This window comes from Megalopta genalis, chromosome 3 (assembly GCF_051020955.1).
Source record: "Megalopta genalis isolate 19385.01 chromosome 3, iyMegGena1_principal, whole genome shotgun sequence".
Taxonomy (NCBI): Eukaryota; Metazoa; Arthropoda; class Insecta; order Hymenoptera; family Halictidae; genus Megalopta; species Megalopta genalis.
Window position 1 is genome coordinate 2,367,616 of NC_135015.1, and position 206,184 is coordinate 2,573,799.

General features: G+C 35.8%; 22 protein-coding genes and 3 long non-coding RNA genes across 65 annotated transcripts; 20 read left to right on the forward strand and 5 right to left on the reverse strand.

The window, feature by feature from the left end:
- The first annotated feature begins 7,795 nt into the window (after positions 1-7,795).
- LOC143258940 (uncharacterized) lies at positions 7,796-9,871 on the forward strand. Of its 2 annotated transcripts, none has more exons than XR_013032864.1 (2): positions 7,796-8,895; positions 8,984-9,871. It is a non-coding gene; the product is annotated as an uncharacterized LOC143258940 (long non-coding RNA). The 2 variants fall into 2 exon arrangements; XR_013032865.1 differs by having other exon boundaries at positions 8,988-9,871.
- Positions 9,770-13,741, reverse strand: LOC117227120 (uncharacterized). Of its 5 annotated transcripts, none has more exons than XM_076519540.1 (10): positions 13,387-13,718; positions 12,216-12,336; positions 11,833-12,145; positions 11,684-11,756; positions 11,482-11,608; positions 11,299-11,415; positions 11,050-11,238; positions 10,679-10,837; positions 10,411-10,582; positions 9,770-10,219 (listed from the first exon to the last, which is right to left on the reverse strand). In XM_076519540.1, exons 3-10 carry the CDS (start codon positions 12,056-12,058, stop codon positions 10,206-10,208), a joined length of 1,077 nt encoding a protein of 358 aa, XP_076375655.1. In that variant the 5' UTR covers positions 12,059-12,145; positions 12,216-12,336; positions 13,387-13,718; the 3' UTR covers positions 9,770-10,205. The 5 variants fall into 5 exon arrangements, with proteins under 5 accessions (XP_076375655.1, XP_076375653.1, XP_076375656.1 ...); XM_076519538.1 differs by lacking the exon at positions 13,387-13,718 and adding an exon at positions 12,413-12,561; XM_076519541.1 differs by lacking the exon at positions 12,216-12,336 and having other exon boundaries at positions 13,621-13,741.
- LOC117227109 (Bardet-Biedl syndrome 1) lies at positions 12,661-15,909 on the forward strand. Of its 7 annotated transcripts, none has more exons than XM_076519504.1 (8): positions 12,666-12,962; positions 13,053-13,177; positions 13,288-13,478; positions 13,669-13,878; positions 13,957-14,252; positions 14,337-14,586; positions 14,656-14,835; positions 14,895-15,909. In XM_076519504.1, exons 3-8 carry the CDS (start codon positions 13,317-13,319, stop codon positions 15,519-15,521), a joined length of 1,725 nt encoding a protein of 574 aa, XP_076375619.1. In that variant the 5' UTR covers positions 12,666-12,962; positions 13,053-13,177; positions 13,288-13,316; the 3' UTR covers positions 15,522-15,909. The 7 variants fall into 7 exon arrangements, with proteins under 7 accessions (XP_076375614.1, XP_076375619.1, XP_076375617.1 ...); XM_076519502.1 differs by having other exon boundaries at positions 13,304-13,478; XM_076519503.1 differs by lacking the exon at positions 13,053-13,177.
- Positions 15,910-16,384: 475 nt separating this feature from the next.
- Ref1 (RNA and export factor binding protein 1) lies at positions 16,385-19,578 on the forward strand. The gene is made up of 6 exons (XM_033482025.2): positions 16,385-16,509; positions 17,327-17,649; positions 18,213-18,350; positions 18,443-18,590; positions 18,870-19,010; positions 19,102-19,578. Exons 2-6 carry the CDS (start codon positions 17,440-17,442, stop codon positions 19,212-19,214), a joined length of 750 nt encoding a protein of 249 aa, XP_033337916.1. The 5' UTR covers positions 16,385-16,509; positions 17,327-17,439; the 3' UTR covers positions 19,215-19,578.
- A 621-nt stretch (positions 19,579-20,199) lies between these two features.
- LOC117227101 (ubiquitin-conjugating enzyme E2 S) lies at positions 20,200-22,163 on the reverse strand. The gene is made up of 5 exons (XM_033482071.2): positions 22,007-22,163; positions 21,712-21,859; positions 20,966-21,156; positions 20,758-20,886; positions 20,200-20,678 (listed from the first exon to the last, which is right to left on the reverse strand). The coding sequence occupies exons 1-5, from the start codon at positions 22,022-22,024 to the stop codon at positions 20,526-20,528; spliced, it is 639 nt and encodes a 212-aa protein (XP_033337962.1). The 5' UTR covers positions 22,025-22,163; the 3' UTR covers positions 20,200-20,525.
- Positions 22,164-22,214: 51 nt separating this feature from the next.
- On the forward strand, positions 22,215-24,101 carry Arl6IP1 (ADP-ribosylation factor-like 6 interacting protein 1). 2 transcript variants are annotated; one of them, XM_076519544.1, is made up of 5 exons: positions 22,215-22,523; positions 22,641-22,774; positions 23,028-23,265; positions 23,345-23,429; positions 23,514-24,101. In XM_076519544.1, the coding sequence occupies exons 1-5, from the start codon at positions 22,521-22,523 to the stop codon at positions 23,678-23,680; spliced, it is 627 nt and encodes a 208-aa protein (XP_076375659.1). In that variant the 5' UTR covers positions 22,215-22,520; the 3' UTR covers positions 23,681-24,101. The 2 variants fall into 2 exon arrangements, with proteins under 2 accessions (XP_076375659.1, XP_033337942.2); XM_033482051.2 differs by having other exon boundaries at positions 22,216-22,478.
- A 163-nt stretch (positions 24,102-24,264) lies between these two features.
- Pex11ab (peroxisomal biogenesis factor 11ab) lies at positions 24,265-25,868 on the forward strand. The gene is made up of 3 exons (XM_033482033.2): positions 24,265-24,642; positions 24,841-24,956; positions 25,034-25,868. Exons 1-3 carry the CDS (start codon positions 24,587-24,589, stop codon positions 25,558-25,560), a joined length of 699 nt encoding a protein of 232 aa, XP_033337924.2. The 5' UTR covers positions 24,265-24,586; the 3' UTR covers positions 25,561-25,868.
- Positions 25,823-27,064, reverse strand: LOC117227107 (uncharacterized). The gene is made up of 3 exons (XM_033482083.2): positions 26,786-27,064; positions 26,315-26,488; positions 25,823-26,101 (listed from the first exon to the last, which is right to left on the reverse strand). Exons 1-3 carry the CDS (start codon positions 26,910-26,912, stop codon positions 25,935-25,937), a joined length of 468 nt encoding a protein of 155 aa, XP_033337974.1. The 5' UTR covers positions 26,913-27,064; the 3' UTR covers positions 25,823-25,934.
- A 142-nt stretch (positions 27,065-27,206) lies between these two features.
- Etf-QO (electron transfer flavoprotein-ubiquinone oxidoreductase) lies at positions 27,207-33,910 on the forward strand. Of its 2 annotated transcripts, none has more exons than XM_076519497.1 (8): positions 27,207-27,613; positions 28,308-28,415; positions 28,487-28,835; positions 28,917-29,223; positions 29,298-29,539; positions 29,599-29,993; positions 30,074-30,295; positions 32,648-33,910. In XM_076519497.1, exons 1-8 carry the CDS (start codon positions 27,580-27,582, stop codon positions 32,809-32,811), a joined length of 1,821 nt encoding a protein of 606 aa, XP_076375612.1. In that variant the 5' UTR covers positions 27,207-27,579; the 3' UTR covers positions 32,812-33,910. The 2 variants fall into 2 exon arrangements, with proteins under 2 accessions (XP_076375612.1, XP_076375613.1); XM_076519498.1 differs by having other exon boundaries at positions 28,313-28,415.
- LOC143258938 (uncharacterized) lies at positions 31,011-45,145 on the reverse strand. Its single transcript, XM_076519545.1, has 5 exons — positions 42,852-45,145; positions 42,575-42,766; positions 41,584-41,825; positions 31,826-31,936; positions 31,011-31,271 (listed from the first exon to the last, which is right to left on the reverse strand). The coding sequence occupies exons 3-5, from the start codon at positions 41,752-41,754 to the stop codon at positions 31,227-31,229; spliced, it is 327 nt and encodes a 108-aa protein (XP_076375660.1). The 5' UTR covers positions 41,755-41,825; positions 42,575-42,766; positions 42,852-45,145; the 3' UTR covers positions 31,011-31,226.
- LOC117226948 (odorant receptor 13a) lies at positions 34,823-45,030 on the forward strand. Of its 3 annotated transcripts, XM_076519519.1 has the most exons (8): positions 34,823-34,872; positions 35,519-35,771; positions 37,353-37,698; positions 37,793-38,023; positions 42,613-42,726; positions 42,818-42,973; positions 43,057-43,115; positions 44,889-45,030. In XM_076519519.1, the coding sequence occupies exons 2-7, from the start codon at positions 35,521-35,523 to the stop codon at positions 43,105-43,107; spliced, it is 1,149 nt and encodes a 382-aa protein (XP_076375634.1). In that variant the 5' UTR covers positions 34,823-34,872; positions 35,519-35,520; the 3' UTR covers positions 43,108-43,115; positions 44,889-45,030. The 3 variants fall into 3 exon arrangements, with proteins under 3 accessions (XP_076375634.1, XP_076375633.1, XP_076375635.1); XM_076519518.1 differs by lacking the exon at positions 44,889-45,030 and having other exon boundaries at positions 43,057-43,197; XM_076519520.1 differs by lacking the exon at positions 44,889-45,030 and having other exon boundaries at positions 42,685-42,726; positions 43,057-43,197.
- LOC117226769 (uncharacterized) lies at positions 45,089-49,942 on the forward strand. The gene is made up of 6 exons (XM_033481443.2): positions 45,089-45,345; positions 46,024-46,360; positions 46,977-47,189; positions 47,265-47,378; positions 49,549-49,704; positions 49,828-49,942. Exons 1-6 carry the CDS (start codon positions 45,089-45,091, stop codon positions 49,876-49,878), a joined length of 1,128 nt encoding a protein of 375 aa, XP_033337334.1. The 3' UTR covers positions 49,879-49,942.
- Positions 49,943-50,088: 146 nt separating this feature from the next.
- LOC143258937 (odorant receptor 10-like) lies at positions 50,089-58,538 on the forward strand. The gene is made up of 6 exons (XM_076519528.1): positions 50,089-51,835; positions 53,258-53,594; positions 54,223-54,435; positions 54,679-54,792; positions 55,147-55,302; positions 55,425-58,538. The coding sequence occupies exons 1-6, from the start codon at positions 51,579-51,581 to the stop codon at positions 55,473-55,475; spliced, it is 1,128 nt and encodes a 375-aa protein (XP_076375643.1). The 5' UTR covers positions 50,089-51,578; the 3' UTR covers positions 55,476-58,538.
- A 54-nt stretch (positions 58,539-58,592) lies between these two features.
- On the forward strand, positions 58,593-75,385 carry LOC117226935 (odorant receptor 10-like). 8 transcript variants are annotated; one of them, XR_013032861.1, is made up of 8 exons: positions 58,593-59,930; positions 61,021-61,144; positions 61,896-62,108; positions 64,562-64,675; positions 65,472-65,627; positions 65,785-65,958; positions 66,069-66,273; positions 67,269-68,936. XR_013032861.1 is itself a non-coding variant. In XM_076519532.1 (6 exons), the coding sequence occupies exons 1-6, from the start codon at positions 59,674-59,676 to the stop codon at positions 75,264-75,266; spliced, it is 915 nt and encodes a 304-aa protein (XP_076375647.1). In that variant the 5' UTR covers positions 58,618-59,673; the 3' UTR covers positions 75,267-75,385. The 8 variants fall into 8 exon arrangements, 7 of the variants coding, with proteins under 7 accessions (XP_076375647.1, XP_076375649.1, XP_076375650.1 ...); XM_076519532.1 differs by lacking the exons at positions 64,562-64,675; positions 65,472-65,627; positions 65,785-65,958; positions 66,069-66,273; positions 67,269-68,936 and adding exons at positions 74,044-74,157; positions 74,939-75,094; positions 75,216-75,385 and having other exon boundaries at positions 58,618-59,930; XM_076519530.1 differs by lacking the exons at positions 58,593-59,930; positions 61,021-61,144; positions 61,896-62,108; ... (2 more) ...; positions 65,785-65,958; positions 66,069-66,273 and adding exons at positions 70,008-70,341; positions 71,249-71,455; positions 74,044-74,157; positions 74,939-75,094; positions 75,216-75,385 and having other exon boundaries at positions 67,764-69,201.
- Positions 75,386-75,459: 74 nt separating this feature from the next.
- LOC117226777 (odorant receptor 24a-like) lies at positions 75,460-81,564 on the forward strand. 2 transcript variants are annotated; one of them, XM_033481451.2, is made up of 7 exons: positions 75,460-75,655; positions 77,730-78,113; positions 78,789-79,122; positions 79,937-80,149; positions 80,587-80,700; positions 81,127-81,282; positions 81,412-81,564. In XM_033481451.2, the coding sequence occupies exons 2-7, from the start codon at positions 77,857-77,859 to the stop codon at positions 81,460-81,462; spliced, it is 1,125 nt and encodes a 374-aa protein (XP_033337342.2). In that variant the 5' UTR covers positions 75,460-75,655; positions 77,730-77,856; the 3' UTR covers positions 81,463-81,564. The 2 variants fall into 2 exon arrangements, with proteins under 2 accessions (XP_033337342.2, XP_076375651.1); XM_076519536.1 differs by lacking the exons at positions 80,587-80,700; positions 81,127-81,282; positions 81,412-81,564 and adding an exon at positions 80,312-80,524.
- A 155-nt stretch (positions 81,565-81,719) lies between these two features.
- On the forward strand, positions 81,720-121,692 carry LOC117226765 (uncharacterized). The gene is made up of 18 exons (XM_076519459.1): positions 81,720-82,930; positions 83,339-83,675; positions 83,777-83,989; positions 84,818-84,931; positions 85,137-85,292; positions 85,416-85,459; positions 90,963-91,226; positions 91,687-92,026; positions 92,240-92,455; positions 93,201-93,314; positions 93,424-93,579; positions 93,681-93,719; positions 101,268-101,536; positions 101,961-102,300; positions 102,548-102,763; positions 103,799-103,912; positions 120,702-120,857; positions 120,946-121,692. Exons 1-18 carry the CDS (start codon positions 82,659-82,661, stop codon positions 120,994-120,996), a joined length of 3,411 nt encoding a protein of 1,136 aa, XP_076375574.1. The 5' UTR covers positions 81,720-82,658; the 3' UTR covers positions 120,997-121,692.
- On the forward strand, positions 85,935-90,375 carry LOC117226921 (odorant receptor 43a-like). Of its 6 annotated transcripts, none has more exons than XM_076519511.1 (7): positions 85,935-86,652; positions 87,514-87,945; positions 88,579-88,794; positions 88,897-89,010; positions 89,385-89,540; positions 90,059-90,168; positions 90,265-90,375. In XM_076519511.1, the coding sequence occupies exons 2-6, from the start codon at positions 87,640-87,642 to the stop codon at positions 90,107-90,109; spliced, it is 843 nt and encodes a 280-aa protein (XP_076375626.1). In that variant the 5' UTR covers positions 85,935-86,652; positions 87,514-87,639; the 3' UTR covers positions 90,110-90,168; positions 90,265-90,375. The 6 variants fall into 6 exon arrangements, with proteins under 6 accessions (XP_076375626.1, XP_076375622.1, XP_076375621.1 ...); XM_076519507.1 differs by having other exon boundaries at positions 85,936-86,652; positions 87,615-87,945; positions 90,283-90,375; XM_076519506.1 differs by having other exon boundaries at positions 85,937-86,652; positions 87,615-87,945.
- Positions 93,931-100,736, forward strand: LOC117226914 (odorant receptor 4-like). Of its 3 annotated transcripts, XR_013032860.1 has the most exons (7): positions 93,931-94,876; positions 95,399-95,735; positions 99,289-99,504; positions 99,684-99,797; positions 100,083-100,238; positions 100,373-100,532; positions 100,633-100,736. XR_013032860.1 is itself a non-coding variant. In XM_076519526.1 (6 exons), exons 1-6 carry the CDS (start codon positions 94,620-94,622, stop codon positions 100,421-100,423), a joined length of 1,131 nt encoding a protein of 376 aa, XP_076375641.1. In that variant the 5' UTR covers positions 93,931-94,619; the 3' UTR covers positions 100,424-100,736. The 3 variants fall into 3 exon arrangements, 2 of the variants coding, with proteins under 2 accessions (XP_076375641.1, XP_076375642.1); XM_076519526.1 differs by having other exon boundaries at positions 100,373-100,736; XM_076519527.1 differs by having other exon boundaries at positions 94,741-94,876; positions 95,302-95,735; positions 100,373-100,736.
- LOC143258936 (odorant receptor 4-like) lies at positions 104,532-109,772 on the forward strand. 4 transcript variants are annotated; one of them, XM_076519521.1, is made up of 7 exons: positions 104,532-105,481; positions 105,928-106,264; positions 108,438-108,653; positions 108,796-108,909; positions 109,126-109,281; positions 109,416-109,575; positions 109,669-109,772. In XM_076519521.1, exons 1-6 carry the CDS (start codon positions 105,222-105,224, stop codon positions 109,464-109,466), a joined length of 1,134 nt encoding a protein of 377 aa, XP_076375636.1. In that variant the 5' UTR covers positions 104,532-105,221; the 3' UTR covers positions 109,467-109,575; positions 109,669-109,772. The 4 variants fall into 4 exon arrangements, with proteins under 4 accessions (XP_076375636.1, XP_076375639.1, XP_076375638.1 ...); XM_076519524.1 differs by having other exon boundaries at positions 104,532-105,364; XM_076519523.1 differs by having other exon boundaries at positions 104,532-105,338; positions 105,884-106,264.
- Positions 110,452-113,759, forward strand: LOC117226905 (odorant receptor 4-like). Of its 3 annotated transcripts, none has more exons than XR_013032862.1 (7): positions 110,452-110,611; positions 111,342-111,678; positions 111,923-112,138; positions 112,226-112,339; positions 112,450-112,605; positions 113,174-113,320; positions 113,391-113,759. XR_013032862.1 is itself a non-coding variant. In XM_076519543.1 (6 exons), the coding sequence occupies exons 1-6, from the start codon at positions 110,493-110,495 to the stop codon at positions 113,222-113,224; spliced, it is 993 nt and encodes a 330-aa protein (XP_076375658.1). In that variant the 5' UTR covers positions 110,452-110,492; the 3' UTR covers positions 113,225-113,356. The 3 variants fall into 3 exon arrangements, 1 of the variants encoding a protein (XP_076375658.1); XR_013032863.1 differs by having other exon boundaries at positions 110,463-110,611; positions 111,520-111,678; XM_076519543.1 differs by lacking the exon at positions 113,391-113,759 and having other exon boundaries at positions 113,174-113,356.
- LOC143258748 (odorant receptor 82a-like) lies at positions 113,918-117,898 on the forward strand. 6 transcript variants are annotated; one of them, XM_076519517.1, is made up of 9 exons: positions 114,186-114,314; positions 114,491-114,656; positions 114,739-114,793; positions 114,891-115,447; positions 115,759-115,974; positions 116,714-116,839; positions 116,938-117,055; positions 117,165-117,325; positions 117,799-117,898. In XM_076519517.1, the coding sequence occupies exons 4-8, from the start codon at positions 115,091-115,093 to the stop codon at positions 117,254-117,256; spliced, it is 909 nt and encodes a 302-aa protein (XP_076375632.1). In that variant the 5' UTR covers positions 114,186-114,314; positions 114,491-114,656; positions 114,739-114,793; positions 114,891-115,090; the 3' UTR covers positions 117,257-117,325; positions 117,799-117,898. The 6 variants fall into 6 exon arrangements, with proteins under 6 accessions (XP_076375628.1, XP_076375627.1, XP_076375630.1 ...); XM_076519516.1 differs by lacking the exon at positions 114,186-114,314 and having other exon boundaries at positions 114,321-114,656; XM_076519513.1 differs by lacking the exons at positions 114,491-114,656; positions 114,739-114,793 and having other exon boundaries at positions 113,918-114,314; positions 115,102-115,447; positions 116,938-117,093.
- Positions 118,470-119,586, forward strand: LOC143258939 (uncharacterized). The gene is made up of 2 exons (XM_076519546.1): positions 118,470-118,802; positions 118,923-119,586. The coding sequence occupies exons 1-2, from the start codon at positions 118,546-118,548 to the stop codon at positions 118,987-118,989; spliced, it is 324 nt and encodes a 107-aa protein (XP_076375661.1). The 5' UTR covers positions 118,470-118,545; the 3' UTR covers positions 118,990-119,586.
- Positions 121,693-127,353: 5,661 nt separating the features above from the next.
- Positions 127,354-140,858, forward strand: LOC143258942 (uncharacterized). Its single transcript, XR_013032867.1, has 3 exons — positions 127,354-128,194; positions 128,308-128,396; positions 131,183-140,858. It is a non-coding gene; the product is annotated as an uncharacterized LOC143258942 (long non-coding RNA).
- Positions 140,859-160,779: 19,921 nt separating this feature from the next.
- On the forward strand, positions 160,780-162,453 carry LOC143258941 (uncharacterized). The gene is made up of 2 exons (XR_013032866.1): positions 160,780-161,026; positions 162,070-162,453. It is a non-coding gene; the product is annotated as an uncharacterized LOC143258941 (long non-coding RNA).
- Positions 162,454-162,617: 164 nt separating this feature from the next.
- Positions 162,618-164,983, reverse strand: LOC117226757 (protein asteroid). The gene is made up of 2 exons (XM_076519505.1): positions 164,799-164,983; positions 162,618-164,722 (listed from the first exon to the last, which is right to left on the reverse strand). Exon 2 carries the CDS (start codon positions 164,575-164,577, stop codon positions 162,757-162,759), a length of 1,821 nt encoding a protein of 606 aa, XP_076375620.1. The 5' UTR covers positions 164,578-164,722; positions 164,799-164,983; the 3' UTR covers positions 162,618-162,756.
- Between the last annotated feature and the right edge of the window lie 41,201 nt (positions 164,984-206,184).

Below are 206,184 nucleotides of genomic sequence, written 5' to 3' on the forward strand. Positions count from 1 at the left end.
AAGAAACAAAGAAACAAAGAAACAAAGAAACAAAGAAACAAAGAAACAAAGAAACAAAGAAACAAAGAAACAAAGAAACAAAGAAACAAAGAAACAAAGAAACAAAGAAACAAAGAAACAAAGAAACAAAGAAACAAAGAAACAAAGAAACAAAGAAACAAAGAAACAAAGAAACAAAGAAACAAAGAAACAAAGAAACAAAGAAACAAAGAAACAAAGAAACAAAGAAACAAAGAAACAAAGAAACAAAGAAACAAAGAAACAAAGAAACAAAGAAACAAAGAAACAAAGAAACAAAGAAACAAAGAAACAAAGAAACAAAGAAACAAAGAAACAAAGAAACAAAGAAACAAAGAAACAAAGAAACAAAGAAACAAAGAAACAAAGAAACAAAGAAACAAAGAAACAAAGAAACAAAGAAACAAAGAAACAAAGAAACAAAGAAACAAAGAAACAAAGAAACAAAGAAACAAAGAAACAAAGAAACAAAGAAACAAAGAAACAAAGAAACAAAGAAACAAAGAAACAAAGAAACAAAGAAACAAAGAAACAAAGAAACAAAGAAACAAAGAAACAAAGAAACAAAGAAACAAAGAAACAAAGAAATAAGAAACAAAGAAACAAAGAAACAAAGAAACAAAGAAACAAAGAAACAAAGAAACAAAGAAACAAAGAAACAAAGAAACAAAGAAACAAAGAAACAAAGAAACAAAGAAACAAAGAAACAAAGAAACAAAGAAACAAAGAAACAAAGAAACAAAGAAACAAAGAAACAAAGAAACAAAGAAACAAAGAAACAAAGAAACAAAGAAACAAAGAAACAAAGAAACAAAGAAACAAAGAAACAAAGAAACAAAGAAACAAAGAAACAAAGAAACAAAGAAACAAAGAAACAAAGAAACAAAGAAACAAAGAAACAAAGAAACAAAGAAACAAAGAAACAAAGAAACAAAGAAACAAAGAAACAAAGAAACAAAGAAACAAAGAAACAAAGAAGCAAAGAAACAAAGAAACAAAGAAACAAAGAAACAAAGAAACAAAGAAACAAAGAAGCAAAGAAGCAAAGAAACAAAGAAACAAAGAAACAAAGAAACAAAGAAACAAAGAAACAAAGAAACAAAGAAACAAAGAAACAAAGAAACAAGCAAAGAAACCAGTGATTCAAACATACAAAATAACAAACAAATAAACAGACAGGCAATCTAACGGACAAACAAACAAACAATGAAACCAATGAAACAATCAAACAAACTAACGAACAAACAAACAAACTAACTAACTAAGAAACTAACTGAGAAACAAACAAACCAGTCAATCAAACATACAAACAAACTAACAAACAAACTAACTAACTAACAAACAAACAAACTAACTAACTCACTAACTAACTGACTAACAAACAAACAAACAAACAAACTGACTAACAAACAAACAAACAAACTAAAAAACAAACAAACAAATAAACAAACAATCTAACTAACTAACAAAACAAACAAACAAACAAATTAACTAACAAACGAACAAACAAACAAATTTACAAACGAACAAACTAACAAACTGAGAAACAAACAAACCAATCAGTCAAACATACAAACGAACTAACAAACATACAAACTAAATAACAAACAAACTAACTAACTAACTAACTAACAAACAAACAAACAAACAAACTAACAAACTAACAAACTAACAAACTAACAAACTAACAAACTAACAAACTAACAAACTAACAAACTAACAAACTAACAAACTAACAAACTAACAAACTAACAAACTAACAAACTAACATACTAACAAACTAACAAACTAACAAACTAACAAACAAGGAAACTAACAAACAAACGAACAAACAACCAAACTAACAAACAAACAAACAAATACACAAACAAAGAAAACTATGAAACAAGCAAATAAACAATCAAACAACCAAGCAAACCAATCAAACAACCGTGCAAACAATCAAACAAACACAACAAACCAACCAATCAGACAAACACACCAACCAACCAATTAACCAACGAACCAACCAACCAACCAACCAATTAACTAACCAACTAACCTGTGGCGGCGACAAGCCGGCGGCACGTCTCCGCCTTGTGTTTAGTTTTAAGACGAAAGAATGTTTGGACGAATGGGCCGGGCTGCATGCTGTGCGATAGCGTCGAGCGGGTGTCTAGACGATTGGTGTGAGTGTCGCGTAGAATGAATGCGTCTAGGCAGTTTAGAGTGAAAGCGAACCATGAGAATGAGAAAGAACGATCTGGATGGGATGCATGAGTGAGCGAATGGGACAGTTCGGTAAGAACCTTCGTTGGGAGCAGTGCGCGGGCATCGCGAGTCTTGTACCAACGTGATTGTAAATAAAACTAGTCCGATTGTAATCGGGTTTGATTTTCTCTTTCCGTCGCCGATCCCACCTCCTCATTGGTGACCCCGACGTGATCTAAAGGAAGCGAACGACACAAATTTTGCAGTCGCATTTCGTTCGTTGTTTCGTGGCAGTGGATCGGGAGCATTCGGGAGAGAACACGGATATTCGCACGTTTATTCAGTACGATGGCATCTCCGCCCGTATCGACAGTCAGCCGCGTCACGGTGAAAATACCGGAATTTTCGCCGACCGACCCCGAGCTGTGGTTCGCGATGGTCGAGGCAAGTTTCGAGACGAGCGGCGTTACGACCGAAAAGACGAAGTTCGGGTATGTCCTGGGTGCGCTCAAACCAGAATATGCGGCCGAGGTCCGCGAAATCATTTTGAACCCCCCAGCTGAGCCGTTCACTAAGCTCAAGACAGAGCTGATAAAGCGGATCGAGGCGTCGCAGGAGCAGAAGACCCGGCGTCTCCTCGAGCACGAGGAGATGGGCGACCGAAAACCGTCGCAGTTCTTACGCCACCTGCGGACCTTGGGAGGAACAGCTGTGTCAGAGGAGATACTGCGTGCCCTGTGGTTGGGCCGGCTCCCCGCGAGCATGCAGGTGATCCTGGCGACGCAGCGAGACGTCGAGCTCGACCGAGTGGCCGACTTGGTCGACACCATCGCTGACACGATGGACCCGCGCACGCGGGTCCCGTCGCACGGTTGTCGAGAGATATGTGCGAAGTCGAGGAACAACTGTGCTCGAAGATGGCACAGCTCACGGCGACGTTCCAGCAGGAGCTCGCAGCAATTCGTCGCGAGATAAACTCCGGTCCGCGCTTTTCCCAACGGCGACCATTCACCCCGGGCCGAGCGCGATCGCTATCCCGAGAATGCCGAACCGCGCTACGGGGCGGGAAGTGTTTTTACCATTTTTAATTCGGTGCAAACGCGACACCGGTGCTGATCTCTGCGTTTTTTCACGATCGAAAACTCGCGGGTTCCGCGAACGCGCATCTTACGCTTTGTACGCGGCGAACGGGACGGTTACGCTGAGCCTCGATTTCGGGCTCCGTCGCGCGTTCGTATGGCGTTTCGTGGTTGCCGACGTGTCGAAGCCGATTATAGGCGTGGATTTCCTCGCGCATTACGAACTATTGGTGGACGTCGGAAAGTGCAATCTTTTAGACCAGGTGACGTCGATGACGGTGCCAGGACGCTCAGTGCGCGAGTGCGGGCCATCGGCGCCCTCGGTGTAGACAATTTTCGGTGATTCGAAATTCCACGAATTACTGCAACGTTTCCCGAACATTACGCGACCAGTGGGGACATCCGTGCAAGTGCAACATAAAACAGTGCACTATATCCGCACAACGCCGGGTCCGCCTGTGGCTTGTAGGCCCCGGCGTCTCGCGCCGGATCGTTTGAGGCACGCGCGGCAAGAATTCGAGACGATGATGCGTCTCGGCATCGCGCGACCGTCGGAAAGTGCGTGGTCATCGCCTCTCCATATGGTGCCCAAAAAAGAACAGGACGCTTGGCGACCGTGCGGGGATTACCGAGCGTTAAATGCGCGCACGGTGCCGGATAGGTACCCCGTAAAGCACATCGAGGACTTTTCTCACGCGCTTCACGGGAAGACGGTGTTTTCCACGATAGATCTGGCGCGCGCGTACAACCAGATTCCAGTGGCCACAGAGGACATTGCCAAAACCGCTATACCTACCCCTTTCGGACTATTCGAGTTCCCCTGTATGTCGTTCGGGTTGCGAAACGCGGCACAAACGTTTCAGCGTTTCATCGACGAGGTGCTGCGTGGCCTGGACTTTGTGTACGCGTGCATCGACGACATACTGGTGGCATTGTCGACAGAAGAGGAGCACTTGCGTCACTTGGAGGAAGTCTTTTCACGCCTCGACAAGTACGGCGTAACCGTCAACGGGGCGAAGTGCATTTTCGGCCAGGCGCAGGTTAAATTCCTGGGGTTCACCGTATCGTCCAGAGGCACCAGCCCGTTGGAATCAAAGGTGGAGGCGATCACCAACTACCCACAACCGACCACCGCAAAACGGCTAAGGCAGTTCCTGGGTATGCTAAATTTCTATAGGCGCTTCATGCCCAGGGCTGCGCAGGTACAAGCGCCCCTCAACAACCTACTGCACGACAGCATCAAGGGTAACGCCAAGTTGGCGTGGACCGAGGAAGCTACCGCGGCTTTCGCCGAGGCGAAGCAGGCGGCGTTATTGTCGCATCCGAGGGACGACGTGCCACTCGCCTTGTTCTGCGACGCGTCCGATTTTGCTACAGGTGCGGCACTGCAGTAGCGGGTTGGAGAGGATTGGCAGCCGGTGACCTTCGCCTTCCAACAAAAGCCCGAGAAATGTTCTCCCAGGCAATTTAGATACCTGGATTTCATCGGGCAGTTCACCACCGACATCCGCCACATCGTCGGGAAGGACAACGTCGTCGCCGACGCGCTATCCAGGTTGGAAGAAGTGGTGGAGTCCTTCAGCTACACCGATTTGGCGGAGTCTCAGCAGCACGACGCGGAACTTCAGGCGTACATAAGCGGAAAAATAAAAAACAATTTACAGTTAAAACGGATACGCCCGCCCGATTCGGACACTGAAGTGATCTGTGACGTGTCTACCGGTATTGCGCGACCTTTCGTCACGGGACAATTCAGACGAGCCGCATTCGACTCGATGCACCGCCTGGCGCATCCAGGTGTTAAAGCAACGGTAAGACTCGTGACGGAACGATACGTGTGGCCGTCCGTTAAAGCCGATTGCCGGAGTTGGGCTCGCGGTTGTGTTCCGTGCCAGCGCGCCAAAATAAGCAAATACGTTTTTGAGCCGTCGGGAAGTTTTGACGTGCCGACCGGAAGATTCGAGCACGTGCACATAGACATTGTAGTTCTTCCGGTCTCAGAGGGGTTCAGGTACTGTTTAACCTGCGTCGACCGTTTTACGTGCTGGCCCGAGGCTTTCCCAATTCGGGATCAAGAGGCTTCGACCGTGGCACGCGCCTTTTACGAGGGTTGGATTTCCCGGTTCGGAACCCCGTTGCGTGTGACGACCGACCAAGGTCGACAATTCGAGTCGCGTTTGTTTCAGGCATTGTCGCAGCTAACAGGTGCAGCCCACTGGCGGATTCCACCGCCAATTTAAGGTAGCAATCCGTTGCCAGCAAAATGTCCGCTGGACAGAGGTTCTTCCCATCATCTTGCTGGGCATCCGCGCAGCCTGGAGGGAGGACTTACAATCTACCGCAGCTGAGCTGGTCTACGGCGAGACACTGCGCCTACCAGGGGAATTCCTGGTCCCACAAAGAGCGGAGTCGCTGCCGCTGCCAGGGGACTTTGTCGCGGGATTACGAGGGCATTTCGCGACCCTCGCCCCAACGCCTGGCAGCAATCATTCGACGAAACGAGTTTTCGTTTTTAAGGACCTCGCCACGGCAGAGCATGTTTTCGTGCGTAACGACGCCGTGCGAGGAATCCTCCAACCGCCTTACGACGGCCCATACAGGGTCCTCGACCGAGGGGACCGGACTTACTCCCTCAGTATCCGGGGCAAGGCGGTTACAGTTACCATAGATCGCCTAAAGCCGGCGTACTTGCTGGCTACAGATCCAGCACCGCTGACGATACCAGGGGCAACACAGCCAGCGTTACCTGGAGAGTTCGAGGCACCACCACCCACTCCGAGCGAGTTTACGGGGCAGCCGCCCCGACCATCGCCACCATCTCGGGGTCCGGCGGTGCCGCCCCCCACATTAGTACCACCAGGCGCGGGTTTACGCACCACACGGTCCGGAAGAAGAGTGCGTTTCCACATTTCCGCCATGTGTTTAGTTTTAAGACGAAAGAATGTTTGGACGAATGGACCGGGCTGCATGCTGTGCGATAGCGTCGAGCAGATGTCTAGACGATTGGTGTGACTGTCGCGTAGAATGAATGCGTCTAGGCAGTCTAGAGTGAAAGCGAACCGTGAGAATGAGAAAGAACGATCTGGATGGGATGCATGAGTGAGCGAATGGGACAGTTCGGTAAGAACCTTCGTTGGGAGCAGTGCGCGGGCATCGCGAGTCTTGTACCAACGTGATTGTAAATAAAACTAGTCCGATTGTAATCGGGTTCGATTTTCTCTTTCCGTCGCCGATCCCACCTCCTCAAACCAACCAATTAACCAACCAACCAACCAACCCACCAACCAATTAACCAACCAACCAACCAATTAACCAACCAACCCACCAACCAATTAACCAACCAACCAACCAACTAATTAACTAACCAACCAACCAACCAAAATCGACTGCTTTATGCGACGCGTTCGAAGTTCATATCGTTAAGAACTCATACCGCGTTGACGGGATGAACTGCGGAAGACTAGCACGATGGCTGACAATGTTCACGTTCGATGGGAAACAGTTGAAATTCGGTCGTAGGAAAACGAAACACTGTTGGCCATCATGCCAGTCTTCTGCAGTTCGTCTCGACAACGCGGTACATACGTGTCGCTAACAGTGAGAACTTCGAACGCGTCGCATAAAACATCCATAAATATTATTGATAAGTGATAAGTGTTTAGTGATAATGCAGTGAAAGTAAACGTTGAAATTTCCTGCCCGGAGACATCCTTCTTTTCGTCGCCGTCGGATACATGAAGTGGATTTTACAACTAAATGGGTGAGTATCTTATTGATAATATTCTTCATATTTCTCTAACAAACATATTCCTTACGTCCTTTAACACGATTATTATTTATTAAATTAGCTTTGCGAATCATTCGTTGAACTGTGTTCGGACACGGAATTATTTAAATTAAAATATCATTTACGTACTTTGTTAATCTTCACTGTACACCTTGCTTAAAAATTTCATATGTTACACACAAGGTGTCATGCACACTAGAAAATTAAAACGGCCGTTATGGTTAAATTACTTACTATTTCGGATCCGAAAAATTAGTAAATATTCTTCAGACGTTCTAAAGTAAAGGTGAACAGCGTTTTTCTTAAAAATATCACTGTTACGTAGTAAAAAAAAATCCGGAATTTTTCGCTTCGTGATTTATTAAATATTTCGAACGCGGCTCGAGTCCGTCCTGACCATCTGTCAAAGCCTCGTGCTGCGGGCTCTCGAACTTCGCGCCGTCACCTCTCATTGGTCAGTGTTTTCCGTTAATAACTCGTAAACAATGCCGCAGATTGCATTTTCGCGAAGGAAAAAGTTACTTCAAATGACCTCAGCTACCCCACATTTTCGGCTGTTAAAATAGTTAAAATTAAAATAATACATAATTGCCAATGATTGGATGCTAAACTGCATGTGTGCATGAATTTTAGTTTGCCAATACCGTATCATTCATACGTTGGCGCCCGAACTCTAATATTGTTGCGAATCACACCGTTTCTCTCGCGTTGCAGTATTTTATTTACAATAAAGAATATTAACTATAACACAACTCGATACAATTATATTTCAGATCTTTCAATTTGAAATGTTGCTCGTTCGACGGTCCGATTTCGACTCTTCGATTGTCCGTTGGTAACACTCTTCCGTAGCAACCCTTATCTACTATTATTTTTAAGGAATTGTTCACAACAGGGCAGTTTCACATTACAGCGACTTGATTTGGACAAGTCGCGGTAATACTGCCCTCCCCGCCGAATCAGCGACCGGCAAATTTCACTTATGTTGACCAACGACAATCGAACCGTTAATCCTGCCAGTTCAGTCCTATAACCTCGAACTAACGTTCCATCGGACAACTGACAGGTAACCTCCACCACAAGTACTTCTGTCTTAAAAATAGGTAAACAACGAAAGAATGTAATTAGTCACCCAGGTGGCCTTTTCCAGACAGTTTACGTCCTGACATTTGTCCTCCGTCTCAAGGGAAAACCATCAAAAAACCTTGAGCAGAACGTCAGTATTTCTACGACGCGTACAGCTATAATCTCTGTCGCTCACCCTTCCTTTTAATTTTTCGTTTTGAGGCTTGAGCGTTTCTTTCTTGAAAAAGTTTTGAGAACTTCTCACTTGTAGACTTCCCGGGAGTTGCACCTCCAATCACCACAGGATACTACCTGCAGTAATATGAGATCCGGTGCATCTCTTTCTATGGAACAGTCAAGAAAGGGTGTACCCTCCTGAGAACACGTCCTCACTCCCCAATGGGAGGACGTAACCCTCCAGAGGATACAACTTCCTTTTCCCATCGAACCGTTTCTTCCACAAATGGAAAGAGTTCAGCGTGTCAGTACACAGATCACTCTTTCGTCTTCTGTGAAGAAACGTCCTCTTCTTGGGTGAGAGACAGTCAAAGGTTTCTGTGTACAGCGTTGTAGTGAGCCAAACAGTTCACACGTACAATCTTTGGTTTCGACTTCGGAGAACGAGTTACACGATAGATAATGTCGTTCAGGCAGTCCTGTACCACATAAGGACCTTTCCACGCGGACTGCAACTTGGGACATTTTCCTCTCGTCCTTCATGGTTGGAACAGCCATACTTTCTCGCCTGTAGCAAACGTAATTGAATTAGCGTAATCATCATACCAAGATTTCATTTTGTTTCCGCTAATTCTCAGTCTCTGGCGAATAAATTCGTGAATTTTAGACAGTCTGATACGCGTTTGCTGAACAAACTCGTCCTCCTCATATCTTGAATCAGACGGGAGTCCTCTCTGAAGGTTCATTGGAAGTCGAAGTTCTCTACCAGTGAGAATCATCGATGGAGTATTCTTCATCGTCTCGTGTCTGCTTGAGCGATAGGATAATAAAAATAACGGTATCCAATCGTCCCAGTCCCGTTGATGATCCGCTACAAACATTGTTAAATACTGCAGCAGAATCCGAATCAACCTTTCCACGAGCCCATCAGATTGTGGATGCAAAGGAGTAGTGCGAGTCTTCTTAATACCAAGCAGCACCATCAACCGCTTGAAGACCGCCGACTCAAAATTTCTCCCCTGATCTGAATGGACTTCCAACGGTATGCCATGACGACTTACAACTTCTGTAAGAAGGGCCTTCGCAACAGTCGTCGCGCGCTGGTCCGGCAACGGAACTACCTCCCGCCATTTCGTAAAATAATCCACAACGACCAGCGCATACTTGTTACCAGCCAGTTTATATCTCGAAAACGAGAAGAGAGCTACAATTTTTCGTTTCAGGGTCTTAATCCACACATCAAACAATACAATATAGATTATTCAATCTAGAGATTATTAGAAAAACTGTTAAATTAAAATTTGCGTGCAGTGAACATGGGTATAAAGAAATAAGAAATCATTATATATCATTACCATCTATCTACACACTTTAAATAAAATTACAAGAAATCAAATTTTCAAGCGATGTTTTGGATGAGGTATTTGATTTCTTAAAGAGCTTAAACAAATAATTGTGTAATCTTAGTCATATGATATTTATTATCTGTTATCTGTCATTTCCTTATGTGTTCTTGATATTAAAACATTGTGAAATAATAATTATTATTATTAAACTTCTTAATTTTATTAATAAAGTATTCTTATATTATAAAATACTAAACCTTCTACACATAGTATAGAATTTCACAAAAAGTAAACATACAACATGTATGCACTTAGCTAAGCCATCGAAGTATAACTAATAAATACGTAAATATAAATATAAATATGTAAGATATAGCGTATAAAACCCTTATGCAATTATAAATTAATACTTTTCCCATTTTCATTCATTGCCTTTATTTACATATATGTAACTATAACTAAGATAGTCCTTTAGCGAGACCAGGACGAAACGATCCCTTTCTTTTCCCCCTTGTTTTCCTTTAATTCTCGAAGTTGCATTTATTAAACGGAAATTTCTGTAGAATCACAAATAATTATGTACATGCCTATGTACAAAAACATGTTAACATGTGTCTACACATTAATATATTTCAAAAAGAAAATTTTTATTTAGCACATCATGATATAAAACCCATGCTCCGTCAAAGATATAAAAATCGCGTTAACTATATTAAACGTAACTATTAGTATGAATTCAATTATTGACCTGCTATACGACGTCGTTTCAATGTCAACGGGCTTATAGCATCAGTCAACGGTCGTTTTGGTACTTTTGGCAAATTTAATTTATATTTTGGAACAGGTTGTGCTTTATGGACAGTTTGTTTTCTTAAGAGCGCGATTTCTCTCTCCTCTTGAATCTTGTTAGCAGCAAGCTCCTATTTGTATCAGTATAAAAATTTGTGGCTTTATCCGAATATTTTATTCAATATTATAAGAGGAAGCTATTATAAAATTATTATGATTCAAATTACCATTTGCCTACGTTGTTGCATTTCCAATTCCTTCATCTTTAAAATATTATTGAATCGTTTCCTTTCTTCTGCTCGTATCGCCGTTTGAAGGGGTGGAGTTTTCGGTCTCATTAAATTCTTCCTTACTGGGCAAGGCAGAATCGGAGGTTTGTTCCAAACCTAAATCATATTAGTAACGTGAAGTTTGCGTCAAGAAGCATGAAAAAAGAATCACTTTGAACAGTGAGAGTAGTTTTATCAAATGCACACTATTTCTTGATCTTTATCTTTCTTACTTTCCATATTTATAATTTATCCAATTTATATTAAATTTATATTTACATAATTCACACTATCGTAGAACAATTATTGAGAGCCGCACGTTTACTTGCCTCCTCATTCGTTTTATTTTTGTGACAACTTGATAACTTCTGGTCTTTAGCAACGGTATTACAGTTCGCTTTCCCAACATTGTTGTTAGTGTTTTTATTATTTTCATTGGTCACCGTTGCTCGTAATTTTAGGTACTTAGGAACAGGATTCGCTCGAAACACCCACGGTTTTTTTGCTTCCTCTACATTCTACGATAATTAATAAATGAATAAATTGTTGCAATACTTACGCGAACTGTGGTCAAGTACCTTCTTAATATGTTCTGGTTTAATTTCTTGTATGTATCTCAATGGTCTTCTGAACGGATTTGTAGGAATGTTTAGTTGTTGTTTCACTTGCTTGCATTTTTCTGGTTTTTTCTTATCCTAAAACATTTGCCTCAGTCTTTATCGAGAATTATTTAACCGATCGAATGAATTTCAATTGCGTACCATTTTGATGACGGTGTTGTTCATCTCGGATTCATTCTCAGTGTTCTCGTTTCTGCTGTCAACGTCGCACTGTTCTAACTTAGGCGAAGCAAAATCTATTCCAGACAAAGAGAAAGATTTTAAAGATCTGAAAACACGTTAAAATATTAAAAAACATTCGAGACCAGCATATTCAAAATAAAATCATATTTCTAACACTTACTCGATCAGTGCGTTATCGTTAAACGTATCTTGCACAGTTACGTTCGGAGTACTCACGATTACCCTCGATTTGTCTAAAAGGATCAAGAAATATTTAGTCATTAGTATTGCGCAATGAATTATATGAATTATAACAGGGTTTTCACTTACTGAAAAACGAGTCATCGATCTCAGGCAATTTGGAAAAATCGACGAATTGTGGAGACTCCAGTTCATCCCATTGTTCTTTCTGTAGGTTTCCATTCTCCTTGCCGATATTTGTATCCCCACGCTGCCATAACTTACGTGCTACCGGCTTCAAATTATTTTTTTGATATCCGAACGGTGTCAGGGTATGTTCAGAATTTATATTTGCCCTTGCCGACGCGTTTGACATTATTGATATATTAAATTATTCGTTGAAATATTCAAGGCGCGCTTCTTCACGAGGTCTCGATAGAAATAAATCTTCAACATCTGAAAACTACGGCAAACTGTCTCAGTCACTTTATTGATTGCGAGTATTGATCATGAAGATCATGAAGATCAGTTACATTTGAAACACCGATACAGATGCTTCTAACACATGTTCTCATACAAGTTCTCGTTGATGTACGATACAAGTAAAACACAGGGCAATAAAGACAGCTAACCATTAAGACGATTGTTTGTAGTCTGTAAAAATAAATGATTCTAAATATTATCTTCATTCTAAAAGTGGACACGAGGGTGTCAACGTCGTAGATGTTACCTATACAATTATAACAAATATTCTTAATAAATTCGATAGAATTGCATTCCACATGAATGTTTGAACTATTTTGCGAATTGTAAGCTAAAAAATAATTATGGCTACGGTTTGTGGGAACGTGGAGAAGCGACTTTAAGTTAATCGGAGTTTCATTGGCATAATGCGCGGAGGGCTGTCCGCGATCATAGATATTCATCGACGCGTGATTGTATGCGAACATTTCTATGGATACATAGGCGCACAACAAAGCCGAAGGTTGACACTGTTGCACTGTTCGACAAGTTTTCCGAACAGATCTTTCGATATGATCGATGTTTGTCGCGATCGAAGAGTGGAAATCGTTCAGTGTGCGATCGGTGTCGTGCTGAGACGGAATTCTCTTATAAAACTGCGTACGTTGACAGCGATATGACGATTTCTCGTGTTGCACTACAGTGCATAGAGGGTAGGAAAAAGTCTTGCGATGAGGAATGAAACAATGTGTTATGATTACACAAGTAATAACTTCAACCGAATACTAGGAGGAAGCTTCGATTATGCACGGACTAGGGTAAGACACAATCGATCATAAAGCGTACTTGCAACAGTTCTTTTCGGAGCGAGCAAATTAATGGAGCGTGTATTCCGTTCGTTCCGACAGGTTTTGCAATAGAAAATTAAAATTGTGCATTTTATTCAATTATTGAAGATTCCGCGACATAACTTGACAACCTTACACAGCTACTTTTCTTTTTGGAGTCGTACGACACAATCGTCAATTTCACCGTAATTGATTTGAATTGCTGTGTGTGTGTGTGTGTGTGTGTGTGTGTGTGTGTGTGTGTGTGTGTGTGTGTGTGTGTACCAGGTCGGAATTTTTTCATTGAATAATTTAGTGGAAAATTTATTTAGAGCTGAGCATAATATGGTGGGTCTGAGTACCAATCGATGGCTGGAAGCGCTTTGGGAGCCAGGAGCCAAATTGTACACCTTACCGAATGCGCTTGATATGCTTGATGTCACCGGAGATGGAGATGCCAGACTCATTTGCGTTGACCTGGGTCCACTGGGTACTAATTCAACGAAAGTACGCCACGGTCTTTACAGTCTATTAAACTATATTTCAAATTCACAGTCGACTACTACTTCACTTGACATGAATCCGAAGTGTTTTTCAGATCACACAATAAAGCAGTTAAAAGACATCGAACAAATTCAGAAATCCGTACCTGGACGTTTCTATTTATATGTTTCCTCTCTTGTTTCCGAAAAATTAGATACGAGTTTACAAAGGCGGTGATCAGATAACCGAGCACAATATGGTAGATCGAACCTGCGGAGTGGTTGGCTTGTACACAGAAAACTACGAACCGCGGTCGTCAGTGTTAGCCGTTGGCGGCGGTTCGAGTGTTTACATTTTCAAAAATATGAGGCCCTATTATAAATACACCTTGCCGCATCTCGATGTCCATCCGAAAGAGCGGGAGGTTTGAGAAATCTGCTTATTTCCTTTAATTAATATCGTCAATGCTTTTTATAATAACTTTGATCAATACACCACACAGATCTGGCACAAAGCAGGACTGGAAGATGAGTTGAATGTACTCACGCTAACGGATGAATTAGAATTGCTGTTGAAAGAACTTGGAGCAGGATTCATCTCGCCGCGGACGTTGAAGTTCCTTTCCATGGATCCGAATTTGAAGGCGGGCTTTGCAGCAAAGTACAAAACGATTCCACTGATTAAAAGTAACACGTTGTCCGCCATTTCCGTAATTCGAAAAGACACTTGGTCCAACCCTGCCAGTGGTTGCATCGTGCTCGGCACGGAATTCGGGGAAATTCTTGTTTTGGACCCTCGGTAACGGATTTGTCAATTAAATATCAACCTCTACAAGATGTTTGATAAATTCATGGATAAATATCGATCACAATTTTACTATAGAACGTTCACTGCCATGGACAAGCATTTTGTCGGATGGGCACCGGTAGCGTTCGCGTGCACCGGTTTATGGACAGGCGACGGTAAAATACTGATTATCGCAAGGGACGGTAAGATCGGCGCGATAAAAAGAGGATCGCCCATGAAACTTTGGGAACAGTTGTCTGCGCCAGCTGTAGCTATTTCAGTTCTCAACAACGACAAGGTCGCGGTAACTCTTATGGATGGTACCTTGGTTGGTTTTTCGAAAAAGGTACTCGGAGTAGTGCTTAGCATATACGACAAATTGAATACAGTTTTAAAGGCAATATTAATTTCACAGGGCATTAAACTATGGAACGTTGACGTTCCGGGGGCAATTCTCGATTCAACGAGCTTACCAGTGCCACAAAGTGGGCTGTCTTTGCTCGCTGTGAGCACTGCTGGCTTCGGCATTCGGGTCTACGATGGAAAGCACCATGTGGATACCTTGAAGATTATGGAGCCGGTATCAGCGTTGAAGGTAATGCTTCTTTCGTTATTAAAATTCAATTGGATCTTTATATTTCCTTATTGCTTCAGTACGGTCGAATGGGTCAAGAAGAACGAACCATGGCGATGGTCACCGTGGGCGGTGGACTTTGTGTGAAGATCTTAAAGAGGACTGCAGACTTCAGCGTCCACAACACGACTACGGACTCGCTGACCAATGACGGTCCGAAGTTCACGATACCAAAGAAAACACGATTGTTCGTCGAGCAAACGATACGGGAACGATCAGAGGCGAAGAAGATCCACAGCACATTTCAACAGGGTCTTCTACGGCTACGCTTAATAGTCGCTAAAAAGACTGTGGAGTCTTTAAACGAGAGTCAAGATGCTGGACCACGTCTGATCACGATGGAGGCTACCGTTTTGGGACTAGGACCGAGCTATCAGATTCGTATCACGCTGACGAATGTGTCCGACGAAATGTCGGACACGGGATTGTACGTCGTTTGTAGAAGTGAGAACACGGATGTCCGGCCACGTGTTATGGATGTCCCTTTACTCCCAAGTGGAATTCCCATTCCCATGGCTTTAAATGCAACCCTAACCAGTAGAATATCGGGAAGAGTGCAGATCTTGTTGTGCAAGAAAGCCAGGACAAAGCCAATTAACGTTGCGACAGTGGTTCTGCCGGCTGCTGAAGAAGATATCGAGGTGTAATTTTTTCATAACGAAGAAACAATGACTATACAAAGAAATATTTTCTACAGTAGGTCTATAGGATGTCTTGTGTCACTTACTGTAATTCGTCCCGAAAAGTAAAATAAGATCGTTTTCTAAAGACTTTTGATTTTAAAGTGAATATATTGGAGAGAAACTATTTCATTTCGAATCCTTTATACACTCAAAAACGATGTACTGAATTCTCCAGTTTTATCGCATTAATTACTAAGTTACGTAATATAATTTCAACCGAATTCTATGTATCTGTGTGGTGGGTTGCAACCAAGTCTGGTCAGTTCTATCTCGGTCAATTACTATAGAGTTAATATACATATACTGTATTTACGAAAAATTCGTTTTCTAATTATAAAACTGTACAATTTTATCTGAATAATTGTTCATGTTTTCAAAGTGATTAAGTGTTTAGTAAATAAGAATATAAAGCATTGAAGTTACATTGTCAAACAATCAATCAATCAATAAAAAAGTTTATTGATTGTTGAAAGTAAAGAGAACACGCCTAAAAATTTAAAAATAGCGCCATTTTTTATGATGAAATATTGTAACAAAGTTAAAAAGGGGGTCTGCTCAAACTGCTAACAGTTAAACATCTGCTAAACCCATGGACCTAAGAATATGTATATCGACGAAACATTACATCGAGAAGGGGTTGATATTTGCGGTAAGGGAAAACTACATGCACTTCGATTATTTTTGTGCGTTCCGAATGATTCCGAGTCAAACCGAACTTAGGTGCATGGTTCCAAGTGATTCCGAGTCAAACCGAAAGTGCCGAAGTGTCTGTAGTCCCCCCTTACGGCAAATCTCATTTCTCCCTTATCGAAAGTTAGGTTATATGCTCCGTCTATATATTCTTAAGTTCATGGACGATATCTCATCTGAAAAATTAAAGAACACATCGAAAAGTCAATAAATTACGACGGACAGTTCGAAAGAAATTGATTGTTTGTTCTTCCACGCTTCGGTAAGTGACAAGACCTAAAACTTCCAAAATGTCGCTACGTGTAATTTCGCTGCAATCGACATATCTCGACAGCCAATGAATGCATTGATAGAGCCGTTGTTTTATTCAAAAATTCAACATGGAAAACTAAGAAAATCAGAAAGCGTATAACATATTTCGTCATTTAGGAATTTCATTGAAAGTATATCGATATTCAATAATACAAAAACAATACCTCTATTTAAAACAATCAGTAATCTAATATTGTAATGAAATTTACAAAAGATGTGGCGATGGCAGTCACGGACTACAGTTCATGAGTGGCAGATGTCGATCACATAATCACCATGGACATGATTATCACATAGTTCCCGTCTCCCGATTAGTTTTTAAGTTGCGCGCCTTTCAAAATCGGAGCAATATTTTTGATGATCTATATTGCCGATTAGAGCTCGGAATTATATAACTGCACATGACAGAGCCAGAGCATTTTTGGAGACTGCTCTGAAATGTGTTGCAAGAGAGATCTCACAAATGGGATTGGATGATATCATCGTGCAGCACATTTCAGAGCAGTCTCCGAAAATGCTCTGTCTCTGTCATGTGCAGTTAATTCCGAGCTGTGCTCTAAGATTATTGTACACACACGGACTTACTACAGTCTAAGCACTATCAACTGTATTTATGTGTAAACTGTAATCCGGATGAATAAATTATCCACGAAGACGATGTATTCGTAGCCATCTGGTGGCAAATCGGAAAATCATGACGGCACACATTTTCCATACAATTTTGCGCCTCTTGAGAATAATTTGTAATCAATGGTCTTTATACCCAGGTCTCTGTGCGCGCTTGTTTCGTCTTCGTTCGCCGCCATCATCTTACGAAGACGAAAGAGGTTGGTTTTGCTGATTTTCCTGTGGCAGTGCCGTTTTACGAAAGCTAGCACAAATGAAGATGGTGGATAAAATAGAAATGAGCCTGGATGATATTATCAAGCAAAACAAAGGGAGTAGACCGCGCGGCGGCGGTAGCAGACGAGGAAGAGGCGCCGGTAACTCACCTCGTAGAGGAATACGCAGACCTCAAAGAGTTGGTGGTGGCGTCATGCGAGGACGCAGTCGTGGTGGCATTACACGAAGTTCTCTTCCATACACAAGGGTAAGAAATTCTCTCAATTTATCTTTTTCGTCGAACTTTTTCTATCTGATATCATATAGACAATGTCATGTGCTCCATAATATTGGAACCTATCATGTTACTTCCGCTTTAAATGCTCGTGTATGAATTATTTTAATCTTCAACGCGGTATGATGATCGTATTTTAAACTGTAGCCGTTTCGTGAAGGTTAGAACACCATCCATGCGGTGTTTGTAAGATTTCCAACAAAAATAATTTATTTCTTCGTCATATATCTCTTTTGGCATTGTTATAATTCACGTTTTTATTAAACATATATTAAGCGCTTAATTTTAAGGGTAACTGCGTACATAATTTCTTAGACGTTCTCACCAATACCAGTAGTGTAAGTAGTTGAAATTTCTCGAATTTCGTATAATTCCTCACTATTTTTCCGATTAATTCCGAGAAAAGTGTCGTGTATTAAAAAATTTTAATTTGTCGCTTGTCCAATATCGTGTGTGATAAAGATCAACAATTAATTGTGTAACTAGTTTTATTGTGAAGAAAAGAAACTGATGACAAATGTGTCTTTCATTCATAGGGTGATGTAAACAGTGCATGGAAGCATGATATGTTTGATGGAGTAAAAAAGGTTGGCCGAAGTGCGATAGGTAGTACAGGAACAACCAAGCTACTTGTGTCCAATTTGGATTTTGGTGTATCAGATTCAGATATTCAGGTATATTCATTAAACAAATTAAAATTAGTATATTAATAAATCAATTGAAAGAGATTTTTAATGACTTTATTTTTATGTGTTTGTGCCTCTAGGAATTATTTAGTGAATTTGGTCCCTTGAAGTCAGCTGCAGTACATTATGATAGGTCAGGTCGATCTTTGGGATCTGCAGATGTTATATTTGAAAGAAGAGCAGATGCTATTAAAGCAATGAAACAGTACAATGGTGTACCATTAGATGGTGTGTAGCTTTATGCTTATATTATAATTTTTTCTTTGAATGTCACTTTTTTAATTATAAAATTCCGCCTATATTTAGGGTTTCAGTATCACTAATTAATCTGGTCTCCAGTTTATACATAGTGACATACAGTTTGAGCATTTTCTCTTTTATTCTTCTATAAACACTCCAACATGGGATGAAATTAAAGAAAAACAAAAATTTCAAAGAAGTTCTAGTGAATTATGATTTGCACAAATATTCACATCTATTATTGCAATGTGTGATGTACATCGGCAGGTCGTGAAATGAACATACAAGTTGCTACCTCTGAAATACCAGTCACATCTATCCGTGGAGGCCCGAGACTTACTGGCAGTAATTATACACAGAGACCTCAGTCCCGCTTTAGGGGTAATCGTGGAACAGGCCCCATCAGAGGTATATAATCATATAAATCAGAAATTATATGGAAACTTCGTTTGAAAAAGAAATAAATCAGTTAATGAATGTGTAATTTTTCTATTTAAAGGACGTGGAACCGGTCGACGTGGTGGTAGAGGAGGCAGTCGGCAAGTGATGAAAACTCCCACCGCTGAAGAACTAGATGCTGAATTGGAAGCTTATGTTAAAGAAGTAAAGTAACAACGTCACAAACCTTCACTCTTAAGTTTTTGTTCAGAATCGACTTAACACGATACAATGTGTTTTCCTAATTTTCATGAGAATATATAAAATAAGTAATACCTGTATCATTAGCAAAATGTTATAACAAATTTATTTTAAACGAGTCTTTTTTATTTTTGACGTTTTCTCTGGAAATTGGCATACAAATTTTACAGACTTAAGAAAGATGATTTATAGAAGTTCATAATTTTTTTATGATACCGCAACAGACAGGAATGAAAAAATAAAAAAAAGTTACGATGTAAAGACTGTATGGATTTGTATGTACTATCGTGCGTGTGTGGTTATCAGATGAAAAATACAGTAAAATTCATCTTTAAAAGTTGTTGTTTATCAAAGTACAGAACGTGCTTCTAGCCCTCAATCTAATTTTTGATTCATAGAATAACGAGTGATCTAAGTATCCATTTTTAAACTTAGTTTACACCTTGTAGATTATCCTATTATACAGTATATATGTCAATTACTATTATATATTAATAGTACCTTAATAATACCTTTGTACATTATGTTTATCGAATTGTTTTCTTACCATGGATAATGAAATTTACCACTATGCGTAGTTAATAGCTCATAGTGGAATAAGGCTGTGACATACTGTTATCTAGTCAACAACTAATGAAATATTTTACTGTGCAGTAATGGGCTTGTAAGACAATGTATACGCTTCTAAATATTCAGCGTATGAATGGCAATGCAGTGGCACAAGACTGAAGCAAACAAACTGACGAGTCGTTACCTAATAAATAACAATACTCTTGACAACGAAATAATATTTATTTCCCACCTAATATATCGTAGTTTCGTATTTTGATAAAACTTTTGTCCGTTTAAAATGCGTAAAAACTTTTTTAATCGTTTTATTTCGAATATCTCAATTATTTCACTTTTATAGTAGAAACACAGTTTATATGAAAAGGAATATTGTGAAGGAAAACATTGGTTTCGAGAACATTCTTTATTTATTTAAATAATCACACGAGGTATTTTGTACATATGTAAAAATATTTACTACTAGATACCAGAGTGGACTAAATTACTTTCCACTCGTGATTGTAAAGTAGATCACTACAGAGTTGTACTTGTTTGCATCTTAGGAAGTCATTCATTAATGCTTCTGGAATTATTAATTTTCTAAATACTTAATAATAAGATCAGTCGTGTTTAGATAATAAACTTTTACTATGCAATAATTGTGTACAATATGAGGCAACATTACCACACCAGTGTTTTAAATTATAAAAGATAGATAAACGAAGTTGATTTTTCTTATAATCTCTTTAGTGTCCTTTTTTTGTCTTTTATCATTTTTTTCTTTTCTGCTGAAATCTTTTTATCTCCTGCATGCTTTTTGGGGGGAGGTCCTCCGACTTCAGAGGAAGCACAACTTTCCAGACCCGCTTTGCTGCCTTTTCCGCTTCCCTGAGGTATAAGTTCATTATACATAATTTTATGCTGGGTATGCATGTGAGTGAATTTAATATGCTTTGTAATACTTTACCTGTGCATGTATCTCTGTCATCATTTTTGCTCGTTCAGAGTAATCATCGTACCTTTCTAAAAGTAATTTACCTGCTTCTTCATTTAAAGCAGATTCTGCATTTGGCACTATTAAGAGACACTTTACAGTCTAAAAATTACAATTTACATTATAAATTTCTATAAAAACCATTCATAATTAAAAATTTATTCATTTATAAAGAACTTACTAGTAATATATGTTTAATTCCGAGATCTGATTTCCAATCCTTTTTTAATGTATTAACACATATTTCTCCATTTTTCGCAACATTTGGATGAAAGATCTTTGTTAGGAAGAAAGCCTTTGGTGGTCCTTGGGGAAAATCTTTGCCGAGTGCTAATTTTACTCTAAAGAAACCACCTGCATATGGTGTTCCAGCTAGTGTCATAAAAAAATATTGTTATCATGTAGAACTAAAATTAACACTAAATGAGTATGTAATTATTTTTTCATATTTACATGTATATGCTAAAAAAATAATGGTCATCTATTCTGAGGATAATTCTCCACAATATAAACTTTCGACAATGGATAATGCCAATATTAACATATGTTTTTACCACTTAATATAAATAAATTTCATAATACTTGTACTTATGGTACCATAACATTGCAGAACTTAATAAACGTTCTTTAATAACTAAAAACATTAAAAACTTTAATCATTAATTCTGGAAAAAACAAGGCATTTCTGACATACGTTCCTTTCAGGATTTTTTACTCTTTCTAAGTAAAGAAGTCTATTTTTGTTTACAAGTGCATGTGTAACATGAAGAATAGTCCATAATACGGATGACCATTACGTTTTCGACACCCTGTACATACATAAATGACATATGAATAGGTTATGGTGCAATAATTGTAGAACTGTTTGATAAATATTATATGATCTACATTTAACAAGAATAATAATTACGTGAGCATTGATCTTACACGGTCCTTCAATAATTGCTTGGATATCCGTAACATCTTCCTCATTCAAAATAACACGAATACCCTCGGGTGGTTGTGCAGCTAATTCACTCATTTCCTTGGCTACCCGTCGGATTATTTGTGGGGATAAGTTTTCGACATTTGATTTCTAAAATGTAAATCATAATAGCAGGTTGAATAAGCAGGTGAGAATGTATACAACGGAGAAGCCTATCCCCTTAACCAGAGGATAAACAAGAAGCACCATCGTTAAAAGTTCGCAGTTACGGAATAATATGTGTCATCGGGTACTTACAGAACTTACAGCAGCCATATTCAACAAATTTTACAGGAAATATCAACTACACGCGCTCAGGACGCGATTATTTAATGTATACTCTTAGAAAATCTTTAACGTCACAACATCAGCACAGCATCGCCTGCAATAACCAACATTTTGAACTGACAGCCAATCGCGTGCGAGTTACAATAATCTCGAAGGCAGAAGTCGATTCGTCGTCATTTCGTGTGTTTTCAAGCAAGAAGGGTATCCGGCGTCTTGACTTTTGTTGAACGATCGTCATCGTAATTGAATTAAAGGACGAAGAAATGCTCGAATTTAGAAGCATATAAGACTGGATCATGCAAGGAGACTGTAGTCGTGTTCTACAATAAGTTTTACATAATTTCACATTCACGTTGCATTTATACCGTGTCCTCTGTCAGAACGAATTTAAATATTTCGTTATACGTTAAACAGGATGACCGACAGTGCGACAATAGAAAGGGTCAGACTATTCATTTTATTTAGTTTTGATTTCATCTAATATATGGTATAACCTTTATCTAGAAAATTCCATTTTAAATATGAAATCATAGTTTCATTATGGGAGAAAAATCAATGACAGTGACACTCATTTATCTTCTTTAACAACACAAATTTATTGTAGGAACACCACATGAAGCAATTAAAACGCAGAATGGAATGTTGGCGTGAAGTAATACTTCCAATGAACTCCATTCTATTATGGGAACGATCTTGGTATCCTGGACTTATATTTGGAGTAACAAGTACAATATTCTTGTAAGCAATACTATTTCACATACATGGAATTTACTTTGATGTATTACATAAAACAATTTATTGTGAAAGTATATTTTATTTACATTCATAATATTTAACTTAGAAATGTTGTTTTATTATTTATTAAATTTATAAAATAAATAGTACAAATAGCTAGTTTCTTTTCATATATTATTTGTATTTGTTAATGGTATCCTCCAGGGCTTTGTGTCCTATTTAATAAGTACTTTTTTCTTGTTGTTTTCTTTTACAGTTTAATATGGATATTGGAACCTGCTTTTCTTACGATAGTATCTGTAACCCTTCTTGTGTTAGCCTTGGTTGATTATCTTGTTCCACCTATGACATCACTTTTGTGCGCTGCTAATGGTTGGACAGGTCAAAAAGAGAAGAAGTTGAATGAGATTTGTCAAAATCTGTCTGGAACAATTTTACAGTTCCAAGATTTATGGGCATCAGTGTTAGAAACACGAAATACTCGTCCAAGTTTTGTAAGCTAAAGGAAAATAAATAATAATAATGATCTATTCTGTTTCATATCCATTCAACTAGCTTATTTTTGTGTTTCAGTATTGTTCAGGAATAATAACTTGTCTCCTACTTTGTACATGGATTGGAAGTACAATCAACAATTTATTTTTGTTTTATATTGCAGGTAATAAATCAAAACTTCATTTATATGCATAATACATTTTTGTATAATGTATAAATTTTTAAATTCTTTATGTAAATGTTACAGTGAATGCAATCTTGCTTCTGCCAGGATTCAGACATAAAGGGCGTGTAATATCAGCAATAATATTTGTACGTGATCACCTCTCTCATTCCAAAAAAATCACAGTCACTCTTTTGTATGTATGTTCATTCTTCCTCTTTATTCTCTTCATAATTTGTTATCTGAGATAAATTAATATTTTGCGTACTTATTCAGATCTAGAAAAAAATAGACTTTCTGCTTTTAAAAAGCATAAACATCAAACAGTGTATTATGCTTTTTTTTCCTTCTGGAATTTTGTATAATATTTAACGTAACTCATTGCCAATGCACTTTTATACCGTGAATATGTATTTAGTTTTCCTCTAGTTCTAGAATTTGTTTAATTTAAAAGAAAATATTGTAAAATGTTGTAATACTTACGAACGTATTTTTATTATATATAATATTTATTTCGTAATACATTGTATAATGTTAAATATATTTACGATAATATTTATGTGACATTTTGAAAATGTTTACTGCGTTACTGCAGACAATTTTCAGATCATAAATACTCGTGTAAGCACAACTAATATTTAATAAAATCGACTTATGCATCATGCTCAGTAACGAATGCTAATATTACAGAAATTAATCTATCATTAATTTTGTTACAAATATAAAAAATTGTGACTGATTTTAAGTTTCGCGGGTACGTGTAATAAAGTGTGTGTTAGGTGGCGCTGGTAGCATGGACATATTTTATTAGCTTCTCATACGTCCTACATGTATTTTTTATCAGAAGTGGACGTTTATCACCGTTTGTGTACAATCACAGTAATACATATATACATATATCAGAAGTGGAATGACAAGTATTTTATGATTATACCATGACTTATTATAATTGCAATCTTATCAATAAACATGAGCCGAAAATATTTATTTAATTCGTTACATTGATTCGGTTAAATTCTATTTATTTGTTTGCAAATTATACTAATTAAAATTACATAATTATATATCAATTTTGCATCAACGAAGTATTATGTTAAATCATTTTTGAATCGCTACATTGTGAAAATTATATTATTTTTATAATACATGAAAGAGCTATGGAGAAAATCATAAAGTTAAATGAACAAACAGCAGGCAGAGATAGACTTGTCAGGTAAATAATTTGTTATTTTGTTAAGCATTTATGAATGTTTCATATTAAACATCTGTTTTCATAAAAATGCAGTTTTATATTTTGCACAACAATTATGTAATCTTTAAAATCCTGTTGCTTTTTGTAAAATGTTATAATTTAACTATTGTACAAGTTGAAATATTGAAACAAGGAATAATTTGTTTATATATTTTTCAGATTGCTTCAATATGGAAGTCGTACTTATTGGTATTATGCTCAAAACATTGGCGTAACACAACATTCTGCAGAAGTTATAAGAAGTTTGGAATATACCTTAAGTTCATTTAGAAAATGTATTTTTTAGTCAATGTTAAAGATTTTAGAGCAATTTGTACAGTTATTTATGTTATAAATTTCTGATTTGTTTTAGTATTACGTCTTGGACGATGTTTGGATAGCATACATGCTGGTCTAAAAATCATGAAACATCCAGATACTGTTTTAAGGGTCATTTTAGTAGCATCAAAAATTGCTAATGCTCTATTTCTATTCACAGACCACATAATTTGGATTGGTCGTGTAGGATTGCACAAAGTGAATATAGAAAAGTGGACTAAAACATCTAATAAATGTTGGTTATTAAGTATTATTATGAATCTCATACGAGATATTCATGAGATTGTTAAAATTTTGGGGCATGAGGGAAAAAATGCATTTTTGAATACATCAAAGATTTCATTAAATACTTGGAAACAATATGAAATGTTCATTCCAATAAGAAATCATAAAGAAGTTGTAATGGATACAGTTAAAAATGGATGTGATTTACTAATTCCATTAACAGCATTAGGTTACACTAAACTTACTCCTGGTACAATAGGTTTATGCGGTGTTATATCTTCACTTGTAGGTCTTTATACAATAGTTTATCCATTATATAAATTGACACCATCTTAAAACGCATTCGCACATTCTACTTTGTTCTTTTTTTTAGAATGAATGAAAAGCAAATTATATCAGTAATTAAATAATATTTTTATACCAATTGTACAGTAGTTTATGCATTAAAATGCATACTATATACTTTTTACAAAAGTTTTCACTTTGATACTTACAGGTTTTAGGAACTTTGAAATTGTTGAAAAAACAAATAATGATAAAAGTAAAAAGTTGATTTTGCGCAAGGGTTGAGGATAATGAAGAATGCTTGTACACGTAATTGATTTTGTTATATTTTTATGAGAATATATTTTATTAAAAAGAGATTTATCGACTTTTATGTTTTAACAGTGTATAAAAAATCTAGTATATAAAAAATCTGTTCGCTCTTATCAGTACAACAAATCTTGGGTATTACTTTCAGTCAATATTGGTGCTTGCTGTTCCTGAATAATCAGCTCAAATTTGTGAGAATGATATGTTAATATAATACCCCATTTACCACATATCATCGCATAAATGGCTGTTATCGATGTACTTGTAGAAAGTGGTTCAATTGCTGAAACGTAAATCTCGTGTACAATTTTTCTATGATCTGTTTTTCGTAGAAAGATATCTCAAGTATGTATATAATCACAATAGCTGTCCATCCCACTCTTATTACTTCAATCTTGTAATGTAGGAGTAAAATGGACAACTATTGCGGCTATGAGCATACTTAAAGTGTTTTCTCTCAACCATAGTAAAACTCAGAATAAAGTAATAAACTTACGAATATTATAATAAAATGTAACAAAGAGGTACCAAATCATCGCTGTGAAACCACAAAGGGCAGTTGAAAAGCCAATATAATTTAGAACATCTAATGTAGTTTTCGAGTGCCATCTTACTAAAGTTCCTTTCCCTTTGACCCAATGTAAATGAAAACATACTGCAGCTACAATACCTGTGTAATGCATTATTAATTTAAATGTATGTTTTTGTTAATATTGAAAATTAGAATTCGGTATTGTGCTATGAAATTAAACCAGAAACAATCAGTTTTAGCTGTCAAACAATAAAAATTGATAATACAAATTGGAAGAGAGAAAATTAACAGCCAATTGTTTTATTTTATATACAACAATAGTATACAAATTTTGATTGTCTCAGATACAATTGAATGATTTGTGGATTTAGTTATGATTTTTGTGTCATCAAAGATTATAGTGTCAGTAATTATTGTTTTAAAAGAGGTGCTAACCTGATAGGATTGACCAAAATCCAACCTCATGGTTTCCGTGAATAACGAAAAAAAAGATACAGGCTGATACTCCTATAAACACACCGATACCACATATTATTAAATGTATCAAAATGTTTTTTGACATTTTGCAATTGTTGGTTTCACTGTTCGCGAATCAGATGCATGAGCCGCACTATGCTCGTATTTATGTTATGCAAAAACTATTCTTTTTAGTACATTACGAAGCCATGTTTAAAGTTACGTAGCTCAATAACTGTTTCTGATAAAAGTAAATTATTATATATGATATTTTTAAATTGTATAAGGTTTTCAATCAGCAAATAATAACTGACATTTTGTCAAATTTCAATAAGCTTTTTAATTTTCTACTTTTTAATAAATTATGAAATGAATCCAAAAATTAGAGTACAGTATGATATGAGTAAACTTTTTTCTAATTTAATTAAAAATGATGTTATAAAAATTCAAATTTTTATGAGGCATATGTGTAATCGCAGATAAAATATTTTGGCTGGAAGGTAAAGAAAGTTCTCATTATTTTGTAAGAGACTTATCTTACAAGTTCAAAATGTTTCGACTAAATTATGGAAAATTCTGAACAGATGGCACTAATGAACATTTCTAAATTGAGATACTTATTAGCATTCAGATACTTCTATCTAAACTTGTGTCAAATAAGTTGTATGCATGTAGAGTACATTACAGCAACAGCTGGCAGTAGTTATCGTATTATAGTTGACCGATAATACCTATTATTTAGATTACGATCTTTTCACTGTGGATGTACAATTATGGCTCGAGTAATAACTAAATCATCAATTAGCCGTAAGTTCGTGCATTAATAATATACTTATTTTAATTGTACAGAATTTTTTTATCCATATGAATTTCGACAATTATTGGTAATAACAATCAAATCGTATAGGGTATAGATCACCCTGTTTATCTATGCGAAAATGGTTTAAAGTTTGATCTAAAATAAAAATGTGTTAATAAAATTTACATTCTGCATCTTGGATATTAATTACGATTTTTTAACAAATTAATTACGCGAAAGTTTATTACAATATCTTATAACATACGTAACACAAGTGAACTTTGGCTTGTGATATAGATATACATCTATATATATAAATCCGTAGTTTAGGCACGAAGTTTTTAGATATGAAATATCATAACACAATCTTAAAATACATGTACAATAAATCAAGTAGAAAAATATTACTGTCTTGTTAGAGTTTATTTGTTTTTTTTTTCGTTAATATCATCTAGGTAGAACTGTCAAATTTCACGTGACACGTTTTGAAGTGATTGAATATTTATATTTATAAAATACGTAGATGTAAATATTTGTGTATGCAATGTACAGATGTAAACTTTTTCGAAATTATTTAGAATATAATTTTATAAATAATTTTATAACAAATTTTATGACTGTATAGAATATAAAATTTATATTAATTGTGAAATGATTTGAATGTTATTTTTCTATTCAAACTACATTAACCTCTGTTGGCAGTACAGAGGTTGCAATGGGTTTTTCAAAGGGCTTACTCGCAAGAAAAGTTTCCAAAAATCACGACGCATTATACAGTTGTAAGCAGAGAAACCGATCCGAGATGGAAAGGTATGTGTACAAAAACGTAAATACTATTTTTATAAATGTAGAATGTTTAAACCAATGAATACTTTTTGCAGATGTAAATATGGAAAGATACGTAGATGAAACAGACATCTTAATTGTTGGTGGTGGACCTGCTGGTTTATCAGCTGCCATTCAAGCTCGTAAACTAGCTGAAAAACATGGGAAAGAACTCAGAGTTACTGTTGTTGAAAAAGCTGCTACTATTGGAGGTCATATTCTTAGTGGAGCTTGTTTGGATCCAATTGCTTTAAATGAACTCTTTCCAAATTGGAAAGAATTGGGTGCACCATTAAATACTCCTATTACACATGATAAATTTGCGATACTTACTGAGAAAGGTAGAATACCAGTACCAATATTAAAAGGAATGCCAATGTATAATCATGGCAACTACATCGTTAGGTAAATACATCACGATAATTGAAAATAGAGCCCTATTAATATATTTTTCTAGAATTTTTTTGTCATCATTATTTTACACAGATTAGGCCATGTTGTAGCTTGGCTTGGACAACAAGCTGAAGCTGTGGGAGTAGAATTATATCCTGGCTATGCTGCGTCAGAAGTGCTTTATCATGAAGATGGGTCTGTGAAAGGAATTGCTACAAATGATGTTGGTATTGCCAAAGATGGTTCTCCCAAGGATAACTTTGAACGGGGAATGGAATTGCATGCAAAGTGTACGATTTTTGCAGAGGGTTGTCATGGGCATCTTACAAAACAAGTTTCAAAGAAACTAGATCTTAGAAAAGATTGCGGGCCTCAAACCTATGGTATAGGATTAAAAGAGGTAATTAATACAAAATTTATACGTTTACAGTATTTACATTACAACATTTACAGTCAATAAATTTTTTACCGCAGATATGGGAAATTGATCCAAAAAATCATAAATCTGGTACCGCTGAACACACAGTTGGTTGGCCACTAAAAAGGGATACTTATGGTGGTTCTTTCTTATACCACCTCAATGAAGATGCACCTCTTATCGCGATAGGTTTCGTCGTAGGATTAGATTACTCAAACCCTTATTTGCATCCATTCAAAGAATTTCAAAGGTTTAAGCATCATCCGAGCATTAAACCTATACTCGAAGGAGGAAAAAGGTAAGCTTTGCAGATTCCACGTTTGTATTCTGTTTTTATAATTAGAATTCGTATTTTAGAATAGCGTATGGCGCAAGAGCTTTAGTCGAAGGAGGTTTACAAGCTATTCCTAAACTTCAATTCCCTGGTGGTTGTCTAGTTGGCTGCACAGCAGGATTCCTCAACGTTCCGAAAGTTAAGGGAACACATAATGCAATGAAAAGTGGAATGCTTGCAGCAGAGAGTGTCGTGGAAGCTATTATCGATGGTGAAATAAATCCTTCACCTACCAAAGGCTTAGAACCAAAATCTTATACTAACAAAATAAAAAGTAGTTGGATTTATAAGGAGTTGAAAGCTGTAAGGAATGTAAGGCCAAGTTTCCATACAAGTCTTGGACTCTATGGAGGCATGATGTACTCTGGATTTTCTATGCTAATTGGTGGAAGGGAACCATGGACTCTGTCTCATGGGGGTACGATAATTTGTTACTAAGTATATACTACGAGATTGAAAATTTCATTACTATTATTACTACAAATGCAACAATTCTAGATCCAGATTACAAAAGGTTGAAACCAGCATCTGAATGTACATCAATCGATTATCCAAAACCTGATAATCAAATATCATTCGATTTATTGTCGTCAGTAGCACTTACTGGCACAAATCATGAAGCTGATCAACCTCCTCATCTAACTTTAGCCGATGATGCTGTACCCGTAAAAAGAAATTTAGGCGTTTTCGCTGGACCAGAAGGTCGATTCTGTCCTGCTGGTGAGTAAGGCATTTGTTTACATACATTTTTTCGTTTAACGATAGTATAAAATTTGTATGAGATAATTCACTTTATAAAAGAATGTGTTTGAGTACTCTTAAAATTATAAGAAAATATAATATGTAAGTTTCAATGCTTATAGAGAGTACACTTTAAAAATTAAATTACATGTAAACAGCAGTGAAAATAGCAACTGATGAGCAGCATGTAGGGTAAGATAAATATTACTAAGAAAGTATATAAATAAATAACGAGAAATACACGACAGATTTCTAAAATTTTATATTAACTTCTCGTATTGTTTTTCTATGTAAAACAACCTTAACTTTTGATTTAATCTGTAAGTATAAATGCTAGATTGCACAAAATATAATGTTAATTTGTTTTAACTCCATTGTTAGACTAATTTATCAATAATATTTTCCTATTAAATACATTCAATCAATAACGAATAAATTTTGTGCATTTCATTAATTGATCTAGGGTATATCAAGTGGTCTTGATACAGCATAGTTGTTAAAAAGATAGTTAGTTTTTTAGATTTATAAAAACAAATATTAACCTTAAAAATCAGTGATGTATCACTTATTGATATGCTTAATGTAATTCCATTTCATGAAGATCGATGATAAATCATTGTCAACATTAGACAATGAAGCATTCATGCTTAATTTGACGTCAAATTAGCGACGCGTACATTCACCATTTCCCGTGTCTCTGCAATTTCGATTAGGACCGTTCGCTTTCATCCATATTTCCCCTCTCCCATCTTTTGCTCCTTTTCTTCTCCCTCCACGAATCTCGTCTGGGTTTATCGACCGATGTGTCCTTGAACTTGAGCCATCCGAACACCCCTCATGGCTAGACTACCCTCGACCAGGCACAGGTCCCGAATTCAGGGTGAGCGTAGTTGCGGCCACCAACCCTCCTTCAGAATTTTTTCTTCTGACCCTTTCTAAAGAAAGCAGACATCGTCTGCAAACCATTCATCACTTTACCAACCATTCAATGTAACAGTAAAGAAATCAAATCTCCCGGAGTGCAGTAAAGCGATAAATACTTAGCTTGTTCATTCTCTATTTTCTCAATTCAACAAATACTTTAATTAATTGAACAAATTGATTTGTCTGATCATTTCCAAAAATGCGGGCATCGTCTGCTTATTATTTGTAACTGAACCAGCAATTCAACACGTTAGTAAAGGATTATAAAAATTGTCAGAGTACAATTTCATAATGCATACTCTATTTTTTGAACTAAAAAAATTCTTTAATTGATGAAATAAACTTTTTTACAGTTACAGTCTTTATTGAAATTTGTTTAGCTTTAATATTCCTTGGGTATTGGGGATTCGCATAAACAATCGTAGTCAGAAAATTGACCGAATTATTCGCGGTCTGGTGATTACAGACGTTTGGTGTAGTTTTTCAGATAAATTTGATACAAGACGGCATCTGTAAGCGGGCGAAATTTATATGTCTGCCGTGCTCAGAACCCTCCCACCACCTCTGATATTTACTGCACTCTACCTTCTTTCTATTTCTCTCGTGGAGCAACCTCTTGCTTTCCCCAGGATCGGTCGTCGGGGTAACGGGGAGGAGCTCGATGGGGGTTGTTTTCCTACAGGACAATTCGAATGTCTGGAAAGTGGAAGGGAACAGGTTATCGACTGTCTGGCGCGGAGGGCACAATTTGACCTTCGTAATGGAACTCTGATAATCCACCGCCAGGAGAACAGAATTACACAAGTGTGTGTGTGTGTGTGTTCTTCATTTTCAATAAATATTACTTGGAGAATTTTTGACACTTAATCTATCGGAAGCTTTTTAACCTTTTCAAGTATTTATTTTATTTATGATGCATTTGCTGTGAAATTCAAATAAATTATAATGAAACAAAATAACTAAACCAAAATAAAATCTTACAAAATTATATAAAATATGATATCTAATTACAATTAAGAACAATTTTTGTATCTTTTACAAAATGTTATAGCAAAATTCCAATGGAAAAGCCATCTTTTCATAACGAGTATACTCGACGTACACATTGAAAGGGTTAATCGGACTTTAAATTATTTTTCTATACATTGGATTATGTTACTGGGAATGATTTGATGGTACAAGATTGAAATTGCAATTGTAATTAAACAATTTATGAAGGAGCTCTTAACTATAAATTTTAAATTCTTACGAAATCGTTGTCGGTAGATAATGTGATAAATAGCACAGTTCCGATATTTCCGTATAGTTCCCCTCGCAAAAGTGTGAAATATGATTTGCATTGTTCCTAGGATAGTTTGATAAATATAATAAAATCCGTAATTATTCTTCACGTGTTATTGTTTGCAGGCGTTTATGAGTTTGTGCCACTAGAATCCGGAGAGGGGGAAAGACTGCAAATAAATGCACAGAATTGCATTCACTGTAAAACATGCGATATCAAAGATCCTAGTCAAAATATCAACTGGGTCGTGCCAGAAGGAGGTGGTGGTCCAGCTTACAATGGGATGTAAATTGCAATTGGAAATTACTTGAATATTCACAATGCATTAAAATTATATTTTTTTACGTGTGCTCAATGTTCGTGCACACAAACGACTAGAGATCCAATAATGAAAAATATGCAATCTTTAATACTGTACATAATTCTGTAAACTGTAAACGAATCGACACAACAGGATATTTTTTATATTATAATGTACAGTAAAATTATCGAATTTATACAAAGTTTTTACTTATAAATTTTTAAGCAATGTTATACTTTTTAAATACTATTTAAGAGAATAGTTGTAATGGGAAGTTTTTATATGAGGTGGATAATATACACATATGTAGAATCAATTTTGGATGACTGTACAATAAACACAATACAATTCATATAATTCTACGTTCAACGTTCAACGAAAAAGTAAACGTTAATGCAGAAAGTAAATAATGATTTTTATAATTCTTAAAATACATTGTGTTAAAAGCTTCACTGCCACTTTACAATCTTTGTTTCATAGAATTATTTCGCGAGACAATATTGTGCATATATTTAGTAAATAAATATTTCAATCACTTTTTTTATCGAAAATTAGTTTATCTTAAAGTGCATAACTTTAATTAGGAAGACTGTAAATTTCATTTAAAAATCAATAAGATTAAAGATGTTGCAGCTAGATCGGCGAACTGTGATGATTTTTATGAGAAATAAAATGAATTTTCTCTCTCTTAAAGTAGATACAAAAATTCAATTTTGTTGCACAATATGTTATATCGCTTTCTCAATTGTTATAATAATTAGAAGGTAAAAAATTATAAAAATTGTGCAACAAATTGAAAAATGAAGAGTTGATCGAAAAGAAGCTTTCTCTTAGCATGATGTCATCCATATTTTTAGAAAACATTTTATATATTTTTTATTGTTATATATACAATTCAAATTTTATTCTGATTACATAAGTACATCAATAATAATTGTACGATTCAATAAAATTATAAATCTATACGAATTCGGTACTCTAGCACGTTTTTATGGATTTATTTATACTTTATACAAATACGAACTTTTTGTAAACAATGTAACGATGTTTAAATAAAGTTTGCTTCAATAAAGTGATAAAGGAATTATTTATCGTGTTTGCAATTATTTCTGTGTTTAATAAAAAGTCAAACATTCTTTTCATAATACGAGTTATGAATAACACGCTGTAAGTATTAATTTTCTAGATTAACGTTTTAACAATGATTAAGAGCATAAATATTGTTTAATTTATCATTCCACAGCAGAATGTGTAAATTATGAGAAAATCGAATTATAAATTATTTTAATAAGATATTATTGTAAGGAGCTTAAATAAGTTATTTTCTTATCATAGTATTAAAAAGAAGTGTCTTACTAATATTTTAAAAAGAATATAGTGCGTTGTATTATAAAAAAAATTTCGCGTATACTAAATGGGACAGAATTCACAGTAAAACCAAGCAGAGGATGATTCTGCGTGAATAAAATAAGAAAAAAATTTGGTATGACATTTTTTTATCCGAGACTATTTCGAATGAAGGCAACTGTGGTAGAATAATAGACGACAACTAAGTCCTTTACGAAGATGAACAAACTTTGAAGTCGATTTTCTCGAAAATGGAGCCCAGCATAAAAAAATGTTTTCTTAAATTTTTTCTTATTTTTTCACATAGGATCACTCTCCGTTCGGTTGTACTACTGAAACTCGACTCCGTTGTTCAGAAACTTCGTTGCCAAAGAGTTCAACGATCGAGGTATTACCGCACTTCCTCCGAAACAACATCTGTGTTGGAAAAACTGTTTCTGACACGAATTCCGCTATAGTTTTTTCTGTGTCCTGTTACATTATAGAAAATCGTCCGAGAATCTGCAGGTGGCAAAGTTCGCGATTTTAGTTTCAGATGGAAAAACAGCTCAACTTTTGCTTTACTTATAATCATGTTGTATGCTCACGTACTCTATGTTACAACTTTTTTTTTGGTATTAAATATTTTATGGTAGTCGATCCGCGAGAGGTCTCGGTGGTTTGGAGATATCTCAGTGTACTGTTGTTCGTCGTTCGTGATCGGTATATGACACAATCTTATTGCGATAAATCGAAATTTCGCTGTATATCTGCCGTTGCAAGGCAAAACAACATACGTCGCATTTCAGTTTATACCATAACTGCACTTTGCGAGACAGCATTTTGGTTTCGAAATGAAAAACGCATAAAAATAATTTTTCCTTTTATTAGAAGCCGAAAATTTTATTCTGTATAAATGAAGCAAGTAAATATAAATAAAGAATAACACATAAATCTAAAAAATTTAAGAAACATACGTGCTTGCATCTCATAGTATTTTATGTTAATTGAAACTGACAAAATTATATACATTCAGATCAGACGTACATTTGTATTGTACTTTGCGTTATTTCGATAATGAATTGCTATTTGAAGCTTTAACACTCGGACAGCGGGCCTGGGGGTCCCGTTCGGGTGCCCAAAAGGAGTATTTTAAAAAATATGGTGAAAATAATTGATGAATAAAATTATAAACATCCCTAAGCATACTCGATTATATTTTCGTCAAAAACATTCGGTGTTTGAGTGATTCTACGAAATAGGAACATGTGACTTACGTTGTTTTGACTTACCATACATATTATAGGAACAAACAATGGAGTTCTATAGAAATTTCAATTTTTGAGGTAATCAATATCATTGTTCAAAGCGATGCCTACGAAGAATATCATTCGACCGGTAGAAATTGGCCTACGATTCACTGGAATATGGCCGTCTGCTTACGAAAATTTCTTTCGATTGCTTTGGGTACTAATGATGAGTCCAACACTAGTCATTCAATATTGGTACGTAAGGAATCGCTTCAATTCTGAGAACTTGGTAGACTTGATAGAATGCGTGAGCTGTGCTGTGCCGTATGCTCTGATCTTTCTCAAACTGGTCACCTTCTGGAATAAACGCAGGTAAGCTTTGTCGCAAAGCGTTGTTTGAAATATTATAATTGATACAATACAAAAGTATTAATAAATGAAATAATACTCCGTTACAATTATTCAGAAAATACTCGGATAAAATATTAAGTGTAATTGTTATGGTTACATAGTGTAAAACACTACGGTAATGTAGAATAGTGTCTTAAGGTAGTGTAGAATAGAGCCTTTGTGGTTTCCATTTTCATATTAACAATGAAAATTGTGGCGTACTGCTGTAGACTATACATATAGTAAACGAATTCAATGCAATGTACAATGCAACATTCTCTGTGGGAGTGTCATAAACGTTTCAATAACTTCGTGTTATTGGAATCTATTCAATGCTGCCAGACGCAACGGGGTGCGAACGGCTTTGTCTTTAAATCAAAAATTGACTAAACAGCAACAGTTAGCTGTGAACTGCTTGTTAGCCATTGCGGGTAATACTATTGGAATTCACGAATATCGAACATTATATCTTGCAGTGTACATAATTTTGAAAATTAATGGCAGCAATAGTAGAACGTGATTTACGCAGCAAATATAATGCTAAAAAAACTATAAATGATAACTGGAGTCATCCCTAAAAATTGGAAAACAGAAGGATATAATATTGTTTGTACTAATCTAATTTCTAAAAATTAATTCTAGATTTATTCCTTTAAACCGACGTGTTATTTTTGATATTAACGAGACCAATTCTGGACAATCTAAAATAGACATGTTTCTAGTATGCAAATATCGTTTAATAATTTCACTGTATGAATATTATCCCGATAATTATCGGGGTGTCTTAGAATTTCATCTATCGGTGTGCTCTATTACATACTAAAAATGAAGAAATATATTAATGTAATGAGGTAGTAAATTCAGAGTTATAAACAAAAGCTCCTTTCGCGGGTTCAGTTTAGATAGAGTCTTCGGACCCAAAGCCCGTTTTTAGCGCTTTAGAAGTTGCCAGCAATTGCCTGAAAGGGTGTCTTGCACATTATTGGCCGAAGCGCCGTTTTCCACTGTCATAATAGCTTTTATTGGCCGTCAGACCCAAATCTCTGTTTACGACTCCTTATAAGAACATCTTTGAGGTAATAAACCCGACGGGATCATAAATGGAAGCATCTTCAGTTTGGGCCAGTTAGGGTCCGTAGGCTTAGGGTTGTTGTTAAGCACTTTCCGACCGCTAGACGAGGCATTCATGAACATTCGATTCTTCTTTAGCCGCTGATCATATTGTAACAAAATATAAACTGTCTATAATCTACAGTAAATCCTAATTGACGCTCAGATTGTGCACAAAAATGGACAATTTGAGAAGTGGAGATTATTCGAGGCGATTATTCCTCGTTTTTATAGTTGTTGACAATCGGTAACTATAAAAACAAGCCGCAACGCTGGAATAATCGTACATCCTCTTCCCAAATTGTCCATTTTTGTTTCCAAGCTAAGCGTCAATTAGGGAGAATTTACTGTAATCAGTTTCTTGGGGATTATTAGTTGGGAGATTTTTAAACTCTTGTTCGATACAAAACAATCGTTAAGAACTCTATTAATAGGCACTTGCCATTTTTGCAGAGTATTTAAAACCATTCTAATCGCAATGGATGCTGATTGGGATAACACTTCCATTACGAAAGACCTCATGGCAGAGAAAGTTAAATTGTCGACTCGCTGCTCCCAATTGGTACTGAGCATATATGTTTTCGCAGTGTTCACATACAGTCTTGTGTACATCAACGGCATTCGTAGTACCGGTTACAATAACATTTCTGCAGAGTCTGCGGAATTGTTAATCAAAATGGAACTTCCATCGGTAGCTTACGAAAGCCTGAATTTCCAATACGTAATAATCGCCCAAATTTGCCAATTATTATTGGTCGCTTTTGCCATAGCTACCATGGACTCTCTACTGATTACGCTGGTAATACCCGAAAATAGAAAAATTGTTCTATAGCACGTTTTATATTTGTTCATGATCTGTTCACGATTCGTTAACTTAATATTTCGTTTTATAGATATTACACGTTGGAGGGCAGATAGAAGTGATACATCAAGTTTTAGCAGGCATTCAGTTAAAGGGCATAAAACGTGGTTTGCAAAAAAGTACTTTTAAATATTTATTCAAAAAGCATCAGAATATCATTGACTTCACAAAATACATTGAGAGCCTTTTTTCATTCATTGCTTTGATGCAAATGGTGTGCAACACGATTAGTATTTGTTGTATAGGCTTCATGATGATGATAGTGAGTAAGACTTTCGACCATTACATTTTTGAAATAGTACAAACGCCTCATAACTTTCATCCAATGTTTCATATACCGTGATATAAGATGCATGCGATCAATTTCAGAGTAAATTGAAAATGTAGAACAGAATTTGAAGTTCAAGATTTTGTTCAATGCAAAGCCTAGTTTTCTACAGAATTACTAAATCATTCCGAAAACAAACTAAAGGCACAGCAATTGGTCACCCCACAGTAATCGACTCCACTATCCGATGAATCATACGGGCGTTGTCCTTTTTCCGCAGTCGCACGAGGTGGCGCGAATCGCTTAGTCCGCGAAAAATAGCATTAGGAACGAGCGTTCGAATAAAGCGACTAGCACGACGCGCAGAGCCGAGGAGCGACGAACAGCAAATGCCTCCTCGAAAATTTGGTCCCAGGCGCTTTGTTGCGCTTCACGTAGGTAAGTGTTGGCTCATACAAAACCATGGTTACATTCTTTTTACCGGCCCTGCGCGTCGCTGCTCGGCCCTGCGCAGTCCGCGATGCGACGCCCAACTTTTCGGATTTACTTATTCGATCTTTAGCACGGATCGGTAGCACGTATGTGAGGTCAGCTGACGACCAGGGTTGTGTGGGTTTTCGATATTTCGGATTCGGCTCAAGTCGAGAAAACTCGGTTGAAATCACAATGTAGGAAGGGAAACTACGGTAACCCCACCAGAAATTTCTGTAACGCTTCTGTTACCGCGAGAGGTGCTAATCAAACATCGAGCTCAGGAATACATTACTTTTTAAAAATATATTTATTAACTCCTATCACTATTCGGCTGGTTCTCCCACTCGCCGCGCTGTAACGAAAAAAACTGGGAACACGGCGCATTGCGACGTATCGTTTTCGTTGCATACAAATATGTAGTTTATTTTAAGTAGTGCAATGATATTATGATCCCGATTTATGTACTTTAATAAATCATTATTTCTTCATTACAAGGAGATAAGGAAATCAGTAATTAATAAAATATGAGATATACGAGAGTGTTAATAACTAATGACTAGACTGTGGATTTTATGCAAAATAAAAGAGGTAGACAGAGGCTCTATGTCACGTCGCGTCGTGATAGTAGTTCAGAATTATAATGTTCACCCAGTAGATGCGCCATGCCGCTGTGCGAGACACCCGCGCATGCGTTGCAAGCCCCCATTCCTTGCGTAGCCTATATTCCTTCGTACACTAAGCCAGATGAAGATATTATTTCCCCTCCAGTTTTCCCCTTCGACGACGCTGTTCCCCTATTTTTCGGCTGCAAGTAACCCCACTCGTCGCCCACATGCACGCGACACAACGCAGTGATATACATAGTTTCAATTTATAACTAATGTGTTCTGTTCCGTAATATACTGCAATATTATGTCACCTTCCCACAAAATAAAATACGGTAATTTCTCTCTAATTCGCACTCAGATTGCGCACAAAAATGGACAATTTGGGGAGAAGAGATATGATTATTCGCGCCTTGCATCTCGTTTTAATAGTTGTTGACAATCGGTAATTATAAAAATGAGCTACAAGGCTCGAATAATCGTATCTTCTCTTCCCAAATTGTCCATTTTTGTACACAATCTGAGCGCGAATTAAGGTGAAAATACTGTATATATATAAGCGATTTATTTGATTAAATTGGTATGATACGCTGCGATAGCTTCAACCTTGCAATCCTGTCATGTCGGTCATTTATCATCATGTAAGTAAGCCACGGTCTCCTCCTGGCGAGGTCCCAACCAATTCACGTTACGTCTGCGTTGTGAGCATTGTTGCCAGGAAATGTATGGCACAAGGGGATATCTCTGTGTGCCCTTTGCGACATGTCCCATAATCACAACAAACTAATGTTTGAGCAATAACGATTTCGATGGAATTTTCAGTATGTATATAAGTTACTGGGATCTATACAAAATGCATTTTTTAAATTTTCGTTATAGGCTCAGATGAAAAAGTAGAACAATTTTTAGTATTTAATAAACTCTAACGTTTCAAAAAAATTTTAATCGCTTGGCCTAATTATGAAAAAATTATATTCCGTTTTAAAAGATGTACGAATACTTACATTGAACGAATACTACACTGACTGTACACTATGAAGGAAAAGTAGTATTATTAAAAGCACGAAGATAATACCATGTCGCATACTAAACGTCATTGCAAAATGTTTGTTGTTACGTTTTTTTTTATTTTTGATTCTTGTAGCTTGATGTTTCTTCGAATCTTTATTCCTCACGTATCTATTTCTTTGTTATAATTATTGTCATAATTATCTTCTGTAATAATAGTTGTGTTTAATAATAGTCGTTTATACTTGATTGTATATAACTTGTTCATTTAGTGCTTTCTTATTTGACTCGAGTTTTCCGTGGTTTCTTACGTTTTCCTCATTTCTCATTTCCGCTCTCTTCATTTTTCTTTTGATCGAACTCGCGCGAACTTTCGCGAATGATCAGCATTCAATATTAAATGTAAACTTTCGTTATGGATTTATCAATTTCGAAGGTGTTTATCCCTCAATCTAACTCTCCAGGCAAGAAATACGATATTAACTTTGATATTGGGTACAGTTTTATCACTGAATGTGGCTAAAATGTTTTAACTTTTATGAATATGAGAGGAGCCAAGTATTTTGCAAATCTTTCGTTTATGTTTCCGATTAAATATATGTATATTGTAGCATATGTATATTAAATATATGTATGACGTACATGTTATGTCGCGGAAATTAACTGTAGTAGAATAAAAATGAGTAAATATTAGAACATATTGTCAAGATCATTATTCTGGGAAACTTAGATCAGGGCTCGGAATAACCGAGCACGCACACCGATGCCGCGTGGGTTACGCCTCCTGATTACCGCTGCAACGTCTTACTCCCCGCGTTGCCCTGTTCGGCTCGGAGTACCTCAAGCGCGTACCGTAGTAACTATTCGTGGCGCATTAGGGGCGACACTTGTGTCAATAGATTTCCACGTCATCCATGAGGTATTATTGTCAATGCGTTTTTTTTGTCAGTGGTAATTTTCAAGATTTATTTTCCATATTTATCATCATCCATATTACTAACAATAAAAACGCATTAACAATAGGTACCTCATAGGTAATGTGGAAATCCACGGTACGCGCCTGAGGTGTTGTGAGCCGATGGAAGCAACGCGGGGTGCGTGACGCTGCGGTGGTAGTCAGGAGGCGTAGCCCTCGCGGCGTCGATGTTACGTGCTCGTTCGTTCCGAGTCTTGTTTTAGATCGTCTTTTCGGCCCGAGATCTAATCCAGACCTAGTTTAGACCTAACGCCTTAGGTTTGCGTTACACGAGTCCGAAACAAAAAAGTACTATCATATTATTGCTACTTTATGCAGTTATTCATTTATGTATTTATTAGTGGTATACAATTACCAATATTTTAAAACTGATACCTATTTGTCCAAAAGAATTGAATGTTTTTTTCAACATAAATTCTCTAAAACAGTGATGAAAATAATTTTAGGAGATCTTTATAAGCTGCAAAAATATGGACTGTAATTATGGATACCTTAACAGCTCCTGGACCACTAATTGTAAGAAGGAGACTAGAATAAATGTAGACAATAGGTTTGCTGCGGTGGCCGAGGTAGAACTGGTGGCCAGTCGACGAAAGTCCAGCTCTGGCCGGGTCTCTCTTTGTCCTAAGATCCAACGCAAATGTTCTTGCGATGAGTTTCATGAATACATTTCTATCGTCACCGCAGTCGAGCTCTCGGATCCTACGGGTGGTTCAGCTTCAAACCGTTGCGCCTACAAAGGATTCACCGTGAAAACCTTTGAACCTCATCTCAGATATGCACAGGGTCAGAGACTTAACGACTTCATTTGAAATATCTCTGTTATTTTTAGTGACATAAAAAATTCTTGAGGAATAAAAATGTTTGCTTTAGTGAGCCGCTTATTGTGATACATATCGTCATTCTTCTTCTAAATGGTTCAAATATTGTGATTAGTCTTATCGCTAATGCAAAGACATTTGTTATATGTTGACCTTTGGATGACCTTCAGAAGAGTTATTTTTCAAGAGACATAACAATGCACGAATAGGATGTTCATGCTTCCTGTATTTTAGTAGGGTTGTATTAGAAGAGCCTGCCTCCGTCTATTAGCGTCTAGAAATTTTATTGAAAATTCACACGATCTGTTGAAGATTATTACATGATTCTGAAGTGGTCGATTGTATCGATAAATTTGTCAACTGCATCGAATTTATGAGGCCCTGTCTAATATTTATAAGAAATGTCTCTTCGATGTGATAATACGAAAACGTTCTACATTTCCGATTTACCTGAACATGCGAAATTTTCGTTTCGCAGATTACTGAGTTATCCAAAAAGATTTCTTGAGTTCATTTCAATATGGCGTTTGCATTTTAATATATGAATAAATATTAATGTCGCTTATAAATTTTAATTAAATGAAGGAAAAATTGTGTTCGTACTTTCTCGAAAAGTGAAGATCTTTTCAGCCAACTCAATAACAACAATATTTTCAATTACCTTCCAAGTACAAATCAATGTTTAATTGATTATTACAGTCATTCGATAGCAATGACAACGTAAGAATGATGATAAAAATATTTTTCTTTTATCTCTGCATTGCGATGGAGGCGTTCATCTTTTGCTACTCAGGAGAGTACCTTAGCAATAAGGTCAGCACCAGCTATACAAACAATAATTAGTGCAGTCTACCTAAGAAAAAATAAATAATTTAATTATAAAATATATCCTGTCCGATTTTAGAGTACATCGATTCATATTGCGGCATACAACTCACTATGGTATCTTCTGAAACCTGATGATGGTCGCATAATCATACTTTTAATAGCAAGATCCCAAAAAAAGTCAACAATTACCGCTGGAAACGTAATAGACTTGTCACTAGAACGCTTTACCGGCGTAAGCATCCTTTTTATTATAAACATGATTTTATAAATGATAAAACGTAAAGAAAAGTGGACGGAATCATTCACTGTTTCCAGCTTATGAAGGCTTCTGCTTCGTATATTTCTATATTACGTGCCATGTGCTAACACCGGAGGTATGATTCACAATGTGGCAAATAGAAATTTATTATCATGCACAAAAATTATACAACACGTAATTCAATAAACATCTGAAATCACCGAATCCATTTCGGTATTTCTTATCCTCCAATAATTATCTGACCAAATTTTATATTTTACATAGGGTTGGGGAATCAGTTATTGTGGGCTAGGCAATTACTGTGTAATAATATTTAAATTAAATTAATTATTTATTTGTTAAAATTAAACATGTAAAAGACGGAAGTTCTTAAAATACCACAAAGATTATTTCAATTTTTTGATACTGAATTCGGGAAAATTTCTGTAAAGCTTATGAAAACGTTTAAGAAAAAAACGAACGAAGGAAGATCAATATTCAATAAAATAGTATTTAGAAAGGTAGGACAGTAATCGAAGCACAGAAAGATAACTAATCTTTATAGATCATAGGCACACCAGTAACTGACACCAGAACATTTTTTTGTTCTTTCTCCTAATATTCGAACAAGATTTTGATATTTGTTTTATGGGAAAATTGATATCGATAAAATAAACTTTGAATTCAATCTTCAAGGTCTTAAAAAATGTCAACTAAATTGCTGAAATTGTTTTTAGCAGCGAAAACTCCTGAAGTCCGTCGACAGGGTGCAACAGGACTCGGAATTAAGTACACGCAACACGGCGATGTCGAGGGCTATGCCTCCTGACCAAATGGGGTGGCGACGCATGCGCAGGGAGTTCCGCACAGAGGCGTGGGACGTCTATCGGGCGACTATTATAATTCTAAACTACGATTGCGACACCACGCAGAGCCTCTGCCTGATCGTAGTTCAGAATTGTAATGTTCGCCCGGTTGTCGCCCCACGCCGCTGTGCAGAACTTTTGCTCATGCGTCGCCTGTTCCCACTTCTTGCGTAGTGACTTTTTCTGAGTACAGTAATAGGACTTATTCCCCTGCATGCTTTTCTTACTCCCACATCTAAATCGCAGTGGATACTATCTCAGCAGTGAATCGTCAGCCAATCAGAGCAAATAAAATTAATCCATATCGTTTACCCGTGGTCGCCTAAATGCTACACGTACACATATAAAGCAACTGGCATATACGTTTGATGTGCTCCGAGCTGAAAGAGGTGACCACGGTTGAGCGAGACGCTGCGATGGGAGACAGGAGGCGTAGTCCTCAATATCGCCGTATTGCCGGGCCCTTAATTCTGAGCTCTGGGATACAATAATTAACTCCTGTACCCTATACAATTTTTATTTATACTTCTATTTGAATTATTCAGTCTCCCTTTAATTACTAAACTTCAGAAATCAATTTAATTGATTCTTCTATTCGATCTAATCAAGAAACCAATCAAGATCATCATATTTGATGCAATAAAATGTAACACTCGGTGAAAACTGAATTTAGATTGTCGTTTTGATAGTCTCTGACCACCGTTTCACTGTCACTCGTCTGAAAACTGCTTCAGTTACAGATTCGGATCGCAAGAACGAAATAACCTTTCGTTTTTTCCATCGCGAAAGAAAATTCCTAGAAACTTTAAGCGCACGTATCTATTTATAAACGCATTTCCTCGTCCATTTTAGAATTTGAATTCGCCGCAACTTGCACAATCGAATCAATTTAACATGTTCTTGCGTGTTGCATGTCAGATTCTGTAGTTTCGACGGACATCATTTATCAATGCAGAAAAGTTGTAACAACAACTTTTCCTTCCTTCGTTTCCGTTCTCGATAAGCCTATGATATATGCAGCGTTATTTCAAATATGTATGCAGATCATGCGCGACGATCGCCTGCTCGAGTATACTACCGACGCAGACTAATTTTCTCACAACATTTCCGAGAAAGTTTCCAGTCCCACGCAGAACGCTAGAAACCAGGAGAGCAACAAATACGAATGGGTTCGAAAGATAATGAAATTTTGCAAATCAAAGGGAAGCGGAATTTAGAAGAAGAAAGCAAATATCGCGGCGAGATGAAATCGCCAAGTACAGTCAGCAAATCTGTTAAGTTCGGCCTTCATTTCGCCGGTATCTGGCCAGGCACACCACTCCCAGGTTTGCACAAAATCCTCTGGGTGATCTTCATGGTTCTGTTTCAAGGTTATCAATACAGATATATAATAACACGATTCAAATCTGAAAGTCTCGAAGCTCTGATCGACAGTTTGACCATCGTTTTGCCGTACTCTTTAGTATCAATTAAGCTGACTGTTTCTTGGATACATCACAGGTAAATTGTTTCAAATGAATTAGTCCCGATCCTGCATACAATCTATAACATATTTGTGTATAGCAATCTATTTTCTCGAGAATTGAAAGGCATAACACATTTTTGTCACGTTATCTGCATCGTTGAAAATCGTGATCTGTTATCTTCGCGTAAAAATAAATTAGCTTCAAGTGATGATATGAAAGTTTGAAATGAAGAAATAGCTTCATAAACTTGTACTTCGTTGTATCATTAAAATATTATTACTTCTGAACATACCATCCACTATAGCAACGTCTATAATTAGACTGCGGATCTTTATGCAAGATAAAAATTGTCTACATCGATTGTAAGAAACAGAAGTGAAACAAAAATTTATTTTATCTTAAGTCCTCCAAATTCTTCTATCATTTTACGTTTCATCAATTTATTTTCGTCATAAGTACATCAAATCTGCAGTATCCTTAAAATAAAATATTAAATTTCTTTCTTAAATCTTTCTTGAATCTCCTTAATTGGTGCTTTACGAAAGGGGAGCGGTCTCTTTATTGTAAAGTATTATAGAAGGAGACACTTGAATACCATTGAATGGATAGATTTTTCATTCGATTGATAACTAAAATTGATGTGTAAAACGGAAATTATGTAATTCTCGATCAAACGAAAAGGTCTAATATCTGACATGTCGATACCTCGTAGCGTCTTGTGCAATCTTTTATCCACAATGGAAGAGGACTGTGAGAAATATGCGGCCATCGATACAAATAAGTTAATACCGAAAGCGGCAGAGCTTTCCTATCGTTTAACAACCATAACCGTTGTCCTCTACCCAGCATCAGCGGGCTTCTATGCAGTCGGTACTTTCGCGTTCCAACAAAGCAATGATTCAACGGCACGTCGACTTCTTTTGAACATGGATCTGCCATTCGAGACAAACGAGTCACCGGTTTACGAGCTTGTGGTAACAACACAATTTCTCTTTCTAACGTCATCGGCATTTACCTTTGGCATCTTCAGTGCTCTTCTTTTGATGATGGTAAGCGAAAATGTGTTCAATCATGACGACTTCACTGCGGATCTTTCTGTAAAGTAAAAATGTTCTGGATCAATTGTAAGAATCAGGAGCCACATCGCATAAAATTCATAACTTAACGAAAGCTTCTGATTTGAAGAAACCATAAAAATATAAATATCAATCGTTTGAAAAATATTGGAACATATTCTACAGGCAATAGAACATATTATGCATGTGTACACAATATATTTTGAAACGAAATAACTTTTTTAATATTGGACCAAATGAATTGAAATTTTTGAAAAAAATTGTTTAGTCACTGTCTAGCGAACTAGACCTCTAGTTTTAAAGAAGTTCAAATCCAATTTGAAAATAGTTCTTCTATTTTAAAAGGTGTTCGAATACTTTAATGAGCCACTGTTTATTAAACATTAATTTTTAATGTACAGGGTGGTACACCTTAATCTCTTTTAATTGTGATGATATAAACAATATTTTCTATGCAATTTGAATGATGTCAATGGACGAATATGTTGCTAAGAGTATTTTTATGTTAACCATTTCTTTCACGATATTAAAGAAGAAATCTATTTTGTTGTTTTTTACAACGGTTTAATCATAAAATCATTATTTTTAGACGCTTCATCTGGGGTGTCATGTTGATATTTTGTGCCACACCCTATCGGATCTATCTACGATCAATAATGAGCACATACGGTTCTTCATCAGCAGACAGCAAGAAATCACCTTGTTTGCAAAGCGGGTTGAACAGCTCTTTACGTACATATCTCTTAGCCAACTCTTCTCGAACACTTTGATTACATGTTGCTTAGGTTATCTTATTGTTATTGTATGTAATTGCAGAAGTGAATACGTGTACGTAGCACATTCAGTTTTTTGAATGTTATTTAACTTTGCATTTCAGACGCTAAAGACCGACGGTGGACTTTCTATGCTGATCAAATCTGTACTCTTCTATTACGTTATTTGCCTAGAAGCGTTCATATACTGCTTTGCTGGAGAATATCTCGACATTAAGGTTATTGAATAAAGTCAATTAGTATTGATTTAAGTATTGATAAATATTGTTTGGTCGGAAAGTAATAGTGTTTTTGCAATAAATTTCATTTTGTAAGGGTGTTAAAAAAGCACTTGACTCAGTATTTCGCCAATAAAAATCAGGATTCCCGTGAACATAAGATTTCAAAGCCATGAGAAAAATGTCAAAAAATTATAGAACAATATATCGTTAAATAATGTTTACTCCAAACATTAAAAAATCGTCTTTCATTTTCTTGCGAAAAAACGAAATTAGTTTCCGGACCACCTCGTAATTGATGCATGGAAAAATGGTTCAAAGTTGTATATCAAGGGAGCGCACAATGTTACAATTGGCTTTTACGCTTTTTTGTTAGAACGTGAAAGTCACCTTGAGATTTTCGGTGATAATGGACAAATTTTAATTCGTGATAAACATGATTTTTAGCGAACAAAATATTCTTGGATGCACTCTTTTGTGTTTTATAGATTGCAGATTTAATGCATCTGTGATTAACATGAGTAGATGATTACATATATGTATGTATATGTATGATACATTACATATATGATATATATATATACATATATATTATATATACATACATACATATATACATATATACATATATATTTTCAGTGATATATTTATATCAATAAAATGATTGATGAAGATTGAACAATTTTTGTTTTGTCTCCAGTATTCTGCAACTGATGCAGAAGATTTCTGTTTTGCAGAAAGATCCGCAGTCTAGTCACAAATTCGTTCACACAACGCATGTTTTACTTAATTACACCAAGAATTCAAAGAATTTGAACTCGTAAAAATTTGGTTGCTACCAGATATAGTTGAATAATCAATCACTTGTGAAATTCTACTGCGATAACTTCGAAACTTTATCTCGTCAGTCGGGGGTTAACGTTGTTGACAGTCAATGGCGGTGTCGGTCGAACTTCGTTTCAGTTAATTCTTGTTTGTCAGAGCAGTGCGGGTGAAAGCTACGACGGAGATTCAATATAATCCAGAGCACTGAACTACAGCTCTGTTTACTGCTGTTATGATATCCTTTGTTGACCACTGCACTCAAACTTCTCTTTGGCTTTCCTCCCGTGATTTACTACGTCATCAACTTCATTGTTTCCAAATACACTTATAATTAGATTTGTAGTAAATAAATTGCAGATATTTGCGCAGATTTCTTTGGCTTAGAACCTGAAACGAAGTTTATCTCCTCTGTCACCGATTCCAATGTGCAGTGGTATGTTCATGTTTCGGATAAAAAGAGCATTCGATTCAACCTCCCCAATCACTCTTAACTACCGTCAAGTTTTTTAATATTTCTTTTACAGTTGAAGATCAAAAGCTGAGAATTTCTTAAAAAATTTTTCAAAAACTACAATAATCTCATCCATAATCCATAAAATTAGTTAGATTGTGTCTCTAGGATGCTTAAGGTAGTATTGAGATATTGCCAAAGCAATATCGATTTTTTTGTAAACTATCTATTTGGAAAAGCGAAATTACTTTTGCAACAACCCTATAGAAGGTTTAAAGTCTGCTTAAGAGAGGGCCATTTTGTATCCATGTAAGAAAAAGTTAACAATAAATATTTCTTTTTTCTATTCGAGGTATATTTATTTATACAATACTGTTAAATAATACATTTGGGTTCCTGCAAAAATAAAATATAAAAATTTTATAAAAGAATATTATTAGAAAAAAGTACATGTATAAAATTCTGTGATTCTCCCTTAAGCATGCTAGAATTAATACAATGTGATAAGTTTTTTAGAAATTATCATTTAACAAAAAATTACCGGGTTTTTCTTAGACATAAGTTCGATGATCGAAAAGCCTATTAGTAAATAAAGTAATTAAAGTGTTAATTTGTCTCTTGGTGTAAAATTAAGTGACATAACAAAGGCATCAGTATGATGAAATGGTAAATAATTGATCTTATTTTCTTCTTTGACAATGAAAAATTCCGATAAGAGATATTAGTGTAAAATAAGATTAATCGCAAATCGATACGAAGGATGTATGAGGGTTAATTGTATTTTGTATTTTGCTGTATTCCTCACATTCGTTTCCGAGAAAAGTGCACGAACATCTGATATTTTACAGTGAATATACGCGTTCGTATGTTGCTAAATTTTCTGCAAATTTTTAGAGCAGAATGATCGGCGACACAGTGTATGGATCACTTTGGTACAACATGGAACCGATTAAGAGTCGGCAACTTGTGCTTTTAATACTAAAAGCTCAAAAAGGACTGCCTCTGACTTTTGGAAAGTTTTCGAACCTTAATTTGGAAAGCTTCTCCAGTGTAAGATTTTTATGTTATACGCATGACAGTAGCTGATATTTGCAAAAAACGCTTGTTTATAATATAAAAATACATATATACCAATTTAAATAATAAAAGAAACTTTATGCATTCTCTTTCTAGATCATGAAGGCGTCAGCGTCTTACATGTCAGTACTTCTTGCGATGTCCTGAAATTTAAACTTTGCAAGTATTGTACATATAGCATACGACAATTTAAAATTCAAAATTCAAGCAACACGTTTTTAAGTGAAGTAATTTTTATTTCTCCACATAACTTCTGATATTATTTCTTCTGAAAATCTCTGGCATACATATTCTGGAATATACAATTTTTATAGCTCAAGAAAAATAGTTATTCCTTGTTATATGTCCTTCATATCATATTTCTGTTTTCACGTTGCAATATCGCTTTAGCACAAACAGTGAAGTATAACATTAATTAACCCGAAACAAACACTTAGAAGGTCTTTGTAAGATCTAGGGCAGGGTTCGGAATTAACTTGTCCGCGACAGAGCATTTCCGGTGCTGGCGACACTGCCATTGGAAATTGCCATTGGAGTCCATCGGCATCATCCAATCCCATTTGCGAGATCTCCCCTCCACCACTCTGCAGCACATTTCAGACCAGTCTTCGAAAATGCTTTGTCGCGGACAAGTTAATTCCGAGCCCTGATCTAGGGTGTCAACAAATTATGCAGTAAAGGCTGAGGAATTGTGAAATACAGAGAACATGAATTGTGCTAACTTTATGGGATTTCTGAATGACTATTGCAACGGTAATTTAAGTTAAGTAATTTAAGCAATTGCAATATAAAGTGAATCTCTATCGTGACAACTATGACACCATGATTTCCAGATGTATTTAACCCACAGCAGTTTTAAATATTGCCTTTATTAACACTGAACGATCTGCATCGACAAGATGAATGAAAAATTTCTCCTGTACCGATTTAAACCATTTTTGTTCAAACACTATCCTTTTCACTGCATAATTACTCTTAGTCGAAGATCGATCGACTGGAAACAAACCGGTCTTTCAAATCGTAGCGGTGTTTAAGTTTTTATAGAAGTTTCAGCTGCGCATTATTATTTCTATCGTATTTTTGTCATTAGTTTCGAATAGTAGTGCGCTAGCTTTGCATTTTCAGTGTGACTAATTCATTTATACCACAAATTTGATAATACGGATCATCGTTTCGTGAAAAAAAACCACGGTCTCAACCGATCGAGTAGTTTCCGAATAGGTTTTCTGTGGATCGTAGGACTCCGTAGATGTTCTATCGAGTGCAACAGTGACTGACACGATGCTGCGAATATAACAGACTTCCGACGATTAGAAGACACGTAGACAGAAACTTTTCCTGTGCTCGACACTTCGCAACAGGAACGGAATTATCGTTTCAATTTTTCCTCGAGTGATATCACATTTTTTTCTTTAGTTTCGAAACTTCGGCTTGCTGAACCTCTGTCCCAATCGATATAAGATGAGCCCACGCGTCGCCGCGCGCTTCCTTTGTATTTTTAATGGAAATCGCTCATTTATGCGATAAACTTGACGATACGGATCATCCGAAGTAAAACTCGGATTCCGGCGAATCTCTCCTCGCCTGTCTTCGTTCTCTCTAAACCTGCAATCATTTATTCTGAATATTTATGCGGGCCATGTGAAAAGAAACAAATGGTCGGGGGTTAGGGGCCACGCTTACAGGAACTTCTGCTCGAGCATGGTTTCCGAGTGGATTTTCAGTTTACCACGGGACTTGGTTGATATCCTATCGAGTGTAATGCTGATTGACACTATGCTTCGAGTACAATAGGATTCGGCGGACCAAAGAAAGTACGAAGTCTAAGAAATAGGCTTTGCCGCGAAATGACGTTACGGAATACGATTAGTCAACCAGTTCGGTATGGGCTTCATTTTGTTGGAATTTGGCCCGGCACACCATTGCCGGGTCTGCATAAACTTTATTGGATAGTTTCCATGGCTGCGTGGCAGTTCTGCCAGTACAAATACATAATTACGCATTTCAAAAGCGACGGTCTTATGAAAACAATCGATTGTATGAGCATCACTCTTCCGTATACTTTGCTGATCGTCAAGTTGTTTATTATTTGGACGAATCATGGGTAAGTTGTTTTTGCTGCTGATGCAATCTAGTTTCAACGAATTAAAATAATAAATGAAGCTTTTTAATTATTAGCGCAATGCCAGTGTATGATATATCATAGTACATATGAGTGAGTTAGGAACATATTGGCTTAAGTCACATTTTCAAAACAAGCGAAATAAATAATAGGCTATCTATGAATTAACTTAACTCTAAATTATTTTAACAATAAATTTGATCAGTAAAAAAAAAAAACAGTACACATGTTAGTATATGTATAATAATACCCCTTGTTTCTCACAATGAGGAAAATATGACGTACGCCACAATGATCCTAACCAACTCACATATTGCAAAAGATTTATCAGTTAAATATTATTATATTGTTAGAAATTGTTACATTGTTTGGTGTACATAGCGACAAACGTAGGGTAGTGGAATCGGTTACTGTGGGGTAACTAATTGATGTGCCTTTGCTTTGTTTTCGAACATAATTAATTTTATATTTGTCGAATAAGACATATTAAATTTTTGTATTCTTTTATCTTGTTTATTTACGAATAAAAAAATGTAATTTCGTATTATATAATTATTCTAACAATTTATTGTTCGAAATGTATTGTATAATGAACTATAAACCCTCCTTATATACTTTTAACTTATTTACAAAATATATTCTATGTCCTTAACACTAGATTTACGGAGCACAAAAAACAGCTGTTTTATATTAGTTTATAAAAGTAACAATAAGAGAATTATTCTTATATCTAACAAGCGTTATTGTATAACATTTGAATAATTGTAATAATTGAATAAATAACTCATAAATGTATCTTTACGATATGAATAATTGTAAATTAAAAAATTAGTGACCCGTCATTTTGACGGGTTCCGTAAATCTAGTGTTAAGAATCCTTATTTCTGTGCTAGAATATGTTCGAAATTAGTTTGTCGTTGTTCGACATTTTTTACCAAATTAGAACTGTTTAAGAGCCAACTTAATTTCTCGAAAGCCGAGAATGTATTTAAACTACTCTTCGGAGCTTAAAGTTTAAATTATTAGCTTTTTATGTTAATTCCAATAACAAGACTTAGAAAAATTGCAAAGAGGTGTGTGCAGAGTATGTAGAAAAAATTGATATGTGATGATGAGCGGTAGAACAAATCACATTTGTTTGATCTGTTACAACAAATAGATGTATCCAGCAATTGCAAAAACGTCTTCACAATTTTAGCAATTGTAAAACAAAGACTGTCAAATCCTATATGATCGTTCCAGTGTTAATTCTTCCCGTTTACTCGTATTCAAAGCAGTTAATTTCTAATTAAAACCAATAAATAGGCTTTCAAGAATTTTTCGATCGCGAAAATTAATCTAACAGTCTGTCGCTATAACTCTTAGCTGAAGAAGACCGGTGCCTTTAATAACGATATCTCGCAGCGTGCTACGTGAAATAATATCAACCATGGAGGAAGATTGTGTGAAATATGCTGTTATCGATACGAATAATGTGATATCGAAAACAGCGTATTTTTCACATCGTTTAACGACCACAATTGCGTTCCTTTACTTGGCATCATCGGCCTCCTACGCAGTCGGGGGTCTCGTGTTTCTAAGAACCAACGACACCATGCCTCGGGAGCTTCTCCTGAAGATGGATTTGCCGTTCGAGGCCATCGAATCGCCTTCTTACGAGCTTATAGTCGCTGCACAAGTTTTGCATCAAACGGCGTCCTCGTACACCTTCGGTATGTTCAGTGCTCTACTTGTTATGGTGGTAAGTGTACATTATTATGCTTGTGTAAACGCTTTTTCGATTTTGACACGATGCACGCTCAGTTGCGTTCAACTTGAGCTGAATTTGGTAGAGAGGAGCGTGAAACAGAATTTTCTATGATCAAACATTTCTTTGATAATTGTGATAAGTTGATGTTCTTGAATTTCTGTACTCTATTAAATTCGAACAATTCATTTTGTAATAAATTTGTAAATCCTGTAGTTTTAACACTACTACAAATGCAATTCTCTGGTTTCAGTTGTTTCAACGTGACTGTTTTAAGACAAATGTTTTTAATAAATATACGTCTATACGTTAAATTCATATCATCGTAAAGTGCAAAGTGCATTTTGTTGATCTGTGCAAATGATGTTCGCCTTTCGTATGTCACGGATATTCATTTGATACTGTTGGAGTAAAGATGGTCGAATGCAAGTTTGACAGATTTTATTCAATAATAAAAATATATAGTAAAGGTTATTGTTCGATAAAGTCTATCGAACTTGCATGGAGGCACTTGAATTTCATAGATTATACAACGAGTGACACGTCGCAAAAATTTTATATATAAATTTATATGTAGCAAAAACAACATTGCTTTCATATCATTTGGTATCATCGCTTTCAGACACTTCACGCAGGATGTCTCATCGATATACTGTGCGATGTATTAGCGCACATAACCACTGAAGAGAGAGATAAAATACGATTCGTTGCCATCAAACATCAAGAAATAGTCGCTTTTACACAGCGGATTGAAAAACTCTTCACGCATATATCTCTATGCCAATTGATATCAAATACTCTTGTTACGTGCTGTCTCGGATATCTTGTTATAACAGTAAGGACAGATTATTTCGCATTATTCATCTCGTTGGGTAAATCCATTTTATAGAATCAAAATCTGTGTCTGTGTATGGTCCGTCTGTTCTACTTGTAAATTTTAATGCACACAAATCTGATAATTTTCGGACTCATAAAACTTACGCGTATACTACTACTAGCACATTATAGTAATTTTTAATAATTCATCATATAGAAACAATGTCTTTATGTTAATTCTGTTGCCTATTTCATGTTTCAGGCAACACGATTAGATAATGGACTTCCTTTACTGCTAAAGAGTTTGTCCGCTTACATCGTGATATGCTTTGAAATATTCGTATATTGCTGCGCTGGAGAATATCTCAATACTAAAGTAATTAAGTTTCATGAATTCCATCGAATATATGGGTAATAATTAATTCGATATTACTTCCTCCAAAAGAGTACGTCTTCTTCGTCGATTATGCGTACCTAAACTTTACTCGATACATACGAAAAGATTGAGAAGAATCAGTAATTAATTACTAACCTATCAATTACTGTATCAATGTACAGTTTTATTAATTTTAGAAAATTTTGTAGAGTAGAACCAAAATTACTATTGCACCAAAAATTATACACTCTTGTCTACATTTCGAGAGAACAATTGTCTGATTTAATCATTGAAGAAATAATTTTTAATAATCATTAATCCTCCCAGATGCATTAACTTTCCTTCTTATTTTAGAGCAACATGATCACCGAAGCAGTATACCAAATGTCTTGGTACGATTTACAACCTAACAACACTCGACAATTGATACTTCTAATTCTAAAATCTCAGACAGGACTGCCACTAACGTTTGGAAATTTCTCAACCCTTAGTTTAGCGAGCTTCACCAGGGTAAAGATTCTGTTCGATTTATTTGATCGTTAATTGCAGATCGCTTTATCCTTTTTACGGATACAATTTATAACACATCTAAAGTCAGTACCCACTAGTAATTTTGATTTCTGTGTTCATAGATCATGAAAGCGTCCGGGTCTTACATGTCTGTACTTCTTGCGATGTCTTGAAAATTACCCTTCGCACCAAAGTGTACATCGGATAGTGACTTTTCTTGTAATTAATTGTTGAACTATTTTAGTGTATACTATTTCAAGTGACGTGCTTGTGTATTTAAATAACATGGTAAACTCTAATAATTATAAGGACTGAATTTATTCAGTATTGCGAAGTGATTTCGACGGTTTCCTCGCCAGCACTAATCTCCACAATATAAAAGTGATTCGATGCTCGCTCCTGTGACAGAAACAACACTAGCACTTCAATTTCTTTTCAAATTCTGGCCACATTATAATTTCATACAGCCCGCAATCAACATTTTTATTTCCAGGTTCCTTTTTTTCAGGCTTTACTTTATATCGCTGCATTATTTGACTCCGTCAGTTTAACAGGATCTCCATTGCCATTGTTTATTCAAGTCTAATTTACGTACAACGACGAATCTTCCCTCGTCTCTCGGCAAACCTCTAATCAGCGTAGTATTATTTGGGATATTTATGCAGAGGATGCGCGTGCATATGAAATAGTTTGCGAACTGTCTGTCGCCTGTCTCTTCCCTCTCTTCACACAGTTTTCGAGAAAATTTTTGCAGTCTATTGTAGGGAATCCATGAGACGTTACCGAGTGCGTGGGTGACGAATGCAAAGTTTCGAAGATAATGGAATTTTGTGACCCATACATAGCGATCATTTAGACGAATAAAATAAATGTCGTGTAAAATGGCATCGCCCACTACGATCAACAAACTTGGGAAATTCTGCCTCCATCTTGTTGGCATTTGGCCCGGCACGCAGCTACCAGGTCTGCGCAAAGTTTTCTGGATAGTCGCCATTGTTCTATCACAAACTTATCAATTACATATTAGATATCTCACACACTGTAAAACTGAAAGTTTTGTGACGCTCATCGACAGCTTGAGTATCCCTATGGCGTTCACATTATCGTGCATTAAATTAATTGTGTCTTGGACGAACCACGGGTAAGCTCTTTCATAGACATTACTTTTACAGTAATGTCTCTCTAATTGACGCTCAGATTGTCCACAGAAATGAACAATTTGGGTAGAGGAGATACGGAGCCTTACGGTTCGTTTTCATAGTTACGAATTGTCAACAACTATAAAAAACTAGCTACAAGGCTCGAATAATCCTATCTCCTGTTCCCAAATTGTCCATTTTTGTGCACAATTTGAGCATCAGTTAGAGAGACATTACTGTATTCGGCACAATGTTGCTTCCTTTAGAAGAAATTTTATTTTTCAATGTAATATATAGAGAATACACAGAATCCGTATTCTTTTTGTGGAACAGTATATTTTTTAGAATATAGTTAAAAAGACGATGTTTAAAGAAACACTTGTAACTTAGAAAAGACGGATGTCCTTTTTATCATTCATTGAAAATTGTTTTCAATGTTACAATAATACCGACAAGTATGTATAAGTAGTAGCATTTCACAAATGAAGATTAACTGTAAGATTTTTTTAGTTAGGTATAAAAAAGCTTCCTCTGTTCTTTAATTTTTTATCGCCTGAAACACTTACGATTTGAGAGGCAACGCTAGAGTAACAGCCCAAAAATCAAGAGCATTACGCATTAGTGCAGCAGCCTGTATAGATATATTATTAGGTTGCTGCGAAAGTAGTAACCCAATTCTTTAGTTTTATATTTTATGAAGAATCTCGTCACTCAGAAATGACACAGAAATACTTTCTTTTTACAGTCATTGAGCGGGGAAACTGGACTTCTCATTGTGATTAAATAATGTGTTTAGAAGCATTCGTCCACTGTTTTGTTGAAGAATTTCTCGAGATTAAGGTAATTATATGAAATAAATTATATTATAAAATATACACACGATAAATAGAAAAGTGTTGCATTTGGCAACAGTTTTAAGTATAAACAATAGCGATATGAGTATTCAATTGAAAAAGGATTTATCTGTCTCAGTGTTTTGAATATGTTTAGAGATAATCAAGAAAGGATCCAGTTTAAGTCAGATCGGTACAGTTCCGGGCGAGAGTAAAATTCTGCTTTTTCCTACCATGATATCCTTTATTGATCGCAGCATTCGAACCTCTCTTTAAATCTCCTTAAGGTTGACTACGTCACTAACATCATTTTCTCAAAATATGCTCGGAGCAAAATATGCAAAAAAAATATTATGCTGACCTAGCAATTTTTGAGGATTTTTATATGCACGGAAAATGTATTTTATTTTTAACGTTAGCGAGCATCACTTGATAATATATTTTCTGTTCCGCTGAAAAAATTGTCGCCATTTATAATAAAATTAAAAGCTATGATTCATTATTGCACTTTGTATTTACGACAGAACTGAAACAATTGTAGTTATTTGGATATTGCTATTTTTAAAAGAAAATATTGTTTGAAGTTAACCTTAATTGTAAATACAAAGATGTTTCATAGAAGTTAATTATTTTTACGGATTCGAAATAATCAAATGTCAATGTACGTACGACGTCTGTATGACGTTAGTATGACAAATCAAATGCATATAATCTAAAAATCTATAGTCAAAAAATACCAAGATATTTATTCCAAAAAATCATTGGTTTAGAAGATATTTTTTATGAAGACAATAACAAGTTGAATCGAATGGTACATTAAAAAAATGTATGATTCCATTTAAAAAAGTTGACATTCATATGTCCTCCATTCATCTAGAAAAATTTTATTCATATCAGATTACATACCATCTAAATTCGTTAAACTTCCGTTTGAAATATTTTTTAGTATTATTAACAATTTTAAAAATATTTGATTGGGTTGATTTAAATGGATCATCCTGTGTAATAATAAGAGATATACAAGATAATAATAATAATAAAAGAACGTAGTTTCGTTGCCGATTATGTTTACTTGTACTTTACACGATACATCTGTGAAGAATGAGGAAAACCATTAATTAATCTAATAATCAATGCATAGTTCTCTCATTTTCAAAATATACAGAAAAAAACAAAATTACTATTACACTTAAATTATCCACACAGTTGAACTCTTACTTACATTTTCAGGAACAAATTTCCTGATTTAAACTTTGAAGAAATAATTATTAGAAATTATTAAATTTTATATATATATATATATATATATATATATATATATATAAATTTTCTTGTTATTTTATAGTAAGATCATCATCGAAACAGCATACCAAATGTCTTGGTACGACTTACAATCTAACATAAATGGTCTATTGATATTTCTAATTCTAAAATCTCAGATATGATTGCTGCTAACATTTGGAAAAATCTCAACTCTTAGCTTAGGAAGTTTCACAAGGATAAAGATTTTGTCCGATTTATTTGATCGTTAATTGCAAATTATTTTATCCTTTCTACGGATATAATTTGTAACAAATGTAAAGTCAGTTTCCACTAGTAATCTCGATTTCTCTGTTCGTAGATTATGAAAGTGTCCGGGTCTTACGTGTCAGTACTTCTCGTGATATCGTGAAAATTACCCTTTGCACTAAAGCGTAAAAGTGATTGTACACCGGATAGTGCACTATCCTGTAAAAACTTCGTTAACTGTTTTCATGTGTACTATTTCGAGTGACGTGTTTGTTTATTCAAATCACACGAAAACTTTAATGATTATAAGGACTCAATTTATCAAGTACTTCGAAGTGATTACGGCGTTTTTCTCGCCAACACTAATTTCCACAATATAAAAGCGTTTCGATGCTTGCTCCTCAGTGGCAGAAACAATACTAACAATTCAATTTCTTCTGAACCTCGGCGACATTATAATTTTATACAGCTCGCGGTAGGAATTCTTATTCCCAGATACCTTTTTCTCACGCTTTCCTTTAAGACCGTTGCATTGTCTGACCCCATCAATTTAACATGATTTTCCTTGGTATCTGTGTCCATATTTTTTATTCAAGACTAAATTACGACAACAGTGAATTTACCCTCGCTTCCTGACAAACCTATAATCAGCGCATTATTATTTGAAATAGTTATGTAGATCATGCGTGTGCACATGAAATAGTTTGCGGACTGTATATCGCTGATTTTATTCGTTCATATAGTTTTGAAGAATTTTCTACAGTCTATCGAAGGGAGTCTATGAGACACTAGCAAGCGCGGGGGTGACGAATACAAAGTTTCAAAGACAATGGAATTTTGCGATCCATAGACAACTATCATTAAGACGAACTAAATAAATATCGAGCAAAATGACATCGCCCAGTGCGATTAACAAAACCATGAAATTCTGCCTTCATTTTGTTGGCATTTGGCCAGGCACACCGCTCCCAGATGTGCACAAATTTTTCTGGATAGTCACCATGATTCTATTACAAACTTATCAATACGACTACATAATCTCACACTATAAAACTGAAAGTTTAGCGACAGTCATCGACTGTTTGACTATCACTATACCGTTCTCATTAGTGTGCATTAAATTAATTGCGGCTTGGAGGAACCAAGAGTAAGTTATCCCATAAAGATTACTTTTATTCTTACAAGAAATTTTATTTTTCGAGGTAATACCTGTGTTCTTTTTGTGGAGTAGTAAATTTTTACAATAATTAAAGGGATTACGTTCAAAGAAACACTTGTGATTTATGTATGGTTTACAAGATATTTTATGTTTAGTAATAAACGCTAATGTGTATAGGCCAACGTTTGTTTACAAACATCCATTAAAATACGATATTTCAGATGCAATGCGTATTAGCTGTCTTTTTATTATAAACTTAAAATTACTTCTACATCAATGATCTTTCACAATAAATGGCTATAAATAATTTCTATAATAAAGGTTATAATTAATTTCACAATAAATAATAAACTGCATTGATTGATGCATACATGAATTGTGTGATTCCATTTATAAAAATGAAATTGACGTGATATTTTTTTTATGCATTGACCTAGAAAAATCTTACTAACATCAGATGATGTGCCTCCTGAAACTATTCAACTTTTATTTGAAACATATTTCAGTACCATCAACGGTTTGCTAGATATTTGACTGGATCGTTTTAAATGCTTCAATCTGTATTGCATAAATTTTTAAACATAATTCGTACAAAGAAACAGACTCCCACAGCCAAGTGTCAACTAAAATAGCAACATCATATCTATTACCTGATGTCATTACTGACAATACAAGCTATTTTAATTTGGTTCGATGATCGCTTATATTCTGGTAATAAAACTGTACAATGTTGACAAAAGGTTTCCTACACAGTGTCGTTGCAAATCTTTTTAGTGCAATACAAAAGATGTTTTCTTTGATAAAAAATTGTATGTTGCACTCATCATTTTTTTCTCATCACAATGTCCTAACTCTTGATACGTCGCAGTGTGCTCCGCGAAATTTTGACAACCATGGAGGAGGACTGCGAGAAATACGCTGTTACCGATACGGGTAATCTGATAGCGAAAACATCAGTGCTATCGTTTCGATTAACGACCGCGATCATGATTGCTCACATAACCTGCCCAATTCTTTACACAATCGGCGTGATTGGGTACCAAGAAGGTAACGATACGACTCGAGTACTGCTTTTCAGGCTGGACTTGCCCTTCGACACAAACGCATCCCCCGTTTACGAGCTCGTGGTAACCGAGCAAATCCTCCATATGATATCAACTTCCCTTGCATTTGGTACCTTCGGTTCTCTCCTTTTAATGGTGGTAAGTGCAAACTGTTTCCCCTATTCACATAGGACCTTTTGGTGTGATATCTTGCAAATAATCTGTTAAATATCTCTATATGTATAAGGTCAATTTCTTTGCGATAGAATCAGATAATCTATTGAAAAATTTGTTCACTGAATGGACACTGAAGTTGCATGTTTGTTAAAATGATTGTTCTTTAATTCTCCGAATGATGTTTTTGAAAGCTAGTTGTTTTATTGCTAAGTTCATACATCTCTGAACATAATTACAGCATTCCTTGTTACTTACAACATTTTTTGAAAGTGTAATATTTAGTGAAAAATCTATAGATATATTAGAATTACCGAATAAATTTTAATTTTAACAATGTGTAATACAGGAAATTTTATATAATACAGGAAATGTTCATTCATTGGACAGATCATCGCATATATAGTTTTGCAGTGCAACTTTTTAATGTTATTTATGTTTTATTTATACATATGCAACATTCTTGTGCGTTCATATGTACAACAGCATGACCTTCAAATAACCTTGAACATTACCATTCTTTAGTTACATAAAAATTTTATTTTTATTTCTTATGTTTAGATCTAAATCTTTGGATTCTAAAATTGATCGTAAAATACGGTGAAAAAAAATACCACGAAACTTACATTAAATGAAATTTCGGTTAATAAAGACGTTTCTCATACTATATAGGCTAGATAAAATAAATAAGTTCAGCTCATTTCAACGACACATTAATCGAAATATTATTTGTTAGACTCTTCATGTAGGGTGTCACGTGGACGTATTGTGCAACAGATTGTCGGACTCATCTCTAATAGACAAAGAGGAGATACGATGTCTCATTATCAGGCAGCAAGAGATCACTATGTTTGTGAAGAAACTTGAGCAACTCTTCACGTATATTGCTCTTGCCCAACTTCTATCGAACACTATTCTTTCATGTTGTACGGGTTATCTTATCGTAAGTGTAAGTAATTCAATGTCGTTTCTCCGTGTACGTGCAATGCGTACAGAGTATTTACAGGATGGGCAACACAATTCGGCAAGAAATAATATTACGTGTAAAAATAAATGCACGAAATATTCGGGAAAGTTTCAAATAATTTCGTGGCATCAAAGAAACTCGTCTTTGGAAAATCCAGATTTCTTCGGTCGGATTTCAAATTATATATTTTTGAAATCATGATTCGACCAAAATAGTTAGAAGAAAGTAGTAATTATTGCGATTGTGTTTGTAGAATCATTTCCTATATTATTAGATTTCTGCAAAAATAATGAACCAATTCATTAGGTTTAATTGAACGACTACCAAAACCGTTTAATTTACTGGGAGGTTCAAGAGGATGTTTCCTCTATCTTAGACGTTGCAGATCTCTTTCTTCTAAATTCCACGAGCCCTACACGTTTAATCATCAAACTGAGGACACATATGTGTTCCGGAGATGGAGTACGAAAAATGCTAATTAGGAAATATTTCGTCAGCTGATATAACGAGGAAATATTGTTACTACCTCCCACTAACAGTAACGCCAAAGATGACATCGATGCAACAGCTAACTTCACAAAAATTGTTCAAGATGTAGCAAACAAAACTATTCCTATAATCGACACGAAACATAAAAAACATACGGTCTCATGATGAAATGAGATGCCAAACAGCAATCAGAACTGCAAAACATGATCTCAACATCTTCAATAACCATCCAACAACCGATTATAAAAAATTACGTGGCCTTCCGGGAGAATAATTAAAGAATGCAAAAAAGGAATTTCTGGACAAACTATATAAGTTCCAAAAACATTTGTATTGTTACGACTATTAATGAATCTAATGACTAGAAATGCTAGTAATACCAACTACAATGATAAATTCCAGCAATATATAAAAAACAATCAAGAAGTAGATAATAGACAAATTTTTATAAATACAGATAAACATTACAGCGCAAACGTTCAGGTCCTAACTCTATTCGAAACAAGTTTTTAAAACATCTCATAAACAAGACGCTGAATTACCTCATGGTACTTCTAAAAGTCATCTGGATTAACATGATATTTCCCAATTAGTGGAGAGAAGCGATAGTCGTTCCAATAGCAAAACTATGTAAAGATAAAAGAATACCAAGCAACTATAGGCCTCTAACGTGTAAACTACAGGAAAGTATTTCCGTGAGAAAGTAGTCAACAAAAGATTAACGTGGTACCTTGAAATCTCAGAATTCTTCTCGGAGTAACAAAATGGCTTTCGTCGATTTAGATCAACGATGGACCATCTAATGAAATTCGTCTTCAAAGTATACGCCGCGATAAGACAGGCTATCTGATCATGACCTGTGAAGCACCCCCACTTCCTGTCGCGCAGACTTTGATGCGTAATCTAGTACGTCTTTCTGGCCTTTTATTAGCAACTTTAACATTAATTATCTCAAAAACTATAAGCCGTCTGCCCCTAAAATTGGGTATCATTGGTGTCAGCTTTACAAGCTCTATCATTATACCAAATCTTATCAAAAAGTGAGCGTTCATCCTGAGGACCATCCCGTGTAAGAGCAATACACCAAAGTGCTCAAACTGTAATGAAGACCTCAGGATAAACCATATTATATTGGAATGCAACGACGTCCAACAAAGTAGAGACAAATACAAAGTTAATAATAATATGAGTGACATAATGAGCTTAAACGATGACATAATGAATCTAATTTTATTTTTGAAAGACATTAATATATACCCTAAAATTTAAAAATAAAGAAAAGGAAAACACCGATTGGCGGGCTCATGACACCACTCCCGAGGCAACGGTGTCCCTTCCTTAGTTCCTTGAGGGACTCACAACCAATAACTACTCGTTACAGTAAATTCTCCTTTGACGCTATGATTGTGCACAAAAATGGACAATTTGGAAAGAGGAAATTATTCGAGCCTTGCAGCTCGTTTTCATAGTTATTGACAATCGGTAACAATAAAAACGAGCCGCATGGCTCGAATAATCATATTTCCTCTTCTCAAATGGTCCATTTTTGTGTACAATATTTGGCTGAAGATCGACTGTAGGTTACGTCGAGATTGTATGGAATAGAATGAGCTCGGACGAACATTATATAACGGCAATGCGTGCGAGTGAGAGAGGAAGGAGGGTATGAAATCGTAAAACACTTTGCTCTTTCTTTTCTCATTCCGCTAAGACGTTTGCCCGTAGCTTTTACCTGTCACGAGGTTTGTCGAACAGCCCTGATCTCAAACCATAGTTACTTCTATGCGTACTCAAAGTCGATTTTTTCGATAACGAAATCTCAAATGAAAAAATTGTATTTCTTATCTTCGATTTGTTTTTTTTTCATGTAGAATCACATCCTTCTCAGTTCTACTTTCGATGCTCGGGCACGCTGTATATACTACGGTAATACTTTCTTGTTACAGTCATTGGGCATCGACAACAAGGCTCCCGTCTTACTGAAATGTATACTGTTCTACTCTGTAATTTGTATAGATGCGTTCATCTACTGTTTTGTTGGAGAATTCCTCGACAGTAAGGTAATTACATGAAAGGGATTACATCGGATATAGTAGATATACATAGCATAAATTATTAATAATTTATGTAGATGCATAGAAACAAAGAAATATGAAAGTAATAAATAGAAAAGTGTTGAATTCGGCAACTGTTTTAAGTACAGAAAGTAGCGATATAATTAAATATCAAATTTAAAAAGAATTTATCTACTTCAGAATTTTGAATATGTTCAGAGATAGTGAACAAAGGACTCAGTTTAAGCTAATTATATCAGTATAGTTCCGGCCGAGTGTGAAGTCTTTCTTACCATAATATTCTTTATTAATTGCAACACTCAAATTACTTTATATCCCCATAACGTTTACTACGTCAATAACATCATTGCTTCTCAATATGCTCGGAGCGAAATGTGCAACAAATATTTGTTTCGCCCACAATTTTGTGAGGATTTTTATATGTACGGAAAATGTATTTTCTTTTTAACGTGAGCGAGCCACACACGATAACAGATACATTTGTCCTTACAAAACATTTTCGCCATTTCTGATAACTTTGTTATTACAGAACTGAAACAATTGTAATTATTTGGGTATTCTTATTTTCATAAGAAACTATTATTTGAAGTTAACTTCGAAAGCACATACAAACATGTCTCATAGAAGTTAGTTATTTTTAGGGATTAGTAACAATAAAATGCCAATGTAGAAAACGTCTGTATGTTGTTAGTACGACAAATCAAATGCAATATTTTCTAAGTACAACATAATTCAATGTGTAATGTCCATACGTTGTTATTAATATTCTCTATACTTTTAGAGCAATATGATCGCCGAAACAGCATATGGAATTCCATGGTACAACTTAGATCCCACTGTCACTCGACAATTAGTACTGTTGATATTAAGGGCTCATAATGGACTACCTCTAACATTCGGAAAGTTTTCGAAACTCAATCTGGAAAACTTCACTGGAGTAAGAATTTCTCTCTCTCTCTCTCTCTCTCTCTCTCTCTCTCTCTCTCTCTCTCTCTCTTACGGTTATGCTTGTTATCCTCAGCAAACAGTCCATCGTGCGATCGAGAAACACGTGTGTTGATAGCATGTGTAATTGAATATTTTTACATTTGTAGATGATGAAGGCTTCAGCGTCTTACATATCGGTGCTTCTAGCAATGTCCTGAAACAGAAATCTCGCACTTGTTGTACACATAACACATCTTAACTGAAATATTGAAATGAAATCACCATGTTATCTGAACTGAAATAGATGTATAATTCTGTAATAGGCATTTGTTTTTTCGAGGGTAAGTACATCCATTCCATTGACAATTACTCGGATGGTAAAAACGAATTATCGTATTACTACTTTCATTTTTTGGATTGTACAAATTAGAACATGTATTATAAATTACAGCAAGATACCAATTCTGACAATGAGTATTGTTAATATAACTTAACACTGAGCATTGAAATAATCTCCGCTCTTTCCATGCTCGATTGTTTGCAACAGAAATGATTTCCATTTTCCTGGAAACTCGGCGACGTTACGATTTCATTAGTTTGAAGAAAACATTTTTCCTTCCAGAAGATATTTTTCTCTACGAAACGCAAATTGAATGGTAACGTCTGATCAACTTAATTTAATGTGATGTTGCCAGTCCAACTACTCCAAAAAATTATCCCCCGTCCCTTTCCGCGCACGATGTATTCATAATCAGTGTGGTGTTATTTGAAATATTTATACGGATCATACGAAGACGCAACAAATTCTTGTATATCGCTTTTATTGTTATTTCACCTCCAATAATTTTGGATGGGAGAATGAGAGAGAGAGAGAGAGAGAGAGAGAGTTGCATAATGGACTCTGGGAAATTAACGAAGAATAGCATTCTAGACGAACGAAAGCGTGAATATTGGTTTCAGGAAGGATATTCGGAAGCACAATGAATCAGTCTGTGAAGAATGTTCTTCACTTTGTTAGCAGTTGTCCGACACACCATTTTCGTGTTTGCACAAATTTTTGCGGGTGTTGTCTAATGATCTATGCCAGATTTGTTAATGCAAGTATGTGCTCACGCTATTTACAACTGATGGCTTTGTGAGTATGGTTGACTAAGTTTTGTTCATCCCTACATTATGGCAATGGTGAAAGTAATTGTTGTTTGGACGAATTAATTTGGACGAAATTAGAAAAACATTGTTCACTATGTGTGTAACTTTTTGACGAAGAAATAGTTATAATAATCCTTATGCATATGATTAATTGTCCTTATTAATTCACTTCTACACTCACAATTAAGGTGACTGACGGTGATTTCTTTCAATTCCTGGATTCTATTAAATTTGATCAATTCATTTTGTAATAAATTTGTTAACTCCATAGCTTTAACACTACTACAAAAGCAATTGTAGTTTCTGTCGTTACAGCGTGATTGTTTTATTAAATATATCCGTTTGTCATACCCTTTTAAAGTGCAAAATGGATTCTATTGATCTTTCCAATTTCGTTTCGCCTTTTTATGTATATTGCAGTGTCTATTTGATACTATTGCAATGCAGTGATACCATAGAATCGTAGTTTAAGATCAGAGACTTAAAGGGCGGATTTTCACAGGGACAGAATCGTCCAAATGGGGGTGCAAAGTCGGGTCAGTACCGTAAGTAGTAATCTCATATACTATTACTCGTGTACTTTCACTTTTGTACTCGAACTTTTAAATACTGCATACGCAGAAACAATGTCATATAAAGTTACTTCCAACAGATACTGCTGAAGCAAAGATGCCCTAGTGGAAGTCCAATAGACTTTATTCACTAATAATCTATACTTTATAAAAATATGTGACATATTATGTAATAAGAATAAGATCTGTCGAACAAGCATTAGGGCATCTTTGCTTCAGCAGTATCGGTTTGAAATGAGTAAACTGTGGATTTTATGCATTCTTGACAAAAATGAGTACATCAAAAACAGAACTGCAGAGACATTAGAAGTGTTTTAAAATATTTTTATATTACATAGAAGTTATTATAATTATTAAAAGAGTAGATACATTTTTATCTGACTTATGTTTCTCACAATTACTGTGTATAATTTTTATTTTCGTAGAACTGATTTTAGACAGCGGTGATATGATACTCCTGTAATGAATGAGAAAAATCAGTAATTAATTACCAACCTGTAAATGAACGTACAGTTTTATTAATTTTGCAAAATATTTAGAAGATAACCAAAATTACTATTGCTCTTAAGTTATCCACATAATTAAACATTACGTTTTTGAACCTAACATACGTCGTCCATTGATACTTCTAATTATAAAATCTCAGACAGGGTTGCCACTAACATTTGGAAACTTCTCAACTCTTAGTTTAGCAAGCTTCTCCAGGGTAAAGATTTTGTCCGATTTATTTGATCGTTAATTGCAAATTACTTTATCCTTTCTACGGATATAATTTGTAACAAATGTAAAGTCAGTTTCCACTAGTAATCTCGATTTCTCTGTTTATAGATTATGAAAGTGTCCGGGTCTTACGTGTCAGTACTTCTCGTGATATCGTGAAAATTACCCTTTGCACTAAAGCGTAAAAGTGATTGTACACCGGATAGTGCACTATCCTATAAAAACTTCGTTAACTGTTTTCATGTGTACTATTTCGAGTGACGTGTTTGTTTATTCAAATCACACGAAAACTTCAATGATTATAAGGACTCAATTTATCAAGTACTTCGAAGTGATTACGGTGTTTTTTTCGCCAACACTAATCTCCACAATATAAAAGCGTTTCGATGCTCGCTCCTCAATGGCAGAAACAATACTAACAATTCAATTTCTTCTGAACCTCGGCGACATTATAATTTCATACAGCTCGCGGTAGGAATTCTTATTTCCAGATACCTTTTTCTCACGCTTTACTTTAAGATCGTTGCATTGCCTGACCCCATCAATATAACATGATTTTCCTTCGTATCTGCGTTTACATTTTTTATTCAAGTCTAAACTACGACAATAGCGAATCTACCCTCGCCTCCCGACAAACCTATAATCAGCGCATCATTATTTGAAATACTTATGTAGATCATGCGTGTGGACATGAAATAGTTTGCGGACTGTCTGTCGCCTGTCTTTTCTGTTCGTATAGTTTTGAGGAACTTTTTATAGTCTATCGTAGGGAAACCATGAGACACAACCGAGTGCGAAGGTGACGAACGCAAAGAGTTGAAGACAATGGAATTTTGCGGTCCACAGACAGCGATCATTTAGGCGAACAAAATAAATATCGTGCAAAATGGCATCGCCTAGTGCGATTAACAAAACCATGAAATTCTGTCTTCACTTTGTTGGAATTTGGCCCGGCACACCGTTCCCAGATGTGCACAAATTTTTTTGGATAGTCACCATGATTTTATTACAAACCTATCAATACGACTACATAATCTCACACTATAAAACTGAACGTTTAGCCATAGTCATCGACAGTCTGACTATCGCTATACCGTTCTCATTAGTGTGCTTTAAATTAATTGCGATTTGGACGAACCAAAGGTAAGTTATTCCATAGAGATTACTTGTATTCAGCATGTCGTTGTTTTCATTTACAAGAAATTTTATTTTTCGAGGTTATACAGAATCCATAGGATCTGTGTTCTTTTTGTGGAGTAGTAAATTTTTATAATAATTGAAGGGATTATCTTCAAAGAAACACTTATATGATTTATATATCGTTTACAAGATATTTTATGTTTAGTAATAAACGCTAATCTGCATAGGCGAACGTTTGTTTACAAACATCCATTAAAATACGATATTTCAGATGCAATGTTTATTAGCTATTTTTTTTATTATAAACTTAAAATAACTTCTATATCAATGATCTCTCACAATAAATGTCTTAATACTTTTATGTAGGAAATAAGTATGCATCGATTGATGCATACATAAATTATGTGATTCCATTTAAAAAAATGAAATTGACCTTGATATTTTTTTTACGCATTGACCTAGAAAAATCTTACTAACATCAGATTATGTGCCTCCTGAAACTATTCAACTTTTATTTGAAACATATTTCAGTATCATCAACGGTTTGCAACATATTTGACTGGATCGTTTTAAATGCTACTGGCAATAAAAGCTCTTTTAATTTGGTTTGAAAATCTTTTATATTCTAGTAGTAACATTATGAAACGTCGCTCAGTTTTTTGTTTGTTGACAAAAGGTTTCTTATATGGTGTCGTTTCAAATCTTTTTAGTGTAATACAAAAAACATTTTGTTGGACAAAAAATTGTATGTTGCACTCTGTCATTACACTTCTCATCACCCTGACGCCCTAACTCTCGATACCTCGCAGTGTGCTCCGCGAAATTTTGACAACCATGAAGGAGGACTGCGAGAAATACGCTGTTACCGATACGGATAATTTGATAGCGAAAACGTCGGTGCTTTCGTTTCGATTAACGACCGCGATCCTGGCTGCTCACATAACCTGTTCGACTCTTTATATAATCGGCGTGCTTGGGTACCAACAAGGTAACAGTACGACCCGAGAACTGCTTTTCAGAATGGACTTGCCCTTCGACACGAACGTGTCCCCCGCTTACGAGCTCGTGGTAACTGAGCAAATCCTTCATCTGCTATCATCCTCCCTTACATTTAGTACCTTTGGTTCTCTGCTTTTGACGATGGTAAGTGCAATCTGCTTCGCCTATTCACATAGGATCTTTTGGTGTGATATCCTGCAAATAACTTGTTAATATACGGTCAATTTATTTGTGATAGAATCAGATAATCCGTTGAAAAATTTGTTCACTGAATGGACATTGAAGTTGCATGTTTGTTAAAATGATTGTTATTTAATCGTCCGAATGATGTTTTTGAAAGCGAGTTGTTTTATTGCTAAGTTCATGTATCTTTCAACACATTTACAGCATTTCTTGTTACTTACAACATTTAAAAAAAATGTAATGTTTTGTGAAAAATCCATAGATATATTAGAATTACCGTATAAATTTTAATGTTGACAAGGTATGATAGCCTTTACTTTTTATATAATACAGGAAATTTTCATTCATTGGACAGATTATCGCACATATTCAGGGTGTCCCAAAATTATTGTAGAAGCAGGAAATGGGAGGTTCCTGAGGACATTTGACCGCCAAAAGCTGTCGAAGCCCAGTTCCGCTCATTGTCTCGGCTGCCTCGTACCAGCTAATCTCGCCTCTCATTGGTCATTTCTTGCTTGCACAATAACTTTAGGACACCCTTAATTTTGCTGTGTTATTTTTTGTCATTCATGTTTCCTTTATACATACGTAACAGTTTTGTGTATTCATATGTACAATAGCATGACCCTCAAATAACCTTGAACGTTACCATTCTTTAATTACACACAAATTTTATTTTTAATTTTTATGTTTAGATATAAATGTTTGAATTCTAAAATTGATCGTGAAATACCGCGAAAGAATACCGTGAAAGTTACTTTAAATGAGATTCTGATTGACAGAGACATTTCTCATACTGCTTAAGCTAGATCAAGTAAATAAGTTCAGCTCATTCCAGCGACACATTAATCGAAATATTATTTGTTAGACTCTTCATGTAGGGTGTCTCGTGGATATATTGTGCAACAGATTGTTGGAATCATCTCTAATAGACAAAGAACAGATACGATTTCTCATTATCAGGCAGCAAGAGATCACTATGTTTGTAAAGAAACTTGAGCAACTCTTCACGTATATTGCTCTCGTCCAACTACTAGCGAACACTATCGTTACGTGTTGCACGGGTTATCTTATCGTAAGTGTAAGTAATTCAATTTCGTTTCTCCGTGTACGTGCAATGCGTACAGAGTGTTACAGGATGGGCAACACAATTCACCAAGAAATGATATTACGTGTAAAAATAAATGCACGAAATATTCGGGAAAGATTCAAATAATTTCGTGGCATTAAAGAAACTCGTCTTTGGAAAATCCAGATTTCTTCGGTCGGATTTCAAATTATATATTTTTGAAATCATGATTCGACCAAAATAGTTAGAAGAAAGTAGTAATTATTGCGATTGTGTTTGTAGAATCATTTCCTATATTATTAGATTTCTGCGAAAATAATGAACCAATTCATTGATTTTAATTGAACGACTACCAAAACCGTTCATTTTGCGGAGATTCAAGAGGATGTTTCCTCTATCTTAGACGTTGCAGATCTCTTTCTTCTAAATTTCACGAGCCCTACACGTTTAATCATTAAACTGAGAACACATATGTTACCGGAGATGGAATACGAAAAATGCTAATTAGGAAATATTTCGTCAGCTGATATAACGAGGAAATATTGTTACTACCTCCCACTAACAGTAATGCCAAAGATGACATCGATGCAACAGCTAACTTCACAAAAATTGTTTAAGATGTTGCAAACAAAACTATTCCTATAATCAACATGAAATACAAAAAACACACGGTTTCATGATGAAATGAGATGCTAAACAGCAATCAGAACTGCAAAACATGATCTCAACATCTTCAATAACCATCCAACAACCGATTATAAAAAATTACGTGGCCTTCCGGGAGAATAATTAAAGAATGCAAAAAAGGAATTTCTGGACAAACTATATAAATTCCATAAATAGTAGCATTCTTTAGAAGATGTGCTGGGAAGAATCAAGAAAATCAGCGGTTGTCCAAAAAACATTTGTATTGTTACGACTATTAATGAATCTAATGAAGTAATGAGTAAGCTATTTGATATTGCTAATGAACTGGCCAAATCTTTTACTAGAAATGCTAGTAATATCAACTACAATGATAAATTCCAGCAATATATAAAAAACAATCAAGAAGTAGATAATAGACAAATTTTTATAAATACAGATAAACATTACAGCGCAAACGTTCAGGTCCTAACTCTATTCGAAACGAGTTTTTAAAACATCTCATAAACAAGACGCTGAATTACCTCATGGTACTTCTAAAAGTCATCTGGATTAACATGATATTTCCCAATTAGTGGAGAGAAGCGATAGTCGTTCCAATAGCAAAACTATGTGAAGATAAAAGAATACCAAGCAACTATAGGCCTCTAACGTGTAAACTACAGGAAAATATTTCCGTGAGAAAGTAGTCAACAAAAGATTAATGTGGTATCGTGAAATCTCAGAATTCTTGTCGGAATAACAAAATGGCTTTCGTCGATTCAGAACAACAATGGGCCATCTAATGGAATTCGACTTCGAAGTATGCGGACTACCTGATCATGACCTGCGAAGCACCCCCACTTCCTGCTACGCAGGCCTCGATGCGTTATCCAATCTTTTTGGCCTTTTATTAGTAACTTTAACATTAATTATCTCGAAAACTATAAGTCGCCTGCCCCTCAAATCGGGTATCATTGGCTTCAGCTTTACAAGCTCTATCATTGTACCACCTTCCCTTGCAAGAACAATATACCAAACTGTAATGAAGACCTCAGTATAAATTTTGGAATGTAATGACGAACATAGCACAGATAAATACAAAGTTAAGAATAATATGAGTGACATAATGAATTCAATTGATGATATAAAGAATCTAATTTGATTTTTGAAAGACATCAACATATATCCCAAAATTTAAAAATAAAGTAAAGGAAAACACCGATCGGCGAGCTCTAGACTCCATTCCTCGAAGGACTCTCCACCAGTAACGACATGTTACAGTAAATTCTTCGTAACTGTCGACAATCGGTAACCATAAAAACGAGCTGCAAGGCTCGAATAATCGTATCTTCTCTTCCCGAAGTGTCCATTTTTGTGTACAATCTGAGTGTCAATTAGGGAGTGTAGGTTACGTCAAGATTGAGTGAAGTAGAAAGAGCTCGGATGATTAGCATATAACGGTAATGCGTGCAAGTGAGAGTGGAAGGATGGCATATAAACGTAAACACTTCGCTCTTTCTCTTCCACGCCAAGACGCTTGCCCCGTAGCTTTGCCCCGTCGTAGTTTTGCCGCGTAGCTTTGGCCCGTCGTAGTTTTGCCGCGTAGCCTTGCCCCGTAGCTTTGCCCCATAGCTTTGCCCTTAACTCGCAGCTTTTCCTTTGCTCGCTGCGAAGTTTGTCGAACAGCTCTGATTTAGACTATAGTTGCTGAAGTATAATATATGTATAGTATATGAAGTACAATATATATTATTATTATTGTTAAATATATAATGTGTTATTTATGACAATAGTACTTGCTGAATATTCAAAATTGATTTTTTCAATAACGAAGCCTTAAATGCAAAAAATTGTATTTCTTATCTATGATTTGTTCTTCATGCAGAATCGCACCTTTCTCGGTTGTACCACCGATGCTCGGCACTCTCTACATATGTATATGTTACAGAAATACTTTCTTATTACAGTCAGTGGGCCTCGAAAATGTAGTTCCCGTCTTTCTGAAATGTATAATGTTCTACAATGTAATGTGTTTAGATGCGTTCACCTATTGTTTTGTTGGGGAATTCCTCGAGATTAAGGTAATTGTGCATGAAACGAATTACATAGAATATATATCTCATAAATTAGCCATAAATAATGCACACTTAGTACGCTTTGTTTCAGTTCATATTATTCACACGATATATAGAGAAATGTTGTATTTGGCAACATTTTTAAGTATAGAAAGTAGCGATATAATAAAGATTTAATTTAAAAAGGATTTATCTACTCCAGGATTTTGAATATGTTCAATGACAGTCGAAAACGGACCCAGTTTAAGCTAGTCAGATCACTACAGTTCCGAATGTGCCTGAAGTCATTCCTACCATAACATTCTTTATTAATCGCAATACTCGAATTACTTTCAATCTCCTTAACGTTTACTACGTCACTAATATCATTGCCTCTAAATATGTTCTTAGCGAAATGTGCAACAAATATGTTGGTTTCGCCCACAATTACGTGAGGATTTTTATGTGCACGGAAAATGTATTTTCTATTTAACGTGAGCAAGCATCACACGATAGATAACAGATGCATTTGTTTTTACAAAACATTTTCGCTATTTCTAATAACTTTGTTATTAAAGAACTGAAACAATTTTAGTTATTTGGGTATTGTTATTTTCATAAGACACTATTATTTGAAGTTAACTTTAAAAGCACATACAAATATGTCTCATGGAAGTTAATTATTTTTAGGGATTAGTAACAATAATCAAATGCAATATCAGTAACAATCAAATGCATGTTTTCTAAGTACAACATAGTTGAATATGTAATGCCCACACATTGTTATTAACATTCTCTATACTTTTAGAGCAATATGATCGCCGAGACAGCATATGGAATTCCATGGTACGACTTAGATCCTAATGTCAGTCGACAAGTAGTACTGTTGATATTAAGGGCTCATAATGGACTACCTCTAACATTTGGAAAGTTTTCGAAACTCAGTCTGGAAAGCTTCACTGCAGTAAGAATTTTTCTATCCTTCACTTACGGTTATGCTTGTTATCCTCAGCGAACAGTTCATCGTGCGATCGAGAAATACGTGTGTTGATAGCATGAATAATTGAATATTTTTACATTTGTAGATGATGAAGGCTTCAGCGTCTTACATGTCGGTGCTTCTAGCAATGTCTTGAAACAGAAACCTCGCACTTGTTGTACACATAACATATCTTAACTGAAATATTGAAATGAAATCACCATGTTATCTGAACTGAAATAGATGTATAATTCTGTAATAGGCATTTGTTTTTTCGAGGGTAAGTGCATCCATTACACATTGAGAGTTACTCGTATTGCCACTTTCATTTTTTGGTTTGTATCAATTAGAACATGAATCATGAACTACAGCAAGATACTAATTCTGACAATGAGTATTGCTAATATAACTTAACCGTGAACATTGAAATAATCTTTGCTCTTTTTGCGCTCGATTGTCTGCAACAGATATGATTTCCATTTTTCTGGATACTCAGTGGTGTTACGATATTATTAATTTGAGGAATCAAATTTGGGCGAATCAAAGGTAAATTAGAAAAACATTGTTCACTATGTGTGTAACTTTTTAGCGAAGGAATATTTTTAATAATCCTTATGCAAACGACTAATTGTCTTTATTAATTCACTTCTACACTCACAATTCAGGTGACTGACGTATTAGAAAATGATGGCATCCATAACTTTGTTAATTTAATATTTCAGACAATTTATCTTGCAAATACGTTTTTGAAACAGTGATCTCGCTTTTTTAAACAAAATTGCACTGGATCACTCATTTAAATGGTAACCTAATTAACAGGCAGCGGATATTTATGCAACGAGAACTTTTCGAACTTTCTTTAATAATTGTGACATGTTGATTTCTTTCAATTCCTGGATTCTATTAAATTTGATCAATTCATCTTGTAATAAATTTGTTAATTCCATAGCTTTAACACTACTATAAAAGCAATTGTAGTTTCCGTCGTTACAGCGTGATTGTTTTAAGACATATGTTTTATTAAATATATCCGTTTGTCATACCCTTGTAAAGTGCAAAATGAATTCTGTTGATCTTTCCAATTTTGTTTCGCCTTTATATGTATATTGCAGTATCTATTTGATACTGTTGCAATGCAGTGATACCATAACGTCGTAGTTTAAGATTAGAGACTTAAAGGGCGGATTTTCACAGGGACAGAATCGTCCAAATGGGGGCGCAAAGTCGGGTCAGTACCGTAAAAGCAGCTAGCTTGAGCGTATTGTAACACAGTAGTCTCATATATACTCTATTACTCGTGTACTTTCACTTTTGTACTCCAAACTTTAAATCCTGGATGCGTAGAAACAATGTCATATAAAGTAATTTCCAATGGATACTGCTAGACTAAAGATGCCTCAGTAGAAGTTCAATAGATTTTATTCTCTGTACTTCAGTCTATTCACTGTAGTTCATAGAACTGTAAAGCCATTAGACGAGCTTCAGAATATTTTTATATTACACAGAAGTTATTATAATTATTAAAGGAGAAGATACACACATTTTTATCTGACTTATGTTTCTCACAATTACCGTGTACAATTTTTATTTTCGTAGAACTGATTTTAGACAGCGGTGATATGATACTCCTGTAATGAATGAGAAAAATCAGTAATTAATTACCAATCTGTAAATGAACGTACAGTTTTATTAATTTTGGTAAATATTCAGAAAATAACCAAAATTACTATTGCTCCTAAGTTATCCACATAGGTAAATTCTATGACGTCGTCCATTGATAGCTTTAATTCTATAATCTCAGACAGAATTGCCACTAACATTTGAAATCTTTTCAACTCTTGGTTTAGCAAGCTTCACCAGGAAAAAGATTCTGTTCAATTTATTTGATTGTTGATTGCAAATCACTTTATCTTTTCTACGCATACAATTTGTAACACATACGAAGTTAGTTTCCAGTAGTAATTTTGATTTCTGTATTCATAGATTATGAAAGCAATCATGTCAATACGTTTTACAAATCCTTGAAAATTACCTTTTGCACCAAAGTGTGAAATTAACTATACATCGGATAGGGATCTTTCTTGTAAATTCTTACTGAACTGTCTTACATGTACACTATTTCTAGTCACGTGTTTGTCTATTTAAATCATGTAGTTAACTGCTATAATTATAAGAACTCAATTTATCCAGTGTCGAAAAGCGGTTTTGACGTTTCTCTCGTCAGCACTTAATCTCCACAATATAAAAGCGTTTCGATGCTCGCCCCTCAGCGGCAGGAACAATACTAACAATTCAATTTCGTCTGTACCTCGGCGACATTATAATTTCATACTGCTCGCAGTAGGCATTTTTATTTCCAGATAGTTTTTTTTCCCACGCTTTAGTTCAAATACATTGTCTGACCCCATCAATTTAACGCGATTTTCCTTGCCATCTGCGTCTACATTTTTTATCCATGACTAAAGTACGACAACAGCGAAACTTCCCTCGTCTCCCGATAAACCTATAATCACCGTAACATTATTTGAGATATTTATGTAGAGGATGTGCATGAAATAGTTTGCGGACTGTTCGTCGCCTGTCTTCTCCGTTCACATAGTTTTTGAGAAATTTTTTACAGTCTATCGCAGAGAGTCTATGAGACACTAGCGAGCGCGGGGGTGACGAACGCAAAGTTTCGAAGACAATGGAATTTTGCGGTCCATAGACGGCTATCATTAAGACGAACTAAATAAATATCGAGCAAAATGACATCGCCCAGTACAATCAACAAAACCATGAAATTCTGCCTTCATTTTGTTGGCGTTTGGCCGGGCACGCCACTTCCAGGTCTACATAAAATTTTCTGGATAGTCGCCATGACTCTATCACAAACTTATCAATACGATTATATAATCTCACACTATAAAACTGAAAGTCTTGTGACACTTATCGACAGCCTGAGTATCACTATGGCGTTCACATTATCGTGCATTAAATTAATTGTGTCTTGGACAAACCACGGGTAAGCTTTATTCACCGAATGTTGCTTCCTTTTACAAGAAATTTAATTTTTCAACGTAATAGAGAATACTCAGAATCCGTGTTCTCTTTGTGAAACAGTATATTTTTTAGAATAACTAAAGAGACGATGTTTAAAGAAACATTAGTGACTTAAGAAAGACGGATGTCTTTTTTAGCAATCAGTATGTATTTGGAAAATTGTTTTCAATGTTTCAACAATTCCGACAAAGCTTTAGTATCATTTCTCAAATGAAGATTAACTACAAGATTTTCTTAGTTCGGTACAAAAGAAGCTACCTCTGTTTTTTTAATGTTTTGTGAAACACTTGTGATTTGAGAGGCAACGCTAAAGTAACGGCTCTAAAATCAAGGGCTTATTTAACTATGTACTAAAAGTAGATAGATAAATAAGTAGTAAATTCACTGATAGGAATTATTTACATATGTTTTTGTTCATTTATTCTGTTTTGTAAAATCTGTTTAGTGCAGTAAAAGGACGCTTTCCTTATTCAAAGATTTTATATGACACTCAACATTCTCTTCTTATTACGACGACGTTTAAATTTTTAATTCAGCGCATCTTTCCATGCTTGCGCATAAGAGAAACGACGTCGCTTTTGATTCAAACGTATCTCATAGCTGAAGGAGTCTGACCCTGACTCTCGATACTTCGCAGTGTGCTCCGCGAAATTTTAACAACCATGGAGAAGGACTGCCAGAAATACGCCGATATCGATACGAATAATTTGATAGCGAAAACGTCGATGCTTTCATTTCGATTAACGACCGCGATCACTGTTGGTCACCTTGTCTCCGTGGTTCTTTACACATTGGGCACAATTGGATATCAAGAAGGCAGTAATTCGACTCGAGAGTTGCTTTTCAAAATGGATTTGCCCTTCGACACGAACGAGTCCCCCGCTTATGAGCTTGTGATAACCGCGCAATTCCTTCATCTGGTAACATCCTCCCTCAACTTCGGTACTTTTAGTGCTTTCCTTTTGATGGTGGTAAGTGCAAACTGCTGTGTTTATTCACATAGGACTCTTTAGTGTGATCTCTTGCAAGTAACCTGTTGATGAACATTATATGATGTCAACTTCTTTGCGACGACAGAGCAAATGAGCGGAACTGTACTTCGTCGGTGCTAGCCGAGCTCACCTCTCATTTGTCCCTGTGGAAGAAGCTACTTCAAATGACCTTAGTAACCTCTCATTTCCCGATTTGCGAGTATCTTTTGGAGCATTCTATAGAATAACTTACTTTCTTAATCCTTTATAATTTTTAATAGCATTAAAATAAAAAATAAAATTACAACTTATATCACAAATATGGTAAACAAAATATCACCGTCAACCGATGAAAATGAAAATATAACTAATACACTTTGAAGTGCATTCGATTTCATATCTTAAGAAATAAATTAAATTTCATATCTTAAGAAATAAAATAAAAGTAATTTTTTCATATCATTTGAAAGAAAATCAAAATACAGAATTTGATTTACCAAGTAAGAGTTATAAAAGCATAAATTATATCTTAAAATAAAAAATTTTTTTATATTACTTTATCGTATTATTTCCATCGTTGAATTTTTATATTATCAAATTAGAATTTTAGTCGCAGTTGTACGCGATTTTATTTCCTTATGTATTTCATGTATCTTATATATCTTATAAAATTCCCAGGTACCCGGGAAATTTTTGTCTACCCGTGTACCCGGGTACCTCATAGGTTCGATTGAAATTGTAATTTTAATCGTAATTAAGTGGCCTGTTTGCTCATTACATCGAAACAATGTTTAATCGAAATATTACTTTTTAGACTTTTCATATAGGCTGTCACGTGGACATACTGTGCAACACAATGTGGGATCCATCTCTAGTAGACAAAGAGCAGATACTATTCTTCATCAGCAGGCAGCAGGAGATCACTATGTTGGGAAAGAAAATTGAGCAACTGTTCACGTATATAGCTCTCGGCCAACTTCTATCGAACACTCTCATTACGTGTTGCGTGGGTTATCTTATTGTAATTGTAAGTAATGCAATTGCATTTCCTTCTGTACGTGCAATGCATACAGGGTGTTGTAGGATGGGTAACACAATCGGGCTAGAAATAATATTAACTGCAAAAATGAAATAGAACTCAAATATTCTCTCACGAGGTATTAAAGAAACTCGTCTTTGAAAATTCCAGATTTCTTCAGTCGGATTTCTAAATGACATTTCCTCAAAAATAACTTCAAAGGTACAAGTTTTATTCTTTTCTTTCTGTCACTCTCGAATGTGCAATGTGCATAACACACATAACAATGTGATCTGTAAAGTGACTCGCCCAAAATAGTTAAAAAGGAGTAATTATTACGGTTCTGTTAGTAGAGAATTGTTTTCCTTGTTGCATTACCCATTAGTACAGCACTCTGTAAGTATTATTAGGATGTTACGAAAATAATGACTCAATTCTTGTCACAGTCGTTGAGCATGGAAAATGGACTTCCCATCTTTATTAAATGTATAGTGTTCTACTGTGTAATTTGTATAGAAGCGTTCATCTACTGTTTTGTTGGAGAATTCCTCGACATTAAGGTAATTACATGAAACGAATTACATTGGATATAATAAATATACATAGTATAAATTATATAGTAATAAATTATGTAGACAGTTTCAGACGGTATTATCGGTATTATCCGCATAGAAAGAAAGGAATATAAAAGTAATAAATAAAAAAGTGTTGAATTCGGTAACTGTTTTAAGTACAGAAAGTAGCGATATAATTAAGTATCAAATTTAAAAAGAATTTATCTACTTCAGAATTTTGAATATGTTTAGTGATAGTCAAGAAAGGACTCAGTTTAAGCTAGTTAGATCAGTACAGTTCAGGGCGAGAGTGAAGTCTACTTTTTCCTACCATAATATCCTTTATTATATAAATTCTCTTAAGGTTTACAGTATAACATAGTCGAATGTGTAATACCTGTTCACACACGCTGTTATACTCTATACTTTCAGAGTAAAATGATCGCCGAAGTAGCATATGGGATGCCATGGTACAACTTAGATCCAAATATTAGTCGACAATTAGTGCTGTTGATATTAAGAGCTGAGAAGGGAATGCCTCTGACATTCGGAAAGTTTTCGAAACTCAATCTGGAAAGCTTCACTGGAGTAAGAATTTTTCTATATTTCACTCTCTCTCTTATGGTTATGCCTGTTATCCTCAGCGAACAATTCATCGTGCGATCGAGGAATACATGTGATGATAGCATGAGTAATTGAATATTCTTACATTTGTAGATCATGAAGGCTTCAGCATCTTACATGTCGGTGCTTCTAGCAATGTCCTGAAACAGAAACCTCGCACTTGTTGTACACGTAACACATCGTAAATGAAATATTGAAATGAAATCACCATGTTATCTCAACTGAAATAGATGTATAATTCCGTAACATGCATTTCTTTTTCCGAGGATAAGTGCATCGATTTCGTTATCAATTGCTCAGATAGTGAAAACGAAGTATCGTATCGTTCCTTTCATTTAGAAATTTGATCTGTACCAATTAAAACGTGAAACATAAACTACAGCAAGATTTAACTCTGGCAAGGAGCATTGTTAACACGGAGCAGAAAAAACAGCTTTTTTATATTAGTTTATAAAAGTAACAATAATACATTTATTCTGATTTTTAACAAGTGTTATTGTAACATTTGTCGTAAGTAGCATATAAATTGTATAAATAACACATAAATGTATCTTTACGATATGAATAATCGTAAATTAAAAAATTAGTGACCTGTCATTTTAACGGGTTCCGTAAATCTAGTGTTAATATAACTTAACACTGAGCATTGAAATGATCTCCGTACTTCAACCGACACTCACGTTTTCGAAATAAAAATATTTCTATGTTCGATTGCCTGCAACAGAAACGATACCCGTTTTTCTGGAAATTCAATGACGGTACCATTTCATGAACGCTCGTAGAAACATTTTTACCTCCAGAAGTGTTTTTTCTCTACGAAACGCAAATTGAACGGCGACGTCTGATCAAATCAATTTAACATGATGTCGCCACTCGTGCATGTTTCTGCATTATTTACGAAAATCGTTCGTCGCTGCACCGAAGTTGTGATAACAACTCCAACAAATCCTCCCCCGTCCTTTTTCGTCCCCGGTGTATCCGTAATCAGTGCGGTATCATTTGAAATATTTATGCAGGTCATGCGAATGCGCAACAAATGCTCGCGTATCGCTTTTATTATTATTTCACTTTCCATAGTTTTCGAAGAAGTTCTTGATCTATCGTAGGAAGTTGACGCAAGTTTCTGTCGATGGTGTGTGTATGTGTGTGTGTGTGTGTGTATGCGTGTGTGTGTGTGAGAGAGAGAGAGAGAGAAAGAGAGAGAGAGAAAGAGAGAGAGAGAAAGAGAGAGAGGAAGGGAGAGGAAAGAGAGAGGGAGAGAGAGAGAGATCTACGCAATATTATCATCACAATGGACGTAGGAGAATCAACAAAAAATAGAATCCTAGACGAACGCTCGAATGTTAGTGTCCGAAAAGATGCTTCGGACTACAGTGAGTCAGTCTGTAAAGTATGGACTTCACTTTGTTGGCATTTGGCCAGGTACACCGTTTCCGGGATTGCGCAAATTTTTTTGGGTGTTGTCTACTACTCTGTGCCAGATTTATCAGTACAAGTACGTGATCACGCATTTTAAAACTGACGGCTTCGCAGATATGGTTGACTGTTTGTGTTTTGCTCTGCCCTATACTATGACGATGGTTAAATTAATTATTGTTTGGACGAAACACAGGTAAGTTAAAAAATATTGTTCGCTACAGCTGAATCTTTTTGCACGGAGAAATATTTGGAAAGAAATCTTACGCTTCGTTGGTGTGATTTTGATGCATGTCTGAATAAACAACGAATTTTTATGCAGAAGGATAATTGTATTTATTTAATGCAGTCCTACATTTACAATAGAGGTGACTGATGTTATGTAACGTAACACAATGATGCAAGAATTTCGTTAATTTAATAGTTCAGACATATGGATTCGCAAATATGTTTTTGAAACAGTTTTCGCTTTTTTCAAAAGTTTACGCTAAATTATTCGTTTAAACGGTATCTGAAGCGATCGTGTATGACAGAACCACTATGCTGGTTTCATTCGCTTCCGACTCTATGTACGATATTGTGCTTTAATAACGATATCTCGTAGTGTGCTATGTGAAATTTTGTCGACCATGGAGGAAGATTGCGCGAAATACGCTGTTGTCGATGCAAATAACTTCATATCGAAAACAGCCGAACTTTCGTACCGTTTAACGAGCACACTCGGTTTACTCTTTCTGGCTGCTGTATGTTGCTACTCGGCTACTTCTCTACTAATCTCACAATCCAACGATTCAATGGCTCGACAGCTCGTCTTGAATATGGATCTGCCATTCAACACCAACGAATCTCCGGCTTATGAAATCGTGGTCGCTGCCCAAGTTATCCATCTGACAGCAGCTGCGTACACTTTCGGATTATTCAGTGCTCTGCTGTTGATGATGGTAAGCTTGCAAGAAGATGGTGAGATCCTTGGAGGATTTATCGCATGGACAAAAGAGTTGCACATTGGTAAAACATTATCTTTTGCTGCCATATCTTTTAGATACTCCATGTAGGATGTGTCATTGACATATTGTGCGATGTATTGACGCACGTATCTACCAACGGGTCAGGATCATTACGATTCGTTGCTATCGAGCATCAACAAGTTATCCTGTTCACGGAGAAAATTGAACAACTGTTTACGTACATATCCTTCTGCCAACTTCTGTCGAACACTCTAGTTACGTGCTGTTTGGGATTTCTTGCTATAACTGTAAGTGACCATGATTTCGTAATTTAAGTGTTCATCGCACTGAAAAAATGTTGATATGCTTTAACACTAGATTTACGGAGCACAAAAGACAACTATTTTATATTAGTTTATAAAAGTAAGAATAATACATTTATTCTGATTTTTAACAAGTGTTATTGTAACATTTGTCGTAAGTAACATATAAGTTGAATAAATAACACATAAATGTATCTTTACGATATGAATAATCGTAAATTAACAAATCAGTCACCTGTCATTTTGACGGGTTCCGTAAATCTAATGCTAAAATAATGCTAAAGCAGACGGATGTTTTCCGATATTGTATTTGGCCTGCTTAATTTTTTCAATATCAACGCTTTGAAATCAAAAAGAAGTCGCAACTGTTAGGCGCCAGACAAAAATTTTGTGGTTTTACATTAAATATAGAATTTTAATTGTGGAAAGACTCAGCTTTTGAAGAAGTTTGTGTAAATGGAAATAGTTAAAACTAACACGGCAAATTCTATCAAAATGAAGACTTCATTTGTTTGCTGAATTGTAGTCTCTTGTTACCACATTGCTTGGTCAGTAGTTTTAGCGTTAAACCACAGAAATTTTTTCCAGTACCTAATAGGATCTAATAGTTAAACTTTGACGGCCCTGCGAGGAAACTCATTTTATAGGATTGTCCTAAAACAGTTCCTGTGGAACTGACAATGAGCTCTCAGTTAATCTTTCAGTATGTATACACGTATACATGTACACCACCCCTTGAAGTATCTGGAACGGCTGGTACATATGTACTATACATGCAATACCTGTCTAAATGAAAACCATTTTGTGTTTCAGGCATTGGGAACAGAAAACGGACTTCCACTACTGCTCAAATTTTTCTCTGCTTATACCGCAATTTGTTTAGAGATCTTCATTTATTGCTTCGCTGGAGAGTACCTCAACATTAAAGTAATTAAGTCTCATGAATTACGCGTTACAAATGATTTTTCGAATAAATCTTCTATATTATAATGTATCTGATCGCATACAATCATGATACAAAATAATATGGAAATTCGAAAAAAACATATATATTGTTTTAAGCATAGATAAAACCTCTTTTCGAAATTGTATCAATTCGTATCATTGTGTTAAATTATCTATTATTTGTTAGAGTCAGATGATTGTCGATGCAGCATATCAAGTTTCCTGGTACGAATTGCAACCTAATATCAGTCGACAATTAGTACTTTTAATACTAAGATCTCAGAAAGGATTGCCGTTGACTTTCGGGAAGTTTTCAACCCTTAGCTTGGATAGCTTTACCGGAGTAAGGTTTTCATATATTAATTATAACAATATTAGTCTGAATAAATGCAGATAAAGTCTGTAATATTTATGCAGTAATCATCAATTGCTTTTAATAATATCATTCTGATCTCTGTGTTCGTAGATTATGAAAGCATCAGCGTCATACATGTCAGTCCTGCTTGCGATGTCTTAAAAGTTGCTACACTTTTCATCCGTAGTGTACTATAATTGAGAAATTAGAAGGAAATGACCGAATTTATATCGAATATTTAGAACACTGTTCAATCCATGTGGTGTGCTCTTTTAAAATATAATTTATACATCTTTTTAATCGAACATATGCTAAATAAAAATCGCACAACATCTAAGTAAAACCAACCTGGTGATTTTTACATGTCATACACGTCACGCTTAGTGTCCCCTTAGCGTTAATTTGGTGCCCCGTGTTCGCTGCTCACACAATTATTTTTAATTTTTAGTCACGTATTAACGTACCAAAGTTAACTACAAGGGTATAAAATAATTTTTAAAAATTCAACTCACATTATGCTCCTTCTAAGCGACGCCATCTGCTTTCTCATCGCACTCATCTCTTTTTTTGCATAAAACCATTCTCATGCACGGCATCCTGCAACAGAAAATAAACCATCGTTTCAGTTTCCCTTTAACTTTCGTGAAATTGCAGGTTCATAGACCTTGGAAGTACAGATTTTTATTTTCCGAAGTTTTTCTCTTCGCAAGCGAGACTTCAATTCGATGCGACAATTCTGACTACATTAATTTAATATGATGCTGCTGTCTGTCCACTGTCGGTTTCTGCATCTTTTATGGCAATCGCCTGTCAGCGCAACGAAGCTGAAAAAAACTTTAACATATCCTCCCTCGTCCGGAACAAACCCATAATCATCGCGGTATTATTTCGATTTTCAATATTTATGACGATTGTGCGTGTGCGCTTCGGGCTGCCATTCTCTCAACAATGTTACCAGTTTATCGTTCGTCGTTCAGGAAGCATTGCCGAGCGTGCCGCTGACAATCGCGAAGGCTCTATCATAATGGACTTTGATGTATCAAAGAGAAGTGAAATCTAAAAGAACAGAGTCAGACATACAAATTTTCCGCGAGATGCTCCGGAGCACGGTTAGCCAATCGATTAAGTATGGACTTCATATCGTTGCTTTTTGGCCCGGTACACCGTTTCCGGTTATTCGTAGACTCTGTTTGATGCTGTCTACGATTCTTTGGCTAATTTTCCAGTGGATGTATGTTGTTTCACACTTTTACACCGCTGGCCTCTCGAAACTATTCGATTGTTTGAGTCTTACTGTCACCTACAACTTGCTGATCATCAAGTTAGCTGTCACATGGATATATCGTGGGTGAGTTGCTTCGTAGCAGAAGCCATTTATTATTGATCCGTATTGATGTTTATCGTTGACATTAGTGTACAAAGCAGCAGATTTTTCTATCTCATGATGACAAAGACATTCATTAAGACTTAACACTTCGTCTGCATCGAAAGTCTATTATCATTAGACTGCAGATCGTCATGTAAATTTTCATTTTCATACGGTATTTCAAGAAATATTCCTTTCGTTAATTAAAATTATTCATCGTAAAAATGAAATAAGAATGCTTTTTAGACCTTGATAATTTATATTTTCTTGCATTTTAAAAATAAAAATCCAGCGGTCTAATTATGATGGTGCTGTAACTGTGTTTTTCTTATTAACTGTGTTATTTATGAACAAAGTAATAATTTTCTCTAAAATAACATTGCTGGAAGAAATAATTGTTGATGTTCTATTGGCAAATTGGCGAAAGCTACTCTTCATCTTTCACTTTTAAGAGACTATTAACTTGCTGTAGCCAAGTAAAGTATTATCTTGCTACTTTCGCATTCGTGTATGTTCGCAATCTCTACTGTCACATGTTGTGTTTGACTTATACACAGAGTTCAGAGTTCAATCGTTGGCTGTCAAAGCCAAAATTGCGCCAGTAGCAACATATAAGTTTTCACCCATATAGCGTTCAACTTATCCTGTGCAATTATTCCTTCATCGAACTGAAAAATCGATCTATTACAATTTCGAGATTCACCCCGTGCATTATCATCCATAGAAGAAACGAACAACTCGCATCATTGTCATTGTCTCTGGGAAGAAATGCAGAATTCGTTGCAGAACAGGGCAATGCATTCCGGTATTGCTAATGTTTACTTATATGATTAATTTCTTCAGATATTTCGTACATATCCAAGCGTAGTCATTTATGGATGAAACCAGTGAGCCAATTGGTTTCATCTTGGAAGACTGGTGGCTTTAATAACGATATCTCACAGTGTTCTATATGACATTTTAACAACTATGGAGGAAGATCGTGTAAAGTATTCCGGTTTCGATACGCAAAACGTCATACCGAAAGCGGTGAAGAATTCGGAACGATTGTCGAGCACAATTCTTACATTCTACGTAGCTACAACGTTTATGTATACGATTTTTACACTATCTGCACCACGATTCAGCGAAACTCGATCTTTTATCTTGAATATGGACCTGCCTTTCGATGCCACCGAATCGCCAAAATACGAGCTCGTGATAATTGCACAAATTATTCATTTGATGCTGACTGGATACGCGTATGGTGTTTTTACTGCTCTCCTTTTGATGTTGGTAAGTACAGTTAGTTCTCCCCAATTGTCCCCCAGTTTGTAAACAAAAATGGACAACTTAAGAAGGGGGGATATGATTATTAGTGCCTTGTGGCTCATTTTCATAATTGTTGGCAATCAGCGACTATAAAAACGAGCTGCGAGGCTCGAATAATTGCATCTCCTCTCCCAAAATTGTCCATTTCTGTTTACAAATTCAGAGACAATTGGAGAGAATTTACCCTATAGATCATTCGTATTTTAATTATAAGAACTTAATTATGTGATTGTGCTACTAGGACTGCGGATTATTCATTATTGCGTACACGATTTATTCTTTCTTTAGGTTTGAAAACAATAATGAAAAATTATGCGTTCCTTAATTTTGTGTAAAATTATAATGACTTATATACGAAATGAATTAATACGATTTTTTGGACATTAATACAATTGCAAAGAAACAAATACAAATTTTATTTTAGCAATGATCAATCTCATTTTAGATATTAAAAATAATTTATTTTAGACATTACTTAGGGATTAAAGCAATTTTTCATTTTAAACATTAGTTATACATTAAAACTGCTTACTTATTAGTAGTTACGTATTATGATAATCACATCAACATTTTCTAACGATGGTACGATTCTTTTAGATAATTCACACAGGATGTCACGTCGATGTGCTGTGCAATATAATAACGGATATAGCATCTTTTAAAGACGAGGAACAATTCCGATTCGTTACTGCGAGGCATCAAGAAATCATTGACTTTTCAGAGCAAATTGAAAAAATTTTTACCTATATATCCTTCGCCCAGCTTCTGACAAACACTGCAGTTTCATGTTGTTTAGGATACATTACTGTAACAGTAAGTAATGTTGATTTCGTTTGGATTAGCCACACGAGATAATTTGACGTGTACATGAGACATTGTGAACCTATTTTATCTAAGAATAATTTGTTCTCACAGTCATTGCATGACGAAAATGCATTACCGGAATTGTTTAAGGCCGGTTTTGGCTATATTGCAATCTGCATAGAAATATTTACGTATTGTTTTGCTGGGGAATATCTGAACAATAAGGTACATAACTTTAAATTGAGATAAACAAAATTGTATGTAGTAAAATATTGGATGTTACTTATATGTCAGTCTGGTCTAGAAAATTTTTTACTACAACCCAGATAGCATAAAAACGTGTTATGAACGTTTTAAAGACATACCAAATTTCCTACAATGGACATAAAATGTCCATTGACAACCATGGACGTCTTTAAGATATATGCTGTCTGGGAATGTATTTCCTTCTGATATAGCTGCATCTTGTATCTGATTATTGCAAACTGATTTTCATAAGTTTAAATTGAAGTCAGATATTTTTTATTTCGTGAAAAAATTCATTCTGCAAGAAGCAAATTTCATCGTAGTTTGTTATTAAAGTCTCTTTCGTTCTCTAGAATGACATGATTGTTGATGCAATATACCAAATGACTTGGTATAACTTGCAGCCTTCTACGAGTCGACAAGTTGTACTTTTACTTGTAAGATCTCAGAAAGGCTTGCGACTGACTTTTGGAAAATTTTCAACCCTTAGTTTCGAAACCTTCACCTGGGTGAGGTTTTTCAATTTCGCTTGCAGTGGATATAAAAAAAGTATTCGGGCATCTTTTAAAACTATATAACTTTTTCAAAACCGGACTAAATGATATGAATTTTTTGGAGATGTGAGGTGTTGACATCGTTCAAGGCCTACAGCTTGACTCTGCTTTAACCGATTTCGACACTGATATCGATCCTACGTAATGCATTTGTTAAATTTTCGTTACAGGCTCGGATAAAAAAGTTGAAAAAATGATAGTTTCTTACCTCCTTGTTCTTCCAAAGTAACAACAGAATTTTCAAAAAAGTATTTTAGTCATTGTACAGTAAACCAGTCTCACTAGCATATCCAAAAAATTCAAATTGTCTAGTCCAGTTTTGAAAAAGTTGTGCCGTTTTAAAATGTGTTCGAATACTTTTTTTCACGTCAGTATTGATCGTTGATTGCGAATAATTTGTAAGCATACAAAATTCGCGGTATTTGTAAACTAACCTTCAACTTAACAAGTGATGTTGTGTTATATGATCGTAGATTATGAAAGCGTCAGCGTCTTATATGTCAGTATTTCTTGCAATGTCTTGAAAGACAAAAGTAAAATAGAGAAATTACAAGTTAATAAACACCGCAGGCCACATAAGAAGGTGAACACCACTAACGTATAATAAGATATCAGCAAGAAATATAATGAATCAAAATTATAACATATTTGTGTGAACTGACACAATAATTGTTTTTAGGATATCTGTTCGTTACAGGCGCTTACTTCACATATTATGGTGCTGTACCTTTAGCCAGATGTTAATGTATAAAAATGAAGAATTCAAATATACGAATATTTGAAAATTCAACTCACACATGTGCTTTGTACCAATGTAAGCTGAATTCTCGCCAACACATCTTTCTATGGAATAAAAACATCTGCTATGTCACCGCTCGGAGAGGGAAATAAAATCAATATCCAAACTTCTCTTGACCTATAATAACGTTAAAATTTTATGGGACTTCCGAGAAAAAACATTATTACATCTAGAAGTTTTTCTTTCTTCAAGTCCGAAACTTCAATTCGACACAGCTTACAATTAAATCAATTTAACATGATCTTGCTCGCAGTCTGTCTGCTGTTACATTTTTTATGCAAAACTGTCGGCCAGTGCAAGCAAGCAGATAGATACTGCAACCCCAACAAATCGTTCCACGTCTCGTCCTCTTCCCGGGAAACCCGCAATCATCGCGGCATTATTTTGAATATTTATGAAGACTGTGCGTGTGTCTTCAGACAGCATTTTTACATGTTTTCAACAAAGTTCCCAGTCTATCGTTCGAAGTACAGGAAGCATTACGGAGTGTGCCACCGACAAAGGCGCACGTTCGGTCAAAATGGATATTGCGGAGTCGAAGGAAAGTGGCAACTACATATAAAACCGTGAATATTTTCGTGCGGGATGACATTTCGGAGTACAGTTAATCAGTCAATTAAGTATGGACTTCATATCGTTGGTGCTTTGCCTAGTAACTCGTTTCTGAATTTACAAAAGACCTTCTATATCATGTTTACGGCTGTATGCCTCTTTTATCAGACTATGTACGTGATTACACATTTCCTTTCTGAAGGACTCCCACAATTGTTCGACTGTTTCACTTTAATTTTTACGTATAATTTGTTGTTTGTTAAATTAACAGTTGCGTCGATGAACAGTGGGTAAGTTATTTCGTTGTTCGTATTATTTTCTGCAGATGACAGAAAAGGGTGAAGACATTTGACACTTAGCATAATGAAAAAGACTTTGCATACGTGCGTGCATTTACACGTTGCATGCCGAATTACCGCGCAGATTTTTCGTAGGATCGATTTAAAACAATATATACGTATGATTGTATAAAAAAGTGAAGCCGTTTAAAAGACGATCATTCGATGACATTTAAATTGTTAACTGTTCAAATTGCGAGATTCGCCCTGCTTAATATCGTAATTAGAGGAAATAAAGAAGTCGCACCATTTTCATTGTCTTGGAAAGAAATATCGAATTCGATGTAGAATAGGGCGATGTATACTGGGATTGCTAGTGCTTGCTTATTTAGGTAGTCCCTTAAGATACTTCGTATCCAAAAGCAGTAATTTCTGATTAACGACTGGTGGCTTTAATCACGATATCTCGCAGTGTGATATACGACATTCTAACGTCAATGGAGGAAGATTGTGTAAAATATTCTGCAGCCGATTCAGAGAATCTTATACCGAAAACTGCGGACTTTTCACAAAGTTTAACGAAAGCAGTTATTATTATATACGTGGGAGCCACAACTTTTTATACAGTCGCAACTCTAGCGACGACCCCACAGGTGAACGAGACGCTACCTCGACGTCTTCTTTTGAACATGGATTTGCCTTTCAACACCATCGACTCACCGAATTACGAACTTGTGCTGACTGTACAAATTATGAGCATAATGATGACATCATATGCCTACAGTGTTTTCAGCGCTCTCCTTTTGATCACAGTAAGTGTAAATAATTATTTTAGTTACCTAAGAGAACGCTGATGATTTTCAATCATGTTCGAATCCATAATATCATTACTATTGAATTTTTCAGAAAATACGTATTTTTGTGGACTCACTGCCGAAATTAGAAATTAGAAACTATATTCGTAATTCCAGGAAGATTTTTGTTACATTCTTAAAAATATAGTTTTGTGATTTGACATATTTTAGGTACTTCACATGGGATGTCAGATAGATATATTGTGCAATGCAATGACGGGTATCGTATCTTCTAAAGACAAGAAACAATTTCGGGTCGTGACCGAAAGACATAAAGAACTCATCGTGTTTTCGGAGCAAATTGAACGGATGTTTACGTACATATCTTTCGCCCAACTTATATCGAACACTATATGTTTGTGCTGTCTAGGATATCTTATTATAATAGTAAGTAATACTGTTATATTTTATACAGGTATATATTAAATAATATACAGGATGCCCCTGCGGGATATGCAGAAGCCATGGATGATATGCTCTAGATGATTTCTCCTGAAATAATATAAAAAAAATACGGAATAATTTTTTTTCGTTTGGGGCTTAGTTTTCGCGGGAATCAAGTTTGGAAACTTGCTTTGTATATACGCATTGTCTGGCGTTAATATTTCTTTGTGGATGGTATGGTAGAGGAGATTTTAAGGCCACATTTTTTAATTTTTTTAAATGTTTTTGTGATATTATAATAATGGGTCTCCAGGCGAATCCAACGATCTGCTATTGGACACCATTCCATGTAATAAATCATAAAGTAGAACGATGCTAATTTTCATTATCATCTATCATATTTTTCACGTGAGTTGTGGCAAATTTCCTGACATCCCTGCGAACGATACGCATTACCACTGAATTTATGATTTGTTATATGGAATGGCGTCAAATAGCAAATCGTTGAATTCGTCTCGATACCTACTATTATAATATCACAAAAAACATATGGTTTTATTTTAAAAAATTAACAGGACCTTAAAATTTCCTCTACGATTCCACCCACCAATAAATATTAACGCTAGACAATGTGTCCCATCATTCTAAAAAGCATTTATTTATATTTTTTTAATGAGTAATCACTTGGTTGGGTACACCCTGCATGCGTGTACAAGATACTTTATCTAAAAATACTTTTTTATTTCAGTCACTAGAGGAAGGAAGCAATGTTGCCCAACTGATCAAGTTTATCGTTTGCTATGTTGTCATTTGTATAGAAATCTTCACATGTTGTTTCGCTGGAGAATACCTACGCGTTAAGGTATGTTTTAAGTTTATACTAATTAAGCTAAATACCTAAAAAAAAACTTGAATGCAGAAATCAATAGAAAACTTTCACAATCTTAAAATATTGTTACACCTTTTTTTAGAACGAAATGATTGTTGACGCGGCATATCAAATGACTTGGTACAACATGCAGCCTTCTATGAGTCGTCAAGTAATACTTATACTTTTACGATCTCAGAAAGGACTCCAGTTAACTGTCGGAAAATTTTCAAATCTTAGCTTAGAGACCTTCACCTGGGTATGGTATCTACATTATATATTATGGAAATAAAATTCTGCATATTTATAAAATAACCTTCAATTAGTTTTGCTAATGATTTTCGACTTCTACGTTCGTAGATTATGAAATCGTCGGCGTCTTACATGTCTGTATTCCTTGCGATGTCTTAAAAGCAACATCTCCCAAATTAACCATCTGTAACGGATAGTAATTGAGAAAATACAAGAAAATTCGCAGTTCTGAGTGACACCAACAGAATACCGCTGAACACATAAATAGGTAAGAACTGCTAAATAAATTGTGGAAAAGTATTTCGAAACGAATGTAGAACTTGTTCATACAAACACATGTAATTTCTTTTATATAGGTTACTTGTTCATTATAGTCACGTACTTCACATGTTCTGGTGCTTTACCTTCTGTCGAATGTTAATGTATCGAAACGAAATGTTCAAATATAATGATGTTCGAAAGATCCACCTATACTATATTCTGTAGCGCAGCGAACTGTTTTCTTGTCAACAGAATAAAATCATTTGCTGTTTTGGTTCTCTGACATGGGTCAATATTTCAACTTCCCTTGAACTATGATCTCGCTGGAATTTCTTGAAACGTTGAGGAAGCAATTTTTTTATTTTTTAAAGTTTTTTCCTCGGATTCGAAAGTTCGATTCGAAGCGTAATGCCAAATCAATTTAATATGATCTTGCCTGTCGTACATCGTCTTTCTGCTGCTGCATTTTTTATGGGGCTCGTGTGGCCAAAGTGTAGCCAAGCAATGACGCAACCTCAAGCAATCCTCCCCCGTCTTTTCCTGTTCTCGGCAAACCCGTAATCATCGCGGAATAATTTGAAATATTTACGAAGATCATGCGTGTAAGCTTCGTGCTGCTGTTTTCACATTGTTTTCGGCACAGTTTGCAGTCTGTCGTTCGACGATCAGGAAGCATTACCGAGTGTGTCACTGACAAACGCGAACGTTTGGTCATAATGGACTTTGCGGAGTCGAAGAAAAGTGGCAACTAAAAAATAAAACACGTGAATATAAATTTCGTTCAAGATGACGGTTCGGAGTACAGTTAATCAAACCATTAAGTATGGACTTTATATCACTGGGGTTTTGCCTAGTACACCGTTTCTGAGTGTACAGAAGTTCTTTTGGATCATATCAATGGCAATGGCCCTGTTTTACCAGTCCTTGTACGTGATTACACACTTCCACTCGGAAGGACTAGTAAAATTGTTTGACTGTTTTGTTTTAATTTCTGTTTATAATTTGTTCTTCATTAAGTTAATTGTTGCGTCGCTGAATAGTGGGTAAGTCACTTCGTTGCCGGTATTATTTTCTATAGACGATAGATTTGGGTACAAATGTTTTTCTTGTTCAAATAATGAATGAGTCTTTATGTAAGTGTATTTGCTACAGTTTTTGAATTTTTGAAGTAACGTTTTAAGAAAATATATAGCCTACTGACAAGAAAGAGCATACACATTTTTTAGTCAACTGGTTATGAAAGTTAATCATTAAATGACATTCAAATTTTGCTTGCGCACTTCTTTTGCACCAGATTCGAGATATCACTGGTTTGAATTCCAAAACTCTTCTTATTGACATTCATTCTTAGAGACAAGGAAGACGCACAATTTTTGTTGGCTCGGAATGAAATATTTAACTTGATATAAAGAACGGGGCAATGCATTCTGGCATTGCTAATTTTTGTTTATATGATTGATTTCTTCAGATAATATGTATCTAAACGCAGTCATTTATGATTGAAACTAATGGACGACTTAGTTTCATCCTGGACGACTGGCGGCATTAATCACGATATCTCGTAGTTTGATACACGACATTCTAACGTCAATGGAGGAAGATTGTGTAAAATATTCTGGAGCCGATTCGGAAAATGTTATTCCGAAAACGGCAGACTTTTTGCAGGGTGTTATAAAAACAATTGTTATCCTGTACATAATAGACGGGAGTTTTTATGCAGTCACAACTATAGCGTTCGCACAGACAAACGATACGCTACCTCGTCGTTTTTTCTTAGAAATGGATTTGCCGTTCAACACCATCGATTCGCCGAATTATGAAATTGTGGTGATTCTACAACTGATAAGCGTATGGATGGTTGCATATGGCTACGGTATTTTTAGCGGTCTTCTTTTAATGCTGGTAAGTGTAAATGATTACACTGTTCGACACGATTTTTGGGTTCCTATAGCCACTATGAAATTCTTGTAGAGCTTCACTCCCTGAACAAGAATCCGAAAACCGAATTGCTCCATCACCCTCAGTTTTTTAAATAAACGAACTTTTGTAAAAACCCAAAATTTTCGACAAAAATGAGGTATTGCATGAAAAGTACAAACGTCAGAAAGTTCTAATTAGTGTTAAAAGATAGAGGAGAGTTTTCCGAATATAGTGGCATGCAATTTATTAATTGTTTTTGGTCCTAAATAGCAATGAATTGATGTCAAAGTTTAAAAAAGTGTCGACGTGCGCAGTTTCTCCGCAATATTTTTGTATTTTTACGAAAAGTTCTTTGTTCAGCACGAAAACTCTACCTAGGATTGGATTCTGTAGACATTTCTGAAGAAGAAACAGCCCGATAGAAGTGTCAGAATGATGTATATTTTGAGTAGGTCGATAAAATGTTCGTTGGCAACATGTACACGATGTTTTGCCGCCATGTGCTTCGCTGCTCGCTTCTCTCTGTCCGACAGGGTCGAAGCTACGCGTTATCAACACCGATGGAGGGATCCAATGGGGCATCCACTTTTCGTAAATAATATTTGAATTTTTTTTAGTACTTCAATGTTCTGTTTTTTTACACATTTCTGTGGATAATAACCACCAAACTGTGATATATTTCACACAAAAAATCACACCTGAGTATTTGGAGTTGGTAACGAAAGTATATTCTAACACTAGTATAATTTTGACTTCTACGCCATATATATTTAAATATATATTTAACGGTATGTTTCAAGAAGTTTAATGTTTTGAAAATGATTATTTATTCATGATCGTATTATCGTTATAATTTAAATGATAACTGTATACATGATATACTTGTAATTCGAACAAATTCAGAATAAAATGAATATTTTTTGTTCATTATTTTTCTTTTATTATTTCTCCATTTTTAATTTATGATTCACATTTTGGTGATTATCATCCATAAAAATATGTAAAAGAAGACAGCACACTGAAATACTAGAAAAAATGGCACGCCCAATATGCTAAGTGAGTGCCCCATTCGATCCCTCCATCGGTGTTGATTACCTATACCTTCGGCCCTACCGGACAGAGAGAAGTGAGCAGCGAAGCATATGGCGGCAAAACATCGTGTACATGTTGCTAACGAACATTTTCTCGACCTACTCAAAATGTACATCGTTCTGACACTTCTATCGGGCCGTTTCTTCTTCAGAAATGTCTACAGAATCCGATCCTGGGCAGAGTTTTCGTGCTGAACAAAGAACTTTTCGTAAAAATACAAAAATATTGCGGAGAAACTGCGCACGTCGACACTTTTTTAAACTTTGACATTAATTTATTGATATTTAGGACCAAAAACAATTAATACATTGCATGCCACTATATTCGGGAAACTCTCCTCTATCTTTTAACACTAATTAGAACTTTCTAACGTTTGTATTTTTCATGCAATACCTCATTTTTGTCGAAAATTTTGGGTTTTTACAAAAGTTCGTTTATTTAAAAAACTGAGGGTGATGAAGCAATTCGGTTTTCGGATTCTTGTTCAGGGAGTGAAGCTCTACAAGAATTTCATAGTGGCTATAGAGACATTTGCTTGTTCTTACCCCGATTTGCAGAAAATTGCAAAAAATAGGAACAAGACAGATTTTTATTTTTCACTTATTTATAATGCTATCTGCATTTATATTACTATCTATTTAGTAAGGAGGTTTATATAATCTTTAATACCACGTTATTACATTGTATTTTATTACATTTTGTCATCACGGGGGCTATATATGCGAACTATCAACTAGTTCATAAAGTAAAGTAAAAATGTAAATAGTCACAAGAAAGCAACGGACAAGATGAAATGTTCATATCTGTTGTTTAGATTTTGTCTCGAAAAATTCGAGAATATTTGAACGCTATGGACAACTGACGGTGCACACACAGACTGTCGAAGTAGCGTGTTCAAATTTACTGACGCACGTACATCGCATTGCTGCTTTTTTAGATGTAAATAATACAACTAACACATTTTGAATTTAATTGTTATCATATGAATAATTTTCTTTGAACAAAACTTGAAATATTTATAAACTAATAGTACGCATATTAAGAAAAGCACTATCGCGCTGTACGGCAATTTTTCGACCGTGTTTTTTCAATGCCTCCTGGAATTCACAAACGGTTAATGAGAAGATAATACTAGTAATATATGTGATATCGGACAAATGTATTCGGACACCCTTTGATTTAAAATATATGTTTTGTAGATTCCGGTAAGTTATATGTATGCTGAAAATTTCATAGAAATTGATTGCGAACATCGCACTTTTGTACCAATTTTTGACACTTTCGACCAATAACTGTCTGAAATCTCCAGTTTGCTTAAATCATTAAACGCTTAAACGTCTAAATAAGTAGTCGAACAGAAACTGTCTCGATTTTCTTTTCGTCACTTCTTTCAAGGAAGAGGAAAGAATTAGAAACATTAAAGTGCTTTTGTAATTACTTGTGACGTCGCCCCTTTTCCGCGGATTGTAAAACACGGACAGAAGCGATTCCAGGATTTTAAGGTTCTTGATCCGGGCCACGCACAGCCGTACGAATGTGGTCCATCTAGCACAAAACGTTATGTTCGAGAAGTCGGCGCAGAACACGACAAGATTTGTTTGCGCGCCAGGCATCGGAAGAATGCCACACGAAACAAAACGATTTTCCAACTGAAACCCCTACTTTCGCAAAATAGAACGAATGCAATAGGGTTTTAAGGTTCGAACAAGGGAATAACGAAGGGCAGCCATCACGGCAGAGCGGATCTCGCAATAGTACAAAATAGTTGGTCACGACGCTGCATCCAAGAGCCCGTGCTCTTATACAATTATCGCGATGGTTCATCGTTCGCAGCACAAGATTGACAAAACGAGAATTTTTCGCGATCATACGGTGATCCGGTACGTATCCCACCCTACCCATTACTATGGTTTAGTCTAATGGGTTTGCCCCGCGCACGTAATACAAACGCGAAGGATCATCCCGTAAATGGTGCCTGGCTTCAGACCGTTCTAATATCGCCTTGGCGACTGAAACAAAGAATAATACCGCCACACTACGCATGTAAAACCGCTCCTGGTATAGAGTGAGACGATAGAAAGACTGCGGAACCCCGAAAACAAGAGGGCTTTTGGCGTCCCGATCGTCTCCGAGTTACCTGGCCCGTCTCTACGTTTAACTCGTGGACGGGATAGCCAATATTACGTAAAATATTGGAGCCCGTTCGATGGGCTGATTCGGTACTTGATACGCTCCTGGAAACTCGGCCATACTCAGCGCACGCAATTCGAAATAAGAAAATTATCAATAATCTATCAAAATTTCCTCGTGGTGTGCTCTCCAGGCCTATGAGTAATTCAGTAATTTGGGTACACTCTTTGTGTAGAGATGGAATGATAATTTAAAGAACCTCAAAATTTCCTGATATTTTAATTAATATCTGTCTGTGTTCTAATTACTTTAGATACTCCACATGGGTTGTCACATCGATGTATTGTGTAATGCAATGACAAAAATTGTATCTTCAAATGACGTGAAACAGTTACGATTCGTTGCTGTGAGACACCAAGAACTCATCCAGTTTTCGCAACAAATTGAAGAACTCTTTACGTTCATGTGTTTTGTCCAAATGTTTTCGAACGTTCTGGGTTTATGCTGTGGTGGCTATCTTGTTATATCTGTGAGTAATGTTGTCTTCACGATTTGTATGTTGATGCGTAGTAATTGATATAAAGTACAAATACAAGGAGAACTGTGCTGAGGCTAACTGAACTTTTTAATAGGGAAAATTAAGATAATTTTAATACCTTGTACATAAGCGTACAAGATACTTTATTAAAAGGCATGTTATCATTTCAGACACTGCAAAATGGATATGGGTTTTTCCAACAGATAAAGTTTATTGTTAGCTATATTACAATGTGTACGGAAATATTCATATATTGTTTTGCCGGTGAATACCTCAACGTTAAGGTAAATGTTTCAAATTAGTACAAACTATAATACCTGAGTAATAATAAAGTAAAAACTGTGTGCAGAAATAAATAAAAAATTTTTTCGTTTTTTCAATACTTCTGGGGATAGTTAACATATTTTAAACAGCTTATACAAAAACTCTAATCAGAAATTTGGTATTCATTATACGCTTTCATCGGTGTATCTGAAATGAATAAAAATCTATGAGAGATTATAATTTATTGTATTGTTTTAATCAGTGTGAACTTCAGATGAACAAAACTATGTTATTTCATTTTCTAGAACGAGATGATCACCGATGCAGCATATCAAATATCTTGGTACGAATTGCAGCCAACTCTGAGACGACAAGTGATACTTTTACTTTTAAGATCTCAGAAAGGATTCCAATTGACTGTGGGAAAGTTCGTAGAATTGAATTTGATTACTTTCGCCTGGGTGAGATTTCCACATTTTAATTGTGTCAAAATTAGTCGATAATTGCGAATAATCTTCTTATGCTGATAACAACCAAGATATAAAAGTGACCTTCGATTAGATTCGATAAGGATTCCTAGCTTCTGTGTCCGTAGATTGTGAAATCGTCGGCATCTTACATGACAGTATTCCTTGCGGTGTCTTGAATCCAATGACTTGCAATTTTTCCATCTGTAGCGTATAATAATTGAGAAAATACAAAGGAATTAGCAATTTTAAATGATACTTTTAGTATACCATTGAACACATGAATAGGTAAGCAACACTACGAACACAAAAATAAATTAACGAATTGAATGTTATTCACGTTTGCATACATAGATATAGTTCACTTTACGTCTCCTGTTAATTACAGATACGTTCTTTAAATGACACATGGTGCTTTACCTCTAGTCAAATGATAATGTATCAAAACAAAATGTTGAAATATAATAATGTTTGAAAGTTCCATTTACCTTATACATTGTAGCGAACCGAACTGCTTTCTTGCCAACACTAATCTCTTTAGAATAAGACCACTTGCTACCTCGGTTCTTCTCAGAGGGAAATGAAACCAATATCTCAACTTCTCTTGAACCATAATAATGCTGCAATTTCAGGAGACATCGAGGAAAAAACATTTTTATATCTCATAGCTTTTCCTTCGTATACGAAACCGCGATGCGACGAGACTTCTGATCAAATCAATTTAACATGATCTTCCCCGGTCTGTCTGTTGCATTTTTTATGCTAATCGCTAGACATTGCTCCCCGTCTTTTTTTATTCTCGACAATCTTGTGAACATCGCGAAATTATTTGTAATATTTATGAATATCATGCGTGTTTGCTTCGTGCAGCTGTTTTCACATTGTTTCCGACATAGTTCGCTGTCTGTCGCTCGGCGTATAGGTAGCATTGCCGAGTGTGTCACTGACAAATACGAACGATCGGCTATAATGGACTTTGCGGAATCAAAGAAACGTGGCAACTAAGAAATAATAAAGTGACAGTTTTCGTGCGGGATGACGTTTCAGAGTACAGTTAACCAATCGATTAAGTATGGACTTTATATCGTCGGTGCTGTGCCTAGTACGTCGTTCCTGAATTTACAAAAGTCCTTCTATATCATGTTTACGGCTGTGATTCTGTTTTACCAGTCCATGTATGTGGTTACACACTTCCTTTCTGAAGGGCTCCCACAATTGTTCGAATGTTTCACTTTAATTTTTATGTATAATTTGTTGTTTGTTAAATTAACAGTTGCGTCGATGAACAGTGGGTAAGTTATTTCGTTGTTCGTATTATTTTCTGCAGATGACAGAAAAAGGTGAAGACATTTGACACTTATCATAATGAAAAAGACTTTGCATGCGTGCGTGCATTTGTACGTTGCATGCCAAATTACCGCGCAAATTTTTCGTAGGATCGATTTAAAACAATATATACTGTCATTGTATATAATGTCATTCGATGACATTTAAATTGTTAGCTGTTCAAATTGCGAGATTTGCACTGCTTAATATCGTCATTAGAGGAAATAAAGAAGTCGCACCATTTTCATTGTCTTGGAGAGAAATAGAATAGGGCGATGTATACGGAGATTCCTAGTGCCTGCTTATTTAGGTAGTCCCTTAAGATATTTCATATCCAAAAGCAGTAATTTCTGATTGACGACTGGTGGCTTTAATCACGATATCTCGCAGTGTGATATACGACATTCTAACGTCAATGGAGGAAGATTGTGTAAAATATTCTGCAGCCGATTCAGAGAATCTTATACCGAAAACTGCGGACCTTTCACAAAGTGTAACGAAGGGAGTTATTATCATATATGTGGGAGCCACAGTTTTTTATGCAGTCACAACTCTCGCAACGACCCCACAGGTGAACGATGCGCTACCTCGACGTCTTCTCTTGAACATGGATTTGCCTTTCAACACTATTGATTCGCCGAATTACGAACTTGTGCTGACTGTACAAATTATGAGCATAATGATGTCAGGATATGCGTACAGTGTTTTCAGCGCTCTTCTTTTGATCACCGTAAGTGCAAATAAGTATTTTAGATACGTAAAAGAACTGTGATGATTTTCTTCCATGCTCGAACCCATTTATCGTTTTCACCTCTTCAATCATTACTACTGAATTTTTCTAAAAATACATGTTTTTGTGCACTCATAGCTGAAATTTGAACTTAAAAAATTTCGTTACATGTACTATTATACGTAATTCCAGGAAGATTTTTGTTACATTCTTAAAAATATATTTTTTGTGATTTGATATATTTTAGGTACTTCACATGGGATGTCAAATAGATATATTATGCAATGCAATGACGAGCATCGTGTCTTCTAAAGACGGGAAACAATTTCGAATCGTAACCGAAAGACATAATGAACTCATCGCGTTTTCGGAGCAAATTGAACAGATGTTTACGTACATATCTTTCGCCCAACTTATATCGAACACTATATGTTTGTGCTGTCTAGGATATCTTATTATAATAGTAAGTAATATTGTTATATTATACAGCTATATATTAAATAGTATACAGGATGTCCCTGAGGGATGTGCAGAAGCCATGGAAGATATTATTTCTCCTGAAATAATATAAAAAGAATATGGAATAATTTTTGATTTGTTTGGGGCTTAGTTTTCGAGGAAATCGAGTTTGGAAAATTGCTTTGTATATACGCTCTTACGGTCAATTGTAAGATACGGTCCGATGAGTGACGTATATCATTTATCGTCTTTACAAAACAAAGTTTTTACGATATATATATTTTACGAAACTCGAATACAGATGGTTTATAAATATGATAGGCGATATACAGGATGCTCTGTTTAAGTGTAAACGATGGAATATCTCAGTAAGGGTTCAAGTTATGAAAGAAATGTTCTTATAGAAGCTATTTGGTATGATGGGGCACATTGCCTAGTATTAATATTTTTTTTATAGGTGGAGTGGCAGAAGAGACTTTAAGGTCATGTTAGTTTTTTCAAACAGGACCATTTTTTTGTGATATTAGACTCCACCGATCTACAATTTGACGCCATTCCATGTAACAAACAATAAAGTAGAAAAATGCTAATTTTCAATATCAGCTATCAAGTTTTTCACATGTGTTGTGGCAGATTCCGTGGCATCCCTGCGGACGATAAGCACTGCCACTGAATTTATGATTTGTTACATGGAATGCTGTCAAATAGCAGATCGTTGAATTCGTCTCGAGACCCATTATTGTAATATCACATCCACAAAGAAATATTAACGCCGGACAATGTGCCCATCATACCAAAAAGCTTTTGTTAGAACATTCTTTTCATAACTTGAACACTTCCTCAGATATTGCGACATTCACGCTTAATCGGTACACCCAGTACGTCGACCGACGAATTTTTAAAACCGATATTTTCAAAAATTAAGAAGCGACCGAAAAAAAGTTACTCTACATTTATTTATATTTTTTTTATGAATGTATATGGAACACAATGTATATGTGTACAAAATACTTCATCTAAAAACACTTTTTTATTTCAGACACTAAAGGAAGGAAGTGATGTTGCCCAACTGATTAAGTTTATCGTTTCCTATGTTGCAATTTGTATAGAAATCTTCATATATTGCTTCGCTGGAGAATATCTCCGAGTTAAGGTGTATATTAAATTTATACTGATTAAACTAAATACTTAAATAAAAACTCGAATGTAGAAATCAATAGAGAAAACTTTTACGATCATACAAAATTTGTTCTACCTTTTTTTAGAACGAAATGATTGTTGACGCGGCATACCAAATGACTTGGTACAACATGCAGCCTTCTATGAGTCGTCAAGTAATACTTCTACTTTTAAGATCTCAGAAGGGACTCCAACTGACTGTCGGAAAATTTGTAATCCTTAGTTTAGGGACCTTTACCTGGGTATGGCATTTAGATTATGTTATGGAAATAAAAAAAATTCTGCATATTTATAATATAACCTTCAATAAGTTTTGCTAATGATTTTCGACTTCTACGTTCGTAGATTATGAAATCGTCAGCGTCTTACATGTCAGTATTCCTTGCGATGTCTTGAAAGCAACATTTCTCAAGTAACGGAAAGTAATTGAGAATATACAAGGAAATTCGCAATTCTGAATGACAGCAACAGAATAGTGCTGCACACATACATGAATAGGTAAGCATTGCTAAAATACAAAAATAAATCGTGGGAAAGTATTTCGAAACGAATGTAGAACTTGTTTATACAAACACATGTAATTCTTTTTAGGTCACTTGTTTATTACAGTCACGTATTTCACACATTCTGGTGCTTTACCTTACGTCGAACAAACGAAACAAACTGTTAAAATATAGTAATGTTAAAATGTTCCACTTACACTACATTCTGTAGCGCAGCGAACTGCATTCTGGCCAACACGAATCTCTGTAGAATAAAATCATTTGCTACTTAGGCTCTCTGATATGAGTCAATATCTCAACTTTCCTTGAACTATGATCACGCTGCAATTTCTTGAAACATCGAGGAAAACATTTTTTTATATTTTAAGGTTTTTTCTTTGGATTCGAAAGTTCGATTCGAAGCGTAATGCGAAATCAATTTAATATGATCTTGCCCGTCGTACATCGCCTCTCTGCTGCTGCATTTTTTATGGGACTCGTGTGGTCAGAGGTAGCCAAGCAATGAGGCAACCTCAAGCAATCCTCCCCCGTCTTTTCCTATTCTCGGTAAACCCGTAATCATTGCGAAAGAATTTTGAATATTTACGAAGATCATGCGTGTAAGCTTCGTGCTGCTGTTTTCACATTGTTTCCGGCACAGTTTGTAGTCTGTCGTTCGACGTTGTGGTAGCATTACCGAGAGTGTTACTGACAATCGCGAACGTTTGGTCATAATGGACTTTGCGAAATCGAAGAAAAGTGACAACTAACAGATAAAACACGTGAACGTAAATTTCGTGCATGATGACGGTTCGGAGTACAGTTAATCAAACCATTAAGTATGGTCTTCATATCACTGGTGTTTTGCCTAGTACACCGTTTCTGAGTGTGCAGAAGTCCTTTTGGATCATATTAATGGTTATAACCTTGTTTTATCAGTCCATGTACGTGATTACACACTTCCACTCGGAAGGGCTCTTAAAATTGTTTGACTGTTTTGTATTAATTTCTGTTTATAATTTGTTCTTCATTAAGTTAATTGTTGCGTCGCTGAATAGTGGGTAAGTCACTTCGCTGCCGGTATTATTTCTTATAGATGATAGATTTGGGTACAGATATTTTCCTTCTTCAAATAATAAATGAGACTTCGTGTAAGTGTATTTGCTACAGTTTTTGAGTTTTTGAAGGAGCGTTTTAAGAAAATATATAGCCTATTGACAAGGGAGGGCACACGCATGTTTTAGCCAACTGGTTGCAAAAGTCGATCATTAGATGACATTTAAATTTTGCTGGTTTCAGTTCCAAAACTCTTCTTATTGACATTCATTCTTAGAGACAAGGAAGATGCACAATTTTTGTTGGCTCGGAATGAAATATTTAACTTGATATAAAGAACGGGGCAATGTATTCTGGCATTGTTAATTTTTGTTTATATGATTAATTTCTTCAATTGAACTATTCAGTTTCATCCTGGACGACTGGTGGCATTAATCACGATATCTCACAGTTTGATACACGATATTCTATCGTCAATGGAGGAAGATTGTGTAAAATATTCTGTAGTCGATTCAGAAAATGTTATTCCGAAAACGGCAGACTTTTTGCAGAGTGTTATAAAAACAATTGTTGTAATGTACATAGTAGACGGTAGTTTTTATGCAGTCACAACTCTAGTGTCCGCACAGATAAACGATACGCTACCTCGTCGTCTTTTTTTGGAAATGGATTTGCCGTTCAACACCATCGATTCGCCGAATTACGAAATTGTAGTGATTCTACAAATGATAAGCCTATGGATGGTTGCATATGGGTACGGTATTTTTAGTGGTCTTCTTTTGATGTTGGTAAGTGTAAATGATTGTCTGAGCACAATTTCTGTATACAGAGTATGTTCCCAACTTGAGTGCGAAAACTTCGATAACGTGTACGGATTATTAAACTAACAGAAACGTCCCTTAGAGACATTTGCTTGTTCTTACCCCGATTTGCAGAAAATTGCAAAAAATAGGAACAAGACAGATTTTTATTTTTCACTTATTTATAATGCTATCTGCATTTATATTACTATCTATTTAGTAAGGAGGTTTATATAGTCTTTAATACCGCGTTATTACATTGTATTACAACGTATTGCATTACATTTTGTCATCACGGGGGCTATATATGTGAACTATCAACTAGTTCATAAAGTAAAGTAAAAATGTAAATAGTCACAAGAAAGCAACGGACAATATGAAATATTCACATCTGCTGTTTAGATTTTGTGTCGAAAAATTCGAGAATATTTGAACGCTATGGACAACTGACGGTGCACACACAGACTGTCGAAGTAACACGTTTAAATTTATTGACGCACGTACATCGCATAGCTGCTTTTTTAGATATAAATAATACAACTAATACATTTTAAATTTTACTGTTATCGTCTGAATAATTTTAATTGAACAAAACTTTTGAAATATTTATAAACTAATAGTACGCATATTAGACAAGCGCTATCACGCTGTTCGGCGTTTTTTCAATGACCCCTGGGACTCACAAATGGTTATTGAAAGGATAATACTAGTAATATATACAATATCGGACAAATATATTCCTTTGAAACCCGGTATCTTTCTCCAACTTGGAGTAAACAAGTAGAATTTTTTTTTAATGATAAAGGGATTAGCCTACTAAACAATGACTACAATGCTGTTTTTTTAATTTTGTTCTCCGACTGGCAAAAAAACATAAAAACTCTCGTTTTTTAACTTTTTTGTCTGAGCTTGTAATGTTGATTTGAAAAATGTGTTTCGCAGATCTCGGTAATTTATATGCATGCTGAAAATTTCATCGAAATCGATTGACCTTAATACGAACTGTAAACAATTAATGATCGCGAAAATAGCAGTTTTGTCCCAATTTTTGACATTTTCGAAAATCTGCAGTTTTCTAAAATCATTCAACGCTTGAAGTTTGACTTTGCGTTAACCGATTTCGATTTGTCCGGGACTGTATAAATATCTAGTCAAATAAAATCTGTCTAGATTTTCTTTTCGCGACTTTCTTCAAAGAAGAAGAAAAAATTGCGAACATTAAAGGATTGCGTCGTCTCTTTTCCTTGGGACGTAAAATACGGACAGAAGCGATTTCGGGATTTTTCAAAATTCGGCGCAAAACACAAGATTTGTTCGCGCGCCAGGTATCGGAAGAATGGCACACGAAACAAAGATTTTCCAACCGAAACCATACTTTCGCTAGATAGGACGGACGTAACAGGGTTCCAAGGTTCGAAGACTGCAATAACGAAGGGCAGTCTTCACGGCAGAGCGGACCTCGCAAAATGGTACAAAATAGTCGGTGTCGAGGCCACATTCGAGAGCCCGTGCACTTATACAATTATCGCGACGGTTCTTCGTTCGCAGCGCAAGTTGTCAAAGTGAGAATTTTTCGTGATCGTGCGGTGATCCGGTACGTATCGCACCCTACCCAATTACTATGGTTTAGTCTAATGGGTTCGCCCCGCGCGCGTAATACAAACGCGAAGGATCATCCCGTAAATGGTGCCTGGCTTCAGACCGTTCTAATATCGCCTTGGCGACTGAAACAAAGAATAATACCGCCACACTACGCATGTAAAACCGCTCCTGGTATAGAGTGAGACGATAGAAAGACTGCGGAACCCCGAAAACAAGAGGGCTTTTGGCGTCCCGATCGTTTCCGAGTTACCTGGCCCGTCTCTTCGTTTAACTCGTGGACGGGTTAACCAATATTACGTAAAATAGACGTTCTTCCGTTACGTGCAGCCACTGGAGCCCATTCGATGGGCTGATTCGATACTTGACACTCCACGCACGGAATTCAAAATAAGAAGATTATCAATAATCTGTTAAAATTTCCTCGTGGTGTGCTCTCCAGGCCTATGAGTAATTCAGTAATTTGGGTACACTCTTTGTGTAGAGATGGAATGATAATTTAAAGAACCTCAAAATTTCCTGATATTTTAATTAATATCTGTCTGTGTTCTAATTACTTTAGATACTCCACATGGGTTGTCACATCGACGTATTGTGTAATGCAATGACAAAAATTGTATCTTCAAATGATGCGAAACAGTTACGATTCGTTGCTGTGAGACACCAAGAACTCATCGAGTTTTCGAAACAAATTGAAGAACTCTTTACGTTCATGTGTTTTGTCCAAATGTTTTCGAACATTATGGGTTTATGCTGTGGTGGCTATCTTGTTGTATTTGTGAGTAATGTTATCTTCACGATTTGTATGTTGATGTGTGATTATTAATGGCGCCCTTTGATTAAAAATACAAATACAAGAGGAAATTAAGATAATTTTAGTATCGTGCACATTAGCGTACAAGATCGTATTTCTATTTCAGACACTGCAAAATGGGTATGGGTTTGTCCAACAGATAAAGTTTATTGTTAGCTATATCTCAATGTGTATGGAAATATTCATATATTGTTTTGCCGGAGAATACCTGAACGTTAAGGTAAATGTTCCAGATTAATAGAGAAAGTATGATAAATAAAAAACTTTATCGTTTCTCCAATACTTCTGGAGATAGTTAATATATTTTAAACAGCTTAAGCAAAAACTGTGATCAGAAATTTGGTATTCATAATACGTTTCCATCAATGTATCTCAAATGATTAAAAATCTATGATTTTAATTTATTGTATTGTGTGTATGTTATTTTACTTTTCAGAACGAGATGATCATCGATGCAGCATATCAAATATCTTGGTATGAATTGCAGCCAAGTCTGAGACGACAAGTAATACTTTTACTTTTAAGATCTCAGAAAGGATTCCAATTGACTGTGGGAAAATTGTCAGAATTGAATTTGATTACTTTCACCTGGGTGAGATTTCCACATTTTAATTGGGTCAAAATTGGTTTATAATTGCGTGTAATTTTCTTATGCTGATAAAAATCGAGATATAAAAGTGACTTTCGATTAGATTCGATAAGAATACCTGGCTTCTGTGTTCATAGATTGTGAAATCGTCCACATCTTACATGACAGTATTCCTTGCGATGTCTTGAATCCAATGACTTGCAAATTTGCCATCTATAGCGTATAATAATTGAGAAAATACAAAGGAATTAGCAATTCTAAATGATACTTGTAGTATATCATTGAACACATGAATAGGTAAGCACCACTACAAACACAAAAATAAATAAGCGAATTCACGTTTGATTTGATGAATTCACGTTATTCACGTTTGACTCCTGTTAATTACAGATACGTTCTTTAAATGACACATGGTGCTTTACCTCTAGTCAAATGATAATGTATCAAAACAAAATGTTGAAATATAATAATGTTTGAAAGTTCCATTTACCTTATACATTGTAGCGAACCGAACTGCTTTCTTGCCAACACTAATCTCTTTAGAATAAGACCACTTGCTACCTCGGTTCTTCTCAGAGGGAAATGAAACCAATATCTCAACTTCTCTTGAACCATAATAATGCTGCAATTTCAGGAGACATCGAGGAAAAAACATTTTTATATCTCATAGCTTTTCCTTCGTATACGAAACCGCGATGCGACGAGACTTCTGATCAAATCAATTTAACATGATCTTCCCCGTCTGTCTGTTGCTGCATTTTTTATGGTAATCGCTAGACATTGCAGCCATGTAGAGAATGTAACGGTAACAAATCCTCCCTCGTCTTTTCTTATTCCCGGCAAACTTGTAAACATCGCGGAATTATTTGTAATATATATGAAGATCATGCGCGTAAGCTTTATGCTGCTCCTTTCGCATTGTTTTCGACAAAGTTCGCAGTTTGTCGTTCGGCGTGTAAGAAACATTACCGGTGTGCCACTCACAAAAACACGTACGATCGGCCATAATGAACTTTGCGGAATCAAAGAAACGTGGAAACTAAGAAATAATAAAGTGAATAGAAATCTTATGCGGGATGACGTTTCGGAGTACAGTTAATCAATCGATTAAGTACGGACTTCGTGTCGTCGGCGCTTTGCCCAATACGTCGTTCCTGAATTTACAAAAGTCCCTTTGGATTATATTTACGGCTGTGTCTCTGTTTTATCAGTCCATGTACGTGGTTACACACTTCCTTTCTGAAGGGCTCCCACAATTGTTCGACTGTATCACTTTAATTTTTACCTATAATTTGTTGTTTGTTAAATTAACTGTTGCGTCGATGAACAGTAGGTAAGTTATTTTGGGTGCAGTCATTTTACTATTAAAGTAATGAATTAGGCTTTATGTAAGTGTGTTTACACCACACATCGATTGTCAAAATAATACTCGGAGTTTTTGTAGAAACTGTTTAAGAAACTATGAAATTTATTGAACAAGAGAGTGCATGTCCATTTTATAGCCGAATAGTTGTAAAAGACAATCATTCGATGATATTCATATTTTGGTTGTGGAATTCATTTGCACCTTAACACTAAACCTACCTAGTTCTACAAGTGCCTAACGTATGTTACTTGTAAGAATGTGGAAACTGAATTTATTTACACTATTTATTATTGGTATTTTAATCTAGATTTGAACAAAGGAATTCATGCAATCGTTTTTTAAGATAGACCCTTCATGATTTCAACAATTCGAGAACAAACAATCTGAGACCGTTCATTTTATCCGACACGGTAGGTTTAGCGTTAAGACATCATTTGCGTCAATTGGAAGATTCGTTCCAATTACTTTCGCTGTTTTGAAGAAATGAAGAAGTCGCGCCATTTTTATTGTCTCAGACAAACATAGCGAATTCAGTACAGAATGTAGCAATGTACATGTTAGCATTGCTAGTTTCTGTTTATGTGGGTAATTTCTTCATATATACTTCTTATGCAAAAGCAGTCACTTATGACTGAAACCAATGGTCCAATTGGTTTCATCCTCGACGACTGATGGTTTTAATCACGATATCTCGCAGTGTATTGTACGGCATTGTAACGTCTATGGAGGAAGATTGCGTAAAATATATTGTTGCTGATTCAAAGAATTTGATACCGAAAGCTGCGGACCTTTCGCAGACCGTAACGAGAGCCGTTATTATCACCTACTTGGGATCCGCAACTTTTTATGCTGTCTCAATTCTCGTCGCCCCACAGGTGAACGATACGCTACCTCGTCAACTTCTCTTAAACATGGATTTGCCTTTTAACACCATCGACTCGCCTAATTATGAACTTGTGGTGACTATACAATTTTTGAGCATAGTGATGACAGGATATGGATACGGTGTTTTTAGCTCTTTTCTTTTGGTAACAGTAAGTATAAATAATTATTTGAGATATCACATTATTTGAGATCTGTGTCGATTTTGGACCATGCTCTAGTCAATTTGTTTTCATATCGAGCATAGAGCATATAGAGCATTTTTCTGAACATATGTATATTTCTGAATTAATTATAGAAAACATGATTGCAAAAATTTCATTATATTTTGAAGAATAGAATTGTAATTTAAGGAAAATTTTGTAAAATATTTTTCTGTGATGTGACATACTTTAGATACTTCACATAGGATGTCAGATCGATATATTGTGTCATACAATGACGAGTATCGCATCTTCTAAGGACAAGAAAAAGTTTCGTACCGTTACCGAGAGACATCAAGAACTTATTGTGTTTTCAGAGCAGATTGAACAGATGTTTACGTACATATCGTTCGCTCAACTTATATCAAACACTATATGTTTATGCTGTCTAGGATATCTGATTATAATAGTAAGTAATATTATTATGTTCTTCTTCAACTTACATATATATGTATGCGTATAAAATACTTCTTCTGAAAACATTTTTCTATTTCAGTCACTGGAGGAAGGAAGTCAATTTGTACAACTGGTTAGGTTTTCATATTACTACGTTGCAATTTGTATAGAAATATTCACATATTGCTTCGCTGGAGAATACCTCCATGTCAAAGTATATTTTTCGGATTTGAATTAAATGCATGGAAAACATGAGATTGGAAATCGTTTACAGAAATGAATAGGAAGATTTTACCATTATAAAACTTCCTTTTACTCTTCTAGAACGATATGATCGTTGATGCAGCATACCGAATGACCTGGTACAGCATGCAGCCTTCTATGAGTCGACAAGTACTATTTTTACTTTTAAGATCTCAGAAAGGAATGCAGCTGACTGTCGGAAAATTTTCAAAGCTTCGTTTAGAGACCTTCACTTGGGTGAGCTTTTTTTTACATTAAAGGATTATTCCTATTTAAGACTGTCAATTTTAGGTAACGTTCGAGGCAAAGAATGGTTATGTGTTCTCGTATACTAAATATATTATATATGTTTAGCTATATTTAAGGTAACACAATTTAGATTTTATGCAATTATGTGTTCACACCTTCAATGTTCGCGGATTCCATGTTTTAGGACGTTGAGTTGCTTGTGATGTAAAAAGTAGAACATTATAATCGTAAGAAATTATCGTAAGAAACTAAATTAACTTTAATTAAAATGGCGATCGCATGAAGACGAAATTCAACAAAATTGAAACTTCCATATGCAGTAAAAAAATGTGTTTAGGCATTACCGGAGATTGTTCTGGTTCACAAGACAAAAAAAAAATGCCTATTTCATGTATGTGTTTTTGTTGATGATCGGTTAATTTGTTATTGAGACGTCATTGAGCCCCTCCAATGGGAATACCTCTCTATCCTCTTTTTATGAAGATAAAGTTCTGAATATTAATCAAATAACCTTTAATCACAGTTTTGATAAGAGTTTTCAACTCTATATTCGCAGATTATGAAATCGTCGGCGTCTTACATGTCAGTGTTTCTTGCGATGTCTTAAACGAAACGTTTCATAACCTTTCCATCTGCAGCGAAAAGTAACTGAAACAGGGGAACCAGCAGTTCTAAATGACACCTTTAGAATGCTGCTAAATATGTAAGTGTACGAATACAACCAAAATACAAATGTAGAACATATCTGCATAAACAGGTATAATTTTTTTCAGGTCACCTATCAATTACAGGTACGTTTTTCACAGGCTATTGTACTTTACTTTTAAAACAAATATTAATGTATCAAAACGAAAAGTTCAAATATAGTAATATTTGTAAGATCAACTTACATTACAGTTTTTGTAGCGAACCGAACTGCTTTCTAGCCAACATTAATCTGTTTAGAAAAAACCACTTGATATCTCGGTTCTTCGAGAGGTTTATAAAACAAGTGCCCCAACTTCTCTTGAACTATAATCACGCTGCAATTTCATGAGACGTCGAGGAGAAAACAATTTTATATCTCAAAGCTTTTTCTTCGGATTCGAAAGCTCGATTCGATATGTGACTAAATCAATTTAACATGATCTTGCCCGTCGTCTTCCTGCTGCTGCATTTTTTATGGAAATCACTGGTCATTGCAGCCAGGCAGTGACTGCAACCTCAACAAATCCACCCTCGTCTCCTCCTGTATCCACCAAGCCTGTAATCATCGCGGTATTATTCGTGCTGCTTTTTTCACATTGTTTTCGACAAAGTTTCCAGTCTGTCGTTCGATGTTCTGGAAGCATTACCGAGTGTGCCACTGACAAACATGGGCGTTCGATCATAATGGACTTTGCGGAATCATAGAAAAGTGGGATTGAAAGTACAAAAACCGGGATATAAATTTCGTGCGAAATGGGATCCCGGAGCACAGTTAGTCAATCGATGAAATATGGTCTTTATATCGTTGGCTCTTGGCCTGGTACTCGTTTCGGTGGTTTACTTAAATTCTGTTGGCTGCTACATGCAACTTCATTGCTATTACTGCAATGTATATACCTGTTTACACACATCCGTTCTGATGGGCTCGCACAACTATTCGATTGTTGTGGTTTTATTAGCACGTATGGTTTGCTGTGTGTTAAAATTACTTTTTTGTGGCTGAATCATGGGTAAGTTGTTTCACGCTATTTATCAACCCCTTGCGCAACGATTTCTTTCATAGCTATGTTGATTAATAATCCTTAATAATTTTCCCTAATATGACGAGACCATTTTTTTGTATGTATCTATATACTTGCATTCCTAGATTTTGATAACAGAATAATCGAATTTTATTTTGATTTAGAAGAAATGAATAACATTCATATTCAGTAGATTATGCATGAAATCTTCGTGACGAGTTTTTATGGTGTAAGGGATTAGAGGTGAAAGATTCGATTTGTGGAATGTTATTAAAATGTTGAATAAACCTTCAAAAGAGAAAGGCAGTGTCAGTAAGCTGCTGATTGTTTGTATGTACGAAACTAAAACTCGAATGTAATATAAATTAGCAGTATTTTCAATTTACGGTTTATTTTCAATAATTTTTGTCAGATGAATTTAATTTACGTGAAGTCATTTATGATGCTGAAAACGTGCATACAGATCCGTAAGTTTAATTAAAGATTTTTTACAAAAACAGTGAGTCTGTAGAAAAAAAAATCAACTTTTCCTTATGGCCTCGCCCTTTTCCTCGCCCTTGGAAGGAACGAAGAAGTTGAATCATTTTCATTCTCTGGGAAAGAAATATCGAGTTTGATAAAAAAAAATGGAGCATACTGGTATAGCTATCATCTACTCATACGGTTAATTCCTTCATACATTTCGTATCTGAAAATAATAATTTCTGATTGAAACCAATGGATCAATTGGTTTCATCGTGGAAGATTGACGGCTTTAATCAGAAATGTCTCACAGTGCGTTAAGTGACATTTTAACGTCAATGGAGGAAGATTGTGTTGAATATTCTGTTATCGATACAAATAATTTGATATCGAAAGCGGCGGATCTTTCGCGTATCGCAACGAAAACAGTTATTGTCATCTACGTGGGATGTTCAACATTTTTTTCATTCGCTACTTTAGTAGCTCCACGAAGTGATCTTGTTAATACAACGATATCTCGACGTCTTATCATGAATATGAATTTGCCTTTCAATACCAACATATCGCCGACTTACGAGATCGTGATGATCATGCAATTTGTTTCCTTGATTACGTCAACGTATGTGTATAGTATTTGCAGTGCTCTTCTCTTGATGATGGTAAGCGTAAATAGTTATGCGAGAAATCACATTCTCATTTCAATTATAAAAAGACTGTGTTAAAATAGCTGGGTTGTGCTCGAGTCAATTTATTGTTTATACCTGTTATATCATTATTAATGGATTTTTATGTAAATATAGATCCTTATGGATCATTTCCAGAGGGTGGAATTGGACAAATTTTATTATATTTTCAAAATAAAATCACAATCCTTTCGAGGAAGAAATAGAAGGAATCTAAATTTCTTGACATCTTCTAAATTACCTTTTTATGGTATTCCTTTTTTAGCTATATAGTATAATTATTTTAGATGGTACACATGGGATGTCAAGTCGATATACTATGTCAAGCAATAGCGAAAATCGCAACCTCTAAGGACCACAAACAATTTCAATTCGTTGCCAGGAGGCATCAAGAACTTATCGCGTTTTCCGAAAGAATCGAAAAAGTTTTTACGTTCATAGCTGTCGCTCAATTATTATCGAACACTGTAGTTACATGTTGCGTAGGTTACATTATTATATATGTAAGTAATGCTGGTTTTGTGATTCATGTATGCAGTGTGTCTCACCTAACTCGAGCTTGCTTTTTATGATAGAAAAAAATCTTGAAGGAAAACATTGGTTGGTACAGAGGGACGATTATTATGATGAGCAAAAAAATGTATTCGAGATTACATCTTCTGAGATTTTAAGGTCATCGAAGTGTAAAGCTAGAGCAATTGACGTAAACAACGACATAAAAAATAACAGAATACATGGTGAAGGAGCAAGAGTTCAAAATGATGTCTATTAACTTCAATACATTTATGTAACCAATTAATGGACGATTCTCTGATCCTCCTTGTAACTTGATCACTGATATTAGCACACGCGGTTCTATTCCTCTCATATTTTCCGGTGCTGTAGCAACGTCGTTATGAACTTTACGCCAATTACCCTACCTTTTTGAATTTTTCGTACTCAAGGTCATGAAATTCTAGGACGTTGAATTCGTCTCGACCTCGACTATCATACAGTGATAATAGAAATATATCATTCCATTAAAAAAAAAAGTTCGATCACCTTGAAATCTCAAAAGATATAATCTTGAACAAATTTTTTCTCCCATCATAATATTTGCCCCTCTGAACCAACCATAACGTGTTTTCCGATATTTTTTTCTATCATAAAAACAAGCGAGATATTTGAGAGTTAGGTGAGGCATCCTGTATACATACGAGTGGTGTGATAAAATAGCGTGTGTAAAAATATTTTCGTGTGCAGACACTGCAAGAAGGAAATGATCTTCCACAACTGTTGAAGTATGCCTGCAGCTACATTGCAATTTGCTCAGAGGTATTCACATATTGCTACGCCGGAGAGTACCTCAACATGAAGGTAAACTTTGTTGTACGTTCAGATCCTTTATGAAACGTATTAACTTCAATTAAGTCTTTCTTTAAAAATTGATAACTGGGAAGATAATTTAAGCTGCTTTTATCCTTTAGAGCGACATGATTGTCGACACAGCATACCAAATATCTTGGTACAATTTGGAGCCCTCTATGAGTCGACACGTAATACTCTTACTTTTGAGATCTCAAAAAGGATTGCGGCTGACTTTTGGTAAAATATCCACCCTTAGTTTGCAAACCTTCTCCGGGGTGAGGTTTTCACATTTCATTTATATTGGTCGTACATTATGAATAAGTATATTTAGTTTCTCTCATCGTAGATTATGAAATCGTCGGCGTCTTACATGTCAGTATTCCTTGCAAAGTCTTAAAAACAACGCTTCGTAAATTTTCCATTCGTAGCGTGTCGTAATTAAGGAAACAACAGAGGAATTAACTGTTCCATATAACACTCTAGGAGTATCGCTAAACACGAAAATAGGTGAGCGCCACTAAAATACGAGACCTAGGGGAGAGTAGCCTAATTTGGACTAGCACCTAAAGCAAATCAATATGTATCGTATAAAAATTAGTCCTAAGATTCTTAACGTTATTAATCTTACATAATCGGATGGTGACTGCGAAAAATTGTTACCAAATTTATTTATATTTAAAAAACTATTAAAAGTGTAACAGTTCCATAAGCCACAAGACTCAATTTCGTATGCATAAAATGCACTAAAAATGCACTATAAAATAGAAATACTGTAAGTCGGAAAAACTACTTTGGATTTACAGTTGAAATGGCTATGTTGCTTTGTGCCCTAGTTACGTATCTTGGAAGAAAGAATTATTGTAGTTTCATTAGTGACGGAAATTGGCTAGTAAATTAGGCCTAATCTGACTGACGCAAATTCGCCAGCTGTCTCCTATTATAAATGGAACTTATAAAATGCTTATCTAACATGTTTTTAGGTCACCTGTTCGTTACATGCGCGTGCTCCCCACACTATGGTGCTTTATCCTTGCCGTTAATGTATCAATCTAAAACGTCGAAATATATTTGAGAATATCACTTACGTTCTATTCTGTATTGAGATGCGAACCACTCTCTAGTCGCCAGCCACCGCTCCGCGGAGAAAAACATTCATCGTCCCGGTAATCCGAGGCAAAAATCCAATCCAGTATCTCAGCTATTCTCGAACGATAATGACGCTACAATTTCGCGAGAGTTCGGAGAATTCATTTTTATTTCCAGAAGTTTTCTCTTCGCGTTGGACGCGACTTCCGACTAAATCAATTTAACATGATCCTGGCGGTCGTGCGTCGGCTCCTGCATTTTTCATGGGAATCGTCGGCCGTCGCAGGAAAGCAGGGACCGCGACTCCGACAAATCTTCTCTGGCCTCTCTTCCTGTTCTCGGGGAAACCTGTAATCACCGGCGGCGTTATTTAGAATATTCATGCAGATCATGCGTGCGCGCATCAAACGGCTGAAGGACTGCTTTCGCGGACCTCTCTTTTCGCGTAGTTCTCGTGGAAGTTTTCAGTCTATCGTAGGAAGTTGATGAAGAACCACCGAGTCCCCGGTTCAATGAAGCACCGCCGCCGTTGCATCGTGAGAGTGACAAACGCGAGGGTTCGAACATAATGGACTTTGAGGAATCAGTGGCAGCCGGAATCTAGAAACACAAAGACGAGGATATCGATTTTTTCCGGTGAAATGACATCTCGAAGTACGATTAGTCAGTCTGTCAAGTATGGGCTTCATTTCATTGGTATTTGGCCGGGCACACCGTTCCCGGGCTTGAGGAAAGTTTGTTGGGTGCTGTCTGCCGTTCTTTGCCAAATTGGCCAGTACAAATACATGATCACGCATTTTAACACAGACGACTTTATTGAGTGGATAGAGACTTTGAGTCTGACTCTGACGTACACTTTGATGATCGTTAAATTAACCGTTGCCTGGGTGAATCACGAGTGAGTAGGCATCATATCCTATCGTCTGCATTTATAGAATTTTACTTCGTACTTCCATATCTCTCTGTACTTCGTTCTAATTGTATTTCATGATTGTGAGCATTGTGTTATTTATTCTAGTATACAGGGTAACGATAATGAACGAAGACTTAAAGATTCGTGTTCTCATTCTTCTTTTCCTTATTAAGAAAAAAAGGGGCACTCTTGAAAGCTCTCTTATTATAAGGGAGATAAAATTAAGTGGATTTATGTTCGCTCGCCATGAATTTCCAAACCAGATTTGAAAGTGTAAAAATTTAGTGGTTCTTCAACTAGAAGATAAATACGGGATGCTGCTCTACTTATACATATGTTACGTGTTTAAATAAACTAAGTGTAGAATGTAGGACTATAACGACAATTAATACTATCAGACTATTCCAATAATACTTACGATAGAAGCTTGTGATGTATTCTCAAACATGAGACTAGCTGCAGATTTTTTGTTTAATAAACTCGCATGATTAGAGGATATATCATTGAAGCTCTTATTTAAAAATGAATACTCAATTTTTGCGAAAGTTCGCTCAAAGAGCAGTAAAGCATATAGGTAAAAGGGTGCACTTCGGGGGTGTAAAAAGGACGGGCATGTTAATAACTCTATCTGTTAGCGTGCTGTGTGAAATCATATCGACCATGGAGGTTGATTGCACGAAGTATGCAGTTGTCGACACGAATAACGTGATATCGAAAACGGCGGATCTTTCATTCCGTTTAACGAGCATGATTCCGGCGCTCTACATGGTGTCCGTGTGCTGTCACGCAGTCGGCACACTAACAAACCCACGATCCAACGATTCGATGGATCGGCAGCTTCTCCTGAACATGGATTTGCCGTTCGACACCAATCAATCGTTGACTTACGAACTCGTGCTAGTTGTGCAGATAATTTACCAAGTTATGTCAGCGTACACGTTCAGCCTTTTCAGTGCTCTTCTTTTGATGACGGTAAGTACAAATCAGAATTGATGTATATACAGGCAGATTCCTAATAGTCGTTCCAAAATTGAAGAACAGTTGTTGAAAATTTCTTAAAAATTTGTTCAAAAGCGTTAGCAATTTTATGTAGCAATTTTACAGATTATTTAGATTAATATTGTGTAATTTCATTTATTTGTTTTGCAACTCTTGTATTCTGTTGTGTATGAAGGATATGTAGTCGATAGAGTGCGGATTTTTATGCATTTATAGCATCTGCGAATTAATAGGATGCAAGAAGATATATATGTTAATCAAAATTGATGTGGTCTCGTTGTTCTTAGATACTTCACGCAGGATGTGTCATCGATATTTTGTGCTGTATAGTAAAACGCACATCTGCTCAGGACGATGGACAATTTCGATTCGTTGCAATGAGACATCAGGAAATCATTTTATTCACAGAACGAATCGAACGACTCTTTACTTACATAGCTCTTTCCCAACTTCTATCGAATACTCTAATTATATGCTGTCTAGGATTCCTTTTCATAACAGTAATTAGTTTCTGCCTCCAGTATCTTGGACCACTTGTACGCGCGCTTTTGCGCAAATAATTCCTAAAATAAAAATGATTCCCTGTTTCAGGCATTACAAATTGAAAACGGACTTCCCTTGATTTTAAAGTCTTGTATTTTCTATATCGTAATTTGTTTAGAAATATTCGTGTACTGCTTTGCGGGGGAGTACCTCGATATTAAGGTAAATTCCGTTTTATATCGTACAGAAAATACATGAGAAATAATAACTTAACTAATAGAAATGATTGCTTATATTTCATGTTCTCCGCATATGCAATGTTTGCATGCAATTACGCAGTTATGTTTTACAGAAATTGTTTAGTGTTCAGAGAATTTAAACAAATTTTCTTTTATTCTCCAGAGCAAAATGATAGTCGATGCAGCATACCAAATGTCCTGGTACGACTTTCAGCCAGCTACCAGTCGACAATTAGTACTTTTAATACTAAAATCTCAGAAGGGATTGCCGTTGACTTTCGGAAAGTTTTCATCTCTCAGTTTGCAAAGCTTCGCAAACGTAAGGTTCTCATTTATGAATTATGGCGACACCGTTAATTGCAAACAATTATGTATAATGTTAGTACCTTTGATTTTCGTGTTCGTAGATTATGAAAGCGTCGGCGTCTTACATGTCGGTACTTCTCGCGATGTCCTGACCATCTCATGTTATCCATTCGTAGTATGGTTTTAGAATTTAGAAGAGGATTAGCTATTTAATATACTAAATAAACTGTTTACATGTACATCGTTTATTTCTTTGTTCTGTTGTTGTTTTTTCTGGGCATTAACACTAACAAATGACCGATTCGACAATTCTTATTCTATAATTATTGAAATTATAAAGACACATTCACAGAAAACCATTCAATAAATTTATTCATCCCAACATGTGTTAATATAAAAACTGGAAAAGATCTAAATAAATTATTCAATACTGTAATTTGTATAAGGCAACACAAACGAGTCATTTTGAACACCCGGTACGGTTAGTGTTAAAATAAACAGATGTAAGAAGAGGAAATGGAACCGTGCTCTAATATGCTCTATTTGAGTTGTGCTTACAGGAGTAAGAAGAAATGTTTATAATGATTTTTGAAACACAAGATAAAAGACTGTATTATTATATGAAAACAATGGAAGATTTCGTATGAACATGATCCACAGTTAATTCCGATCGTGATATGCAACCAATTTTGTGCACCAATAATTTCGTTATAATTAAAGCTTGCTTGACTGACTCTGATATTCTTTTGCAGACAATTTTGGAGAATTTTAATTTGGATACAGTTTTGGAGAATCAATGACCACTAGTGCTTCTGAATACTGAAGATGACTGTTTCGAATATTCCGTGTAAAGGTAAAATATGAAAACTACGTTACATGATATGAAAGGTAAACTACGAAAACTATTATATACAATATACAGTTACGAACGAAAGCGTGTCACACGGTGTGCACGTTTACAATATACGGAATATTTTTCAAAAATGGCAGGAATGGTATAACATCGAACCAGAAATAATACAAAATTTGATTGTCAGTATGTCGCGCAGCCTGGAAGCGTTAAAGAAAATAAAAAAGAAATGGACAAAATATTAATTTCAGGCTATTATTAAATAGAAAAAAGAGCAAAACTGTAAACGTTGCGTTAAGTTTTTATCTTTCTCAAATATTCTGTATATCTTCATTTTCATGAGACATGCGGTGTGGATACACTTTTGCTCGTCATTGTACGTACAGAATAAATTGAAATAGCTGTTGTACATCAGAAATGAGTACTACACATTATATTTATGTTGCATTTAAGTCGAATTTTTCACTATTTTGTGCCATACCATTTTGGAAAAAAATACAAAATTCGATACAAATCCCAAATCAGCAAAAAAAGGACAGAAACAAGAAGCCAGGTTCCCCCATCGAAATTGTCCACCTCTAAAGGAAATCTGAACTTAATCCGCGACTATCACGTGACTTGGCGTTAGAAAATTAGGCGAAAATTGTGCGTTGACTCAGATGTCCTAATAGGTTGAACGGCCAGGGGCTGGTTTTCGCTTCGCTCGCAATTTCAACCCTCGTTTGTTCGCGCCGGTCGCATGATCAAGCCAGATGGCCCGGAAGAGATCAAGTTGGCACGAATCTGGGATTGCTTATCAAGATAATTTTCGTATCTCAGCCTCTTTCATGAAACTAAGAGCCGATACTTAGAAGGGCTGCTCCGGTAGGCATCGTCTGGGGAATTAAAGGTCTGTCGAACTCGAGTATCATTAAATTTCAAACACATTTCCCCCCAATATCCGATTACGTACAGTCGCAGACAAAAGCATTGGCACAACTGGCTTTTAATTGGATGGCTTATAACTTTAGTATCTCTTGCTTGTTCTAGTTCTGGCGGTGCTTAAGCTCGTATTGTAGACGAAGAAGTGTTTTGCAGTTTTCGCCACGTTGCCGCAATAGGTAAACTTGTATTTGCCAGGAATAAACTTCGTTTTCGAATGATGTTGCTTGTATCGCTGTAACTTCGAAGAAAATTATTGTCGTTGCTTGGAAAAACTTAGATACATCCACCGAATAGTTAACGAATTTACGAAGTATGCAATAATAGTACACGACACCACTTTTTCAAGAAATCCCTAAAAATTGCCTTATGACTACGCTGTTTTATCCATTTCTCTTACATGCAAGTTTTTAAAATGCACACAGACGCACCTGTTAATATCATCATGCAATTACTTGTATTATCAGACGTTGGATTAAAAAGCAAACAAAATTACAATATTAAAGTAATAATAAAATATTAAAGTCAATATTAAAAAAATATGCACGGTTTACTTTTATGCATTTCTGCCAACCGGTTGAAATCAATTTGCGACTGATAAGAAATCCATGTTCGCAAAAAATTCCAAAATCATCGTCTGGTAATCACAATTTGACAGTAGAGGGACCCGTTTCCCATAAAGAGCTACATCGTCGTCGTAATGTAAGAATCGTCGCGGTTCGTTTCGCGGTGGCATTAGTTTAATGCATAGGGGATCAGTTGACATTGGCGCGAGCATGTTCGATAATCAATTTCCCGGCGCTCGTTTTTCCTATGTTTACTGTTTACCGGCTCGTCTCGTCGAACGCTCGTCTGTGTACGTAGAATAGAGAAACGATGGACGAGGACCAGTGGTAGGGGTATGTTTCGGGGTGTCTGGTAGGGGCAGAGGGACGAAATTAGGCAAATACCACGTGTCGAATGGCTGGTAGAAAGTTGTTGAAGTTTCGGACGCAGTCCGATTTTCTAGGAAAGCTGGTGCATCGGCGGCGTTGGCGTTGGCGTTGTCGACGTTGGTGTTGGTGTTGGCGTTGGCGTTGGCGGCGTTGGCAGCGGTGGCAGCGGTGGCAGCGTGGCGGCGGCGGCGACGACTTCCCCGGGCCGAGCGAATTGGTCTCCATGGAAACCACCCCAAAGCCAATCTGGGGTGCATTCGTACGTACATTTACCCTTGTCGAGGCGCGTCTGCAGCACCCTCCTCGGCCCCTGCCCCCACCATAAACTCGCTGCCCCTCGTCGTCGTCCCCCTATTGTCCCTGCCCCTCACTTTCGGCCTGTCTCGGGCTATCTGTCTCTCTTTGACCTCCACCATCTTGCCTCTCCGCCCTTTTACGCGTTCCTTCGCGCCTTTTCATCCCGCCATAATCTTCGCAGCCGCTTCATTCCTGCTTTATCTCCATAACCTTCGCTTCCTTCTCCCCGTCCCCTTTTATTTCACTTCGTCGTCGGCCGACCCTAACAAGCTGCCAGCTTTCGGATTTTCTGCCATGACCGCTTCTAGTTTACTCGCGATCATTTCGTTGCTCGCTCCTCCGCTTGATTTCCCGGGATTCGGTTCTCCTTGTTTCTCGCTGCGTCGAGCTGTGCACGCTGGAATTACCGCCAGCCGGGAATCTGCGCGAATTCGTACCTCGTGGTTCCGTTGGTTTCTTTGTTCATTATGTGCTAGCCACTGTTTTCTGTTACGCCGATCCGTAAGTTTCTTCTGTTTTGATTGGTGGTTTGATAAATGGATTTCGACACATTTTCATGGTGATAGATATCTTGCGAAATGCAATTGTCGAAAATGTTTAGGCTGCGGATGCATGCACGAACGCATATTTGTGCCGAAAATCGATAATAGAGGCATACCTGCATACAAATTTTTCTCGTCTTCGAAGAGCTTCGTTCGTCTACTATATTTTGCATAGTTTGCATGTTTCATATGTTTCGCGCACATTTCCTTGGGAAACTATGCAAAAGTATACCGCATATTCCGGACTATTATTTTCTGTTGTATGTATTCTGTGAAAGCTTTGCCGCAGAGTTTCAATAATATATTATTATTTTATTTCTCAAAGGACTTACTTAAATGAACTATACTGTACTGTCAATCTGGAAGAAAAAATTGTATCACGCGTCACGTATTGAATTCGTGTTTCTATCTAGGAGCGCAGAACGGTTGATATTTTGCATGAAAACTCGCAATCCAGCGACATGCACGCGCGCGGACTGGTGGCTATAGTATGTATAGTGAAAGACCCGGCAGAGAAGGGAAGTAATATCTTTGCCTTTTAATGATCTTTCACTTGGCCAGCTTTTTCGTGTCAACGAGCGGACGGGCAATTGCTCGGAGCGTTTCCTGTTCCGCGAGAATTTGAATCTTGTTACTCAACAACCTTTCGCAAAGTTGTACTCTTTTGCCACGTTCCGAAGAGCTCTTAAGTTCTGACGTTTTCCTGGTTGAACGAGTGTGTATGCTGTTTCAATCTTTATTGGTAGCGGGTTTGTAAAGCAGCCAAATCGAAAGCTTTCAATGGAGAACGGTTTCAAAGCAGTATTGTCGCGATTGGATTTCCGAAAGTTGTAAACATTTGTCGATGGAAATAACAATACATTTTTGTACCATTCAACAACGTCCCTGAGCTACTTGCTGTGTGTTTTAGAAATGCATGGTAGTTGTTTGAAACGTTGTAGTACCAATTTTAAGAAGAGATGAGATTATGCGGGTGTGCAAAAATGTTGACAACACTGTTAGCTTTGTTAAAACTATGTATGTATCATGCTTCTTTGTGATCGTAGTGATAAAAATAGCTCGCATATAGCTGTTTACCAATTTCAATTAAAAAGGATATTACACGTGTAAATGTTTAAAACATTCAAACTTTGTTCAAATTATATAAATGCCCTTTTGTGAGAAAGTAGAATAATAAAAGTATCTCGCATGAAACCGTCTACATTTTATTAAAACAGAGGGTAATACGCTCCCTTGGAACAGGTTCAGAAAGTTTTAATTTTAGCCGAATTATATAATTGCTGCTTCGTAACAGAGAAAAACATTAAACAAAATATGTCGCACGTATCTGCAAATTCTTCGCAAAGTATCTCAATTGAAATGCGTTTGAATGAAACTCATTTAATAAGAACGTTGTCCTTTGTCTTTAAACACGAGTGAAACAGTTTCTGCTTGAATCACGTCCACTTGCTCGCAGGTATTAAAATGTATTTTCGTCTCAAAGAAATCGCGATTTTACTCATTTCGAACCAACGGGAAGTTTCTTAATATTTTCTGCACGAAGTATTCCATTTAGAAAGCAACCTGTGTGTAGTAAACGCACAACAAAGCGAAATACGCCAAGCAGAAGGGATTCTGTTACTTCTGGCGGTTGGAAGACTATATGGTGCATACTGAACGTACACGCGACAGCAATTAAAACGAAATGCAGTTATGCTTTTCTCAATAGAAAATTTGCTCTGTCGTTTCAGTCGAATATATATCTTGATCTCATAATTCAAATAAAAATTGGCAAATTATTTGCTTTATAAGTAAACTTTCGCTCTAATATATTCAGTGTACCTTCGGTTATAGGATCTACAAAATACAAGAAAGTCGAAAAAGTACATCTTAATTTACTTTAATAAACTTTCGCTCTAATATATTCAATGTACCTTCGGTTATAGGACCTACAAAATACAAGAAAGTTGAAGAAGTACATCTTAAATATCTATTAACTCTGCACTATTGCGGAAATTGGAAAATTTCGGGAAGTAAATTACAAAGAAATCTCATTTTCACCTCGAGTGCAGCGTGGGCGATCTATTGATGTTGATTTATTGTACATACTACAGCAAGAACAATAGCAATTTTAGAGAAAGAGCTGTTCTCGTGCACGAGGATGAAATAAATTGATTTTACGAAGCTTTGAGACAATGTCTTTGGCACGACAATCACTGTTAAACAATGATCAAACAGAAAGAGACACTCAAACGCTGCAATTTTGGCGACCGTTCGTTAAACTTCTCGTTCAGGAACTCCAAATATACTATGTTGCACGACTGCATTAGAGAGCGCGCAATGTTCGCGTTGTTTGTTTTCTGGCGCAACTGCGTTTGCGTGGACCAATCTGCATTTCGATTTTGCTACAATGCCCCAATCGTCTCGGCAACTAACCGACGAAGAGACGGTAGCCCAAGATTAGGCGCTCTACTTCACCCTTGCAATTTCGCCAGTATTTACATACGAATTGCGGCAGCGCGTCGCAAAATGAGCCTCCGGTGGTTGTCGATCGTTGTGTACGAAAGGCGACTGTCGATCGAAGGACAGTCATCCTGGATTCATGCGAATTTCTCGCAATCTGGTTACCACGCGTCCAATCGTTGGGTAATGAACATCGGCGATCCATTTGACAGAGATCAAACGGGGGACAAATTCTTTTGCGAATTTTAAGCAGTATAACTAACAGAACGATGCTTAGAGACGTCGTGCCAATATGGTTGAATTATTATGTTTGAATTTGATGCTTGATTTGTTCTTTGCTGTTATATTAATGCTTGAATACAGTACTGGATTGCTTTATTGAAAATAGAAGGACGAGGATAAGACGAGATAAAATTAAATTAAAGCTGAAAAAGTGGAAATGGTAAGCAATGAAGTAACACGTATTAGACTATGCCTGTATGTGTGGAAAATATCCACACTTTATCAAGATTTTGAAACTTACAAAATTTCATCGTTCAAATATTTAAATCAGATGTACTTGTTATCTGGATTTTTTAAATATTTTTTTACAAACATTGATAATAATGGAAACATTCCGTTCACTGCATAGTCTGCAACAATTAATGTTTGTAAAAATTATTTTGGGTGGAGACAACTGCCGTAGAAGAATAGACGACAACTCAATCCTTTACAAAGATGACTAAACTTTAAAGCCGATTTTCTCGAAAACGGAGCTCCGAATAAAAACTGTTATACCAAATTTTTTTCTTATTTTTTCACGTAGAACCGCCCTCTGCTCGGTTGTGCTATGAATTCTGGCCCACCATGTATAATGCCTTCCCAATTTATCAAATATTATACCAAGTCTTTTCCAGTTTATGGATTATTGATTAATGATTATAAGCGGTCTTGAGAGACCTCGAAGAGCAATACTTAATGAACTAAAAATATCATCGGAGTTTACAATTCGCAATGCAATTTCCCATATTTGTCATTAGTAAGTAGAATTTGTTCTCTATCATTGAATTGCCATAATTTCATGGCTGTAAATTTCCATTCAGTTTTACAATATTTCCATCTGGTATCACATTGTTCCTGTTTTGTCTCTCGCGCTTTGTTTCTTGTCCCTATTTCCTCTCTTTTTTCCACTTTTTTGTCTGTTTCCAGTATGCATAGACGAGAAAACAGAATGAAAAAGAACGCAACAAACACTCGCATCTTTCTGTACTATGTAGAATACGGAAGAAAATGCTAAACACGTACCCTGCTACGCCAGATCCTTTGACGAGGAGTACGTACGTCGGGTCAGTTTGACCCATAAAACCTTATTCCACCTGTTCCGGTAATATTTGTTTTAGAAAATCGTGAACAATATTTATGTAGACGGAAGCTTATGAATTAATTAGCAAAACCTGAGGATACTGTATTTGAAATACAAATTATTCTGCATTTCAGTAAAATTTATGCCTCCGTTATTTATACGCTCGGGAATTCTATAAACGTATACCCATCTGCTGTTCATTCCAGTTTGTTGAAATTTAAACGTGAGTATATTTGCAATTTCCAATTTATTTTCAATTGAGAGTGTTTGCACAAGCCTGTCTCCCGTAATTTCTTTCGATTCTCTGCATCCAATTATGCTTCTACGTTATTGTTATCAATGTTTCCAATGAAATTAACGAATTCGACACATCCATTGCGATGGTTCGGAATATATGGAACGACCAGTATAGTAAAAATCGACTACATCGAAAGTATCTACTATGTATGTACATACACATTTCGCGATCTCGAAGGGAATATCGTTTAAACAGTGGGGGACGTCGCCGGTTTCGATCCTCGATGCGGCAGCATAAAGTCGGTATTGTAATTTTATTCAGATCCATTTTGAAATTCCGGAATTCCTGGATTTATGAAATATAAAAGTATTGCTTCCCGCCGAAGGTGCTGTCACTCCCCTACTGTTTTCCACCGTCACCTTCAAATATCACAGGTTAATACTATTATCATATGTGATCTTCGCGACGTAAGTTACTTTTATGGAACGGCATTCTATCCATTATGCTTTTACGTCGTTTCATGCAGAATGGACGAATAAAAATTATGAGGTTGAGCACCTCAAGTACATCGATCACACAGAAATGTAACGTGTTACATTACTCGGCTGTCTTTTTTTCGAGGCTGTTTTTCATTCACTCGATTTTTATACATTTTGTTACTTTCTCTTATCTAATTTTCTAATCATTATTCTACTTTTATGCTGACAATGATTAAATACTTGTTAATCGACTGCGGTTACCGGTCATTTTTTAATCAGTGTATTTTTAATCATTATCTAATCACTCAACTTTCGGCGATTCAGTTAAATAAATTGCTCTTACACTAAGAACGGCAGAAAGATTAATTAATCTGCAAGAAGCATCTTCAAGAATATATTTCGAAAAATTGATAAATAAAGCTAAGAATAGTTACAAATGTCGTCAATAATAAATACACTAATTTCAATCGATAACTGAAAAATTAAATTCTAATTCGCTTTAACTAAAGTGCGTAATATTCTATTACGAATCTTCACGACTATCTCGATATTACAGAGTAAGATGAATAAAATAAATGAAAGCACATAGAGTAAAATAACCATATCGTGACTCCTTTAAATATTTCGATCTGGATACATCGACCAAATGCAAAAATTTTCCGCACGCAATTATGCATGAAAGTAGTCACGCGAAAAGATCGTGATAACGAAACGGAGAACACAAGGGTCCACAGCAACCAATGAAAATTCGATTTCCATTTCGGAACATGGCCACAGAAATGGCTGAATAAGTTGGAGTGTAAATGTGAAGTCGTTGATAGAAGCGCGAGGTGTAAATCAAGGGACAGCTTTTCCACGAAAATGCAAACCGTAGGGAAAAACTGTTCAGCCACGGGCGAAGACAATAAACTCGCGGAACGGGGAACGTGTGGCGGCGGTTTGTTGCCGGGAATAATAAGTGTTTGCCTCCCACGCGTCGCATTTTTGTTGGCGGCGCCCGTGCATTCATTTCCTGGTGAAGCACCACTAACGAACAGGAGGTGATGTCCCGGGGGCGTTTAATTCTTAATTTTTCAAAACATTGCCGAACCTCTCTGGGGAATCGAACGAGTGAAGCCCAGCGGAAGTGCGTTCGCGATCGTCTTTCACGGCCCATTTCCTGCCGATCTCCGGCAGATCGATGAATATTGACCTTTTATTAAAGCTTCTGCAAACCTCGGATTTATACAAGTGTGCATACTTGAATTTCTCGAGGCTTTTGATCTTCTTTTTCAAAATGGAAAACTGTGTACACTTTTCAACTAAATTATTAATTGCAGCTCTATTTATTTCAAACAACCCAGCAGACTAATTATTAGTTCGTCAATTAATCAATTAACACGCCGAGTGCCGCGTCGATCAGATATGGGTGACAATAATTTTTATACTAGAATGCAAGTGTTCAAATATCATCGACTATGACCTATTTTAACTTTCTAGTTTCAATTTCGTTCGTTAAATTATTTTGATCCTTTGGAAAATTTTGTGTTCAATTTTCGGCATCTAGCACCTTAACGCGTCCAGATCACACACATCACATTTGCGCGCGCGCGCGACTCAAATTATCATTTAAGCTTATCACAACATTTAGTTCATACAACTATAAGCTGGTTATTTTCTTTCTCGAGATGTATGCTCTTTCCAAAATGGAAAATGGCATAAATATCTTCAATTTATTCATGATTTCCTGGAGTCCTTTTGATACTCTCAGCTAACTTATTAATTGCAGTTCAGTCTGTTTCAGACCACGCTTCTAATGATGCCCTTTGGAACAGGATTTTAGTGTATATTTCCTTTGATACAGCTATCAAATATTTGTGATCCCTCGAAACATGTAAGTTCATGGACTGGGATATTTTAAAATAATATTATTGCAAAATGGAGGAGCATAAAACGATTTTATGTTATTAAGTGAAGGGGGCAAGTTTTGAAAAGGATACGTTGAACGGTTTACGGGAATCGAAAGATACGGGATACGATTTTTCGATAAATACAGTAAATTCTTCTCAATTGTCACGCAGCTTGCAAACAAAAATGGACTATTTTGGAAGCGGAGATAAGATTATTCAAGCCTTTATTGTTACCGATTGTCAACAACTATAAAAACGAACTCCAAGGCTCGAATAATCGTATCTCCTCTTCCCAAATTGTCCATTTTTGCTTACAAGCTGAGGGATAATTGCAGAGGATTTATTGTAATCGGAAAATTCAAAGTTCGATTGCTAATAAATGTTCGTTAATGTTCGAAGCTAGTCTCGATTGGCCATCGCTCGCCTTCCACGGCCTTATTTTAATGAAGTTACTACCGCTGCTCGACCCCCGCCGCCATGATAAATATTCTGGAACAGATAATACAGCGCTGTTATCGAGTGATATTGAATTATTCGAAAATCGTAGTGGAACGATAATGGTAGGTAGACGGCTAACCTATTGCCGGCGCGCTCGCGGGAAATTGTTAGGACGACGCTGAGAATATTAACTGAATACGGTATGGCAACCACAACTTCAATTACAACCTTGGCAAAATACGAAAGAACCTATTACTCCGGAACGGATAGCTCGACAATTTTCGATCACTTTGGAAACAATTCAATTGAAGACATTATATTCATTATGGAAAAATGCGGAAATGTGGTTATGTAAATGTGTTGCGAGCTATGAGCAGCATCTGCAAGAGTTTCGTTGGAAAACACATAAAAAGGACGTTTTTGTATAAGTTAAAATAATTCTATTACGTTCGTTTTATGTTTAGGTATGTGGATAATAATATATAAGGGATATTTTTTTCAAAAATTTCTTTGAAAAATTATGAAAACGAAGATTCGAAACGAATATTATGTTGATAGAATTATTTAGATGTTTCTTGAAAATGAAGGATATTTACACTCGCCTTTTTCATAATCATTGATAATTTTGTTCGACATATTTTTAAGGCACTCCTTCTGGACACGTTAATTTTTCTGTAGATGTTAATGAAAAATGCGATAACTTCAATTAATGATCAGAAACTAGCCAGTCAAATAACAGTATTCATATTTTTGTCACAGGTACAGATAAAGAAGTTGGGAAAACATCATCTTGTAATTTTTCCTATCATTCCAACCAATTGCAATTTTCTCAAACAATTTTATACTCATTGGTTAGCAAAGTAATTACTCTAGCATCTTTAAAAAATTCAAGTCATTTGATCCAATTTGAAAAAAAGTTAGAGTAAATTCTCCCCAATTGTCTTTCAGTTTGTAAACAAAAATGGACAATTTGGGAAGAGAAGATACGATTATTTGACCTTTGCGATTCGTACTTATAGTTGTTGGCAATCGACAACTATAAAGGCGAGCTACGAGGCTCGAACAATCGTATCTGCTCTTCTAAAATTGTCCATATTTGCTTACAAGTTGAGAGACAATTGGAGAGAATTTACCGTACCGTATCTTGAGAAGTATGCGAATATTTTCGTTACTAACTGCACATACGTTCACCATTTTCGAGAATTTTCCAATAAAGCATTTATGCGAAAGTCTACGAGAATAGCAGATTTACGGAGACACGTATCTGAAAAATCGCAAGCATAATCTGCGGTCCTGGACACCACGCATCCGGCAGCAGCAAGAAGACAAACACCAGCGCCCACTGTTTCAGCATCCTCCATCCATTACCGACCGCGATTCCCGGTCCGCGTGATCGGTGCTGCAAAATGCAAGGTTGCATTTGCAAATAGACAGATACATATTTAATCATCCGAGGAGTTGCAGCCTACGAAACTCGGCCACGAAGGGTCGAGCTGAATAATTTTTTCGAAAAACGTCCGCAGCCAGCTCTATAATCCTCGGACGGGGATCAGTGATTTAGCTATTGTTGTAACCCCGTTGTCGCGTGCCGGTTGCGTGTACCGGCCCCCACGCCTTCGGTGGCTGTTATGGTAATTTCTGTGCAGCACCCCGGGCCGCAAAGACTGTAACTGAAGCACGTTGCGCAAGAATGACGCGATGAATACGATTTCCAGCGCCCATTGTTGCAGCTCGAGCTGCCGTGAAAACATTAGGGCTCCTGGATATGAATTTAGTTGTTACGCCGGCTCCAGATACAAAGAAGGGATTTCTATTCGACCGTTTCCCGACAGCTTGATACGATGAAAACCGTGAAAGAATATTCTTATTCGGTTATTATTAGAGCTTTATATACGAGCATGGTAATTTCGGGCTTTATGCTGAACTGGAAGTTTCTACCTAAACTGCAACATTTTGCAATTCAGCAGAGATTTATAGCCCCTTTCATAACCACTTGGCCTACGATTTCTTTCACTTTTATAGGATAGTGAAGCTGGTTAGCTTTGCTACGTTTTCGGACATAATTAATTTTATATTTATCGAACAGGTTGTATTCAATTTTTTTAATTCAAAGATAAACAAAATAAAAGAATAAAAGAATTTAATATTATTCGATAAATAAAAAGTTAACTATGCCCGAAAACAAATCAAGAGCACAACAATCACAACAGTAACCTGTTCCATTACCCAGCTAATTATTAGGTTCGTTAGAAATTTCGTATACTTTTCAGCATTTTTTGAAGCTAGGCGTTCCAAAATGCAACTAATTGCAATTAGTTTGTCTGAAGCAGGTTCGATAGGCATAACTTTTACCTCAAATTGTATCCAAAGATTTTTGCAATCTAATTCAGATGGAAAATTTGAAGGAAATTGAAAGATGGAAAACGGAGAGGAACATTTTCGACACATTACGTTATTTCTTTTCAGTAAAGGTAAAAACTCGACAGAAACATGTCAGAAGGCCTGTGAAGCATGTGGATAGGATGCAATTAAAGAACGCGGGTGGCAAAAGTGGTTTGCATGATTTTGTTCTGGGGATTTTTCGCTTTAAAATTCAGCACGCTCTAGTAAGTCATAAAAGATTGACAATGACCAAATAAAGTCACTAATTGATAACAATCCTCGATATACGTCACGACAACTTACAGTGGAGCTTCAAATATCAAAAACAGCAGTAGAAAATCATTTGCATTAACAAATTGTTATCCTAAACCTTGGCGCCTATCTTCAAGAATCGCTGAAAACCGCATGAACTTTCTTGCAAACCTAATAGATCTTTGTGAGCAATCAATTCTTGCAAAGATAATAAATATTATATTTATTGCGATGAATGACATCTAAGTGTAATAGATTCGAAATCTTCATCAGAAAACTCACACCATGTTATAGTACAGAGTTATGTCAAGGTTGCATTAGGGAGTTTAAACGTTGAAAATAATGCAATAGCATTTTTGAATTCTTATGGATTTACCGTTTTGTATTATATGGGTGATCTGTCCAACGAATAGGCGCCACCAAGGAAACAGTTTTCATATTTCATGAAAAATTAACAAGTATCAGACCCTTTTCATCCTGTTGTCCAACATTTGTATAGAACGATTCATGAAATTAATCTGAACTTGTTAACACTAGATTTACGGAACCCGTCAAAATGACGGGTCACTAATTTTTTAATTTACGATTATTCAAACGGTAAAGATACATTTATGAGTTATTTATTCAATTTATATGTTACTTACTGCAAATGTTACAATAACGTTTGTTAAAAATCAGAATAAATGTCTTATTGTTACTTTTATAAACTAATATAAAACAACTGTTTTTTGTGCTCCGTAAATCTAGTGTTAATATTGATGATGCATTTAGAATACACTGTACACGAATTTTCATTATCATGCCAGACAAGAAAATCCGATTTCAATATCATTTAATATTAGCTTTTACTTTAATTGAAAAGAATGTATCCTTTTTCTTACCACACCCGTTTGTAAGAACAGAATAACTGAACAGAACTGATATAACGACGGGAACAAACGGCACCGTTTCTATCCTTACAGGTACGATTTGTCACGTAACGTGACGATAATACACGTGGAACATTATCGAGAGTACCGTGGCAAATGCGAGGAAACACCGTACGCAAATATTACGCGAATTTGCATAGTTTTCGAACCGTCACAAATAGTGCGGCGAGGATCAATATGCAAATCTTAAGTGGGGTGGTTTTTTCATTTACTCGTAACTGCTAATAAAACTTGAATATATTTTGCACAATGAATGAATACGTGCACCAGCTGACCTATGCTATTAATAGATCAATAAAATAGGAAAATACAAATAATAACCTCAGCCATCGTTCTCCGAAAAACAAATTATATTAATTGAGTCTAGTGCTAGGAAAGTATAATTTAGATGGAATGTTTGCAACCGTGGATTAAAATGTATCACCTACCACTAGAGGGATGAACAATCGAAACCGATCAAGTGGGCGTAGATGTTAGGCACGTACTCGAATTAATCTACATCTACAGTCAATGTACTGGGTTTGGTTAAAGCAGATTTTGGTTTAGCATAGCTCCGAGTAAATCTGTATCAACGATCTCAATGTAATCCGTTATGGGGGGTCTACCGGATCCGAAATTTTCCGCGGCGCTGTTCGTAATGTTTCGATTCGATCCGAGGACCTCTGACCCGCCGCTCCAAAAGCGGCAATAGAAAGCAACGACAGGATTAAGCGTTTAACGCGATCGCATCGAAACTTCGACACACCTGGTATTATCACAGAACCACTACAGATCTTGGGGAGTCGTCTGGAAGCGCGTGTGCATGTGTAACCTCTAATGGCAGATGGCATGGGGTCCGTGTGACGAGCAGCTGCAGCCGACAAAGCGAGTCGACGCTCGAGGGAGAAGAAAGATGGCGACAGAGGAGGGAGGCGAAAAGGGAGCCTGGAACTCGTGCTACGAGTTCTAGTACTCGTATCCTCGCGAGGACCAGTCAACCCCTCTGATCCGGTCGAGAAAAAAACCCTTGATGCGTGACCTTACTGTCCAAAAAACGACACTGCGAAGAAAGAATCTGAGGGAAGCTGAACGCGTCATCACCCTAATGATGACCCAGCCTTCGCGGAGGTCACCGGAAATGAGCAGTCGTGCTGTATGGCGGATACGGGGAAAGATCTGTCGGTTTTGTACCTGGGTTTGAGCTGAGCTGGGTCAATCTGTGACCTTATTATTGGGATCTTCGTGCTGGTGTGGTTTACGGATTGTCATTAATTAGAGGAATTGTGGTTTATTTGAAAATTAGAGTAATTAGGAGTAATTGGAAATGAGTAGATCGAGGATTTTGTGCATTTATGATAAAATTGGTCATGAGTAGACTTTTAATTTTGTGCATTTAATTTTGCATAAACGCCGTGTATTCATACCTTATGTTCTCCAATTTTATTTCATTTAGTCAATTTATGTTTGTCAAGAATTTAATAGATTTTCAATGTTAATCAATGAAGATATGGTTATTTATATTTCATGTTTATTATTATTGTGATTTTTTTCGTTATATGTAATATATACCAAATACATTAGACCTATAACATGGATAGATTATAATGATTAGATATATTGCAAATTATTCATTACCATCAATGTTGACCTTAACGCGTAATTTGCTATTCAGTTTCAATTACCATTAATAAGTGATTTTATGGCTTACTATGATTACGTTAATATATTGTTTTTCATACACAATTATGCAGGATTATACTTGTTTTTGGCATAGTCTGCTTTTTCAGATTTTGTGGTGTTCGATTCAAAGGAAACGTTCTTTAAAATGTGGATTACACTTGATCTATCAAAATAATATAGAATCAGTATAGTTATATTTATTATGAGTATATTTGGAACAAATATCATTATACTTAATGTGATTATGTTTAGAACAATTATCGTTACTCTCGTCATGATCATATTTATTATTGACTGAATCATAGTTTGAAAAGTTTTAGTTATTTCGATATTATTACTGCAGCGGTTCAGCTGAATATCGCAAGGTTTATTAATTTACATTTCAATTTCTCGTAAGGAATATGCATACTACAACTATACTATCCAGAATATAATGTACACTGTCCGTGTAAATAATTATAGATGATATCGACTTGATATGCCCGTCATTTGCTTCTTTAGCAATGCTAAACAATAGCAATACTAAATTCAGCAATACTTTATTAGACCCAATGTGCTCTATTTGCGAAATAATGGGAATAGTGACCCTATCGTAGAGCACAGAAGCTTGTCATTCCAATAAGTATTGCATATTAAAGTATACAAAGATTTTCCAAAATTAACTTTCCTTCTTATAGAAGAACTTTCGCGTTATCAAAATTTGTCATCATTTGGAAAACACTGGCAAGAAATATAAATTGTTCTTTTTACTAACGTTATACTAATGAAGAATTTACGATACTTAACCCTAAACCTAGCGAGCTTTGAAAGCAACTATAGACGTGTATTGCTTCATAAGAGTGACAAGATTGAATTTATTTAAACTTTTTGTCATTTTTATTATAACGTAAACTCGCGAGTAAAGAAGTTTATTCGATCAATTCTAAAGGAAGATTCTTCATAATTTCAACAATTTGAAATTAAAAAATATGAGACCACTTTGACCGTCATAACAGGTTTAGTGTCAATCATGAAGGTTAAATATAAAATATCTTTTTGCTCTAGATTCATCAGAAAAGGTTTGATCCAACGATTAAGACTTGTCTTAATCTCATTTTAATTGAAATTAATCTGTAATTAATTCTTACAACAGTTCGACTGTTTTATCTACTCTATTCCGTCGTAAGTGTAAAAAATTAGTTAACATTAATATAACAGTATTCGTAGTAATGCTGCCACACGAAATACGGAAACGACATACGCGACTCCAAGGTATTTGTCACCCAAAGGAACTAAATGGACCAGTCATTACCGTAAATCGCGTGCCTTTTGATCCGCTCCCATACAGCTGATACAACACGCTTTTATAATGGAAACCGAGCCCGCTAACATCTACAGTTACGATCGGCCGATCATCCGCGTCATTTAGTCTTCAAAGTCTGAAGTGGCTGGAATGGTAGCAGTCGCGGCAGTGGCAACACTATGTATACATACACATAGTGACAGCAGCTGCAGGGTCCTCTTGTCAGAGCAGCTGTTCTGTCTTGCCGCTCTCGAATCGGGATTCGAGTTCTAGTTTCGGTTCTGCTTTTTCGTCGCGACTCGCGCCATATGGACGGGTTCATTTCAAGTGGGCCGAAAAATTCCACGAAGTGGCTTCTTCAAAGTCAAATTTACCGTTCCACCATCCGTTTTCGACTTTTCGGGCATTGGTGCGGCTTCGAGTGCCCACTTACGTTCCGATTTTATCGATTCTAACGTGTTTCGTCTGCAGTTCGTGATAACGCTGTATAAACAATAGTTAAACGAAGAAAGGAGAATTCGTCGTCGACGGTAAACTGTCCGTGTTATTAATTAAAGAAACGTTGTTACGTCAGCGCTGTAGAATTACCGGGAAGTCGTCGTTTGCGGAGTTAATCCTATCGACTATAAAATTTTTAGTGCTGTAATTTACTACATTATGGTGTATCATGAAAATCTCATTGCCGAGTAACCAGTAATTAGATTGCGGATTTATGCTGTTGTGATAGAAACGAGAAGGAGAAACTTACAACAGTGAAGAGATAAAAGGAATTCAAGAACATCGATTTCCAAGTTAATAAAAGTGTTTGAACAAAGTTCCGTGATTCATATTCCTCGTGCAGATTGATCGTTACCGGTGAACAAAACTGCAATTATTTATTTTAGCTGAACAGGACCAACCACGAGTCGGAGTTTCTTTTAACAACTATATGTACTATGTCGTTTAGCTTCGTTAGTTCTGATTATTTCCGAATAGAAAAACGCCGAATAGAAATACACCTTCTAAAACGGAGTAACTTTTTTATAATTGTGTCAAGCGATCTAAATTTTGTTGGGACGTTAGAGGGATCAGTTTATTAGACAATGTTTAAAAAATTGTTTTCAAAAATTGCAGTTGGTTGGCATGATAAAAGAATGAAAAAATGAAGTTTCTTCAACTTTTTTATCCGAGTCTATAACGAATATGCATTTAAAAAAAATGCATTTTGCAGATTTCTTGCACTTAGCACAGACAACCCTTTGCACTCAAAGCTATTTAACCTACACCGCGCAGACATTCCTTCTGATCTAATATTTTCATTTCATGTTATTGTTTTCATTTTATTTGTATAAAATTAAGCGCATGTACTTATAGCGTACTGAAGTTTTCATCAATTTATTAAATGCAAATTTTAAGAATGTAGACATTGTTATGAATTATATTATGGTAATTCTTAATGGTGCCTCAGAGTCGCCACTCAAGTGCAAAAAGGGTTAATTTCACATAAACATTCGCAGTCTGATCACAGTAAATAAAATTCGAAGAATCCCAGTCAAAATCAGTTTGTCGAGCAAATCGCAATAAAAATGCTAAAACCCGCGGAGTGCCGAACGTGTGAAATCCGCAACGGGACCGAGCCGTTAATCAATAAAAATCCGAATTTGCATAAATCAACGCATCGGTTTATGCAATAATACCTCCCGGCGGAATAATTATGTCCGTAGGCCTAGGATTGCACGGCCGGGGTTTCGTCGAAAATGAAGTGTCATTAACGATATCCCTCCCCTCGGGTGCAAGTGGTCCACGATTATATCAGTATAATGCAGGAGGATGATCGCGAAGCGTGCGCGTGCACGTCGTGTGCTGATTGGAACGCGTCAGAACGGTCATTTGCGGGGAAAGGAGGGAGACTTGGAGGAACAGGGGGGTGATTTGGCCCCCGCCAAGAGCTCGCATTGTGTTCGCCGCCGATTCTCGTCCCCGTGCCAGCTGTTGCTATTTTTTTTCGTTCTTCTCTGTTGCTCGGGTGCCGAGGACACGCCCCGTCGGAGCTTTTCCCAGAGCTTTTCTTTGTCGAGCATCATCCACGTTCGTGCCAGTCGATCCGTACCGAAATTAATCAAAAGGGAACGATCGCGAGCACGTGGGCAACCCCAGACAGGCTCCCGAACGAAACGCAGACGCTTCTCTACGATCAAAATATTAAATAGCGCGACAAACCCTCGGGGGCCACTGGCTCCCCAACAATAAGAGGTGGTGGGGCTCCCTGGGTTTTCAGGGGGATATGTAGAGGGTACCGGCCACGTGCCAGCCATGGGGATATAATGCTGCAACGGCCACGTGCCCATCACCTAACGGGTGTACGATCAAGAAACGGCCACCGGTTGCTCTCTGCACGACATTCACGATTGCAAGCGCAGCTCGAGATTCGGAACTGTTCGAACTTTGTCGTGGTTATGGGGAAAGTCGTCCAACGCCGCACATTTAACCTTTAAGTATGGAATGAAAAAGTATAGTAGAAGAAATAAATATATTTACTTATAACTTACTTATAAAGGTGTCTAATTTTTTAAAATCATAATTTTCGATTAGAAACGTTTTTATCGAAAGTACAGTAATTGCCTTCGAATAGTGTCATGTGGCCTCCAAATTGTCTCTGAATCATGACAGTTAAGTCATCGTTTTTATTCTAGCATGTTAATACACACCGACATGCTGGCTGCTGCCTTTTTTGCCAACAGCTCCGAGTCTCTATAAAAACGAGCCGCGAGGCTCGAAAAATTGCGACTTAATTAACTACCGGTTTCAATTCCGACCTCCGAATATTTCTGGGAGAAATTACAGTATATATACGTGTGTGAAAACTAAAACATGCACTCTTTTACTATCTACTGGAAAATGCGAGAAAATATGTTCCGCTTCATCGTAATAAAAGAAAAACTAAAATCATGCAAATTCACAGATTTGAGAAATGGATTCTTAATATGAGATCCAGTTCGGTTCTTTCAGGAAATTGATCTTTTTGCCTTTCCTCACACGTTCAGCATATTTTATTTCTTCAGTACAAATTCAATTATATACTTACCATTTTCAAGATATTTGTAATATAATCGAACCCCTTTAAAATCTTTCCACAATGTATTTTACTTATATGATCTAATAACAGAATCCCCTGTGTTCAGTCAATAAAAATATAAATTGAGGAAAAATACATTATTCGAGAGCTATAGCACATTACATAAATTTCATCGAATTCTTAATTTTAGATGAATCACAACGCGTCGGTAACAATAGTCACTATATTTTTCTTGTCAGAACCTTGGCACTACTAGTATATTTTAAGGTATTTTCTAAAGTATGCCACTTTGAGGTTGTTGGGAAAAATTCCCGGAAACTAGTTTCGTTTGAAATCCTGTGTGACGCATGAAGTGTCCAATCATTTTGTCATGCGGTACAGAAACGGTAGCGATCAGATACCTCGGCCGAGCTCGCTGGAAACTCTGCTATTACGAATCACGGTGAATTTCTCGGTTGCTAATTTCAAGCAATCAGCAGTTACCCTACATGCACACGTTGGCGGGATTACGCGTGGAGAGCCCATTAAATTCTGATTTGGAATGCGTTTTGTCAAATGCAGGACATTTCGGACAGAATAACTTATCGATTGAAAGCAGTGGACAGATTTCAATCCAAAGAATTTCCACCGAAACGAACAGCTTAGATAGAGTTAACAAAATAAGCGATTTCGTAACTGTAACCAATTTCAGGGATCTGAAACAAAGCAATAATTGTTCTATTAACCGTTTTGCCGTCAGATAATTTTCTGAGGTTGTCTTTTAGCAAAACATTTATTCACGAAGTAGTAACTAACGTTTTGAATAAAATATCAAACGATATAACGTTGTAAATAATGACTCTATTTGAATAGAATTTGACATGACATTGTATTTATAGTATAGATTTTATGAAACAAAAGTTTGTCATCCCCAAGTACGATAATTGTCAGCAGTTTTGTTATATCCTTTAATCTCAGGTGGCTGTCAAAACTCAAAAACTAAAATTTACAAGAGTAAACATGTTTGAAATATGGTTGGTGTTCTTGAAAGATTAATAAATGCAGTTATAAAATTTTGAAGTGTATTGGTAAGTGTATTGGTTTCATTTTGTAAATCTCCATGGAAAAGTAGGGAGGGAGAGTGAGAGGGTGGGAGAGAGAGAGAGAGAGAGAGAGAGAGAGAGAGAGAGAGACCTCTTACGAAAACGGATTATAGTCGGACAGGTTGGACAGGTAAAAAGAGGTGTCGCGTAGTTATCGGGCGTTCGTTTCAAAACCACTTTGACCAACGATTCTGTTTATACTCAGTCGGAATTAATTACATAATCCGTTGCGCGTTCACAGATGATGTTACGGAATAATTTCATTCGGCTCACGTTTTAGTAATTGATACAATTAACGAGATGACCAACGTTCCATATACTCAAAAGTTACTAAAGAAATACTAAATTTAATCTAATTTTCTATGCAACAGCACTTTTGAAAAATCTCTGGTCTTAGTTAAATTAATTTTATCAGCTTTTCGATATTGGTTTTGTTGGTACAATGCAACATTCTGTGTTTAGTTCAACCGCAATAGTACTATAAATTTCTAAATACCACGATAATTTATTATTAAATTATACGATCAATACAGCACGCCAAACATTAATCAACGGTACAGATTTTTACCTGATAAATAGGTTCGCAAATTTTTTGGTTTCCCAGTAAATGACGCCGTTGACTCACCGTGATAACGTGCTAAATGCCTTTCGCCTATCACCTTCGAGAATTCTGATATCTCGTCAAACATGCGAGACGATTATCTTTCCTGGAAGGTGTTTACTTATCGCCGTGGTTGATGGAACTCGACACGGCATTCCCGATTGAATCGATCGAGCGTGTCCCGTAATTGATTAGCTTTTATGCGGCGATACTTGAGATCGATGAACGAAACGGCGAAAATTTAGGCCAGCCTCTCGAGTCGCTGCACCGAACAAATGCCTAAATGTATGAATCTTGCTTGCAATTTGCGCTGTTGGCGAAAAATATTTTCTGAAGGTCATCGCGATGTGACTGGCGATTATTTTTTTGTATGCCTTAAAACAAAATAATTATAAGAAGTCCCGTTAAAATCCGGGGATGGAACCCTTCTCTATATAAGGTTATGCAGGTATTGTGTCACTTGTGCATTGTCCGAGTCTTTATTCGATAATAAAAAAATAATTACGATAATATTCAATGCGGTTCTAGAAAGTCAATGCTTCTCGTCTAAATGGAAACTATGGATCATTCCTTGGTATATTCAAACAAGATGTCACATACTTTTAAAAGAGCATACTTCTAGTACAAAACATTTCATACACAATGATAAAACGTTCATGACAACATTCATACAACACTTGACATCGACAAACATTCTTAAAGGCGATCATCATTTTAGGCACTTTTTCGAGTGTCTAAAATTTTAATGACGAGGTAATTTTTCAAGAAGCATATTTTTTCGAATGCCCGAAGTTCCGAAGGCAATAATAAAACAAGATATCAAACATTCTTAAACAAGCATACTTCTACGAGCACCAAAAATTGCAAAGATAGTAATAAAGGAAGATGATAAACGTTTTTAAAAGAGCATACTAAATTACTTCCAATATCCAACATTCCAAAGACAATCGTGAAATGAAGACCAAGTTATAATGAAAACCTACTACATTTGGTGATGTACATTATATGCATGTGTATTTGTATATGATGTGGATGTATGTGTTTGGAATTTATAGGTGCACATTTAGTAACAACGTAGACAACATTATAGATGAACGATAAGTAAAGTTTTCTCAAGCTGTGATTCTAATAATTTATGCAGTAAATTCTCCCTAATTCACGATCATATTGTACACAAAAATAGACAATTTGGGAAGAGGAGATACGATTATTCGAGCCTTGCGGCTCGTTTTTATAGTTAACAATCGGTAATTATAAAAACGAGCCGCGAGCCTCGAATAATCGTATCTCCTCTTCTCAAATTGTCCATTTTTGTGCACAATTTGAGCGTCAATTTACTATACTATCAGATCGGAAACAAGATTTCAGTCGTTAATAATTCGGAGACGAAGGCGTCGGTTCCGTTTTAGTTTGGCATGTAGAATTACCCACCTAAAATGTTTGCTAGACGTAATTGAACACCCAATGTACAGAGCATCTGTCCCAAAGGGTAGATTTAAGCTCGAGCAAAGTGCTTTCATGGGTTGGCTACGGCGAATTATATGCAGCGGGATATGGCGCGCCCTTTGCGCGATTTCTGCGCTATCGTTAAACATTGCTCCCTTTTCTCTTTTAATTTCGTCTTTCTAATCTGATTGCGGTTCGTTTGTACCGCAATGATATACACTGCCGGCGGAAACTTTCCGGCCGGTTTTCCCTTTTTTCAGGACCGCAGTTTAATTCTGCAGAATAAATCGTATATTACTTGCCCATTTCCTTTGTGCACTACTTCCATCACGGCTTTCAAATCTCGTTTCTGCTACTAATAAAGTGTAAATTGTATGGTTGCTCTGGCATCTTCTGCACGGAATTATTAAACAGCATTAATTGATATTTCTTTATTATCTGGACGAGTTTTGGTAGAATAATGAACTGTCAAAAAAATCTCGTATATTTTTCTATGTTGACAAGTTTGTAGAACTCTTTCGTGTACGCTTCAATAGTGTATCATAAATAGAGAATTGGAAAGCTTTATGTGCTCGTGCACAGTTTTATGATGCATCTTCATGCCGAATAAAAATTGTTTGCATCATAAATGCATAAAATCTACTTATAACATATTATCGACATAATGTGTAAGAGGGAAGGACAAAAATTGAAAACGAAAAATTTTCTAAAGCATGAGTGTTAAAGAATAAAAATTGAATCGATCGGGAAATGAGAAAATGAGAAAATATGTGGCGAAATGCAATTATAAAACCGCGATTATAAAACAAGAATTTTTCCAAACATAGCTGAGAAGCGGAATTTATAGTAAGAGCTTGTACAACGCGTAGGAGTAAGTATCAAACAGCGGCATAGCAAGATGCAATTGATTGCGGAACAATAGACAATGTAGCGTCCTGAAACGCACAAAATATAGCGAGCGCTCTAATTGTAAGCTGATAAAACAATTCCGACTGCATAATGGCGGTTGGTAAACGTGTTACCGGTAGTCAATGCTACAAAAAGGATTCATTTGTATTGTGCAGCGAAGCGTCAGCTTGACACTGTGAACCTCGACTTCCTTTCAAACCGGATCCACACGTACCTAACGAGTAGTTCGTCCGTTTATTTTCTATTTTGAAATATCTTTTTAATTGTCTTTCGACGGAGAAAGATCTTGCAATACTCAGATCAGTTCAACCAAATTTTTAAAAAACTCTGGGAATATTGATTTTATTGGGGTGGCAATTGGATCTGCGACAGTTGTATCTTCACCTGGTATTGTCAATCTGATAATTGAATGACTATCTCACCTTACCTTTCATTACTGGATGTTCATTCTTCGATTCTTTATTTTCTATCTTATCTTACTTTTATTTCAATCGATACACGATAATATTTTTCGTATTTTTTATTAACACATTGTATCTTTTCCTCTATTTTTGTTGATTAGTTCTGTAGCCTCACTGTGTACGTGATCTTTTTTTATACTGAAGTACTGATTCAATTTCTTCGATTATATGTTTGTCTGATTTTAATGTTTCAATTTAGAAAATTCTTTGAAGAAAGCAGAACTTCGGTAATTGGGCAATGAATTAACATGTATAATAAAATATCTGTTCAACCGTTGCATTCGTAGCATTTTGTAAGACTGGCAATGACAAACAATTTTACTTGGGAATTTTTAATTATGATACAGATAAGGATTTTAACATTTGTTACAGGTATAAAATGTTTAGTTTTTAATTTTATTGTAGCAGACGAAAGTACAGTAATTTCTTCTTAATTCGCGTTCAGATTGCGTACAATTCAAGCCTTGCGTCTCGTTTGTATAGTTGTTGACAATCGGTAATCGTATCTCTTCTTCTCAAATTGTCTATTTTTGTGCGCAAACTGAGCACGAATTAGGGAGAAATTACTGTATGTTGTCTACCATATAGTTAACTTCATTTGATCTTCTACACTTATTTCGAAATTACCGACTCAAACAAAACTGTCGGTTAAGCGAAATCGTTCTACACTCACCCCAAAAATTCTTATCAAGAAACAATCGAGCCCCCAAAATCCATAAAACACGACCGACTGCACGAACCAATCAAAAACTCCGAAATTGATAAACAAAAATCTTGCCACAGCGAATCCCTGTGTGTAATCTGTATACATTTTCCAATCCCGATCCCCCCGGACGACTCAAATATATTAAATCCACGACAATCCCTTCGCCCCTCGATCCATCCACTCGTAAACCATATCCCACGATCGCGTGCAGTTGTCTGAAGTCTGATTAAACTCAACAAGTCAGAAAAGTCCGCGACACATCGTAGCAACCCATGATTCATCACGCTTCGGTCCGTAGTTCTTTGAAAACCGAGAAGGGGTGCTCGGCCGAGCATCACGGAAAGACAAACGTGACGTCTTCGTCTCACGGGCGAAGACGGAAGGTCAGAGGAAGGGATAGATGAGAGAGGCCAGCAGAAAGAGGGTGGTCGTGTTCGTGGCGAAACAAAGCGAGAAATAGCTGAAGATTCGGTGCGTTTCCTTTGTTCGTTTTCAGCCGCTAGCCGCCGCGGCGCGTCCCGAACTTTCCAGCACGTTGGAGGGGCTCGATTCCGGCATGGCGATGGATCGATACAGCACCAAGGGATAGTGTTATGGGGGTGGCTCGCGCTCGTAATACACGGGGTTGCTAGCATTGCCGATGGTGGAGAGAACGCGCGTATACTCCGCACCACCCCAATGGTAGAGCAGCCAGCGCTAGCACCCCATTCGTCAATCCTTTTCCCTCGTTCTGGAGGCCCCTGCTCTCTTTGTCCGAGTTCGTTAAACTTCCAGTTGGTCCACGAAACCCTCCAGACTTTTCCGACCGCTTTTTCTCGCCGCGACGCGCATAGATTTTCATTTCCCGGGCTAAGATCAATATTGCTTGAAATCTTGTAAACAGAATTAATTTCTTCCCTTGCAGGAAACATACGCTGTGGGCCAAAAGTTTGGGATTCCCGATCAAGAAAAATGATTCTCGGCGTTACACGATTAACTGTTGAATAACACTTGTTTTTATCATTTAGAAAGTTTTCCTTTATTCTGGCAAGGTTAAATTTTTGGTTCTTAAGTTAACAAATCAATAAAATTGAAAATAAATTATACTTTATTTTGAAAAAACTTTCTGTAGTCTATTTTGGATAACCCTGTACTTAATGCAGTGTTGTATTCGTAACTCAGTTTGAAATTAGCATCGGTACCTGACGAAAGTAGGAAATTCTATTTGTTAAGTAGGAAATACTTCAGGTACTCTGATGCTAATTTCAAACTGTCTTACGAATACAAAATTGCATTAAGTACAGGGTTATCCAAAATAGAGTATAGGAAGTTTTCTTAAAATGAAGAATAATTTATTTTCAATTTTATTGGTTTTTTTTTTATTTAATTATCAAGTATAATCTATGACAATTATATGTGAAAGATGATATTTGTCAAATGACTACCATGATTACGTTTACAGACATCAGTTCGAATATCACAATTTTCAATGACGTTTTGGCATATTTGCTCGTTTAATTTACCAATTTCGCTTATAATGTTCGTTTTTTAGGTCATGAATTGTTGCTGGTTTGCTGGCCATTTCGAACCAGGTAGCCAATTTACATCACCATTTTTTGAAATTAATCGACCATTGAATTTCGATCGCAATAAAGTGATGTTTTTGGGCGTTGTGTGTGGCGTAGCTCCGTCTTCCTGAAAATAACATTTTAATTGCATCTTTATTCTCGTTTTCGAAAAAGTATGGACCGATTACGCCTTTCGACCAAAATGCATACCAAACAGTAACTTTTTTTGGATGAAGCGATTTTGATTGAATGGCTCTTGGATTTTCATCTTCCTATATGCGACAATTATGCTTATTGACGTGTCCATCCAGTGTGAGACGAGCTTCATCGTTGAAGATAATGTTGTGTGAAAACAATGTATTAATTGAACGATGTTCTCTAACAACTAATCAGCGAAATTTCTGCGTTGCAAATTGTCACTTTCTTTCAATTCATGTGTAAATTGAATTTTGTAAGCATGCAAATGCAAATCTTTATGCAAAATTTGCCACAAACTGCCATAAGAAATGTCTAACGTGGAATTTATGTTGATGGTTCATTGGCAATACTTTCACGAACGGCACCAATGTTTTTATTCGTACGAGCTGTTTTTGGTCTGCCAGACTTTGGTTTATCATGAACAGATCCAGTTTTACCAAATTTTTTAGACAAATTTCGAATCGTTTTCTCAGCTGGACGATTATGTATGCCGAAAAAATCACGTAATTTACGATGGGTATTTTTTTATTGAACACTAATTTTTTAAATAAATTTGAATATCTTTAACACGCTCTTTAATCGCATACAACTCCGTAACAAACATGGCGTTTGACAGATATTCTCATTCAACACCTTAGGGGTACTTTTGGATAACCCTATATTTATACCATGAAACTACATATAAACTGTTGCTAGAATTATAAAAACCAAAAGAAGAACGAAAACAAAACATTTATACTGGAGTATATCGCTCATATTGATTTTTCATACAAAATTTTTTGTCATGCTTTTATTTTTTTTTTGTCATTCATTGTACTCGTTGTATAGTAAACTAGCCCCTCTAACATCTTAAGAAATTAAACTTAATTATCAATTTTTAGGAAGTTATTTCTTTTTAAAAAGTGTTCGAATATTCTAGTGACTAAATGTAACTTCTAAATTCTCTAAACTAACTAAATTGGCTTAATGGAATTGATTGCACACATAGTTAAATGGATGAAAAAAATACAATGTTATACTAAATCTTGTTAGTATTTAAAATTTCTTTGCATAAATCTTTTTCTTGGATCTATATTTAAAAGAACAGAGAGCTTAATACATATACTTATGTACTACTATCCTGTAGTACATTATGTATAGTAAATTTTTAATAACTTTTTTATTAATTACAGAGATTATCATTGTTTTCTCGTGATAGCACACTTAAGAAAAGAGTATACATAAATATTGTACATCTAAAATATTCCAAGCCAAGTGGCATTATACGGTTACGTGTTTGTCAGACTGTCTGACCATATTAAGTGTCTCGCTACTTGAATGAGCGGATTATGCGATTATTTACCGCTATATTGTTCTCATCCCATAGTCGAGTTTGATTCACGTAATTAAACTGTAATAGAACATTACATAAAAGTAAGAATAACTATAATGTTAATTTACAGGTTATTGTATTGAAAATAAAAAAAATTTCAAAATAATTACAAAAAACTGTAAGAAGGTGTAAGAGAAACTTTAAACTGTAAGAAAAACATTTCTATATCTGCTATATATTAATTTACAAATTTTTGTTAAAGCTAAATATAAAATATAAATATATATATATATATATATATATATATATATATATATATATAGATAAATGAATAAATATCAAATACGGTACAAAATTTTTGTAATAAAATGAATGTCCATCAAAAATATTGTACCCGTCCGATCATATATTTTATGCGTGACGTAGATATATTGATAATTCGATCTCGAGAGAAATTATTCCGTTTATTCAAACACACGAGAGTTTACGACCTATAATTTTTAGGCGATATTTCATTGCAGCTTGGGACATGCTCAATCGTTTAACATATTTGCCACCAGCGTGAAGAACATTCTGCATGAAGGAAGTCAAAAGAGTTTATGCACGTCGGTATTCAAACTGGACTGAAAATTTTGTCGAAATATCAAACTCCCCTTCATAAGGATCATGATACAAGGTAATAAGAACTTTAATTGCGCTAATTGATTTTAATATGTTCCTCATATTCGTATGAAGCTCTCGCAGTAATTTTATAATGAGCCACTTTATATTGTATAAAGTTGTGCATATATATTATACGCATATATCATACATGTATTACGAGAAATACCTTGTACAAAATTAAATTAAATACAAAATGTACACATTGCATAAAATTCTCGACGTTATATTAATTTTATGTAACGTTGAATTTTCATAGTATTTACATTATTGAATTTTTCCAGCGGAACTAGCAACATGTTTAATCTTTGAAAAGCAACGAATAGGTAAAATTCTTTTCGTTATATAAATTTTATGTAATGTATAAAATTAATTGTAATTTGTTACAATATTTATATAATTAAATTTTTGTAACGGGACTAGCAACACTTACGATCTTTCAAAAGCAACGAAAGCATAAAATTCTTTTCGTCATATCAATTTTATGCGACATTTAATTCACACAGTATTTATTAATTGAATTTTTTTGACGGAACTGCCGTTTAATCTTTCAAAAGCAACGAGTAAGTAACATTTGCTTTATTATATTAATTTTATGTAAAATGCAATTTCTACAGTATTGAATTAATTAGATTTTATCAACATTTTTCATGTTTCAGAAGCAATAAGTAATCTTGCAATTACAAAACTCGTAGTAAAGTAAAAGCAGTTACCAGGCCGTCACACTATTAAGAGACACAGCATTTGCATTTTTACCATGAAATTCTCCGAGACTTTTCTGGTTCTCTCGTTTGCGATGCGAATTCTAACGCTGCTGACAAAGTCCTCGCAATTATCACGGAACGGGCAACATTGTAGTCTTATTGTGAGAAAAGTAATAGCGTGACGCCATTGTGCTCCACGCAAACCGTTATCAGTTTTACTGCTTACGGGGAATATGGGAAGTATAAAATATGGGTACATCCTTAGAAATCCGCCGGCGTATTCCTAGATTTTGTATGGTCCACTCTGATATGCACTTGAACGGGATTATTCCGGTCGTTTAGCCAGAGATACTGTTTCCTCCGTATTTTTCACCGTGGAAAATCCTATGCAGCCTCTGCGAAATCTGAACGCCATAGGACACTATTATCGGGCAATAAATACATTTACGACGTCCATAATAAACTATACTTTTTACATTACATCAGCTGAAAAATGTTATCTATTTAACAGGAATTTATTAGCCGGCTTATTTATCTGATTCATCTCGGAATAAATATCGAACATTGATGCTCAATAAGAGAAAAGGATGTTTTAATAAAATCAAATGAATTGGAAATGTTTAAAAGTATGATAATAATTACTCACTGGACCCAATAAATGGATAAAATTGTCTATTATTATCGAAAATTCTCCTATTTTCTACTTTATAGTCTGTTGATAATTAAATCGCAAATTGCTTCGGAGGCATAATTGACATTAATAGCTGCTCGTTAAGGTGCGATCGGGTCTAGATATATGTATATCGAAAGGATTGAGTGCTCCTCATTTTCTCTAATCATTTTACAAAACACCGAAGGGTATGGGCATGTTTTGCACGAGTCAGACTTCTAGCGAACACGGAATAATAATCCAATGAATTGATATATCATTACACGATTATAAAGTTACGCAATAATACTATCCAGATTGAAGGATTCGAGTAAACGATAAATAAGGATAAGGCTTGAAATCAATTAAACGCTTAATCAGAATAGTTTCGAGATAGTTGGGTATTATAATATCCGTTTAAAAATGGCGGCCCGGAACGCGGCGACGTTGCTTCTGCATGCTACCGAGATAACGATGGCGCATTGTATCTCGCGAAATTTCAGCGGAGCTCGGTAAATGGAAAACTTTCAGTTCATAATCGTATCAACGATTACCATCGGTCGTGCAAAACTTTCCGAGCTAGTCTCAGATCGACAGTGCTGAAATATCACATCTTAAACCTTTTCCGGCTCCTCCGTCGAACGCGATACGATCTGCGACAGAGAGTTTTATCTTTTCGAGTTCTCTTCTAAACTCCTAAAGTTCACGAGACTCGAATTAACATTCGCGGGTGAATGGATCGAAGCGTCAGCGTTCCTGGCCAAGTTCTACGATGTTGCGTAAGAAACTTAATGTTTCTAATTACGAGCTATCCGATGGTGTAACTCGTTGATCGAGATAGCTGAACGTTAAGTGTGATACTTTAGCATCTAGATACTTTCGAGACAGCGTTGCAAATCGTGTCTCGTCCCGGTGCGAAGCCTTTCGATTAATTAAATGCGAAGATAAATTACCTCGGGTCGGGGAAATTAGCAATTTCTAACGCGCCGTTAATAATCTGTCTATCGTCGCTGCCATGAATATCTACTAACAGTCTAACACGTTCGAAAATATTATCCTAATAAAATCCTATGAATTCACATTCAATGCTTAAAATTTATTCTTATTTTAACGGCTTGGATTCGATAATCTTGTGTGTGTGTGTGTGTGTGTGATGCGAATTTAATAATGAGAATTCATAGTTAGAAGAGAAAATTGAAATTACTTGTAGTTATCCTAATTGGAGGAAAGCCAAAGTATAAAATAGCTTTATCTAACAACAATTGTTCTAAAAGCAAGCGGTGAAGTTCCAACAAAGCTCGCGGAAATAATTAAATCGCGCTGAATCGATTTGTTCTTTTGCATTTTTCGCTGATACGTTTTGCGTTGTTCGGAAAGCAATTTCGCTATTTTACCAACCAACTTCATTAGTTCTCTTATCAGCTAACTTCATCAGATTTCTAATCGACCATATTTTGCTGTTTTATTACCGAAAAGGTGAGAATACTGTTCAAGCAAGAAAAGAATTGTGTTACGCGTATGATGATGTGTTGACAGAACGGCCGTGCTAAAGAGTAATTTAGTTTAAAACTAATTTCGTTTTTAGCTGTAATCCATAAATTTGATTAAATATGTATTGACCACTTTGTCCTATATCATTTTGTTATCTTTCTGGTAACGGTGAAATTCCATGGCCGTAGTGCAGCTCGTTATTTTTGGAAAAACGAAATTACTTTCCGAACAATCGAATAGAAATCGTAGAACACCCAGTACGTCTCGTAAAAAATCTTCTCGTCGTCCTTATATCTCGAAATCTCGCTTTGATATCGCAAGATATCAGCGAAAGGAAATTTCGCTTTTATATTTACGTGTGTCCGGGGTTCCTTTTTTATTACGCCCCATTCGTCCGGCATCTCCGACACTGATCCGTTACTCTAAAAAAAAAAAAGATCTCCGCGGACGGATTTCAAGGACGGCTTAAGTTTGCAAATAAAAGATCCCGGCTGGAAGGGAAAAGTAGTCTTAGGTCCCGCGAGCATTCCCTTTGAAGCGAGGCGGACGTTTATTGAACCATGCTTCTTTTTAATTAGATAGAGCCAACATCGCTGCTTTCATCTTTGAAACAACCAATATTTTCGTTTACCCTAGCTTGCTATCGCGTCAACGACGTTTTCGAATTCGCATTTAACTAAAATATATTTACCTGGGAATTATGGATACTCTATGTCGCATTAAATCGCGAAATAAAATGCACAGCAAATCATTTTCTTCTGACAACTTACGAAATCCTATGCTAGTGCTGCATATGAAATTTACAATTACTGAAATGCTTTCGTTGTGAAACGACTGGAGAAGTTATGTTAGATTATTCAATCGCTGGCTTCATGTAAAGCCATAACTTCGTGTAACATAATAATTATAATTTTCTACCTGTAAACTTTCGATATTTGTACTCTTCGTTACGTTAATAAAATTCTGCATTTTATTATAGAAATTTATTCTACGATAAAAAGGAGTATGTCAAATATGAAATTGTGTAATGTCGACGAGAGAACTCAACATCTTCATCTGATTTGTCTCTTCTACGATTAACTTTCACACAATTTTTACTTTGCACAAAAGACCACAGTTGTAAAAAGACATCAGTTTTCGAGGATTAATTGGAACGACATCTGTAGAAGCAATTTAAAAGAGAGGCTGATCGAAAAAGTTTAATTAAACCCAACAGTTCTTTCGTTTCGTGACAATCGAACAACTGCTTTGAACAAAGAAATAAATATCTCACGAATTGCTCTGTTAACACGAAGTCCGCCGTCTACGGATTAGATTGGACATGCTTCTGACACTGTTTAAAAACGCGCACGGTTTGCCAGAATCGCGTTTGCCGAATATCTGCATTTAGCTCGTCAGTGGCTTATTCGATAAAAAGCGCCCGGAAGATGCGGGCGCGATACGAAAGAGAAATAAATAGGCAAACGCGATGTTTCCCAGAAAAACTTTCCATTAGCCGGGAGAAGATTTTATTGACTGTAACAGTCTCTGTGTGCGCGAAGCCAGGCCAGCCCCGAGGGCGTCTGCAAAGTAGTTAAGAAGAGGAGGAAGAGCCGAGAAGAATAATTCTGGTGAACGCCCTCACTGCCTTGACCTCCGCGACCTCTGCTTCCACTCACAGGTTTGAGACCAGATTCCTTCGATGCGCCGCGAAGGTGTAGGTATCCTTAGGTGCATCCAGTTTACTCCACATAACGTGCAATTTATAGTTTGTTCGCGCTCGGTAATCGTTTCGTCCGTCACGATCGCTTTTCGTCGTCCAGGAACTATTCAGAAAATACGGTCGATCATTGGCAATCGCGTATAGCTGCCTTTTCAATTAATACTTTACTTACAGCAGCCTTGAAAATTTCAGAAAATTAAATCACTTTATCTGACGAGAAAGGAAGTAGACAGTCGAGAGAAATGTTGGATTTACGATGGAGAAACCAGGGTCACATTCTTCAACAGTAGCAAATATTTTGACACATTGTGTCAAAATATGTCTCTCCATGTTTGTAAAACGTAGCTAAAAAAATAAACCCGCAAGGGTTTGATTATTTTTGTAAATAACACACATTCTCTTCGGAATGCTGCACATGTTAGCATACATGTTGTAAATTAAATCGATAAGAAGTTTAATGCATAGCGGAAGAGTTAAGGAACACAACGATAACATTCGGGTTCCTGCTCGACACATACGATACTGATTTATGCGTATCTCAGGTGGTTCGTGGTGGAGTTTAATTAGATCGTTCAATGTAGCATGACGCAGTGACCGCGATTGAATCATATCTCTCGGGATGTCCCCTAATCCTATGAAACTGCCTATTCTAGAACAAGACGTCTAGCAGGCCGCAATTGAATTCTTCTCCATTGATTGGGGCGAGCAGAATCCGATACCGACATCAATTTCCCGCGAACGCCATTTTTATTACATCACTGAAGAGGGAAGTTTGGTAAGAACCATCGATAATGCACGAATTTTTGTGAATTTATTGTTACTAATGGGTTGAATCAATTATCGTGATATTTTTTGGAGCATTTAACTGAATTATTTAAGTAGCTAATATATTTCTTTTTAATCAGAAGGAGCTATGTATAAAACAGTTATAGTATGACCTACGCGCAATTTGTCGCGAAGAATGGTGTTTTACTTTAACACTTTATCTACTGGAAGTCTATTAATAAGATTATCGATTATTGTGTTCGATAATCTCGAAATTATTAGATTATGTTACGAAAAACGACTTGTTGGGAAACGATTGAAATAGCTATTGTAATTGAAACACGTATTCAGAAGTTACTAATTATGAACTATAGATTCTTAAAAATAACGAAATCATCACTGGTAGACAATATGTTAAGGACCAAATATACTTCCTCTATTAATTTCCTACTAACTAGGAAATAAAATACTTCCACCTAATTTTTAATTCAGAAAAAATGAAACTGCAGAAACGGCGTAATTATTAAATACTAATCTGTTACCGGAAACCACATTTTTCTAAGAACAATAGATAGCAATTACGACTAATATCTTATCAGACACAGATAAATGGAATGTAGTAATGACACATAGGATCAACGTATGAGTGCCACTAATCACGTTAATTCCTCTCGTTATAGCGTGACGTTTAATTCGAGCGTGAAAAGACGATCTTGCGTTAGAAAAATGCTGCCTCGACCGCCATATTTTTTCGCGTAAACAAATAATTTTGATGTTCCATCTACAGGGTCGATCAGCGACGCTCCGATTTTCTTGTTACTGTTTTAAAAAAGAAAAGGAACCACGCTTTATTATTCCGCGAGATAGCATTTGAATGAAAAAGAAAGTGGCAGACGGCTCGCGCGTACAGAATCCAGGGGGACAGGGCGTGGTGGTAAAAAAACGTGAAAAAAGCCGAGGGGGGAAAAAGTTAGGGTACGTAGACATCTGTCGCAGCAACATGCAAATTAGTTGTCGAGACCAAAGGACTCCTTTCGGAGTGGCGCGCCGCTGCTAGAGAGCTCCGCTTCCTTCCTCTCGTTTATAAATTATGTTACAGACGAATGGGAATCGAAATGAAATAAACATCAAAGCGTTGTCTTCGCTCTGTCTTCGCGATCTCGGCTGTCCGACGACGAAGCTCGATTTGAATTAAATATTCTATAATCACATTTCTGTATGTGTTCACTGTATGGCTACGATTTTTCTAACAACTATTGAGGATGTCTCCAGTATTATCAAGTTGATACTATACGTAAATTTTCCTAAATCACCTTGAGTATTATTAAGTAGGAGGATTAAATAATTATTATTTCTATCAATTTTAATGTAATAATTTTTGTCAATTACAGTAGTTATACTGTAAATGTTTAATTTTCTCCATAGTTTGTTTAAATACAATGTTTTTATAAAAATATATTATAATTTAATCCAGAATTGCACAGTATATGTGCTTCTTAACCAGTTAGCTGTCTTTTACGCGTATACTCGTCATGAAAAAATGGCAACATTTTATGGTATGACGAGTATACTTGTCGAAAACAACCAGTCAGTCAATAATTAATTAATTACTGTATGTGTTTATCTTAACCTTAACACGTTGACTGCCAAGTCAATCACAACCTTCAAAACTCCACAACGTTTGAACATCGGAGTTTGAACAATCGATGACACGAGGGAGAATCGAAATGAACGGTAAAAGCGCTCCGTTTCCGGAGAGTCATCGTGTATACAGGCACGTCGAATACAGGATACAGACGCAGAAACTAGTGAAACGTGGTAAAAGCGTAATGAAATCGGCACTGTCGTCTGTCTGTGCCACGCGAACGAAAAAAAGCCCGCCGCGCCGGCCAGCTCCAGGAAAGAAATGACGATGAAACGTAAACGCGATGTGTCTGGGTTCGGTTACGTGAAACTGGTAGAGAGTGAAAGTCTCGTCTGAACCGGTTAAATGCGATATCGGCGGTGTCGAGGAGGTCGAACCGTCGATAAAATCTCGTTTGTTTTCACGGAATATTGCACGACGGTGGTGGGCGCAATTTTAATCGGGCAGCGAGCAAAGAGCGCCGTTCTATTTAAGGAGCGTGCAAAAATAATTGCGATTTCGAGCCGTCAATTTTGAGCGGCGGATCTCTCAGCTTCAAATGCATCAGACCCTCTTGCGCTATTTCATTTATGGTTACGGTGACCTAAAACTTCTCATTCTTCGTAGAAGAGACAGAAATCGAAGTTCGGCATTATCTGAATTGTTTCGGATAAATGTCTGTTTAAGGTAATTATTCGAATGAATCCTAAAATTTTATGAATGAATCCTGAAATTTTATGAATGAGAGAGAGAGAGAATCCTAATTTTATGAATGGATCATAAAACTATTTTTATGAGATCTTATTTAGTCAAATATTTTATTCGAATAAATTTGTAGTCGAATATTTTATTCGAATGAATACTTTTCAATCAACTATTTGGTTAGAAACAATTCTTTTTATTCGGATAACACACTTACACATTATTCTCAACAAAATACTGTATCTATGTATTTTAACTGTTCTTTATCCTTTATTCGAATAAATTATTCGAGTAAAAATTGCAAAATTTGAATAATAATGCGAATAATTGTTACCACATTTTTGTTTCTATATTACGACAACAATACGAAGCAAACATTCCAATCGTTGAATCCAACAATGGTCGAATCTTGTGCACTCGTAGAAAAATTATGTAGTTGAGCAACAATTATCAATATGGCTTGGACAGCAAGATTTTTGATCATTTTCAAATATTTGAAAAAAAGTTAATCGTAAAAATTAACATGAAAGAAATTAATCAATGAACTACAAAAAAAAAACATCCATTATCCATATCTCCATTATTTTTATTCATATCGATTATTTAATGAATGAATTCCTGTACGAATAAATTTTTATTCGGATAACAAATAACTTTCTATTCAAATGAATTCTTATTGGAATACATTTATATATAGATACATTTTTATGCGATTGGATATTTATTCAAAAGTATCAATTACATTTTTATCCCTTCATCTTTATCACTTATCTATCATCCGAATCAAATTTTGGCCAGCACTGACAGAAGATATTGTACTATCTATTGTAAAGGAAAGGCCTGCAGATTTTAATTGTTGTTGTATCATATAAAAAGATATAATAATCGCAGAGGAGATAGTAGTAAAGACAAAATCAATAAATAAATTAGAGAAGATAAGGGTTACAAATTTTAAGGTCAAAATATACAAAACTTTTCTCATAGAGATAGCAGACTGTTGCAAAAATGTTGAAATTACGAATCAATAAATCACGCCGATCGATCCGGAATGATTTTTAAGAAACGTTTCGAAGAAAAGAGTGAACACGTATGTATGTACCTAATTGGAAACCGAAGCCCATGCTCGCCGGCGATATGTAAAACGGATGAGTCTAGAGACTATAATCGGTAGCGGAAAGTAGCTAACAACAAGTGGCACAACCCTCCAGTTTAAAAGCTTTATCTGACACTGCGGGCATAGGCTATAGCCCAACTAAAGCCAGATACTCGTATCATTCAAAGACGAGGTTGCGGTTAGGCGAACAAAGTGTCTTATGTCTACACTGTTGTCAAAGAAACGCGATGGGATTTCGATCAATCGAAACGCTGTTCGCAAATCGGGTACAAACATAATATGAACCTTCCTACGCATGCATTATAATACATTGTTCTTAAACTTATTATATGAAAGGATACAATAATCAATATAAAAGTATAAAAGAAAATAAGAATCTATTTGCACAGATCAACTGAATTTGACTTTAATAGGGCGATAATTAAAAATGTTATACACACCTCAATAAACGGCCTGTTTATTATATGAAAGGATGTAATAATGAATATTAATAACTATATTAATAATTATATTATTAATTACATTATCAATTACATTATTATTTATATTATTAATTTTATTATTAATTTTATTATTAATTTTATTATTAATTATTATAAAACAAGGAACACCTAAAAATTTACATATGAAATATCAAACTATGTATATAGACATTTGAAGAATTTAAAAATAGTATTGAGTACCCCTCAATCCATTAGAATTATTAAACAAAGAAACAATTTTTACCCAACCTCTGTTCCCTACAATTAATTTAAAACATCTTTTTTTATTGTACGTAGAAGATTGGAGTTGATGCAGAATGTACAGCTGCTACAGACATTAAGAAAGAATCGTGAAAGTTAATACTAGTAGCAGGAGCATATAGATAAAAGTAAAGAAAGAATTTGTACGATATGTCAGTGTTGTGTTAATTGATGAATCCAACCGCGCCATGCAGATTGGGGCACCTAACGCGAACACGGCAAATGCGAGTTTCAAATCGAAAATTACAACGAACCGATTCGAACTTGTCACCAATAACGGGACGGAAAATTTTGCGAATGCACTCGCGAAAAACGGCCTTCGATGCGACTGAATTGCGTAACCACGGTATGGACGTCTACTTCGCTTCCGTTACTTTCACTGCTCCTTATTTCCGGTCTGTCGTGTGACTTCTATCAGAGGAACTGGTATAATATTATCTCGCAGCCGGTATCGTTGTGCTACAGTCGATCGTTGTCTTTCTGATTATTACTAAATCATTAAATTCGATCGATGATAACGATTGCGTCATTTACTTTTAACTTTAAGATGTATTTTTTGTATGTATCCGTTAATTTATCATGCTTATATTAGTTTTACCTATAATTTTATAAAGATTATATTTAGATTGATAAAGATATTTTATAGATTTATAAAGATACATGTCCTTTTAAAAAATCAGGATACTATATGTATAATTTTGTAAAATTCCAATTTCCAATTTTTTTGTTCTGTACATAATTATTCTTTTTAATAAAACATTCTCTCAATTGTGTATTAAATGTAATATTACAACGATAAAACTGTGTTGTAAACAAAAAAGGATAAGTTTTTGTTTGTCTTTCTTTTCAAATATTGTATTTATTACCAGTGTTCCAAATTTGGTGAATTTTACCATTTTTTAAAATTACTTCAATATTAACAGGTGTTTATTATGTTTGAAATTTAAAACAGTTCTAAAGAATGGCGTGCAAAAAATCAAATAATATTTCATATTTGACGACTTTACTCCAGTATTAACACTAATCATCACCATCTCCCTTTGCCAATTTGTATTTTACAATTATTGAAAATATGAAGATACGTTCACGGGAAATCATTAAATAAATTTCTTCATTCGGACACATATTGATAGAAATATTGCAAAAAATCGAAATAAATTGAATCTTGTAATCTTTATAAAGACACGTCGTACCGGTTACTTTTAGCGCTCGGTACGGTTTGTGTTAAAGAAATTTCAGTTCGTGAAATTTCAATTCGTCGGTGTTCCCTCTATCCCATTGTTCGCCGTCTCCCCGACCGTCGCGTCGGTCGTTCGAGCCCACTTTTCGCCGTTGTCCTAAAACACCGCCCACTCGGCGATTTCGTTGACGACGAGTCGCCGACAATTACCATTATTCGTCGCGGCATCAGTCGGCCGCTGGTAAACAAGCATCGTCGCATCTTTCAACGAGAAGGCGCACGCCGTCTACCTGACATAAAGTAATTACACCGGTCGGCCTTGTTCATTGCTATTACGCTTACGTATCCTGCGGAATCGCTGCAGCGCGGCGGCGTAGCTGATTCGCCGGGATTCATCATTAATTATATCGCCGTGCCACGCCGGTAGAGATATAATGCGAGCCTCGTCGCTATTGAAATCCCGGTGCCACGGTCTCGAATGTTATTTTAATTGCGTCGCGTTCCTCTCGCGATCGCTGCGACTTTCCGCGCCACTTTGGGACACCTGCTACGGAAACTTTAATGAACGACTGGATCCCGTAGCCCGAGTCTCGCGTTAACTCCGGACTCGGTAGCACGGGGAACACGGGCGCTTGATTGTGTCGATACCAACAGGTGATCAACAGTTCGAACAGTATTATTATTTAAGTTGCCGCGCTCGAACTCGCCGTTCGTCCTAATGAACTTTCTCTCTGCTAGTATACGCTAGTATACATTATGTAAAAAATCTATCGGGGAATTTGTAAATAAAGCACAAACTGCTTATTTAGTCATGACGTGTAGGCGTGTAAAGAATCGAGATGTTCCAATTATTTTTATTTATTACTAAAACTTGTATTGTATATTACAATTACTTACAGTGGTCCACAAAAGTGTTCGTACACCTTTCAAAACACAATAACATTTTCAAACCTGAACTAAATGGCTTGAATGTTTTTTCAGACGATAGAGGGACTAGTCTACTAGACGATGGCTAAAAAGCTTTTTTTTTAATTTCGCTATTACTTGGAATAAAATGGAAAAATGAAAAACCCTCGTTTTCTAACTTTTTTATCTGAGCCCATAACAAAAATTTAAAAAATGCTTTTTGTAGATCTCGGTAACTTATATGCGCGCTGAAAATTTGATTGAAATCGGTTAATCCAAAGTCGAGCTATAGACGTTGAATGATTTTAAAAACTGCAGATTTCTTAGTTTTTGGTCAAAATCGTGATAAAACTGCAATTTTTGCGGTCTTTAATTTGCTGTAACTCGTAACAATGTGAACTGATTTCGATAAGATTTTTATCGTGCATATAAGTTACCGGAATCTACGAAAGACATTTTTTAAATTTTCGTTGTAGACTCAGATAAAAAAGTTAAAAAATAAGAGATTTTTATTTTTTATGAATCCAAGTAATAGCAAAATTTAAAAAAAAGCATTTCAGTCATTGTCTTCTATAATCTCAAAAAAATTCAAGTCATTTAGTTCAGTTTTAAAATAGTTATTGCGTTTTAAAAGCTGTTCGAACATTTTTGTGGGCCACTGTACATGCAAGGTGGGTGATGTAACTTGCACACCTTAACTTTTAAATTATGCATCTAATTGAACATTGTTAAATGCAGGAGTTTTTCAAGAGGGCGAGATGACGTCGTATTCATTTCTTTTTTTTTTGTAGATGGTGCAGTTTTCGAAATTTCATGTCTGAAGAAAGCAGATTGTGAATAAAATTGAACGTCGAGTAAATGAATTTCATATCTGTTTGTTGTCATTTGAGAATGTGCGACGCGAATCGCGAGGTTGCATAAGCGATGTGACACGATGCAACGCGAGTTCACATAATGGGAGTTCAGTAATATTCGTACGTTCGATAAATCGGCTATGTGACGTCATGGGTTCCAATAAGTGGAGTTCGGATAACTGGACTTCAACTGTGGAGCTCTTTCACTACAAGAAAGTGAGACAGTTTGTTAACGAAAGTATGTGACTATAAAGGATAATCAAATTTTTATAACCGTGTAAAAATAGAAAATCTTTATCAAATAAAATAATGTAGACGATATGATAGAACAATATTGGCAATTGCCATTGATATATGGTTTAGTATTTTAAAAACAAATGAGCATATCATCTCTTTTTTTAACACTGACGCAATTACTATAGTAATTAAAATTTGATTGTACAATTTAATAATTGCAAGAAAAAATGAACACGTACTAAGAGACATTTCCATTCTTCCCTATACATACATATGTATATGCATAGGTGTTCCGCTTTATTTTAGGTGAGGTAATATATAAACATTCATAAACATTGTTGTTTTAATCTTATGTTAAAATTAAATATGATATAATTGATTTACATTTTATGCAAGCAATGGGTTTACTTTTGACAGCAATACATTAAATAGTCTTAAGAGAGTTGGCGAATCTTCAAAAATATCATTTACATACTTATCTATGTTATCGGATGCTTGCAAATCCCTACACACATTGTACAAAAATGTACCGTTAAACAAATTCGCTACGATTGGCTCTTGATAAGGGCAGCCCAATAGCGCATTCAAGTCAATGGCGGCAAGTAAACACATTTGAAATTGTGAAAATGCATGTACAATAGACATATCAACCATTTTATTAAAATATTCATTTGGTTGCATTTTAGAATTAGTAATACAAAATGACGCGGTTAAAAGACAATCCATCATATCAATACCTGAACGAGCCTGATCAATCGTAACATTCTTCGAGATGTTTAATTTGTTTCTGCATGCCTGTCTTCTATTTTTTGAAATCTCGATTAAACTACCATATGCCTCTTGGAAGCTGTTTATGGAATTGTGTTGTCCTACCTTTGAAATTATTATGTTATATAAGATACAGATAATTATCGAATACGCGTAACATTTATGCGATTTGTACAATTTTTCTTCATCAGTCCAATACTTAATACAACCAATATACAATCTCCATTCTGGTAAAAGTTCATCGATACATTTCTTGTTCTTGATGCCGAGAGCATCGTCTAAAATTTCCTTTCGAGTACTTAATGGAAGGTCTCTAAGGGTTAATAAAGGTACCGTTTTGGTCCCTTCTAATGCATTACATACGAAATTTAAATTTTGATCCCTAAATACATATCTCATATAGGTTTTCCTGTCATTTATCAACGATGATATAAGTCCATATGTAACGCTAACAATTTTCAAACTTATTAAGCTGCTCGAAGGACGATCTATGTTTTCTATTTGTATTGGTAGTATGCTCGTGTGTTTTACTATGTAGTTTATTAAAACTGATGGAAGTTCAGCTTTAGCAATCTCATTCACAAACCATCTGGGTAACCTGTTAATAATCAAATCATTTCCATTTTGAATCTTGGTATGTTCTATAAGTATATCTCTTATTACGATCATATCATTGTTAATGTTTTTGTCAATCATTTCAAAGTCCTCCTCGGGGTACATTCCTCTGAACGGTAAACTTTCAATATCTTTATTAAATTTGTAAGCTGATGTTATGTAATGATTAGGGCATTCAGCAATAATCAATGGTGCAAGCACTGCTTCGGGTAGATTTATACAGGTATAGTAATTTATGTGTAATTCTATTGCATCTAACATTCGTTGTCTCATTGATTTAGGTATTCCACTTAAGATTTCAGCAATAGCTTCGTCCAAGGTACGTTTGCTGAGCCAAGTAAATGTTTGTTGCATGATTTGCTTATATTTTTGTGGTCCATATGCTTCGAATTTGGAGAAAAAATTTTTTAACATCTCTGGTTTTATTGTAATGTCACTTCCGAGTATCGCTGCAGCTAAAGACAATGTATGATGAGTCAGTCCTTTGAAAATACGTAGGAAGTATTCATATCTGTAAATTTGACAACGCATCGCTTTGCCTCTTCGAGTCCTGACTACATGATCACCGAGTGTGTCAAATGGTATATACAATGTTCCGTGTATATAAAAGTCAGAGTCAAAACTAAGTACAGGACAGTTTAATACTTTTGCTACCGCAGCTATAGGCCCGTCAGCTTCGAACATACAACGTGCACGACGAATATTTTTCTTTCTTAAAACTTGCACGAAAACGTTTGCTATGAGCAAAGAAGGAACATTACGTTTCGTTGGATTTGCAATCAAAGCTAACGAATTTTCAAACTTTTGTTTGAGTCTGTCCAACATGATGTCTGTTTTTGAAATGTCGTATGCTCCGTCTAGTAATACTAACGGTGTCACATCACACTCTAGCAAATTATCAAAGAATTTGGATATAGCCTGCTCATATACATTGTATTCTCCACCAAATATACAACTTTGATCAACACATCTGTAAAATATTTGATAACTCACGTTGTTACCGTCGATGACCAAGTACGTATTTCGCAGTTCATAGTTTTGCTCACATTGATTTCCGTAATTCTTTACAAACGACGTTAAACCTCGGATACCCATTGCGTGTGATTTAAACTAGCTTTTGTCAATTGCTGAATAAAATCGCCTTGTAGGGCTATTTTCACTCTGCATCTAATTCTATGTGCAGTCTTCTGTAGAGACTGTGGTCTTACTGTATCACTGCAGAAAACTACGCATTAACACAGTACTTATAGATTGTACAATCTACAGATATGATTTGTGACGTAATTGTGATTCATAGAACGAATGCAGAAATGCATACGCAGCTTTATTCAAGGAGTGATCTCAAATCGAGTGTCGGTAATATAGAACTTAACATACAGTGACTCTGATTAATATTCGGACACTTTTTAAATGTAATACAATTTTTAGAACTGGACTCGAATTTTTTTTAGATAATAGAGTAACCAGTCTACTATAGATCATAACTAGAATGCTTTTTTATAATTTTGTTATTGCTTAGAATGACAAAAGAAAATAAAAAATTCCCATTTCTTAATTTTTTGTTTATCTAAGCCTATGACGAATTTAGAAAATGCGTTTTGTAGATCTCGGTGACTTACATGCATGTTGAAAATTTCGTCGAATCGGTTGACCTTGGTATGAACTGTAAACAATTAAAGATCTCAAAAATCGCAGTTTTGTCCCGATTTTTGATACTTTCAACCAATAAATGTGAGATATTTTCAGTTTTTAAAATCTTTCGTCGCTTATAACTTGACTTACTACGTTAACACACACACACGCACACGCATGTACAGAGAGAAAGAGAGAGAGAGAGAGAGAGAGAGAGAGAGAGAAAGAGAGAGAGAGAGAGAGAGAGAGAGAGAGAGAGTTTTAACAGAGTGTATGTGTCAATATACATATATGTATAATCGTCGAGCAAAGGACTTCGTCGCCCCATCACACTCGTCCTGGTTATTACATGTGTAAACAGATAGCGACGTTGATATAGAGATTCGCGGATTCTCTCTCAATACGATGTAGTTCTTAGCGTGCATATAACTTACCGAGATGTACAAAACACATTTTTTATATTTTCATTATAGGCTCAGATAAAGAAGTTAAAAAATAAGAGTTTTTTATTTTCTTTTGTTATTTTAAGCAATAGCGAAATTTATGTTTAGTTTAGTATTTTAGAAATAAAATGAACATGTCACCACCTTTTTCAGCACTGATGCAATTAGTATAGTAATTAAAATTTTATTGTACAATCTAATAATTGCAAGAAAGAATGAAGACCTACACGTGTGCCACGAGACTTTAGGATGAGAAATTTCGGGTATCTTTTTTACATGATGAATTACATCGGACGCGTTTAGGACCGGTGGTCCTAGCGTTAATCGAATTATCGAGGAGAATTTTTCTGACACTTTGTAAAGCCTGCTGATCGAAAATTCGATTTCCTGGCAGGTGTTACACAAAACTGACTTTAACCGGTGATCTCTGATTCGGAACTTACTGGTGGATCGTATACGTAGTTTGCCGGCACGAAGGGCCACATCAACGTCGGTGTGTGCTTCATAAAATATGCCACTCACAGTGTTGCACCGTTTGGAATCTTGACGCACACGGGGAAACACGCTTGTACACTGGCATCGGGAGCATAATGCACGGGTAGATAAATCGATAGCGAAGGTTGGCAGTACTAACAAGTTTCTAGCATTCCTCTTTGATGTGATCGCATGTACGCGAACATTTGCCGTTGAGTACCTCGTCATACAGTGACGAGCATATCGCCATCAATTGACCACGCGAATGCAAACTGAGAGGCCACATTGCGATGCAGAGTGTTTCGTAATGGAAATGCATTGTACTAGACAGGAATGTGCGTGGCGTGGATCCCCGTGATATTGATCTGCCCGTAAAATTTCCTGCATCCGTATTTCGCATGCTACTTCGCCTTTTGATCTGTCGTCTATCGCGCACGGCCGAAAATCGGTGAAAACAACGCCGCAAAGTCGCGGCACGAAGTTTTTAATATTCGATCACTTACCGTACTTCAACGAGTCTGACCAGCCATCTAGATTTCTAGTAATAACCTGTTAAGTATCGCTGTTATTCCATTTTCTTAAGTGAGAAGAAAATTCAGTTCTCTTGTCCCTAATATTTAATTTAAGTAAATTCAGGCGTACATTAAATATTAATTTTCTTCTTGTCCAGTGACAAATTGTTTACAGCACTAAAACCACATTTAACTAAATATGATGAAGCCATGCCGTCATTGATCCTTCTCCATTGTATAGTGTTGTAATCAGAGTTCGGCGAAATTTTATTCGCATAAGAGGTAAAGATAACGAATGCAATTTTATTCGATACTATCGAATCAAAATTAATAATTTTTTTTTAATTTTTTTCATAATTTATTTTTTTATTTCTTCCATATTCCTTGTTACGATTAACTCTTTGTCAAATACTACATCGGAAAGTAGAATTATATTCAATTAAATAGATAGAATAATTTAGAACGAATAATAAATAATTGTTATTCAAATAAAATATTCTACAAAAAAATATTAATTTGGATAATTATCTTAGATAAAATATTTATTCGAAACAATTCAAATAATGTCCAAATCTCGTTGTAATCGACTCATCACCGGAACAAACGAGTTCTTGCTTTCACTAAATAGAAAGGGTTCAAAATAAATAAATTAAAAAGACAACAAAAAATAAATTAAAAAAGAGTAAAATATATAAGAGTTAAAATAATAAAAAAAAATAAATAAAAACTCGACTTAATATTTACTGTTTCGTCTGGTTTGATAGAAACTATTGAAAATGTCACCACAAGTCACATACCATCCCTTCCGAGATATTGTCCCTTAAATTGCATAATTTTTTTATATCTATAGTATCTGTTTTTTGAGCGTCTTTTTTCTGATAAATGGACCGTTTATTTTGAAAGTGGTGTAAGTCCTTTTTTAAAAAGAAATAAGATATGACGTAATTTATGCTTTATTTAGTGTAAACTTTTTGTTTATAACTAGTTAGTAGTTAATATCTTAAAAAATGCCAATGCTTTGTTCAATTTAAAATTGACCGGTAAAAGAAATTGCGTAACCATTGATTATGAAAGTGGTGTAAGTCCAATTTCCATAGACAGGTGGCGGGGTTAGTGACCACCGGTGGCTTCACAATTGCTTTATTTGCTATTTATATTGTTTTATTTTCGTGCCAAAAGTTACTATTTTAGGTTACTTATTTTATTTTCCTCCAACAATGGATAATTTCATATTCACATCAGATAGTGATATAGGTAAGAAGAAATAGTAAATCAATGTTATTTTATGACAATTGAAAATAGTTATTTTATTTTATTTTAAATAAATTTACACGGAAATAAGACCCATGAATATAAACAAAAGAATAATCTTAGAATCGGAGGATGAAGATAATTCTACTATGAAAAATAAATTAATGAAGCGTAAAAAAAGAAGGAGAATTATAGAGATAGAATTTTCATCAGATGAGGATATTGTTACTGAGAACTTGGATTCTGTAAAAGAAAATAAAGGAAAATATACGCAACGAATAAACAAAATTAAGCGAAATGCCGGACAAGAGTACTTTACAAAAAAAGGAAAATTCATTCCAGCAAAAAAAGAAAGTGATATTTGTTATTTCAAAATTGAAATTAAATGATATTTACAATTGACTAATTATGAAAGTGGTGTAAGTCCATTTGCAGCCTGGAAATTGTATATTATTTTAGTTAAATTCGCCTAAAAGAAATTTATATAATCAAATTACATATTGATAAATTAGTACAAATATTCCCAGACTTTACATAATTAACCTATATTTTTTAATTGTCAGATCTGCTAACATTCAATTTTCTCGAAACGAAAAAAAGTGGACTTGCACCACTTTCAAAATAAACGGTCCAAATACGTAAAATCCTGCATGCTACGTTCCAATTAACGCATTAACTTAAATTTCTTTAAGATTGTGACTTGTGGCGTCTTTCCTTGTAGCCGCAGAATTGCGCGCGGTGTGAACGACATCTCGCTCGACCGAGATGTCCCCGCGACGTGATGCATTACTTTTCGTGGTTGGCGTGAAATCTCCAAAGCGGCGGGGCGAAAAAGAAATAAAAAAGAAAAAGGGGAAGGGAATAAGGGAGACGAAGAGACGGTCACTTTTATCCTCTCGTAGTGATTACCAGTAAAGGGCTTCGGCCGGTCGCTTCCTCTGTTCGTCTTCTTCTCTCTTCGCCGGTCGGTATTGCGCCACTGTGCGAAGACCCGTGGCACTTTAGAGGTAATATGCTCTTAAAGATAATGGCACCGCAGTGTCCCTCCGGACATTATTAAGTCTTCCTTCCTTCTTTGCTTCCTTTCCGCGGAACGAGCCCGCTCTCGCTCGACCAGTGCAGGCTTGACCACGTTAGAGGCAAGTATGCGTGGAATAATAATCACACGCTCGTGACGCGCGCCTAACTAAGAAATTACTTACGCGATATCGCTGTTTCGCGATTTTACGGCGTTCGGAACAACGGGATTTCGAAATCGACGACGCGGTTATGTTCGTCGGCTGTTGTAAGCTTGTAGAACAACCCGGTGAACCATTTGTTGTAGGACACCTTATACAAGGAAACAACGTTGCTTTTTTATTAGACACGATTGCATGTGAGACGGGGCCATTTCATCACAGCTATGCCGATTAGCAGCTCTTTGACGTCAGGAAATCGACACGCGAGAAAGATTTAGGATTTTCTTGTATGTTTATGTTATAATAATTGTGATTGCCAAATATCAACGACAAAAGAATTGAATTTTGCTTTGGTTTGTAAGAAGCTAATCAGATCCGTATTTAGTTGGTTATGCTCGAGATCTTACTAATTTTCATATTAAAGTTTCATAGATAATGTATTAAATATGAATGTTATTCATTTCTCGTAAAGCGAAACAAAATTTAGATGAAGACGTACAAGAAATAAAAGTGGTCTCATTTTATTGAAGAAATCGTTATGGACGAAAAGGTGCTAATTAACGTAGCAGTGAAACACGAATAATACGCATAGGCGACACTGTAAAATAACCACCGTCGACGAAGACAATGTGCCAAATTGTACATGGTGGAACAATAAAAGGAAACATATAACGGGTGCGTGACATTCACACGACAGTATGATTAAAAAACGCAAATCAGGACGAACTCTTTTCTAGTTGATCAATATCGATTATAATAAGGACGGTTTGATACAGTGCTCAGCAAAAATTTGTCAACAACGCCCGAATAAATTGCAAGAAATTCTTTCACCTTACATTATTTAGTTCTTTTATGATAAATTCCTTAAAACGTCTAACTTATGTGCTATTCGATAAAACAGTATTCGTCCTCTAAATTAAAGAAACTTCGTACCAGTAAAGTGACATGGTTAAAATACCATGTTTCTTCACAAGATCGGTGCAAGTCGCAGCAGGAAATGTAGACAATTGTTTGAACTCGTACCTTCAGATTTCTATTTCGACGGATATTCCCTATCGAGCCGGTATAATAATTCATAGCAATCAGTCGTGCACAGAAAAAAAAACATGGATATACCCACAAAGGTAGGTACCGACGATAGCCCATAAAGCTTCCGAACAGAATTATGGGCGTGTTCCTATGGACCACATATAAGGGGACTTTTTTTTTATTATTGTCCTGACGATAGCATCTGGCCGATGCGTGTAAGTGTACAAAGTTAGCCCCTCGTTGCAGAAATCTCTCGACCGAATTCTATTTCCGTTTACCACATCGATAAATATCACCTTTCCCCCTCGTTTCAGCCCTTCGTCCTAGTCGACCGGCCCAGATGACCTTCGTACTCTCTCCTCGTGGAAAAGGATCGCGCGTGTACTCGCTAAAGTGTCCGAACTTTGACACGTGTAACGTTTATTGTGAACGAACTGTCTCGAGTAATACGTAAAAAGACAACAACGATGCGTTACAGTATGTTTCACAGGATTGCGAAAAGTATAAAAATCAATTCACTATTCGTTATTCTGTGAATAATGAAAAACAATCGAAAGAGGACAACTTCAACCGAAGAACACGTAGGAAAATATCCAGACACTCGTGTAATTTCAAATTATGCCCTCTACGAGGCGAGCCACGAAAAAGCAGAACACTCGAATTTCTCTGTTGTTCCTGGTCATTGAATTTGTCACGGCGTTAACTATCGCATAACGAGATTAGACATACATGGTGTCATTTAAAAAATGTTAATTACCTTAAAGTAACGTTTAAAAACACGTTAATTAATTTAAAAATCAGTTGACATCATTGTACTGGCCTCATGAACAGTTTCATTTTCATAATTCTTTTCTATCCTTCACGCTGACAGAGAAATTGAGGTGTCCTGTTTCTGCTGACTAAACCCATATATTTTGAATAAATGTGAAAATCGCAACAATCATGTAATAGACATTACACTGAGATAACAAAAATAAATAAAAGGTATTTAAAGAGGAGCGAGTTTCGAGATCACGGTAAATACATCGAAATAAATTGAACGGCAGTGAAAAGCGATTATAATTTCTGAATGTTTACGCAATGTAATGTAATGAAGACTATTCATTATTGATTTACTATTGATAATTTAGTCGTAGAAGAAAATAATAAATGAAATGGTATATGAGCTAAGAAACGTCGTAAGCACGGCGAAGACGTATTAGAGCCATGGGGCAAATAGAGTAAAGGGCAAGGAAAAGGAAAGTTTCTGGTTGCTAAGACACATTACCTAGCTCCCAGAAGACTTTCCCGTCTCCTGGCCCCAGGCAAGTTCTACGCGAAGGATTCGGCTTCCGGGTATGTGGCCAATAAAGACCAGACATTGATCTCACCTTTATTTGTCTCATAGGTGGAATTCCACCCTGTTCGGCTACGAAAATGTTAAGGCGATCGTCTTATAAGGGTCCCAGGTGCTTTCCGACGAGGGACCTCTTACCACTCGAATCCTATAAGCTGTTCTTTGCAAATAAGCCTTCAAACAATTCCCTTCATTCGTTCGTTTCCACTTTGTGTGCTTTATCCACCCAGATGTTCTATCCGTTTTATAGCGTCCGAAAGATTTAGAAAGCAAAATAAAAACACGCATAGCGCTGATAATACAACCAATTTTCGTATTGATACCATAATACGGTTTTCAAAGAACTTTTTTTATAAAAAGGTCGGAAACAAAACTGTAAAGATATTAGAAGAATTACAGAATATTTCTATATTATGTATGACATGTGTTGAAATGATTGAAAGAGGAAAGACGTTTTCATTTCACTTAAATTCCTCACAATTAAATTAGATAATTTTCATTTTGCATAAAAATTCGTAGTCTGGTCGTAACTTTTCAGAGAAATATAGAATTTCCTTTTTTGTGGAAGATATCAAGAAGGATATGTAAAATAAATTGTATCTGTTGAATTGCTTAACAAAATTTGTAGAAAATTTCCTCAACCCCGCTGCACTATTGAAAAGTGAACCACGCGAATATTTCAGAAAGCATGTTTAATCAGTTTAATAGAGACAGCATGATGCAAAATTGTTTAAATTTGTTTAAATTCTTGTTAGATAGTTTTCGATCTTCTTAATATATTTCGCGGAAATGAAAATTTGTCAAGGAGCCTTAAAATTGAATTATGAGAAAGTGAAGATTGTTAAAGCCGTTTGATTCGGAGGAAAGGTTACCGGGATAATTCAAGGAAATGAAAAGTCAAGCGTTTTATCTGCGTTTTAACTGCGGTTTAATTACCTCCCTTTCAATTATCCTGCACTCTAAACGGTTTCTCAGCAGTCATCAGGAATCAATGATCTCTAGAAACCTCCTCGTTCTAGAAAACATGGAAAACACTCGATCGCGGTGGAAAGGATTGATATACATGCATATAGGGTTGCTCGCGCAAGCCGTTTTATCAGGGAGGAAGAAAGATCAATAAATCGAATTTCACAGTTATTCACCGGTGGCTCCGAAGTGCTCTAGTGTTTTTCATATCCTTAGGCAATGGGAAATTGAGGTAAATCGGATTTCCGTGTTGCACGTGACGAGAGAAGAATGGGATTTCCGATTAGATGGTTAAACCGCGACCACGTCTCTACGCCTTCGCTGGAAAGGAAATCGGGGGCACGTGAAAATCATCAAACACACACACTTTAATTTTCAATCCGACATTTTTTGTTCGGAGTTTACTTTAGAAACAAGGATGAAACGTGATCTCTTTAAAAGGTTTCTTTTGTTGATCGAAATTCCCGATTTTACCAAACAGTTTCCATAAAACCACCATTGAATCAAACGTTAAAACGCTCCGCTGAAACTCGGAGGATAGATTTCTATAGTCAAAGTAAAGTCCAAATTTTGATCGCGCGGAAATTGTGGTTGTAAAAATATTAATTGTACAGGCTTAAATAATTTTTAACGCATGCAATTATAAGTTTCGAAAAAGCTGCTATGCAACTTACAAGATAGTTCAGCGCAGAATTGATCATTATCCAAATTGTTTTCAATAAATATTTATCTAAACTAATTATCCGAATAAATACTTTTTAGACGAATATTTTATTCGAACAACGATCATTCAATATTCGTCATAGATTATTCTATTTAAAAGTACTGAAATCAATTATTCGTTTAGAGATTGTTCGAATAGTAATGCGAATAATTGTTAACTGTGTTTAATTGTACGTAATTTTATAAGAATATATTTATATGAATACATTCAGGAACAGCTCTATTTCAAGTACTTAGAGAATTATAAAAAGAAAGATTATTTCGTTATGAAAAAGACACTTTATATTCTATCACTTTTATTCAAATCGATTATTTTTTCCGTATGAATTCTTCAACGAATAATATAATAATAATATTAAAAAAACGTATAATAATCTTATTCGCATGAATTTGTATTCGTTTGGGTATTTATTCAATAGTCGAATAATATTGTATTCGTTAGTCTTTATCTCTTATCCACAATCCGAATGAATTTTAGTCCAACTCTGGTTTAGCGGAACGAGAGCTTACAACATATGCTAGCAGAATAGCATGTTTCTTTAGTTTTGCTTGGTTAGGGGACACAATGGGGATCAATGGAAATCTACACGTCGCACGACGCTTATATGAACATTCGGGACAAACATCATAATTACTAAGCTAATAAATTTTCGACCAAAATGCCTTAATAATTTGTCAAAGAAAATTCAAAGACCCATCGATCCGCATGAAAAGATTATATGATTTCATAAAATAAATTCTTGTCTAGTTTTTATCGAATAATCAAATCTTATGTTTCTACAAATGAATGTCCTCGTACAAAGCTGTTCAACGGCTATGGCTACATATTTTGTTAAATGACTCCGAAGACCGCAACTTTCCACAAAAACAGTTTTTATGTTATCGAAATGTACTATCTGACAAATACGTCAGAATAAGAATCCCAGGATATTTTGAGGCGTTTTTTTAAAATCCTGACTTTTTTAAAGTGTGCAAAAATGAATCGAACTTAATTATTTAATTTCGTGTTAATTATTATATTGCATATAAGCATTACAAAATTGCTATAGATTAATTACAATCATATAACCCCTGACTATCATTTTCTATAAAGATTAGATCGCAAAATAGCCTTCTGTTGATAAAGCAATGTAAACAAGCAGCAGTATGAATTAACATGATATTTCATCCTCCTAATATTCACTCGGCGAACTGACTTGAAATTAATCTTTTGTTCAATTTTTTGAACATCCTGTTGCTAAATATGATTATCTAAACATTTTAACACATCGTACACATAGTTTTGAATAGATACGAAGCGGTGACCTTTTTTAATTTTGTCCATTGACGGTCGTACGGTACGGCGTCGCAACCACGATAAAACTGAATGGCACATTGATGTCAATAAAAATTTCAAGCCCTTTTGGGGAGCTAAATGAAACGTTTTCGTGATTCTGGCCGCGTTAATTCAAGCGAGCACTCCAAACTCCAACGGGAATAACCGCTTTAATTACATTCCCTCCATTTTTGCCCTACGCTTTCTACTCCTCTTAATTAGAATGGGTAATGATTATGATCTTTATGCCCACTGAAATTCGGAACCAAGCACTAAGGAAGAGCAGAGGTGCTTTGAGACACATAACTACGGATTTTGCTCCTCGTTTTTCAGGAAGTTTCATTGAACGGAAAAGCAAAACAGAAGTTTAAGATCCTGGTCTTAGAGACCTCTGTAAATGCAATAAAATTCACAAAACAATCTATCTACTACAAAGTTTATTTTGCCTTAGAAACGTTGATTAGTTTTCTAATTCGCACAGAAAGCTAAAAGTTTCGTGAATACTATTTATTTTTGGACAATTTTAACAGTTATTTATAATCAGACATTTCATGCAAATGTAAACTTTTTTAAATCAATTTACAAAGATTAGAAATGGGCAGAAGTTTCCCTGCTTGAAATATACTGTTGAGTGCATAATGCTGCATAAAATTTGCGGTCTAATAGCCAGTAGGTCACGCACAACGGCGTTGGTTAACGCATAAACGCGTTTTTCAACGAGATGCACTCCTTCTTGACGTGAATTCGAGTTTAAATGAAAATTTAATTAACGAGCATCTTACGACGTCAGGCCAGAGCTTCAACAAAACTTGCTGCGAATTATCGATATTCAAAACATCCAAACAAAAAGTGTCCACTCTACGAACTTTCGATGTTTATATAGGGAAAAAATGATTTCTTTCGTTGATTCTCGAATGTAGTTGAACCAGAAACGATGTTCAATCAGTTGACGAAAAATGACAGAAAAAATCCGATTTCAATGGACAGGAAAATTCGAGACGGTCGTACCGATAAAACGTAAAACAATTCCAAGTGAAATCTAAACGTTCAAAGAGGCTTCTTACAATAATCCGAGTAGAATGCTTTATGCACGTAACGTTAATCCTCAATCTTTGATAACGCACTCGTAATTAATACTAACGGGCTCGGGTTACAGGCGCTGCATTTTACTTGTTAATGCTCGCCCTCGTTATGCTAGGCAATGCATTCAAGGCAAAAATCAGAAATGCAGGTTATATCGAACGAAATGCAGTTCTTCCAGCAGCGCAACGATAACTATGTGGATCCACGTATTCACGACGTATACAAATGAACGCGTTCGCCGAGAACGCTTTTCAAATGAATTCGTGATATTAAAGACCACTGCGCCAGTACTCTTCTTTCTGACGTTAACTAATATTCTTCAGCGAACTGCACCGTCGCAAATTTTCTAAGGCTCTCGGTCAACAAACGTTTATTTAGTTTCATGCGAGCATAACCACTTGTCAAGTGTCTTGTTAGCCAATCGTGTTCCTTCTTTTAATTCACAACCTCGCGTCTATAGCCAATTTATTATTTCCTTAATATGTAAATACACTTTATATTTAATACGAATACTTTATATGTAAATATTTCGTTCATCCTAAATTTCCAAATCGACTTTTCATCGAAACGTAAAAATTTCAGTTTCAATTCAAGTTTCATTTAGTTATTAAATCATCTTAGTTTATAAATAAATAGAATCACTGGTCGAACAATCTGATATTTTTGGATTACAAATTCTCACATTAAGATCTTTTTCCTTGTTTTCTTTGCGTACTATTCACGCTCTAAGTAATTGTTTTCTCATTTTTCTCATCAAGCTAATTTGACTTTTACAGTTGTAAAAAGCATTTGTGTTACAATAATTGAAAAATATTTCCTGCATTCTTTCTGATTAGAATAATTCAATTAAAATGGTTACTACTATGCTATGTGTGCCAATCAAAGTTGATACATGTCATCAGGCAGTGTAGAACATGTTTTTTGAGCAGCAGGGCAGACGCATATACATATAATGTTATTTGGATGTTCGATGACAATTCATGGAGTACCTGGTGCGTATGCCTCCAATTTGGACATAAAAAGTGTGAAAACTGTTGGCAAGGTCGGCTGAGTCAAATAAATTGCATCATCACTTTTGAACAGATTGACTACCGAACCAGCGATCCTAAAAATGTCAGTAAACAAAAACAATTTATTTATTTTGTGTAACTTCGAAGAATAACTTTTAAACATGTTATTTCAAAGGTGATCACGCTCATAGAAATAATTATGAAACAAAATAACCTGTTACTTAAAATAATACTTCAAATAATGCCATTTCAAACACTCATAGAAGTAAGATGTTAATGAAATGCCATTATACTATTTCCAACAGGCAAATTTGTGTTTTTATACAAACGAGAAAGGAATAAGTCCCGAAGAAAACGTGAATATACGGAATAATAAAACCGCAAAGGCCTCAGCATTCATTCAATACAATCGATTAATGAAATGTGGAAGGACTAATTATTTTAATGGTTATCTAATAAGTTATCTAATTATTAATGGAATTCAATCGAAGCTTAGCAAGTAAAAAGTCCTTCGAAATAAGGATGGCAAATGTGTCAACGTGTTAAAACATTCCCGACAAAAGAAGCATCGGTCCTTTGCGTGTAACACCTTCGCTGCGCGAATTTCCACGGAAGACCCGCGATGGCATTAATGTTCCTTTATTGGTCACGGAAGGTCGAACTTTTTATGGGAGCAGCTGTATCAGGTTATGCCGGGATGTCGCACTGCGGTATGCACCGATGACCTCGCGAAAGAAGCTGAGGACATTGCCACGATACAGCCGGGCATTAAACTTACGCGAGACTTTCCGCCACGATTCTCCTTCGCACCCTTATTCCAAGGGTTAACCATCGCCAGGTGGATGTTTTCGACCATTTCATGGTGACGATGACTGTGTCCACACGAATTTGCGAATTTTTGAATCCACAGTGAGTAAAATACTATTTGAACATCTTTTGAAACGGTATAACTTTTTTAAAATTGTACTAAATGAGTCGAATTTTTTTTTGGATACGTTAGAGGAAATAGTTTACTGTACAATAATCAAACTACCTTTTTTTTTAATTTTGCTTACGTTTTTTAACTTTTTTGTCCGAGGCTATAACGAAAATTTAGAAAATGCGTTTTGCAGATATCAGTTGACACTGTTCAGTTACAAACAGATCTGGGTAAAAATATTTGAAAAAGTATTAAAAATAGTTAATGAAATGGTCACGTCTGTATGAAATAATATTTCAAGATTTATCGTTACGGTGTTCTATTAATTGTTACGACGATGCGTCAAACTTTTGTTGTGCCAAGTTAATCAGGATGAACGTGCTTCTACGCTAATACTTTTTAAGAAGCGTAACACCTTGAAAATGCTGTGCTGTTACATTGATAAGAATTTAAATGTTTAAACTTTACTCCTTCCTGGAAACGTAATTTCTGCAATATCTCAAAAAACTAGAAAGCTGATTGCTCTGAAATTTTTACACGTTATTCGCATAGTATTAGATATTTATAGCTAAGATGTCAGAATTATACACCTATAGAAAATTTAGCATACTTCCTTTGTAAAAGATGTGTCAGCCATTGTACTACTTAAATAATGAATAAAAAAAGAAACAGAATTTTTATTCCCATAGAGAATAAGAAATTATATGAACGATTCAACGTTGTTTAGTTTTATATCTTAGTACGTTTTTCCACAGTCAGCAACGACTTAATTTGCAAGCTTGTATCGCGATAGAAAATAAAGAATGGTTTGTCGTCCACACTCGATTACGTTAAAAGGTTAATACTAAACTTGCTTTGAATTGCGTGATGTTCATAATATTTTCTAATGAATTCGAAATCCTATCGACTCTAATCTTTTCTCATACATTCATGAACAATATTCACAATGAAATTGTAATTTTGAAACTAATAATGACCGACCACATTTCTCGAAGTTCAGAATGTTCAACATTAATAGACGCAAAAAATAATCACTGAGTTAATTTTAAAATTCACTGTTTAAAGATACGCTTTATTTTACAGTCCGCCGTTTTTCCCAAGAAACATCAGATTATCTTTCTTTTTTAAACTCAAAATATCAGAAACTTGGCGAACGTGTTCAAAATTACTCGAAAATCAGGAAACATTTATGTCTACGTAAATTCGCGCATGTGAAAAAGCTGTTTAGATGTATCGTTTTTAATGGTCCACCCCGTAGATGTAGCCATGCTAGTGTATATCAGGACGATGGTTGCGTTCTGTCGACATATTGATTTTCCTTTTGTCGCTATGCGTTACTGCCTAACTTGAACGCAAACTTAAATGTTTGTTTCTTTCGCAGAGAAAAAATAGAGACTTAATCGTACGATGTAAAATTTAACGCTTTACACAATATATATATGTACAATTAACGCAAATACACAATTTTATACAAAGAATCGTCTGGTAAAATTAAAATAAAATATTCTAAGCAAGCACAATTACCAATCCAATCAAAATGGTATCTACTTAATACTTTATCTACCGTCAGATATTTAATAGTTCAGTAACAGTTAAGATAATACTCTGAGAATTTCTTACAAAATTGTTTAAAAACAACAATAATCTCAACCACAATCTACCAAATTATTTCAATTAAAATGATGTATCACATTACATCGTAAAAATTGCATAACAAACACATTCGAATTTATTGAAACATGCGAGAATATATATTATAATGCCGGTCCTAACGTTGCCTGAGTTTCAATGTACAAAACTTTCCGGCTGATACAGAAATTAATTTACCTCAGAAATATGAGATCCTATGAGATGACGTTCGTTGAGTTTAACTTTGGAAGTTACTTAAAAGCGAAACGCGGCCTGGAAATTTATTAACTTTGAATTTCTCCCCGCAACTTTTATTTCGAATAATTTATTCCCTTCGCGTTAAGTTCGTTCTCATTCCAGGCAGCCGTACAATAGCCGTTTTTCATCGGCGCTCATTAATATCCGTGGAGTTAGGTTTATGACGTAGACGTGTCTTCGGTTTCCCACTCGGCGTTTCATGCACAAACATTATTTGCGAAAGCGGAGAAACAATTGTGTCACACTTTGATTGCTAAGATTCAAGCAACTTATTTAATTAAATAAAAATTGCGGAGTTAAGAAATACACTTTCAATCCTCTTAATTTTTTAGAATGCAGTCGGAGACACACTGAACCGAATACTTTCGCGAACGACTGTAGATTTTTAAGATGATCGCATTCGATGCTAATTTTAATTATAGTATCAATTATAAATATTACAACAATACAATTATAATAACAATTATAAATATCCCAAGACATTTCAGTAGCATCCAGAACAAAAAAGTACACAATCGAGCTTTATTCATGCTATACTGAAATTTTCGACAATTTCACTAAACACAAACAAACTTTGCAATGTAAAAATAATATCGAATGATTATGATAACTTTAAATGGGGTAAAACACTTAATTTCACCCACGATTCACACACTGCTTATCCTAACATTTTTATATCATTTTAATATGAACATGATATGAAGTTATAAAAATAATATTCACTTTAATTAGCAATGAAATGGTTAACTAGAATTTGAAGCAACTAAAAGGGTTGGTAGATTAATCATCGTCACTAGAAGACTATGGTACGTACGAATTCGATCACATTGAATTTGTGTAAATATTTCTGTTCAGTAGTCAACAAGCGGCATTGATATTTTCTCAAAACTATTAAATCTCTGCCGAAATCGACAAGAATTAATTTTAACGCTTAATTCAATCAGAAAATAAATCGAGTATCGACGCCCGCTTGCCTTCAAAACCGCCGGATATCGGCGCTCGTTGGATCGATCGATTCGCTCGTTAGTCGGCCAAGATCCAACGTTTAATTATTTCCCGAAGACCAAATATTGAACCGATATCCCTTTCCCTTCCGCGTTAGGGAGCGATATAACGACAGAACCGCCCTCGGTCTGAGGTAGCTGGCCGTGTCCGTGCGATCGTTTCCACGTACCGTGGCCGATCTCGGCACAATGCAAGGGAATCGGCCCGATTAATGGTGTAGCCATGCTTCATTGTCTCCGTGGCCGATGTTACTCTACACGTGTGCGGTATTCTCCAGGTCCGGCGGTATTGTGTACGCAGCCCAGGGACGCCATGGGAGTGCACACGTCGTGCTAACGCGGTGCCCCGTAATTACTGATACGCTACGTGACAAGGAGTTCACAATCGACAATTACGAGGAAAATGGTTTATCTGCTAATTTCGAATGATTTATCGAGTGCCGGGTCAAATAACTGTAGCATAATTGGATCAGTCGAAGAAGCGAGACCATTTTGTCCGGGACTATGGCAAAAGGGGAAACCGTGTCCTCCATGACTCCCAAGCAATCGTTAAAATAACATATTTTTTCAATTTAATGTGTCCGTTAACACAATGAAAATGATTAAATAATGTTCAAAATGATCGAAACGCTTATCCAAATTTATTAAATATATTGCAATAGCACCGCCGTTGCTCGTAACAGTTCAAGCATCAGGTACAGCACAAATAATTTATGTAAGCGCACGGCGCAATTCAAATTTCGTTATTCAATTCGTCAATTCAAAAATCGATTGCGCGGGAAACTTTCGGTAACGTGGTTGTGATTAGTCGATCACAGGAAACATTATACTCATTGGATTGGAAAACGTTTGAGCCCGATAAAGCGCGATCGGATGAAAATCGATCGGGCCAGCCACGAATCGAAGGGACCCCGTTGTTTCGACAATTGCGAGGGTTCATCGGTCATTTCCCACGTCCCTCCATCGGTCCCCTTGTCGTGCTCTTATTCCTGAAGGAATTTAATCAGTCCACCCTTCGAATTTAGTCCGCTCAGACCGAATTGAATCGAATGACTTGTACCAGCGGAGGCGAGAATTCCGTTCGGCGCGGCGAACGGAAAACCATGCGAGATCAATTTTCTTTAAATATTCGAAAAATGTCGACATTTCGGCTTCCTCTTCTAACTATTTCATTATATTTTTCCTTGCAATCGAACCTGGGTAAAAATATTTCGATTACGAAATATAAACATGTGCTGATACTGTTAACCGGCAACTACGTTACTCGCGCTGCTTTCGAAATAATTATTTATTTCTATATTAAATTGAATACTGCTCACTTCATCGATTTTACAAATATATAATAAGTATTTAAAATATATATTTTACAATATGAACCCGAAATTCTTCATTGAAATAAATATTTTCTTTATTGTCCGTGAAATATAGCACTTGAACATTATATCCATGAAATTTTGATAACCAATCATCTGCAAACATTATTTGAGATATGTATATGTATTGTTAAAAGCAAACAGATGTTAAATGTGTTCCAATTGTATTCATTAATTACGAGAAATAGAAGAAAAATCTTATTTTTCCAAATAATATGTGTTTATATTTTTTCTATAGATTTATTTTCTCTCATAAATATTAATCGTAAGAAATAATATTTCAAATTATTAATAATAATTTGAACATTGAAATACTATTTCAATTAATAATTTCAATAATTATTTTCAATACATGTACTCTCTCTCTCTTATCTCTGTGACGTCAAATAAATCTTGAAATATTATTTCATACAAACAAATATTTTTAACATAATAATAAAAAAATATTATAATTAAACAAAATATAATAATATAATATATAAAAATATAATATAAATAAATATTATAATTAAATATTGTTACCTAGGCCTGCTTGCAGTTCACGTTACGCTTGTGGTGGTGTTGTCGAAATTATGAAATGTTTGCAGATATAGTCTTCAAATATTCATCGTACAATGTTTAAATATGTATTCATTCCTTGAAAACATTCCTTCATTGAATATTCAATATTTATTGTTCATCGTGTACTTAACCTCTTGCTCATTTTCTTCACACTACAATCATTAAAACTTTTTCGAGTATAATAATTCCTTATGGAGAAAAAAAATTTATAATTATTATGTAACTATATTTACTCGAACGTTTAAATATTGACGATTGGGGTATAGAATTTTATTTCGACTTGAAAGAAGAGAATAATATTTATACTTAACAGGTTATTATTAGAAATCTCCGTTACGAATTACTAACTTTAATATTATATTTTTATTAATTATGATTCCGCTAGAATTTAATCATTCGATTATATTTCTTGTTATAACACTTGGAAGCTGTCGTTAAAATTCAACTACATTTTTATGTGAAATTTAATGTATTATTCCATCTCATTAGTTTCTTTAAACATAGAACATGCATAAGTGAAAACTACATTATCAAAAATATTACAAGAATTTGAGAATATTGTTACATCATTTCCAATTTGTTAAAATTATTCGAAGAACAACGACCTCCATTTCTTGCTTAGAAAACTTTCGTTCAGATCCGCAGTATTAATTATCGCGACGATGAAAATGCACGGGCCAATCAGTAGAGGAAAACGGCGCGGCGCGAACAATAATTTCCCATGGCGTTATCGCACTGTAAACAATCACAGTCGATGGGATAAAATTGCAACAATTAATTATATTTCGGATACCGTAACGACTAACGAAATCTCAGTGATGAGACAGTCGAAACTAATTAGCGTCTATCGGTGCCCGAGGGATTTTCAAATTGCTGTATTTGTAGCACTTTTCGCGAGCTCTCGTGACGCGAATGGGATTCAAATGAAATTTCGTCAGGTAATTGCGAATCTTCGATGCTCTCATTTCGCGCAGACTGCGTTATAATTCAATTCCACGAGTGATTCACTGTACAGCCGTGGCCAACGCGAAATCTACGCGGACACGAGCAGAAAGCAGAAGAAGTAACCTTGTTACACGGACGATTTAAATAACAACATTCCCTTCTCCCATATAATTCCGTTATCTCCTTAGCACTTTGCATTCGTCGCGAAATTAAATGTTACAAGATGCTCGCTGTTACAAACTTTGAATAACAAGCTTCTGTCTTTCTCAGTCGTTCCGGTATGTTCTCTTAAATGCCAACTGTAAAATTAAATATCGCGTGCTACTCGCAATGATAGATTCTGCCTTATCATTGAATTGTCCATTTATAACAGAATTGAATTACGATCGTCAAATAAAGATATCCTGAATTTTCTAATAGCTACATTACCATTCAGAAATTTTATGTTACATTGTGTATAAAAAGCAACGACTCTCTTAAATTAAGCAATTAAATGAAACGATAATTCCAGCTTGAAACTATACAATAGACCGAAGAACATCGTTATGATCTGAGAGTAATAATAATTGCATTGTGGTCCTTAAACTTTCAACTATATTTGGTCAAATATCTTGAATGAGTTAAAAAATTACACTTTTTTGTTCATTTTTCCATTCAAATGTTATTCCACTTTCTTGAATATTTGTGTATGAGGAACTGCAAAATACCGACAAAATAGAACTTTGTTTTGTGTGCAGCAAAAGTTGTTATATTTATTTTAACTTTTTGTTTCGGGGCTGAGTCATTGCTTAAATGCGAACGCGGGTCAATAAAACAAAATACAGTAAATTCTTCCTAATTGACGCTCAAATTTTTTGTGCACAGTCTGAGCGTCAATTTTAGGGAGAACCACTATTTTTCTAAGAACTACCTTTTCCCAAAGTTTCATCAAAATCGATGTGTATCAGCTCGGTATGTGCCCTTGTAAGAAAAATGATTTTCATCTTAAATTCGACATTCACCGCGACAACTGACCAAACAACTACGTCTCACGCGAACATGTAGTATTTTATCCGACATCCGATATACCCAAATGTTCGTCATGGGTTACATTAATACCCAATTATGCGTAGCACGTATTACGACGAGTTTGGCTTGTTACGCACAGTGTTTAGCGGGTGCTTTTGAAACAGTGTTACTCGTTGTGTGTACCGTGATAATTTATCTGTTCAGCGTTGCAGCAGATGTAATGCGCTCCGAGTAAATTCCAGGTATCATGACAGATAACAAAAGTCGCTGGGAAATTTATGGCGCCGAGAGAGCTGCCAGCACATTGTTTGGCGACTGCAACAAGCAAATTGCTTTCTTCGTCGCGTTATTAATCAATGAGAACCCGTCTAGGACCTGTGCGGACCGAGCGAAAGTTTCGAGTAACAATCGATCGTTCTCGATTCGAAATCGAACCGATCGATCGCATTATTAATCGTGAATGAAGCCATATTTGCACCGCGAGGGAAGTACAGAACAAATGTTTATAGTTCTATTTCTGGTTTTCATCAGCTTCGATAATGGAGTCGTAGCGGAGCATCGAGGCCGAGGCAGCGAATTAAAAGATCTTCGTAAATATTTGCATGATTCGTAATTAAGGAACTGCAGAATCGCGACAAGGGTTGCAAACTAAATGGTTCTGCTCGTAATACTCTGTAAACGGGTTTACTTAACTGTGGCAACCTCATCCTGGAAAATTGCATTTCTGTTCGCTCGATAAATCTTCGAGGCACCTGTCTCTGGCAGCGACCACGGCAACGAAGGAGACAGAAAATTCGATGTTCCATTCGCATGATCACCGCCACCGTCTACATAAATTATGAAAATAACTTCGGGAAAAAATTCCGCTGGAAAAACGAAGATACACTGCCATACGCGAGCCCGTAATTCATTTAGGTTCTAGAAGGTGATTCACGAGTACCCCTCAATTGCGTCACTTCGTGAGAAAATCGTGCGTGCAACATTTTGAAACAATCGATGCTTTAATTTCATTTCCAAACGTGATTGTATTTCGTTATTTAGGAAATAATCTCGAACTAAAGATGTAATGTTAAACTTAAATGAATAATGGTGAACATGTATTTTTTTATCGGCCATCATCGATGTTGAAAATGCGAGAACAGTCCTTATAGTTGCAGACAAAGAGTAAGTTTATCTAAGGTCTGCTTTCACGTTTCCAACATCGATGATGGCCGATGAAAAATGATGTGTCTAACGTTTTTCCATTTTAGAAGTAACACATATAACACATTGACACATATAAATATCATTATTTAGCTTATGCATTTTTTGTTTCGTTCAAAAATGTTTAACGTTCGCAGAAAATAACGATTTTTACGTCATTAACATTTTTAAAGTTAATGCAAGTGCTTAGTGGAAGATTCGTCATAAATATAAATTCTCTGTTTCTACTAAGAAATGATTACAATCGAAAAGGATCTAATGATTATAACTGACAAAAATGGTATAAAATGATTATAAAATAGTATAAAATGGTTTAATTGACTTTACAGATACATCTGTAAAAATTTAATGAAGCGTACAAATAAATGACTCTGCTTCACGCTACACTGTTCGATACAAAATAGAATGCAAAGTCATCGAACACTGCATTTGTGTGCACTAGTGCGTCAAGTAATAACGAATTAATCCACAGGGTACGATTTCGGTGATCAGTATACATTTGGCAACTTCCCTCGCTTGCATTTATTACGAAGCAAATTGCAGTGACGTCATCGTTTCACCGAACGTACTGAAATAGTTTGAACGTGTTTAGTTCGAGAATAACATCGCAACGTTACTATCTAAGGAAGTTATTAAGCTGTATGGTTAATCACCTGACCAATTATGGGTTAATACTTGCGAAGAAGGCAGTATGTACAGTTGCTGCGGAAAATCAATTAACGATTGTAATTAACTTGGAAATAAATGTCATAGTGTAGTATGAACGTGTAAAGAAATTTACGGAATTTCAGAGAAATGTTCGAATGTAGATGTTAGAAAGAATAAATCAATTTTAATATTTTACTAAAAATTATGCGGGTAATACCAACGTAATGAATTTCTGTACATGAATTTTCCATGCACTACAAAATAATAATATAATTCAAAATCTATGTATATACCTTGTTTCATTGAACGTATTTATAAATTATTTAATCAAGCTTATAAAATAAAATGCGAAATTATTTAATAGTGAAAGTAGAGAAAGTTCCATCGAATAGATGAATTTCTTACTTGAATCATTAGACAACCGGTGTTCATAGATCGCATAATGAAGATAAAATACGACAGTATAAAAGCCGTAATTAATTTTAATGACGTTTCCGCTTTATTTTCAAAGGCACCATGCTTTCAAGGGGAGAAATAAATCCCCAATCAAAACCGGTACCTTACAAATTATTCCAAGAAAATGCAATTTAACATATTGCATTTGCATTTAACGGTTGCGTTAACGTATTTGTATTCAGACAATACGGAAAGCTGTTCTTATAAACGTTGTTGCTACAAAATTCGATGAATATTCATATTGCATCGATGCAGCAATTACATGAAATTAATTATTATTCCTTCTGTGTACGATGGCTGTCGAAATTATTATAAATTATAGGCCACATATTTTTTAATGAAAATATTACCACAGTTCCAAATCGATGTGTTAATATAATTATTTACAATTTAAAACGTATTAACGTATTGATTACATTTGTTTCGAAAATCTCTGCCGACTTCATTCGCTGTTTTCCGCTTCTGATAATCTCTGATAAACAAATTTCCATTCGGTTACAATATTACTGTTCGGGCAACGTTGCGAACATTTTCAATTTCCGAAACCATTAATTACGGGGCAATAAAACAGTTTCGCAGTTTCAATTACAAGGTATCAACTCAACAACATAAGCGAGATCTAATTCGAAGTTTCCCTCTAACGAGCGCATAATCGCTTAATAAGAGTCTTATCGAACCGCGTTGCGTCCGTACTGGTCCAAGATTATTCTATTGTGAGCCCTAAAGCCATTGGAACGTGAAGAAAAATGGGCAATAATAGAAGCTGAAATTTCTTTTTACTTCCCGTACACGCGATACCAGTGCACCCCCTCTGCGAATGCGTCCGTCGAGGGTGTATAGCAAACGTATACAGGGTGGCTCCAAAAGTATCACATAAAAAAGAAGAAATATTTCAGTCTTAAAAAGTAACAAACGTGTGTTGCTTTATAAGAATGACAAGATTTTATTTATTTAAACATTCCTCCATTTTTATTATAATATGTGCTTGGACGAATATTAAATTATATTCTGTGAAAGAATCTTTATAATTTCAGCATCTTCAAAACAATAATAACCTATAGGTTCAGTCGATTTATTTGCTTAAAGTTAATTAGGACATCTTTGTTATTAAAGATTTTCAAAAACCTATACATTTGCATTAATTTTGTACCTGCGTTTCTTATGGCAGCTGAAATATTCATAACGAGAAGATACAATATTATTTCGTTTCGAAAAGATGAATTCTATGCATATTTAATAGATTTTACTTGGACTCGATACGATACGGAAAAATTCACATGGTCGATAAAAGATGAAAAATATAGAAATGGTTATATTACGTTGCTAATAATTTTCAGCATCACTATTTATTGAAATATGTTCTTCGTAGCATCCTCTGACGTAAAAATGAGACGTGATAATGAGGTAGCTTAAGATAATTATAATTTATAACTCTGGCCGAGCGTAAACAATTGGGTACGATACTATTGTGTACGGTAAAACGCTTATAAAAGGCGGCCGAGAGGCGGCGAGCACGTATTCGCATTGTAAAGTTAAGCAGCATTACTTTAACAAAGGGAGGTGAATATTGCGTAATCGTTCAGCGGAATGAAAATATTAATAACGGGCGCCAGATTTTAAATGAAGAGCGTATTTCAAGATGAAATTTTAAATGAAGAATAACCGTTTGGAGTAATTAATAATTTCGTGAAATTGCAAGCTATAAATTCAGCCGCAATTATACAATCTTCTCAGTCACGCCTTTAAAAAATTGGAAATCTAATAACCGCGTTTCTCTGTACATTTATGACTGACAGAGTAAAAATTGTTTACATCGATTACAAGTGAGAGGAATCTTTGCAAATACCTTTTTTAAATAATTTTAGTAAACTGAACATAATCTACCACTGTTCTTAAATATTATTTTGATCTTTCTATTGTTTTATATTTTCCTATTTTTGTCACGAATGCATAAAATCGCAGTTTTTTGATAATATAGAATTTTTTAAATATGAGATTTGTCTACTTTGAAAGAAGATTTTCGGTATATTTTAGTTAGTGAAGTTTTCAGTATATTTTAAATACGAAAAACTTTTTTAATCGATAGAAGAAATGTTTCCATGCTTCTGGTGTTTAGGAGATGCTCTCTAAAAATAGAAATTTTCGAAAAGGAAGAACAGATTTGTTACGTGGTTGGTTCTCGATTGTACCGTGGCTTTTCCAAGTCACCCTATATACGTACACAGGAGGGTGAATTCGATTCTGACAGATTCCCCAGAGTATGGCCGCCAAAATTCGATAAGCTACCCCACCAAATTCGAATCTTCGATCACTCGGGATTCGACGTTGTGTGGAAAAGCTCCAGCGCGTCTAATTGCTTTATCGAGCATCGACCGTTGTAAGCGAGAGCAAGATTTTTTGCACGTCCTCAGTAATTCCTTACCACGAACCTCCATTGGCAACAGCAAGTTTCGAATTTGCCCCAGCAAAATCAATCCTGCCTTCATTTCACACACGACGCTTAATTATCGGCTTTTACAAGAAGAAATCTAGTTTCAGAAGATTCTTCATCTCGGAGCATTTATTCGAATTAAACTGCGGAATTTTATGCATTTATATCATGCGCAGATTTTTAATATTCAAGAAACTTTATTTATCGACAGGATAAACCCTTTGTTACAATGAGAGAAAATAATAATAATAATGTAGCAGTTACAGAAGCACGGATAAAATACAAAAGCTTCAAACTAAAAAAAACTTACATATAAAGAGAAAGAGAGAAAAAAAAATAGATTAAATATAATTTCAATGAAATTTCAATGAATGGAGTTATCTAGGACAGTTTTAAAGAAATTATTGCATTTTAAAAGGTGTTCCAATACTTTTTTGTCAGGGAACTACGATAAATAAAGGGCTAATCACCCACAACCGTGAAAAGTGCGAGGGGTTAAGACAGAGCATGCGTTAAGCCGGTGTGAATACAAGCAGTAACCTCAAATGACAGGAAAATGCATGCGCAAGATTTCCATCGAGTTCACATAATATCCTCGAAAGAACTCGGTTAAGGAAATTCGTGTGAAAAGTTGTATGAGTAGAGAGGGCAAGATGTTCGACGCGTCGGACCAATGGAATTCTAGTCGCTGATTTTTCAGGCTGTTCTATCAGTATATCAGTGGGATTGCTAGGAGTCCCGAAGTATTTCTCCCACGATTTTACTTATTCACTTTTCAATCGTGCTGCGCGGTCGACGATCAGAATCTTCTTTCCTTTCAAAAACCAACCCTGCTGCTCTCCGTGGGGAGTTAAATCCATTAGATGTTCGTCTCCTCTCCTTTTTTTCTCTCTTCCAGTAGAACGAGGAAGCAGATACCAGGTAGGAGGACTAGAGGAATCGAAAGAAGAAGGTCGGAAACGAGAGAGAAAAGAGGAACGGTCCCGTGAACAGGGGAGAAGCATAATCTATCCGATCCTCAGATGGGTGGAAACCTCTCTAGAAAGTCTTATAAGTAGAATCCGAACGACATGGAAGTTCGAATAATATATATATGTATATATGTATAACTCATGAAAATCTGCTGCTCCTTATCCGTCGCGTCATTACTATTATCGGTCCTTAATATTTTTCTGAGTACTTTTCTTTTTTTCTCGTCCTATTACAATAGATAATAAAGAATCATTCTATAGTTGGTACTGATCGAGTTTTTAGAGTAAAGAATTTCTAATTTTATGCTGATTTTTTTAGTTTTTTTTATGCCGTTTATTCTAGTCGCATACGGTGACTCCCGTTAATATTCGGACACGCTTTAAAGCGCAATAGCTTTTGTAAAACTGAAATGAACGATTTGAATTTGTTATAGATGATAAAGGAAGCAATTTACTGTACAATGAGCAAACTACAAAACAATGTTGAAATTTTCATCGAAATCGGTTAACGCAAGGTCACGTTACAAACGTTACAAGATCGTAAAAACTGTGAATTTCTCACACTTATTGGTCGAAAGTGTCAAAAACCGAGACAAAACTGCGATTTTTGCGATCTTTAATTGTTTACAGCTCATACCAAGGTCAACCGATTTCGATGAAACTTTCAACATGCATATAAGTTACCTAGATCTACAAACCGCATTTTTTAAATCTTCGTTATAGGCTCAGATAAAAAAAAGTTAATAAATGAGAGTTTTTTATTTGCTTTTGTCATTCTAAGCAATAACAAAATTTTAAAAAAGCATTCTAGTTATGATTTAGTATCATTAGTAAGTTATGATTTAGTATCATTTAGTATTACTAAAAAAAAAATTTAAGTCGTTTAGTCCAATCCTAAAAAAGTTATTGCGCTTTTAAAATTGTCCGAATAGTAACGGGAGTCACGTTTACACACTTACGATTACACACACATGCGTTTATACAATGGCCATATTGTTGTCGATAAGGCCAACTTCAAATTTATCGAGTTGTAATTGTATCTGCTTTCTTCACAGGTACCTTTTATGAATTTTCTAGTGAAAAATTTCCAGATTCAAGTATAGTAACAATTTTCAGCCAGAGTGTTTGGTGCTAATATATATAATAATAATATAATAATTCTACCTAAAAAGACATTGACGACCTTAAAATTTCAAAAACCATGGCATCCGAAAAGCTTGTTAAATGTCCCAGAATATTGAAATGTTCGAACACATTATGATAGAACTTCGACCATAATGTAACTGCGTATGAATTTCAAATAGTTAATTAACACAAATAGAGTATAACAAAGTTGATTTGCCATGAACTATGAATGACCGGATATTAACAAATGCATCATTTGTTTCGTCAAGAGAATTAATTAATAATTCAACAGATATTGTAACATAATATAGCTAATAATTTATTAATGAATGTAGAGCAAATATTGCTGGAATTGTGTTAAACTGTGAACATAGTTTCTCTAATGCAATTAAGATCTGTATTTATCGTCGCAGCTCATTGCTTGAGATTCAGTGACTGGTAGGGCGCATTGTTGCGATTTAATTATTGAATAATTTCGTGTTGCAGGTTTGTTGTTGCTAAATGGGAAACCAGAGGGCGCATGCGTTCAGTGAACAGGCCGAAACTTTGTAGAAGGCAACACTCTGCTGGTGTAAGCTGTCCATGCAATGCATGGATTTGTTGCGGGTCACGATGAGGGCGGTCTGATAATTTCACCCTTGCACCGCCACGGTCAAGGTCATTGCCTCCAAAAGATCGTCACGCTGAGATCTGACGACCTTGCAGTGCTTGTCGTGCTTGCTCGACCAGGGTTCGATGCCCTCCCCTTCCTGACCTACGTAGCATAGGTACGCGTGCGCGATGCTCGCCCAAACAACTTGGAATTATCATCAATTACTGTTAATTAAACTGTCGCAGGGAATTACACCATCCTTCAAGAGCGGAGATTTTTCGTGGTAACAATCGTTTTCATTGTATTCCCATAGATGTGATCTATTTCCTAGAAAATAAGATACTTGAAATAAGTAGTCACAATAGGTATCCATTCCGCTCCTGGAACTTGCATCGCAACGAATATAAATGCAATGGACAGGTTTTATGACCATCCGTGTTCTAGACATCGTCTTTTGTAAAACAGAGCATTACTTTTTTTTTATCTACTTTGGACTACAACTATATCTCTTTCAGGGAGTAGATTAGAGTGAGAAAATGTAATTTATTAGAGCAGCGTTTCGGTATTTTAGTCGAATAATGTTAAACAGAATATTTTCTGCTGTTTTCTGTTACGTGTACATTAATTGTTATGGTAACACTGCAGATTTCGGTGGTGCATACAAAGGCTGAAGTCCTACGGAAAACCTCATTTGCCGACGAGTATATGAAATTAACATTTTAATGAAAACGGTATTGAATATAATTGTGTTTCTTCATATTATTCGTGCTTGTTATAAATGCATGAGTGCAGTGATAAATGAAAACCTAACAGAAATTGCTAGCATAGATTGACACGTTGATAACCCAATTGCCAGGTTATTCAAGAACAATTGCGAAAGAAAGTATGACTGAAGTTTTTATTAATTCGTGTCGAAGAACGAAAGAAAAGGGAAAATAATAACCGTCAGATAATTAATAACTCTTGACTAGAAATCGATTTATCATCGCGTTACCGTTGAACAGTACATATAGAATTCTCATAAAAACTCACGGGTTTGATCATCATATTTTATCGCATTCACTTTCTGACAGTTGTCTGCGGACTAGCCGAGAATTAAAACACGCGACAAGCAATAAACTTTTGAATAAAATATGAAATAGACAAATGACTTGTCTGTGGTTGCAAGAAAGGACGTCACATGTTTTCACCTTCGAGATACTGACGCTTGAAGTTCTGATCGCTAAATGTTTCGTATATTAATAGCGTTATCTTTTCGAGCCTCTCGAATTTATTTCATAATAATATTTTTCTGATAAATAAGTAATATTCCACAGCTCGTTTAATGCGTAAACATAAATTTGTTTCAATTGCGACATGCGGAATTTTTTCTTAACAGACGTATTTACATCGAATTAATTAGAATATCGTACAAATTATAAAATCGTACGGATAGAAAACCGAAGCATGTTCCTTTCTAGAACTTGCAGGCATTTACAGCACACTTATGCAGCACTGTAAAAATTGCCAGACATGGCGCGATCCGGTATGTGCATTTATACGACCATCCATAAATCTCCTGTCAGTTGTCTAGCCTATAAAACGGAGTAAAATAGAGTAAAATGAAAAATATGATAAACATAAATTTCTTCGCCCACTTTCTTGTCCCGCTCCACTTTTATGCATTATTCCACGTATTTCAACAAACTCGCCGAACGCTCCGATATTTTTGGCTGTGTGCGCACACCTTCCGGAGATTTAATGTCTCACAGTTTCAACTAAAACTCATACTACGGTATGCCGAACACGTTTAAGTTCGTTCTGGAAGTTACGCGGGCGGAGTAGGTATGGCTGCGCGATATTTCGTTCAAATTTGCACTCATGGTTGAGTAATCAACCAACAGGATTGTACAGGATTCACGGTATAATAACGTACATCGGTAGCGAAGGGAGTATCATCGATCCTCGGAGACTTACACAGCCGAATTCGACTTCGCGATCTCGTTTCGCCGTCGAACAAAGTACAACGGAAATAGATAGCAATGGCCGTAAGTTCGTTGAAGCACCCTTTTGCAGGCCGAAGAAAATTCCTGCAGGTTTCTAGATTCCTCCGTGCGCGATTCGGCGCGAACTGAAATTTATTGGGATCGAGGTTAATGCATAATATCCGCATGGATAAGACATTTTTCGCAATCCGTGAGACTCCTCTCATAGACATTCTGCACTTCAATGTATTCCGACCGCGGCACAAAAATTTAAAGCCTCGCACAGTGAAGTATTTTGGCTTGAAAAGCTGGCCAAAACTATTTTATTCGTCTTTGCGACAACACAGGATAGAAAATTCATGATAAGGTTTAATAAATACAGAGTTTCATGAACATTATTTAATATATGTTGGCAACTAAGTAATTGCCGATTTCAGTTATAGATGTCTCTCACTCCCATTTTTATGATATCCGTAAATGTTATATTATAAAATTATTATTATTATTATTATTATGTTATTTTTTATTATCCGTGAATGTTAGCAACTGGACAAATTGAATGCAGCGGTCAAGGAAAAACGACCAGAATTGGTCAATCGTAAAGGTGTCATTTTCCACCAGGACAATGCTAGGCCGCACACATCTTTGTCCACTCGGCAAAAATTGATGGATATTGGTTGGGAATCGATGTTACACCCACCATATAGCCCTGATCTCGCGCCATCGGATTACCATTTATTTCGATCCCTGGACAACTCCCTTCGTTGAAAAGGATCAGACTTTCTACGAGCGTGGAATTTCCAAGTTGTCAGAGAGATGGCAAAAGGTCATCGAACAAAATGGAAAATACACACATTACAGATTAAACTTCATTCCAAGTAAAAAAATTTTTTATTTCATTGAACAAATCGGCAATTACTTAGTTGCCAACCCAATAGTATAATTCGTAAAAATGTAAACAAGAAATTGATAATTGACGTCTTTATATCAAGGAATATTAACGACTACTGGAAAAAACATTTAAAGCACTGACTCTCCTTCACATTCAACATACAACTTGCAAATATAAATGCAACATACAATTTGCAAATATAAATGTGTATGAATATGTTTGCTTATGTTATTTTACTTCAATACAAATTTTCTTTAGGAATTTAAATGAGTCTTACTCCTCATCGAACTGATCCATTTCTCAGTCGTATGCCGTATTTATCTCGTATTTCTTTAATCTAATTAAAACAGTTAAATATTCTTCCAGGCACAAATTGGCAAGTAATTCTTTCTGTACTATGAGCCATCGAAACAAACATCACAAAGACTGCATCGGCACTCGCTTAGAAATATAATAAAATTCTACATAAATTGTTTGAAATGTAATGTACTTCAATGAATTATTGGTAATTTTTTAACGTCGCTAATCACAAGGACATAGGTAATGTGCCTGCATCGATTGTAAGAACCACGAATGAAATAAAAATGTATATTCTATTTAACAATCTCAAATAATGCAACAATGTTTATAAAATCTAATGTCTCTACACTTTCACATTTCACCTATTCACTTCAGATGCATAAAATCCAACAAATTTTACAGGATGCAGAAATTAAAATTCAACAGCTCGTTCAATTTATCCTACCCTAAAGTTGTTTATCAAGGTGCTCGTATCTCATTAGCAAGCCGATTCTAATGATTGGATAATTTGAACATTTCGAAAAATATACTGAAGTCTCCTGCATGAAATACTTCACCGCGAAAGTCCGCCGGCAATTAATAACTGTGCGTTGAACTATTAATTACCGGCCGTGGTTTCCGGACCAGGGATGCCATGAGACGGCGGCCCATCGATTTTCGACACCTTGCCCTTCTCCGTCTCGCGAACATGTGCCCCGCCGGGCAGCCCGTCGCTTCTCCCACTCTTCCCGTCTGGGCTGCAACGGGTGCCCGTACAGAACAGATTCTCTCCGTAAGATGATACGCTTAACAAGCCGCGTCGCGTACTAGAAAAGAACTACGACCACCCGATAGTCCGGCCAGGTAGTGTCGGCTGGGTAAGGGGGGAAGCGAAGGAGCAGGAAAGGCAGATATTGGCGAAACGGAGAAGAGCAAGGGGATCGTACTGGCAACGCTGATCCTGGACTACTCGCTAGCAAACCGTAATGCATAAAAGCATTATTACTTGAATAAAGTGTACAGATATAATTACGGAGCTCCGAAGTTCTCTCGCGACAGAGAAATCGGCGTTTTAATTAAGTAAAAGCTCCGTCGAAATTATACGACGATATTATTTTCGTTTAGGGTTATGGCCAATGAGAAATTGGTTCCTGCTTTGTGCTTTCTGAAATCAAATCGGCAAATCCGAGTTCGCGTCCCTTCGAATTCGAAAGCGCAGGAAACAATAGGAGATTCCCATCAAATTTTTTTTTGGAATCACGAACCGGCAAATGGGATTTAGAACGACGGAAGATAATTTGCGTTAACGACAAGAAATATTAACGTTCTTTTTTCTGAGCCGACCGTTATCGAATATGGGATACAGTCAATTCGTTTTATAATAGAACCGACATCGTCGACGGTTCTTCATTAGCATTTACAGTTAGTTTAAACGGCTAATGTAATTCAATTTCACGCATCGCTTAACTTCTCCTCTCTTTCATCATTTTTCCTTTTTCTCTGGATATTATTATCTCGCGTTGGTTCTCGTATAAAAAAAATTAATTAAACGAACTCAGAGCCAATGAAGTATAGGCGAAAAGTTACATTGATTTGGATTCCGTTTTAGCAAGAAAATACGAAAATTTCTATTGTTTTGGAAATCTTGCAAGTTTGTGGGGAAAATAAAGAAAAGTGTTTAGCGTAACTGCTTTATAAATATCGACTGTGGTTCAATTTAATTAACAAGACAAAAATGCCATAATTTTATGAACAGTGAACAAGCTTCACTGAAAATGTGAGCACTTTGCTGTATGTATGATCAATGAATGATCATTTCTTTATCCATTTGCAGAAATCAATACAGCAAGAATGGCACCGGTCACAAATTTTAGCTGAATTTTCGTCGCAATCATTTCATACGTGAACCATCATACAATGATTTTCACAAAATAACTGGTATATTGGAATCATGATAGGCTCCAAATTAAAAGTGCAAAAAGATGTGCCAATCTAATTCTAGGTGAACGTTCCATTGATATTTTATTAATGATAATAAAATAATAAAACATGGAGAATTCAACTTTTATGACTTTAAAATTCAAAATCTATTTTAACAAAACCTGCAGATAATTTGTATTGATCAAAGAAATGTGCTGTAAGTCGTTTTTTGTCTACTCTGCAAAAATTTAAAGATAGGGTTTAACGTTCTAATATTTAGAAAATTAATGTTTTAATATTTAGACATTTCAAAGTTTTAATATCTATGTGATTTAGTGTTTTAATACTTAAGGGTTTAATGTACTAATATTTAAAAGTTTTGATGTTTCAACATTAAGGAGCTTTAATGTATATGTATTTACATCAGATTTCAATGATTTCTTCCTTAAAACAGAATTTTGTCCGGTTAATTACGGCAATCCGTGCGCCAGTTGAAATTGCGCACGCATAATTCACGCGGCGACAAATTTTTCGTAATTAAACCGGGAATAATGCCGACCGGTGAGCAAGATCTTAAAACGCTAACGATCTTAAAACTTTAATCCCGGCGTTGCTCCATTCAGCGAAATGAAAGGAAATTTAGTCCAAGGAGAAGAAGCACGGCTTCCTAGAGCGGAGTGTGTTTTCATTGGCAGGCCAGGCCCAGGAGCCCTTGGCCTCGGGAAAGCTCCTGCCACCTGCTAACCCCCGGCTCGCCTGCGCCGCGTCAATATTCGCAGACTGCTCTCCGCGAAAGCGACCTCGGTGCAACCCTGTGCCAAACCAAGCGCAGGCGCCTACCCTGTTCTATCCTGTTCTGCCCTGTTCTGTCCTGTTTTGTCCTGTCCGCTGCTCCTCAACCTTCCACCCACGAAACGAACACCACCACTATCTCTTGGCGCAGCGTATTTTACCCGGCTACAAAACGCTCCGGACGCTCGTCAATCTTGCCTTTCCTTCCCATTCGACGTCCCGTCTGGAATTGACAACGAACGCCAGTCGAACAGATCCTGCTTAATATTTTCCCTGTAAGCGACCCTCCAAGATCTTTGTTGGAATTTCCAGAGAAACCATTTTTTGGAAATACCGGTTTTAGCATTTTTATGGAGGAAATGCTACGTAGCATAGTTCATTTTTACAAGGTCTCGCACTCTTGACGATTTTTTCGTGAAGTGAAAAATTAAGACATTGTATAAAAAAAAATGAGAATTAATTAGATCGTTGAAATAAAGGTATTTAATAGTATTATTATTATTAGTATAATATTGTAGTAATATTAGTAGTATAATATTGTCATTATGTACTTTGATGGTACTTTTTATTTTTACGAAAATAAGTGCAAGATTGAGATATTTTAATAAAATAAAAATTGTGAAGATGAAGGTATTTAACAATAGCATTATTATTGGGAAGGTTATTGAATCTAGTTTACAATTTCCCATATTGAACGTCTTCAATCTGAATAGCATTGTACTGTATTTAATCTTCTTTAATATTCAATACTTTTATGTACCTCGACAGTGGTTTCTATTTTTAAGGAAATAAAATCAATTCGAGACAATTTAAAATGAATGTTTAATTTTCTTCTATTCCTCTAAATTTTCTTCGTGTTCAACTCAATTTAAAACAGCGTATGACGTATACGTTTGTGTGACATATGAGAGCTGGAAAGATCTTTTATTTTCCATGTCTGTTGACCGAAGCCTGTTGTCGAATTTCTTTGTGATCCCTGGTATTTGTCAGTTTGATGCATACGAAACAGTGGTCTGCGCACGAAAATTTGAATAGAAAGTATCAACCATGTCGATATTTTGCGAAGAGGTTTATTTGTTTTAATAATATCTAATAATATATATATATACATATACCGGAACGTGTAGTGTTCGAATGTACTTCATCGCGTTCTCCTATAGTTCTCATTTTTATGGGGAACGAGCAGTTTTCAAGTATTCCAATTAAAACTACTACGCTTCCGGTTCTAACGAGATCCGCTGACAGACGTGCGAGCATTAAAGGGAAAAAATTTAACTAGTTGGAATATGAGAAATGATTTTTTTACTCCACGCAACGTAGACGTATAATGAAGAAAGGAATATTTATGAAAATAATCAACTTCAAAACATTCATGATCGTTTCTATATTTATTGAAATATTTCGGGCATGTTTTAGTCGGGAATAGACAATGTCTACTTATAGTCTGCGAATCTTTATCGAAAATGAAAATTGTTTGCATTGAATAGAAGGACCAGAATCCGAGTAGAATCTTTTTCTTTTAATAATTTTAATTAGTTGAAACCAACATATTGATACTTTCGAATCGTTCAGATTTGTTTACTCCTTTAAACTGCACTTGTAATTAGTGTTATCTGCTTTTTAATTTTCCAATCAGATTCGGAAATCAATTTTACTGTCAATAAAATAAGTTAACTACATATTCCAAGAAGCTAAAAGGCATAAAGCTACAAAAATAATTATTACAACAAATCTCATTTTTGTGTTACTAGAAGATGATATTAAATTAAATTACTCAGGTTGACATTTCAGATTACGATTGAAGTTGTTTTTTTCACTCGATGCTAGAATAAATTCCTATCTTCGTATCATTTGTAATAAAATAGATGGTATATTGAAATGGATCAAGCTATACCGTGTTACGCCACCGTTGCACAAACTTTTTAAAAAGGTCTGGTTAAAAAGTTCGGAACATGTGGGGTAGATGGTACTCATTAATATGACAAGAGGGCGTCGTGAACTGGACGAGAGCTTTTCGGATGAAACTTGGCACACGTGTAGGGGATGCTGTACCCAAATAAACTCTAGAATATTAGTCGCTACTAACCCTCCTACAGAAAGAGCCTTATATGTATATAAACGTTTCGAACTCGTTTGATCAACTAGAGAGCCAATGGTATGCATTATACACAAAGTGTACTGTGGAAATGAGATGAGCATGTTATATCTCGATCTGGAAATAAAGAACGGTATAGACTAATCCACTTTTTAATTACACTAGATAAGTGTATGGACGAACATAATTAAAACAGTGTTTCTTATCAAAAAATTATACAATTAAAAAATATATATATTGCTGCAATTTAAATTCTATTAGAGGTAAAACTTTTTAAAAGATAAGATGCAATATTTGTTAAAGCAAACTAATTAACCAATTAGCTGTTGCAATATATTTGAAAACTGTGCAAGTTACTGTAATTATTGATATATATTAATATATTAAATTAATTATTTATATATTAAATTATACTGTATATGCTCGATTTTCTTCATATTTCGTTTAAATACGAATCATAAAATCATAAAATCTCTAATTTAAGCACCTTAACGATCATATTTTAACCAGTTAGCTGTTTTTAAAGAGTATACACGTCATGAAGAAATGGCAACACTTCGTTTTATGACAAGTATCAAAAACGATTAACTGGTTAATTAATACTCAATGTCAGAAAATCGATTACATACATATGCTGCGTCAACAAATTTATCATAGATAATTGATATTTGTTATGTTGAACGAGAAACTTCAGAAGTCTCACCTTTTGCGAACACGTTTTTCCGTATCGAACGAGAACCGATTTCTGTATTTATTTTCCTAAGGCTCGCCGAACACGTTCGATCACACTTCTAATTACTTTTTCTGCTTCTCAGATTACCCATAGGGGGTTGTAGCACACGCGATCAGGTTTCGTTACCAACCAGGACCTGTTCGGTCCCATCGCAGCTCTACGACGCGAAAGAGCTTATCCGGGGATTTACGATTTAAGGGACAATGTTCGAGCGATACCTACACGCTTATCGAAAATTTGGCAAATCCTTGGAGAGAGTCGCCGAGAAGAAGGGAGAGCAGAGACCGGAGAAAAGGCTGCCGGGAATACTGTGGCGGGGAAAAGAAAATCGTTACTGCGTGTTATTAGCTAAAAGCATCCCCACGGCGACGCGGATATAAATAGGGAAACTCGCATCGTAAAAACATGTTAAGGAAGTTCGTACGAACGATACGTACTCGATGCACACTTGTAGCTGCGTGCGCCGCGACACCCAACCAATTTGGTGTATTTAAACGACTACGGCCACTGAAACGCTGGCCAAACTACCGCTGGAAATAATTTCGCGACTATTGGCGTCGGAGAAATCTTTGCTGTTCCGCTGCACAGGACACGACCGACGCGCAGACAGTAACAATTAATAATATAGAAATGCTAACGGTAATTATAATTATAGCCAGCATGTAATTACGGTATTCTATTACACGGCATTGAATTGTCTAGTGACTGCTGCCAAACTTTCGCGTTTGTTCTCGTATTATTATAATGTGCAATATTAATGAACTCGTTTCGAAACGTCGGAACCACTTATGTCATGAACATTAGGCTGTCGTCGCGCGTTTGACAAATGAGCTTCGTTAATCGAGCGGCTTAATTTCGGATTATAGACAATTAAATTGTTCCACTGGGTAACGTTATTGCATTATGTACGGTCGTTCACTGGGATACATGTGAACAAAAACTTGTGATTAGTCTCACTTGCTGCGAAATGTCATCGTGTTTATGCGAATGATTTTTGGGTAAATTTTATCAGAGTATTATAATTCGTCAGTTATTATATATTATTATAAATTATTATAAAGTATTATAAATTGTTGTAAATTATTATAATAATTAACGAGTTACAATCGTTGATAATGAACCGAATAAAATACAAGTTTCCATTTGAAGAAACAATGTTATTCTTCAAATAACCTCCAAAGCGATCAACAAAAAAGGAATAAATAATACAGTTGTATTTCTCCCTCGAAATCGAGTAATTCTTGTATCTAACATTTCTCATAAAAATGTGTTGTTTTTGAGATAATTAGATTTATATTTTTCAAATGAACATGTGTGATGTATACTTCTGAATTCGAATCAATTTCGATAATCATTTTTCGTTGCACAAGTTTCGATTATTGCTCGAGAACAATGAGGTTTCATTAACACTAAATTTACGGAGCACAAAAAACAGCTGTTTTATATTAGTTTATAAAGGTAACAATAAGACATTTACTCTGATTTTTAACAAGTATTATTGTAACATTTTCCGTAAGTAACATGTAAATTGAATAAATAACTCGTAAATGTATCTTTACGATATAAATAATCGTAAATTAAAAAATTAGTGACCGTCATTTTGACGGATTCTGTAAATCTAGTGTTAAGTATACTTGCCTACTCACTCGTTACATCTCTCTATAGTAAAATATACATATATATCATTTTCAGAGTATGTATTGAACGAACTATTAGGAGAATCGCTTTTAAATTACACACAAAGGCAACCATGATTGTCCAGCAGTGGGGGAACCGTTCGAACGCGATGGAGGAGAATACGAACAATTGGGAGAGAGAGAGAGAGAGAGAGAGAGAGAGTACTGTACGCGGCGAACATCGAAATAATATGCAAAAAGTATCAAACAATTGCTATTGCGTCGACTACCGCCAGTTAGACGAAAGAATGAAATCGCCTTGGCAGTTGCGAGTTAAAAATAAACGAAGCAACATGTTTCCGTAGTCGGTAGCGTTTCTATAACGCAGCAAGGTGCATTCGATAGGCAAGTATACTTGTCGAGCGCACGAACCTGCGCTCAGGTTCGTTTCGCTCCCCCACCCCCATTCCACCGTCAGCACCATGCCCTCGTTCACCCTCCTCAGAGTCCTTGTTCCGTCACGTAGGACCTCCCGCAGACCTCTCTGCCGAACATCCGGGCAGTGTCCCCGTCTTTTCTAATGATCGCAACGTGTCGTAAATCCAAAAAAGACCCGTAAAAAAATCCCGCAATAACACTTGAGATTTTTGAACGCGTCTTGGGAAAGTTAGTCCCAACCGTCGCGGGGATGACATCTCAAGGCCCAGAGGACCTCCCCGACCACGCAATTACGTGTCGCACCCCTCTCCAAGACAAGGCCCGTGCAGGACGGTACGAGGGGGTGGTGACGAAACGTTTGGAGGACGCTGATTAGGAAATCGTAATTTTCGAAAAAACCAATCAGTGCATCCAGGCATGGAGGTGGAGGTTCCTTCAAGAATCTCAGTCGGTCCTGCTCAGGATCGTCGATCCCTCGGCCGGATAGTGGATCCCCGTGTTCGCCGTGTTGACCGCTGTTCGTCCGTCGCGCGGCGAAAAAGGAACGTTGTCGGATGGCCGGGCCAAGGTAAGCAAGTTCAAGGCCGTTCTGATAGGTCCGTCTCTCTGATCAATGGTTCCGGCTCGCCGGCTCGCGGTAATAAACCGTCGAAAACAGAAAGCGCGCGACAAATGGCGAGGTGGACGCCGAGAGTGACTATGCACCGCTGCTGTGCACGCCGATCGATCCGGTTAACCATCATCGCGTTTTTTATCGAGAAACATTTATCGCGCTCCGCCGAGCCGGTACCCGCGAATGGTTATCCTTAATCGCGCGTTTCGAATTAAGGTTAAATTAAATAACGCCGGTGCCCGCCGATCAATGAAAACCACTGCCGAATCCGGTGAGAATGTTTTATTCAAAATCGATATAATGCGAACGGCCGCCAGAACAGTTCCCGATTACAATTCAAATTTTAAGATCCGCCAATTGCACGAAGTTCTTTTCTTGTCGCTTCGATCACCGGTGCACGAACATATCGGAAAATCGCGGTTTTTTTTCACTGGATTATGCAGTGAATGTCACGAATAGGATGCGGATCTTTATGGGAAATATGAATTGAGTTGGTTAGAATCATAGTTGTGCGAGTCACATTTTCCTCATGGTGAGAAACAAGGAGTATTATTGTTTACTGACCAAATTGAAACCACTCAATTGTCTAAGCTAATTATCGAAAACATAAACTGTTCTGCTTATGATAATTGTAATAAGTCGAAAATAATGCAACGGTATCCACAAATATCTGTAACGTCTTTACAGATTTGAATTTGATCTGTTTTGTTTTCTGTCATAAGTGCATAAAGATCCGCAGTCCAGTTCTGTACATTTAATCCATTAACAAAGTGGGGAAGCAAGGACCGTGGAACAAAGCACTAACGGAATGAGATGCGCAAAATCTGGTTCCTTCTCATTTGTTGTCAACTATAGAGATTTTGAATTGATGTCCAATGAATGTCACCTCTATCGCACCAAATATTCTCAGACAGTTTTCACTTTATTCTAGGAAGTTAGAACTTCTTCTTTCGTAAGCCGTCATCAGGAGTTGAAACTTAAATTGTTCGTTTTCTCTCATGCATATTAATTGTAAGAGAAATAGAATTTCAAATAATTAATAGATATTTATACATATGAAATATTAATTGAAATCATTATTTCCAGTTCATCTTAAGAGAATACTACAACCCCTGGAAAAGAGTATTCGATCACCTTTTAAAATCCAATAACTTTGTTCGAACTGGTCTAAGTCTAATCTTGAATCTTCTTTTATGTATTAAAGGGACAAGTTTACGGTACAATGACTAGCAAGGTATATTTTTAATTCTGCTATTACATAAAATGACAACAAAAGATAAAAACACTCGTTTTTTAACTTTTTTATCTGAACCTGGAATGATAATTTAAAATATGCGTTTTGTACATCTCGGTAATTTATAATTTCATTGAAATCTGTTGACGCATAGTCAAAGCTACAGCTACTGAAAGATGGAAAAATTACCTGCTTCTGGTTGAAACTATTGAAAAACTGCGATTTTCGCGATCTCTAATTGCTTAAAGCTCATGTCAAGGTCAACCGATTTCGAGGAAATTTTCAATATGCATATAAGTCACTTCAGTCTACGAAATGCATATTTTAAATTTTCGTTCCAGGCTTAAATTAATAGCACAATTAAGAAGAAGTATTTTAGTCATTGCACAGCAAACTACACACACACATAGTACGTTTAACATTTAAAAGAAATTCAAATCGTTTTGTGGAGTTTTAAAAAAAGTTATTGCATTTTAAAAGATGAGCGAATACTCTTTGCCAGGGATTGTATTTCAATTAATAATTTTCCTTACCACAACATAAATAACTATTTTCAATCCTATATATTTATACCTCTATATGATATCAAATAAACCTTATAAAATATTATCTCATAGAAACACGAGTATTTCATTAACCATTTCCCATACTTTCTCGAATACTTTTACCTGTGGTCTGGTTGTAATCGAAAGAGAGTATACAAAATCATTAAAATAATTTGTATGGCAGGAACAATTCTTAAAATTAATCTGAAGGAACGAATCTACGGGATACTACAGAAATTGACCAAATGTAAATCTATCGCCTACCGAAGAAGTAAAAATTTGACAGTCTTATTCCGACACACGCGCGACTCGCGTTTTTTTTTTCGAACATATTGCACTATGGATAGGAACAACAGTTATGAATAAACGAGAGATATTATCCGTTTGAGGACGTACAGTTTACAGGGAACAAAGTGAAATAGAAACTTCGTGCTGCAGCGACGTTTTTGTTTTATTTTTAAGCGATAAAATTTCTCGTCAAAGAAACAAACTTCTGCTTATCTGCCGCCGCGCCGGTTGCAAATTAACCGATCGATAGTTATAGTTACGCGAATCGTGGATGTACTGTATCATTAAATCGACATGATGGTAGTTTAACGCAGACTATAATATCTCTCGGCGGAAGAGAATTGAGAGAAAAAACAGCCGTTTAAAGTTTATTGAAAGTTATCGAAATAGAAGAGACGGCTGTTGTAGCGTGCTATAAGATAATCACACGCTAACGCTTCCCGTTTGCCTCGGGACATCGATCTGGTTAATTACCTCCTTTCGAGCGAACCATCCCGACGCGTACGATGCTAGACCCCTTTAGTGAACACGTTCGATGCGAGGTAATGATTAGAGACAGCGTGGAACAAGTGAACCTGATTTGTCATCGAATGATAAACCCGTTGAAACGAGCTCGTATTTCGATGCATATTTCTAAGGAGCAAACTTCGTCGTCGCATTTCCCATTTTCGCGAAGCTACATTCATAAGAATGTACCGGTCGAACTTACACCGTTCGGAATTTATATTAAAATTATGAAATTCCTTTCGTGGAACTTATTGCATTCGATTCATTCAGCTTTATAACCTAGCAAAAATTGCGTAAAAATTTGAATGAATACAGTCGTTTCAGTTTTATAATGCAATGCACGTTAATCACTTTAAAGGTTTGATGGTTCCAGCGTCGAAAAGGCTGCTCATTCTATTCAGTCAAAGTTTCAATTGGTGCAATTAAATTTCATTATGGAGC

Bases quoted from the DNA above. Each gene is read 5' to 3' on its own strand.
- LOC117227120 (XM_076519541.1), bottom strand. From the start codon at position 12,058: ATGTCAAACGCGTCGGCAAGGGCAAATATAAATTCTGAACATACCCTG. The intron at 11,609-11,683 runs GTAAGTGTTAGA...ACGTGTTTTCAG, and splicing joins AACGATAACGCACTGATCGA to ATCTTTAAAATCTTTCTCTT. The intron at 10,838-11,049 runs GCAAGTAAACGT...AATATGATTTAG, and splicing joins AAAATAAAACGAATGAGGAG to GTTTGGAACAAACCTCCGAT.
- LOC117227109 (XM_076519499.1), top strand. The intron at 13,479-13,668 runs GTACGCCACGGT...CCGAAAAATTAG, and splicing joins TGGGTACTAATTCAACGAAA to ATACGAGTTTACAAAGGCGG. The intron at 14,253-14,336 runs GTAACGGATTTG...ATTTTACTATAG, and splicing joins ATTCTTGTTTTGGACCCTCG to AACGTTCACTGCCATGGACA.
- Ref1 (XM_033482025.2), top strand. From the start codon at position 17,440: ATGAAGATGGTGGATAAAATAGAAATGAGCCTGGATGATATTATCAAG. The intron at 17,650-18,212 runs GTAAGAAATTCT...TTTCATTCATAG, and splicing joins GTTCTCTTCCATACACAAGG to GGTGATGTAAACAGTGCATG. The intron at 18,591-18,869 runs GTGTGTAGCTTT...GTACATCGGCAG, and splicing joins CAATGGTGTACCATTAGATG to GTCGTGAAATGAACATACAA.
- LOC117227101 (XM_033482071.2), bottom strand. The intron at 21,157-21,711 runs GTAAGATCAATG...TTATGACACTAG, and splicing joins AGCAATTATTGAAGGACCGT to CTGGAACACCATATGCAGGT. The intron at 20,679-20,757 runs GTAAAGTATTAC...CTTATACCTCAG, and splicing joins TGACAGAGATACATGCACAG to GGAAGCGGAAAAGGCAGCAA.
- Arl6IP1 (XM_033482051.2), top strand. From the start codon at position 22,452: ATGACCGACAGTGCGACAATAGAAAGG. The intron at 22,479-22,640 runs GTCAGACTATTC...AATTTATTGTAG, and splicing joins ACAGTGCGACAATAGAAAGG to GAACACCACATGAAGCAATT. The intron at 22,775-23,027 runs GTAAGCAATACT...TTTCTTTTACAG, and splicing joins GTAACAAGTACAATATTCTT to TTTAATATGGATATTGGAAC.
- Pex11ab (XM_033482033.2), top strand. From the start codon at position 24,587: ATGGAGAAAATCATAAAGTTAAATGAACAAACAGCAGGCAGAGATAGA. The intron at 24,643-24,840 runs GTAAATAATTTG...TATATTTTTCAG, and splicing joins GGCAGAGATAGACTTGTCAG to ATTGCTTCAATATGGAAGTC. The intron at 24,957-25,033 runs GTATTTTTTAGT...GATTTGTTTTAG, and splicing joins CTTAAGTTCATTTAGAAAAT to TATTACGTCTTGGACGATGT.
- LOC117227107 (XM_033482083.2), bottom strand. From the start codon at position 26,912: ATGTCAAAAAACATTTTGATACATTTAATAATATGTGGTATCGGTGTG. The intron at 26,489-26,785 runs GTTAGCACCTCT...TGCATTACACAG, and splicing joins ATTTTGGTCAATCCTATCAG to GTATTGTAGCTGCAGTATGT. The intron at 26,102-26,314 runs GTAAGTTTATTA...TTTACGTTTCAG, and splicing joins TACATTTTATTATAATATTC to CAATTGAACCACTTTCTACA.
- Etf-QO (XM_076519497.1), top strand. From the start codon at position 27,580: ATGGCTCGAGTAATAACTAAATCATCAATTAGCC. The intron at 28,836-28,916 runs GTAAATACATCA...TATTTTACACAG, and splicing joins CATGGCAACTACATCGTTAG to ATTAGGCCATGTTGTAGCTT. The intron at 29,540-29,598 runs GTAAGCTTTGCA...TTCGTATTTTAG, and splicing joins ATACTCGAAGGAGGAAAAAG to AATAGCGTATGGCGCAAGAG.
- LOC117226948 (XM_076519519.1), top strand. From the start codon at position 35,521: ATGCCTACGAAGAATATCATTCGACCGGTAGAAATTGGCCTACGATTC. The intron at 35,772-37,352 runs GTAAGCTTTGTC...CCATTTTTGCAG, and splicing joins ACCTTCTGGAATAAACGCAG to AGTATTTAAAACCATTCTAA. The intron at 42,727-42,817 runs GTCAGCACCAGC...GTCCGATTTTAG, and splicing joins GAGAGTACCTTAGCAATAAG to AGTACATCGATTCATATTGC.
- LOC143258938 (XM_076519545.1), bottom strand. From the start codon at position 41,754: ATGAAACTCATCGCAAGAACATTTGCGTTGGATCTTAGGACAAAGAGA. The intron at 31,937-41,583 runs GTATCCATAATT...TCCACTTTCCAG, and splicing joins GTGGTCCAGGAGCTGTTAAG to ACATTCGAATTGTCCTGTAG. The intron at 31,272-31,825 runs GTAGAGTGCAGT...AATGGTTTGCAG, and splicing joins ACGAGAGAAATAGAAAGAAG to ACGATGTCTGCTTTCTTTAG.
- LOC117226769 (XM_033481443.2), top strand. From the start codon at position 45,089: ATGAAATCGCCAAGTACAGTCAGCAAATCTGTTAAGTTCGGCCTTCAT. The intron at 46,361-46,976 runs GTAAGCGAAAAT...CATTATTTTTAG, and splicing joins GTGCTCTTCTTTTGATGATG to ACGCTTCATCTGGGGTGTCA. The intron at 49,705-49,827 runs GTAAGATTTTTA...TTCTCTTTCTAG, and splicing joins ATTTGGAAAGCTTCTCCAGT to ATCATGAAGGCGTCAGCGTC.
- LOC143258937 (XM_076519528.1), top strand. From the start codon at position 51,579: ATGACGTTACGGAATACGATTAGTCAACCAGTTCGGTATGGGCTTCAT. The intron at 53,595-54,222 runs GTAAGTGTACAT...CATCGCTTTCAG, and splicing joins GTGCTCTACTTGTTATGGTG to ACACTTCACGCAGGATGTCT. The intron at 55,303-55,424 runs GTAAAGATTCTG...CTGTGTTCATAG, and splicing joins GTTTAGCGAGCTTCACCAGG to ATCATGAAAGCGTCCGGGTC.
- LOC117226935 (XM_033481734.2), top strand. From the start codon at position 68,945: ATGGCATCGCCTAGTGCGATTAACAAAACCATGAAATTCTGTCTTCAC. The intron at 69,202-70,007 runs GTAAGTTATTCC...GATACCTCGCAG, and splicing joins GCGATTTGGACGAACCAAAG to TGTGCTCCGCGAAATTTTGA. The intron at 70,342-71,248 runs GTAAGTGCAATC...ATTATTTGTTAG, and splicing joins GTTCTCTGCTTTTGACGATG to ACTCTTCATGTAGGGTGTCT.
- LOC117226777 (XM_033481451.2), top strand. From the start codon at position 77,857: ATGACATCGCCCAGTACAATCAACAAAACCATGAAATTCTGCCTTCAT. The intron at 80,150-80,586 runs GTAAGTAATGCA...TTCTTGTCACAG, and splicing joins TGGGTTATCTTATTGTAATT to TCGTTGAGCATGGAAAATGG. The intron at 81,283-81,411 runs GTAAGAATTTTT...TTACATTTGTAG, and splicing joins ATCTGGAAAGCTTCACTGGA to ATCATGAAGGCTTCAGCATC.
- LOC117226765 (XM_076519459.1), top strand. From the start codon at position 82,659: ATGTTAGTGTCCGAAAAGATGCTTCGGACTACAGTGAGTCAGTCTGTA. The intron at 83,990-84,817 runs GTAAGTGACCAT...TTTGTGTTTCAG, and splicing joins TGGGATTTCTTGCTATAACT to GCATTGGGAACAGAAAACGG. The intron at 102,301-102,547 runs GTAAGTGCAAAT...GATATATTTTAG, and splicing joins GCGCTCTTCTTTTGATCACC to GTACTTCACATGGGATGTCA.
- LOC117226921 (XM_076519507.1), top strand. From the start codon at position 86,339: ATGTATCAAAGAGAAGTGAAATCTAAAAGAACAGAGTCAGACATACAA. The intron at 87,946-88,578 runs GTAAGTACAGTT...CGATTCTTTTAG, and splicing joins CTGCTCTCCTTTTGATGTTG to ATAATTCACACAGGATGTCA. The intron at 89,011-89,384 runs GTACATAACTTT...TTCGTTCTCTAG, and splicing joins GGGAATATCTGAACAATAAG to AATGACATGATTGTTGATGC.
- LOC117226914 (XM_076519526.1), top strand. From the start codon at position 94,620: ATGACGGTTCGGAGTACAGTTAATCAAACCATTAAGTATGGACTTTAT. The intron at 94,877-95,398 runs GTAAGTCACTTC...GATATCTCGTAG, and splicing joins GTTGCGTCGCTGAATAGTGG to TTTGATACACGACATTCTAA. The intron at 100,239-100,372 runs GTGAGATTTCCA...CTGTGTCCGTAG, and splicing joins ATTTGATTACTTTCGCCTGG to ATTGTGAAATCGTCGGCATC.
- LOC143258936 (XM_076519521.1), top strand. From the start codon at position 105,222: ATGATGACGGTTCGGAGTACAGTTAATCAAACCATTAAGTATGGTCTT. The intron at 108,654-108,795 runs GTGAGTAATGTT...TTTCTATTTCAG, and splicing joins GTGGCTATCTTGTTGTATTT to ACACTGCAAAATGGGTATGG. The intron at 109,282-109,415 runs GTGAGATTTCCA...CTGTGTTCATAG, and splicing joins ATTTGATTACTTTCACCTGG to ATTGTGAAATCGTCCACATC.
- LOC117226905 (XM_076519543.1), top strand. From the start codon at position 110,493: ATGTACGTGGTTACACACTTCCTTTCTGAAGGGCTCCCACAATTGTTC. The intron at 112,139-112,225 runs GTAAGTAATATT...TTTCTATTTCAG, and splicing joins TAGGATATCTGATTATAATA to TCACTGGAGGAAGGAAGTCA. The intron at 112,340-112,449 runs GTATATTTTTCG...TTACTCTTCTAG, and splicing joins GAGAATACCTCCATGTCAAA to AACGATATGATCGTTGATGC.
- LOC143258748 (XM_076519512.1), top strand. From the start codon at position 114,058: ATGGGATCCCGGAGCACAGTTAGTCAATCGATGAAATATGGTCTTTAT. The intron at 114,315-115,101 runs GTAAGTTGTTTC...AATGTCTCACAG, and splicing joins TTTTTGTGGCTGAATCATGG to TGCGTTAAGTGACATTTTAA. The intron at 117,056-117,164 runs GTAAAATATCCA...CTCTCATCGTAG, and splicing joins AGGATTGCGGCTGACTTTTG to ATTATGAAATCGTCGGCGTC.
- LOC143258939 (XM_076519546.1), top strand. From the start codon at position 118,546: ATGACATCTCGAAGTACGATTAGTCAGTCTGTCAAGTATGGGCTTCAT. The intron at 118,803-118,922 runs GTGAGTAGGCAT...TATTTATTCTAG, and splicing joins GTTGCCTGGGTGAATCACGA to TATACAGGGTAACGATAATG.
- LOC117226757 (XM_076519505.1), bottom strand. From the start codon at position 164,577: ATGTTGGACAGACTCAAACAAAAGTTTGAAAATTCGTTAGCTTTGATT.